The 280,176-nt window shown below is 38.9% G+C and overlaps 8 protein-coding genes across 10 annotated transcripts; 4 read left to right on the forward strand and 4 right to left on the reverse strand.

The window, feature by feature from the left end:
- Positions 1 to 19,701: 19,701 nt before the first annotated feature.
- Positions 19,702 to 74,571, forward strand: sema4ba (sema domain, immunoglobulin domain (Ig), transmembrane domain (TM) and short cytoplasmic domain, (semaphorin) 4Ba). Of its 2 annotated transcripts, none has more exons than XM_059335521.1 (15): positions 19,702 to 19,783; positions 48,185 to 48,599; positions 62,120 to 62,280; positions 62,467 to 62,529; positions 63,509 to 63,607; positions 64,140 to 64,251; positions 64,468 to 64,584; positions 64,914 to 65,071; positions 68,724 to 68,905; positions 69,276 to 69,426; positions 69,804 to 70,014; positions 70,146 to 70,261; positions 70,686 to 70,843; positions 70,952 to 71,043; positions 71,195 to 74,571. In XM_059335521.1, the coding sequence occupies exons 2-15, from the start codon at positions 48,482 to 48,484 to the stop codon at positions 71,956 to 71,958; spliced, it is 2,502 nt and encodes an 833-aa protein (XP_059191504.1). In that variant the 5' UTR covers positions 19,702 to 19,783; positions 48,185 to 48,481; the 3' UTR covers positions 71,959 to 74,571. The 2 variants fall into 2 exon arrangements, with proteins under 2 accessions (XP_059191504.1, XP_059191505.1); XM_059335522.1 differs by lacking the exon at positions 19,702 to 19,783 and adding an exon at positions 28,579 to 28,831.
- A 911-nt stretch (positions 74,572 to 75,482) lies between these two features.
- Positions 75,483 to 84,482, forward strand: zgc:162879 (ras and EF-hand domain-containing protein). The gene is made up of 17 exons (XM_059334736.1): positions 75,483 to 75,955; positions 77,780 to 77,932; positions 79,403 to 79,493; positions 79,818 to 79,913; positions 81,259 to 81,336; positions 81,419 to 81,534; positions 81,625 to 81,693; positions 82,061 to 82,142; positions 82,277 to 82,347; positions 82,451 to 82,640; positions 82,729 to 82,830; positions 83,216 to 83,360; positions 83,451 to 83,532; positions 83,669 to 83,783; positions 83,887 to 84,000; positions 84,111 to 84,187; positions 84,271 to 84,482. Exons 1-17 carry the CDS (start codon positions 75,645 to 75,647, stop codon positions 84,371 to 84,373), a joined length of 1,995 nt encoding a protein of 664 aa, XP_059190719.1. The 5' UTR covers positions 75,483 to 75,644; the 3' UTR covers positions 84,374 to 84,482.
- A 294-nt stretch (positions 84,483 to 84,776) lies between these two features.
- Positions 84,777 to 118,618, reverse strand: fkbp16 (FKBP prolyl isomerase 16). Its single transcript, XM_059334738.1, has 9 exons — positions 118,521 to 118,618; positions 115,619 to 116,190; positions 115,212 to 115,381; positions 113,695 to 113,783; positions 90,822 to 91,039; positions 88,348 to 88,532; positions 88,016 to 88,093; positions 85,510 to 85,647; positions 84,777 to 85,426 (listed from the first exon to the last, which is right to left on the reverse strand). Exons 2-9 carry the CDS (start codon positions 116,091 to 116,093, stop codon positions 85,340 to 85,342), a joined length of 1,440 nt encoding a protein of 479 aa, XP_059190721.1. The 5' UTR covers positions 116,094 to 116,190; positions 118,521 to 118,618; the 3' UTR covers positions 84,777 to 85,339.
- A 158-nt stretch (positions 118,619 to 118,776) lies between these two features.
- On the forward strand, positions 118,777 to 147,323 carry LOC131972924 (RNA polymerase II elongation factor ELL). The gene is made up of 12 exons (XM_059334737.1): positions 118,777 to 118,916; positions 122,053 to 122,100; positions 135,293 to 135,420; positions 135,921 to 136,075; positions 138,440 to 138,681; positions 139,320 to 139,444; positions 141,304 to 141,418; positions 141,682 to 142,138; positions 142,664 to 142,727; positions 143,222 to 143,393; positions 143,501 to 143,545; positions 143,863 to 147,323. Exons 1-12 carry the CDS (start codon positions 118,779 to 118,781, stop codon positions 143,971 to 143,973), a joined length of 1,800 nt encoding a protein of 599 aa, XP_059190720.1. The 5' UTR covers positions 118,777 to 118,778; the 3' UTR covers positions 143,974 to 147,323.
- A 133-nt stretch (positions 147,324 to 147,456) lies between these two features.
- pex11a (peroxisomal biogenesis factor 11 alpha) lies at positions 147,457 to 153,393 on the reverse strand. Its single transcript, XM_059334740.1, has 3 exons — positions 153,074 to 153,393; positions 152,833 to 152,948; positions 147,457 to 149,501 (listed from the first exon to the last, which is right to left on the reverse strand). Exons 1-3 carry the CDS (start codon positions 153,127 to 153,129, stop codon positions 148,933 to 148,935), a joined length of 741 nt encoding a protein of 246 aa, XP_059190723.1. The 5' UTR covers positions 153,130 to 153,393; the 3' UTR covers positions 147,457 to 148,932.
- A 25,364-nt stretch (positions 153,394 to 178,757) lies between these two features.
- On the reverse strand, positions 178,758 to 196,951 carry gnrhr4 (gonadotropin releasing hormone receptor 4). Its single transcript, XM_059336122.1, has 3 exons — positions 196,433 to 196,951; positions 182,029 to 182,233; positions 178,758 to 181,931 (listed from the first exon to the last, which is right to left on the reverse strand). Exons 1-3 carry the CDS (start codon positions 196,949 to 196,951, stop codon positions 181,468 to 181,470), a joined length of 1,188 nt encoding a protein of 395 aa, XP_059192105.1. The 3' UTR covers positions 178,758 to 181,467.
- A 21,250-nt stretch (positions 196,952 to 218,201) lies between these two features.
- Positions 218,202 to 220,966, reverse strand: si:dkeyp-59c12.1 (Ras-related and estrogen-regulated growth inhibitor-like protein). The gene is made up of 4 exons (XM_059335697.1): positions 220,847 to 220,966; positions 220,709 to 220,762; positions 220,544 to 220,620; positions 218,202 to 219,300 (listed from the first exon to the last, which is right to left on the reverse strand). The coding sequence occupies exons 1-4, from the start codon at positions 220,893 to 220,895 to the stop codon at positions 218,875 to 218,877; spliced, it is 606 nt and encodes a 201-aa protein (XP_059191680.1). The 5' UTR covers positions 220,896 to 220,966; the 3' UTR covers positions 218,202 to 218,874.
- A 13,959-nt stretch (positions 220,967 to 234,925) lies between these two features.
- slco3a1a (solute carrier organic anion transporter family member 3A1a) lies at positions 234,926 to 275,206 on the forward strand. 2 transcript variants are annotated; one of them, XM_059335429.1, is made up of 10 exons: positions 234,926 to 235,078; positions 245,085 to 245,541; positions 267,514 to 267,612; positions 267,723 to 267,995; positions 268,822 to 268,986; positions 269,073 to 269,271; positions 271,035 to 271,203; positions 272,250 to 272,422; positions 272,537 to 272,601; positions 273,346 to 275,206. In XM_059335429.1, the coding sequence occupies exons 2-10, from the start codon at positions 245,250 to 245,252 to the stop codon at positions 273,696 to 273,698; spliced, it is 1,788 nt and encodes a 595-aa protein (XP_059191412.1). In that variant the 5' UTR covers positions 234,926 to 235,078; positions 245,085 to 245,249; the 3' UTR covers positions 273,699 to 275,206. The 2 variants fall into 2 exon arrangements, with proteins under 2 accessions (XP_059191412.1, XP_059191411.1); XM_059335428.1 differs by lacking the exon at positions 234,926 to 235,078 and adding an exon at positions 238,062 to 238,643.
- Positions 275,207 to 280,176: the final 4,970 nt, after the last annotated feature.

Raw genomic sequence — 280,176 nt, forward strand, 5'->3', positions numbered from 1 at the left:
GTGTAATGAGATTAAATTAATAAAGTTACATTAATTATTATTGATTAATCTTTTGGTTATTCTTTCAAGTAGCTGATTAGCCATAACATTTTTGTAACAGTAATGAGAAATGTAGTTCCCAGAGCCCAGAGCAATGTCTTGAGTATGCATATGTTTGTCTGACCAATGGTCTCAAGGCCTAAATGCCTCTATTCCGTTTACAGTGACATGAAACAGAAAACCAGTGAATCCTTTCATTGGAGAAATTGGGACTAATTATATTAAGACTATGTTGCTTTGAAGGTTAGTCCATTATCAGAATTGTGGGTAATGTGGATCAGGAAATGACAACATCAATTTGTAATACTGTTTATTTTCATTATCGACAAATCTGCAGATTATTTTGTCCATCCCACTTTCCAGGTCCAAGGAGATGTCTTTGGGAGTCTTCTTTTGTCAGTCCAAAACCCAAATATATTCAGTTAAATGTTATATAATAAACAGAGGAAAGCAGGAAGTATCCATATATGACAGGCTGAAAACAGCATTTTCTAAAATTTTGTCATGAAAAATGAATATAATCATAAATCTGTTATCAAAGAAGTTAATGATTGTTTTTCTCTTGATCACCTAATTGGTTAGTTGACTTATTGTTTCAGCCCACTTTACATTGTATTTAAATATGCAGAAAAAGTCAGTCGTCAGTCATTTTATTACGTTCTTGTTACTGGTTCCTGATTTCATTTTACGGAAGGAAAACTGAACATCTTTTTCTGTGGAGGCGAAAATGTTGCTGTCTTATCTCAGATCTATATGTCACATCCTTTTCTCTGCAGCCAGGAAAGACTTTATAGAAGTCAATACCCTTCTAGATTGCCATAATGCTGTCCTCCTGGTCTCCCCATCCTGGCTGCACACATTGATCTGATATAGTAAGTCATTATTGTGCTGTGGTGCAGGTCATGGCAGGATTTGGTCCATTCCAAAAAATAGAAAAATAAAATCCAGGATGTTGACAGAGGTTTGTTCAGGAGGCCACTAGGGGGAACCCAATCCATCATCATGTGGCGTAGTTCACTGCAGTCAGTGTGAGATGTGGGTGCAATATAACATGGAGAGACTGTATCTTGCAGGGGTTGTCACAGTAAAAATAACCTCTTTAATCTAATGCAGTCCCAATTTACACAAACTATGATTAATCACACATGATTCAGTGAACAAAAATTAACATATTTTTTAGTTTTTTTCTGGGGCTATAATATTAGACTATTACACTGCACAGCTGTTGATTTTGTTGTGTCCACCCGATGAAGGTCATGGGCAAAAGGATGAGGATGTTACATTTGAAATTGATCATCCCTAACATCCTGGAGTAATTTAGAGTAAATGATTTTGCCCATTTTTGTTTGAAAATGTTTAAATACATTATAATATATATGATCTTATTCTCAAACTATATATTTCCTGCCATTTGCAGACATGTTTTAGAATATCCCTCGGTTGTAACGCAGTCACTATGTTTCAGTGCCCAGCCCTGTAATCATATTCCAGGTAATCTGTTACTTTATGGAAGTCAGGGTTTGGGTTTCATCCCTAACATTGTAATCATTTAATCCACAAACCAGGGGTGAAGAATTCAAATTTTCAATGGGTGCATCTACAAATGCAGAGAGTCATAGATAACCTCTGTGTGCTTTTCATGATTGATGTGTTTAGGGGGGCTTTGGTATACATGAGACGCTGCTGAGACTGACGTTGAACAGATGAGGCAGGATAGAAGTAGACAATTCATTGGTCTGGCTGCTCTTGAGATGCAGCTCTGCATGAAAGTGTGACGATAACCTTGACAGAAAAGCGCCGGACACAAGGAAACAGTTTTTTGCTACTGCTAGAAAATGCACAATGAAAAAAGAAAGATGAAAGTTAAGACCTACGTGTGTAAGAAAAAAGGATGATTTAATTCCCTGTTGCTGGTTTGGACCGTGCCCCTTTGGGCTAATATTGCTCACAACAGGGCTGTCTGGGGATTGTGTTACCCTGCATGATGTCATGGCCTGCAGCACCCAGCTGTACAGGTGCAGACCTGTCCTGCCCATGACTTTGTTGTTGATTTACTCCTTTTGTTCTCAGAACAGCCAGCATCTTAAACCTTAATGCAATATTTACGGCCACATTTTCAGGGACTTGCTTCCAACTACACACACTGGGGTAACAGGGCTAGTGAACAACAGAGTACGTTTACTGAGTGAGGCCACATGTAACACTGAAACTGGATAATGATACAAGGCTTGTAACTGTGAATGTTTCTAGCTCCTCAAATGTTAAACAAAACAATGAATGAATTAAAACATAGCTAGCTAGAATTCAACACTCAGAAACTCAGGACAGTGTGGTTGTGGTTTGATCAGTTTTGACTGGTGCAGAAAACAAATGCAAGAAAACACAACCATTATCAGATTTGGATTCAAATGTTGCTAAATCCTGTTGGCACATGGGACATCTTTTTTTTCTTTCTGAGCCCTGCCTGCCTCAAACCAGTGAGGATAGTACAGAAACAAAACAGAAATACAGATATAACCAAAACTGTTCAAACTTTGGCAGAAAATAGTGTGTTTATGCAGGAACATTGATAAAGTATTCGTTATTGAGAAAATACACTTTCAGGACCTTTTTAAAGGATAAGGCTGGCTGTAGTTTTCTTAATGCCAACAAATCCCATGAGAAAATCAAAACCAAAAATGAACTGATTCCACTAACGTAAAGTATTGTCTGTAAATCCAAAGCCTGATATAGGCTTTTCCTGCAGGGGTGGGGATCACAGAGTACCACACAATACGATGATGATGATGCTATCCATAGTGAGACAAGACAACAATCTCTGATACACAATGATATCTGTTTAACTGAAGAGGGAAAATACCTCTAAAAAGGCAAAATGCTGTGGAATGTATCTATCCATCGCTTTGTTTTACAATTGAGATCAATGTAGAATGCAGCATTTATCCTGGTTTGAGCATTATTTACAAAATTATACAATATATTTGTAGCCTTTTTCTAAAGATTTACATTATCAGTAGACAAATGTGCCTAGAGCTGAGTGCTACAGGCAGTAAAAAGTATTGAGAGACAGACTGACACATTGTTGGATTTGGTCTTTTCCTGAGATAATAAAGAATAACACCAACCAGATACCATGCTTTGACTAATTAATCAGCTGTGATGTCACAATAATCATTCTAAAGCGTACAAAGTGTGCTGGCTGATTTAATTCCATAATAGCTTTTCATTGTGTTTTCTGAGCTAACGTTTAATTCATACACATTCAATGCATTGATCAAGTGCTGGAAATCACCTTTGCTACACTAGATTGGATTTATTTGTCTTTTATTTGGCATACCCATTCGTCTTTTCTCTCCCTTTGCTTTTAAACACAAGTCTTAGTTTTATCGTTTCAGGCTTTGACCTGACTTCAGTGGTGACAAGCCAAGTAACAGACACTGAGCTTTTGTCTCCACCCTTCTGATTTAATCTAGCACCTGTTTGCTATGCAAAGCCTCAAGAAGGGCTCTTTGATATAGGGATGTGTGTGAGTTGGTGTGTGTGTGTGTGTGTGTGTGCTCGTGTGTGTCTAAAACACTGATGCAAAATCTGATGCTATCACTTTGATGCACTCACTAATCTGTGCTCTAAGGGTGGCCACGAGTATTTGGTTTTGCGCTTTTTATTTCCTAAGATAGTATAGAATCGCTATATGGATAATTCCAAACTGGATCTCACTAGTCTGTTCCAGCTGTTTGTTAGTCAGAGCATGACCTGAGAAGAATAAATAATACATCATAGAGCTACTGGAGGCTTAAAATAAGGAGTTTGTCTGAGAGCCTCAAACAAATCTTGTATCTTTCCACAATATATGAAGATTTATATGTAGTCCAAGTGTAGAACAAACAAAAAAGTAAAATGGTATGGTCTTTTAATATCTGCTTTTATACAACTTCTTTTAAGCTTAAATAAATTCTTATTACAATTGGGAATTTATATAAACTGGCCAGTTGGCTGAAACAAAGACTGCAGTGGGAGAAAATGAAAAGGAGTTCTGGTATATTTTAATTTCAGACTGTATTTCATCTTGTAAATGTTCTCATTTTGATTTACAAGTCAATGGCCGTTAATGTTACATAACACTACTTGCTTGGCCAGCACTGAGAACAAAAAGATAGACAGGTTTAGGAGAATAAAAGATGTGGTTGCAGTTTTTTGGCCTTAAAATTTGCACAAGAAGGTCAGGATATGTTTCCACTCCCTTTACCTTGGCTAGTTTGAGTGTCCCTGAAGTCTGGTCAAACAGAAACAATTTTGTTTGATCTGAATACAGCCCTGTAAGTGGATATGTGCTGTATCCAAAATCCACAACCAGAGATTAAAGGCAAATATCTCCCAGTGTCTTGTACTTTGGTTGTACTTTGTACTATGATTCTGACTGAAACTCCATCACAAGGCCCCTTCAGGCTACAGATAGTCAATAGGCCTCTGTGCCATGTGTGATGTTGTGCTGCAGGCCTAATTCTCTGCTTTGATAAGATATTCAGTTACTTCAGAATATATCAGTTTCAGTTGCTCACATACGTGTAGATCTATCGTAAAATCCCCCTTTTCTCTGTTTGGTCATTTCTTTTCATCCACAGTCTTCTCGGAGATAACTGTGGTCATTTGTCATGACTTCAAAACTGTCATAAAATTAAGATTCAGCTGTCATATTTTGGTTATTTTAGCTCCACCTGTGAGATATCCTTGCTGTCTTTTCTGCAGTAGCCTTAGGACACAAGAATAAAAGGCCATTAGATATAACACGCGTCACACAGAGACATGAATAGATGATATTTGAGTTTTGACGCAGGTCTGTTGGCCATGTGTTCCACCTATATATGATCCATTCATAAGAAACTGCTGTCCCAATATGATCCCATTTTACGCTTGTTTATAAAATATAGACTGCAGTTGTACTGCCCAACACACTACTGTTAATTCAACAAGTTACAAGGAATTACATTAATGCTAAGCTTCTGTCTCATTTTGTGCACTATTTGCTCTGTGTTACCCATTCAGTCAATGTCTTTCTTTTTCCTATTACTTTTAGATGACTTAGATTGGCAGCTAAATGTATTTTTAATGTCCATAACATCAAATTAAATGGAAGCATTTTTGCGTGATGCACATTGACTCATTCACACTGGCTGCCAGCAGGGGTTTAACCTGCGTCATCATGTTGACTGGAATAGAATAATGTCTGCGTTTCCTACTTAGACGTTACATATACAATGCTTTTTGGATTTCTCAAGACCCTTCTTGTAATTGCAGGTTGCGCTGAGGATGATTTAATTCAGTGAGTCATTTCATATACGTAATTCTGTCAATCGTATCCTTCAAGCAGTTTGCCAAAGATTATACATTCTTAGACTTTTTTAAAGCTTTGGAGTAAATGTTGTAGTTTATCTTCACACCCATGTCACAGATAATCCTACGAGTGTGAAAATAATTTTGAGAGCTTACTTGTGTAGCTGCTTCGGTTATTTTCCTTCCACTATTTCACAAAGGAACAAAGATGTTTAGACACCTGTTCTTTATTTCTGGACCAAAAAGACAGGAGACCATAGCCAAGGCAGAGTTGGTTATATGTCTCAGCTTTTCTTGTAAAGGCAACAGAGTTGTCATTTTAACCCTGACATCAGGTCATGCAGCTGGATCTGGGCATGGCCGTTGTTGTACATTTATTGCAAGTAAAGCATTTGGGAGTTTCACTGCCACTTCAGTGATTAAAGTGTTTTTTATCAAAACTCCACCCTCTTCTAGAGTTGGGTCAATTTCTGGTCCAGTTTTGCCCGTCTGGTCCAGTGTGTGAGCTTTGTTTTTATGATCGCCCAATCCAACTTGTATCGTTATACAGTGTTCTTCACACATAGACAGATTTCACCTGTGCATCTACCAAGGTGTATTTACGGTCTAAAAAAAAAAAATGTCCAGTCAACTATCCATGCTATGCTATCCATGAACGATTATCTTTCCTTGCTCTATCGTACATGCTTTTTAGTCAACACAGACTAACCCTTTAAAATTGACATGGACTAGTCCTCTAAAGACTTAAGATTGGACTTGGACTACACCTTTAAAGACTTGAGACTTGAATTGGACGAGCCCTCTAAAGACTACAAACAGCTCTGAGGTGCAGTGTGTCAGGTTATATTGTAAGGTATAAGAGGTAATATAACCTTGAGAAAGGAGAAATGGCGTATGGATCTAAGGATGAGTGTCCTTGTATGGATTTGTAATTGTGCTGTGCTGCAGCAACATCATTGGACCTGTAGGGCTGAGTGAATGTGTGGTGCTAAAATTATAAAAAGGAGTCTCTGAAATTATCTCTGCAGGCTCCTCCTGACAGTCGTCAGAAGTAATCCTTGCAGGTTGAGTCCTGTGTTGTCAAAGTATATCTTTCAAAGGATGCATCACAGAGTGATTTTAGTAAACACCAGAGGTAATATACACAGGAGGCGCTAATATCACACGACAGATGGTCAGAGACAAGACTGACCAGGCTACATCACAGCAGGCACCAGCTCGGAGCTTCCACTGTCTCTGTGTCAAATACTGTAGCATTCATCTGATCAGGCTTTTTCAAACTCCAAAGCACAGGGCTATTTCTAGCTTAGTATGTCACTGTTGTATTTTTACATGCTTGCACCCAAGATCTCCAGCAGGCTTGACAGGACTTAATTGTGATGACATTACTGCAGGTACTAAAAAAGAGCATCTTCATTTGTTGTGTTTATAAGAGCTGATAGTTATTCAATTAAAAGGGAAAACAACAACAACTGGCAAATATTTTGATAGTGAATAACGGTTTAAGTCATTTTTAAGGAATAATGCCAAATAATCAATGGCTCCAGCTCTCCAGTTGTAAAGATTATCTTTGATTTTGGACTTTTGGTCAGACAAGCAATCTGATGTCACCTTTGGCTTCAGAAAATCCTCTCTTTTGTGACATTTTATTGACCAAATTATTAAATGGGTGCCAGATTAATGGATAATGCCTGACTGTTAGTTGCAGCCCAAGTTGGGATGAACTGTTGATGAAAGCCTGTGAGCTGCTTTACATATCAGAAAAGCAAGACATGAACACTAACTTACACCTGCAGACAGAAAAAGAAACGTTGTAAAAGTACATTAATTACCTCCACCAAGAGGTTCTGTTTTCCCTGCAGTTTGTCTGTTTGTCAACAGGATTGTGGGAAATCTACTGGCCTCATTTTCGCGAAACTTGGCAGAATGGTTTAGCAGGGGAATGGAAGAACACATTACATTTTGGACCGGATCTCAATGACGTCGTAGAGACAGAAGTTATTTTTCACTTTTGTTAACGCTCATGTGGTGTCAGAATAATGGGGGGAAAATTAGTTATCATATTTCATGCCTCACCAGTTTGTTTCCTTTGCCCTTTGCTGTCACGCAAATACTAGAAACATATATCAAATGCTTTGGCCAATAAGATGAAAAACATCTTCTAGTAGTGGCCATGTTGCTTATGAACACACCAAGGTGCAAAAAAATTACTTCCCAACTCCAGAAATTGGACAATCCAAAGAGCATGTGTAGGCACCAATGGCCTTGGTTTTTAATTTAATAAAACAGATGTACATTTTTACTATGATAATTGCTACATTGTGTCTGTTAGAGCATGAAGCTTTCAGTATTTGATAAAGTGTGTAGGTAGTGAGTAGTGTAGAATGGAAATTTACATTTTCATGTATTTTTTATGCATGTACTCTTGTATGTCAGGTCAATATGAAAAAAAAATCCCTCTAGATGTCTACAAAGGGCTAAATTGTCAGTGCTCATCAATTTGTTTCCTCCTAGTGGAAATGTTGTTACTGATGATGTATCTCTGTGTGCTACTGGACGCTAATAAACTTGCTTTTAAACCCTGTGTAACCTCTCAACCCCTTTTCCAGGACTGTGAACAACCTGTTTGCCTGTGAGTGAGTGCATCTATTTTAAAAACCACTGAGAGGTCACACTGAAGCCAGGCTGTGCTTTTTGCAGCTCTATCTCGGCATAAATGCGAAGGGAAGAATACAGTCTGCTAGCATACCTGAACAGATCTGACATTGTTTCTGTTTAATCCATCAACCATTCAGGTGCATCTTAGTTTTACAGCCTAAGTCACTATAATTAATTGCATGATTCATGTTCACCGTCTGAACTCATAATCTAGGGCTCCTTTACTGTCTTAAGTAAGAGTATAGTGCTGGTTGTCATAACAGTGTTGATGCCCTTGGCAAAATTATTAAATCTTCTTATGATAGATATTGTAAAACTAAGACTTTGGCTATCATGTTGGGCTATCAGCTTGTAAATCACCCTGTTGATGAACCTACGTGTTGCCTGCAAGAGTTTGCTTGGCGATCAATCTATTTGTTGCTGCATACTCATGATCCTGGAGCCAAGTGCAAACAGATGCTGATCACTGGGTTAACACCATTGATATTCTAGCACATTGTTTATCCAGTGCACATGTCTGCCCTCTGGTATCATGTGCCAAAAAATCTCTCCACTCTACTACAGACTCATCAACTCTGTGCAACACAAACCAACCAATCAAATTCCCTGTCGCTGGTTGCGTGATTCTTTATTAATTACAGTGGCGGGGTCAATGTCGAGGCACCAGTCAGTGAGCATGCAAAAGTTAATTTATCTGCTGAAAAATGTGTTGCATTCACGTCCCTAGTATTGATCAGTATTGTGAGCTCAGTATGCTGCAGTTATCCATGGGTCAAGATGAGAATGTCATGGTTAAGGCGGTGGAAATAAGAAGGGGATGGGGACTGTTCACACTAGTGTTGTGCCATAGCAGACAGTCATCGATCGTTGAACCCCCCTGATTTAACAACGGTGTGCAGATGAACCTGAACCTGGACACTAGAGCTTTCACTTTTTTCCAGTTCGAACGACTTAAAAGAGAATTAGTCTGAACTCATTTGAACTTTTATGATTATACTTGTCCATGAAATACACCAATTTCTGGTGAAAGAACATCAACATGACAGGCATCCTTTTTTTCAGAGTGGTGGATGTAACTCCTGTGCTCATGTCATTTGGTCAGTCTGGATGATTATCGTTCAACGTGATGTTTCAAAATCTTCCAACCCTGGTTGACACATGGTTTGACTTGTCTGCCATGGACAGACTGGTGTCATTGGAGCAATGATGGAATGAAACATTTACACAAGTGCTGTATTTAAGTACATTTTTTAGGCACTTTACGTGAGTATGTTCATTTTATGTAACTTTATACTTCTACTCCACTACATTTGGTTGACTTTTTTGGAGCTAGCATTGCAGTGTATTTAGCTGACTGCTTTAGTTACTAGTCACTGTCAGGTCGAGATTTAACACAAAAAGCATGATCAATTTAAAATTATTACGCATTTTGAAATATTAAAGCACATAACAATATATTAGCTAAAATTGGACCTTGACAACAGTAAAATGCTGCCTATATAACTGCATCAATAATAATAATCCAGTAATATATTTGGAATATATAAAACTATTTGAGTGGGACTCCGCATAAGGAATTTTAATTTTGATGCTGATTCGTTTATGCTTTTACTTCAGTACTGTTTTGAATTCAGGCCTTTTACTTGTAGAGTAATTTCAGAGTGTGATATTAGTACATTTACTGAATAAGATTTGTATACTTCTTCCACCACTTCATTGTAGCTTCACTTGTTGGTCTTTCTACGGCAATTATCATAATGAAATTCTAAAATTATTCAGAGTTGACAAGAGTTAGGAGGGCAATGGTTTTTTGACTAAGAAGATTGAAAACCATGACAAAGTAGTGCAATTCATTGGTAATGAAACTCTATGGAAAATAGAAAAAAGTTAAATTTAGAAGGAGTAAAAATATTACAAAGAATGTTCTACAGCCTCTTTGGCTTTGACCATTTGACCATGGGCGAGTTGGGTATGCTAGGTATAGAGAAATTAAGAGTTTCACCCTCACTGACTCATCTGAATTTAGGTCTAAAATATTTCTGAGCCATGGAAACTGTCTTTAATTATATAATTCTTTCCCCTTTCTAAGTCTCTGACAGAGTATTCTCTCCTCGTTTCCTGTCGTCTGGAGGTTTTGGCTACCGCTCATACTCGTGGGGATTTAAACTGCTGTTGTGGTTCCATGCTGTCCGTTGTGTGATGTGAGCAGTTGTCACATATCTTTGCACCCTTTGAGGGATTGCCACGCGACCCAGCAGCAGGCAGACATCCTCTGATCTGGTCCGTTTCTGGGCTGAGCTAAGTTTAGAGGCCTGCAGAGAGGAGTGACCTGAGAGGATTTCTGGGCGAGGCCTCAACTGCTGCTGTATCGACTGTGCCCTGTATGCTCTGGTCAGTGTATTATTAGGCCTGGCATGGGACTAAAGTTTGCACACACTGCATAATTCAACTTAGTGTCTGGCTTAACCTCAGTAAACTTAGGACTACTGCTAGCTTGTATGTGTCCTTCAAAAAGTAAACGGTGTCAAACTCCATGAAAACTTTATGGAATCTGTTGTTGAACAGGTTCACAAAAATATTACACAGTAAAACAAATATGGCCATTCCTTCAGCATTTGGTCATTGCTGAACACAATCATAATATTGTTACAAATCAAAACCTGGCATTATGAAATGTTGTATAGTGACAATACAATCTTAAACATTGCATTGTGGGTTGTTTGTTGCACTCTCCAAAACTCCATCACAGGGCTTTAATGCAATGAGGCATATGGTTATATGTGCTAAGGGTGAGAAAACTCTCACATTGTGTTATTCATAGTGTTTGTTCACTTTTTTAAAGTGAAAGTGCTGCTCTTTAAATAGAGATCTTTTTTGGATTAAATTAAATATCACTAAGGCATATTGTTTCGACACCTTACCAATTGTTATTTTTATGAATTATGTTATCTATGTCTATTATGCTGTCATACCACCTATTATTATAAATAAGACTATATTTTTAACTTGTAGTTCTAAGAGTTTTTTAAAACTCAAACTGTTGGTGTGGCAAAATCACAGCAGAATCAAGTAATGTGAAACATACCCTCATTTCTCCTCAAATGCGACTCCCACCGAAGCTACCTAATGTGACTGAAGTATGTACTTGTGCCCGCACCGCTGTTAGCATGCATCACATCCTAAATATTTAATCAACTGACTCAGGCTAGCCTGGTGATGAAGCCACTCTAAGGCTTATTGAGGCCCTCTCTACAGTCCTACAGCTCTCTGCAGCTTATATACTGTATTATTACACCACATTGTCTCTTCTGATAGCCATTTATATATATATGTGTGTGTGTGTGTGTGTGTGTGTGTATAGATATGTTAAACACGGCAGATATTGGCTGTTGCAACATGTGAAAATTGTAATTATCCCCTCAGTTGATCAGCTAACTGCTTTAGTGGTGTACTAGGAAATATTGCTCTGCATGTAAGAATAATTCTACTGATATCTGCAATAAAACTGAGCTTTTGAGTCTTAGGTACTCACACTTCAGCATCATAGCACACATAGATTATGATGAATTTGCTGTTCAAATAGACCATAAACTCATGAGAATCTTCCTAGGGGTTGATCACAAGTGTGCCCCCTGTGATCTTCAACTTCAAATTGAGACGGCTGATTTGCTTTTTTATTGGATTTTCACCCTGTTGTTAGAAGTGTGGCAGACAGGCGCTTGCAGCAGATAAACAGGCTTGCAATGTGCTTACAGTTCACTGTGCTCTTGCATACCTGCTTTTTAAATAGAGCCCTCAAATTACCATCGCTCAAATGGCTCACCTTAGATGGAAAAACAGAATAATGTGCAGTTTGTGAATAAGCCATGACTGAGAAGTGCAGGGGAGGGGAGGCTCTATTTAATCTTGAGAATATTTCACCTCATGTGATGCACTCATTGACTCCAAGTTTGGAGTAGAAATTGAATCAGCAAGGGTGAATGAGGCCTCATCAGACAAGATGATACTAATGGTATTTTATTGTTACTTCCTTACAGGCCCAACCGATACGGGATTTTGAGACCAGTGCTACTGGTTACTATTTATTTTACACCTTTTTGTGTATTGTGCACTGATTATTCATCACTCTGCAATTGTACCCAGGGAACTACTTTCTCAAACATAAACTTTTTCTGAGAATATTTAACATTGTTATATATTATTAAACATTGGTGAAACAATGTATTACAGCCAATTCTATGAATGATAACTGAGAAAATAAAGAATATGTAGGAATACAATAAATAGCTAATTAAAACATCATTGCTGTTCAGTTTCAGTCAATAGCTGACTATTTGAAGAAACAACACCATTTATAGTCACTCCAAGCTATGTTTTCTGCATTATGTATTGTTTAAAAAAATGTTTTCATAATGGTTAATATGAGACAACATATACACAAATACCGACATGCCTTTGATAGGCTGACGATCTGTCGGGCTCTACTCCTATTACCAGGACTTCTATGATTGATAGATAAAATATTAATTGCTTAACCCTTTAAATTACTTATGGGCATTCCAGCAGTTTCTGGTTGTCATTCTTTACCCATAAATGTTATTAGAGATAGGAAATTCAGTAATTGCAAGCTAATTAAAAAAAAATTCTATGTATTTGTTTACAAGTCAGACCAACAGCTGGTGGTTGGAATGTATTTATTTTTTGTTTTTCTTTTGCACAAGTTAGGATTTATTTTATTGAAGCAACATTCAGGTGAAATATTAACATGTTAATGTTTGAAAGAACTTTCCTCCACTCAGTCAGATGGCTTAAAAAAAAAAAATCAGTTTAAATTTCTGCATATTTTTCCAAATCCATAGACACGATGATCTGTTTGATGTCGCCCGTTTCACCTTGCCAAAGGGGCTGGAGCTTTCTTTAGATCAATCTAACAATGCCCATTGTAACATGCCTGCTTTGTCAACTCACTGTGGTGACAAGATGAGTGTTTCTTGGGGGGACGAGAGTGGGACGTGAATAAGAGAGGCGAACATAATCGCTGTGTTGCCGCGGTAACGTTGAACATGATACTGCAGTGAGAGTCAGTAAACAAGGTGACTGGTTAGGCAGCGCTGTAACACAAGAGCCCAAAGTGGTTACCTGTAGCCTCTTGGATCAGCAGCAGAGGGAAAGGCTCTCAAAATCATGTATCATCTCACTAGTATCAGGGGTTTCCAGAACAGTGTCGTAAGCTATTTCCAGTTCCGTAAATCCTTATATGGGTGGAAATTAATCTGTATGGGAGTGTGTGACGTTAATGTTTTCTTTCACTTGAATGTTCGGGCAAGTAGGTCAGAAATCTACTTACCCACAATCTATTTTTACTTGCCCCTATTCAAATTGTTATCAAAGTACAAAAAAGACTAAATTGTCATGTTTAATCCCTATTTCAGTAAAGTAATCTCTCTGTGCAGCTCTCAACATAGATAAAACAGAAGTGAAATGGCAACTTCTGGGAAAACCAATGCCCCTATTTTTTTTTTTACCAATCTAGCAAGTGAGTTGTTAGATTTTTTTTTTCTTGCCGCAAGAAATTGGACAATATTAAAGTTGAGCCCTGAATGGAGGAAGAGAATATTTTACAGTTGTTGCCGTATACAAAGAACTTTCCATATGTTGGTGTGCATGTTAACTCTTTTCCATCTGGAAATCGTCATCGCTCCAAGGTCAAGAACCGTTACAAGTGTCTCATTCCTTCTCTGAGACCTGAATCCTGAGAAATAATACACCTGTTTCAGCTGCTGACCAAAGCAAACCATATTAGGAAATGACGCCAGTGATTATCCGTCATTAACTGCAGCCCTCTCATTGGGTAAGGAGAGAAACATATTCATGTTTATAGATTGTTGTCTTCAGTTAGCTTTACTCAAGCACATGGTCCAATGCCAGAGAGCGACATGACGGGATTTTATGAATGTTCCACATTGCCAGAGCTTTATCACAGCAGCCGTACCAGAGCCCCCTGAGACCCTGGAGAAGGGTGCCAGTGGCGGGGCTCTGTTATCTCTCAGCTGTAAGCGCTATATGCTGGGGATTAAGATCACTATTTCAAGACAGAGTAATAAGATGCAACTGCTGCTCTTCATCTTTTACTGACGGCGGCATCTGCACAGACTACCCTTTAATAAATGAGTTAGAGGTCAGGAATCAACTTCCTTTTAAGTCATATTTTTTATGTCAAGTGATCCCTCATGTAAAATGCTTTCTAGTACTGCTGATTCCTTTAAGAATTGATGTCCCTTTGTGTCACCAGTTGGGTGAATGTTGTAAGCTGGAAAATGTAGTGACGAGCACATGGATGTGGTCAGAGTTGACAAGAGGTTTACATAAGAAACACTTGTTTATTCACAGAGGCCACTGGAGTTATACTCTTTAAAACAAATGTTTAAGGTACAGTATCTTCCGCTGGTGTGTACATGGGGTTTGACATACGGTAGGTCATGTGTTTCGGTTTTCACTTGACAAAACGCAGAGTAGAGGGAAGACTGAAATCACCTGTTGAGACAGCTACAGTGAGTCCAGGGACATTTTAGTGGGTCCCTAATAAAAGGTGTGTTTTTGGGACAATTTAAAGTGCTAAACCTGAGTCCACACGGCTAAATTGAGATTAGTGCTTTTAAAATGTAATGTTTATTTCCATAGTTCTTAACTCAGTTGCTTTCTCTTCTTGACATGATTGGATATGGTATTGATCAGTGCCTAAATGAGTTTATTGACCAACAATAAGTGTGAAGTCTTTTTTTTGTGAAAATGGAATCTGTGCGGCGTACAATTGCAGTTCCAAATATAAAAAGTTGGGATACTGATAACAAAAAAAAAAAAAGAGAGAAAATTTGTTATAAATAAAATGCATTGATTTGCAAATCCTTTGCCACCTTTATTCAGTTGAATACAGTGCAAAGACAAGATATCTAATGCTCAAACTCAGAAACTTGATTTTTGAAAATGTTTACCCTTATTCTGAATTTGATGCTTTGATTTTATTTCCATTTTACACAGCATCTTTTCACATCAACTTTTTTAAAATTGGGGTTGTAGTTTGGGAGTTTGTCTCAGGGAGAATAATAGTGTGTGTCCCCTGAACACATCAATATTGAGTTTTTTGCATCCTTTAATGCAGAATTTAATGCATCAGAGTCACAGGACGTGCACCTGGCAAAGTCACAACTATCAGTTATCACCAATGCTTAGTCCAGTGTTTGAGGCTAGTTTCTGAAATTAATTGTAGTCTTTGTTTATTTTTTTTTCAATTGTGGCTAAAACTTGATACCATTGTTATATGAGATAATTTGTTGACATCTTCATTTTGGATAATATGAACCCTCCTGCTCAGTAATCTTAACAAAGCGGGTGTATCACTGCATTAACAATCCCACCATTGATGGGATCACATTTTCCTGCACTGCTTACAGCTGTGTGAGGCTTGACATTGCTACGCTAATATCACTTCTGCATCTCTACTGCATGTGGCACAGTGGTACTATGAGAGTGTGTGTCATGGTCGTTGATTATCCCTGCTGCTGTTCACTTGCTACAGACAGGAACAGCCAATCACCTTTGACCTTTTAATTTCAGGAGTAGTCTCTAGGGCCTGCAAGGGGGGAAGGGAATGAGGATGCTGCAGCCAAGTGTGATCAATCAACACCATGTATCACAGTTGACCAACTCTTCCCACATGTGTGAAATTTGAATAATTCATTGACACCTAACACTTGGGGGGATATTTTCTGAAAATGGATGATGAAAATAGATTGCTTCTGTTGCTTTTGAGAATGTGTATATGCCTGGTTATATACATTTTAATATTTATAAGTGGCAAACAAAAACAAGTTTTTATTAATTTCGTTTATGTGTTTTAATACGTGCAAACTCAATTTTTTATTAATCATGAATATTACTAGTAGTGCTATGAATAATTGCAAATTTGACCCGTGAGATTTTAACTTGAAATTTTCACTCAGCTTACGTTACTAGTCCTAGAAGCTGCGGGTTGAATACATAAATTATAAATAAACTCTAAATATTCCACTGAGCTGCTAAGGGGACTTTTTTTTAAGACACAATGAACATCTTCTAATGGGAATATCAATCAAAGTGTTACCACATTTGTGTTTTTTTCTATCTGATACTCATAAGTGGTTTGTTCAAATTTCAAATCCCGCTGTGTCATAATGCTTGCATTCAGCATATCTTTTACAATTTATATTAGAAAAAGCAGAAATGGCTTTTTGTGTCCCTCGAGAGCACGATGGTCTCATGTCAAGGGCACTCCCATGTCTCAATGCTCTTATTGTCTCATTGTATTTTTTCCCGTTTTGCAAGGAAATGCTTGAATCTGTTCGTATCAGTGAAACAGAGCATCTCGTTGGGAAAAGTAGAATGATTCCCTTTGTGCTGCAGCAATAATATTTCAAGGCTGTTGTCCCCTGCGGTCATAAGCGGTTCAGCCAATTTGTGTTAGCAAAGGTCAGATCCATCTGGAGAGCTGTTTACATTCTGGGGTACCCTCCTTCCTCAGGCGTCATCCGCTGAATGGTGTCACACACACTGGAAATCACACAGCCTTGTCCGAGTACAGTCTGCATTCCAGCCAACCTACAATACTTGGTATGTGAGGAATTTTCTACGCTCCATTTTAAAACGAGAGCGGCGGACAAAAGAGCAGTTGGATTGATTTTTCTGCTTTTGCTGTCACGCTTATTAAGGCCTCTGCCGCGCATACAGTGCTCTTTTATTTTCTCCTCCTGTTTGGGTGTATTGAGATGATAACTGTTGTGAAGGTCACATATGCAAGTTGTAATGTCGGATCTCTGTACAGAAATGTCTGGTTTGTGATTGAATAAGACAAGAGTTGTTTTATTCAGGCCTAATTATTTGTTTTTTCAGTTCATCCTCATTGCATGATGTCACTTACAACAACTTCTTTATAGTTTTGTTTTCTGTGGGGAACATGATGTGCATGGAGTACAGACTACAGATGGCAGATATGACTTGTTCGTGGACACAAGGGTCAGGCTTCATTCTTTAGCTGGCCTTCAGGCCTCAAATTAAAGGTCCCTGTGGTCTGTCATGAGCTGCCATTTAAGGCTTGACTGCCAAAACATGCTGTGACAACTGTCCCTGTTCAAACTCACGCTAACCCTTTACTTTGTTTTCTTGTCATATTTGTTGAGTAAGTAAATAAATAAAGAGGGTTATTTTAAGATGCTGATTGAACTAGCTAACTAACTTCTACAGTTTCAGTACTTCTTGATTTTCTGTCAGCTTTAGTCTAGAGTCTGGACCGGACACTCACCAGAACCCTGCCTAGTCACCATAGTTAAAGGATACCATTATGTGATGCTGCACGATATATGTTTTCAGCATTGATGATGCGTTGTGTGCATGTGTAATAGTTAGTGGTGTAGGTCACCGGTTCGACTCCAGCCTGTGACTCTTCTGTGTGGAGTTTGCATGTTCTCCCCGTGTCAGCGTGGGTTATCACCGGTACTCCGGCTTCCTCCCACAGTCCAAAAACATGCACTTGGGTTTAATTGGTGACTCTAAATTGCCCGTAGGTGTGAATACGAGTGTGATTATCTGTCTCTATGTGTCAGCCCTGTGATAGTCTGGCGACCTGTCGAGGGTGTACCTCTTGCTCAATGTCAGCTGGGATCGGCTCCACCACTCGTGACCCCAGTGCGGACAAGCGGTTAAGGATAATGAATGACTGAATGAATGAACGTCATGTCACAACTTTTTTGCAGCTTGATGGAATTGACTGAAAAGCCTTTAATAGAGTGGCTTCATAATTAAAAACAATGTAAGTACCACATTTTGTCTTTATCAGAGTCTGCTTACATGTGGTTGCTGGACCTATAGTAGAGCTCCAGTGCGATACAGATGAGTTTGATTTAATCCATAATTAATTACTTGCTTAATGTTACTTGCTGTGAAAAACGGATCTACATCTTTGTGTAACCCATTTATCAATTAGATTGTGAAAACTGTTTGGGTTGTGACAGATGTCACCCTGTATGAGACAACACAGCTGCAGTCCATTTACAAAATGCATGACAGTCTGTTTACTTTATCTATCAACTGCTGCGCCACTGAATGCTTTACACATTGCAGAGGGAATACTTGTCATTATTAGTAGTAATAGTAATAGTATAAGTGGTGGAGATCATGTTTTCAGTGCACTTTGTCTATTTGTCAGCAAGATTTTGAGAAAAATGGCCCAATTTCCAATTTTCAGGAAACTTGGTGGCAAGGAAGAACCCATTAAATTATGGAAACTTTAAAATGATAATAGCAAACTTGGTTTTGGACTTAACCTCTTATTTCTTGCGATTGCATTTATGCCTCAAAATTATGACAGTGGTGTTCATCTGTGAAAATTTCTTAGCTGAACAAAATGTGTAAGTATCATAAACTTCTGTTTGCAACAGAGCCTATTTTCTGCAATACTCAAATTTTATCAGGGCAATGTTAACTTTTGGGTCGGCCTCCAAATATGTCATCCACTATTCACTCTTCACTTAATGCAAGTTTAAGTGCATTTTGTTTACAAAAAAAGACCATGTAGGTCATACAGTCGTACAGTACGGGAAGTCGAGATGGCTGATCTTTGCACTTTCCTAATGAACTGGTTGTGGTTTCTTTGCTGTTTTACTGTATTTAGTTCAGCTTGGTTCAGTAATGTGTGTCCTTTAGACAGCAACTAAATACTTGTGGGTGTGTGTTTGTATTTGTTAGGAAGCATTGGGGATCAAGTGGTTTTGACTAACCATTGTTGTGAGTATTGTTGTTGTTCGTGATGGTGGTCTGTGGTGGTCTATGGTGCGCCAGCGTGTCTGTGGTTAACAGCTGACCACTGGGAAAGTGCAGCCATTACATCCGTCCCATTAGGGTCCAACTCTGCCTCCCAGATGTGCTCAGAGCATCGGCATATTCACTCAGCAGTTTTTAACAAATTTGTTGTGACAACCAAGTTTAAATATAATCATTGTCCTCGCAGTTGTACCTATCCACTTGCAACTGCCGCAGGGAATCTCCAATGACCTTTTTCTAGAGGTTGAATATCAACATGCTTTTGGAGCAATGGTAAGCAAGCACTTGTCACGCAATCGAATTACCACACAGAATAGACATTGTGTGGGCTCCGGTGCACTGGGCACACACTCACAGCCTGTGCCCCAAAGGGATAAACCACATTATAGTGTACATCATATTATATCCCATCTGACAACAAACCCCAGTGATCATACACAATTAAGAGCAGTTGATCTAATTATTTCATAGCTCTGGCTCCAACCACTGAGGGCATTTTACAGTTACCAGATCATAAATATTAAATTTGGACTTGTGCATGCACTAAAAAGAGCTCGGCAGTGACGGAGAGAGTGCTGCTACAAGGAGCACCACCCATCCTCCGTCCACTCCTCTCCCACCCTTCCACGGAGGCAGCCTATGATGTAATGTTCCTGCTGCTGATAGAGCAACCCCCTCTCCTGCTTTTTTTTATATTTCATTCCCCTCCCCTTTCCGATTCGCTACTGCCGCTGCTGCTCTCGCTGGTGGTGATAGTGGTGGTGGATGCGTGCGTGCGGTGCCGGTTCAGCTGCATCCCTGGGCATCTCTCGGGATCCCTGCAGAGCTTCTTTTCCTCTGTCACCGCTCGACAGAGAGCCGCTCCTACTAAGCACTGCAAGACCTTGTCCTCTGCTGATAAAAGGTAATTCTTCTGGCTCATGACAAAAGAAAATTCATTGTAGAAAAGAGAGGGGAAAAAGGGAGTAGAGAGGAGGAGAGGGAGGGAAATAGGCAGTAATAGACAGAAGGTTGACTGAGTGTCCAGTTAGCTGCTGAGTAAATTGGTCTGGTCGCTGAAAGCTTCTTGTCGCCACAGCGCTGGATGCCATGGCAATTGTTCCCTCAGTGTGTGTGCATGTACTGTAGTATGATGTTGGTTTCCATGGTAAAGATGAGATGGATCCTGGGCTCAGAGGTAATTCAGCATGTGTGGTGGAAAGCTACAATTACCTTTTGGTGTGAAGTGATTTCTCATCTCCTGTGCATTAGAGATTACAGTAAGCTTTTAAAATCCACTTATATTATAATGTTTTCAAAGATCACAGAGCTGTTGTACTTTTTGATATACAAAAAAAAAAGAAGATAGTTATCTTTCTTACTTCCTTGGATATATGTCTCACTTTGATTCCTCTGCTCCACAAAAACTGGGCGTGTACAATGACAATCATGTAGCCGAGATGAATGATGCGGTGGGTGTTATCTGCATGCAGATTTCTGACTGCCACAGAAATTAAACAGTGATTTAAGGTGCGTTACGTAGCTGCTTAGCCAAACACTTTTCCTTCTTCGTCATTGTGTCCTAACGGGATGTGTAGTTCTCACACAGGACCACAGAGGGTTGGTTGTAAAGTGTACAGTAGGTGATTTTTCTGGAGTTGTTTAACCTTAACTCTTGCACTATATCAGATGCTAACTTAATATTTCATGTCTCGTCTGCCCCACATGTAGATGGCCTTATAACTAATTCATCCTCAGGATTTTCCCTGTGTTTGAGTCATCATTCATTTCCACTTCCTTTTGTCTGAGGCTATCCATTCAGCTCATTAGATCATGCCTCTCAGTGCATTAGGACTGTAACATTTCTCCTTAGTTGTTGTCTGTCAACTTGATGAACTAACACATCTCTAAATCACTATCTCATTAGCCCTTTGGGATCAGGGTATATTATGGAGGAGGGTCCCAACTTGGATTAAGAAATCATGTGGTACTTTAAGGGTCCTTCTATGATTTCCCAAAAGGGTAGGGGTCATGTTTACAGCAGAGGTAATTGGTCTTTGAGACCCAGTGGACGCATTATCCTCAAGGCCATTTTTCTTCTGCATTTCCTGAAATATAAGCTTTCCAGCCACAACATGTATGTAACTAATTGACAGCTGAAACTGAAAGCAAAGATCCCACTGTCGTTTTCACCTTTCGTCATTGCCACCTGAAAGACGAGGTAAACACACCAGCAGAGTGTTAATAAGCACTAAACCCGTCCGCTGGGTATGATTGCGTTTCACTTGAAGTTCTATTCACCTACAGTAGGTAATAAATGATGTTAAATATGCTGTGGGATCTAAACGTATTGCAAACCAGCATTTTTTTTAGGTAAAGCAGTGAATCTATGTTCTGATCACGTTGAAGCTTTTCAGTTCCCAGTGGCTCTAGAACGTCCTCTGTAGTGTGCAATGTGTTTGAAATTTAATTAATTTTGTATCATATATCTGTATATATATATATGTGTGTGTGTGTATGTATGTTTATATATATATATATATATATATATATATATATATATATATATATATATATGTGTGGGGCTGCAACTAACCATTATCACCTTTTCTTGTTAAATCATTTGATCTATAAAACATGACTGAAAAATGCCCTTCAACCAATTCCAAGGGCCCAAAAAAAAAAAATTACTTGTTTTGACTGATCAAAAGTCCAAAACTGAAAAGATATTCAATATACTGTAATGTAAGACCAATTAACACTTTGTGGGTTAATGGGTTATTAGTTGCTGATTAGTAGTATAGTTGCTGATTAATTTTCTGTCCATTGATTAAGCGACCCTTGCATTTATAATAGATAAATATATCACATGTAAATGTTATTACTTTTTCCAATCAGGTTTTTTCTGTGTGTGTAAACCAAGGAATATCAGTCAAACTGGTGCTGGGTTATTGGGATAATTTCATAAATCATGTTTTTTAATTGGTTAGTCGAAGAAATATTGACCAAAGAAGAATGGCTCTTGTCTAGTTTTTCAAATTAACTCTTCATTAAAAAAACCTATTGGGTTATCTGAAAAATGCATTGTCACAATTAAGCTTTCTTAGGGCATGAAAAGTTGACATTTTGCATGCACTTTTTTTTAGGACCTTGACCATAGATAGATAAATAGATAATGGAGTAGATGGATAAGATGGATGAGAATAATAGATAAAACAACCAAATTGGAATGTCTGTTTTAATTATTCAGTGAATTAAACACCTCACAAATAAATATATTTAATCAAATTGATGCAAAAATTCTGTCAATCCAATATTACCTTGTTTTATTAATAATGGAGATATGCAAATACAAACCGAGCACAAAAGCCTGTTAAGTGTTTAATGTCTCACATTATATAAAGTCATACAGTCCCCTAACTCTGACATGAACTTGAGGAATCATATAGACATATTGGACTGGTGAATCTCTGGTGAATTTAATTCCACGGGAAGACAAATAATTGCTTGATTAAATTCTCCCTCTGTTGCACAGAGGAGGACATGGCTGTTACTGTGTGTGGTGGTGGGGGTGTGTATGTATGGGGGAGGGGGACCTGAGGTCGAAAACACAGGAAAGTTGAGCTGCTGCCACGGACACGAAGGGCCACCTGAGGAGCATCCGAGCTGTTCCTCTTGCTCTGTCTGTTGAATTTCAAGCAGCCTACTTGCTTTGGAGCTGTGCCGTTGGCTTTGGTTTGACAAATTGTTAATCCAATAAATAGCTTGGCAGTCAAAGTCCCTACAAACATATTTCCCTTTATAATGATAAACACAGATCAGAAAAGGGATGAGGGGGAAAACAGTCACATGGAGAAGAAGGTGTGATCAGTTGCACGTAAATTGTGATGATGCAGTAGACATGTGACTGGTAATACTGGGAACTCAAGCAATAGTTTCAGACTACTGAGTCATAGATAGCATGACACAGAGAAAATGAGCATGTATGCAACAGTGTAATGAAAGGACCAGGGGTGAGTCACGTAGATGGCTAAAAAGCTCTCTCTCTCTCTTTCTCTCTCTCTCTCTCTCTCTCTCTCTCTCTCTGTCTATCATTTTCACACAGACACACAGACACAGACACACAACCACAGACACACACACACACACACACACACACACCCCAGGGATTGTTCATTGGCATCACCTCCCTGCCAGAGGGCACTCATCCCACAAACCCTCTCCGCTGGAGAGCTACGATATCAGAAGTGGTGGAGTAATGCCTTTGCTTGTGTCATGCTGAGCCATCACAGCTGATTTTTTCCCCCAAACAGACAAAGCACAGGATGAAAAACCTCGACATCCCACACACACTCACACACACACACCGGATCTGGAAAGAGCGTGATTGATCATATGCTGGGTACATTACACACCATCCAACATGCTGAACTAGTCACATTCAATGCCAAATGAGTCACTCACCTCAATTGTGGGTCACCCTGCCACCTCAGCTGGTACTTTTCCGGACAGCTCATTCACCTTACGACAAATAGGAAAAAGTTATGTTATGTTTGGTTTTAAATCAGGTTATTGTTCTTGAATCAAAACCATGTCCTTGATTAGTTTATTATTAGTCAGAAACCTTGGATTTTTTTTTATTGCAATACATGTAATTGTACCTTTGACCCTTTGATGACTACAAAACCTGAAACTTGAAGGGTTTACTTAAATATTTGTAACAGATCTTTTCTCACACAATACCTTAACGATAGGAAATGGCCGATGGGTCAATCATTACAAACTTGTGTTGTGCATTCAAACTTTGTTCAAACACACAAAACTTCATTTTTCCTAAAGTTTCAAAAGTTAACAATCAAATCGAGAGAGAGAGAGAGAGAGAGAGAGAGAGAGAGAGAGAGAGAGAGAGAGAGAGGGGTATGTGAGTATTTCTCTCTGCTTAAACATCATGTAATTTTTATGAAGAGTTGCAGCAAACTGATAGTGTCATATTGGGGAATAAGATGAACAAGCAACTTAAAGTTAAACATCCACACCATGTACGAGTAATGGCACATTAGCGTCAGTGTTTTATAGTGTCCTGGTTTACATTTTCAGAGAGACTGAGGCTGAAAAATTAGTCCAAAGGGCAAGTGTAAGTTGTGTGAGGACGAGGTGCGGCCTTGAGTAAGAAGTTGTGACTTTGGGAGCTGTTTTCCTATAGATCTGAGAGTTGGTTTGTTAACAGGGACTTTTCTTTTAGCTCTAGTGCTGAACAGATGCTTGATGTAAGTGTTGACCATGGCCCGGCTGTTACTATGCAACTGCTGAAAACATTGAAGATGCACAGCAGTGTTGTTACTAAAAGGTAAAATATTTTTCTCTTCTTATTTGCGGTGAATTTAGAACTGAAACATGCTGCATCTGCTTCCTTTCTAGTGAAAGAAATATAGGAGAAGCTCAGCGGAGCGAGTATGATATCCTAAAATGTGCAATTCTTTGCACATTGATCTGATCATGTGTAACCGCTAAGATACAGACAAAAAAGAAGGAGGATGTGATCTATGTTGTTTTTATCGGTCACATTTTTCTGTCACATGAATCACAAAATTACAGTGTTTCAACACACACACACACACACACACACACGCACACACGCACACACACACACACACACACACACACACACACACACACACACATTACTGCTGTAACACGGAGACTCTTCTCGAGGAACGCAGTCAAACAGTGTAACAGCCGAACACAGAAGTGATAACATGAAGCTGAGAGTGAGGTGTCAGGGCTGCTCAGTTGTCTTGAGTGCTTCTGTCAGCCTCAGTGACTTAAAGTAGCCTAGTGCTGCTATCTGGTGTGTTTCCATTAAGCTAATATGTGAAACACGAGGGCTTATCGCAGAGCTGTAATTCCTAGACTGTTATTCATTTATATAGAATGACCTGTCAGCACTTCTGCCAGCTGCGTGGGGAACGATCAAACGTACATTTTCACATGGTCATAACATTCCTGCTTGTTTATGTATAGTTCATTGATCATCATCATGTGACATCATCGTGTTATAGATTGACATCCATCGTCAGCAAAAAATACAAAAGCATTTGCATGAAAACATTTAATAAAATGACAAAATACTATTTTTACTTTTTAGAAGAAACCAAACAACAAGCAGGTCTGAAAGGTGAAGCCAATGCAGAATTGCCTTAAACCCGCATTCCTTCTAATTGCCAGCAGGGGGCAACTCACTGGCTGCAAAAAGAAAGTCAGATTCTGTAAAGGTTAATGAAAATGACACTTGTCACTTGATTTATTACTCCAGTAAACATTTTCCGAATGCGTTTATGATCTTAACAGCTAATTTAGAGTCATTTTCAATATAGCATGATGATTTTTTTGTTTGTTTGTTTTATTCTTATAAATGATGGTCCCATTTGGAGTAAAATGGGCTAAGAAGCAGGGTGTGGTTTGGGCGGGGCTACCTAATGATTGACAGGTCTTTACCACGGCACCCTGTCTGTATTCGTCTTAGCTCTTTGACCATTTCACATTGTGTTTTCAGTTCATGAGACTTAATTTTAATGTTTTAGTTATACCTAAAAATATATTTTTCAGCATTCAGCTGTGCTAAAAGACAGTTCATTTGTTATTACAGATGCATCTTGCTTGGTTAGAAAGTGTAGCTGATAACCAAGTATCCTCCTGCCCAGCTCCACCCCCTCACCCATATATGGTCACTTCTGGTTGTGAAAAAACAACAACATGTTAACGGCCAAACTGCCAAACTCTTGGCAGTTTGAACTGGCTTCACACTGGTAGCAACAACAAACACAAACTTTAATTTTAACCTGTGATTGGGTGAAAAAGATGCATTTAATTTTACAATAAAAATAATGCTTCATACACTTTCAACTTTAAGTTTTTGTCATTTTCTTCAAGCCTTTTTTTTTAATCCTCAAATCATTGTCTTTTATATGTATGGATAACCATAATTAGTCCCCAGAACAGCCAATGGTTGACATCCAAAATTTCTAATTGTCCTCAAACATTGTTAACCATTTCCAACCAATTCATTTTCAGCTGTTTTCTAATTATAACTGGTGGCAGACACTTAATGTAGAAGTCAGGGGGAACTGGGGCAATGAAAAGCATAATTTTTCAGCCACATTAACAGGGTCACAGGCAATAAAAGGGGCCAGTCTGTTTGACTGATCTGAGCCACGTGTTTAGATGTCTGCCAGGGGGGTTCTTTATGTTCTATGGATTGTTTACAAAAGGTCATCTGTATGGTGGCGGCAGGTGGTCGAGCTCAACAAGAGGTGTTACCAGTCCAATAGGGAAGGGAATATCTAACTGACAGAGGCTGTAAATAAGACATCCACTGAGTATCCTTTTTGTGGCATAAGTACGTCTCAGGTGACCAAGAGGAATTTTGACTCTGCACAGACGCACTGAGCCGACATTCAGAATCCCAACACCTCATACTCTCGCTCCTTAGCAGTTGCCTAAAGTGTATAATTAGCATCTGCTATTTTAGAAACAGGCGTCCCCGTCTCAACACCCCGCTATGTTACACTTCTCTCTATTTACACTGGAAATATTTTGGAGAAGGCATGTGAAGTTATTTGGTAACACTTCTCTTTTAACAGGACTTTTTAAACACTTTGGTCTACTTTTATTGGCATATCATTAAAACATGCACATATCCTTCTCTCTCTTTTTACATCTAGCACACACTTGAGTTAGAACTTATTAATATCAAGATACTAGTCACAAATCTAAGCTCTTACAAGAAAAGCAGTACAGTATGCGGTTCTTTGAAGGTGAGTGTTCCCTTTACATTTCCTGAAACAGGCCCTTCTGAGACTGTTGCATCACTTCTGTTGCACTTTCAGTGTCATGGCCTGGAAACTCTGTCCTTGCCAATGTTGTGAGTATTATTTTAGAACTACTTTGTGGCTCAACACACAGTTGCTCTTTGCTGGATTTGCCACTGAGTAACCTATAGCACATACATGGTTGCTCAAAGTTGGAATAAGATATATATATTTTTTTACGTCTTTCCATGAAATGATTGTGTCAATGTGATCTAGTCTTGACAGATAAAGTGTATATATTCTCAAAATGTTATTAATCCATCTCTTCAAAACAAATCACAATGAAAATGAAACTACAATTAATGGAGGATTGTGTCTGAAAATAAAATGATTCCAACTTTAGGCATGTACATAGAATTACACAGCATTATTTGGCATTCTCAGCAAAAATGTATGCAACTGCTTTAAGTCTTAAACATGCAGGAAATACTATTCATTGTATGTGATAGCAGCAGATGGGCAGTGTTGCATTTTCATTTTCATTTGATTTAGATTGTTGCTTTATGTTGTTATCGATTATTTAGAAAACAGAAAGTAAACCTTTATTAGGCTGGGCAATATATCAATATTATATTGATATTGTGATATGAGACTAGAAATCGTCCTGGTTTTAAAGGCTGCATTACAGTAGAAGGTTTTTAAGTGAAGTTTTTTCTTTTTTCTTTTTCTTTTTTTTACTATTTTATGACATTTTATAGACCAAATGGTTAATTGAGAAAATAATCTGCAGATTAATCAATGCTCAAAGTTTTTAGAAGTTGCATCCTCTACAACAGGCAGTAGGTATAATAGGTTTATTATTCTCAGTGACCTTTTAATGTTACCGTTAAATAAATGGATGGCCTCTGATAGCAGAGCTGAAGTTTCACTAGTGTTTAGCGTATTTCAAGATGTTGAATTCGCTTTGAATACACAGAAAGCGCTTAATTGATGACTGTGATTTGGGATAGAAAGATTTGGGTTTTTTTCCGGTAGCTTGAAGTTGCTTGTGATTACAATCATTAAAGTCAGTCTTTATATGGATGCAAGCAGCTGGCCGAGAGGCAAACATCTGCAGCCTTTAACAAGGGAACCAAATTCCCAGGAGAGCAAAAAGAAAGAGATAGAGCTCCAAGGCCATGCTCAACGTGTTTGGACTTTGTCTCATTTAGTTCTTTCTTTCATTATGAATCCAGCCATGTCATGATAAGTTGCACAATTACTTTTTTCTTGTGAAACCTCATGAGGTGAGAATGATTTCCCTGAAAGCAGACAGTCACCAGCCTTGTGACCAGAAAATCGCAGGATACATTTGTAAGTTTAATTTTGTCTTGGTTATTTACACAGGTTAAAATTAAGCAAATTACAGGGTATCACTGAAATTTACTGCGAAATCAGGGGAAAGACAATCCCAAATTACCTATAACCCCAAAAAATTCACACTATAAGAAAAAACAAAAAGATTTTAAACCAGAGATCTAATTCAAATTTTCATGCAAAAATGGCATAACATTTTTTCATCATATTAATCAAAAACATTTTTTAGTTTTGGACTGATGAAACAAGACATTTAAACATCATAACTTGGAAATAATTAATCCAGTAAATAATCTGCAAATTAATCAAGAATAGTTGCAGCCCTTCTAGCATTCTCCTATAAGGACACTTGGTCTTTATTGCTTCTCCGCCCTGAGCTCTCTGCAATAGCTTCCTAATTATTCTCCATAAAATGCAATAATAGCTTTAATGCTCCTAAAAAAATATGATTAATATTTAAACCTGCAAATTGGTGGTTATAAAGTGAAAAACGAGTGAAGATAATCCTGTGAGTGTGCCACCCTTCTACTCCCTCATCTCTCCCTCCCTCCCTCTCTGACTGTGTGTGATGGGAGGAGCTACAGTGTTTAGAGTGGCTAGAGGCAGGCTGTAGTAAGACTCAGTGTCAGGGAGAGGGAGAGTGTGGACCTGCGGACTCAGCTGTCATCTGTCGAGCTTCAAACTCTGTTGTTTCAGTGGATTTTCTTCTGACACTTCCTGGAGAAGGAATCAATCTGTCTGTGTCACCTAAAGGAAACCTTTTTACATCTGAAGGAAGGTTTTTCTTTCCCGGCTGAGTGGAACAGAGTGTAAGTACTGCAGTTATATAGAGACTTCCCCTGTGTTCATTAACTGTGTGGTGCCGTGGCTTCATGAATCATTGATGCGAGTGCATTGCAGTTCTGGTTACCTGTTGAAACAATGCCAGGAGAACCTGTCATTTCCCTGTTAGAGAATTATATAAAAGCCTTTTATGACTAAGCCTGCGTGGGGTTTGTTGTTAGTTTCCCTCCTTAAAGGGAAAAGTGGGTGTGAGCAGACACGAAACAGCCCTCCGCCCTCTCCAGTAGGTCTTTATCGCAAGGTGATAGCAGTGCAAGGGGGTCATTAAAAAGACCCAGTCTGAGCAAGCTTCTGTATGTGTGCGTCGTGCTTGTATTTGTGGGTGACTGTGTATACGTAGGATCTACCCATGCATTAAGAGATGCTGGTGTTGGACTTTTTTTCTCTGGAAACAGCTATTTACCTGGGTGTGTTCGCATTTTCAGGCTTTCTGGCTTGTGTGTGAGTGTCTCAAGTAATGCAGAAAAATGTCTCTGACTCTTTGACTCTGAGCCACAACTCATCAGGAGTGAGCCGGTTACTGAGAGTGGGGCCTCTTTCCACAGATAGGAGTTAGTGAATGTGGCAGCCAGTGCACACACATCCTCCGCCAGCCTGGAAAACTTTGTGTGAACCCAGACGAGTGTGGAAAAGTTGATGGGCACGAACAAGAACATAAATATCAACACAAAGTCTTAATTGTCTCGTGTTGTGGTTGAGATAGCTGAGAGCCAACACACTCAAATTGCTGATGAGTTTTTAGGGGGTTTATGATGTGATGCTGGCAGCTACAAGACAGAAGCATCAGGTGTTATTGTGTGAAATTCAAATCTCTCACCCACACACTGCTGGCAGGGCAATCCACACTCATGCCAAATTGTTAGATGTGTGGGTGGTAGTTAATGGGTAAACTGAAAAGTTAGTCAGAAGTCAATGAGGTCAACTTAAGATTTGTTTAACTGTTCCTACTTCTGTGTGAATACTGCCAAGTACCTTTTTTATTTGAAAAGCTCTCAAGCTCTTTCCCCGGTGAGTTTGACAAACAAAATGTTCCTTTCCACCACGAGAGTGGGCTTTGGTTTTAAAGGTTCATTTAGAGATCCCTCAAAGTCATGTTTTAAGACATTCAGTATGGTATACTTTGCTTGGAATACTACTTTGTGTCTAATATTTCTTCTTCTTTTTTTTTGCATTACATTTACACATTACACGTTTTTATCCCCTATTAGACAATCTATGATTACGTAATTAATGTTGATTTAATCAAATTTCAGGAAAATCTCATTACATGCTTCAAGTATGTCATGATTTATGGTTCCTGAAAAGCGTTTTGCAAGTAATTTGTATTATTACCTCTGCCAAGGAGGTTATGTTTAGGGTGCAGTTTGTCTGTCAACATGATTACGGAAAAACTACTGACTCGATTTTTTCATGAAATTTGGTAAAAGGGTGTAGCATGGGCTGAGGAAGAACCCATTGCATTTTGGAGCGTATCCGACTCGCAGGGTGATTACATGAATTAATTTTCACTTTAGTTTAAATTCAGAGGTGGGGAATTTGTGCTGCATTCACATGGTGTCATAATTGAAAAAATAGCTGATCAGCTGTCTATGTGTTCAAACACAATAAAATACTACACATCTTTGTAGCGTCCATGCAGCATGAAGCTCATGAACACACCAAAGTCAGAAGAAGGATGTCCCAGCTTTGGGAATCTAAGGAGCATGTGATTGCACCATTGGCCTTGGTGGAGGTTTGTGCTCTCTAATTGCCATTCTAGTTATTATTGCACTTTTTGCAAACTTTTCTACCTCAGCCAAGCATAAAAAACATTTTTTTCATGATTATTTAGAATTTCCTTTTTTTCCGTGCACACATTGATAAGCGCATAAAAACAGTTGAATGGAAATCCACCTACAGACACAGATCGTCCAATGACCTACAAGCCTCCAACATAACTGGAATAACTGGACGCTTTCATGAATTTCTGAGAATGGTTAATTTTGTTTTCCACAAGAGGGTGGAATACAATCAGCCGCACGATCTCATTGTGACAGAGAGAGTTTTTGTTTTATGGCCGTGTACATGGAGATTCATCTGTCTGCTGCAGGAGAAAAGCCTGTCTGTGCTGACCTTGGCCTGCTGTTTTCTTTTGGTTTGATCCACAAAGAAAACAGCTGGCAGTTGCATTCTAGATACCGGCAGCCTTCACAATGAACTGCCTGTATGATGCTGTCAGAAAAGCTTTGGCTCGTTGGTAAAGCATGGTGCCTGTGGTATCAGTCCCCTTTTCACAGAAATATATTTGATAACATGGGGATAGTCACTTGCAGAGAAATCCAGAGTATATCAGTCTTGCAGAGTTTAACTGGAACACTGAAACATTCTTTCACTGAGTGAACATTTATCTGATGCAGTGCTGTTCTACATCAACTCTGCTGAAAGTATTATAAGCAAAAGGATAAAATAATGCTTCTGTTTTGTAAAGCTGCTCAAAGCAGAGACAACCTGTTGCAGATTACTAAATCTGTTCAGAGGAGAGAAGACAAAGAAGAAATAAACCACATTACATCTCACTGTTTTATCACAGCTTAAACCCCTATGCTGGCCCCATATGCACATGTTTCCATTTTGTCAGCATTAGGCTACTCTGATCCTTCTCCTTCATCTGTTTATATAGTCAGGTTGACTTTCTGTCTTCCATTGTGTGTGTGTGTGTGTGTGTGTGTGTGTATGTGTGAGAGAGATAAATTCTCCTTTTTTAAAGTCTTTTATGTACGGTCTTGCTCTCCATATGGTTTAGTGTCACAAATGTTAAGCCAATAACAAGTTTAAACAAGTATGTGCACAATTAAAGGCTAGGATTTATATGACAAGTGCATAGCTCTGAATTGGATCTGATACTGTTGTTCCTCTACAGACATTTAAGGTATCTTTTTAAACTTCAGCCAAAATACTGTGTGCTGCTTTCCAAGACAAGAGCTTTGCTTACTGCAACTCAACATGGGCCAAATAATAACCACTATTTCTAAACCATAGTGTAGTGTTGTCTCTCCTAATTACTCTGCAGAACTGAAAAATGATACAGATACTTTTAAAGGCTTCTAGAAACCTGCACACCATATTCAGTTGCCATTAAAGGTAAACTATGTAGCTTTTTTTCTGCATTAAATGATCTAAAAGTGAATTGAGTACTTACATTACTCACATTATCTCAAATGATTTCAACGTTTTTCAAATTAAGAGAAATCATTCATTTTAAACAAATGCAACTGAATTTGCTTTTTTTCCTGGTTTTATTGCAAATGTTGTTTTTTTCTACTGTTTCTACCTTAAGTTGTCAGACAAACAAGCTTAGCAAATATTAGCAGCAGCTGTCCGCTAAACAGCATCAAAGAAACACAGATTTTTAAGTGAAACTTAAACCTTAAACAACCTCAGAGAATGTTTGCTCAGCATAGAACCTCTTTAGGACGTCTTTCTCAAGGAAGTGTCAATTAAACACAATTTTTTAAATGAAATGTCACAAGGTCTGAAAGTTTTGTGGAGGAGGAGATCTCTACAAATAATTTATCTCAATGTAAAAACAATGAGCACTGAAGGAATCCTAACAGGGAGAAGCTGATTGCAGGTGCTACTGGACCACATTGAAACCTTTTTATTATTATTGATTTGTCTGAGAGACCCATAGTGGCAGAAACTTACACATTGTGCATGTAAAGTAATCAATCAGTTGTGAGAAATTATTTAAATAGGGATGACCTGGTACCTCTAAGACATTTCCAATATATTTACAGAGAATGACACTGATCTTCTACAGCAGTTTGCCAAGTGTCAAGGATTCATATATGTTGAAATGTTCCCTTTTTTGTCTGAGCACTTTACGGACTACTCTTCCATCTTGGTGTAAAAGTTGAGATTCAAAGTTCATTTTTGACCTTGGAAAAAGCAATTGACAAAATAATCCAAAAAGTCAATTTACTTGCTGTTATGGAGGTTTCAGTCATATCTCATGGTGTTAAGATCTTGTGATCTTATCTGACTTTGTTCCTGTTTCTGTTTGTGCTGACTGAAATGAGTGAGAAAAGGGTTAAAAGCTGAGAATGAGGAGGAGTGGGCTGTGCAGTGGCCAGCCACTTGTAACCTAAAGGTTAAATACAGGCCTTCAGGGAGTCCTATTACTGTGTACTCACTGATGGGAACTCTGCAAACATGCATTCTGGGAGCACAGCGGGCTCCTCTGTTTATTCCCAGTCCAGCACTGTGCCACGATGTGGGAAATGACTGTGAACATGGAACAAGGCCAGAACTCTGTATTTGCTCTAGTGTCTCACAGACCCTTAGATCTGCATTTTAACCCGTATCATACACATGCATCAAAACATGGCACATATGAAGCTCTACTGGTCCTCGCCTTGTTCTTGCAGTGTCTTATTTTAAGTGTACACAAGTCTTTGGGAAACCATGTGGAGTATGTTTACACATATGTCAGCGTTTCTTACATGATGGTGTGAGAATCGTGAAATTGTCTTTTCAGGGTGTGTTTCCATCACCCTTCACCTCACACCTGTTCCTCTTACATGCTTAATAATAAAGTTCTATTTTAATCCTGGCAGCTATGTGTACGTCTGCACTCCTGACACTGGACTTAAGGGGCGACTATAAGGTGCCGCACACAGCAAACGTGCATCAGGTTTTTGTTAGCGGTCGTATTTGTTTGTGTGCTTCCTGACACAAGTACGTGAGTGGGACTGATTAATGGGATCAGCCTCCAACCGAGTCTTGTTTAGCGGCCTGTCCCTCCCCCACCACTGTGATTTGATATCTCTGAGCATTCCAGGTTGTGCCCTTTACTCTGCTAATGGTGCTGCTGACCCTTTCAGACATTCCTGTCGTAACTCTCTGATCACAGACACCTAATTGCCACACTGTAAACAACTTGTTGGCAGATATTAATGTACAGTACCAATATTAACTAAAAAAGTAGGTTAGAGTGAGATATTTGACGCACATTACCGGTTGAGTTACACACTCCTCTGACTGATAAAAAGTTTTTCTTCTGCAACCTTGGACACAAATAGCACTGGGTGAGTCAGGTGCATTTCAGTTAGACATCCTCGCTGAAAGTTATGAATGAGAAATGTGCAAAGGAAGATGACAGGGAGAAAGAGTGATGCTGGTATTTAGTCATTTCATGCTCTGCTAAGATCCTTATGGTGTAGGGGGAGGTGGACGTGTACCTTTTTTATCCCTCAAGTACAATTCTTATTTTAATGGAAGTATGTAATGCAACCTGCTCTGGTCTGTGTTTTCTGATTAGTGTCAGTTGTTGACGTAGAGCAGAGTTGGAATGCAATGTCACATCGCCCCAAAGTCAAAGGCATTGCCAGATCAGATTTTTTTTTAAATGGTAAAGCAGTCTGACTCTAGTTAGCCAAATGTTTGATGTGACACTTGTGGGATCACAATTCTTTAAGTAAAGGCTTGTTATTTATAGGCTTTTCTTGCCTTCAGATATGGTCAGATGACCCATTATACAAACTACTATGCTTCAAGCCTCGACAACCCGAAGATTAGCACAGTAGTAGCAAAACGATACTGTTTTCTTTTTAAGATCTTGTACAGATGAATCCCTGACACGGTAACATAATCTCTTTCCCTCAATGCTTTATGCCTCTAGTCCATGAGATGAAAATAGAGATAGAGGAAAGGGGGTTAAATGTAACGGAGACCACAGGACAGCAGCAGACTAAAAGCTTCCTGTGGCAGAACAGAGTGTAAGCCAGGCCTGGCAGACAGGCTGGCAGGGCAGATGTTTTAGGTGAGAGGCACAGTAGATAGCACCGTCTGAATAATTCATCAGATGGGATTGAAGATGTGATATATTAAGACACAGCACACAAGCCATCTTATGGCCTCTTTCAGCACTTTTTGTGCAGCTTGAGTGGCTGCAGGGCTCAGATCCCCCTGCATCTCTGCTTTCTTTCTGGCAGTTATCCACCAGAGTCTGGGCAGTGGAGGAGACAGTTATAGATGTGCTGGCTCTGGGTCTAGTGAGGCCTCCAGACATCTGGAGGGGATGAAGCTGTTCAGCATGCAGGTGCAGTTTAAGCTCACAGGAACTAACACTGTTGATGACTGTTTATGACTTCTGCTATGGTCAATGGGTCTTACTGATTTAGATGACATGCTTTCCAATAACACAATATATGTGATCTTGTCTGCTTTTGACAGGAAACAATAAATGATATTAAATAATAGTCATACAATCTTTCCATTTCTTAACTAAACAATACTCCATAAAGCTTACTTTAAATTGTCATGGATTAAAGTTCAGAGAAAAGTGCTCACAGTCTGAATCTCTGTATTTGTCTGCTTTTCCTTATGTTTAGTTTGTGATAGAAACAAAACATGTTTTATATATCCTGTCCCTGCTCTTGGGTCAAATCTCTGACCTTACATCTTATAGTTCATAAATAATGTGATGAATAGCCTGACCCTTAGTAACGTCAGAGCACAGCGGGAGCTATGGAGCAGCCTTTTGGATTTGGAGGAATAGATTTACTTTGGGAGACATAAAAAAGTTTGCCAACATGACTGGAATATTTTCTTTAGACATTTCTTCACTTTTTAAAACTGATTCCAGGAAACCATAATGGGACTTTGACCTTCTCTAGTTTACAAAGAATATGTCTGCCTTTTGAGATAACAATATTATTTCTATGCTACATTTGATATAACGTGTTTTATTATTAACTATAAACTTTCAAAATGGAACTTTTTTGTTTGTGTGTTGCCACGTGATTGCCCAGTCCTTACGTTGAAGCTGTGAAAGTAGGTTAAAATGTCTCAGGACACGTCACACACTCTGATATCACAGTGAGGAGGCTCAGCTTTCTAGTAACAGATCATTTCACCTCCATCTCTCCATGACATCAGCTCCCACCTGCACGCATCCAGCTGCGGGGGCCCCTGGTGCTGCATGGACATGTCAGGACTCTGATAACATCTCAGAAGCACTCTAGTGTGGGCTTTTCACTGCAATCAAAGAGGAACATGAACTTTAAGGGCCCCTTTGAAGTACTAAACAATTTCTATCTGAGCTCTTAACCAACAGTTTGGCACTAAAAACGTCATGACCGGTTGTGTAATTTCATCTGAGTTGTTGTTATTTTTTTCCAAACATTTGACTTCCCTGGATGAACTTATAGGATATATCTGCCTGTATACCTGCAGCCAAGCACACTGAACTCTGTCATCTGATAGGTTGCTAATCCCCTTATTATGCTTGTCTGGTTAAATAGAACAGTCAGTCAGCCATTAAATCATCTAGCCTAGGGATCAATGTGGGCCCCATAATTTTGCTGTGCGCTAGGCCGTGTACAGTGTGAATGCAAAGGAAAATTGAAAAGGGCACAGGCAAAAATGTGAAGTACAAACATGTAAAATTAGATCTAAACTGAGCAATGCTAGCTTGACAAATTTGCCCTTGAGTGGCTGCATTAGCATGGCCTATAGGGTGAAACTCTTGAGTGACAAGAGCTTGCCTCCCCCGTATGGTTTACCAAATACGCTGCCCTCATAGGTCAAATCTGGTCGTCTTGGATGTTGGATGTCAATGATTGGAATTTACCCCAAATATCAGCGTGCTAAAAGATTCACAAGATGACTTGGATGACTGGGATGCCTATGGCTAAGGGACTCCTGAGGACTTGGAGCGAGGAATGTGCAGCTCACTATTGATCTTTACTAAGTGAGGTCAGTGAATGTGGGGGGCAGCTGCCCCACTCTCAGACCGCACATAAAGGGGCAGACTACCCCCACACAGATATTTTAATGTGGTCGATCTGCCAAATAAAAAGGTCGAATAAGGAGGACGTGACTTTGTGCTTGAGATCAACCTTTAAGAGATGTTGAGGATGAGAAGCAGATGAACCAGTGCAACCCCAGGCATGAGAAAGCTAATTGTCTGTACTATATTTGTTGCCTCAGGGTTAGTTGTTCATCATTTGTATACTCTATCTCATAAACTATTTAGAGAGTATCAGACAGCCAGACTTTACATTGTGACCAGATTTTAGATTTCCCCCAATGTGCTCAAAGAGCAGTACTGGCCATCTGCATCCATTAAACAATGTCTTTTATGTTACAAAGTGTAATGTGACTATAAAGGAAGGCATGTTGTAAATACTGAAATATGCAAATAACAAAACCAAATTAGAGACATATCCATCAACATTTAACATAAAAAAACAACCCAAACATTAATTATACATTTTACTTGCTTTGTGTAGTTTGGCTAGGCATGCTAGGCAGTGGACTGCATTTCTGTAAGGCTTTTCTAGTCATAGTGACCACTCAAAGCACTGTTACACTACAAATCAGCATTCACCCACTCACACACACATTCAGACACTGGTGCCGATCTGCTCTCCAGTATATTTAGCATGACATGTAGGCTACCATGGCCGTGGATCGAACCGCCAACCTTCCGATCAGTGGGCACTCGCTCTACTTTCTGAGTCACTGCCGCACCGAAAGCATTTGCTTGAGCTCTGGTTATCGTAAATCAAAACCAGTTTGAACACAACTGGATTAGCCTTTAAACAGTTCTCACAGGTGTAATTTTAAAATAGGTTGTGCAATAGATGATTGAAGAGTGAACATGAACCAGCTTGGATGAACACAGTCCCTTGCTTGTGATTTTTTTCAAAAAGGTTGACAGCTGCTCTGGAAATATCTTTTTATCTTCTCAAGTCTATGCTAAAACCATCTTTTGAATTTACAATATTGTGTTTTATTGCGTTTAATTTGCAAATGTAACACCTTGTTTGAATAGCTGTTCACAAGGTTGAAGTGTTTTCAAGAGGCAGTAAGGTGCATCATCAACATCATCTAAGCAGCTCCCCATAGTTCGCAGCTGCCCAGCATGATGGGGTAAGATCATTATTAGGGCCGAAACGATTTTGAATTACAAAAACACTATATTGATTTTTAATTCCCAGTTTGCAGACAGTTTGCATGGAAAACAGTGCTATAATGGTGGATGTTATGGTGGACTCTGATAAATGCAAATGCACATGATACATACCCCCTTCCAATGGTGTCACAGCACTCAGCTGACCTACCACTCTTTTAATGCCTTTGAAAGTGTTTATGAGAAAGGAAATGTATTCATCAGGGATCTCATCAGTGAGACTTGTGAAACATCAACCAGTGAGTCACCTACTGGTTCGATCACTAGGGTTACAAAGTGCTTTGTAGATTTGGGAAAACTCTTGAGTAGTTTTTAAGGCGGGTCAGTGGGTCCTTGATGGGCATGTAGAGAAGCGGACATTCTGAGCTTTTTATCGGTCTCATACAGTGATGGATGTGTGCAGCTCTTTGCCCAATGGCCTATAGCCTGAGCTTCTGTCTAAGCCTCTAAGCTACTGGAATGCGTGCAGCTTCTTGCTGTGGACATCAAGGGAGACCAGCCACGCCGCTTTGTTTACAGCCTTTCATGGATGCCACACCAGCCTAATCAATTTCAAAGAGAGTAAATATTTCAATGCATTCTTGGTCAAATAATGGTCCATAAATTTACATGGGCAGCAAGTATTAATGCGGCACATGAGTTATTTTTTCAGCTGACCTATCTCAAAGATAGTAACATTGTATTTGTAAAAATAAAATATTCTAATGTCAAGGATCGCTTAGCATTTTTGAGAACTTTTCTTTTACATCCCATAGGCTTTTTCAATGTATTATTATTTTTCTTTTTTTTTTTTTATTCATCTGGTGATAGATTTGTAGTTGATGTGTTTTATGAAGGCTGTCAGAATATTAGATGTTGACGACATGATTATTTTGTCCAAGATAATTCACAATAACAATATTATCGATTATCTATAGACATTTTGGGGGGAAAATTATCACTAACTTTGCTTATTGTGTGCTTTGTCTTCTTTTTGGGAAATTAATTACACAAAAAATATGAACGTAGGGAGCTGGAAAGGAAAAAACAAACTATCTTAGAGGTGCTGGATTATTTTCCGGATATTATCATATGTGCATTATTGACATATTTAATTGGTTATTGTCAATAACGATATATATTTAAAGTAACAATGTAAAAACCCTTTGATTGGCTAAAAGCTATAGTGGGTTTGCAAAATTAAAATGTAGGGGAATCTTCATTTAGGCACAGTCAAATTAAACAATCATTTTTAGTGTTGAATATTTAAAGTAATTACTCTAATATATTCAAATGTGTACTGAAACGAAAACCTCTGCATACTGTAGTTTTTTATTGTAGACTTATCTGTGATAACAAATCTAGTTAGTAAAGGTAAACAAGAACAAGCGAGATAAAGCACCTCAGGTCGATGCCGTGTTATCAGCACTCGCTCTATCAGGGTCAATATTTCACTCCAGTAAATGCAGACAGAATTATATGGCAAACAAGTGGAGACATTTAAAATGGGAGGGTGAGTGTTTCAACAAGCCTGACCTACTTTCAGCAGCCAGGGTTGAAACAGCTCCTCACCTGTGTCTGGCAGATGCCAGGACCCCTCATAAAAGCACTGGCCCTCGATGTCTTAAACAGTGCACTGAACATTATTATACTGTGTTTTTATGAGTGATGTTATTCGTTGTTATTCTGTATTTTTTATTTCTTTCATAAAACGATCCTTGAAGAATGCGTTGCTTTTCCTGGACTGGACAGCATATGGTCACACTGTCACATTGACTATCATTGATTACTTTATGTGACTCTAAAACCATTTCAACTAATGCTGTCAGAAGCATGACTATCAGTCTATTAACATTATAGATGTAATATGCAAGATAGAATTAATCCAAGACCTGAGTGGTTTCGGCCTGAACTGGGGTTAGGCAGAGTTCACTTCAGGGAATGTATTTTAGCCACTTTAAAAAAGGCCAAAATAGTTGATATTGGTTGACTCTAGTGCTTTACTCTGCCATCAGACAGCCCTGTTTAAGTTTCTGTGGATGCAACTGAAGCTGTTCTATGCTCTCATCAAGCCACCAGACTCCATTGACAAAAGCAGCCATTTTTCCCTGCAGACCACAGGAGTTGCTGCTCTTCTGCTGCGTCACTGAGGTTTTTTGTGATATTGTGTGACATTGGTGAAGCCAAACGAACCTTATAAAACACACAAAGAACCACACAAATCAAATTCAACAAATCTAAACTATCCCCTTAAAGGTTGGTGTGAAGTCAACAACCTATTACCCACTCCGAAAGAATTTGCTCCATGTGCGTAATGAAAAAGAGAAATGGAAAAACAGTTACATTCTGTAATTTTATTGCAGGAGATTCATATGTATATCTCATCACGGACCATTGTAAATGTAATGTTAGTTTTCAGCTGAAGACTTTGACATCGGAAAGCCCACAAAAATGCCACCCTTATTCTAATTCTGCAGAATAAACACATGTGGGATGGTAATTTTTACATTTGCTCATGTCATGAGCATTATGGTGTTGAAAGAAGACAGACTCAGCTGAGAGATTTAATAAATCCGGCACCATAAATACATATACTTATTCCCAAATGCTGTTTAACAAGTCTTTGAGGAACAACTAGAGGATGAAGCCACAACTTCATCATGGGTTTTCATTGAAATATTATTTTATTTCATTTTAAATCCTAGAGTATTTAAAGATTCAAGTACTCGGCATTGCTTACACAGCGCTTGTGTTCACCCTTTTTATCCGCAAGATTTATTTCAGTACAAATATTTATTATACTATAAACAAAGGTGGTGTAAGCAGCAGCAGTGACTCGTAATATGGCTTTTGCTTTGCTGCCCCAGCGAATGCCAGATTAGTTGCAGATTGAATGAACCAAATGAAGATATGAAGATAGAATATTAATAGTAATACTTGCACAGCTTTTCATACACTTTATACGCTCAGGAATGATGTAATGAGTCAATATAGACTGAGCATTCAAGATGCTACAGATATACATGAAAAGGATTGAAAAAACAGTTTACCGTACCATTAATGTATTAATGGCTTTTAAAATGTGTTGCCAACTGAGTGTAAATGTCTGAAAGGTGTATCAGATGATGAAACTCTGGATTTTCTCAAAGCTGTAGGTGTTCCTTTTCCTCTGCGAAGGGTGTGACAACAGTAAAACACACTGTAGAAAAGAAATAGGCCATTTCAGTGAGATCAACAGGGCAGGCTGCTTCCGAAAAGTGGATCAGCTTACACTGGATTGTTGAAACCTGAAAAGGGTGCAGGGGGAGAGAAAAGTACAAATTTCTGCCAGTTTCCCCCCAATCCCTGTGTTTAGGGTTTATTAATGACAACACATGAATAGTTCTAATCCAGGTTTATGCCCTGTCTGATGTGTTTTGACAGGGAGATTTGGCTCGGGTGCCAGGAATAAAAAGGGCACAAAGCCAAGAGAGGCTCTCACACAGTAGTAAAGATCTCATTGAACCTGGTATTTGTCTGGTGAGATTAGTTACTCTCAGGTGATTTCCATCTCCATACAAAATGCCAATAAATACATTTTGAGTTTGATGAGGTGACTGGAAATACTTATCACCTTGAGAAAGGAAAAAGGTGCTTTTGCCCTTTCATTTGCTCCTCTGTCGTCTTTTCCCCCTCTGAGTATTAATGCACTCTTCTGTCTGTCGCAGAGCCCCTGCTGCTCTTCTTTCACCCACTTCGGCCTTGATAGTGATAGCAGGCCCGGCGACAGACCCTGCTCTGCTACTTTACATTTCATCAGCAAGCTGCTTCTGCTGGCTCCACATCTGTTATGGAAATTTGCACAGAGGGGAAATGGAATGAAATGGAATATTTTCACTTCTGAAACCGGGCTGATTTAGGCACTTGTAAAGGTTTCAAAGACAGAGGTGATGAAATATGCTCATCCACTTTCACAGCCATATATTACCCTAATCTATCAATACATTCTTAGTGTCTGATAGCCTCAAAATTGGGATGTTTTAAGAAGTCAGCGCTTGTGATAAAATTCACAACCTCTGGCCGCGTGTCACAAGCCTCAGAGGAGAAGCAAGCTTGATGAATTTAACTCCCCTGAACCTTAAGTTCAAAATGTCCCCTATCTCTGTTCAACAGTTTAATAAGATTTTAATTAGGCAATTAAAAGTCTTTGGAATAGCATATGGTCATAATTACTGCTGTATGGTTCACTCAGGGATGAATGAGCCATTAATTACTCTTAGCTGGGTCTGGGGATTGGACTTAAAATGGGCCGAGCAGGAAAGAGAGGGTATTTCTTCAGACTTCACAGTCACCTAATCAGAAATACAGACTTCTGAATTTCCATTAACTGGGGAACTGGGTCGGGTTGCACCAGCTATTCTTAAATCTATTAGTAAGTTTGTGCATAAGTCCTTCCTAAATTGTTCATAGCTAGCAGCTACTTTTAAACTGGAAAATTATTAAATTGGGTGCGTCATTAAAACGTAAGAATTGTGCTAGCTAATAAAGACCATAGCCATGTGTGAATCACTTGCTACAAAATATTTGTAGCATGCCTAATCAAAAGCAATCGACTAAACAGGAGGTCACAGTTTTATAAATGCACGTTAGTGTTGTTAACCTTGAACTTTCCTGTATAATTTATTACATTTTTTAGACCTTCTAGCAACTAAAAAAAAACATTTAGTGTCGAATTCAACCCATCAGGAAAAAGGTGTGTAAATATATTATTGTAATTCACTCCCATGCATGCTGCTCAGAGTAATCACAGCTCTTCTGCCAACAGCGCGCCGCCACTACCACTAAGCTTTATGCAAACGATGCATGGTGATTTCATCAATATGCAAATGGCTGCATGACGTCTTCTGGCCACTTTTAGTGACTTTTGGAGCCAGTGCTAGCTACTTTCATGGGACAAAACTTTAAATTTCAAATCCTTTGTTAGTTTAATTATTAGTTTATTCATGCAGTTCTTTGATAAGTGGGAAATATTTGATTTAGTTTAAATAGTTAATTTGGTCATTTTGTCTAATTTATCTGCATGGTTTACAACATTACCAAATATATATTTTTTATCATGTGTTAGGTCATATGTGTCAAAAGTATTTAAGATGATCTATTTTACTAAATTGATTATATATTGGCAAGCTAATGTAAGTTTTAATCAGTAAGTCGGTGTCACTTTGTAACAGCTCAATATATTGACCAGGTTTGTATGATTTTTTACAAAATAACAGTTGCTTTTTTTTTTAACGCATTGGGAACATTGTGTTATAGAACAACTTGAAGGTTTAGGCGACAAAACAACTTGTTTAAAGTTAGGAAAAAACAACTAGATTAGGCTAAAACATGAGTAAAGAAGTTTCCAAGTGGACACTGCTGTCTTGGATCAAAGCGCTATGTTTTTCCGATCCACTTCATCTCCCACCAGTCATTATTGGGTCCGAAGTCTGTTATGTCATATAAATGGACACAGTTCTGTGGGAAAGCTATGAAATTCAGTGGATTACTTTTCGTAGGAATAACTACAAACTATTCATGAAAACATCCTGAGTTACACCTGGACATTTCCTGGTAAATGATAAATAACTTACTCATAAGTCACAACTAATTTGGGAGACGTGTGAGAATACATTCAAATTTCTCTGGTTGTGATTTGCCGCTTTGACCTGATACTGTGACGGAAGTATCTTACTCATAGATATGTATCTTTAGTACTGGATGGATAGTTGAGAAATAACCCTGAGAGGCAGTCGGACCGATGCAGAACTGTGTCAACGCTGCACTCCCACACCGCTCGCCATGATGAATCAGCCACTCTGTCCATATGTGCAGGCGTGCTCCTCCATTAAAGCCTCTCCTGACAGATGATGTCCTCCACATCTTACATCTGCTCCTTCACACATCTGAGAGCCCTTCAGCAGCGTGGAGGAGTCAAGGAGGCAAGAGGGGAAGTGCTGATCACAGGTTGAAGGCCACATCTGGGAGCACGTGACCTGGGCGCCGTGACGTAGGTGGCCAGCGTGCATGTGCGTGTATGTGTGTGCAGGTGGCTTCCTGAGATGACAGGCATGCCAAGAGGTCGTATTTATCAGTCAACACTTTTCCAGTCAACAGGCTGTGTGTGGAATCCAGGGAGCCTTGACCCCTCTGCTCAGATGGCAAATGCTAATGTTGGTGCCACCTGTTTCAGCAGTATACGCAGTGCTGCTATTTATAATACTCACAGTCTTATTAGTGGTGCTGTCATTGGACAGTCTCTGCCATTGATATAAACATAGTTTTACTGTATATGAGGAGGCTTTATTACGGGAAGTGACTGGAAAAGAGAACTGGGAATTTCCCCTTTTGGTTAGGTATTTCCTCTTTGTTGACACACACTGGTTTACCCTACTATATGAAATGCTTAGAACTTTTTGAGAATGTTTCATGTACAAAACTTTACTTTGCATTACAGGTTGAACTTTTTCTGTAAGCTTTCAGTTTCATTTTAACAGAGTTGCCTATTTATAGGAGTTTTATGCCTATTATAACCACATGTGTTAGTGATTTTGTTCGTTTGTTGCCTGGAACTGACTCCCCTGTTACCAGAAGAGCCTCTTATTGCTTCATTTAATGGCTCTCCCCCTCCTTGGCTAAGTATTTGTGCTTCATGGACTGTCAAAACTATTCCTATTACTGAAATGGATGATAAGCTAGTGAACAAATGCCTTTGTCCTGTCAGTCAGAAAGTGACATTATTTTGCCACTTATTTCCCAGTCAAATGCACAAGATTCAGTTTAAAATCTCAGTTTCCACCAGGGATATCCTCATCGTTTTTAAAATATGTGTCACTCTCAGGTACTATAACTGTCCAGGCGTGATAATCCCATTGAGAGAATCTCTGAGTTGATAAATATGTTGATACATTATTTAATTATTACCTTGCAATGGAAGCAGCATAAGCTTAGTGAGCAGTGGTGAGTGCCTGTTGAACTTCTTTGCCCTAGATTTTGCCTCTCCGGCCACATGCAGGCTGCACTAATCCTCTGATTGATGGAGGTTTTGGGGGTTGGAAACTCTGTGGACCTTACTCTGTACTCAAAAAAACTACCCTCCATTGTATGTTTTTGGTAAATAACAATAAAAACGCTCACCGACATTCTGGTGTGTCAGGGCCTTTAAAAATGTATTACAACCATTGCTTTATTTTATTTATCTATTGATTTGTTAGTTTGTTAATTGTGGTGAGTGGTCAGCGATATTAATACAGAAATATCTCAGTCCATATCAGTCTCTATTAATAATACTATACTTTTCAAACTGTTATTATAATGTGCTTTTTAATAGGTTTGAATAAATGTATATCAAAATGGCATTCACTTAGTCAGGTTGAACCCTTAGACTTAATTGTGTCCTCTACTAATAAAACTAAAGCTTTGCCTTTGATTAGACCCTCCAATGTTTTATAACCTGTATTAAAAGTTCATGTCAAACTGATTAGATAAGGCAGATGTGATGCTGGAGGGGATATAGAAAGAAACCCTGAAAAGATTTAAGAGGAGATCATAGACAGAGAGAGATGGGAGAGTATCATCCATAGCCAGAGCACACTATCACGTCTGTGTAGGGAGTGAAAGGGATGATTCAGTTTATGCATCATGCAGGAGAGAGCAGTGAAGTGCAGAGTTGCATATAGATTTCTGTGCTGTCAGAGGGGCCCTTGTTCTCTCACTCACGCTGAGTAGAGCTCTCTCTACGTACCTCAGTTGGATTCAGCTTGATGTATGCGGGTCTCTTTTTTTTGACTGTCACACAAACCCAGAATTAATGTTAGCTTCACAAGTGGTGTCTCACTTTGAATTTCTCCACACAAAGGACGCTAATGATGCTTATGGCCGCCCCACTTGTCTATTTCATGTTACAGTCCGCTGGCAACACGTCGGCTGCTGGCAGGGGGCATTGTCCAAAAAAATTCAGACGGTGACCTCGCCTGGAGTTTTAAAAAGCAGAATATCATAACCCCATCTGCTTTTGTCATCATGATCATTAAGAGTCACAGTCTCGCTGCTGTAGGTTGAAAATTCTTCAATATCCAGACATCCTTGATTATTTTTCCTTTTATAGTTTTTACGAATCTGGACTGTGCAACAGTGGTAACAGGGATGATTGATTTTGATATATTAGCTCTGCTGTAGATATCATTTTTTAACTTTTAGAGATTTTGAATGAAACAGCCTTTTTCAAACAGCTTCACTCAGCAAAGCAAAGGACAAATTAAGTCTTTTTCTTCCAAGTGTTCCTCCTTTTGGAGACTAAATTGACACCGTATGTCTGTCTGCCTTTCTCATATTCAAGTATTGTGTGTGTCTCTAAAGTTGTAGAAATAACCCTCTTTGTGTCTTGTTCTCTGGCCTTTATCATGGCCTTCCTGCTCCTTCAAATGTCATCTTCCCAGCTCAGATTTGGAGATGTCTGTGTTTGCAACAAGCATCAGACAGCTTATTGACTAAGAGTCAGGAGCCCCTTGATAGAAACCAGGAATAGCTTCACTCGCTACCTTTTGCTATTGATTGCTATACCTCACATGAAACTGAATCTCCCGCTGGTTGCATTTAATGAGGAGCTCCCTGTGGCAACTGTAATGGAGCGTCTGCAGTTGTAACTGGGGTGTCTGTATTGAATTCCCCTTCACGTCTCACTGCGTTTGGTTAATCAGCATTATTGGTATAATAGTTTTCCTGTGGCTTTGTTCTGATGTTTTCTTAAGAATTGTTGTAGACGTTGTGGATAAAGACGTTTGCCAGTGTCAACTTACATGGCAAAAAAAAACAACACACTTAAGTTAAATTGCAGTGATTGATATTGATTAAAGAAAAACTGAACAGCAGGCCTATGCAAATATTTAACCACTTTCCTTTGGCTTTGGACACTTTTATCTCCATACATTCCTCTAGAACTAAAGCCCTCTGTGACCTGAGAGAATCAAAACATTTTACAGTATAAGTTAATAAAAAAAAACATTTCACCACTCTGTAAACAAACTAAAGTTCAACCAAGAACAAACTGTGGGACAGAAACTCCTCTAGTTCCTGTAATATGAGCTACTACTTGGAAGACACGCCTTATGATTGTCGTAAGATTTAACAACAAAGATTTCCAAGAAAGCTCTGCTTTCTGTTCTCTCCTGTGCCGTGTACAATAGAGCAGGAACATGCAGGTCAGATATGGATATTTGGGAGTGTACGGCTGTTCGTTGGTATCTGACACTATAAAATTAACCTGACCTGAGCTCAAGTATGCCCTGCAGCAAAGTGTATTCATGTAGTATTCTGTTAATGATCACTATGGTTGTACCTGTTGCTCATTACTCTGAATAGAAACTAAAAGCAATACTATACAACCTCAGATCTGCAGTGTGGTGTAGTCAAAGGTCAGCTTGAGTGCCACAGATGGAGAAAGAAGACTTTGATTGCAACACTTTTACTACTATCAAATGATTTCAGTGCCTTGCCTTGTTTTTAGTTTGTGTTAAGATTAAGACTTTCAATACACTGGAAACATTTTTTTTTATTTTTATTTTTTTTATATATTTCCCCATAACCACTGCAGCTGTTATTGTACTGGACAACATTTAAATTTGACCTATTATAAGGCACTAGAGTTGCAACTGACAATAATTTCATCAGGCATGCAGAAGTGGATCGTTTTCAGTCGATAAAAATAACTGAGAATTTCTCATGGCTAATACCATTACCAATAACTTCACATTTGTACTTTATAAACAATTTCATAATCTGTTGTTTGTGCACACCTGAGGGTAAGAAAGGTTAACATGTAGTGGGACTAATTACTAATACGTATTACTAATTACTAATACTATTATATATATTTAAGTACATTAAGAGCATTGCCAAATAATTCAGAAATAAACACTGAGACATACTATGTCAAATCAGACATGTCAATGTATGCTCAATATGTTTTATTAGCGGATCACAAGGTGCATATCACCCAGTGTGTAGATGCTGCGCTTGTAAAGTCACTGAAAGCAATTTGGCAATGTTTGTTTTGGCTGGTTTAAGGTTAATTCACATAAGCATATGACTAGCAGCAAAATGAAAAACGTCTAAATGATTAATTGATCATCAAAATAGTTGCAGATTAAAGGTGGAGTCAGCAGTTCTAATACAGTACTCTTTTTGACAAATTCAACAAATATCTCCTCACAGTGATCTGGTGTTCCAGAGATCATACACAGCCCTGGCTCTATAAATGACTCCACCTTAAAGGTTTGATTAATCAGTAACTCAACCTCCAGATCAATAAAGAACACCACAAGCTAGTTTATACAAAACACTAATTGTGTTCCTTCCATCTTTACAGATCTCATCTGAGACCCGATGGTGCCGCATACGCATGGAGGCTGATGGGTAGAGACTTTCAGTCTTCTTCTTTGGTCACGGATCACCATTCCAAACCAGCTTCATCTTCTGCAAGCCGAAAGGAGTTCCCCTGCTTCACCACAGTGCATAGGCCATCCATTCAAGGAGCCTGGAGCTGCAGGAAAAGAGGGAGCGAGAGGGAGAGAAAATAAACACAGCTTAAAAAAGACACTCTTCATGAATTCCCCCAAAACCTGAAAGGCAAATACTGCAAGTTGGCTGGCGGTCCTGAGGAGGCATGTGGACAAAGAGTATGGCTTGGCTCTGTCTTCCAGCCTACACTGTCCTCCTTGTTGGTTGCTTTCATACAGCTTTCACAGAAAGCGATGTCACTCCACGCCTCACCTTCTCCTACAGTAAGTTTTATTAACTTCTTGACTGTAGAATTACCAAAAGACATTGCCATGAAACACTTCCACTGTATTGGATGTTTCTTTCAGTACTTAGTCCCAAGCCTCTCTGGTACCACATTGTATACATCACTCAATCACCTGGGTGTAAGGAAGAACACTCATGGGCTGTTGTCTATCAGTGAAGAAAGGATGGTGTGCGCTTTGGGGGTGCCTGCAGCTCCAGTTGGAGCTTTGTTAGGTCCTTTTACATGAACAGCAGCACTTTCCAAATTTGATTTCTCTTGCTCAGTGTAGTAAAGCTTCTGGGAATCGTAGCTTGCCATAGGGATGGGGATGTATTTACATTTTTATCATTACCAGTACCATTATTGATTCTGCTTATTTGTCTAAACACACTGTGGCTCTAATATTAAAAAAAGCATATTTACCCTCAGTAGTGGACATGCTGTTAGGTTAGGAAGGATGTAAAAGGTGTTCAGCATTTTGCTGGAAATTCCATCTCTACTTGAAATGATCTTTTTTTCAGACAAGCAGTACTGTTTTGTTATCTTTTTCGATATGCAGCATAGGGTTCTTTGCCTCCATGACTCCTTCTTGTTGCAAGTTTCCACAAGTTTAACGTTTTTGTTTTGCATTGCAAGATTGTGTGAAAAACAGTCTGAGGCATATGATTCCAAAAAAATGGACAATTTGGAACCGGTTCTCAACTGGAACTCATTCTCGATTCCCATCCCTAGCTTGCCAAAGGTCAATCATTACACAACTGCGTAATCTGTGAACTTGTATGTGACAAACGGTCAACAGAAACAGCTGCTGCTTTCTGTTAAACTATTGTCTATATAGTAGTTTTTGATTATGACAAAATATGCATACATTTTCTGCTCTCACATCCTGCCTACAGGACTGATGTAATTCCCATCTGAGTCCCTGCTCATTAACTCTGTTCAGTGAAAAGAATCAATACACTTCATATGTGTCTATTGTAAGAGCTAAAAGGATTTAGGTGGGTGAAATGGTGTTTGTCTACACCATAATGATTTAAAATCCATGTAAATCTGCACATTGAATGGCAGCTCTATCAGGGTGGCTCAGTCGAGTACCTACAGGTCAGACATAATTACAAAATGAACAGGCCTATTGTGCTGCGACTCACTGAGGGCAGTCTGACAGAGTCTCACAAGTACTGAGAGTTATTGCTCTCATATAATCTCTATTTTCGTGTTTGCTCACAGAATGTCGGACCATCCAGCCAGCTTAGAAACTGTGCTTGTCATATTTCACCCTTAAAATATGTTGGGAATATTGTTAAATTAGCCTTTGTGCTGGCTTACTGTGCAGCATGATTTGCTGTGCTCTCTTTGGAGATGCTGCCATGGCCACTAGTGCCAAGTAGAGACTTTATCATCACCGATGTAATTATTCAAATGATCCAGTGCACTTCAGATGACAAGTTGGGTTTAAACATGTATTGTGCTTTAGTATCTCAATAGAAAATTAAACAAAATGATGGATTATGAAATCAATGCAAGCTTTCAGTGATTGAACCGTAGTTCAGGCATCATTAGAGTCTTAATGTCAAGATTGTGTTGATAGATCTCTCTGACTAATCTATTATAGACTTGGATAACAGTTCCAGTATGGGGCTAATTTTGAGCAAGGCAAGCTTTCAAATAGGTCATCCATCTTGCTTGTCTGAGCCTGTGCCTTCCCTCATGTAGGACCTCTATACCAACAGGTAATCTCTCTCACCTGCCAGCCTCAACAAAACCCGCAGCTCAGGCCCCGGCGGAGCGTTTCACAACAACACACCATCAATCACTCACTGAAAAGAAGCTTCGCGTTCACACTTCTCCCTATTTCGATGGAAAGATTTGCTTTTAGGGTGTGCGGCCAATGTTAAACACCACCATAAAACATGCAAAAACCCACATGTCAGAAGCCTAGGAAACTGGACCGTGTAGATGTGTTGTAGATTCAGTGTAGCTGAGGCAGAGCAAGGAAGGAGCTAAACAGTCTTAACCTTAGTCATCAGTCTGTTTTGTCAAAGCATTTATGTTGCTGTAGCTTTATTGATAAGCTTTGTCCATGAGGGGTGATAAAGGAAATACTACAGCTTTAGCAGCAGAGGTTGTAATAAGTGGCAATAAAATGTAAAGCAACTAGATGGAACTTTAATTTTGTGTGTATTTTGGCGCCCCCAGTGGACAAAAGCGATACTGTTTCCATAAGCAATGCTGCCTCGTGTGGTTAAGAGCTTGATCTGGCTAGCATGTGCATTTGTTTAAAAAGGAAGATGCAATTTGTTTTTTTACACTTTTTTTATTTTTTAAACTAGCGGTTTGCAGGGCCAAGTCAGGATCTGTTTTTAATCCTTTCAATGCTGCAATTTCCTCCATCTGTTAGCTTTTTGTTATTGTCCAATTATTTTCTTTTTCTCTTTGCCGATCTGGTTTCATTTGCTTATGTATAGAGGCATCTATATTAAATTGTGAGCGTTTGAAAACAAGTTCTAAATTCCTTGTGGTTGCTTTAACAGCAAGTAATATTATCAGGTCTATCGGACCTATCCTGACGTGTTCACAGCAGTGGCGGCCGGCCAATAGAGGGCGCTAGGGCGCTGTCCCACCTCTCACCACTGTCATAAAGAGCGGCAGATGGCACTAGGGACGGGTGGGATATGTCCCCCCCAGATTCATAGTGATCCCGATCTGTTCCCCCCACTTCCCCTATTTACATTGCAGCGCACATAGAGTCCGGTGTTGTGTGCTACGGCTAATGGTGCGTTCAAGGTCTACACGAATGTCAGAATGTTCTACGTTGTTCCGATCTCCAAGTTCCGACTTTCAAGTTCCGACTTTCAGTGTAAATATAACACACCATAAGGCGTTACGGTAGGAACGTGTTAGACCTGCCTAAAAAATAAAAGCAAACACATGTAGCTTTCAAAATAAGAGCAAAGGATGTGTTAGCAGAGTCCACCACATAATTTACAAGAAAACTGTCAAAATATGACGCCTTAAATAAAACAGAACCCTTATTCTCCTTTACAATAATTAATAAAAAAATGCAATGATTAAGATGGAATAGTGGCATTAGAATGTGTGAGCGGCACCAAATTTAGGCTTTTAGGGCAAACATTTCTGACAAAAAAATCCTGTGGGAAACACTGGTTCTAAAGGCTTGACAGACTGGACGGATAACAAATTGCCCAGCAGTATGATAAAGGAGGAGAGATGTTTTTGGGTACTTCATTGCTTTTGTTGTTTTCATTTATGTAAATACGCTGTTGTGATACCTAAGTACATGTTTGCTTTCTTTTTGGTATAAGGTATGTCTATTTTGGAGTTGTAGCCCCCTCTGGAGAAAAATCCACCAGCTGCCACTGGTTCACAGTGTCTTTACATTTACTAGCTACTAGCTGATTTACTACTTTAGTTTGATGTCTAAAGACTAGTTTTTCGGTTTTAAATTGTGATTTAAGGCAAAAAAACAAGTTTCATCCTGCTGATGAAGGTTAGCTTGGCCTGGTGGTAGAAGTTGTCTTGCTGTTTTAATGTCTGTTCTGCTACACTGACATTTTCCAGCCTCCCGCAGAAGGACTTTGTCACATTGTGTTTACAGTATCAAAGCAGAATGCAGAGCTGCGGGGCCTCAGGGACCTGAACTTTATGCAGCAGAAACCGCCTGGTCTCGTCATGGTTTCTGGTCCTCTCTGTCCTATCTGGATGCCAGTTAGCTTGACGGTTTGCATGCCTCAACCCCGGTAGTATAAGCGAGCCCGAGCTGCTTGGCTGCTTCTCATCCCGTAGCGTTTCTGTAGACCGTCTTCCCCTCCTCTCTCCTCTTGCTCTCTCTGTCCCCTGGTCCCCGCCTCTGCCTTAATGAAGAGGGTAATCTGCCATGAATAATGAATGGGGATTTGTATGTGTTATGGTGTGAACACTTGTCTGGTTCTCATTATGTGCCTATCAGGACGGATCATGGGTTCAGGGAGTAGAGCCTGCATCTGCTTTTCTCTCTCTGCTTTTGTTCCAGGCTTTAATGCGGACCATACTGAATGGCTTAGTGTTTTGGAACACTATTTAAAGGCACACCTATAAGCCGTTTATGTTGCCTGTCTTTGCCTGTTGATCTGCTCAGCCCTCTGTTAGACATCATGCGCGTGGACACTTTAGACAATTTAGAGGCCATGCACACAGCCACCAACCCTCCCACAATGGGAGTAAGGCACTTTTTAATTATTCAAAGGCTGTCATGTCTGGACCAGTAGAGTCAACCACTCTCAAGTAATTCAAAATGACAGCAGTGTCAAGTGAGATAACAGCTTTTCAATACTGTGTTGGTGCCACATAGCTGAACAGCAGTTCTTAATGGTATGAATGCTTAAACACACTCCACTACTGTAGATTACTGAAAGACCTGTTCAAGTGGAAAGTCATTGCAACTGTTACACAGGTTTTTATGAATTAGTTTCCATTCTTATTTTGATTAACTGAATTATATTGTAGAATAATGGCAAATGGAAATAATAGTGACCAGGGCTCACCAAAATTTAACAGAACCCAAAATTATGTTACAAAGACAGCAATAATTTTGATCAGCAATTAATAGTTGAACGTTTTTTTCGAGTAAAAATGCATCAAACTTTAACAATCACTTCTGTTTAAAAAATATCTAAGTTTGATTATTATTTTTACTGATATTGCAATTATGATATCACTAACAATATTGGAAGGAATTATCATTATTATCATTTCCATTTCAGATGTTAACACACAAACAACTAATAAAAGTATTCAGATTATCTTAAAAAGAAAAGATGAAACATGCATTTTCTGTGGATATCATAATCGATTAATCAATCAATCAGTCAATAATTTCAAAAGACTGTTATGTAGATTGCATTGAAAAAAAAAATTAGCTACATTCAGTTCTTTATTTATGATCCCGTTTTATAGATTTAATCAGGGTAATACTATGTGATTTATTCGTATGTAAAGATACAGCGGTAAATACAACAGCTGATGATTTGACAATGTTGTAATATGTATATACTCTGTAATGTGAGTAATGTCTGTGTGACTGACCAGTCTCCACCTCAGCGATCATTTTCAATCTGTCATATAAAGACAAATGATTGATCCTGAAATCACAGACGTTTATGACACCCAGCCTTTCCAGTCCACCAGGGAGCAGGATATAAATCAAACCAAGCAGAACCTGTGAAAACACTCTCAATGCACATTCATTTTCAAGGTGTTGCGAGGACACCCAGCTGTGTTTCTGTCCCTACTGTAAATACGCAGCATGGAGTCAGGCCCGTCAGGTCAGAGTGCTGCTGTACAGTCGAAACAAGTCACGACCTCTCGTATGATCGCTTTGTTCTTGATGCTCCAGCCTTGTTCAGAGGAGGGGTCATGGGGAGTTCCTGATAACCAGCAGCTGGTTTACATTATTGTGGTTAATCTGGGGTCAGCTTGTGTTGCTCCCTGACCAACAGATTGCCCTGTCAACCCTTTTCATGGGAAAAAGATCCTTTAGAGTCTCTTCTACAAAGTACAGATTTAATAGATTTGCAGGAAGGTGTTTTATTTAAACGTTAGCACATGAATTAGTTTCTGTCCCCCTAATTGCACCTCTAAAGCCTGTTAATGCTCATCCCTGCTGTGTGGATACGCACATATTTATCCCTACACTTTGCAACTGTGCTGGTATTTACAGTATGTGCAGCATTTACAGCATAACTTCCAGCCTCTGTTTCCTGAAGCTGTGTTCAAAATTGCCACCAATCTCAGCATCAGCATGGTGCAGAGGAGACAATATCCTGCTAACAACATGCAACCCCACAACTTACCAATACAAACAGCAGGCTCACAGCTTGCCTAATGAATCTCCTGGTGAATTGACCCTCTTGGCCTGTTGTCTTAATGCCTTCCAGATGCTTCAGTCTCTGTCCTTCAGCTTCCCAGGTCTACTCTCCCACACAATTACCCATTAAGCAGCAGTTCTTAATAGCTAGTTTAAAATTACTTGGAATAATTTAGTTAGCGCTGCAGTGTGGCCTGTTTTCTGTCTTGATGTCACAAGACAATGCAACAGTAGTGGGAGTTCTGCTGTTGCTCTGAACCAGTTGGAGTCCTGTTGGCACTGCAGTTTCCCGTTGCAGCGGCCATTGTTTCCCTCTTAGCAGAGGGTCGTAATCACTGCGTCTCAAAGCAATTGGATTTACGAGGGTTCATCTGTTCTATCTCGAGCAAAGTCCTTGAACAAGTACAGTAGGCAGATGAACACAAAGAAATTAGATTTGTCCCTGGTGTCCCTTTGCTCTGCCTGCCTGGGCAGGTTCTTCCTTCTTTGAAGTGTAATTACTGTCTTGTGTCTTTATTTTAACAAGCTTATTCTAAGGTTGAATTTAAACAAGTTGCATTACAGTTTTCCACCTCTGACTTCAAGGATACATTTTGTCCGAGATTCTCAGAACCTGGTTCATTCTGCCTTTAAGATGAATAAGGATTACCTCTCTGTATGCTGGTGTCACTGCATACATTAAGATAGTTTGCTTTTCAGTTAATGGTAATCCTGTATTTGTTTTTTTTTTTTTTTTTTGCACTTTGATCATAAAGTCTTTATCTTGTAGTGTTTGTGAGTCATTTTACTTCAATAATACTTGGAAAAAACAATGTTATTGATTGTTCAGTTGGTTTTATTTTCTAATGTTGTTGTTGCTGTTTCTGTTAATCTAATACTGCAATACTGCCAGACATTGAAGGCTTTACTGCAACTTCTTCTCCACCAAGTCAGTGGATGATGACCAGTAACAATGATGAAAAAATGTATTTATATAAACCAAAAGCACTATTCTTTATAAAATGACAAACTACTCATCATCATCTCGGAGCTATTCCTTATTTTTCATGCTGACAATAATCATTGTTTCTCAGTTTATCTTGCAAAGACACATTTACTTTAATGAAATTATTTTTATCCAGTTGTAAGGACAGTTTGTTGAAGAGCAATTTGCCACTGATATTCAGTATATTTGTGTTTGCTTGTAGTTCTGTAGAAAATAAACAAGAATGGCTGCTGTAAATGAGGTGCAGTTGCCTGATCTCCTGAACGTACATCTGTACGAGCTGATAAAGGCAGCCCCCTCATAGGGGAGGCCTCTGATTGAATCAGCCCGTTATAGTTGCCCTACAAAAGAAAGCACTTAGATCTCTGTCACTAAAGGACAAATTACTCCACAGCTCCCCTCTAGAGGGGATGTTCCACTCTTTTAATTATCCTTCTACTTTTTTTGGACACAGACCCATCAGGAAATCAGCTGTAAAAATGTAGAAGGATTCCTTTAAGCCCAATATAATTAATTCCCCCCTTTAAATAGATTAGCAAGTCTGGTCTGGGCGAGTATTTCAATCCATTTAGCAGTGCCATTTGCAGAAATTACTTTTAATTACATAATAATGGCAATTATCTCATATTGCTTACAGCTGCCAGGGGTTGAACCAATGAGTGTGCTGTTTATGCACTTCTCCAAAGGGTCGCTGAAGTGCTCTGAAGCAGACAAAGCTGCTCTCTCTCTGGATCAGAGGTCTAGTAACAGTGATACGGTGAAGTGTAAAGTCCTCCAGCTCTGCTTGCTGCTTCTCTTCATGTGAAGTGTGAACAGAGGGTCATGTACCTGCTTAACCTCTGACCTGTGTTTCCATCATCAGTCAAGCAGAGACAGCACAGTGGTGAGGCGTTTAGTTGGTTCTTCTGTGTAATTAAGTTGCTTTATTAAAACAAATGTTAAACTATTTTCTTGATTATTTGATTGAGAAACTGAGATGTATAATCTATACTCTGTATAGATTCTATAAGTCTCAGGAGCTCTGCTAGAAAGCTGAACATGATTCTTCTGAAAGATGTTCCCTCATTTTGTGATTTGATGGTGGGGGAGAGCGCCATCTATCAAAATGATCCATAATCCTCCACACTGTAGGCGTTTAGGCTGAGATCAGGTGACCATGGAGGTCAAAGCATAGGTTTTACATCATTGTCATACTCATCTGGCCTAGGAGGTTATGTTTTCTGTTTAGTTTGTGTGTTTGTCTTTCTGGTTGTCTGTCAGCATTACATAGCACTATAAAGTACTGGCCCAAGCCAATACATTTTAGAGCAGATCCAAATTACGGGGCAGATACACAAAGTAAAAACACTGAGTGATGGGGTATTTGTGCTGTAATTGGTGGTGTTGGAAATTGGAAATATTAGTTCCTGATCATATTTCATCCATCACCTGATCTGTTTCCATTGCTCTTCATTGCCATGCAGATCCTGGAAACAGCTGTCAATGTGTTGCATAGACACTTTGAGCACATCTCTAACGTCCATGTTGTTTACGGCTCAAAGCTCATGAACACACTAAAGTCGCAAGAACAACTTTGCAACTTGGGAAAATCTTTAGGAGCTTGTTAATGCACCGTTTGCCTTGATGTTCGAAGGCTGTGCTCTTCGAGTGCCATTCTAGTTCACTTGTTGCTTCAGGCACCTGGTAACATGGAGCTCAGTGTTGCTGCATTTATTCCCAAAAGCATATTTCCTATGATTTGTCACCTCTCTGTACATGTTTTCTCTAATTTAGAGTCACTGATTTCATTATTTCTCACAGGGTCACTTGTGTTGTAAATAACTCAACTAGAAGTTCATAAGTAGTAGTTGTTTGCCAGTCAAAAACTTTAAAAATACAGAACTTAGGAATGTCCTGTATGGTCACGGAAAGGTGAACATCTGTCCTTTGTAACAAAACTTCCTCAAAGGTTCCCTCATAAGAAAAAAAGCAACATGGACAAGAGGTCTAATAAAGTGAACATGAACCAGGGTGTAATGTTACTGTACGTTGTACCTCTTCAGTCGCTGACATGATGGCCACTTGACTGCCCTGTCTGACACCCTGTATCTGTGGCTGCAGCAGATATGAGCTGCTCCTCGACTCTAAAGTGCTTCCTGTGAACTGTCCTGTCTGTTTCCCCTCTATCTGATACACCACAACATTTCTGGGGCCGCATTGTCATGAAATAGCCCCTCAAGAATCAACCTCAGACAGTAGAACAACAATAGAGGGGATTCTTTAAGAGACTGTGGTGTAGGCAGGAGGGAAGAGTAGAGAAAGTTCACATAGGGTACACTCATTAGCTTGTGATGTTGTTTTAGCATTAAGAGTCTGCACGGTGTTCGACCTTTTGGAGTTATTTTATCTGAGCTATGTGGTCTCAAGACTGTGTTGCTGCTTATGGCTACTTTTGTTCAAAGTCAGTACAAATACTCAACAACTCAATAACTTGTAAGGCTACAACATAAATACTCTTTGTCTCATTTGTGAGTCATAAAATACCCATCACAGTTTGACTTGAAGGTATTGTCTTCTAATTGCTTGGTAGGGTTGACCAAAGACTGTACATATATAAAAGATGGACAACATGATGACAGTCCATTGGTGGCAATAAAAAACGTATAGGTAAAAAACTCCCAAAAAGAACGCTCCCTCTATGTTAGTGGCTAAGACATGAAACAAAACTAAAAAAAGATAGTTGACGTCATTTTAGGTAATTCTTGTCACACCAATGTTAATGTCATGTTAATGGACATGATAAAATGGGGTTGAAATGTCGAGGTTGACAGCTGTGACCGTTTTGCAATTGGTCAGACAGGTGTATGATCAGGACCACCGGATCATGCTGTGCAGACTCTAGCCTGATTTCCACCGGGCGCGTTACTGCAGCGTAACGTCAGCGTCGCGTATGACATTGCAAATAGGTAACACTCTAATCAATGAGAGCATTTCCACCGGGCGCGTAGCGTAACGTTACTGCAGCGTCGCGTCAGCGTCTCTACGCGAGCATTAGGTAGGACTTCTATTTCTCCGCGAGACGCTGCCAACTCGCGTGAATCTCAACAGAGCAGATCGCACCAGACAGGAAGTCTGACTCAGAATCAGCGTAAAACACTTCCGCCCCTTTCAAAATAAAACACAATACGCAGTTCATGCAGCCTAAAACTACTTCACATCAACGTTATGTTATGACCGGGGCACCAGATCGGCAATCAATCAATCAAAGGGTCTCAGAGGATCGGCGACACGGAAGACAAGAGACTGATTGTTGAAGTGGAACATCATACAATCATTTATGACATAACATATTGTTTTTATAAGGATAGATGGTCAGATCAACATATCTTTCACCTCAGAGAAGCAAAGTAAGTTGGTTTTTGTTGTTGTTGTTTACTTTATACACACAGTTTATCCATAGACTGTATAAATAGAGTTTAAAGTTTATCACGGGATCTTGCGGTCTCCCTTATGGTCAGGATTATCGCGTGATCTCGTTATCTCGCGTGTATACGGCCGGCTCGCTAAGCTGACGTGCTGCTGCAGTAACGCGCCCGGTGTGAATTGACAGACGCAGCAAAAACGCTGTGGAGACGTGCTGCTGCTGTAACGCGTCCGGTGGAAATCCCCAGTCTGGCTCAAAATGGCGTCACCAGAGCTCGATGGCAGCAACTGTAACCAGGATATTTTGGCTTCATTTTTGTACAGTGGGAGAAAATTGGAGACACTGGGTCCATCTTTATATACAGTCTGTAAATTTGACCAAAAAAGCAATTTGACATTCATCTGTTCCAAGTCAACATACAGTGCCACCAAGAGCTCACATCAGAGTTAATTTACTTGTAAAAGTAAAAATCGGTAAAGTAGACTAGCATGGTTGAAACTTTACATGTGTCTCCAACACGAGTAAGGTGACCCTTCTGAAGGCCTCTACCATCACGACATTAAAATGAGGCCATGCAATATTGATTAGAGCAACTTTAAGCGTGCTGCTGCAATTTGACCCTGTTATTTCAACACTGACCAGTCGATTCTTTTTTTAAGCACAACTTTTTATTAATAGAGTGCAAGAGCAAAACATGTCGTTAAAATATACCATTTAACAATTACCTGCCCCTCAGAGGAATACAAGATTGTAAACCAATAGGCCTCTACTGAGAGATGATTAATGTTTTCCTGAAATTGTAAATGGAAAGCTTTGTGTGGTTGCAAACCCTCCTGGATCTCTTTAATGATACTCAATTAAGGGCCCTATTGTTTTTCTTCGTCAGCTGTGGTCGCTAAGTATGACAGTGGTGATCTGACTCCAGAGAATAATTGTGTAGATATCAACCTCTGTGAAAATCCCTCAAAGCTTTTGTTTTGGTTCAAGCTTTGGCCTTTGTCTCTCTCTCCCTGTAAATCACCGTTAAACTTCTCAAGACTCTGTGGGGAGGAAAAAAGGGGGGAGGTACCAGCTCATAGCAGGACTCCATTTATCCTGTGATGATAGTGGAAAGCAGAGAGAAAGGCTCCGATGGGTCCATGTACAGTACGCAGAGCAGAGCCTCTTGTGGTTTTACTGACAGATTTAACTACAGTAGGACTCTCTGTTGCCACAGCGACGGGCTGCTATTAACACGATGTTTTCCCGAGGGAGAGGAAGTCTCAACCTCCTGTACCGACCCTCTGAGGTGAGGTTATACCAGGTCATGCATACTACAGGGTACAAACCACATAGTGTGCTTATTATCAGTATAACTTAATGACACCTTACTCTATCTGGACTGGATTAGTTTTACGCCGGAAAGTGCTATAATTGTAATTATTACTACCAGCATCTGTGGGTTTTAATCCAGCATAAGTCTGTCATGCCTGTAATAATTATCATTCTGGAAAGTGAAAATACTACTAACAATAGCAGAACTGACTCTCGCTTAATATAATAATGCATTATGTTTTTGATGACTTGAAAATATGATGAAGATAAAAAACAGGAGATGGTTATGTATTTTTTCTTTCTTTTGAAGGTGGTCTGAATTTTGCCTTTTTTTCTTTTGGTTGTTCCTGATGAAATGATTTCAGCACTCTTATATTAATTTAAGATATTGGAAGGAGGATGCTGCTTTTTTTTTTTTTTTTTGCCAAGAGTAGGGTCCAAAGCAAATACTATCAGTTCTTGGGAGGGCCTCGCTTTTTTTTTTCTTTTGTGAGACATAATGTTCAGCCTCAGTGATTTATATATAAATCACACAGAACTACATTCTTCTGCAAACATTGATTTCCATCATCGAGAAAAACAAAATATTAGAGGACCTTACAATAAAACAATATAAAAAATAGAGTTCTTTGGCCTGTTATTTTTTCCTCATTCGTCACATTATGGGAGCAAAGGTCTTGTATCAGAGCTCCAGTCACTTCAAGTTTCCATCAGCTCCCTGCTTCTGTTTATGCTGGCATGCAATTAAGGCAAGTTGTTCAAGCTGGGCCAGCAGTGAAAGCCTCCAGGCTGCTGCAAATCTGAGCCACACATGGGCCTTTAAAGCAGTGATTAGTACAGTTGATGATTTAACCCTTGGCTTCAGTCGGGAGGTGTTAAAGTATTCTGAGAGAATAATTTACTTACTGTAGAAAAAATTGGAGGAATTTTCTCTCCCTGGTCTCACTTCTTATTCTTGACAGGATTTAGAAGTTGCAGTTACACACACACACACACACACACACACACACGCGCGCACACACACACGCACGCACACACACACAGAGAAACACAGGCATGTTGATTTCTTTTCATCTGTTTTTTTGTCTTTACTGAATACTGCATGAGGCTCAGATCCTTGGCTGCTGTAGCTTTCCTGTGGATGGTATATCACAAGTCTAGTAACACTGAGTAATGAAACAGACGGAAATTACCTCAATGTTTATATCCAATAATGCTATGTTTCTGGAGCATCCTGGTGGCTTTGAGGTCTGAGTTGCAACATTCACCATTCGAGTCAGGCTGGAACTTTGCTCTCCTCGTTCCCTGTCAGCTCTGTACTGTGTACTGCATTATAAAGGTTGAATTGACAGAAAAAAATTCTTAAAAATATTTCTGAAAAAGTGAATATGAACATATCGTGTCACGATTATCCTGGTTCTGATTAATTCTGATGATTAAATCATAACAAAAATGATCACATTTCACTTAAAATGTCACTGAAAGATGTACAAACTGAAACAAACACCTGGGATAATTTTACATTTTGATTTGAAACAAATATTTTAATGCATCACAAATTTTAAGTGTATTTCAGCATGAGCAACTTATATCGTCCCATTCCTTAAGACAAGTCATGGTTGTATTTTATGAAATCTACTACGACTAAATCTTCTACTAAATAAATAAATAAATTTATGCAATCTTCTACTACTCTAATTTAAACCATATCACCAACATTAAAAGCACACAAAACGTTTCCAGGCTGTGTAGTTGTCATGAGAAACGGGACAACTCAGTGAGACTTTTCAGGTTCCACACATTGTGCTAATGTGTCTAATTCATGTAAAGTCATCAAATTTTATGATCACACTCAAAACATCAAAATGCTTTAATTTGCATATTCAAGTGCTTTTTTTTGTTGTTGCATTTTTCGGCCTTTAATTGTCTCTCTTCTCCCCTGTTTCGGTCCAGATGCGAAGGAGAGGACAACCAAAAGTTTCTCAGTCGATGGAGTCGTCAACTTCACCTCTCTCCTCCTCAGTACCGAAGACAACACACTGTATGTCGGTGCTCGGGAGATTCTCTTTGCTCTCAACCTCACTGATATCAGTGCAGTCAAGCTACAAAGAAACGTAAGAGCCAAGCATCTTTAAACTGCAGTATCGTATACAGTATCTTGCATCAATATGAATGTAGTTATAATAGGATCCCAGAGGTACAATATGAATATGATTAGGTCCCAGAAGGCCAATGTGAATATAGCCTGCATCACTGAATTATACCTCCAGTGTGAGTCTGAAAGTGTTTCCCTCCTGCAGCTCACGTGGAAAACTCCTGTGAAGAAGAGAGACGAGTGCAGTTTCAAAGGCAAAGACCTGCAGGCAAGTGAACTGCTGGTGGAAAAGCTCAAGTGGCTTAACTCACATGGCTCAAAGTGTATTTACATGACTGCACGTTTATCTTGTTGGTCAAGTTGACTATTGTTGCAGGGCACTTTGGAAACAGATTCAGGCAAGAACCCTGGAAATTTCCTGTCAAGTCGTAACTTTCCATTCTACAACAATGGATCTTCCCTTCCTTTCAAATAAACTTTTCCTCTATTACATTTCTTCTGTCAGCGTACTGCACTACCACTTTCACATGCAAAACACACCCAGAACCTTGAATTCCTGATTACAAGAGGGAGCACATTACCAGTACGAATCTGTATCTGTTTTGAATAATAAAAGTAATCTCAGAATTGCCAGATGCAAAAAAAAAATTTTAGCAATACATTTTGCAGTACAAATACTCAGTTTTTTCTAAACTACTGTGATAAGTCTGCAAATCAATATTGTTTTCTTTTCATTGTTCTTTACATTCTAAGTAAGTGCCTTGAAGCAGAAAATAAAAAATATTAGCAAGTTACATTGTTTGGATGATTGGGAAACAAATGTGCTATTAAAAAGAAATGCTTTATTTATCTTTATAAATACTGCTTAATCACCTATATCCTGCATGAATGAATGCAACATTTATTGCCTCCAGGGGCTTTGCACAAACAGCATAAAAGAATATCAAAACAACATCTAAAAAAAATACATGACAGCACATAACTTAAAACTAAGGCTTATCCAACCTCTTAAAAAGCATCGTTTGAAAAAGCTGAATGATGCATGGGACAAAAAAATACAGCATGTTTAAATTCAATGGGTTATCTGAACAAGAGTAATAAAAGTGGTTAATCTTAGCTCTAAAACTGGTCTCATCATCAGTTAAGAGGCCTATCAGTGCTGCATCATCTGCAAATTAAGTATGTAAGCAGCTGAAAAGATAATTTCAATCATGTTAATTCAATTCTTTTCAATGTTTCTAACACAGACGGATTGCTTCAACTACATCAAGATTTTACTACGAATAAACAGCACTCATCTGTACGTGTGTGGAACATACGCCTTCAGCCCCACCTGTGCTTACATAGTAAGTGTTTGTATGAAGCTGTCACATCTGTTGCAGTGACATGCTGTGTGCAGCCTGCACAAGGATCCAAACAGCTGTGTCATTCATTTTGTTGTTGAGAAGTTGATTTCCCCGGCGCAGGACTTTATATGTGGTGTTTATTTATTAGATTCTAGAGGAAAATCTGATGCATGCTGCTTCCTGCCTCTCAGCTCACTTAGCAGTCTGACTGAGGCCCATGCTCAGCTAGACGCAATATACTGTATGTACATTATTTTATTATCTCCTGTGCTGAAGGGAAATGGATCAAAATATTTAATGCAAGTGATCAGATTATATAAGGATCGACCCAGTTTGCAAACCTTTCCTACAAATCCTTTAAAGCCTTTTAGAACTATCCATAACAAACAATGCAGGGATGACCTGTGCTTCAACTTTACCCAGAGTCTGACTGACCATCTCACTGAGGGACAGACGACAGCGGTGACTGTCAGAGCAGGTTACAGCTCTACTTTTCAGCTAAGTCTGATGTGTGTGTGTGTGTGCTCTCCAGAACACTGCAGACTTCTCCCTTGTCAAGAGTGATACGGGTGAGATTGTTACGGAAGATGGACGGAGCCGCTGCCCGTTTAACCCTGAATACAAGTCCACTGCCATCATGGCTGGTAGGTCCCAAAAAAATGGCCGTTAGATAGAATCAAGTTCTGTTTAATTGTTTTGATTGAAAGGAGCCATATTGGTAATCAGTAACAAGATACAGGAGGTTGATATGTAGACAAACTGAGGCATAACCTCTGTATTTCATTAACTTGGATGACGCAGAAGCCCAATCCCCATGGTAAACACTGTGATTATGCTGGTCTTCTTCAATTGCATTGCAGATGGAGAGCTGTATGCTGGTACAGTCAGTAATTTCCAAGGAAATGAACCCATCATATACAAGAGTCTAAGCCAAGGAACTGCTCTAAAAACAGAAAACTCACTCAACTGGCTGCAAGGTACAGTGCTATAGCTCAAAGGCAATGCTTTTCATTATATTTGAATGTAATAAAAAATATTTGATATCACATTTTGATATCACACCTTGTATAGGATAAATGACATTCTCTAACTGTTTGTGCCAGATATGCCATATGAGAATAGAATTTGACACCATTAGAGATTATATAGATGAAACGTGTTTACCTGCAATCCATCAGCCTCCCTGTCGTAGCTGAATTTTCCATTTAGTGTGTTGATGTCAGGGGGAATCGGGACATCTGCCCCTGGATGCCTAGATTTCATATACTGTAGGTTGACAGTATTGTTTGCGTCGTTTTTCTTTCAGACCCGGCCTTTGTTGGCTCTGCCTACATACAGGAGAGCCTGCCCAAGGGCAACCCAGTGGGCGATGACGATAAGATTTACTTCTTCTTCAGTGAAGCAGGAAAGGAGTTTGATTTCTTTGACAACACCATTGTGTCACGCATTGCTCGTGTGTGTAAGGTGAGTGATGCTTGAAGGCAGATAGTCCATCTAAAGGGGCCTTTTTTCCTCCCTTTAGCAATATATCCTGCCACCCCCTCACATCACTATAGGAATCTATCAGATCAGGGCGGGTTCTGTTTGTGTTGAGTACATGCTCCTTCAAAGACGTATATTCAGCCTTCTGAAAGCTTCCTGCAGCCTAAATGTGATGAGTATAGCTGGCAGTCTTTCTAGGCAGGATCTCTTGTTACAGAAAAACATTCTTCCTTCATGTTTCCTCTGTTTGATTATTTTTCTCCAGATCCTCTCCTCCCTCACTTCTTATCGTGTTTCAACAAATATTTGCGTTCAGACAGGACTTGGTAGCCAAGTCAGAATGTCTTCAGATTACAGTAGCAGAAGATCCATGCACAGAAAGCGATTATCACCTGCTGAAATACTTAGGGCTTTTTAAACTAACATGCAGACCTCACACAGTGTAAGTTCATATATTTTAGTGTCTTCTCAGTTGTGCAAACATCATTAATATCACAAACCACTTCTCCAGATCAGACTGCTGCTTGTCTCTGTGAAAATAATCGTGTTTATCGCCGTCCAAGAAGAATGTTGAATTCGGGCCGACAGTTTGACGTTCACAGCAGATAAAAGTTGTTTGAGGACATTTCTGGGATTTCAAACTTGTTATGTGACACAATCTAAAATGTTTTTTTATTACTTGTTATCTCCGACATCATGGTTATGTTTTCAGTTCGGCTTTTCCATCTGTTTGTCAGCAGGACTACAGAAAAACTACTGGTCAAATTTTCATGACATTTGGTGAAAGGGTGTATGTATCATAGACTGTATATAAATAATGGACGTAGTCACCGTGACGTCACCCATTGGTTTGTGGACTGCCCGTTGGAAGCCTCGAGTTCAGCGTTACACTCGTCGCCATCTTGCGTCGCCATCATGTTTCCGATACGCGGAGCAGACCATAATTAGACTGTGGCGGAGCGCGAGGGATCTGACGACACTAACTACACGCATCTCTACACCGGCAACCCGACTGAGAGAAGCCGCTGCTAAATCATGTTAGCATTAACTGGAGCATTAACTGGGATGTTAGTTTTGGCTAGCAAAAAAACAAAAACAAAATGTATCTTTCTTACCTCAGAAAACTGAGCAGCGACTCCTTGGAGTGGTTAGTCCAACCAAACGCTGAACAAGACATTTTACTGAACAAAACTTTCAAATAAACTGTCATTAAGTGAAAATATAGTGTGAAAGGGTCAAAGTTATGAGACCAAACCGCTAAACGTCCTCTTTTCTATCTATATAATGTTGTATATAACTTTATTGACACGTTGCCGTGGATACGCTCTGCTTCTCTCCTGGTGACGGCTCGCCTTGTCAGTGATCTGTCAATCAAAGCTAGAAACGCCCCAAATCATACGATTCTTTATCTTCTATTTTCTTCTAAATGGGGCCATTATTAGAACTATTGACATCAAATTGTCTTGAAGAAGATTTTTTACTAGCGATTGAGACCATAATGTTGTCCCTGAAAATTTTTTCTGAGGTAATAAATCAAGTGAGAAGTTTTCAAATTTAGCACTGAAATGAATGGGCAGATTTCTTTTGCAGCCAAACTTAGCACCCCCTATTGGAATTTTCGGTGAATTGCAGGCTTTATGCACTTCCTGGTGGCTTCCATGCTCAGGCACGGAGATTGCCGCCTGGTATGTATGAGCAGAGGAAGAATCCATTCAATTTCTGCTAATTTTAAATTGCCATAAACCTCTCTCTGAGTGCCCTTCTAGATTTTTGTATGTTTAAAAAAAATACTTTTTAGGACTCTACATTGAGAGCCAATATGTTTCTCTTGTAGATAGCTGAGCTGTGAATCACAGGCGGGGTTATATTTTCTTCATCTTAATACAATTATCTTCTCAGTTTCTCATAAATAATGACTCATGCATCATGATGATGATAGGTTTTCTCACATATGGTTAAAATATTGTCTAAACATAAAATATCCTGGTACACATTACCAATGAGGAAATTAGTAATAATGTCAATAATGTTGGGAGTGTCCTTCCTTAATCAATGTGGAGCATAACAAATCTTTAAAATGCTCTGAAGATTCTTTTTCAGATAAATTGTAAATTTAAATCCTGTCTGAAGCTCCCTTGTCCCTTATTAGAATTATGTCTGCAATAATCCCCCTCTTTGTTGTTTATTCAGGTGTTTAGTAATCAGGTTCCACTTCATTGAGGCTAACTATTGAATGATAAACAATGTTTTGCTTGAAACAAACAAAACAAAGAGAGCATTTTCTCAACAGTTTCTCAGAAAGAAGCTATTACTGCCTGCCATGTTAGTGCTTTTTTAAAGCGGCCTTTTGAACAAGGGATGCTTTCACGGGGGATTAATAAATGGGATGCATTTGCTTCAATTATTCAGAAGTCAGTTTAAGCACAGAGTGGCATTAAATTATAAAACGAGGTTGAGCCAGGAGGACTAGAGAATATACTGTATGTTGCTCATTATCTGCCTGGGTTACTGCAATAAGTAATTGCTTTAGAAGCTCAGTATTGGTCATGTGTCATTTCCCCTCTCATCCGGCGCTGCCATTTCCTCTGATTAATGTAATACTGAAGTGGACTCGATTGAAGATCATTTTAAAGGGTTTCATGTAGTTTAGATCATTTAGTATTTCTCTTTGGTCTTCTGCACATTTTTAAAACTTCTCATTTTTTTCCTGCAGCCAACTTTCATCTTGTTAGATCTAAGACCAGGAATAACTGTTGCCATGAAGTGGATGTAAACAAACAGTATGGTTGGTGCAGGAAGGAGAGCATCCTCCCTTTAAATGCCAGGTTTCGGTTTGTGTAGGTAAAACATCTGTAGCTGCCTTCCCAAGCCCCGAAACTCCCTGTGGAATAAAGTCTGTTTCACATCATGGACTTTAAATCACTTTCACTTTAAGGGCTTAAAGATGTCGTTGCTCTCCAATTTGCACAGATATCCTGTTGTACAGTGTGTGTAGCCAAATTAGTCTGCATGTCAAGGAGGTCCCGTGCCACACATCACTTTGAAGGCTAGGGCCAAAGGCGCTGAATCACAGCGGTAGTGTCTGTGAAGAAGGATTGTCGGGGAGCAAAGCCTCTTTTTCCTTTTCATTTAAAAGCATTTGCCCTGCACAAAGCCCCAAGTGTTATTTTATCTAAGGCAGTTGTGATGATGTATATTGTTTTCATGACCTAGAAGTCTGCGGCCTCAGGATATATCAGTGTTACAGGCACAATTGATTTAGCTCATTATGGTTTTACTATATGAGGTTAATATTTTTCAATTCAAACAGCTTCACCTTTAGACACAGTGCTTTCTTCCTCTTTCTGTTTTTTAGACATGAAGTCAGCATACAGATGACAAAATTATTGCCCTAATATAATATACAATATGCACTGTATGTTACGGTATGTAAGGTATGCCATGGTAACATACCATATGGTGCACATTATTATTTCATGCCTTTTACAAGCCTGTCACATCCCATCAAATCACCCCTGTGTATCGAACTGTTTTTTCATTGTCAGCCGCCTCAGACAGCTGTCAATCTTATATTCTTGCACCCTCTACTGGTCACATGTTAAACAGCTCCAAACCTGCAATATTTGTGTTGCAGGGTGACTTGGGAGGAGAGAGGGTTCTGCAGAAGAAATGGACGACCTTCCTGAAGGCTCAACTCTTGTGCTCTCTGCCTGATGATGGCTTCCCCTTCAACATAATCCAAGATATGTTTGTGCTGACACCCAGCCCAGAGGACTGGAAGAACACTGTGTTTTATGGAGTCTTCACGTCTCAGTGGTGAGGACCAACTGTCACCGTTTGATTAATACATTTTAAAAATATAGCCTAGTCCATATCTTAAATGCTGTGCAAATATATGACACATGTGAAAAATAAAAATGTCTTTGTCTGCTCTAAAAATGTTCTGATTGAGAAAAAAAAATTAGATGCTTTGTATTAGGGGTCCACAATTAATTTAACTTTTATCAAAATCACAATATGGACTAGTTCAATATCAAAATCACAGGAGGCAAAACATTTCTTTAAGGCAAAATATGTGTCAAAATACCATTCTGACTGCTTTTTGTTTAAAATAGACAGCTTTCCCTAAGATTATAATATAGAAGATCAATCAGGATGGTTGAGATGCTCTATTATGTTTTTGAAGGTATAAAGGTGCTTCAGGAAGCTCTGCAGTGTGTTCCTTCACTATGGACCAGGTGGAAAAGGCGTTCAGCGGGCGATACCGTGAGGTCAACCGAGAGACCCAACAGTGGTACACATACAATCATCCAGTCCCAGAGCCTCGGCCTGGAGTGGTGAGTAAACACCTGCTGCCCTCTGCTGGAGAAGCTGTAGAATCATACATGTCAGTACTCAGCAGCATGTCATGTCAGCTGCATGAATGTGTTTCATACGTTCCTGTCAGCTCATCAATCACATCCTCGATTTTGAATGACGATCAAACAGATATCCGTCGAGCTGGCGTCTCTGCACCTCTCTTCTTTAACATAACTCCTATCATATTATTGTCACTTTCATTTCCTGGCAGGCTTATCACAGTTGAATCACTGAAAAATCTGAGCAAGAGAAACTCAATGTTTCTCTTGCTCAGATTTTTCTTGCTGTACAGATGCAGTATGTGTCATAATCTCGTGTGAATGTTTGTAAATGACTAGATATTTTGCCTCCACAGTGTATCACAAATGCTGCCAGGGAAGAGGGCATCTCCTCCTCGCTGCACATGCCAGACAAGGTGCTAAATTTCGTCAAAGACCACTTTCTGATGGACAGTGTGATCCGCAGCCAGCCTCTTCTGCTGAAACGTAATGTGCGCTACACGCAGATCGCTGTCCATCGAGTCCAGATAGCAAAAAAGGCGTATAATGTGCTCTTCATTGGCACAGGTAAAGGACTCCTCATAACCTTGTTGATCTTATTTGATTTTATCTAATTTATTTTCTTTATTATTTTCTTGCATTTATAAATATTCAGAAAGAGTTTTTAATCTAATCTCAAGTTATCCTGTATCTTCTAGATGATGGGAGACTTCATAAAGCCATTAATGTCAATAACAAGATGCACATCATTGAGGAGATGGCAGTCTTCCCCGATTCCCGACCAGTGCAACACATTGAGCTGGACACTGAAAAGGTATAGTGGCATGTTGAGAGAGAAAACAGGCCCAGCTCGTTTTAAAGCGCTTTCCCATGGTGTAAACTAATAACAAGCTCAGTAAATGCATTTATTGGCAGTTTAGAGATTCCATGAGCCATGAAGAGTCGCCGCCTAAAGCAGACCTCATGTTCAATGAGCTAATTACATGCAACTTTCTCTCAGGGGATTTGCAAACAGCTGGGGTTTTAACAGCTGGAATTGTGACACTTCTTGAATCCCAGCTTGTCTTGTATATTCTGCTTAGATTTGTACATTCGCGCAAAGAAATCCATATCAAAGTGGCGTTAGATAAAGCTAAATATGCTGTATTTAGATCAGGATCACACAAGGAAAATGCCGGATAAAATTATGAGCCCACTAACTGTATTTGGGGCACTTCTTTCCTGTTTCTACTCCACAGGGTCAGCTTTATGTTTCCTCTTTCTCTGAACTGGTGGAGGTCCCAGTAGCCAACTGCACTAATTATCAGAGTTGCGGGGAATGCATCCTCTCCAGGGATCCTTACTGTGGCTGGAACGGGAGGCAGTGTGTGGATGTCAGAAAGGCTCCACCAAAAAAGTATGCATCTCTCTGCACAATAAACAGTTTTACAGCTACAGCGTTAAGAGAAGCATTTTAGTTATATGTAAATACAAGATGATTTCTGATTAAATGTATGTGTTTCAGTGCCTGGCAGCAGGATGTAGATGAAGCAGACACATCAGTTATATGCAACAAGACAGTGCCAAGCCCACGGTTTGCTAAACCTCCACCTACACGTAAGTGAATTCCTCTTCTCTTTGGAATAAATTTACAGAGTACACTGGATTTTTCCATGCATTCGAGTCCTGATTACAAATATTTTTTTGTTTCTTTATGAAACCATGCCATATCTGACTCGATCTGCGTCTCTACTTTGGCTTTCCACAGGAATGTCATCATGCCAGGTGATCATTATCCCGGCCAACACGTTCAAAGTACTCCCCTGCAAGCTGCGCTCTAATTTGGCTGAAAGGAAGTGGGAATTCAGTGAGAGCGCAGGTCATTTCCATTACCCCAGCCCAGAGGGGGGGTTAGTAGTGGTAGCTCAAGCTGACAGGCAGGAAACCTATGAGTGTTGGTCAGTGGAGGAAGGCTTCAGACAGCTGCTTGCTAACTACTGCGTGAGGGGCGAGGCCAAGCAAGAGAGCACCACCCTGACAGGCCGCTCACGTAGGCCACAGATCTCCCAGGAGGAGTTTGTCATCCTGCCATCCTCACCGCAGATCAACACTAAGACATACTGGAACGAGCTGATAGTGGTGTGTGCCCTCCTGGCATTTTCCCTGGTGGTCTTCTCTCTATTTGTGGTCTACAGGAACCGCGACCACATGAAGTCCATGCTCAAGGAGGGAGAGTGCCCCAATATGCAGCAGAAGAAGCCCAGAATAGTGGGGAAACCGGCGGAGAACTTGCCTCTAAACGGCAACACAGTCACAGCGTCGGCGTCCGATCACAAGGGCTACCAGACCCTTAACGACAACTACATCTGCAGCACTCCACCGCACGAGTGCTCGTCGCCCGACAACAGCAAGAGCTTCTCAGAGTCGGAGAAGAGGCCTCTGAACTTGAAGGAGAGCAGAGTAGAGATTTCTCCCACATGCCCACGACCACGAGTCAGACTGGGCTCTGAGATTAAAGACTCTATAGTGTGAGGCCAGCTTCATATTGTGTGGAGTGACTCATTTTAAACTGAAGGAAAGAGTGTACTTGCTGAGAGACAAAACCCCTTAAGAGGGAAAACTGAGGATCATCAGACTCTTCGTGGAGAGATATTTCATTACACAGATTTTGCACTTTGACTTTTTTTGTTCTGTCCCTGTGGTCCATGTTCATTTCAACTGATTTTCCTCTCACTCCCCCTTATACAAGTGCATTCGAAGCACGCTGAAGAAGTTCCAGTTTGCCTTCAGACTTTTGACGCTTTCACATACGGCTCACAGGAATGTAACAAGCGTAAGGGTGGTGTCGCAACTATGATTCAGTGATTGAATTTCATCGCATTGCCACTCAGTCCGTCCATATAATCTTCTGGTAATGCTTTGAAAGGCAGAGTGATATTCAAACATGTTCCCACTAACGGCTTACAGTGCTGTTTTATTTCATTCTGTCATTTGGTAAAAGCCTGCCCTTCGCTGAGGCTATGCACTATGTACTGTACTGTAGCAAGGTAAACACTCACACCACAATATACACATATTCATACAATTCAGTGGCAGGCAAGAAAGAAAAAAAAACAAATCCTGTCATAGATTTTTTTTTTAGATAGCCAGTGTGCATTCACAGAAGTATACTCATTGTTTAGGCTTGAATATAACACAGCAACAGAGAAAGAATTAAGAAAAGAAGAGACTGAAAAGGTTATTAAAAAATATTATTTATAAAGAAAAGACAAAAAAGGAATCACCTCAGTGGAAATGTTGTAGAAACTCTTAACACCTCAATCACTACACACCAAAAACAAGAATATTATATAGTCATAACTGAAGACACATTACGCTTTTTTTTTTAAAGTATTGGTATTATTAGTGGTTAGAAATATTCCTTTGTGGAAGCCTGACTTTCAACAGGGTTTTCTTTCACCAAATGTGATAAAGGGAAAAGTCTCATTCCAGGTATTATCATGCTGTTCTTCATGAGATAGGCAGACTATGCAAAGCAAATAATGTGAAGTGAGGTAAACACTGAGAAAACCTCACCTCGAGACTGAGTAAGCACAAAGGTGTTGGCGCTGTTAATTACTTTAGGATCAGTGGCACTGCAAACACACACCCACACAAACACACACTCACTCTCATTACACTAACTCTAAGTATGCAAGAGATTTTAGCCATTTTAGTGTATTTTAGTACAGACGGTTGGCCAAATGTTTCTTTGACGGAGAGACATTTTTCATGGTCATTCTTAAATGTTAAACAAATATCTATCACTATTGTCAAAGGGAAATAATATCAAATATTTAAATATTACACCTATTCATAATCAGATTTAAATAACACATCCGTATAGCCTCAACTTTGATATACACATTAATTGATGAGTGTTAATGAATGAAAGAAAATGCCCTCTGCTTGCTTAAATGGTTTTAAAGGCAACCATAAAGGCAATAATCTTCATCCTCATCCAGTATAGTCATTTTAATTATCTTGATTAGCCATTTCCTTATTCAGAAATAATGAATTATTAACCATATGATGCACCAAATCCGTGAGTCAGATGTTGGAGTAACTTGAAAGCATTTTTTATACAATATTATTTACTTGAGTATTGTAATGCGGCCAGCAAAATTAAAATTTCACAAAAATGCAGGAAGGCATACTGCTTGACTCAGAATGCATAGGATTTGCACATGATGTTGAAAAGCCTTAGAATAATGCAGGTTATGGATTTGATAACAAATCTGAAACGGATAATGCCTTCAGAGACAATAATCAAGAGATGTGCCTCTTGGGATAATAAACTAACCAGGTAGTTGTACTGTCGAGTCAAATGCTACACTGTAGGTGTGACAGGACTGGCCATGCTCAGAAACAAGAGTGAAGACGTTGAGTACATGTGATGTAATACTGTCAAAGTTGTACAGTATGTGGTCATGAGGTGATTTTTTAATTTTATTTTTTTGCGTCACGGTGGCTTCAACCTTAGTCAGGGACTAAATTTTATTCTAAAACTGTAGCACATGAATAACCACTGGCTGATTTTAAAATACTGAATTATAGATAAGCATTAGTATTATGTTACATTTCTTGTAGATGGCACTGCAAAAATAACTGTGTGAATTTCAAAGACTGGTCGGCTATAATCAATCATGCAGTATGAAAGATTCATGCTTTGACTGTTATTAAAAACGAACAAATGGCAGCTTTTGGTGAAGTGGCTGTCATCAGAACAATATTATATTGCAGGACAAGTATCAAGTGGCAGTTATTTAGTAAAATATGTGCAGGTACTGAACATGCTTTTATTTGAATACAAGCCTGAATTATTAATGCCACAGTGAAAGTTTTGTCGTCTGCTCTCTCTTAATAAACCACTATAGTCTGGCCTTCTATTTGTGACAGTACAAGTCGCTCAGACTCTTGTCAACATGTAAGTAAAAAAGAGTTTTTATGTAAAATTGTTTTGTAAATTCAGCTGCCAATGTAAAAATATTGTGAATTGTATTTTTTTGTATCATACATCACTACTGTTTGTTTTTTCCTTTTTGTATTGTATATAAAAAGCACTTTATTTTAATTTTTCAAATAAAAATCAAATGGATAATTTTTTTTATTTGAATGTGTAATGATTATGTTAACCCTATGTTAACCCTTACTGAATGTCTATATCCCAACACGTAAGACCCTAAACATTTTTGGTGGGAAAATAGTAACACATAAGACATACAACATTCAAAGTTCAAACAGCAGGGTTGTCTCCCACTGACCCCCCAACTCCCTTTTTAATACGTTTTTTCGATGACTATACATATTTAGAATAAAGGAAAAAATACTTCACATACCAGTTTTAGAAATTTTCCAAGTATTTGACCTGCAGTATGTTTTCCTTTATCCTAAAGATGTTTAGAGATAGAAAGCTTTAACTACAATAACAAAAGTATAATACATATTATTTGAAGGTATTTCTTTTCAGTGATGCAGATTCAGTCGAAGGCATCCACCACATACAAATAGTCGTTTTTTTTTATCGTGTCCATATGATATTTAAGTGCTAAGAGGTGCAATTGCATTTTTTTCCACAAGAAAAAACACCCATTATTTACTCGATCAGAGATTTCAAAAAAAAAAAATCTACATCCTTTAAATCAATGCTTGGGTTTTCTCCTTTATTTTTAATGGAGATTGAACACTTGCATTAATCAGCATAAATGCCCACAATTATAAGATTTTAACGCTCTTCATATTTCTATTGCAAACTCCATCTCTTAGGGTGGAGTCAAAAACACTGCAAGCCAGGGGAACAAAGAGGAGTGTCTGATAAAACTCATGCGCCACACACCTTAAAGGTAAACAGAAGTAAGCACTTGCGTATCTGTTGCGTTTCTATTGTATTACAGCCCCACTGCACACAATGATGACATCTAACTCAGGGGGAAGGCAAATAATTATAAACTTGGGCGCTGCTGCAGTAACCTGATAGAACCCAGGTAGGAAGCGGCACATTGGGTCCATTGATTCGGATGATACCCGCCTACACTGCGACCTGGACCAATGAGTGGCTCTAAAAGTACTTCTGTGAGACCTTTATTGAGACTTTTATTTTGGCTGGCACGCAGCCGAATTTAGCTCGTGAGAAAAGTCTGGCTCATTTCATAGGCTTTTTATTATTTTTTTAATTCAATATGGACCGACCCAGCCTTCGGAGATTATTTTCTGCTTGTGATGTAAACAAGTCTGGTAAAATAGAGTTCGAGGATTTCACCGTTGTCTGCCGGGAGCTCAACGTGTCCGAAGCCGAGATCAAAACTCTGTTCAACAAGTTCGACGCGGACGAGAACGGATACATCGACTACAGCGTGTTTTCCTCCAGGTTTCAGCAGGTTTCAGAGACTCTGGACCTGGCGTCTTTTGGCGCTGGGTCGTCCCAAAACCAATGTTGTCCGTGGGAAGAGTTTGCAGGCAGAATAGATGTGGAGTCGCAACTCTCTGAAAGGTAAACTCACATCCGGCTGTCCGCTCCAGGAGCTAGCCGGCGGCTAACGGAACGTCATAGACTATATAAACGTCACTTAGCATAACTGTCAGAGAACGTCAACGGCTGCGCTGGGAACCTGTTTCTGGTCATTTCCACTCATTTCATTTTTTGACTAACATAGCTCAAAACATGGATTAATTACATTATTTTTAAGCGTATCGGATAGTCCTGGTGACTCATAAGCCATATACAAAACACACACGTCTGGGGCCGGCTATACTGCAGGGGCAAGAGGGTCAGTGCCCCCTCAAACAAATGCCTTGGAAAAAAAGGCACAAGGTTTCTTACCAAATTAACTCAACTATTTTGAGATGTCCAAACATGGAAGAAAAAAAAGTTAACTAAACCATGTCCATTTTTGTCAAAAAGGCCAAATTTTAAAATCACTAAAATGCTTAAAATGGACCAATTCTAGGCTTTTGTTATCTAGTTACTTTGGGATGTCCAAAAATTGCATGACATAAAATGTATAGTCAACAACTAAAAAAAGCTTCAAATGGGTCAATTATAGTCTGTTGATATATATTAGATCATAATATGGCCAGAAATGACGGGAAAAAACGCCATATTATGGGATGTCCAAAAATGCCCCCCTCAAAAAAAGTCATACATTGATTGTTGTATGTTGATTTTTGTCAAAAATGACAAGAAATGCTAAAATACTCTGTTGATGCGTGTTATAATATTATATGTCAGAAAAACACCAGATTATGGGATATCCAATTTTTTATAAAAGGTCATACTATATAGTATGTAGATTTTGTAAAAAAAAAACAAAAAACAACTAACTAGTTACTTTGGTATTTAGTTACTCTGGTATTTAGTTACTCTGGTATTTATCACCCACCCCTAGCTGAAGCATGATGTGTACATATGATGCCCCCTTCACATTTCTGTCTGCCCCCTCATATATGCTGCCTAGAACCGGCCCTGCACACGTCAGAGTTTAATTCAATATGACTATAACGGCGCAGATTAGTCATACAGGTGTAACATTATATTAAGACCTATCGGTAATGTCAACAACAACGTCAGCTTAGCTTAACGCCCACTTTATTTGTCAGCAAATTACATCACTCTTAGTTATTATTTTAAGCTACTGCATAGTCTACAATGGTCTGTGTTCATATGTGAGAAACAAAATAAATTGTTATGACAACAAATGTCTATCCCTTTGAAAATGTCATAACTAGAGGACAAAAAGTTATTTTTTAAAAATTCCCATAAAATTATTAATATTTGCAAGTTTTAAAATTAAAACTCAATCATTTAGTTATTTTCTGTTTATTACCTACTGGTATTTACTTATTTTTGACTGTATGGGATGTGTCAGGAGAGGTGTAGTGGGTACGTATACGCATGTATACGTGGTATACCCACCTCTTTTTCTGGTAGTTTACAGTATACCCAATTCATCCTCGGAAACCGACCCATTTTCATAGTAGTACACTCCCCTCATCAACTACCACCAAGCAGCAACATTCATTTTGATGCATTTTTATTTTTTGCATTAAACTACATTAGTTTTTAGCGAGGTGTACCTGATGCTGCCAGCATTAGGTACACCTCGCTAAATCTAAAACTAAGTAGATGCTAAGACAGTAGATAATGTGCTGCCTGAAATTTTAGTGTTTTAAAAATACTGAGTAGTAAGACTGACAGTGGATCATGTTGCATGGGGCATGTGAGAGGTTCATATTGTGTTGATGTTTTGATCATTTTTACTTCAGTGCCACTGACTGACCTCTTCATTGCTGAAGTAACTATTTGTTCTCATTCCAGTCTCAGGGAGCAGCTGGCTGATCTTTACCAGGCCATTCACTCCTCTGCAAACACAACTCTGCTGCAGCAGTATGAGGAAGTCATCCAGTCTCTGATCAGTGAAAGCCTGGACAACAGACTAGAGTATGAACAGCTGGAAACCAGTATAAAGCGGTGAGATCAACTGTCAGTGTTTTAATATGTGGGGTCAGAACAGTTCAAGCACATCTGGGCTATTTTTTAAATAATAAGCCACATCACATAGATGATGAACAAACAGCTTAAATGGCTATAATGTTTATGAGCAGTGGCATTCATTAAAAGTGAATGTTTAAAATCTTACTTTTGTAGAATTTATAAATATTGGTAATTCTCCTTATTTGTACCTGTATTTTTTATTTGACTACAGAGCAGTGATGAACTGCTGCCCTCTTGTGGGCGTAAATCACAGATACAGTGGATAAACCCTGCATCAACATTAATTGTTTGACTTAAAGCTGTATTAATTAATTTAAGCCCATGTGAGACTAGAGGGCTGAAACATATCAAAACAAGCAGACTACTACTACAGCTGACATTATGGCCTTATAGTTGACATGTAGCAAAAAACACAGAGAACCAGTAGCATTAGTTTAGAGTCATGTTTCTCAACACCAGGCAACTGTGAATCCAATGTTTTCTCTTCTCTTAACTTTGTTTTGGTCTCCACCAAAACTCAAGAGGTTCAGCTTTATCCTCCAGCTAATTACTAACTTAAACTTTCTGCCATTCAGCGTTGGACAATAGTGTGCTCAGATGGCAAATTATCATTTTGAAAGGAAAATAATATTTCCTTATACAATAATAATACTGCACAGTGTTATCAAGATTTGAGTATTGCAGTATTGTTTTCTTAAATATAGTCCTAAGATCACCCTAGTGTAGTTGGCAGCAGAGAAAAGATGCTATTTAAGCTGAATAATGATTTAATGAAATACTGATGGTTGTATTTCAAAGGCTTAAGGAAGATGTGAGTCAAGTAATTTAATAATTTCCTTTAATTGTGTAAAGTGACCCCTCACATAGTACATTGAATCAACTATTAGATTTCTCCCAGACACGTGGGAATAAACTCGAGGCTGTTTTTGTTTGAGCTCTTTCTGTGGTTCAGTAATTACACGACATGAGAAAAGTGACATTCCTTACTCAAGGAAGTAGGAAGATTTAAATGTGCTGCCCTTCCTTGTTCTTTTAGCCCCTTTACAAAGTGGATTTACCCTTCTGTTATGCATATGTTTCCACTATGTTGAAATAAACAGACCTTTGAAATCTTGACATTAAACTTATGCAAAACTAAAATAAATCATATGTGAAGTCTTACTGAGAAATCTCACTGACAACAGTCAGAGCACCTGTGGAGGCTGTCCCTCCCTCTGGTGACTCTGGTTGGTTCATGTGTTGTGTGACGAGAGCAGAGCAGCCAAAACTGCAGCATGTTCAGAGGCAAATCAGTCAGGTAGAATTGAAAAATGGATAGTAGGTGAATGGATTCCTCTTATTCTTCCTTCTGTATTAATCTCTTGAACTACCATTGGAGAATCTGCTTTGATTCAGCAGCAGTGAGGCTGCCAGCACAAACTTGAACATACTTTTCTGTTCAAACAGAGCTGAAGAGATGAACAACAGTCAGTTGGCAGAACTGGAGGACGATATACAGCAGCAGCTTGCCAGAACAGAGGAGAGGGTGAGGGACGAGGTAAGTGTGATACCTGCAGTATTTATAGTGGGCGATTTACTCTGATATTACAGGAAGTGAACTTTTCAAACCAAAGCCGTAAAAGCAGCTGCGTTTAATCAATACAAAGTACACAGAGAAATTGACTGAAAGATGTATTTTTTTCATAGCAAAGTGGAAATTTCACTTCACTGGTTCTTGTGAGCTACCTGCATATTTGTGGTGCAGCACACGGCAGCAGGTTACATGTCTCCTCACAAAGAGCCTCTGTTAAGGCAGATGAAAGCCCCTCTTCAAGACCTGAGTCGCTCTGCACCTCTTACTGCTTTGGTTTCATGTTCGTAGGAGCGTAGGAAAATGGAAGAGGTTATGATGACCATGCAGAGGAAGCACAAGAACGAGGTCACAGACCTGCATGCAACTGTAGACAGACTGTTAAAGGTACGTTTCCCCACACAACATGCATATGCTTTGTTCTTCAATGCGAAACAGATTGGAAAAAAGCTACAATACCTGAATGACAACACAAAAGTTCTCTCATAGGCACCTTTGGCTTCCTTTCTACTGCACCAGACAGACAAAGGGAGTGTTTTTCAAATGTTTCACATTTTTTTAGGTGACCTTTCAAAGAGCACCTTAAAAACCTGTTAAGATATAATATCTAATGCCAACCAAAAGGAGAGAAGGAGTCAGACAGAAGGAATAGGGATGCAGTAAGTGCAGGGGAACGCAAAGCGGGTCATGTGTGATAATTTTACATGCTGTATGTATACAACTTGAGGAAAGCAGTTTTTATATTGCTAGCCTTTCTAGTTCATGCTTACTATCATTAAAGGTTTCTCTTATACTTTTTTTTAAAGAATTATGCTTTAAGATAACAGCATAACAGCACAGGCTCTGCATGTACCTGCAGTAGCTTAGCTGTAAACTGGGGTTAATGGCCTTCGTAGACAACAGGGTCTGCAAGAACTGTGACTGGTCATCTAAGGCAGCTTGTGTGAAGACCAACGCCAAGCAAGTTCAAGAAATGCTCAGCAGTCTTTTCTTTTACAGCAACTTACATCTTGGGAAACAGTTTCCATGGTAAACATGCTCACATAAACCATGCTTTATATCACAAATTGAATTGCAGAGTGTAAACAAAATGACTTCAGCTATTGGTTGTATCTTCTATTCATTATGGCTGAGATGAGGTAAACATTCCCTTTCCCCCCTACATCACAGGGTAAATTAAAACACTTTTTCTTGAAAATGGACATAGTATACTATCACTAAGATCAACATACTATTCTAAAGTGTTCTTATGCATTTTAGGACAAACTACACTATAACCGTTTTTTGACATTTTTGGATATACTATTAGTATGGCTTTTTTTTTGGACATACTATTACCACGATCATCGTACTTATCTAAAGAGTTTCTATGTATTTTTGGACAAGCTACACTATGACCGTTTTTGTCATTTTTCGACAACGTATTTTTTTGGACATACTATAATATTACAAATGTACTTTTCTAAAGTGATTTTTATGCATTTTTGGACAAAAAACACTGACCATTTTTGGACGTACTATAGTATGCTGTTTTTATTTCTTTTTACATTTTTGAATATACTTTAATATGGTGTTTTTTTAAATGTATCTGGACAAAGTATACTATTACCATGATCAACGTACTAATCTAAAGCATTTGCATTTAGATTAATGCATTTCTGGACAATCTACACTTTTGACCATTTTTTGACGGTCATAGTTGCATCTACAACTGTAATTGTCTCTTCTCTAGAGCCAAGAGGACTCTGAAATTAACCATTCAAGGGAGGAGGTGGTCAGACTGAACACACAGATCAGGGATCTCTCACTGGTAAGTCATGTCGAAAGTGATTTATTGAACAAGTCATATGTGTGTAGAATTGTTCCAGTTATTCACTAAATCTCCTCCACAGGAAAATGAGGAGCTGCGAGCCTCTCTGCTGCAAGCCCAAACGAACATTGCCATCCTGCACTCAGAGCTGGACAAGCTGAAGAACGTGTATGCAGACCACAAAGCTCAACATGAAAGGTGAGCAGCAACTTAAAGCTCGCCTCATACCATATCTTGACACAAAACATGATCCAGCATCCAGAACATATGGCCTGTATTTCTTCATAGAGAAACTGAGGAATTGAAGAGGATGGTTATGGAATACCAGTCATATTCCAATCAGATTCAGATTCTCCAGTAAGTCTATCTTTGTTTTGATGTCTTAATCAAGCATGTGCAGTTGGGCTCTTTCTGAAAAGTTACTGTAAAAGTTAATAGTTACCATAATTTTATTTTAAAGGTTTAGTTCATCAAAGGGTTTAGTGTATTTACTGGACATTGCAGACTATATGAGACACATAGTAAAACAATGAAGGTAGACAAATAGATGTGAAAAACTTTTGTTGACTCTTTTTGTGTAAATGTTTTCTTACTCTGCGTTCAGTCTGGAAAATACCATCCAGGTTAAGTTGAACTATATTGTAGCACACACAGAAGTTGTATAAAGGCAAATGTTCATACAGGTATGTCACTCTGTCTTGTATTTCCTTGAAAACATCATCAGGGAAACAAACAAAAAGCTGTACGACAGTAACGACGGGCTGCGCTCTGCCTTGGCCACTGAAGCGGTTGCAGCTAAACGGAGGGTGAGTCCTTTGTTTGCTGATGACATATTTCCTCATACCCACTGGCTCTACATCAGATAGAAGCTGACAGTAAATTGTTTTAGCTCAAGTGTAAAAAAAAGTTTCTTTCCTGACTTTGCTAATCTGCTCAACAGCTGTCTCCCCAAAATGAAATCCCAGCCCGGAGAATGAAGCCCCTTCGACAGAGCACACTCAACCATGGCAGGTATATAAAGTTTTTTACACACCTCTGTGAATCTGTGGATTGATCTTTGTGAATTAAATTGTCACAGCTAAAGCAAAGCATGTGTGTCGGTACTCTGATGCAGCTCTGAGCTGGATGCCAACAAAACTACCTACTCTCATGTGGCCACTTGGGCTGATAAGTACCTGGACAGTGGAGTCTCGCTGCCGATGGACACGGCCGAGAGCTCAGGCAGTGATTACGACAGCGACGACAGTAAGCAGTCGGTGGAAACTGTGCATCACAGCTACTCGTGTGTCCCATCTGATGTGGAGGTTAGAGCACACATCAGTCTCATATAGTGGGTCAGGTAATGCCAATATGCTGTTGAGCTGTGACAAAGTTTTTCTTTGTCTGTTGCAGATATCAGAAGTGAAATCTGAAGCTGCAGCGTCGATGGCTCCTAGCAAGGCGAGCTCTATGGCATCATCCTTACGAAGACGCTTGTCTGCATTTTCCACAAAGGTACAATGGCTTTTTAATGCATGAGCACCCCCCACACACACACACACACACACACACACACACACACACACACACACACACACACACACACACACACACACACGCATTAAGCAACTCAACTCGCTGTTTTTGTTAAGATTTCGACAAGATCTAGCAGTTTTCATCAGCAGATTGAGTTTGTTTAGCTGTCATCATATGAACTGAGTATGGAACTCTAGTCATGTGATAACAGGTGGCTGTATCATGGCAAAGACTGACAGATGCTGATCAAAACGCAATGTGGCTAAATAAATGCTTACGGTTTTCTTTATAATTAACACCACAAAGTAAAATATGTTCCATATAAAATTGGGTAAGCTTGTTATCTTTTGTTGTATTTTTCAAGCCTTTAGAAGCAGACATAGAAGAAACCGAAGAACCTGTTCCGATGTACCGACTGGTGTTAGCCGGAGACGCAGGAGCTGGAAAATCCAGCTTCCTGCTGAGACTGACGCTCAACGAATTCAGGGGAGACATTCAGACAACGCTGGGTATGCTCCACAAAAAAAAATATCCCATTTAATCAGAAACTGACACATTCTTGAGTTCAGATGTTTAAATCTGTTTTTTTTGGCTCTCAGGAGTTGACTTCCAAGTTAAAAGGATGCTTGTGGATGGAGAGAAGACGAGCTTGCAGATATGGGACACAGCCGGCCAGGAGAGGTATGGCACTGACTCAAGGAAGTAGCAACAGGAAGAAGACAGTGTTATCAATTTAACCGTCAAAAACCTGTTCTTTTTATAATGACTGACGAATGTGAAATACACAAGACTAAAAATAGCTTTCCTTTGAATGTAGGTTCCGTAGTATTGCCAGGTCGTATTTCCGCAAAGCTCACGGAGTCTTACTCCTCTACGATGTTACTTCAGAAAGCAGCTTCCTTAACGTCAGGGCGTGGGTGGATCAGATTCAGGTAACTGTGGAAATGTTGATTAACAAATGTTGAAGAATGAACGACAAAATGAGCCAGCCTAAAGGCGTGAATGTATTTGACAATGTCCTTTGTTTTTATACAGGATTCAACAGACGAGAAAATCCCCATGTGTGTTATTGGAAACAAGGTGGACCTCAGAGACCAGCTTCCAAAGGGGAGATGTGTGAGCAGTTTGCATGGAGAGAAGTTGGCCAAGGTGTGTAACTTTTCATTCCACCTGATGGAAAAGTGTTTATACAGACGCCCAGCTTCCCAGGTGTCCAAATAAACTGACTTCAGTCAGGTATGTCAATGCTTTGCTTGCAGGCATACGGCGCCTTGTTCTGTGAGACGAGTGCCAAAGAGGGAACCAACGTTGTGGAGACGGTGCTTCATCTAGCAAGGTAGAAGGCCACAGAGAGAGAGATTGATTTTTCCTTCACAAACCATGGCAACATTTATACTTGTTTTTTTTCCATTTTCACAGAGAAGTGAAGAAAAATGTCACACTGAGGCGGCAGTCAGATTCTCAGGTCAGACTGAGTCAATCCAACCCAAAGAAGACGCTCAATGCCTGCTGTGGACTGTAGATCATTCGTATCAATAGATACCATGGAACGATGAAGGAAGTGATTTTTATATTTTGTGATGAACAGAATTGCCTTACTCTTTTTAACCTTTGGAATATTAACTCTTCAGCCTTAATTACATTTTCATAAATACTAACTCTTTGATCAAAACTAAAAAAATTTTTTTTTTATTGTTGCAAAATTGCACATGTACAGGTATAGAAGCACATAATGTAATCATGCTTATATTTTTCTTAGGTTTTATATTTATTTGGTAGTAATTCATTTTATGAAGTAAATAAATAAGGAATATTGATGCCTCAACAAGATTCAAGTTATTAAATATTTTTTAAGGTTTGTTTCAGCACTTTTGTCCCTTGGAGAGTAAATGCTGCTCTTGAGAAATCAGGAGAAAAAGACAAAGTTATTTTATTTTTAAAACATTTTTATTAAGCATTAGTGTAAGCAATATTACATCACAGAGTTCAACAGCTTCAATTATTGGAGTACGAATCAAATATTCAAATATTTCTCAGAATTGAAAATTGTTACTTGTTGACTAAAATTACTTTTTGCAGTTGGGTTACAGCCTTTACAAAAGTTTCAGGGCCACTTTTTTTTTTGAGTCTCTGGAATACCAGAATATTTTCCAGGACCATTTTTTTTTAAATTACAAACAGAAATGTAATCCCTTTTCCAAATAAAACAGACGTAACTGGAAAGATGACTTAGGAACGTCTGTCTTATCGATCAGCAGAAATCCCTGCTGGAATTCATTTGATGCTCCTCATTTTTATAAATACTGTACACCTTTCAGTGGAACGTTTTTCTACCATAAATACAACTTCAAGCTGTGGAGCTGCTGTATTGCATACTTTCATGACTTCACAGTATAAAACTCTTTTTAAATAAACTAAAAACGACTGGGGACTCTGCACATAATAATGGTGTTGATTAGGATTCTGAAAGTGCTTCCTGCAAGGGATTTCAGTTTCTTGCCGTCAGGATCATTGACGTCACTAAGCTGCCCAAGGCCACAACCAGAGCTCCGAGTATAAACTTCCAGGAAATTCCCTACAACACAACAACAAATCCATTTAAAATCCAGCCTGTTGGTTATCAGAAGTGAAACATGTTGAAGATCTGTTATGACTTACAGATGGTTTCTTCTTAGAAGGAATCAGGAAAGGCGCTATATTCTCTCCAAGCATCTCGGCTGGTTTAGCTTTCCATTCTTGAGTTTCTTTGCCTCCTGATTGTCTTCTGACAAGTTTAGATAACTCGACATGGATCGCCTAAAGGTGGAAACCGTAATGTAAAACAACAATTTGCTGTGAAAAAGCTTTCTATAGATCTGATGTTGGAAAGGAGGCATGAAACCATAATCTTGAGTGGTTGCAGTTTTAAAAATGTCCAGCAGGTGAGAGTAGAGGTCTGAAACACAAAGCCTCACTTGTTGACAACAAATCATAATCATTTTAATTTTGCTTAGAAAATGCACTTTAAAACTTTATCCCAAATGTCGAAACAAAGGGCGAAAATTTTATATTTTTCAATTTTTTTTGATGAGATTAGTCAAAGACTGGATTAGTCATTGCAGGTTGTAACTTGTTAAATGTATAAAAATAAAAAAATAAATGTATATATTCTTGTTTGCAGTTTATAATTATTTGTATTTGGTCTGATTTGTGATTGTCTGCAGACTGCAGTGCAACAGAGCAGCTAAATCATTTTTCTCCAAAGTATTTAATCCAACATCGAGACAAGGGTGTAATTACCAAAGCAGCAGATATTTTCGTTTTGTCTAGACAAGACCAGACATATTTGTGATGGTGGCAGTGTGCCCTATAGGTCAGGTCATTGTAACACTGGCATCTGTAAACAGTCGATCAAAATGACTCATCCAACTCAAACCCAGGCTGCATTTAACTAAAACAATGTTCATAAACTGAGATTATTTTTCATTTTTGTTGTATTTACTATACCAGAGTAGTTCTCCTAATTATAGTGTGGCGTAGCTGCAAGTCTGGCCTGGTTTTACCTTCACATTACTACTTTTAGACCTCAGGGCGTCAGAGTGACAATATTTAGCTCATGTTTGTGTTATTTTTAAGTTTGTCTGCCGACCCTGAGCCGTGTGGTCACATCTGGGGACTGCCAGATGTGCATTTCTCCAGATTCTCTGTGGAGGATGTGGCAGATTAGACAAACCACACAAACAAGACAGAACAGGCCTTCAACAGAAGTAGTTCACCAGAATTCTCTGTTGTTTTCAGGCTAATGTGTGAACAACTTTCTTTTAAAGTTCCCTAAACCTTCATATTGAGCCTGGAGGGAGGTTGGGGTGGTGTTCCCATTTGCTTCCTGGTAACTGAAAAGATGCAGTAAGAGAACGTGTGGAGAAGAACTGTGCCTTTTGTGGACTTAATGAGGTGGTAAATGAAACTCAGTTTATATATATATATATACAAATTCAGATTTGTGGAATTGTGGACAGAGATGTAACGGAGTACCTTTTTCTTTTACAATGTTTTTGAATTTTCTGAACATATTTATATGGATTATAGACTCTAGTAGTTCTTCATGAACTGAATCAGATGTATACTGTGTTAAAGAAAGCAGTAAGTTGGATTTAGGTGGGTCTATTGGCCCGAATAATAATAAAAATATTCATAATTATGTTTTTATCAGTGTATAATCACCTGAAACTAAGAACTGTTGTGTTTTGGTTAGATTATAATGAGCCCTTCCTATCTACATAGGGAGCCATGTTGCACCACAATGTTTCTACAGGAGCCCACAACAGACAAACGAAACACTGACTCTAGCGAGAGCCAACATAGTTTTGAGGGAAATTTTTCAATGACTATTTGATCAATTGCCATGTAATTTGGTTCAGATGTTTATGTTATGCTCAAGAGGAACTCTAAAATGTTCCTTAACTTTTCATCTAACTTAATCAGATCAAAATGTAGATTTCAAGTAACCCAGTACTTTGGTTCAGGACCAAACACCTGCAAAACTGATGACATTTCCATCAGTCTCAGCTGCACTTTGTGTATAGTGTTAATTTGTAAATGTAAACATGCTAACACACGAAACTAAGTTCATGCACATGCTAGACTACAGCTACCATTGCTGTTGTTAGCATCTTAGTAGGTTGAAAACCCTGTAATTGATTCAACAACTCTTACTGTTGAATTAAGTTAATGTTATTTGTGCACATTTAATAAATGTGTATTTATTAAATTCCAGGGTTGGATATTTCATGGGAAACATTTAGGCTGTTCCACAATTGTACGTAATTGAGGTTAGTCAGATGCTGGTTGATAGCATATTAGAATATTGATTTGTTGATTAATGTGGTCTGTTCATTCATTCATTCATTGCAAAATAAAAGGACTCAATGTGTTTCTTTAGCATTCAAATTAAAATCATGAATTCACTTTTAACCTTTAACGTCAAGTTTTTTTTAGAATAAAAGCACCAATTCCTTCAGCCATAATTGATTGGTATTGATTGGTAGATTCTGTGTCTGTGATAATAACGGCAGCCTACTTTACAATGACCTTTCCTCTGTTTCTGAGGGATTGATAGGAGTCACAGGCAGATTTAGATGAAAAGTGGTGAGGAGAATGGGGCAGCTCACCCACATAATCTCACCTTGTTGGCTGGCTCCAGTTTCAAAGCCCTTTTTAGCACCTCCATCGCCTCCTTGTATTCACCCTTGTCTGACAGGAGCTTAAAGAGAACAGAGAAGCGTACAGTGTGAGGCGTGCTGCTGGTGGACCCATAAATCAAAACAGGCAGAGAAGAGATAGCAAGAATGCAGCAGCTATTTCTTCTTGAGAAACAATTAAATATAATCCCATTTTAAACAAATGCCTCTTCGTTTCAGGAACTGTACCTGCAATAATCATTTATGAATCGATAAGGATCAAATGAGATGCAGCGATGCTGTCTCTCTGTAATAAGATGACAGGATGGGCCCTCACCTTTCCCGTCCTGAAAAGGGACTTGACATTGTTTGGCTCCAGGGTCAGAACGTCCCAGCTGGTGTGCAGCGCCTCGTCATACTGCTCCAGTTTGAACTGAGCAGTGGCCAGGTTGTTCATACACTTCACCCGGTAGTCCTGCACCTCCTCCTCCTCCGCCACCTTCACAGAGTCGTCGTTGCTGTCTGTACAGAGAAAGAGACAAACAACCTCTGACATCTGCTCAGCCATGGACACAAAACACCTCGACAGAGATTATCAAATGTCAAAGAGGACTTAAAATAACACCTTGCAGAAAATATTTGGACTAGGGTCGAGATAGTCCCATTGGGTGTCATTATAAGGATGTTCTGTTTTTTTATTCAGCTGGATATTGTATCACTGTCCCTGCTGTAACAACTGCATGGTTTCATCATTAGACTCAAGCGTGTCCAGCTGAACACAGTAGTGACCCGAGTAATGAGCACTTGTTAGTGCAAAGGAATTTTGATACGTGGCCGTGAGTGTGGTGGCTGATAAATGTCAGCAGCTCTGTGTGGATCCAAGTCTTTCGATTACACTTTATATCTCAAATGTACCGTTAAATTTAGTCAATTCTGTTATGGTGCAGTTCTAATTTGAATTATTTTTGGCCACTTTGGGACAATGACACCAACACATTATCACCTTTTCAGTTGATAAGGCGTAACTAGGAGACGGGCTTCTGGCCACCTGATGAATTTATGTTCAATATGTTCTCCTTTTAGCTTTGATTTTAATTTCTACAATGTCCTGAGGGAAATATATGGCTATTTAGCTGCTAAATGCCTTCAGATGGGCCAGGTATCTCTTCAGGTCTTCCTCGTCATATTCTTTTTAATAGTAGAGTTCAATAACCACACTGGATCAGGTATAATTCAATGCATTAATAGATTCATTGTATAAAAAGGCGAAATAGTAAAAATGTTCTCATGCAATCTAACAGTTTCAACTTTTTCATCATGAGCTGTCGTAGTGGCCTGAATATGTCCTGTAAGGAGTTTTTCTCCCATGAAAATGTCCCTGGCTCACTTAGCCATAGATTCAAAATAATTGGTGAGGAGTCTTGCACACACAATACTACATTTTATAGACCCATACAAATCAAGACAGGCCACAGGACCCATCTTTCAAACAATTTCTGAGGAATCTTTTAAAACACTATGTATCAGATGCCAAAAACAAAAGTTACAAATAACTAATGCATTCCCTCATAATTCAGATCTGCTCCAAACTGAAACCATAGCCTTGATAAACTATTGATTAGTGCAGCTTTAGTCAATGTCAATGCATCTCTTACTGAATATGCTATTATCCTGTTTTATTAACAAATAAACATGTCCAAAACATTTGGGTTGTCATTTAGTCATTTAGCACAATATCCATATATTAAAATAACATCTATCAGATTTTGAGTTATTTAGGACTTTTGGTACTTAAATCTGTTGAAAGCTAAACCTAAATATTGAGAATTAAAGTTCATCCTGAGCTTGTAAAATCACACTTAAAACCACATACATATAGTATTTCCCAAACTTAACTACATCTTCTTGTGAAAAGATAATAAGTGGCCATTGAGTTAAAAAAGATTTATAGATTTGATTAGTCAATTCAGACTAGATGTAATTCAAATGCTTTGCTTACCTGCTTACCAAGTTCTTGATGAAGAATCTCAAGAAAATTCAGTGCAAACATGTCTAGTGTTTATGTGAGTGCTTGTTGCACGTGGCAACTGGTTAATCAGAGTGATTTATAATCTCCGGGTGTGTTGCATAGTATTTGTAAAATAAAACTGAAAGTCCCAAAATAACCCTCAAACAGTGAAGATGGTGGTCTATCTGCTTCATTATTATTATTATTACTATATATTGTTATTATTATTATTATATTATTATATTATCTGTCCATCTTCTCATCCACTAATTATATGATCTTGATGCCCTGATAAACTCCTCTCTTCAGTGCCACAGTGAGTTCACTCACTGGTCCACCATTCATTGGTGCATTATGAAGCAGTTCATGTTTTTCTCCTCATTGTTCAGTCACATTTCCCTCTCGGGCCCTCCCTGCCTCGTCAATGATTAGGGCGATTAAGGAGGTGGAAATAATATGAAAGTTGATTAGCTTTGATTATGCAAAAGAATTAAGCAAAAGCATTTATCGTGGCTCTGGGCTCAGATAGATGTGGCTCTGCATGGTGATAGTGTGATTAGCGTGATGGCAGACAGAAGGAGAGCTCTAAACTGTTATGTCATTCTGGGTTGAGATTGATGTAGAAATGTTGGGTTTAAGCTCTCTATCAAGTGCTGTGTTTTATGATTGTGATGCATGTGTTTTCATTTTCCCCTTTCCCTGTGAAGATAACACTCACAGCAACGACTCCGACACATTTCTGGTACAGGCAACAGTATGGAAATATTTTCTATGAATAAATTCAGGTTTTGATGCTGGGTTACCTCTGCTGCGTGTAGTCAGCACATCCAGAGCCATACAATAGGCCCTGGCAGCCATGCTGTATTCCTCCCTCTGGAAATGAAAGTTTCCTCGCTCTCGTTTCTGGTTGCCGATGCGGATGCGGTCTGCAATTGGCAGAGTCAACGGGTCCGGTTTGTCTCTGGTGTCCAGCAGCTGGAGCTGGTAGAGCAGAGGAGCCCAGGCTGGAATATCAGGCTCTCTGCATGTAAACAAAGACAAAAACAGACAAATAATTATTTCTGATCAGCAGGTAGAAGAGTAAAAAAAAAACAATATACCCCAGGAATTTTAAAGATTATTAAACAAGAAATCAGTTTGTTCTTAAAGCAATAACTGCCAGCTTTAAGAAAAGCAGAAACAAGCTGGTCAACATCCTGCTAAACAAACTCAAAGCTTTATAACTCATATATGAAGCTTTAATGTCATGTTCAAAATACAGTACAGTTCATACAATATATATATTATCAAAACGTCTGTCAATCATATATATTATTTTTTTTCTTAAATTATATTTATATACATTTTTTTTTACATAGTTTCTATCGTAATGTTAAAAAAATAGCAACTGAACTTGAATATGAAGTATAAAAAATAGGGTTTACCATGTGGTTATTTCATATAGACGATTTATTTATCAAATTACCAGAAAACATGTTATATCGTTCCCAGGCCATGCAAGAGATGTCCCCAAGGAGGAGCTTGATGTTGTGGCTGGGGAGAGGGACGCTTTTACTTTACTTAGCCTGCTGCCCCCATGACCCGGCCCTGGATAACCGGATGAAAATGGATGGATGGATGAATGCATGGCAATATCGCTCAGCTCTAAGAACAGTGTCTAATGGGGGTCAAATAAATGTATCTGCTGTGGTTTTATAAAGAACGAAGTAATCCTTGAGGAGGTTAATGATGACTGAGTTTAACCTCAAGTTTAACCTCTCTCTTCAGGATAAGCGCTGAATATCTGAGATGTTGTGTTGTGTTTAGAAGGTATTTTGAGAAACACAGAATACAAACTGTAAACTGAAGATACGTGTTTTTGATTTGTGTTCTTTCCGCTGCTTTCTGTATCAACTGCATTTCATTGTATTCACTGGCTCACACACCTTTAAAGGACGTCTGAGTGACTCCGGCTCATTTAAAGTAGACAAGAATTTGAAACTGGTACGAACCCGTGAGCCGCCAACGGCTTCAGCTTACTCAAGAGTCACTCAGAAGGAAAGTTAATTTGGTTTTCAATCATCTGGCTCCTGTGACCACATGACACACAATGGTCCATTATCAGTTACTCTGTGGAGGCTCTGGTTCCAAAGGTGTGTGTGTGTGTGTGTGTGTGTGCGTCTGTGTGTGAGTGTGTGAGAGAGAGAGAGAGAGCGAGAGCGAGAGCGAGAGCGAGAGCGAGAGCGAGAGCGAGAGAGAGAGAGAGAGAGAGAGAGAGAGAGAGAGAGAGAGAGAGAGAGAGAGAGAGAATGAAAGCAGTGACATTGATTGTTATTGATTGCAACTAGGTCTGTCATGACAACTACTTTTGTTGGATGATTCATTTTCATTCATTCATTAATTTTCCCAGAAATTATTGTGATAAATTATATTATAGTCATTTTAACATTATTTTATTCAACTGTTATTATGATAATTATGATAATAGCATAACAAGGCAAGTACACCCCTTTTTTAAAGAGCAATTAAGTTAGTTCTTAAAGTTTTTTAAGAATATTTAGACATTGAAATTGGAATGTGAAAAAAGAATACAAAAATATAAAAACAGAAAATAAAATAAAACCATGAAACAAAAACAAGGCACAAAATATATATTAACTATATTAGCCAATCTAGTTCCTCAATGTTTAAAACATTTGTTTGAAAAAAGTGTATGATTTGCATGATTATTTGTTTTTCCACTATAATAAAACTTCACAATCCTAATTAAAAAGAAGCAAACCACTTCAACTTTAAAGAGGATCCTGTCAGTTTAATGAACTCGTCTGAAGTCACACAGAAGGAAGTTCAGCTTCCTGCAGATCCCACCTGGTGACTGTTTGCTGCAAAGTGATCGTACTGGGAGTTGTGGCAGGTCATGAATTATTCAAACCAGTTGTGTCAATGAAACAATTTACGTCTGTCTAACAGAATTAGGTGTGTCCCCAGTTACTGGGAGGCTGTGTCAGCAGGTGGGATCAGATTAACCTTTCACCTCTCGTCTCCGGAGACTTCGTCCACTGTCACAGGAGTGTGAAACCAGCAGCTGAGGCCTCGGAAACCTGAGCCGAATCCCTGTGCTCAGCACTGGAGGAAGTGGCGTTCAGAGACGTTATCATCTATCCCAGTGAATAAGTAGATCCAGGTCTCTTAGAATCCCCGTCTGAACTAATTTTGACGGCAGCGTTTAGCCCTGCCAACTTGTTTTTGCATACCACTGCATGTTTGCTGAGGATTATAGACAGGTTGTGTAACAGTCCTTTAAAGAGCAGCAGAGAAGAAGACAGTTGATTCATTTATGAAGAACACACAGCACATGACCTGGGTCGCACCAGGTAATGTTTCTAAAATGGGCACACTGTACATCTGACCATTAGACACAGATCTTTCTTCCCCGCGAAGGTCATGCGTTCTGCTGGCGTGCTAAGAATGTGACACCACCTCGAATGATCCGGTGCACAGTTTGTACAGCACATGGACATACTGTATCTATGTGTTGTCCTTGTATACTTTTCTCTACTCTTATCTGAGAATATTACACAATATTCTGAAGGCTGCATATTATGTAACAGTGTGCAGTGTATAACAATAACACACACAGGGTCCTGCCTACCACTAGTGTCTGGCTCCAGATTAAATAGACTTCTGTGAATTCACCTCTGATCCCACTCTTGTTTTTAAGTTAATGAATAATGCACACTAAGAGTCTGTGCTTTGAAAACAGTTTATACAGAGCTTGGTTTCTTTATCAGAGCAGATGCAGTAGAATGAAAAACCCTGGCTTTCTGGTTTTTCAGGTTATAGATAATGTCCCAAATACTACTTTCTAATCTGTGTCTGAAATCGTGACAGTGTTTGGTCTGTAAATAACTCTGCAGCAAAACCCCTTATCACCATTAGATATAGATTTTTTTTTTTCAAACAAAGGAAACACACCCACTTTGGTGCTCATGACTCACACAGAGTCAGGACACATTTGATTAGGAGTGATGAGTCATTTCTTATTATGAATCGATGCAGGCGCAGCTGCGTCGATGCAAACTGTACAAACCGTAGACTGGTACAAACTAAATGTGCCACAATTCACACACAATGCCTGACAAAAAGTAATTTCTTCACATGCAGGATTCAACAGGTGACCTTTGTAGCGTTACGTCATTAAGCTCAGCAGCGAATGAACACTCAGTAAGCAGAAAACCACTTCAGTATACAGAATGCAGAGTAAGGATTTATGTCTAAAACACTGAGGAATAATGTAAATCACTAAGGTCCGTCATGAGCATTAAACAAAATGGGCATGACTGGTGAGCTGTCGTGTGTAATCTGAGAACACAGTGCGCTGACAGATCTATAAGGTTTACGGTGTCATGTGGGTCACTGGTGATTAGCACCACACCAGTGTGCTGCTGCACTGAGCTCAGCCAATGAGCCCCTGGGGCCTTATTAGTGCAAACAGGAAGCAGAGGCTGGTCAGCAGGGTGAGATCCCTCTGCAAGATCCCAGTGAAACCTGAACCTGCAACTTTAGCCCAGGTCCACCTCCCAGTGCTTAGCAGCAGAGCCGGCCTCCCTGTCTGCTCCTGTCAGCCTCTCTCTGCTGCTCTGAAACAGACTAATCACACTGACAGAAATGTATTGATGGAATATTGAGATTTTGACCAAAAACTCTTCATCTGAGATTAAAGTTGTAATTTCATGGTTTGACCACTATGTCAATTTGGCTTTAAAGCCTTGCCCTGTTCCTAAGGGGGCTTGATTTGGAGTAGCTGGTTAATAGAAGAGCTTTGTAGGTTTAGCTGAGGTATTAAAGCACTGAGACATACTTTCTGGGTGTGTGTGTTTTTTTCTGTTTCAAACCATATTGCAGAGAAATAACCCTGTATAGTTGCCTTCTGACCCAAACCAGAGAAAAGGTCAGTGAGAAGAGACACAAAAGGTTTTTGAGGACAGTAGGCGGACAGAGCCTGAAGGCTGAAGAGATCAGGGATGAGCTGACTTAAAGATACAAGACATTTGCTGAGGCAGCAGCTCAGACAGCACTGAGAGACACAGACAGGTTCAGGTGGCTGCACAGAACTCACTCTGCCCACATTCTTGGTAATGTTTACAGCAGGTCATCAAGAAAACCATGGCTAAAAAAATTGGAAAAAAATTGGGATGTAGTTTAAAACGTAAATAAAACCAATATGCTAAGCCAAACCATTTTGATATATATTCAATTGATAACTGTGCAAATTAAACATATTTCATGCTCAAATGGATAAACTTCTGATTTTTGTAAAGATACACCAATAATTATATATCCTCTGCATTCTGTTTTAATATATATAAAGCATCCCAAATTCTCTGGAATCAGGGTTATACTTAAGTAACTAGATTGGCATGGTAAATATCTGAACAAATGTATCAAAACTACTTGTTATATATTGTAACAAATATGAATTGGAATTAAAATGTAAGTATGTAACAGAATTATGTGTTAAACTACATCCAGGCTGTTGACATAGATTAGCATAAAGGACAGGGGAAGCAGCTCAGCTGACTCTGTCCAATGGTAACACAATATGCCTTTGTTTAATCCATATAAAAACTTAAGTGTAAAAATAACTATGGGGTTATATGTCAGACTGTTTTTAGCTGAGCATGTTGACTTACTGTAGTCCGCCAAGGAAACTATATAAGAAGTAAGGGTCATTACGTCACCATGTAGCCCTTGAATGCACAATGGCGCCAATGGTTCTCTTCTATTATTGTCAGTATGCTGCTAATTGGCACATATATGCCTCTATACGACCTTGTCCACACATTTGTTTTATAAAAAGTCTCCATCTACATGAGATATGTAGTTAAAAATTTCACTCTGACCTTCTACGACAACTTTTAATAACAAATTACTCAACAGAAATTAAACAAATGTCTTTCTTCACATTTGAAGACACTGTTTCTCAACCAGCTGTGTTTTTATTGTCTGACGTCTGTATGACGTGGTGTGATTTCTTGTATTGCGACTGTTAACAGATCCCCATTAAAACAGGAATGGTTGCACTCTTCCTGTGTTCGTATGAATGAGGTGATAAGGATGACAAGCTTTTCCCTCATGGGAAGATATGCATTCATTATAGATGAATTTGATACACGTGTTGAGGCTTAGCAAACTTCCTCATTAAGGTGTGTGATAGTGCTGCTGACTCACCCTGTTATCTGTCAAGCATGCCCCTCGCTGCTCTGAATGAAAGGAAAAACTCCCACAGAGGGAAAACAGTGGTCACTTTGACGTCATACTCTCCGCTTTAAATGATGGAAAGGCCAGCGATGTACCTCAAACTGGTTTCTATGGTTACAACCTCAGATAGTGCACTAATATACCATGATAAATGTGGTGTGCAGTCTGTATGATAATACCAAATCCAAGAGGATTTATGAGGTTGTTTATTTTTTTTACAGCGGTGAAAACAGGTCTGCTGCTGCTGACGTTCAGTCTTGTGTCTGTTTTGACTCTGGGGTGGACACACAGCACCAATACAGTCGTGCAAAGGAGCTTAGCTTTAATCCTGGCATTGGTGAGACGTCACAGCTGTTTTTCCTCGCTTGCTGCCATTCTAGTTAATTTGCAGCAAAACAGCCTCCTAGTACAGCCGGAGATCTAGAGAGTAACAGTGTAAGGCCTTTCAGCTGCTGCCTCGGCATGCGCTTTCCTCTCCTTTTTGTTTTTTATTTCCTCCTCCAGCAATGAGCCAATGAAACTGTGCTCGCAGGGATCAAGGGCTGCTACTGCCTACATCCTGGCTGCTGAGCTGCTCAAAAGTTCCCATATAATCTACAGCAGATTTCCTTAGCCTGTTAAAATGAATCCAATCTCAGCTCTGGACTACCTGCTGCAGGGTATAAAGTGGCTGTTTAATAGCAGGGATGTGCAGTCGCCAGGCTGTTTCAGAGAGAGTCTTTGGTTACAGGACTTCATTAAACCGGCTTTAAGTGGAAGAAGTACAGTAGTTATCTGCAGCAGGATGGATGAATGCCAGTACCAGTGCTTGTATAAATAGTATATTTGAAACATGAAGGTGTGGGTACAAGGAAAATGTGAAAACATCATTAACCAGTTAGGGTTCTAAATCCTTTTTTATTAGAATTGGGAGTTGTGGGCAGTGGATGTTTAGGGGGAGATAGCAGGACAACAATTGATGCTACATAGAAGTGGTGGACATCATCTGAAAGCTGTGAACCTGATGATTAAGTTGAGATGCAGCTCAGCACTGTGTGTCAAGTTGTTCTGGTCAAGAATATCTAATAAACATGACTTAATTAATTCATTATTTATTGAAACCTATTATGGTGCATGAGGGTACATAATGTTAATATGTGCCCCTTTTAAGTCCATTTCCATGTTCACCTATGTCCCATAAGTTGTTGCAGCAATTTTTGGGTTGATACCATTTGCATTTTCATTATGCAATTTTATTCATATGGAGAATAGATAAAAATCAATATATCAAGACATTTGGAACAACATAGACAACACATCCATGCTGTGGATTTGGATTAAAAAACTTTTGTCATTTTGGAGATTTCTGTATTTTCAGTGATTGGATGACGAGCACTTCTGTTCTTCAAACTGCTGAGAAACTCCCTTATTGTCAATATACCTAAGTACATCCTCTGAATGCTCTATGTCTCTAGCTTGTGGTTGTAAAGTTTCATGAGGCTGTGATTATCCTAGAGGTCACAGCAGCTCATTTTATACAGTGAGGTCAAGGCTCAAGAAATGCCCTCACAGCAATAGACTGGTTACTACTGATGACTAACATCATCCTACATGAAGAAAACTGGCCTCATTGAATCCACAAGAGTCTCAGCTTTCCCAGTTTATGTAATTCAAAGCCTGTTTAGATACCTCAGTATGCACAAATATTCAAATGCAGTAGGCGGAAACACTAAATGTCTACTACTACTTAAAAAAAACGATGTGGTTTTTGCCTTAAATTGCATGTTATCATCATAAAGTAGCCGCGTATGTAAAGAAGAGATTTGTGGGAACCCAGAGAGCCTATTTTCATATAGCATGTGAAAATAGGTTCTCTCAAAATAGCATGATGTCAAAGGTCACGTGGCTGCTTTGAAAATCACCATGAAATATCAAAAAGTAGCCTAACTTTGCAGCCTGATTTTGACAATTTCCCGACACAATATCCGGACACAGATGGTGCCTATAAATTCATTAGATATTCTAGTTTCACATGATACCAGTATCTCCAGTATATTAAGAGTAAAATTGAGCTTGCTACAGCCTCCATAAAAAAACTAAAATGGCGAAAATACTGAAGGCCCACTGTCGGAACGGCACATTGAAACATTTGCATTCAGTGTTTCTAAAAAAATTGCACTATGTGTATCCTTGTGCACTTCCTTTCGAATAAAAGACGATTTTTAAAGTGTTTTAAACCCTACATTATTCACAGGTAGGGTTAGGTGATATGGCCACAATATTCAGTCCCCATATAAGTAATTAAATGTTGACATTGTTACTGATATACATATCAATTCAGGATTTTTTTCTGGTAATTCAATAAATAAAAAGTCCATATGAAATAAGCACATGGTAATGCCATAATGGTGTCTCCATGGTTCGCTCCAGGTTCATTCCCAGATGCAGGAATCAGAATCTAAAGTGTCGTCCAAATGACGTAGTGTCATCTGGACAACATAAACACTTTTGTGACATTCTTTTCAGCCCTCTGCGAACCACATGCAAAAGCTCTAATCCACACACAAATGTGCATTTTTAAATAATTATTATTTAATAATAATTTAAAGACATTATTCTCACTATAGTTATGACTTGCGTGTTAGCTAACACTTGCATCCATAATCTTCTAGCAGGCGTTCAGACCTAAAGAAACCCTGTGTAAAAAAACAGCACAACTCTCTCTGATAGTAGGCAAACAGTACAAATACGTTCTTCATGGCACACAGAAACACCATGGATTTACAGAAGTGTGATTTGGGCATGAAATATATGAGGCATTCATTATCATTCAGCAGGGTTGCTGTTTGCGTCCCTCTGTGGTTACACGGTTGTGAACATCAACATTTGTGACCACAAGCTGCTCATTGTTTTATGTGTGACATTCAGGTAGGGGAATAAATGTCATAAAGAGATACTGATCAGAAACTAATTTCCCTTCTAAATCCGAGCTGTCACACATGCATGTGCCAACACTGTGTTAAAACAACACACTGTACTGCGTAGGTGAGGGCATCTTGCTTCAGGCACCAGTGAGATGGAGCACTATGATTCAGGAAGTCCAGCTGGAGTAACAGAGCCGTGAATTTAAAGGCTTATCAGATGTCAAGCACGATACGGCAGATTATAGTACGATGAGTCTAGAACTCTGGAAAGTGACCATGACTGCAAGGCAAACACGAGAAATACTTCTTTACGGCACAAACACTCCACCTAAGAATATGTCCTTGCATGTATTCAATTAGTCAACTCAAATTTTAGCTAATTTTTGGTCTCCACCAACTCCTGAGAAAAATATCAGTTTATTAAATGTTCCACTTTCTTTGCCATTTGTTTACTTCATCTCTCTGCTCTTTCATACAAAGTGTGATGAATGATAAAGGTATTTATTCATTACATCAAGCTCCTTTTTAATCAAAATGTTCATGTCGCTTGTCAAATCAAATTAAAATCTAAGAGCTAATTTATCAATATAATTAGACTGATGTCAGCTGTGAGTGCCAACTTTCTCCGTTGAGTGAGTGAGTGAGTGAGTGAGTGAGTGAGTGAGTGAGTGAGTGAGTGAGTGAGTGAGTGAGGGAAGTTCAAAGCTTTCAAACAAAACAACAGCTTTAGTCTTACTCACAGGTGAGCAGGACAAGTTTCAGGTTCTACCTTATGCAATGATCTGTAATCTCTCACAGGTTTTGGGCTCTGATGTGCAGCAGCATCCAGATGAATAATTCCTCCAGAAAAAAAAGAAGTTCAAAGCTGTTAGTCTGCGTTAGGGTGGATGAGAGCAATCTGTCTTACACAGAAATACATCACCAGAGGTCATTATCTAGAATATCAGGCTCGCTGTTATCTGTGGAAGATATCTTATCCATGGATTGACTTTAAAGCTATAATCAATCAATACGAACAAGCAGACATCTCTGAGGTGTGCACGGTGCGGTCAAGTGGCAATTTCTCATGCAGCCCCGGGAAGGGAGGTTTAGTTTCAGAGGATTCTTACAGAGGTAAACGTGAAGCTGTAGTTAACGGCAATGACAGCTCAGCTCTTTCTTTGCACAGACGTTATGTCTACTGATTATATAAACCGCATCTCTGCCAGTTTTGGATTTCACTTGTGAACTTCAAAGCTTTTTAAGTTACGACAAATTCTGAGCGAGGAGCCAAAAATCTTTGCTCTTTGAAGGATGAAAGTCCTCCTCTTCCATTACAGTTGTACTTCACATAAATGTCCGCCTACTTCAGTGGACATATGAATCGCTGGATGTTGCAAGGGTATTTTATGCTTTCTGTTTAGACAGGCAATCTAATTTGCGCTCGGATCAGAGATTCATTTTTTCCACAAAAGTATGATTTGGGCATGAAATGTGGGTGAGGCTTTCATTATCATTCAGCAGGGTTGCAGTTGGCCTCCCTCTGTGAACATCAAAATTTGTGACCACAAGCTGCTCATTGCTCTATGTGTGACATTCAGGTAGGGGAATAAATGTCATAAAGAGATATTGATCAGAAACTAATTTCCCTTCTAAGTCCGAGCTGTCGCACATGCATGTGCCAAACCCAGATAACTCCCACAGAGAAAATGTCACCGTGTCTCGAATATTGTTTTGCAAATTGAGCGCACAACAAACGGACAGCAGCTATCACGCTCTCTGACTGATTTGGTTTAATGAGTTGTAACTTTAAAGCAGTATGTGCACCTGTACAGCTACACCTGGCCTTAATGTTGGACATATCTGAAGAGTAATTTACAAGCACATACATTATGTTGACTTTCCTAGAGTTTGTACATCAAACAACAAAAACATCATCATTATCATTCACTGTCGCCCTTCTGTCATATTGCTGTCCGCAAGAAATATGACCGCCTCGGTGAGTGCGTGTCTGTTATCTAACCAATAAAGATCCAGCTTCCTTTCAGCAGCAGCCAGCTCTGTCTCCTTGTGCAGCCTGTGAATCAATAGCAGCACACTGAACTCCTGACTTATTAGTCAGGTTGTCACAGAGGAGCAGTCGGCGTCTGCTGGCCGAGTAAAGCAAATGTAGCAGGGGCCATTAGCACGATCCTTTAGTCTCTCTCTTATGGCTGCATAGAGCTATGAGACCTGGAGCATCAATCATGTCGAAGAGCCACATTTCTTGGGAGGAAGGGCTTGACTTTACTTGACCAGAGCCTGTGGCAGTAGCATAGGTCACTCTCATCACAGAGAGCCTAGAAAGCAAGCACAATCAGCCAATTTACAAGGAATTTCAGCCTGTTTTTGCTCTTCTGATTTGTTTTCTGATAATGCAGTGTTGTGGGATATATGAGCTCTCTTGTATTGTCCTTCAGCATCTGGAATGACAATATGAAACATTACCGCAGTGCAACTAATCCCATCAGTGCTATCAAACAACAGAGATTGTTCCATTTATAATGAGATCTACTTAGTTAATCCCTTCAGCTTAATCACAGCACATCTGATTTTGATTTTGCAGTGAGGACGTCAGCGGGAGTCTGCCAGTCATTAACTTTGAGAGGAACATTTTGAAAGTCTGGTGTTTGTGTGTCTGCATGGGTGTGTGTGATCGTCTGCTGCAGACGACTGATGACGAAGCACTGACGTCTCAGCGAGATGACTCACGCTCCACGTCCCCACTGACGGTACCTCTTCATCCCCCTACCACACAGCCCCTGCACAAACACATGCACTCACACACACACACACCACAGCACACACACAAACAACAGTGCCACTTGTCACTCTGCTACAGATCTCCTTCCTCCAGGCTCGCAGGCAGTACATGCCACCTCACATCCCTCCTCAGCAACAGCACTGCGCTCCTGTTCAGACACATAAGCTTATCCACTGTTTATACTACTTCTGCCAGTACACATGATACATTTAGCCTGTTAACCTGTCGATACAGATCTGTTACACACTGTATGAGTGTGTATGTGTGTGCTAGGCCAGTTCTAGTAAAGATGAGAATGTATGGTTTTGCTCAGAGTAAATCACTGCAAGCATTCTTCAATTTAATGTGTAATGTGTGATTGGCCCACAACCACAGTAGCTACAACCCATACAGTCTGTAGTGTGGTGAATTTGAGTGTGTGTATTTAACGCAGTTGGCAGCGCAGCGTGTATTGTATTTGTGTAAAAATCATTTGGACGTAAAGGATTGGTGGTGCCATTTTACACAACTGAATGCTTCCATTCAAACGATGGGTACTGAAGTAGAAAAGAAGGTATCAAATGAAGTACCATGTTGGGATCTGTATCACTTTCAGGGAACTGGTTTTGGTACTGGCATCGTACTGGTACTTGCCCCAGTGTGTGCGCAGTGTGCCACTGTCTTGCCCCTCCACTATGTGCTTCAAGTTACAAATGAGCCAAATTAAGTGGGTTCATGGGTTGCCCAGACTGTCTGAGCTCACATTACAGAGAGTTGCATTCTTTTGTTGTTTGAAATGTGTATCTATAATTGTAACATCGTAATAGGAAGTGACTTCTCTGAGCCACAAATGACGAGTGGGACTGGGTGGGCCTGGAAGTCAAAGAATCCCAGAAGCAGCTTCTGTTTTTGAGGAATGACAAGAAAGATTGAAAGCAGCTAAGACTACAAAGCCATTGGGTACATAATACAGGAGAGTCAAGGCCGGTGCTTGAGACTAACTAGCTCGTACAGCGTGTTGCAGACAAATATGTTTCTAGTTGTTGTTGTCATAGAATGGGGCGTTGGGAGGCATTTTGAATTGCCCAATACATAGTTTTGCAAAAGCAGTATGCCAAAACACCAGGATGTTCTACTGCATCCAGTTACATTGTATAGTATGGAAACCAGCGTACTTCTTTGTCTATTCTGACCCACAATCCTCTGTGCAGTAGAAGATATGTCACATTGATTGAATGCACTACGAACTACAACAATTGTATCAGCAACAGAGTCAAAGTTTAAGACGCAATGTTATTACTAAGTGTTATAGTCGTACTATTGCAGTCCGTGGCCTATAGGTTAGAGAAGGGTCGCGGTTCGAACCCCCGGACAGACAGGTCAAGGGATGAAGTGATCCTTGAGCAAGGCACCTAACACCCCACTGCTCCCCGGGCACAGTAATATACTGCCCACTGCTCCTAGCATGATGTGTGTTCACTAGTGTGTGAAGGATGGGTTAAATGCAGAGGTTGAAAATGTCCCCGTTGTGGGACTAATGAGGGAATATCTTAATCTTAATCTTAATCTTGTAACCCAGTTGCACAAAAAGTAAAAAGAAGAAACAGCAATGTTTATGAGGATCACCATCTTAGTTAATGTGTTAGCATGCTAACATTTGCTAAGCTGAACAGCTGAAGTAGATGGAAATAGCACTAGTTTTGCAGGTATTTGTTCAAGAAACAAAACTTTGGATCTGATGATGGTGCTAGATCAAGTAATTTCAATTAATTCTGACAGGGACACAAATTTGTGCATACCCAATTTTATGGCAATTCATCCAGTGCAAGTTTTTGAGACATTTCACTAAAAGCTAAGAGTGTCAGCCTCATGGTTGTGCTAGAGGGACATCACAGGATTCACCCAAGTCTTTAGAAATAATTCTATGAGAACAATGAATGTCAGTACAAAAACTCCAGAAAGGTATCATTGGTGTGTGGGGTAGTAGTAGATATTAGATAGTTTGCTTTCATGGGTTGCACTTATGTTCTAATGTAGACAGTATTTATTCACTAAATGGTTAATTACACACTGGACATGCATACCTGCTCACTTACACATTGTTACTTTAAAAACCAGTTCTGCTAAGCAATCTATTTTCTGTCAACTAATCTCTCTCTCTCTTGCTTTGTATATTGTGCACAGGAGGCATGGGTGATTTAAAAAGAGTCATGGTAGGAAAGCTGCTGGTAGGGCTGAAGCGCTATCTCACGTGTGTCCCCCTTTGCATGCCACGCTTTGGAAAACAGACTCTGTCGCAACATCGCGGTTATACAACACAGTGCTGCTAGTGGCTCCGTGGATGGGGGGTGATGTCAGTGAAGCATGACAGTGTTGTCAGCGTTCCAGTACATACGACGTGTTTTGACACCAACTCATGAGAGTTACACATCAGAGGTGAGGGTAGGACAGCAGGTACTGATATCAAAGTCCCTGATATGGATTTTTAGAAAGATAACAGATTATCTGTTTTGTGGAATAACATTTATTTGACTGTGTGAGAAGTATTAAAATACATTTTTGGGTGAGGACAACTACTTTAACAGCAGCTGAGATGATGAGGATTAAGACAGCCGGATAAGAAAAAGAACGAGTCAAAAATAAACACAGGGAAGACACAGTGAGCATTAATTTGCTGCAAAACGAAGAGCAATTTTAAATGCAGACGTGCAGATGGTTCAGAAGGTTCCTGTTTACCACAGCTGAGACACAAGATTGATTCTCAGTGAATTTCAACCAGCGGTAGAATATTAAGCAGATGATACAGTAAAACAATCTAATAATATAACTCTGACCTGTACTTTTCTTTCGACAGTTGGTACAGTATGCTGATATAATTTCGGCACTTTTAAAGTGTTGCTGGCAAGACTTGTATTTGAGTATTTTTACATTGTGGTATTGATATTTGTATGTTTAAAGTGAAAAAAATAATTGTCAGATCATATTGGTGAAGTTGTGCTGAAAAAATGGATACCAAACAATGAGTATAGTAAACATTTTTTATGTGGTATATAAAGGGCAAAAAGGCCAGACTATGCCCAGATCCCAGAGGGTTAACTACTCTGTGGAGATTTTTTCACTAATAGTTGCGCTCTGAGGTAATATTTTGTTTGTATCACCCAAGCACATGAGCATAATGAACGCCTGAGCAATGCACTGACTGAACTGAACAACTCATGTTGAATAAAAGTCCCAGCAGTAGTCATCTTTTTTTCTTTTTAAACTTAATGTATCAGCCTGCATGACCTATTTATAACGTTATTGTTTATCGGCACTGTAAACGCCTCTTGCAAACCAACAACCACCCCAGGCCCAACAGGAGTTTTCCCATTTCACCCAATAAGCCACTTCATTCCTGCTCTCAGAAACAGCTCATATCCGTTAGGTGATGAAGTGGAGGAAGAACATAGTGGGGAAAAAACTGACGGCAAGATAACAGCAATATCATTACAGCATATACAGGATATCGTTATGAAAATGCACTGATTTCGATGACATGGTGATGCTAATTCAAATCTGTTCTGCTTATACACTGTAGTTGTAGTAGCTGAAGTTGGCAGTTTTGAAAAAAAAAAACTTTGTCATTTTTTGTTTGCATGTCAGTCCCAGTGGGAAAGCAGTTTTTATTTTGATGACTGATGTCCTGCTTGCTCTCATCTGTTGCCTTTTGTTGCAGTGTGTCACTAAATTATTAAATTGTGCCTTTTAATTCTACTTTAATCACACCTCGTCCCTCAAGAACAAGGGAAATTCCAAAGTGAGAGAGAAAGGAGACAAACATACAATCATGTAACACAAAGCCAACTTTACTCCACTGAGCGTTATCTGCTCCAGAAATACACCATCTACCTAAAATTCAATAAAAGCACATTTCAGTTGAGGAGATTTACTGTCCCACTAAATACCCCCTGACCACAGAAAGCAGAAGTAGATATAACTGAGGGCAGTGCTATATTACGACCAAGGCTGTGGCGATGTGAGAGATAAGCCTGCCAGCAGAAGGGGAAAAAGGTAAACAACCAGGGAGATTAGATGAGGGACATGCACAGTTCAAACACTGGTCTCAGTGGCAAAATATTGCTGCGGTGCCAAAACAATCCACCATCTAGTTTTCAGAGGTAAAACAAAGACCCTATTTTTTCCAGATTTTCTTTTTAGCTTTAAGTCAACACATGAAGCTTCAAACTAATGTAGCAGTGGTTGCGGCAAACAGTAGAGCACATGCTGATTAAGAGCTGCGCCTGATCTTATCTGGAGCGTGAGACAGCTGTCGGTGCTTGCTGGCCTGCTCCTGGAGCGTAGGGTCTGGGTGTGGTTTCTTGTCAGCCTGCTGTGCTGTGACACACAGAGCCAAAGGGCTACAGTCAAACTTGTTTAGGTCACGTGATCATGTAGCTAGTTGTTGCTGGAATCCTTCATTGATGATAAAGAGTGGAACAAAGAAACTCCTATATAGCTGTGTCAGTCACTCCAAGGATTTAGCAATGAAAGGAAACACCAATGGTTTAGATTCATCATTGTGTTTTCCACAGTTCTCAAAAGGTCACATTATTCATTTGACCCAGGTGGTTCTGCAGAGTGAGTCACTGCACCTCCAGTACAGAGAGGAACTCCACCTCACAGATATATTGTGTGGACAACATGCTCACGTATCCGGAGACAGGGGTGGACGGCTTGTGTGCATAAAAGTGACAGACACCAGTACAAGTCTGTGGTCAGTGAGTCACTGTACCTGTCTACTGGCGAGTGTTCCATGTAATGAAAAGCAGAACTGCCAGTTCTTGGCTGTATTGTGTTTCATTGGGTGATAAGAAGAGAGAATGGGTTGTAAGAAGAGAAAGAACACACACAGTAATCAGAAATGGTACAACCTTCCGTCACATAAATCCCTCACATATCTCTCATCTAACAAAGATGGCGACGCCTACAAGTGTCTTCACTCATCACCAGATTTGTGTTCCTATTGATCACATTTCTAGCTTGACACATTCTCATGTTGCCACTTTGCTCTATGAGTCTCTCTCTTCCTGCATACCTTTCTGCTCTGAGCAATGCCACTGTTACCTTTTTCAGCTGCATTCCCCGCTGGATATGGGTGTGCCTCAGAGGCCACAGGGAAAGGCTTCCACTCTTGCCAACTTCTTCAAGTGTGTCAACAATGATTCCCTTGAGCACATTCTCAAGAAGACGTTTTACTGGCCAATGCATGTAACAGTATCTATTAGTTCTGGGTAAATATTTGATATCAAGTGTCAACTCAAGCATAACCCTTCCATAGTGACTGCAATCAAATGTTTTATTTAACAATTGGTGTTGATACAGGCTGGATGATCTGTAGGTCAAAGTAGTTGTGACCTGATCGGCACCTGACAACATTCCAGTCTGCATGAAGACACTGTGTGATATAATGGTTACATGAAAAAACAAATTAATGTGCTGGCATGCTAATTTTAAATAGCCATACAGTTGTTTACTATAAAAAAAATCATCTTGTCTGCTTCCAGAAACAAAATTATTGACAGTTTGATTGTAAAATTGTTTTATCCCCCATCACTTTGTCTGTGTTTTTGGTCAAGACTAATATATCTCAACAACTGTTTCCATGAAAGTCTGTACATTCATTGTTGCCAAAGCACGAATCCTACAGACTTTGGTGATGGTTTGATTTTTTTTCTAGCATGAGGTTAGTCTGACTCACTGGATAAGCCTACCATTGGTTGCCTATTTTAGATGGTATTCTCTTCTCCTTCTAATATCTATTTTGCAAGGGTACCTTGGACATTTCTTTCAAACCACCACTTTGTCTGAGTCCGGCTTTGCAGAGCTGAATAGCAAAAATATGTATAATACTTTTACCTTGCCTGTTTCCAAAAAAAAAAGGTAATAATTTAATTGTTTCATTAATTGATTCAATGTCCTAGGTTTTCTTTAAGTTATTATTTTCTAATATTGCTTCATGTCAGAAACTATATTCCTGTCTCAGCCTTGAATAAATTTGGTGGACTGGTTGACAAAAATGAAAATGAATGAAGTTAATCTATTCTGATTGGGTCTGAAATGCTGTATTTTGTTATCATATTAGTTTGTTGCCAATCATAAAACTAAGCCCACACCTTGATGTATATACACCTACTCTACTCTACTCTACTCTACTCTACTCTGCTCTACTCTGCTCTACTCTGCTCTACTCTACTCTACTCTACTCTACTCTACTCTGCTCTACTCTGCTCTACTCTGCTCTACTCTGCTCTACTCTACTCTACATCACACTCTGTCCATTATTTAATTGCACACTATGATAGCCTGGCAGTCTAACAAAACAAAGCACAACACAAGCTCATCATTAAACTGCACAGCCTACTAACATATGATGAATATTACGCAATAACCATCATTCATCAGGGAAGTGTTGCAGTACTTTCCCATGAACTAGAGCTTGACTTAACTTGCTCCAACCTGCCACTGTATTGCCAGATCAGTAAGCCTGGTATAACAGTCATCAGGCTCACCTCGCCCGGGGTCAATGAGAGGAAGTTTAATCTCTCCTCCCACAGAAGGACTTGTTTGTTTTCCTGCCTTCAGAAACTGGCAATGATAGCCATCTGGTGTGTCTCCACAATGTCTCTACTGTTCCATTAAAATGTATTTGTTTAGTAGTGGTTATCTACTGTTGTAGGTAGATGCATGTTGTGGTTCACTGTATCTGAAGGTAATCTGATGGTTCATAGTCACTCTAATTAATGTACTATCTGTATTTTTTATGTGGTATGCAACAGGGTTCAACTTGGGGTCCCCTACAGTTCTCTCTGTAGCAATTTTGGAAACCCATCAGCTTCTGTCTGGCAGTCTCTGAGGGCAAGGGCGAATACTCCTGGAGTTCCGGTGTAGCTAGCAGATATCTGGATAACGGAAATCTGGGCCAAGACTTCCTCTTCCCTGCACTGGTCGTTGTTTGCCATCTGTTTAGCAAGTTCAGATGCAAGATTGGAGTTGAAGTTGAGGGACTAAATCTACAACCAGATTGTTTCTCTGCATATGAAAGCTCAATACTCCTTTGACTACAGATGCACAATGTCTTCCACTAAAAACCAGCAACCAGCTGTGCTGACCAAAATAACATGTAAAATGACACAACTTTCCTCTACTTTCTTGTTTTATAATTTGGACATATATTTTCAAATGACGTAAGGTCTGAGGACCTGGAACACATGCTATAATACTGTGGTATTTCAGCAGAGTTCAGAGTTCTCTAAAATTTTGTTAAATATAACGTATAATTTGTGTTGTTAAATATCAAGTTTTCCAACACAGAATTACAACCAAATTAACAAATAACTTAACTACTGAAAAACATAAGACACAAATAATAAAACTCCAAAGTTCTGCATTGTTTAAGTGCCCTATAGCCTAATGGTTAAGTTGCACCCCACATAGATGCAAAGTTATTTATGACTTTCAATTTTAGCTGGGGAACTATTGCTGCATGTCATACCTCTCTATCTCTCTCCTCACACATCTATCCACTGTCTTCTATCAAATACAAAGGGTGCCTTTTCATGTTGGCACATACTTGGACTTGGACTGTGTAGTGATTTACTTAATTCAGTGAGTGTACAATGGTGACAGATTCTGCTTCTTTTTTCGTATTACCATGTTTCTGGATGATTTACACTGAATGAAGCCTTGGCTTTCCGTTTTGAACAAATGAACAAAACCACATGCTGTTGAAGACTATCTTTGTGTCCCTAGTGTAAAAGATACATGTGAGCTTCTGTGTGCATAAAGTACATTTCTCTTTTTGTTTAAAGCACATTTTTGCTTACTGTTTTGTTTATAAATCTCTGTATAAATAAACCTGGTTTTCATAAATATCACACAAACCCCTTGCGACACATTACTGCAACAGTAGAATGATTAACTGGCTGACATTGTCCATCTGGACTTGGATTAAACTATTAATTTAAACTATGACACATCCCAATGGTCTCATTAACTCCACTTCAACATGTGCTACTGAGGTAGTTCTCATTTGTGCCAAGAGTAAAAGTACACCAACACCTTCACTGCCAGCACCATGATTTAAGTTTCTGTTTCTGTTTGTTGACAGCCTGCCAATGTAACCTCACAGCAATTCAAAGTGAAGAAATCTTTAAGTGTGTTGTGTGGCGTTTCCCATACAGCTAAAAACAAATGTATGCTATGTATTAAATGGGGCTCATTTAACTATGATTTTTGATTATCAAGTTTGGTTGTATTCAGAGAATAAAGCAGCTGCCAGTGACATTTAATGTTATTGACTTTGGGGTCGTGCAGGGCTGATGAGGCAGATCCCCTGGAGGGTTTATGAGTGTTAAAGTTGGGCCTGTCCAGAGATCAACAGATGTTAGCTCCCACTGCTCTCTGATAATGACTTGCTGGCTGAGGGAAGGCAGTCTGTGTTTTGGAATAAGTATGTCTCAGTGGGGAACAGCTTTGACGTATGCTGCGGTTCCTCCAAAAGGTGAGCGTGATGTCTTCCGTCACAACTCGTCTTTGAAAGGCTTTAATGTCACAGGAAAAATGTCAGTTTTTCTTACAGCCATTACAGTCCCGACTAGCCTGTCTGCCGTAATCAATCAGGCAAAGACTTTTTTCCAGAGGTTTCTTTATCCTCATATTCACCTTTTTAAGGAGCTAAAGCTCTGATCACATCAGACACTGCAGCTAGCCCATCACCCACACACCGAGCCACAGTCCACTCCACTGTGCTGTGCTGAATCATACTGTCTGACTGGCTTTGCACACTGTTCTGATAAATAGCTGAAGTGCTCTTAGTAGCACTGTTTGCAACAGGCGACTGACAGAGTTCAATCAATGCATCTGCCAGAAAACAGAGAGAGGCTAATGAGATTTTCCCTCGTTGTCTCTCTGTCATTTCACAGCACAGACACGCTGTGGATGTCAAATCCACTCTGAAACATGATGTCTGTCCCTGCTTGTGTTTCTTATTTGTGTCAGCTTATCTGCTTGAATACTTTTTAAATTAAATACTTTTGTAATAGACCTCAACAGGTAAGTCGGGTCCCAGGGGCATGTTTAGGGGTTGGTTTTTGGGCTAGAGCCACATTTTTTATCTATTTTTTTCACTGCCAAAATATTGAATATGAATATAACTTATGAGCTCATGGTCATATCATATTATGCACAGAAAAAAGGTAGCAATCTACCATAAAACAGAGAAGCAACAAGGTTTAACAAGGTTAAAGCAGAAGATACCATGACATTTCAACCATGCAGAAAAGTCACAGATTGGTGTGTAAAAATCCACCAGAATGCAGGAAATTAAGTGTTTGATGCTCAAAATTACACAAGAGTTCAACTCCAAATTAAACCTATCACCTGACTATGACCTCAATAATAAACATATGGTCAAATAAACATTTTTATGGTGGCAACAACTGCCCATTATAATCTCCCTAAATGTAGAATTTGTGGCAGATCTGTTGGATTGGGTTGCATGAAATTGTACCAAAAACAGGTGTAGCAAAAACTTGGCCAGGGAGTGTGTGTGTTAAATGAGGAAAGGGTCTGTTTGAAATAAAAAATAATAGTGCAATGGATTATAATTGGCATTTATATATACAGCCCCGGACAATTTCAGGAACTCAGTGTCTTGCTCAAAGGAAAAGTAATCAAACACTTAGTTGCATTCAATCCAAGAGTTAGATGAAAAGATCAATACATTTCTGTGGTATGTGAAGCTACGGCCAGCAGCTGGTCAGTTTAGTTTAACTGCTAACCTGACTCTGTCCAAAGGTAACAAATTCTGCATATTGGCACCTCCATTTAATCTATACGAAACCAAAGTGTTAACAATGTGGAGTTATGTGTTGACCCATTTCTTCACCATGACCAGTGACTTCCTGGAATCTCTGCTGGCTAACTGACAACTGCTTAGAGCCTAGAAATAGTCTGGCACACGACGACATGTCAGTTTTTGTACAGATAAAAGAAACAAGATGCAGCATGTTCGTTAGCAGATGTGCTTCTTGGTGTTTTTCCCTGTTTCCAGTCTTTATGCTAAGCTAAGCTGGCTGGCTGCTAGCAGTAGATTCATATTTACCACACAGAGTTTGGTATTGATTTCGTCATCCAACTCTGAGCAAGATACAATAAATCAAATAAGTGTATTTCCAAAGTTTTCCATTATTGTTAGGCCTGTTTTTACTTTGGGGTTTAGTTTTGTTTGTAACGTGCTGTTTTTTTTATGTGGGTTCTTAATTTTCCCATTCGTCACACCAAATTATTAACAAATGCATTTTACTCCGGTGACTGGAGAAAATCACATTCAGAGCAGCCAGCAACCTCAGTAACTGAATCATGTTTTAAGAGCTGGCATGAAGCTGTGATTGTCTACCTTATGGTTCGGCTAAATTTGAATCCGCAGCACACAACCCTAATCAGCTGCATCAAAACAATCATTAACTAACCTCCCGTTGCCTCCTCCTTTTTCTCTGCCTCCTTCTCGAAACACGACAGAGGGCGAGACTCTAAACAACACCTCAGAGACGCCTCGCTCTCACCTCACACACCCCATGTCCCATCATCCCGTTCACACACTCCATAATACAAACAGGGCCTCACACACAGATGCTGAAACAGTACACTGACAAAAACATGCTTTAACAACACAATGTTCAGCACATTTGAACATTATGTTGTCAATGATGTTCAGCTGGACTGTGTTTTACTTTCAGCTGGTAAAAATGGATTCAAATTATGAATTCAGGATTGTATCCTGAACGATTTTAAGGCTTTTACTGCCACATGATAATTCTGGGTGCATGTTTGTTTATGCATTACTCCTCTGTACAGCTGCTATGTTAATGGTACAGAATGTCCTATGTATGTGTGGCTGAATGGACGTTTTGATACGACTGCATAGCACAAACGCAAGTAAATTCTTTATTTTTGTTTTTTTCCCCTTCTTTTTATAGAGGCAACATTTTGTGCTGTCTACTCACAGGCTGGAATTATCTAATAATGTTTAATTTACTCTAATGGGTGTGGGCTTACACAAACACTGGCATATAGTTCATATAATTGCATTCAGAATTAAATTAATGACCACAATTTAGCTTTTTATGTACAGTATATTACTGTCTGCTTAAATGCCTTACAACAGTGAGAACTACAGAAAGCAATTTGGAACAACATAATGAACCAGTGAAAAATAAAATCATGTTAAAACACATTTACTTTCGTGTTTTGTCCTACAAAAATGACAAAAATATCCATTGCTATATTATACACTATTTCATCAAATCACTGCCGAACATTAAAGTCTCGTTCTCATGTGTTCAGGTTATCTAAAGTAAACATTTAAAGTATAAACAATGGGTTTTCATCCGCGACACACCAATCTCGCCTGTGTTTATCCTGGCTCCTTAATGGTGTAAAGGTCGTAAACCTGAGCCATTGGCCTAATAGAAATGGTGTCCTCCCATAGGTTGTGAGGTTACAAGCACACCATTGATAGGCTGCCTTTGAATGGTGTCAGGAGGAAGCCATCTGCTCCTCTTTATGGTTCATTAACCCTGCTACCCCTGGATAACCAGGCTGCCCCCACAGCAACAGGTACTACAGGCCTACTTACATACTAAAAATTAGAAGCAGCCATGTCTTGTTTCTGCTTCACCCTGCACATCTATTAAATAGTTCACTGTTAAACAACAATAACTGGAATATCGTTACCTTCCGAGAAGTCCATAGGCATACAGTGAATCTGCCAGCAGTAACGTGATCTCGCCCTTCTGCATGGACATGACACACTCCTCCAGGGCCTACAGGTGTCAAAACACAATGTGTTATTAACTGACTGAGTTTTTTTTTAACTGACTGAGCTTTTTTTTTACATGATCACACCAAATGCATTTAAGTATAACTTTTAAATTCCAAGTTTCAAGCAGGTGGATCTGCTTTTTAGCCCCACAGCAGAGCTGGTCACATGGTTCAAACTGAAATATCTATTGGTCGAATTTTTATATAATGTCAAACATATATTTGTGGTCCCTACATTATAATTCCCTCTGCCAAGCAGGTTATGTTTTCAGTCTGGTTTGTTTTTTAATTGGTTATGGAAAAGATTTTCATGAAATTTGGTAGAAGTGTGTAGCACGGCCCCAAGGAAGAACCACTTAAAATAAAGGTGCTGCAAAGGTGTTACAATGCTTTCTTTCTTTTCTACCCACACTTCCTTGCAGAAGAAACATTCAAAGCAACGCACTATTTGGCCATTCAAGAAAACAAACAAATTATTATATATACAGCAGTAGATCTGCAGGCCAAACACGTTACGCTTATGTTGAATACATTTATCAATTCATTTCATCCAATCATAGTAATGGGAATTCATGATGAATATGAGTGTACAGAAGGGTGAGTAACCATTCTCAATGTGACAACCATTTTATTTTATTTTTGTGACTGGTTGTCTATTTCCCTTTTTTAATTCCAACTTTGATAATTAAGGGGTCTTTCGTTCACCTGGTTGTCCATGACGCATGCATTCATACATCACAGTATGAATGCATGGGGTGAAATATCTAGAAGGGGTTTTAGTACTATATCTTCTGAACATTTTAGCTTCACCACAGCAGACCCATGTCAATAATGCATAATCATGTAACACAGTGTAAGTGCAGTTAGATTCTCTTGATACCGTGGATGTGTTTATGAATCCACCTTCAATTCTTTCCTTGACCTTATGACGTTTTCCATCAAGAAAAAGTGGTTAGGCAAAGCCATAGGACATCACCTGGTAACACTTTATATTAAGGTCTTTGTAATAACCATTAACTAACAAGTAATAAGGCCCTTGTAAGTCCTTACAAGATGCTTATTAACATTATTGTGTGTTTATAAGCTTATATAAGTGTTAATAGTGGCATTACAAACACTCATGACCCACCCATTATGTCTTTGCCATACCTTTATTAATCTTATTTTGTTTGCTCATTTATATTAAAATATACTTTATTGCTCATCTATTATAACTTAACTATAAGTTAACTTTGCTTTTTGCAACTACCAGATCTAAAGCGAGAACAATGCCTTATTACTTGTTAATTAATGGTTATAAAGGACCTTATTATAAAGCGTTACCCATCACTTCTTTGTGAAAAAAGGTTAACAAGGTCAAAGTTTCTATTGGCCACCACTGAAATGGATGTAAAACCTTTCAGTGAAATCTCAAGGGTTAAAAGCTTTACCTGGTTTACATCTCCTTCTCCAATAACAAAGACGAGCTTGCAGTCTTTCTCTACCACAGTGCGGTCCTCCAGGACACATTGCATCTTCACAGTGACTTCCTGGCCCCAGGTGGGACTCAAGGCGCACGGGGCCCCGGTCTCTACCAGCTTCTTCCTTAACAGCCGGTCCTCTGCGTGAGTGTAGAAGAAAAGGTCATGCAGGAGGAAGCGGGGTTAATCTGCTGCCTGTTCGTAAACATGTGCTCAGAACTAACCACAAACAAGCTTGAGTTCAGTCATATTTGGGTCACATTTCTTCTACTGTTGCGGTTTCAATTAAAAATTAAATATAGAGGTTGAGAACACTAGTTTTTAGTAACCTCCCAATAGCAAGTCTCAATTGTGTAAATTCACTGATGTGTCCTCACCTGTGATGTTTTGCCAGTCATCTGCCATGAACAGCTCCTCGAAGGTGGAGCAAGTCCACTCCACCATCGCATACTCCGGAAAGAGACTCTCTGCTGAGCTGTCTCTCTCCGACACGTCATCCTCTATTGATGGGTCTTGAAATCGCACCATCTTCCAGCTGTTTGTTTTTTTCAATTTCCTCCGCTCCTTGCATTCTCCATCTCCACTTTGCTCAGGATCAGAGGGGGGTTTTATCTCTGTGCTTTTACTCTCTCCTGCACAGCTCTCTGTTTCAGCCATTTCTTTCCCACTCAGCTCCTTGTCCTCCTCTGCAGGCCCACAGGGCAGCTCAGTGTGACTGTCCCCATCAGCAAGCTCAGAAATGGCACCATCGGGCCTTACCTCGGGCTCTGTAGGCTCCAGTGCAGGGTCTTCATGCTCTTCACATGGCTCCGTCTCCATATCACTGCGCAGAGCGATAGACACCACCTGCATTAGCCTCCAAAAGAGATGATCCTCCTTGTCTGAGCCAATGTTCCACTTAGGTGCAGGTTAGTAGTTCTGTTGTGAACAAATGTCTGCCCACTAGACTCTGTCAAAACAAGAAAATATCTCTGTGACGCAATATTTACAAAAATCCATGTTGTGTTTCGTTAAATCCAACTCAGACCGCTTCCCTAAATCCCTGCTTCATCTACAGTTGCTTTTAAAAAGCTTTGTCCTTCCTGCAGCTGCGTAGTTTTTTCACTCCTGCTGCACTTTGACCTCCTCTCACTCTTGCTTGCGTCCGTCTTAGTCTACATAGTCCAGTGATGTGGCGGCGACAAAAATGATCAATGTAAAGAAACTGTGCAGCGCAACAAAGCACTCCCAGCCAGCAGGCTTGTGCAGTGGTAATCTGCAGGATTAGAAGAGAAAAACCTAATCTGCCAGAACGTCTGTAAGCTTCTTAATGACTTCACCGTCGTGCCCCACAACACAGTTTCCATGAATGCAATCTACCAATAAGATCTCAGGAGATACAGGCTCTAACTTAATTTGCTTTGGGTTACGTTGGGAGAGTTTTATTTTCACTTTTTAACAAGTGGAACAACACTTATCACCTACAGCTGCAATACTGACATGATATTGCAGCAATACACTGTTTTTATGCTGTAAAACTGCTGCGGTATAAACATTTTACATCATGTGTATATTTCATGGGTATATTCACAGTTATTATTAAAAACTGAAAATGTTGCAATGTGTTTAACCCAGGAAGGAAATTAAATGTTTGCCTCTGTCAGGTTCTTAGAGAGAAAAAAAATAAAATACAAGATTTTCCTGCTGCCCCCACGACCAGACTCAGGAAAATGGATGGATGGATGTTTTTCCTCTTACTTGAAGCCCTCCAGATTGATGATAGCACTACAGATACTAAAAAAGTATTTAACAAGGAAGAGTTTTTCTCTTAAACATTGTTAGATTCCGATTATTATTATATCAAGTATTTAGCTGGCATGTCTCTGCATTGCACTTTGAACTACAATTAACAGCTAGGATGAAAACATCCCTCTGGCCATATTGTAAACAAACACTGCTTTACTGACTGTGAGGCTACCCTCCACTCCAGCACCAAGGCATGTTGTCCATCAGGGATTAAATTAATCCCAATTCCAAAGGTTTTATTATGTCACTTCTGACTCTGGGAAATTGTAAAGAACATTTTTATGACTTTACAGACAAAATCAAATCAAATGAAAAATAATCTGCAGATTATTCAAAAATAATTGCTAGTTGCAGATCAGATGATAATATTCTGAAGGGGGCCAATCTACATACAAAAGCAGCATAGAAACCAAGTACAGGTGCTGGTTTGATTGAAGTGGGATAAGTATTGTATGAATTACTAAAAAAATCCTTATTTTATGCAATCATAGGGAGATGTTAGTACATTCACTTAAGTACAATTTTAGGCATGTGCACTCTATTTGAGTATTTTTTATTTTATGTAACTTTATACTTCTATTCCACTATATTTTGAGGCAAATATTGTACTTTTACTCCCCAACATTTATCTGACAGTTTTAGTTCCTTTTCAGGTCAAGATTCAACATAAAAACATGATAAATTTCTTTTTTTTTCTTTTTTAAATTAAACATCATAACAGTATATTAAGTAATGAAATGAGTCCTGTCTCAAAATTCAAATACTGCTTATCTAAATGCATCAATAATAACAATAATTTAATAATATATTTAGAATATGTAAAGCAATCTGAGTGGGGCCATTCTGCATAACGAGTATGGTTACTTTTAATACTATAAGTACATTTTGATGCTGGAACTTTTGGGCTTTTACTTCGGTAAGTTTTGAACGCTGGACTTTTACTATTAGTGGACTACTTTCACAGTGTGGTATTAATACTTTTACTTAACTAAGAAATCTGAATACTTTCGAGAGTACATCATACTTGATAATTTACTTTAGATGTACAAACAACTAAGTCATTTTAAGTGTCCTATTACTTTTGATACTTAAAGTTATTATTATTATTGTTCCAATTAATACTTTTTTAAAACAAGTGTCTCAGTGTTTACGTGTAATGGTGTATTTTTATATTGTTATTTATGCATATATTGGTGCTTAAAATGATCTAAATGCTTCTCCCACCACTGACTAGGCCTATTTGTTCAGTAACAACGTTTTTCATAGATTTTAATTTGTTTACAACTTCTATTCAAAGCTTCTCTGCACTGCACAAATAAAAGAAAGGGTGTTCCCAAAATGTCATTTAAGTCTTCCTCATACATCTGTCTGCAAGTGTATTTATACTTCCTTAAGTGTGTGTGTGTGTGTGTGTGTGTGTGTGTGTGTGTGTGTGTGTGTGTGTGTGCGTGTGTGTGTGTGTGTGTGCTGCAGAAACACATTGAGTGCATTTACCAAGATCCAGTTGGAGGAGTGCAACTTGGACGAAAATAGATCAAAGACATGATAAACACACGCTGGAAACTCTGAGGGCAAAAGTAGCCAGCGAATGTGACCTGGAAAGCGAAAGTAAAATAGTTTCTTTACCTCGTCCTGCCTCTGTGTTTGTGCATGTGTGTGCACGTATGTGTGTACGTATGTTAGCCCCACCCACAGCCTCTCTCCTCCGTGACGTAGCAGGCAGTATGTCGCCAATAGTCTTCAGTTGTAGAAATGGCAGCGCTGAGACAGGAGCATCGGTATGGGCTCTCCTGTGGCAAAATCAACAAAAACACCCCGAATCAAACTCTTTATCACGTCAAACTCACTGACACTGCCATCCGGACCCTGGAAGCCTACCAGAACCTGAAGGTAAGAGAAACGATCGGGTCCAACTTTGGAGCTCGTGTGTTTTTTTCCTGCTATATTTTCATTTTCTTAAATCGCCTCCCAACTCCGGGGACTGTAAAATCCCTGCTGGAAAACGCAGCTTGTTCTTTCCTTTTGCGAGAAAAAAGTAAAGTTTAAATAGTTCCGCAGCTCAAATCTCATCGACAGCAGCGTTGGTTGTTGATAAATGTTGGTTTCTTCTGGCTGTTATACATGAGAAGGCTAAGCTTGATTTATTGTGATCATAACAGGCAACTCAATAGGCTTTGATGAATGAAGGGATTTTATTAAATTCCCCTATAAACCCTGAGTAAAATTTGTTTTGCACAAAAGAGGAGAGGCTCAGGGTATTTTCAATTGTGCATGTCTGCTTGTTTACCAAAGCGTAATCTCCCGAAAAAAAGGTATTAAAGTTCCCATATGACAGAGGTTTGTGATTATGCCCTGAGCTTTAAAAGCCTGCTGCTTTTCTCTGCTTTTCTATACATTACATCTGATATTCATTATTTGGATTATAGGCGGGCACAGATGATTGTCAGTCATTAAATGTTTTTTTTTTCTTTTTTTAAAGGCTGTTTTCTTTTTTTGCTCGTTTCGCTCTCGGGAATAAATTAATGAACAAGCTATCAAGCAAATTATTCGCCTGCTCTGAATAGGGAGACTGTTTTATTGCTTTTATGGTCCATTAGATTAGACCGAGATAATTTAGTCTTTCCAAATGGTCTTTCCCCGAGCAATGCTTGAAAAGACAGTTGGTCTCACAGTTATGAGTGCAGTTGGGGGCTCATTTGATTTTTTTTTTTTTTTTTTACACATTTTTTTTAGTTTAAGACAAATAAGTGTATTTGCGTATGACCGGGCCACAGATAGTTAAACTAGACAAGGATGAGGGACTCAGCTGCACAGTCCACATTTCGCTGGCTCGGTGGCAGAGCTCGACAACTTGTCGCTGGGCTCTTGTGTATTATTGTTTTTTGCCCTTTACACGCCTGGAAGCCCGCCCAGCTCCGGAGCTCATTGGTCTGTGAAGCAGAGTAAACTCCAGAGCTCACACAGCCTGACAGCTTCCTCCAGGCCAAAGCAGGCAGGCAGGCAGGCAGGAGAGGTTACTGCAAAACTTTTCCAAGCCAAAGACCACCCCAGAAAACACTGTTTGTCCTCAGGAACCTCAAACTGAAAGAGTTTCCTGACGTTGACGTGCTTTATTCATGATTTTGGACTGTAAAACCTAAAACAAACAGTTCTTAGTCTTCATATTAAATAAGGGATGCAAATAGTAATGTGTCTGCCAATTATTTTCTCAAATAATTGTTTGATCTATGAAATGTCATAAAACACAGAAAAATGTCGCAAGTGTTACACGAAAATGTCAATGTCAAAAATCTACAATTTACTCTAATAGAAAACTAGCACATATTATTTTTTGGACGAGTCAGAACCAGTGAAACTCTGACACTTTTCTACTTTTGCTAAAAAAAAACTTAAACAATCAAAATGACGTCTTAATTGTTAAAATAGTTGCAGACAAAAAGCTTGTTCATCTTGTTTTGTCTAATCAACAGCTCAAAACACCAAAGACATTCAATTCACTATTGTTGAAGACATATACAACCAACAAATATTCACACTTGAGAGCTCCGAACATATACATTTTGGGCAATTTTGCTTGATCAATGACTTGAACAATTAATCAATGCTGATTAATTTTGCATTAATCCTGTAATTCATTAACCTGTCCTCCTATCTAATAAGGCACCCTTTATATAAAACATTTATTATTGTAAGCAATGGCTTTATTGCTAAAAACAAATTTTGGGTTGCCAGGTTCTATAAAAAAACACTTTGGCTGTTTTTTATGCTATAATGCAGTTATAAATGTTAATAATCTATTAATAAGAACCTATGGGTCACTCTCTCTTAATATCTCTAATGAGCTACCATGTCTGTAGTTATAAATAAATTGATAATAAATGGATTGTGTTCTAGTCCTTCAGCTGGAGGAAGATAAACACCAGAAAAAGGGTATCTGTTACAACCTGGCAGCCCCAAAATTAAAATTTATATAAATGGCTAATAACTAACGGTTATAAAGCTATTAATTACAACTATAAAGCCTTCTTAAAATGTTATTAGAAAGTGGTACTAATTAAACAGCTAATTGTTTCAGCTCAAGTGATAACTAAATTAATGTCATATTTTAAATAATCACATAAAAGTAAGCTGCTTTATTTCCACTTGTGATAAAGAATCTGATTTAGCGCTACGGCTGTGTTGTCACCAACATTATGTGCTCTAATATTTATTATTCCATTCAATATTAAAAGCTAACGGATGATAAGAAAATCACAACAATACTCTTCAATAGGGAAGACATTTCCCAAAATCATTAATAATAAATTAAGAGTGCTGTCAATCACAGGCACAGCTGTACTTCACAGATAATTGTCTCCATCTATTAACTATGTATCATGTTGCCCTTAAAGGCAGATATTTTTTATGGTTTTAATATTTCTTTATTAGTCGAGGGGAAAGAAACAATAGCATGTTCTGGAGTTTACGCCAGGTACACCGTGGTCTTGGAGATCAGTACAGTTATAAACTGCAGCACGTAGGCCTTATAAAAAGTACATTTAAAAAAAAATATAATTGGTTTCAGAAGGGGCTTTGTATTTCCTCTGGGATCTGTTGTAGCTTTTATTTATTTAATCATTTAGAGGGGAAATCAGCTGAAACACACAAACATGCTCAGCAAACCGTCTGACAACAGCAAAGTTTTCTGTGGGCTATAGATCTATTAAGGACACACATTCCTCTGAAGATTAGGGCCACAAACCCCTGAACTGTAGACTTAACGATATAGAAATATGGCAGCAATGCATCAGGGCAAAGCCTGATGGGAAATGGCAATTATGACAACGTTTTGGCATTTAATGAGGAAAGTTCAACAAGCCTCGTCTCATCAAGCCAGACTGCTGTTATCTAGAGAAATCCACGGAGCAGAGCTGGAACAATGGCGATATATTTTCACTCATAATGTATGAGCTGTCCATTAGATTAAACATGATTCTTGAATTAGTGACCAGTTTCTTCTTTCTCCTCTCTCTCTCTCTTTCCTCAGGCATCACTATCAAATCAGCCAGCGATTTGCTTCAAGGGGAGCCAGGGGGTAAGATGTTTTGCATACTCTCCCTAATGCCTCAGAAATTGAATGCTCTAATTAGTTCTGATTTGCTGTGGAGCGCACTTGTGACAGTTCCTCTGCACATCTTATTTGATTCTAAAGCATTCAATAAGTGCTACATGTATCCACAAAAAGGTGGAAAAGCAGGCGGTGGATTTTGTTGGCGTGAAAAGTTTTCTTTCTTAAAACCAGGGCTTGTACATAGTCTTGACAGTTTGGAAAATGCTTAATTTTAACAGTGATATTTCCAAGGTAAGGGATATGTTTGAAATTTAAAGTTCTCTACACAACTACAATTATGAAATAAATAATAATGATAGAAAAACATACAATCTCGCCAATGTACATATAGCAATGATTTAAATGTGATGATAAAGGCGTCGTGAGTATGAAAATGGTACCTTGAAAATACTTGAAAAGTGCTTGAATTTTACTCCTAAAAGGCTGTAAAGATCATATGATCAACATGGCTGCTTTAAATGCACCAGAGCCTGAAGCCTGGGGGAAAGGTGTCACTAATTTGCTCAGTTATACTTCAAATATCCTGCAATGCATGTATATAGAGTACATAATCTACAAAAATACTTGGCACTGAAAGCACGAGAGCAATTCTGTGAAGCGTCTGTAAAGAAAGATGCCTGTGTCCGGCCAGATTAGCCGGGCCCTTTATTACACCCTCCCTGGCTCTGCATGCTAGGCTACTACACATTTACCACACAATCGGCCCTGTCTAAAAGAAGCTGTACTAATCCCTGCAAGAGCCGATTGCATTGACGAAAGTGACTTTACTCTGTACACAAATGCCGGCCCTGTGCTCACACGGACCCTGGAAGCCCTAAGACAGGGTACGCTATACCCCCAGGCTGCTAGCCAGGTTACTGGGTCAGGCTTGCAACTGGGGAGGCTTTGTTCAGGCAAGGGGAGGAGGTATGGGGGTTGGCGAACCCCAGGGAACCCCCATGTCTCCATGCCTGTTGTCTCCGTGCAGACATGAAAGATTTGAAATATGGGAATGATACATAGGCACTGGAATTTTTATCATGACAGCACTCAAAACGTGTCCAAAAAAACAAATAATATATGTAAACATGTAATGAAACATCTGTAAACCGAGCAGCAGATTAACCTGCTTATAAGAGTCTTCCTGTGAAGAAATGTTAAGTGAGAGCAATTTAAGTGTTCTTTAATCACTGAATAGGATTTGGTGATTATATCTCGGTTGGCACATTACATATTCAAATTGCTTTGCGGAATTCAAGCACGGGCTCCCTCCCCCTCTGACAATAGTCCCAGAGCTGGACGATTGGGCATTAATGAGGTAGCTGCAACCATTGGTGGTGGTGGGGGAGGCCAGATTAAGCCGTTAGTGGGGGGAGGATGTTGGTGAACATGGCAGTCTGGCATACAACAGACCCAGAGGTAACCAGTATCTGTGACTCCAGGTTGGAGAAGTCTACAGCATCACAGACGTAGCAACTGGATAAGTGTTTACTGGAGCTCATCCTATCCCCAAAAGCAGCACGAGCTTCAAGAGGTCATGTGAAGCGGGTGCAGAGGTTTGTGACCGCTGACAGTTGCCAGCTTTAGAGCTCCATCACATGAGCCACGACTGTTTCTCTGATCTTTGTTCTCCCTGGCTCATGTCACATTTCCTCTGTAAAGGGGCAACTCCAGGGCCGCTAAAAACCAGAGGAATTCTTCAAATCACTGTCCTGGCATCACTCCAGGGCTCAGCGGTATCAGGGGCCACGGCTCCTATCGAAAAATAGCATGCTGAGGTTTTTTCGGCTGCCTTACTCTCTGACCCTGCGGCATTTAGCCCTGCTATTGTAAATTGTCTGCCAAGCTTGTAATCATGTGATGAAAGACAGTGTTAAGTGTTAGTGTTAAAGCGACAGTTCACCCCAAAATCAAAAATACGTCTTTTTCAGATTACCTGTCATGCTATTTATAAATCTGGATTGTTTGGATGTGAGTTGCAGAGTGTTGGAGAGATGTCTGCCTTCTCTCAAATACAATGAAACTTGACGGCAATCGGTGTGTGGTGCTCAAAGTGCCAAAACAAAAACAAAAAATCAACAGCAATGTCTCTTTCCAGAAATCATGACCCAATACTCAGATAATCTACAGTCCTGGTTGTGAGCAGTTTCGTGTGGGAACTTTTTTTTATTATCGTTGTGCTTTTGAATTAAGCTCACCTTTATTTTTACCCATCTAAATGAGCCATGAACAGAATTTAAACTGGATAATACTGGTGGAAAGTAAATTCAATGGGTTTGATCAATAACTAGCGTCTTGAGCAGTGAAAGAAATAAAACAAAAAAAGAGAGTGGAGAGACTGATGCAACTATAAAGAAATAGGAGAAGGAGGAAGACACTCTTTTTCACATTGGGGAAGAGTGGAAATTGAAAAGAAATTAGATTTTTGGATTACTTTGACATAATCACCAGGGATTAAGGAATATACTCGGAGCTGGTCTGGGTTCCCATGGCCAGGAATTTCACATCCTAGTGCTTATTTTCCTTTAGGGCTGGCAAAGCTGCCTGCTTGCTGGCATGATCTATATCCATTTAGTAAGAGATGAAGCTTGGGTTAGTTCTTATTTATTAGATCCAGGCTGCAGGATGCAAATTGATTAGGCAATGTCTTTTATCCTCTGAGTGCAAAGTTCATACTTCACATGCTTCTTTTTGTTGATCTTTCCACTTACACTCCTGAATGCATTGTATCTCACCTATTATATTGCAGAGTTGTGGCCTACTACTAAGTGGTTCAGTATCATTTTGTTTCCCTGAATATAACTTTTACGAGTGTGTTACTGTCGTCTGAGACATTAACATTACATTTGAATACACTATGTTGTGCTGTCTCAGGTGTGACAACTGTTTCATTTCCTCCTCAGTTCATAAATGTTAAATTGCTGTTGCCAGAGTAATTGTTTTTGTTTATGGCCCTGTCTGCATTTATGTGCACAGCTGTCACATAAAGGCAGCGGTGCTGGGATGAGGGGAATGTAGAGGTGCTCCTAAAGATATTCTCATGACGACTGTGTGTGAAGGCTGAGCTTCCTCTGGGCTCCCTCCCGCCGGCCCTCTTGATTATTTTGCCATTTCACCCCATGCCTTGGCTGAGTCCTTGGGAGACATCAGGGCCTCTATCTCACACACGGCTGCTCCGACTCTACCCCCCGCCACCACGCCGCTTTGCTTCGCCTCCCCGCTCGCACTGCAAATAAGCTTTTGCAGTGTGCGGGTGTGTATGTGTGCATGCACACATCATTTTTTTTCTGGAAGCTAATTAGAATAACAATAACAGGAATGTGGTTGGAGAGCGGCCCTCTCCCAGTGGCATAGCAGTGAGAGGGAGAGTTGTCCCACGTGTTTCTGAAAGGGCACACGCCGCTCCATTCATCCAGATGTGTTAAGCGAGGCAAAAGTCTCTGTGTTCTCCACTCGTCTGAGGCCCACTGTGTTTATGCAGAGCTAGTAAGCCTTGGGATCTTTGGATCTTACAGTATATTTTAGGAACAAGCCTCATGCGATTCCGCAGTTTAAGAGGAATTTTCTTTAGTTAGCTCCTCTGTCATTATTGTGTTGTTTTGCCTCGAACAAGGGATTTCCAGGGATGCCATGGTGACTGTGGTACTGTTTTGGTAGAGTATTTTATGCTAACAAGAGCGCTGTAAAATGCAAGCACAGACTGGGCAGCCTGTGTGACCAAAGGTGGCAATTTCTAAGGACGTATATAAAAAAGCTTTAATTTGCGTGAATTAGAAACAGTGAAACACACATACAGAGTTGTGTGTTCTTGAAGTGGCTTTGTTTTGTTTGTTTACATTCCAAGCTAATCTGGAACCATTAGGACTAAAGATGTAACCGTCACCCTGGGAAACTGGAAATAGCAGCAACAAAAACTCACAATAACAACACAAGCTGCTTTAAATATAAGTGACTGAGGGAATATTCTAATTCAAACTGTGTTTGATTGGTTAACCTGTAGGCTTGATATCACAAAACAAATGATTGAGTTCTGACAACCATAAAATATTTGCATTGGTATTAAATAAGAATGCAGCACATTAAGCACATACTGCAGCTGCCCTGACAAAGTGTGCACTGTTATAGCAGTATGCATTATACTGAGCCATACTGCTTCGTCACTGAGCCTTGAACTTTGACCCTCTTTCTCATAGAGGGATTGTGGGTCAGGATAGCCAGAAAAGCATACTGCAAAATGTAACAGGATGCAGTAGGACATCCTGATATTTTTGGCATAATGCATTTCACATACTGTGAATTGGGACATCCTAAATTTCTTTTCATTCTAAATAGTATGACATCTGACATCTGTAAGGTTCTAGGCTGATGATTAATGTTTGGGCAATGGAGCTTCTGTATGCTCACATTTGGTATTGGTAGTAGAATCAAAATATTTAAAATGGCAAAGTGTGAGGAAGGACTTGTATTTTTTAAACAACATTATTTAATTTGTGTGAAGCGTGCTGATTGGTCTGGCTGTGCAATACATTGTCAATTGATGGCAGTTTAGTGCTCTTATTTACCGTAGGTCTAATTGATATGCAGGCCCTTGGAGGTTTGTGTCCAATCAGGAAGAAAGGGTGTGTTAAATACATTTTACCGTCAGTAATCTTGTTTATAGTCTTCTCAGAAATGTCCCTCGCTATATAATATTTACATATTTCACAATTTTTCTTCTCAGCAAAATATTTGAAAAGAACAAAGCCTCATTTTGTCATTTAAATTAGTTTAAGTTGAGAATAAAATGAATAAATGAAGTCTTTAATTATTTAGATGATTACAAGGAAGTTACTTTTAATAATTTCTGATAAATGTCACAATACTACTGTGCTGATTATTAACCATCCAAGAAGTCATTTGGTATTATAAAAAGAAAACAAAGTTGACAACAAGGAAATATTTCATACAGTGTCGGCACTGGTCTCTGAGGAGTCTTATCACAAACATTTAGTTTTTGGATTTAAAAATGCAGCACAACAGGATATGAGCAACACAGCAAGTAAGCAAGGGCAGTGTTGTTGTGTACAGTAGTGAGTAAGCTTAACCCCAAGAGCTTGAAACTAATGCCAGAGAGCTATTGTTTTACTTAAAGACAGAGAGCTTTAACAGGCTTATAAAAGCCTTATTAGTTTTGTGGTGGAAGATACAAACTGCATTAATAGAGCTGTCTTATCAGGATCCCTAGAGTTATAATTCCTAAGTCCACCACACAAAGTGTGCCTGGATATCAACAGGGACATTTTGATAGTTTTTTTATGTATTATACTTATTATATTTTTCTTAACCCTCTGAACCCCGAGCAGTTTCAGGGTTTTTTGCTCCTGCCACATTTTACTCACTGTGACCTTGTTTTTCACTGCAATATAAAGTCCACACCTCTATGGAAACAGCACAATCATAACTAAAAGTAGGTAGAACTCTCGACACAAGTCATAAAAAAGAGAAAAAAACATGTTGAACTTCCTTAATCATTTATTCTGGAATCAAATTGGAATGAAATGGAAATTACATTTTCCAAGTGCCCACAAATGTTACAGATATAAAAATAAACATGCTTTACGTATTGAACTATTTATATTTTTGCAGCCTCACTTGTCTTCTCCTCTCTGCTCTGTGTGTGACGTGACTGTTGGTCTCATCAGAGTGATTCATGGCTTCCCAGAAGCGCTGTGGAGCGAATATTTTAATGTTTTTCACAGGATCTGGTTAAAGCACATGCTTTATTTCTTTGTAAAATTTTAAATGAGAATGTATAATAAATTGATTCTGATTAAATATCATGATTTGTGATAAAAGTTAAAAATGATTCATTAAAGTACCGCTGGAACGTTGAGTGTCATTGAAAAACTGGAAAGTTGAAAAAACAATGATGATGCTTGTTTTTTACAGTCCCTGACTTTTATAACTGATGCAAGTTTGGCGATTTTAAATAATGCATGAGTTTCAAAGGTTTAAAGTTCTCATATTGTGAAAATTGAGATTTCCTTGTATTCCTCTACAAAGGACTTCCATAAGGTTGTGATGTCACAGTGATACTATATATTGGTAGAAAGTGCCAGTACAGTGCCATTACAGTCATTCTTTTACTTGGCTCACCTCTTCAAGCCATGCAACCTGATTTTACATGTCACATCTTGGTGCATGTTTTGGATTTCCCCCTCTTTCTCCAAGTTTCCCTGCAAGTTAATCAGGTTTGGACATACTTTCCAATGCACAATCTGTGAATTGTTAAAGGATTACAGACTGCCTGCTTGCGTGGAGAGAAAAGTCCAGTAATGGGAGTATAGTGCAATGCTCCAAGTGGTTTGTGGGATTGCTCCAGTGAAACAGGCTAGGAATCAACAAGGGAAACACATTACTGGTGTCAGTGCATCTGAGGTCTAATAACCAGCCTGCAAAGGGAATTTCCTAACTTCCAAACACTGGCACCATCGAATGCAAATTAGATGGGGGAATCCATTTGCAGAAAAACACAGTCTGAGTGATTCTTTCTCAAATGTAGTTTTTGTTTACATATTGTGAATAGAGGAAACAGTTCACTTAACATGGGCTTTTAAACCCTCCATCCCTCTGTGTATAAAGAGGAAGACACCTACAGTAAGGAGGGGTGGCGTGTCGGGGGAGGGGAGACGGAGAGTGTTTGTTGAGGTTGACAGATTAGCCCCAGCCTCTTTGAAAAAAACTGATTCTGCTTGGCATAACAGGCAGTACCTTGGGGGATGCTCGACAGTTGCCCATCCCCATATCCCCGCACTAACTCCCGTCAGTCCCCACCCCCCCTTCTTTTGCTTTCCCGTCTCTACCAACCCCCCTCGATGAATAGATCCTCAAGCACAGGAACCACCACATCCATCCAGGCTCATTGAAAGCATGATTTAGACTGTAGGAGCTTATGTCACATGTTTTGTTTTTAACAAATGAGTCACAGTGGAATTGTTGATCATGCTGTCCAAAGCTTGAGGACAATGGGTAAGAATAATAAATGTGACCCTTGTGGTTCTCTCAGACATTGCACTTGCTTGTCTGCATGTGGTAGTAAAACATAGCTGGCATTTGAACCTTTTCAACTATTAATGCCTCAACTTGTGAAGTATGGCTGTACTATATCTCAACTTTGCACTAACCTAAATAAAGAGAAACAAATACACTTGCTCCAGCCAGGATCCATCCCCCTCTTCTCTGCTGACTTACTCGTCACATTCCTAAAGGAAGACTGTTTAGGGCCATCCTTCATGCACTGGCTCTACTGGGAGCCACCCCCCCCCCCTCGCTTCCTCCATACACACCCAAACCCCCCAATCCCTCCCTTTACCCTCCAACAACACACAGCCACACGTCCCCGCTGTTCATGAATAATCCAGGCGGGCCGACAGGCCATTGCACCCAGCTTTGTGGGGGAAGAAGCTAGAACAAAAGACGGGCAGCTCACAGAGCAGCTATGGCTGAGTAGGCTCAGATGAGAAGACAATGGTAACTAGTGTCAGTACAGACAGGGGCAGGAGGCAAAGACTTCAGAGTAAATCACATATCCAGGCGCCTGCTCCCATCCCAGTGTTGCCATGCCAAATACCAGAGCTGGGAACCTTGCCTTCTTGCTTTCGTCTACAGAGCAAAGAAAGGAAAGACAGAGAAAGAAGCTATCCTCTCATCTTCCCCTGCAGATGTTTGGCTTGCAGAAGCACAGGACTTGGGCGAACAGTGGATCTCTTTAGTGAAGCTATTTTTTCCTTCCTCACCAAATAGCAGGGTTAAGAACTCTGTTTAACCTCATCAAAGATGAGAGGTTTAAACATGCTCGGGGAGTTAAAGCTGAAGTTTTACAAGGACATCACTGACGGTGTCCTTTGTCCTTGTTCAACTGCTGAGCCCCCTGCCAAGATTTTCTGTTCCAGTCCAGTTCACACCTTACAACAGCTTGAAAGTATTTGACATCTCCAAACACACAGGCCCTGGAGTAGCAGATGTGGCTGGGCCGAGGCCACAGAGGCAGTTATTGTATCAGCCCGTTCGCCCCATGGGGGGCTGCACTGACAAGGTGTTAAGGATTGCCGTTCTGATGCCATTTGGTTGCTCTGACTGTAACTTCCAACGGTTAAACTTTACTCATGCCATGATAATGGCGACGTAGCTGCACACAGCTCTCACTGCTTTGTGCTTCTTTTATGAAGCGGTTTAATTTTATTTGGCGGACACATGTTAATAGTACACTCTCATGATTATAATACCCCTCTAAGCATTAATAATCATCAGATTAAAAGACTAACACAGTCAGAATTAGAATACTGTGGAGCACAGGCAATTTACTGAATTCTTTTGTTGCTCCTGAGCTGGACCAATAATGCTGATTTAATAGTTATCTCCATAATTATTGAGAAGTCCTACTGCAGGGATAGCTAATTCAAATTACACCTCATAAAAGATATAAAAATATAAATATCCTAAGTGCATTTTAAATAACTGCAATGGCATATTTTTCTAAATTAAAACCTTGAGTAAAAGGGACATTTTTTATGCTTAGAAGTGAAGGGTCATTAGCTGTATTAAGCTGATTATTACTGCCAAGGAGGTCATATTATCTGTTCGGTTTATTAGTTAGTTTGTTTGTTTGGTGGCTGGTGCATGGGCAAAGGAAAAGCTTATTCAATTTTGGAGCAGATCAGGGGCAGATACACAAATTATTCTTCTCTTTTGTTAACATAGTGAGATAGAGCATTTAGCCTTGGCAGAGGTCTGATGGCAAAGATCTGATCGCCTTTTAATTTAAAAAAAAAGCACATTCTGCCCTTCCAGTTCATCATAAGAGCAGACTTATTATGTGCCCCAGAGTACCAGAACATTATCATCCTTTACAGTATATGTTCGCTATGCAATCAAAGTACTGATATGGATGTAAATATTATTAAATGGAAGCATTTGACGGTTCATAAATGCACTTTGAACCAATTTGCTGTTGCAGTGCTTATAGAAATGCATACAGTTTGAGTCATGTGTTTGTTACATGGATGTGTATACATGACTCACCAGTCCCTGACCTGTGAGTACTGGAGCTGTGTTTTTCTAAGAACTGTTATAAACTGTGTCTGAGCTGTGTTAGCTTTTTTAAAAAAGCTTCTATGTGTGTACATATTGTGACTCATTTGGATTGTATTTAAATTGTAGGTTTAATGTCATTGTTTCTATTTTTGTTTGTTCACTGATGAGTGTACAAGGTGATTCAACAAAGTTTGGCTGATAATAGTCTCGCTCTGTTAACATGGACTCTAAACCATCGGCTAGATATTTGACCTCCCTCCTTGCATGTGCCCTTTGGGAGTTTGATGCTTCCTCAGCCTAAAAACAGACAAAACGACAACACACACACACACACACACACACACACACACACACACACCCTCAGGGGATCAGACCAGAGCTCCATATGGACATGTCTATGACTCGGCGTCTCTATGTAAATCTATACCTACTACTTGACCGACAGCAGCTTCAGGATCACAAACTGTTAGTTTAGAAGTGGTGTCACTGACTAAACACATGAAAAGTCAGAGTTCATATGATCAGGCTGGGTGGGATGATGATAACGTTAGCCGCTTTGCATGAGTTGGCTGTGAACTTTAGTGTTTCAGCGTTTACTATTCAAAGCTGTAATCTGTAAACCACTTGTTGTTCAGACTACAGCAAAGTTGTTGAGTTGGTTCCTCTTGTTTTTGGTATGCAACGTAAATGTCATCTACTGATCAGGGAACATGATCGTGGAAATGTTATTTCCTTATGTGATAAAGATTATCAACAGTAGATTCAATGATGAAGGAGAGTGTCTCCAGCAATGATAAACACAAGTTTTACTGTTTTACTGCCTCCACACAGTAAACCATGATATATTAATTAATAAATTCTTATTATTAGCTTTTACCATTTTCCCTATTGAGTTAACACCATTAAAGGAAAAAAATGTTTTGAAAGAAAAAAAGATATACTCTCCCCCTTACAATTTAAACTTGAACACATGAGCAATAAAACACACCATGCTCAATGTAATGCACTAAGTTTGAATAGATACAGCCTTACTCGGTCTGGTGTGACCAGTCTTGAAAGGGTGACACTGGATTTTTGATGCTGATATTGATTAATCTGATAATGCCCCAAAATATGTAACAGAGACTCTGTTTCTAGATCTCCTAAAACATATTTTTGGAAGTTCTCTACTAAATATCTGGAATAAGTTTATATCGTACAGATTTTTGTTAAAAGCATACTAGGGATGTAAGAAAATATTGATCTATCTAATGCAATACTGTATTAACTTGGTCTGGTTTAAACACAAGGTTGATTTTTTATTATTAGCTGACGTGCAAAAATTCGTAGATCGAAAGTATTGCTACGATGATTGATGTTACAAACTAAGGCTAATGCAGATGCACTGTTCAGATTGCATAAAAAAGTAAACTTTTTACAAAAAAATGTTCAATATATCACCTTGCTTGCATATATACACATATCAATATTTAATCATTACTTCCGTATCATAGTAAGTATTGTTTCACCAGATTCTTGCCTACACAGGCCTACCTCACACAGTACTAGGTTAGCTGTTTCCATGCTTTCAATCTTTGTGTAAAAGCTAAGCTAACTAGCTGCTGGCTGTACAGCTTCATATTTATTATTAAAGCTTAGTTCCCCAAAATGTCTTAACTTCTTCATTAAGTAAGACACAGAGCTCCAAAAGTCGTTGTCTTATCAATCCTTTCAACTAACTCACTGCAACTACTCCTTAAGTTTCAAGTTCAGAGCCTCGTGTTTTCTTGGTTTCATATGTGTGAAGCTGATGTTGGACAGACAGACTCTCCTTTAGGAGTCAGAAACTGGGAACTAATGGGTTAAATGACATATGGTTATGTAGCTTGAGAAGGAAGCCGTGAATAAAACGGGGGCAACCTCTGAACAGTCTGACCTGAGTGACATTGATTAGAATTAGAATGTGAAGTGTGCACGGTGGCATGGATGGGGGTGACAGGCAAATCTAATGCATGGCTGGAGGGGGGCTCATACTGTTGCCATCGATTGAAAGAGGGGACATGGTGGCACTATTGCGATGCTAAATGTGTAAATGTGCGCTCTCATCTCATCACAAGCTACCTTTTGTTCAGCAGGACTCTCATTTTAAAACTAATTCAAATGCAATTCTTCTGCTTGCCTTTCTCTACGTCAATAACCCCGTTTTAGGACTTGTTGCTTCTAATTTTGGTCAAGGCTCCTTCTACTTTACTCTCCTAAAGTAATGGGTCCTGAGGACAGAGCTCGCCTCTTGTCCCTGCTCACTTTGATGCTTTTTTGGTTGATCGTCCTTAATTAGCGTGAAATGCAAAGCAGACATATGCAGGACTCCGCTGCACCATTTCATGTGAACGGCAAGACATAAATAGGTCAGAATTAATGGTCAGCTGTGTGTCTCAAGTGTTCATGGCCTTGTGGGCTGCTTTGCGTTTTGTGTTGACATGGGTGGGCTTGTGCACATGAAGGAAAGCTGGAGGCTGATGGGGGTGGGGTGAATGGCATGCGTTGGGTTTTAGAAGAGGAGGAGGGGTGTCGAGGAGAGGAGCCGCTCATTGGCTCCGTGCTGCAAAAAAACTGCTTATGGCTTTGCTGCATGACTGGGCATTTGTGACAGCTATAGTCCTGCCTGCCACATCAGCCAGGGACACTGTGCTCTCAGCCAGTCAGCTTATAATCAATCACTTACAACTGATAACTAAAGAGGCAGCTTCAAGTCTATCTGACAGACTTTTGTTTTTCTTGAGACCTGCAGTTAAAAAAAGAGCCTGTGTGCTTTGGCCTGAGGTGGTACCACGAGGTCTGCTTCAAAAAAAGAAGCAAAAGAGGGGAAAAATCTGAGCTTCTGCAGTCATCTCACACTAAGTGCTACTCATCAGTAGCCACGTATTCATGCTTATAAAGGATGGATGATCAATCATCGTGCTTCTGTTGAATCTAGGACACTATCAACAAAAGTACTAAACTGCCCATTTTCAGGCTGAAACACAGCTGCAGGCGGTGTGCAAGAGAGGCGCCGCAAATGTGTTTTAAAGGACGTATTACCTGTTGGTTAATGACTTTTAGTGGAAGTAGGTTTTTGGGTCATTTTATGTAACAGGTTTCTGACAGAGATAGACTTCACCCTGCTGGCTTGTTTGTTGCTAGAGGGCCGTGGACAGTCTGCGACACAGGAGGTTATCGCCCTAGTGAAAAAAGCTGTCCGCTATACTATTGTTATGGTTTGCCTTTCAGACAGGCTCCTCCCCTGACTGGCTACAGGTCATCATCCCTGACCTGGGAGGTACAATGTCACCTCTGTGATTGGCCCAAGAGGGAGAATATTTAGGTCACATTTAATTCATGAAAAAGAAAACAAAAAAAACAGGCAAGCTGACTAAACGGTTTCAATAAGAAAAAACAGCTTTGTTGATTTTCTTTATCCATGTTTTCTTTTCCACTTTGAGATTACATTGAATCAGATCAGGCTACCTGGAAGAAATAAAACATGCTTATTAAATAACACACCACTCATACTAGCAATACTATAGCAGATACAGTAAACCGAAGCATGGGAGAGTATCTTAAAGACCGCTGTAAAACTGTGAAAGCAAAATCAGCTACGGCATGGCTCAGGGGATGTTTGGAAAATGCCTTATTCTAACAGTTGACGGTTGGTAATATGCTTAATTTTCAATGAAATATTAAATATATTCAAAATGAAACAATCCCATCCTTAAATTTGTTAGAAAAATGGTAGTTCTTGTGTTTACTAGTCATTCTTAGCTAGTCCTCTATTGATTGTCTGCTCTGGTAATTAGCAAGCAAATAATCATCAAAACTTAGATTTAAAGGTAACATGAGCAATGTACATTGTTTGCTGCGGGTAGAAAGGAATTCTAACTTTATTTTTCACGATTGCATTGATAGTAACAATAAAGTCTGGAAATATTTTATCATGGTACCATAAAAGTGCTTAAAAACTGCTTCAATACAAGTCTTAAAGGTCTGTAAAAAACCCTGTTTTTGTAAACACAAATAGCTTTTTTTTTTTCATTTTTAGTTACAATTTCATACTAATTGTTTTTTCTTTCTTACTGTGTCTTCACAGTATGTAAAGATCCCAGCACCAACCCCCGAATCTCCGGATGGATTCAGAGTCTTCTCGTTCTACCTTTCCAGTGACAGCAAAGACAAGCCTCAGTCCAGCTTTGACTGCATTCACCAGTATGTCTCAGGGTAAGCAGCACACATAACTCTTTCCACAGTCGACCACAAATGGAATTTGTAGTAAATTTGGTGTCAGACTGAGACCGCAGGGCTTTACCGAACAGTGGGTTCTCTCTTCAGTACTACAACAACAGACAGTACTGTCAGGCTACATTCAAACAAGACTACAATAACTCCCAAAGGTCGTCATGCCACAACTGACCTCAAAGGTGTGACCAGTAATAATTGAGAACAGAGAAGTGTTTGTGGCCACGGGGTGTCAAAGGTTAAATTATTACTGAGGTATTTTAGCATTTATAACTGATTTATAATACAGGACTAGAATTTGCATGCAGGCACAAGTCACGGAACCAGTTATGTGTGTGTCAGACAACATCACAAATTACTGCATGACAGCAAGAATCTCTCATGCTTGTGTTTGACAAATGGCCATTTAATTGAGCCGAGCCAGAGAATTTGTAAGCTTGAACTCTCTGAAGTCTCCTCTCTCTGCTTTCTCCTCCACACAGGGAGGGCAGGGATCACCTGGAGGGCCAGGGAAGCATTCAGGACAAGATCACAGTTTGTGCCACAGACGACTCCTATCAGACGACCCGGGAGCGCATGTCTCAGGTGGAGAAGGACATCTGGAGCCGCTCAGCAATTGAGATCAAACCGGGGCCAAGTAAGCTTTTCCCAAATAACTGTATCTTCTTTCTGGTGTATCTTCCAGCTTCTTTTTTACATAACAGCCTTCAAGCACGTAGGGATCAGGGACGGATAACCTGACTTTTTATGTTCCCAGAAAGCTTCTAAACCATTGCTTCTCACAATCTCATCCTACTGATAATTGCCATATGGTGTGGAACTTATCACATAATTGATCAAAGTGCTGCGTTGCAATTATTCATGCGAGAGGGATGCCTCTCTGTCTTGTAATTTTCCTTTCATTTTGACCAGATTGCTCAGGCGCTGTGCCAGCTTGCCTGCCAGCACCATTAATGTGATTGAGTTTGCCAGAAGTATGCGCTAACAAGTCTCATGCTGATGAAGTTTTGCCTAAAATGTAATTACACTGACTGGAATTTAATTCATTTTAATTTGATTAAATACTTATAACTATCATCTAAGGAAGAGGCCACGCTATACCTGTAATGATCTGAGCCTAACATGCAGGATCTACTACTTGCAATTTATTTTCTTTATCCACTGCTGTCTCCTCGCCAAAGTTGCAGTTTAAAAGTCATTGTCGATTAAATTGACCATGCTGTAACTTTATAAATGATCCGGCCATGAGGCTTGATGACATTTAGACATCGCGTGTGAATTTCAATGCTTGTGGAGATTATGTTTTATGAATGGAAACAGGCTATATAGACCAACATCGTGTTTAGGGTAATTGCTGTAGAAGCCAGCTGTTGGAACGGATTCCTACACATTACATGCCATACTTTGCTGCAGAAATAGTCTCTCAGAGGATTTAACAAAATAGCTTAAACCTGCCATATGCATGCTTGTATTAAATGTTGGAAAAGGCATGACAGATCCTGGTTAGACACATGCAGTTACAGGATATCCCATTCTACTTGAGCATGTTTTTTTCAAGCACATAACTGTCCTTCCCTTCTCGTGGACACCAGAGAGAGAGAAATTCATGGGTTATGGATCACAGTATGCGCCATATGCAGTGGAGAGCACACAGTTGTTTTGTGGCGACTGACTGTCTTTTTATGGCACAGTAATGCTACACTCATCAGAAAAAATGTCCATATACCAGCTCAATTACAGGTTGCAGGGTAGAAAAATGTCCACAATTTAGATAATATGTATGATTTAAATTTCAGCTGCATTCAGGGAAAAAAGCACTGACAAATAGGCAGCTGTAATGTGCACACACCAGGTGTTGGAAAAGGTTAAAAAAAGGGGTTTCATCCATTCATACTGCTTAAGCATTAATATCCTCCCTCTAAAGTATCTATACACTGTTGCCAAGTATTTTTAGTGTTTGATCATTGTTCATAAATGCGCCCACAACTCTGGAAAGCAGGATAGTTACCTTAAGTGAGACATAGCTGTCTTCATGGCAATAAAAGCTGCCTCGAGAGTCCTAAAATGTCCCTCAAGGCCTTTTAATATGTCAAAGTAAAACAATAGTTCTCGTTGCGTCTTGTTTTAAAATGTGGCAGTGCAGGTTGTTTCAGTGCAGGAAGGACATTTGCCTGAAATCTTCACGACTGGGTTCAAGGAAGATGTTGAAACAAGCTCCTGCAAGACTGCTGTTGCAAAGTCAATTTAAAGTGACTTTGTTTGATTCCTACAAGGAGATCTAGATTCTTCTAACATGCTGTCTATGAATGTGCGGTCAGTCTTCGACCTATAGCAACCTCCAAAGTATGGCTTAAGGTTGTAATGAGATTACGGTCTGCAGATATCTATAAGCACTGCCTGCCTGGGTCCAACTGAATTAGTACTGCAACAGGAAGAAAGGGCCTCTCTGTGTTAGTTGCTTTAGTTTCCATGCTCTTCTGTTTACTCAGCAGTAGGCTAACCCTACTGTCAACCCCTTTCACTGTTTTCCACTTGCAACAACAGTACCTCTGCACACCGACACAGAAAAGTGCATGAGCACAGGACTATGTTCAGAGTATTATGTTTGTATGTAAATAGCCCTCTGACATTGGGATAAAAGTGTTGCACTGCTACTGTATCTGTTGAGTGTGCATAAAGTAGGTTGCGTGACAACAGAGAGATATAATGAAGATAAAATGTATCATACGCAGGCCTCTCAGGGTGCGATTTGTATAACTGGCCTGAGAACCGGATTAGGAATGATATGTTGGCTGTGCTATTACAGGATCCTGTCAACCTATGTGAATCCTGTTATCAGATCAGTTGTAATCTCTTTATTTAGTTTTGTGTCAGCAGCAGTAGGGCCTTTTAGAAATGGCTTTAGATTACTGCTGATAACTTTTTGATTCAAAACCCTGTCTTTATCTTCCGCAAATCCTGTGTTGAAACTCTGCTGTGTGTCCCTTTGTTTTGATCTTAGGTAAGTGCGTGAAGGTCCAGAGGAAGCAGGGTCTGGTATCAGGCTCAGATAGCAGCAGCAAGCACTCCCCAAGCAACAAGAGGAGCCTGGTTCCCAGCCCTGTGGCACACCGGCCCTTGAGGGATCGCATCATTCATCTCCTGGCCTTAAAGCCATACAGGAAACCTGAGCTGCTACTGTGGTTGGAGAGGGAGCGGGCCAGTCTAAAGGACAAGGCTGACCTGACCTCAGTACTGGATGAGGTGAGACATCTGGCACATTGCTATGTAAACACATTTGAGTAATGATGTACTATAAAAGAAAATACTAAATGTTGAGTGTGATGAATATTTATTTAGCTGCTTTTAGTGTGAGTTGATAGCAGGTCAAATTTAGAAACTACAAACAAATTAAATTCTAATTTGCTATTTTGCTAATGAAACTAATGAACAGACTACCAACTGTACACTGTATGATAAAAAGGTGATGTCAGTAAGTTTATTTCAGGCACATTTCCTGTGTTCACAATGTTTGAGTGTCCCGCTGCAATCATCAAGTGGAGACTGTGCTGTAATTAGGGCTGTGCTTTAATTATCTTTGGAGGAGAAGATTGTGTTTTGACAGGAGAGGGGTGGGGTGTCTCCAGCTGCGATCTGACTACTTTCAGAATTGAAAGTGGTTGGTTTGTCTAGATTTGTATAAGCAGGATTAGGTTGTATAAGGGCAGGGTTAAACTGTTTTCCAAGGAAACAATACAGACCCGCTGAGGTGCAAACATGTCTTTTATTTAGATATAAGGTGGAGTTATGGCAACAGTGCTTTTATGACCAGAGCTAGACAGAGCTTTTGCTGTTGTCCTCTTTCTGTTGATGTATTTACATTGGGAACCGTCTTTTTTTAGGTTGGTAAACAGAACCCCAAAGACCACAGCTACTCTCTGAAGGATGAGCAGTACAGACATGTCCAGAAAGACTGGCCTGGTTATCTAGAGGAGGAGAAGCAACTCATCCATAGGCTTCTGATCAGGTGAGTTAGCCATAATACACAACATGGTTCAATGTTAATTGTTTTTTTCACCTGCTGGGTTGGGCAAGTGGCTCAGACATCTACTTGACCGAAGTGCGTTTTTACATGCCCCTACACAGGTGGTTTATTTACAAATACTAGATTTAAATGTCATGTTTATTCATTATTTAACTTCACTTCACAAAAAGAACAATGAATAGTTGGGCTTTTACTCACATCCTCCAACACCATCCACTTAAGTTCTGTTTCAAGAATAGTTGAAATGTTGGCTTGCGCTAGAGCTCTTAAACCTTGTCTTCACCCACCGCTACCCACTTGCCCTGGGCATTTCGGCAGTCCTTTTTTGCTGCACAGAGATCATTTGTGTTTTCTTCCTTTAAGAGAATTGTAAATGTTCAAAATGCAATAGTTTAACATTTTGGGAAATGCACTACATTTAGAAAGGGAGATTGATCATGTATATGCTAAATATAAAGGTACTGCCAGTAGGGAGTTAGCTTAGCCTAGCATAAAGACAAGTAACTGGGAAACAGACCGACTCTGCATGGCAGTAACAAAATTAGCCTTTCACCACATCTAAAGCCCAGTAATAAACATTCTATTTTGTTTGTTTAATCTATACAAACACATTAGAGGTGCTGGTTGGAGATGTTGTACCTTTGGACAGAGCCAGTCTAGCTGTTTCTAGTCTTTGTGCTATGCTAAGCTAAGCTAAGCTAATCACCTGCTGGCTGTAGCTCTATATTTACCGCGCGCAAGAAAGTGGCATGCATCCTTTCATCTAACTCTGCAAGAAAGCACGTCAGTATGTTTCCCAAATTTTGAAACTATTGCTCTAAAGTTATATTAGACTTTTAGAGACCTGTTTGGGCAAAAGACTAAGGGCTCAGGGATGGATGCGCTTTGACAGTGCTGGCGTTAATACAGAAAGGCCACTGAATTAATGTAGAAGTCTGCTGTGATCATGCTGAAAGGGGAGCTTCTAAATGATTACTTCTCTGCACTGATGAGTCTCTTAATGGACACATCAAAGCTGAGGAAAATATTCACTGCACCGTGTTGCCAAATGGCATTAGCATGGAAGTTTCAGAGCAGCAAGGCTGAGGTTTTCAGTGTGAGCTTTCTCCCCTTGTACGTTTCCTCTGCCTGCCAGTAAACATGTAGGCCATGTGCTCCATGAGCCTTTTGGAAAAAGCTCAAGTCCTGTTGGCTGATTGCACAACCCCCTCTGTTCACCTCCCCTGCTAAGCGTAAAAAGCTTAGAATTGTAGTCATGTAATTGTTTGCCAAGTTTGATAAAAACTGATTCTTCTTATTGCTGTCTTACTTCTGTCATTTCATTGGTGTTAATGTTTGATTGTTCCTAACTTCACTTAGACTGACTATATGATTAAAAAAGGTTGCATGAATCCTCTTGGGGGTGTGACTTGTTGTAGCGTCTGTTTGAGGAAGGAGCTGTAGGAAGCAGATTACCGGAGAAGAGGGTTTGGTCCTACAGAGGTTAAATCTGCTGCTATTGTTCTGCACGCTGGACTGTGTTTAGTCTTTGTGGTTGCCTCCTGTGGCTTGCATTACCAGGGACAGAAAACATATCACATACATTTGCAAAAATCTTTGATACAATTTTAGTGACAGATTTTTTAACATCAATAATTATTCCTTTTTTGTGAAAAGCTTCTATTGCTGTCTTTTCTCTGGAAATCATGTCCTAATAAATGATAATTGTTCATCCATTTACTCATAAATCCGTCAAAGCAAACTTTATGACCTACATACTGCCTCTTCCTGTTTATCTTTAAAGGCCATTTACCTTGCAGTTACTGTCCAACTGAAGGTGCTGTGTTCTCAATCTTTTTTAGGAAACTTCAGCCACTCCACAGTAGCCAGTTGAAGAGTCCCCAGTCCAACCATTCATTCCACAAAACTCCTGGGGACTCTCCTTCACATCTCAGTCCTGCCAAGAATCTCTCCGTGGTAATTACTCACCTTGATTGAATTCCATTCTGCTACTTCTTCTTTCTTATACGGCTGACAATAAATAAGGGATTTCCTTTTTTTCAGATGCATATTACTAGAAATATGACAAACTGATATGTCTTCATGTAGTTATATTTAGCAGCTTCAGATTAAATATAGCCCTTACTGGAAATAAATGAATATTTAGAGAGTGAGATGAGTAGATCAATACCACAACAATGTAGAACTGTATCAATCATTATGTTATTTTCCCTCTCTAGAAACGCCCATTGCCCTCGGACCCATCAAACTGTCAGACCCCCAAAAAACAAAGACTATTAGACCAGTGTTTGCCTCTGCAGTCGCCATCTCACGGAGAATACGGGGCCAATGGGGCTCGTAGCTCCTCCAGTCATGGAAACTCTAGGGTACAGATTAAACTGGAGTTTGACAAAACCAACAATCATCTCCAGGGGAGCCCAAATGGTCTGTACTCGCCGCACAAACTCAGCGGGTCATCTGCTATTCCCAAACTGGAGAGGACAGAGCCAGCTCCTATTGCACCCAGCCCGAAGCCCCCACACACTAACACAGCCATTTGCACTGAGCAACTGTTCACCAACGGCCAGCATAAAAAGAAGAGGTCCAAAAAGCACAAAGACAAAGAACGAGAGCGCTTAAAACCAGACTGGATAGAGACGAGTCCAGACCTGAAGCAGAACCAAGAAAATCTCAAAGGTAAATGACTATAAAATCATAAAACTGTCTTCTCTATAAGGTTTTGTCACACTTCATGTATCCTATTGTGCTGCCATGAGTCTGGTTTATATTATTTATTTGGGACAATATCAGTTTTCATTTAGCAGAAAGGAAAAAACCCCTCAAGGTTGAGTTATAGTTGCTGCTGGAAGCCCACAAGAAGTAATTCATATATTTTTATTTGAGCGAGTTGTGAGTGTTGTTAGGACTGTAGCACTTTCTCCACCCTGCAGTCCTCACTCTGTTCTCCAGTCTGTTGATGATTGACTGTGAAACAGCTGGGTGACCTACGGTCGAACGAGTCAGCAGGCAGCATTGCCTCCTACTCTGTGGCTGCAGACGTCACTGCTTGCCTTGGATCAGATCTCTTATCGGAGAGAGCGATAAATGATTCCATAAGCCTTGATATGATGGTCGCATTATCGCATTTGCATTGGCTGATTGCTTTAACCTTTTTTTCAATGTGTGTGTGTCTGTGTGTGTGTGTGTTTTTCCTATCTCCAGACACAGAGGAAGAGAAAACACCTGTCAATCGAACGTCAACAGAGCAATTGCCTGACTATTTAATGTAAGATTCAAACACACACTCTGCCCGTTGCTGTGCTTCATGTAATAAACCAAGATTCAGAAGGGATTTATGAATCAGGAAAGAAATGCAAATAATTTTCACAACATCAGTCGGCCCTCATAAGTCCTTGTTAATATTATGTGTCACTGAGAGGTTTAGGTTTCAGAGTCTAACCAACTATTGTTGAGAAAAATGAAGCCAACTTGTCCCAGAAGGGTTAGGATCAGCTTGAAAACATTCACATAAACAGAGGGAAGTGAAACACATGTCTAAGTGAGCTGTCACAAAGCTTCAGTGAGGCAAACACATGATCTTATGTCTTACATTTATACATCTGGTCAACACATCATGCTGTTAAATCTGTGACGTGTCAGGCCTCTCATTTCACCATTCTGCAGTGCCATCTACTGGAAGGAATTGGAAACAACTTTAAAGATGACTTCTGCTTTTAAATGGCATCTTGTTTATGTTTTCTTCTTCTGTTTTTTTCGTAGAAAATACAGCACCATTACAGCACTGGAGCAGCGCCAAGAGTATAAGGACGACTTCTGTGCCGAGTATGATGAATACAGAGGTCTTCATGACCGGATTGGGGCTATCACAGAGATGTTTGTTCAGTTGGGCTCAAAGATCAACACTCTCTCCCCAGGAACACAAGAGTACAAGGTACTGTCTGAAGCAGGAGCCTTTAACTGCTCTGTTTCTAATAAAACACTAAACAATCTACTGATCACATACATGGCTCTCTGACACTTTTTATTTTGTCTTTTCAGCTGATGGAGGACCAAATACTACAAAAGTACCGGAAGTATAAGAAAGTAAGAATTGGCTATGTTTTTATCTCATTTCATGTAATGCACAACAGAAATAAACAGTAGTGGCAAGATTACAGATCGCAATGATGACCTGTGAGCTGTTCCAGATCTCCGTTTTATCTGAAAAAATATATACAAACATTTTTCTGCATTTCTGCCTAGTGCCTACAAATCGGGGGAAAAATTGCCTTATAGAGCAATGTGGGAACTATTATTATGCTTCTGAAAATACAAAACTGTTCTTGCACGAAACCCACTATATTGGATGATTGATAGGCACCACTAAAAGCTCACTCATACCCCCGTTTTTTTCTTTTCAGAAGTTTCCTGGGTATCGGGAAGAAAAGAAGCGATGCGAGTACCTCCATCAGAAACTGTCGCATATCAAAGGCCTGATCACAGATTACGACCGAGCACAGGGACTCTCATAGTAAACGGCCTCTACCCTCAGAAGGGTGGAATATGACTGGACCAAAAGACTCCTAATTGACCCAAAGACTGCCCAGCTGGGTCCGGGAGTCGCACAGACACTATTCACTTTACTCCTCCGAGTGTTAATGGAATCGAGGAGCGAGGTTCTTTTTCAAAAGTGGGCTAAGACCACCGACTCGTGATCAAATCTTGCCCTTTAACATTATGTTTCTCAACTATGATTATCGCTGTAATGGCTGGATTCTGTTCTGCTGTAAAAAGGTCTGATGACGCAGTGAAAGCCAAATCCATTTTTCTGAAATGCAAAGCAGATGTGATCCTTCCTGCATAATTGCATTTTTATTATATCTTTTTTCAAAACGGGGGAAAAAAGAAAAACGCTGATTTATTGAAGAAAAAAAAAAGAAGTATTAAATTGATGGTACAATCAATCTTAGGGGGAAACAAATGCTACTAAAGTCTTTATATTTAACACATAAAAGAATCTGTTCATTTGCTGGTAGAACATCAACACATTCAATCACGTCAATTATTCATTAATTACAATAGGATCACATAATGACAATAATAAGGTCACACATTAACAATGTATCTCCTTTCAGACCACATGCAAACTAAATTTTATCACCCATACAAAGCCTATATTTCTGACCCGACAAAGGTGTATCTCAATGTATCACTAAAATGCATTTTAAAGCATCATATGCAAAGTTCTTTGGGCTTTCAGCATAATTTAAACAAGGATTTACCATGTAGCTTTCTGACAACGTCCTGTGTCATTTCTAAGAAATGTTGGAATGCCACAAAACCACTCCTCCCAGTACCTGAATGCTGGTTTCAGGACAATGCTTGTCCACATTTGGCATCAACTTCACCCTCATGTAGCCTACCACAAACTGCCTTTTCATTATCAACTCTCTCAAGTCTTCTGGTTACAGGTTTGTTAGCTGACACACAGAAATTGTGCTTTACTTACGCTGTAGATGAACTCACAAGCTTGATAAAACATAACTTTTCACTCTACATGCAGATTTAAAAGCTTACAGGGTATTTTATCTTCAAGGTTTTCCACACATTTTTGATTTCCTTTGATTTTGCTTTGGTTGGAGTCTTGAGATAAATCGCAATAGAGATGCCTTTAACAAATCAGACCGTGTAAAGAGGATGGCACTGTGGGTCGGTCACTAAGTTCACACCACTTTGTCTCAGTTGGGTGTAAAGAGCAGGCGGACCTCTAGAGGCCGCCAGCAGAGTAATTTTGGACTTTGAGTTATTTCTCTCAAGGCAGGTACATCTGAATATCCACAAACCGTAGTTTTATTTCACCTAATAATTAGCTGTAGCCTGACGTAGTTAATAGTGCTCAAATTTCAGTGTTCTTTGGACGTTTGCATCAATGTAGCTGTACTCACAACTGTTGTCTTAATAATGGCTTAAAATGGGAGAATGAAACTAATATTTGCCTTAACATGTATGTCAGACATTTCCAAGATTATGCCATCCCTGCTCTGAAATGTTGTCGATTTAACCTGCACAGTTCAAATCTTTCTGACTTTTCCTGTAAATGTCTTTTAGTTTGAAGGAACTTCAGTTACTGGATAGTTGTTACTGGATAGTTGTTGTCTTATCTGTGTTGTTTCTTGTGTTTTTTTCTATGTACGTCTTAATCATTTTCTATTTCTGTCAGATAATCATTCAAGGAATTCACTTTTCAATCCTATCAACCACCAGTATCAAAAGAAAGAATCGTTGCAGAAACCTACAAAAAATAATGTGCTTTGTTTCTCTTGATTTCTCAATGAAAATATTCAGTGGGGTTTTTGTCACATATTTACCAGCTTCAATGTTTTTATTTTTATTTTATTTGCAAGGTTTCTTCTGGTATGTTTGAAGGATTTGAGACTAGCAACAGTTGCTCCGTCTTGGCACATATGAACGTTTTCAAGAAAGGAATATTTATTAGCACTGACTATTGGAAAAATGAGAATTGTAAGCCCAGATTTTGAGCATTAAATATCAAAGCTAAAAATGCTGGATTGTTAAAGCTCCGGTACACCTACAGTAATGTTTTCTTTATTTTGGCTGTTTGGATCTCTTCTTAGGATCAGTTCTCACACTTTTATGATTCTTGTTAATATGAATTTTGATGAGGTGAAAGAAAATGTGCCAATGGCTCTACCCAACTTGAGAAAAAGTCTAATCGGTCCAAATGAGTGAAAACAACTGTGTGTTTTGTTCTGGTACTGGATCTGGAAATCAATGCTCAGAAAAACAAGATAATTTATTTGTGTTTCACAGAATTTCTTTGAAAACAGAAAGGTACTTAAAGTGTTTTTGAAATGGCAGTGTAGAAATGTCCACATAAACGCCATTCATGAGAACTTAAAAGTAATAACAATTTAAAGAACTAATTCAAGTCAAGGGCTTCCCAATTGCCACTAAAGTAGTATTGGTCAATTGTACAATACATATGTAATCAAACAAACTGCATCATGGGCAAAATATCAGTTGAATCAGTATGAATGAAAATAATTGTACCATTTTGTTTTGGGGAAACCAGACCCATAGTTAAACGGGCATCTCAAGTGCTAACTGTGATGTTGTTGTTTTTTTACTGTTGCAGGAGCTAACTACTGATGGTGCCTTTTTCATTCAAAGAATACTACCACTCTGTATTAAACCATCATTGATGTTCTGGAAGAAAAAAAAATGGGGCAACAGTATTCACACATCTGTAGCTTCACAATGTTGCCACTTTTCAAAGTGCTTTGTTCATTTTTATTTTTTTTTGGTTGAGTTGATATCAGATGCCTTGTAAACTGTATAAAGTGTACTGGCAATAGGATTTTTCCAGACATAAAAAATTGGCATTTTTGAAAATGCAAGGTCTTCAGGACAGATTAACTGCATCTGCTGTTAGCTATTTTCATACAAGTATATATGAAAGAATTACCTGGTATTTTGTCTTCGTTTCTATTTCCGACCCAGCAAACTGTTTCCATAAATTGAATACTGGTGCATTTAATTGGTTTGTTGGTACTGGAAGAACAATGCCTCAATGGAAATGTGAAATCAAACATTTTGCCTATTGCGAATCACTGCAATTGATCTACCTAGGAGAACAAATTCCTTTATTTATTGCTTTGTATGTGTTTGTCCTTTTTCTGGGATTCACCTTTGCATAGGTTGTTCATTCTTTTCACAGCAAAACTCAAAGTATGGTGAAAGGGAAATGGAATATATTTTTGCAATTTTTTGATGGTGGATGCCTTATCACAATGTCATCCTCTTGAGAAAAGCTTTCAGAAAAAAGTGTATTGTTGTCTAAATATAAATGAAAAATAAAGCTCTTTTCAATTCAACAAGGAGTCGTGTTACCTCAAGAGGGCAATGTTACTCCATTTTTACACTCAACCACCTCTGTTTTCCTCTCATCAACACACCAATCATTAATATGTGGTATTTAAAAAGCAGAAGCAATATTTAGATTTTTAGTGTTTTATTCACCTTTCAATCAACTGTGACAGTAAAAGCATCAATTCATCTGAACTGAATGACACTACATGTGATCATAAAATGTTATGTGCACCAGCAGCTATGAAGTAAGTTTTCATATTATGTTCTGTTTCAAATTTATCCTCACTCATTTGTCACAAAGATTAAAAAACACAAACCACAAGCATACAATTTCTTTACAATATATTAAGAATGTAATTCTAATCACATTATTAAGGGTGTTTTGCACTCAATTTCTTGACATTTTCTTTAAACGAACATACAGTATAAACCTCTGAGTCACAATCCTGGCTTTGCCTTGAATGGCAGAATGAAAAATAAATAACAGCCTTTTTCACACGTGACAATTTAACTTCTTGGAGCACAGGAAAGTACAGATGCAAGTAAAGAAATTGATGATGGCTGAATACCATTTAGCTTAACTGATTTCAGGGTCATGGTATCATTCAATATGTCTCTCTTGAATAAAACAGAGCCAGTGTTAGTATTATTACTGATATCTGTACTTTTTCTATGACAAAACGAAAAAAATGTCTACTGTGAAAAAGGCCGATCCCTTGCTGCTTTTCCCCCTGAAAGCACTTTTGGTTGGTTGAGAAGCAGCTTATTCATCATTTGAATCATAGAGATAAAACTTGAAGCAGCGTCTTATCACAAAACAGAGAGCAGAGAAAGACAGTCGACTTAAAGCAGCAACGCCACTCAGATTAAGATCTTTTAAGAGAAAGGTGCAAAGATAATGCAAAAGCTTGCATCAGTAAGAAGCCCTTATTTCACAAAGACAATGGTTACAAAACTGCTGGTGTTGTAGGTGGTGTCGAAAGAAGGAATGCACACAGGTTTGGCCCTGGCTCTTTCAAAGGAGATATTATTATGCTAATTTTCAGGCTCATACTTTTGGGGTTCAACTAGAACATGTTTACATGCTTTAATTAGCCCGCGTGTTGAATCACACATTTTCTGATTGAGGTAGTCCCTGAAACTGACAGTGTTGTCTTGATTCAGTTTTTCGGTTGGGCAGGCACTCAAGATACTAAAATGTACGTGCACAAGCACTGAAATGTGAGAGTAATATGTCCTTATGAAATTTAGAAAAACCAACAAGGCTTCAATGTAAACTTGATTTGCTCCTTTTTAAACCAGTGTTGTGAACTTTAACTGGTCCCTGATTAGTGTCAAGTCATAGTTTGTCTCAAAAGCATGATGTAATTAGTTTAAACAATCAAAAATCTGATGCAAAATTATCAAGACCAGTGATAATTTCAGTTATTGCTTGCCTGAGTTTGGTGTAAAAGATTAATGCTATTTTAACATAAATATTACAAAATGTGCCCGTGACATGTTATCTAATCTCGCTGTGCATCAGGCTGAGCTGCGTCCACCATAATAAACTTTTTTTTTTTTTTTTAATCAGCTAGGAGGGTTTATCTCTACCCTTGTTATCATGGTTTGAGTCTTAACTTGGGCTGCGCAAGGGTTACAATTCCAATTACTGAGGATATTAATCCACAAAATCCCACCACTCCTGCATTAGACTGGTATATGCCCAACCGGTCTAAAGGAATAAAGAGATCACATATGTTTTTCAGCGTGTCCAAGGCAACAGCAGGATGAGTTTTTAGGCTCTCCAGCAGCAGAAAGAGAAAAGCATCCAACTGAGGAACGACAGCTTCGGCTACTTCAGGACTCTCCCTGAGATACAGCTCTCGTTTCTGTCTGAAGTGTTCATCTCTCGCTCTCTGTGCCATTAACTGGATGACAACATAAACATCCCTGGCCAGGCTCATAACTAGTGAGAGGAAGTAGCAGCGAGAGGAATTTAGACTCCAGCGTTCCTTGTCGATATTGCGGATAAGACCGACGTTTCTGGCCCAGATTGCATTGTCACAGATAAAGTAGAGGGCGCGGCCGACGTTGGCCGCAGTAAGGCACAGGCACAGCACTCGGTCAGAGAGTTGCATGGTTCGCTTAGCAGCCTCAATGGAATTTACTGTGTTTCCCAGCCTGAACACTGACAAAGGAGGAAGAAAAAAAAAAAAATTAGAGTAGCAATCAAATTAATCTGAAATGTCAGGTCAACATTTCATAGTAGAAGTCCGCTATGGAGAGTAGAATATAATTAAGCTACAGTTCAACCAAACTACAGGGTCATTCGTCTTATTAAAATTGCCCCTCTGAGTGTGTTGACCCCTATTGGAGCTCAGGTTCTTCCTTGCATTCTTTCAGAAAGCACGTTACTGACATCATTCTCTCACAAGCTCTGTTTTTAAATGGCGACATCTGCACATCTCCTTTACCCACTATAACTGAAGCCAGACAAACTAGGCATAGAGGCAGGAGAGCCCTGTGGCTGCAGCTCTGATGCACAGAAGAGACAATTAAGCGGTGCAAGAACAGAGACTGGCCTGGTTCCCTTCAGCCCTGAGAGGCTGTGTGAGGTCTTTATTGCCTGACCCTGCTCTGAGGCATCGCCCTATCCCTCATTTCCATGTGGAGCTCGTGTCGAGTCGGTCTCTGAAAGATTTTCAATCACATTAAAACCAGACTGAAATACATGATTCATGGAATTATATTTTGAGAATTCAACAATCTACATTTGTTGGAAAATGTGGACTTATAAGAAAACACATCATTAAGACACCTCTACTTGAATCAAAATGTTGTATACCTCAGTAACACAAATGTCAACATTTATCCTGGAACCACAACATGAAAAGCAATTAAAAATAGCCACAGAGCAGAAAAGTTCAAAATTTTCACTCTAGGCTGTAAAGGAATTCTATCAATGAGCTGTAAAGGCCAGTCTTAAAGTCATCCATGTTCTAAAGACAGTTGGTGCAGGCCCACACATCAGCACACAGTTCACACAGGATCCATCTCATCTCACAGTGGGCAAAAAGCTACAGACTTTAACACATTCACAAACAGCCATTAGTCTGGTCTGAGCCCAGGAACTGACAGCATATAGATGCCAAATAGTATTCATCTTGTATAGGACAACAAATAGTAAGGCTTTTTTTTTTGGTACATCCTCAAAAATGCGTCATATACTGTTTGTTCACATGCTGGAAGAAGATAATAAACATATGGCTGCAGCTGCAAAAAATAAACACAAGTCATGCATAAAATATGTCATTAAATGTTCAGATTGTGCAATATGTCAGGTTCACAATGCATCTTGGCAAAATGGTTTATGTTGATGTTTTCAGAGACAATATGTAGGCTATTGTAGCGAAATAAAAACTTGTGTCAGCGTTGAAAAAGGAGCAAACTAAATCTGTTGATGCCTATTTGATGGGGAATACTGTTTGGTGTTTTATAGCACAGAAGGACAAACTTATTTCCAGAGGTTAACCGTGGTATAGCAGGAATAGGTTGGAAGGCTTTGCAACAAAGTCTTACATTTTACGGCTGAAAATACAATAAGCAATATTATTCAAAATGTCACAACCTTCATTGATTTGCCTGCCACATGTTCAAACTTTTCCTTTTCATTATTTCCATGACCATGAGAACCCAGTGCCATGCAGTAAATAGAAGATAAAGGTTTTTGCCTTTTTAAATTAAATATTCAATGCAGATAAGCAACAATTGTCCTCAACAAGCTCCCATTTTATTCTACCTTTTTCTATTCTTGTAAAGAAGAACAACAGTGGCAGTTCCAGGAGTTTTTATAATAACGATGAGGTAACTGAAATATTGACAGTAGACTGGGCTTGAGGAAGCTTGAGAAAGTCAAACAACTAAAGCTGCTTTCCTGTGGACAGACAAAGTTCAAAGTTCATTGTGATCTCGTTGACGAAATATCACTGCGTGTGTAGAGAACATCAGCAGCAAGAAGGGGGTTTTGAGGGAAAAGGGACAAGGGGATGTAATTGCCATGCAGTGCCAAAAAACGCTGATTTTAGATTATTATGCAGATGACCACAGTGCTATTATATAAACAATGGCAGACAACAGAATAATGGCAAAGGCTTAAATTGATGCATTTGTGACTGACGGTCTTAAAACTGATGGTGAATATGTAGGAAGGAAACTAAAAGGCTAGTTTTGACAACAAACAAGCTTTTTGAATACAACGTGTTGGACTCAAGTAAATTTCCAGGGGCATTTTAACACTGCAGCTGAAAGAATTGAATCAAGAGATTCATGTAAATGTTAATGTGCAATCCCCACAGTAATGCAGTTATGAGGGTATGTTTTATTGAACAATGAAAGGCAGCAATGGTTCCGTCAGTACAGGGTGCTTCCTCAGTTACAAATATTATGGGCACAGGGTTGGGACTCTGTAGTGTAACCCCAGGCGCATATATATGGTAAGCACTACTTAAGTTTCTGGTACTTAATTTTAGAAGTGAACATACTGTCCATGAGGACATGCTGAACTAATAATCTATGGAGTACATTATCATTGGGGTCAATCTTAATTGTTGTAATTTATAAACAGTTGCCCTATTCCTCATTTTGTTTGGAATCTCCTGAAACCAACTCAGCATCCCAGGGGTCATCAAACCACCGGAGGTATTACATGCATAAATATGCATGAAAAGTTAATCTTTAACGCCTTATATTATCAAGCGAAGTGTGCTGTACTTTGCCCTAGTTGCACTATGAAGACAGACTATTTTTATCTTTAAAAAACCCCACCTTGAACACTTAAAAATAGAATTTTAGCCCATTCCTACTACCTTAACATTACACTTGATCATGAAATATAATGAAAAGAATCTTTCAAAAATATTTTTTGTATTGTGTGGACATTATTTCCAATTTAGACATAACAATGCTTTTGCCCATTTGAAATCTATAATATGTTAATTAAAAGTTACATTTAAGTGAGGCTCATGGGGTTCACTCAGATTTCCTCCTCTGCAAATGTGGGACATTCCATGATCAACAGGTAGATGCCTCATGTGGGTCTCCTGAAGGCTATGGGAAGACCGAAACTACATTCTCTCATTTTTTTTTTGTGTTTTTTTTTTATTTTTTAGATTATTGTCTGAGAATGGCAATCTCCTTAATAATTTCTTCGATTTTTATTTTTAAACATAGTTTTGGTAAACCACTTGAAGATTCAAAGATATTACTTATGCTAATAGCGTTGATGCCATGTGGCTACATTTCATGGATTTACCGTCACTGTCCTCAAATCTTAGTCCTCTTACTTATATGAACCATCTTCTATTAAGAAACAATGAAAAGTAAATTAATAAATAATGAAACGTCCAGCAATTAACATTCACAGAAATAAAAAACGACTGTACTTTAATTTTGAAAAGTTACAACAAGCATATACGGAGCGACCCCTCCCTCACTTCACAGCTACAGGTATGGCTACTCACATTTTCGTCCAGCGCTCATGTTGGTTTCCAGACTTTTCAGTTTCGCCACAAGTTCCTTTTTCTCTGAGTGGTTTCGAAGTAAGTAAACCGACAGTGCACATGCATACTGAGTTGCCCTGAAATAAAAAAAAGAGACAAAGTTGAATTTCTCCCACGCGTATCCATTGATTCAAGTTGTTTATCAATAAAATACAACTTTGACCGTTTACAAACAGATCACAAACACCATAAAAAGACTCACCTGAATATACGGTCCCTTCCTTGACTTTGGCTTGTGAAGTTCACAAAGGCATCCATGGTTAAATCAAACAAGAACAGCTTGTTCTAGTTAGCCAGTTGCAGAGTTGCACCCTTGTGCCAAGACGGAGCACACGTTCACGCAAATGTATCGCTTCCGTTTGTCAGTTACTTGCATTCACTTTAAACGAAATTGACCTTTGTGGTACATCTAAAGATGCCGATTTAAACGCAATGAAATTATCTGAATTTTGAAACTTCTTTCACGATCACACTAAGCTAATTACCGGCAGGTTTCGGCGACACATAACAGCTGAGCTAAACGTCCTTGTTTCAGTACGGACTGTTTTGCAAAGGGACCAAAAGCCGAACCGAATTATTTGACGGACCAGCGCGTTACTATTTGTTACTATGGGAACTGTACATTTTACGCTGTTGGAGTTTTAATGAAGAATCCAAAAACACGTTAAAGTAAGTCAAAACCAATTTCTTTTTCACAAATACTCATAATAAATATAATGTAAAGATATTCCGAAATACAAATAAGCAAAACAAGGTAGACGATGTGACAAAAACAGAAACTTTAAGGTCGCTACTGATACAATAAAGTCTCCATTAATGGATGACCGCAGTTATACATTGACTCTTGGTTGATTGGAGGGAAATGAATCCTTATACAGTGTTACATCTGATTAAAAACTGAGATATACAGTATGCACGTACATGTTTAAAACGATAGATGGCAGTGTGGCTGCTGTTAGTCAGATGCAATAAACAGTAAAACTTTTAGCTTTTAATAATCGTTTAATCTTAGATGGTATTATACAGATTAAGTAGGTCAGGGCACGTCCTTTTCACATCTAATGTTGATTTTAAATAATCTTATAAAATACAATAATGATTGGAATTAACTGTTACTGTGAATAAATATCAGACAGAGATGGATTATTATGATCCATGATATTATTACTAAATGTAATGTAATTTTGATCTAAATATTTCCTTTACAATTAGAGACAGTTTAAAGACAGCCCAGTTTTACTAGGGCCAATCCAGTCCCAGCTATAAGGCTTTTTTTATTCTAAAGTCAAAGATAAATTGCTGTATGTGATAATAAGTAGCAGGGGAGAAGCACAAAATTAATTATATTTTATGCAGAATATTTTAAGAGATATTAGTGACAGTTCACATGGATGGAATTGAATGAATGAGTTAAGTTACCACTGTTAACTAGAGGCTCACAGCTTGCATGTCTAAAGGTTGGAAGATCTCAACTTAATATGTAATTTTCAGTGATGTCCCCTGTGTCCCTCATTTTGTGGTAATAAGGTTCGAGTATTACCTGTCAATCAAACACAGAACCTCTTATTACAGTCAGTTCAACACGGATGCATGCTATTATTAATGATGAGTAAAGCTTTGTAACCACTGCCATCATTTTGCACATTAAATTGTAGAGTATAAACATTCATCTGTTTGATTTCTTCTTTTTTTTTTTTACCTCACTGATGCTGTTCATTGTGTTGAATTGTGAACGTAAAAATACCACAGTGTGCTTTTCGTGGTGTGTTTGTGATCAGTTTGGTTTTGTTCAGTGCTAGCTCTGATTTGATGTTAGATTCTTTGATTGCTTAATGTCCTGCAGTTCCTGCTTGTTCAACAAAATTTGTTACACATTCAGGTGTTGTTGAGTAACAATGCACCTCTTATTGATATTCCTGAAAGGTGCTGTATAGTATATTGTATTGATTTTGGTCAGAGGAATATCTGAGATTTACCACTAACAGAGTCCAGGTTTACCACTGTAATAAGTTAGATATGCGGGAGGAAACCCCTCCAGTGTAACAGGGTTAATTTTTATTTGCAAAACTATTGACAAAGTTTAATGTAACTGCTCAATTGATTGCTAGTTGTAAATCCCAAATAAATAAACTGCCACTGAAGTGGCTAATGCCCTTATTTTCAGAAATATGATGGCTGCGGGTGAAAATAAACATCACAGGCAGTTTATGAGGCAATAGGCCCCTGGCAAAGACATGCAAAAGGCTTCCCCTCTCCTACATTGGTTTAACACACATACTTTTTTATTTTAGAGGGGGAAAAATTCTCCAATCAAATCAAAATATGGCATTTGATATAGCAGATTTTGTACTGATATGACTATGCAAATGTACTCAGGTGGCTGTTTTGATAAACAACTACACAAACTTTGTTAAAGAATAGTTAACAATATTATACATTGAACATACAATGTGTTACACTGTCAGCTACACCACCATTCTTTGAGAAGAACACTTTACTGCCCATTTGTCATCACTTTTTGGCTGTCTTTAGGTGACAAAGATAATAAAAATAGTCTTTTTTTTCAAAGCACATGCTGATACAGATAAAAATATAATACAATATATCTAAACCAATATCGGCTGATCGCTGCAAGGGAGATTTTATTGTTTTTTTTCATGCCACTGCATTTGATTTTAACCTCAGTTTTATTAAGAAATGGGATGTGTGAAAGGATCTGTGAATTTCTTAGTGAAAGCTCGGAGAGGCCATCATAGTTTGATATAATACTTGAGAAATATATTGAATGGTTAAAATATTGTCTCCACTGTCAACAGTTTGTGCACAGCCAGCTAGTGTGTCTGTTGCTATATGCTCTGTCCAAAAATCTAATTTTCTTCCTCAGTGTTATGAATATGATTGAAAGTCAGGCTTAGTGTAGTGTTTCCAAATCCCAGGGGGCTCTTTGTAGATAAGGTCGCTCTGTATTGTAATGTCAGCCGGACTCATTTCCATAGAAGTAAAGCCATTGTAGGGGGTCATGGTTAGAAAAAGTGACCTTGAAATCATTTTTCTCATGCCTGGCCCCTTTTGATGAACGTTTTCTTATATACCGTATATCTTTGATTATAATTTTTAATTTTTACGGACAAATGCAGAATTTATTCGAAGCAAACTTCAGTGTATGGCTTTGGATGACATTTTAAAGCTTCCTGCCAATCAATACAATGCCTCGTTTCTGCAATCAAAATGACTGATGGAGAGGGCAACTCAATGTTATGTTTATATATTTAAATCAATGCGTACAGTTTTTTTTTTTTATTGGTGAAAGTGCTTCCCAATGTGAAAAAAGTTTGGTAAGAGAAGAGATGACTTTCTGAGTGTTTAAATAGGCTTCCTTCCAGTACTTGCACTCAAGTGGAAAGTTAATTTTACAACAGGTTCTCAAGAGACTTTGAAAATATTCCAAGTAGAGATATGATACAAAAAAACTAATGTTTAAGATTGGAAAAAGTGTGGCATCATAACAAATATGAGTCCCCAAACGTATCTTCCTAGATGTGTTTATTGGTTAAATCAGATAAGAAATATTTAATCTCACAACAAGATGAAATGAAACATTTTCTTTTAATGACCAGCTGTATAAATAGTCCATTTTGGGGTGGCCTTGCAGGTCATCTGGTGGAGTGTACACTCCACGTAAGGCTGAGTCCTTGTCACCAGCCCTGATTCAGTCTTGACCTGCTGACCTTTGCTGCATGTTTCTCTCTCTCTCTCTCTCTCTCTCTCTCTCTCTCTCTCTCTCTCTCTCTCTCTCTCTCATCCTCTCTTTCTCTCCCCTTTCCTATCTCTCTTGGGCTGTACTATCTAACAAAGGCATTCATTCATTATCCTTAATCGCTTATCCGTACTCGGGTCATGGGGGGTTGGAGCCGATCCCAGCTGACATTGGGCGAGAGGTGGGGTACACCCTGGACAGTTTGCCAGACTATCGCAAGGCTAACACATACAATCAGACAATCACGCTCTCATTCACACCTACGGGCAATTTATAGTCACCAATTGAACCTAAGTGCATGTCTTTGGACTTTGGGAGGAAGCCGGAGTACCCGGAGAGAACCCATGCGAACAAAGGCATATAATGATATATATTTTTCAAGGTTGATAGAGCTTCTTCAATGTACATACTGTTTATTATCTGGGATACAATCACTCCACACGAATAAGAGTCTTGATCACAAAAGTTCTTTACTTTTACAAGTTTGGTACAGTGGGAGTCACGATCAGTGGAACAAATCTGCCAAGGAGAAGACAAAAGGGAGGCCTAGGTAAAACAAAGCAGATATTAAGAGAAAACAGGAAAACTAAACATTAAGAAAAACTAGACAAGAGGGAGTAAGTAAGGTCAGGAAGGAAAATCTTAAAACAAATGAATAAAACAGGAAAAAATGAATATGAATTAATAACATGAGAGATACAGATATACTGATATCTTCACAGAGTCAGCAGACTAACCCATTGATTGGAATGAAACAAACTCTGAAAGGTCAATCTTAAACAAAATTTTGTTAAACTAATGATGTTAACAGCATCTCCACAGACCCAGCAAACCCTGATGCATGCATTGTCTCTGCCAAAATCCTTCATATTGTTTGTTGATTCAGAAACATCCCTATGCACAACTCTTAATTTGAAAGTAACAGTGATTTTTATCTCCATTTTAAAATGCAATTTTCTTTTTCACTGGCGCTGGCAATATGTAAATATATGGTCACAGTAAAGTCACAATAATAATGCCTATATACTTTTTGAAACAACACATTTCACCCTTCTCTGGAGTCTTTTGTGCTATTTTGGACCCTGATTGGAGCAGCATTGGGAGAAGAAGGTTTCATAACAAGATCTCGCTTGACCCTCAAAACTACTCAAACTACTATTTCTAACAGCCAATCCCCATCCCCAAATTCAATATTTTCCTAAGAGGTCCTTCCTTTCTTTATAAGAGAGCTTTCATAAGACCAACCTGCTGGAGAAGCATTTTTAGGAACATAATTATTATCCTGAGTGGGCCATAAAAGCATAACCATTGGCTTTTATTCTCACATTTCCCAATGCAGTTGAGTACATTATGTAATCACAATTCCAATTTGAGTGAGAGTACAATTACTAACTCTAATACGTTTTTGGAACTAAGGACTTATTCAAAGGTTTATGTGGGTTTATTAACAGAATTAACTGAGTACAAGCATGACCATAGTGTTTTAGTTTAGACTGTGAAAGTCTTGGTGTGGCACTAGATTTCTTTTTCTTTTTCGCTTAATCGTTCTTGCTATATAATATATTATTTCTCATCATAGCGAAATAAATGTGTTCCTCAGAACCATTAGATGTAGCCCAATGTTATACAATGACACTTCTTTTAGATAATCTGTTTTAGATCAGTCTGTATGTTTATTTTGAATTAAAATATATTATAAATTGTGTTGCAGCTGTGTTACTTGGATGCACTGACTCATCCCTATTAGCATATGTTCATATGTGAGTCCAAGTTTATTTACGATATGCATTTTCCACACTAGTGCAACAACAACCACAAATACACACACACACACACATGTGCACACACACCACAATGCATTTACAGGCCTGTCATGGAGACTTAAGGGCCAAAGGGGGAAAAATGATGTGAAAACATTTTTAGAAGTGTCAGCAGGAGCAGGTCTGATAGAGTGTGAGAGGCTCTTCCATAACCTGGGGGGCTACGACCTGAAGGACCTGATTTCCCTCAAGCTTCAGCCTTGACTGCACAACCTCAAGGAACTCAGGGGCCTTTTGGTCCAAGTATGAGCGTGGGATTTCAGAAGTGTAAGAAAAAGACAGCCCATTCAAGGCCTTTCATATAGGCAACAGAAACTTAAAGTCGATACCAAGCAAAGAAGTCAGTAAAGGCGAGAGCATACTGGGCTGATATGCTTTTTAGTTGGCCACAAGCCGAATAGCAGCTTTTTATAAGCTTTTACAAAACTGTTCAGCATTGTTGTGTATTTCTGAGACATACAGAGAGATTTATCAGTGGCTCCAATTCTTTTTTAATTATTCACATCGGAACCACTTGCATTGCAAAGGCCAAGGCTATACAAACACTAATGACCCTAGGAGGGTTGTCATATACATGCTGTGTATGCTGCTGAAGTGATTCCTGAATGTGAGTGTGACAACACATATTGCAGGTTTCTTTTCAATGAGCTGAAACTACAGATAAAGGCAAAGGAATTCTTTATGATGCATGACACTGACATCAAAGATGTAACTCCTCTTATATAAGCTCTCGGAGGCCATATGTTGCGTTAATTATGTCCTTCACTTCACCTGACATAATGAGCCATAGGAGACAGATAAATACTACCACACATTGTACTAAATATATATTTAATATGTATTGTCAGTTTTGGGGAAGCTACTTTGAAAGCATAGCTTTGCAAGCTACCACTTACTTCACATTAGAAGAAGTTGAACTAGGGTGAAATCTAGTTTACTAACTTAAGGTACTTTGTAAAAAAAAAGGATCAAATTGACAATGTAGATGCCTAAAATCTCATACAGCCTATGTTGCTTATACTGTGTGTGTTGGGTGAGGGGTATAAATAATTTTCTTGCCACAAATAATGTTGATCTGTTGCTGCCAGATTCAGCAGCATTACTGGGCTCCACTTTTGATGAATTTCATGTTTTTACTTCACTTTACCAACCCTTTCTTCATGTGTATTTTCCCACAAAGCCCAGTTAGAACTAGAAAAAAAGATCTTCAGATATAAAAATATTAAAGTTTTTTAAAATAAAAGGGTGTAATCAGACATGATATTTGTAAAAATAAAAAAAATGGTGTAATATCTGACCAGAACTAAATGAGTTATGGAAAAAAATACTTACCTGATCATTCAAGTATAGTGTGTGGGTGTAGCTGTATGACGAATGCCATTGCCTCAACCTTCACAATGGTCAGGATGAAAGAAGTAGAAAAGCAATGGTAAAATAAAAATAATTAAAAAAAAACATTCCTTTCCTTTGATGGCCCAATTTAGTTTCAGTAATTTTACTGCAAAAAAAAGTTACTACAAGCTACAAGCTACTGCAAAATGTAGTTAAACTACTAGTTCAATTACATGTAGTTCACTTCTCCCCAACACTATGTATTATATGTATGGCTTTATATTTTATTATATGTTCTATGATGTTTTATTGATGTACTGGTCTATATATCCTGTGAAGCATTATCGCCGTTACGCTCGCCGACAGGGATCAGAAGCAGAATCAGACAACAAAGTTCACAATAGGCAATGTACTTTACTGGAAGCAGGGTTTGGTACACGTGTAGGCAATCAAACAGTCAAAGGTATCCAAACCAGAAGCCAAAATCCAAAACAGGTAAAAGAAAAAAACACACAAGAAAACGTGAGAAAAGAATGGGTACAGAAAGGGTACAAGAAGAACTGGCACAGCAAAGCACAGGACTTAAATACTGAAAGGGAAGGGGAGACAATGAGAAACAGACGGGGGTAATCAAAGGTGCGTGAAACACAATATGTGTGTAATATAATAAAAAAAGAAACGTGGAAACTGCAACATGAGGGAAACAAAATAAAAGCACTAGGACAAAACAATATATTTATATGTGTACATTTTTTTATATGCCATACTTTATAATATTACATCTCGTCTTGACATGTCAGATGAAAGGGTACCCCTCACTGTTGTTCCTCTATGGTGTGATAATGTGTAAAGCCTACACGTGTGCAGTCTCATCTATGTAATATAGCATGAGGGATTTTATCTTTGTGCAGTTAAGCCATCATGGCATTAACCTTTAAGTTAGCCAGGAGCAGAGCTGTCCACGCCACTGTGGTGCTGATTGGGCTACTGTCCATGACAGTGAAATCATGTGTAATCAAATGAACCAGACACTTATTTTGGAGTTTTACCACAATCATCCTATGATCTTGAAAAATCAAAAGTGGTTTTCCTATAACACATTATCTTGTTATCGAGAGGAATTGGCATTCTGTTTTCTCAGGAATAAACATAAATTAACCCGTCATAAGAAAACATGCCTTATCCCAACATAGTGAACTATTTATATTGTAATCAACTTGTCTTGTTGAGACTTTTTAAAGACAACAAAGCTTTAAATTTGCTGTGTGGGAACAGGGAACACTTCAGCATAAAATAGGTTTTAACATTATGCATGCTACAATTACACTCCCCTCTGTAAAACTTTACTACTAGATCTATCATCAAAGAAACATTTGGAAAAAACAAGTTTATATATACCAGCTGGGGATGGGTCTTTTCAATACAGCATGTCTTTTCAAATATCTACCTTCAACCACAATGGCCATCTCTTCAGTAAAGGTGAGGGAACAATAACAAGGAGCTGCTGCAGGACTTTATCGACTCAGACAAGTGGCTCCCTGTTCTTCACGGAATCTTAAAACTGCTTTGTTCTCTTAAACCTTAAGTCCTTCTGACATTATAACAAATATTGCAACACAAGAAGAACCTTCCTTTATGTGAACTGTTTTCTTTATGTCTTATACCATCACATCCATCAACTTCTGACAGCAACCTACAAACACAGCTTGTTCCTTAAAGGCAGAGAAGCAATCAAACAGAATAATGAGAATGATTTTTCTTGACAGTTGCAAATCAATAATCATATCATTCTTGCAAGCTATATATAAAACTCAACAAATGACTTAAATATTTTCTAATAAAATCATCAATTTGGAGCTCAATGTGATGTTATGGTCTTCAGTAATCTTTTCCAATGAAAATGTATTCAACAGGAGGACAATAATGAACTCAATTCAGTCAAGAAGTCAATTCAGAACTGAGAAACACAAAGAGGCTGCCCAGCCAGTAATTACAAAGCTAAACTTAGCATTAAAAACATATATTATTCCAATCATGTTAAAAGCAGTGTGAGGCAGATTTCCTACTGACTGTAATGTAAACCTAGTTCAGTAGTAAAGTGTGAAAGAAGGTGTTTTGAAGTCCAACCTTGTTCTTTCACCCTGACCCTAGTCGTGTGATGTTTTTTCTTTTTGTGTCAAGTAACCATTTATCTTGCAGACAGAAGCTTATTTTGAAAAGCCACAATGCATATTATTAGCTTAGAATGGCACACCGTCCCCGACCTGTTCACAACTGAAGCAAAGCAGTTCGATGTGTGTTGGTATCACATGCTGAAGGTGTATCAAAATAAGACGCCCAGGGCTGTGACAATATGTTGGTATATGACAATATGGGATGAGAACATATTGGTACTGATAAGTAAGTGACTTTGAATTACAGTAATAAAAATGTAAAACAATAAATTCCATTTCCAAATTGCAAATGTAAAACATGCAGTCATAATAGCTGATGTTTCTTTTAAATGGACTTGTGATGTGAACAAAGTGATTATGACTCACTCGCTGTTTTGGTTCTCAGCAGTTCATTTTGATTACGTGTCTTAATTGGATTTTTGTTTGCCAAATGTTTTTTCAACATCTTTCTTTTCACTGAATATGAAAGGACACTAATTCCAAAGCCTTAAATACAAGCAATTCTATTTTGACTTTCTCCTTTTCACACACTGTGCAAGTCCAAGTCTTTCAAGGTTCGGAGATGACGCATGCAGATGTTGTCATACAGAGCAGAAGCTGAAGAAATAAACACGCAAGCTTACAGGAAATGTTTGACCATTTCTAAATTTTAATAAATTTGTAAACTGTCTAATTAATTAGCAACAGTAAATCTTGTGAAGGAAATTTGGTGTTTCCTGTCATGGTGGGGCATGAAGTAGGCAGCAACCTGCTTGATATTCAAGACGCAAGGCCTTGTGGGAACTCAAACTGTGAACTTAACTCTGAAAACACCAAGTGAGAGAGGAACGTGTAAAGAAGTGAGGTCTGTCCTGATGTGATGTATAGCACAGAAGGTTAGGGCCAAATTGCCTCTTGCTGAAGATTCAATGCTGAAAAGTGCAACAACCACAAGTCGAGCGGTGTACGGGACTTTGTTGCTTTGTTGAATAATCATGGGACTGAGCGGTGTATTGGAGTGTGTTACAGTTTTCTTCAATTGCTAACAAGCGTTTACCCATACTTCAGATATTTTTTCTAAACACAGAATCACACCTACAAAACAAAATTGGCCAAATGGATAATTTTATTCTCAAAAACACATATTGTTAAATATATACCAACTCTTCATTTCAAAATAGAACACATCTTTCTCTGCCAAACTAACTTTACCAAAACACTGAAAATCTGACTCAAAATGAATTTATTCTGTCAAAGAATAACACTTTCCACTGCACAAGGTACATGCAGTCAATCAAAGTACACCAGGTTTCAAAATACTGGCTATTGTTGACATTACAAAAAGTGCATAGACTTTTATGTTTCAGTTTTACAGGTATTTCCATGCAAAGCATGCAATCCACCGATTTTACACTAAATTTCTTGGTTGGGAACTGTATGTCCACATGTAATGTTCACAGTAAAAAGCATTCCAGTAAAAAGCAAATCAGTTTTTTTGTCCTTTACTGTTTCTAATCTCTGCGATCTTCAGGGTTAGGCCACATGTCTTCATCAACATCGCATCTGATATTATCCAAGGCGATGCATCTGGGATAAAACCGCTTGGTATGTCGGATCCACCCCTGGCAATCATTAACTGTGATGTCCCTGCTGCCAGCATCCATGGCTTCAAGGAGGGACATCTGGTCATAGACCTTCCACCTCCATGCAGAAAACAACTCCTCTATGGGGTTGAGGAAAGGTCAATAGGGTGGAAGGAAGAGACGTACCAGTCTTGGGTGGACTTCAAACCAAGTTATTATTGCTTGCGAATGATGGAAAGCAACGCTGTCCCAGGTGATTACAAAGATCCTCATGTTTTCACCCTCCTGATCCTGCTCTGGAACCAGGCGCTGGTGGAGATCATTGAGAAAGGCAAGGAGGCGCTCGGTATTGTAGGGTCCAACCCATAGACTGTATATCAGGTCCAACCTGACATCTGTGAAGGAGTAATCTTGCATTTGCAATTGCTGCACACATGGTAATGTTTGCCCCTCTCTGTCCTGGGACATCAACTGTGGCCCTTTTTCCAATTACATTTCGTCCACGTCGAAGCCTTTTGACCAGATTGAATCCTGCCGTATCTATGTATATGAATTCATGAGGGGCCTGGTTTGGCGCCAATTCTATAACCCTCTGAAACAAAGTTTATGTAAATGTCATTACTGTATACCATATTGTACTGTAACCTATTACTTTGTAGGTTACCTACTTGCAAAGTGCAAAGCTTATAGAAGTGGACATTGAATTGAATATACAATACTATACCTGGATATTGTCGTCATAGCTGCTTGACTCTCTCACTGTTCCTCTCAAAGGGAACAGTGTAGAGCTGCTTCATCCGCACTCTGTGTTTGGACAATGTCCGTGTAATGGTTGCGAGGCTGATGCTATCGATATTGTCAAATATGTCACGGTCCTCCACAATTTTAGTTTGAATTTCATGCAGTTTTATTGCATTATTTGCAACAACCATTTCTACAATGGCAAGCTCTTGATCATTATTGAGGAGCTTTCCTCAAGGGAGGAAGACGTTGCATTCTTTGGAGGGACAAAAAAAAAATAAACATGCATTACTGTATGGCCTTATTGACATGTCAAGTGAGAATAAAAACAATCCATGTAAAATGCAATATTTACCTGTTGGTTTGTTGAAAGATGTGAATAATGGAGGCAACCGTTGACCGCCAATTGGGCTGCACTCTTTCACCAGCCTCTCTTAGTGAAAGACAGTGGTTGATTAAATGGTCAATGATAGTGGCACGAATTTCATCACTGACTTGCAGCCCTTGGAATGCCACCACTACGCATTCTTACACCTCTACCTTGCCCTCTCCCTGGCCCTGCTCCTCTCACTGCACCTCTCACTGTACCTGCTCCTCTCACTGCTCCTGCACCTCTCACTGCATCTCTCACTGGGCCTGCTCTTCTCCCTGGGCCCCTTGTTCTTACTCTTCCTTGTCCAGACATTACAGTGTTTGTATTTTTCTGTTCTGTTTCCTCAAACTCCTCAAAGTCCTCCTTTTACAGTTTTTCACAACCGCTATGACCCGTTGTTCAATACTTTTACCGCTTTTTCAAAACTCTTCACACAGTTACCACAACATCAGCCTGTGTGGGCGATACAATTAACACAATTCTTCTTCTTTTGACACAAAAAACACACATTTTACACATTTAAAATTAGTTTTAACTCCTTTTACACACAAGCTCAATCAAGACCAAAACAGTAGATGTAAACTGGTGAATTTTCAATTGTTTTCACACGGTTTGTCAAAACAGAAAACCTCATGTTCAAAACTAATGAATTGAAGATTACATTGATCAGCTTCTGCTCCTTTTTCTTTTTGTCTATTTGGCAATACAGTAATGAATGACAGCTGATTTTTTTTTTACCTCTTTACTCTACTGTAAGTCATTTTAATTTGCAATACAGTAAAGTGTTTACTGCAAATCCTGTCATTCACTATCTTCTTCTTTCATACGTAAACATTCTGCAAAGCTGCTCTGACACGGCTCGTTCACTTTCTGTACTGAGTGTTGTACAAAAAAGGACCAAAATTCATGGCCAACAAATGAAAAATGAAGAACATCATCACAAACATTATCTCTATGGAGGCTATTTTGTCCATTTTTGAATCATTTTCATGTCTTTTCATGTCTTTGTAAGTCATTTTGTGTCTTTTTTAGTCATTCAGTCCAACATAAAATGTGATTTTGAATCTTTTTTTACTTTCAAAACACTATCATGCTCAATAAAGAATTTTACAGTAAATGTTGCAAATGTGAACAAAGGTCGCAAATACAACATATACGTAAGAGGGTTCCATCCAGTTCTATCATTTTATACTAAATATATTTGAGCTTGTCTCCAGATTTGCTTGGTATATCATCATCAAACTGAAACTGGCCTCATGGAGTTTACAGCCAGAACTTTAGAGGTAAATTTACAGTAGGGCTCCACGCTGCTTTGTTTTCTAGTCTGGATGATGAAGAAGTCATGCTTTGGAGCTTTTAGAGACTCCAGAGGGTTAATTTACATGTATGATCAATACAATAATCTGTTGATTGTAAAAGAAAAAGGAAAAAAAGTAGATAAGAAACATGCAAAGTGATTTGGTTTGTGTTCTTCCATCAGTTGTCAGTGTTTTTTATGACACTGTGCTGTGACTGACTAAATGTTTCTGTTGGAAGACAACGTGTGTCAGTGTTTTGGTAGATTTGGTGAATTGTGTTAGTGTATTATTGTATTTTGGAAGTGTGTGTCTGTGTTTAGTTACACTGGGTGATTTTGACCATGAAATTAACTGTTTGGGGGATTGAGTGTATCAGGTGTGATGTGCGTTAACAGTTTTGAAAAAGTTTTTAAGGTTCTGACAAACGGGTCATAGCGGTTGTGAAAAACTGTAACCCCTGCCACTGAGTCTAAACCAGACTGGAATCAGCTGTGGTTGGCCCAATTTAACCAAAATAAATCAGCTGTGTGTCAATTATTCAATTGTTTGTTTATTATTAGCTGAGATATATTGTTTTTGAACTGATATCATTGCAGAAGCAGAGGTTTTTATAGGGTTTGGAATATTGGTTTTGCTATTGTGGGATGTTGTGTGTTAACATTCGTAAATAATACAAAAACAATCCATCATTTTGTTGGGAGGTGTAGCTTGTCTGTTAAGGAAATGTGTTTGACTGCATATTGTGTGGAAACGACATAAAATGTGTGAATGGTATGGCCACAAAATACAGATGCTGTGCTAATTGTGTTTAGAGTTTTGAAAATCTGACAACTGGTTGGACAAACGCTTGTTAGCGACTGAAAAAAACTGTAATAAAACCTGGAGAACTGAGTATTGTGTGCTTCTTGTTTGGCCAGCTCACCCATTAACTTAGTGCAGTTGCCAAAACTGCCACGACACTCTCATTAGAGGTTATCCAACACTCAGAACATTAATGTAGATAATATTTTTTCCATAAAGACGAAGCGGAGTAACAAAGAATTGAGAACTGTGTTTGTTGTAATTTAAGCTTATAGTACATGTAGCTTTTTTTAATGGAAACTGTAGGGGAACATGTAAAGAACTCAAAGACACAAGAACACAGCTGTCATAAATATTAGAAATATGTTGGCAATCCATAAACAGAGAGAATAAGCATAACAAAGCCAGGAGGTTTGCATGCTTTTATTCATGTTTAGCTGCATAATTTGCATATATATGTTCTGTAAATATCTGCATTGAGATTTGGTATTGATTGCACATTTGAAGTGTGGGGACTTTATTCAGGTTGGGATTTATTAGTTGTACCGTCGGTGAACTACTATGAAAACACATTTTAAATTTGTTTGAGAATACCTATAATACTGCAAAATGCTGCCAAGTGTCAGTACACAAAGGAAATGATGAAAAATAAATGTCAAACTTAGTAGAATATAAATTAACTCAGTTATTTGTCGGCAAAACACAAGATGTGCTCCAAGATCCACCAGACAATCTACACTACAGACTGATATGTCCAGATTGTACGTGCTTCCCTTCAATCCACCACTGTCTCTGGGGAACAGTCTTAAATTAGCCTCAAGTCACCACTTCAAAAGTCACTTTCTTTCGTTCTTTCATATGATTTTATCTTTGGGGAAAGTGTGACTCCTGCCAAAAAAGCAAGCGGAAGACAAAGAAAGAAAGAAAGAAAGAAAGAAAGAAAGAAAGAAAAACAACACACCTCAATAAACTAAAAAAATAATATAAAATACCAATTTGTGCTTAGTCATAAAGGATAATTTCTTCATTTATTGCTTTGGTACGCAACTGCTCTAAATCACCGTCTCACATTTACTCCCTGCCCCCCTCTGTCTTGTCCACTATGTGTCTTCACCAGGCTCTCTTGAGATTAGTCAGAAAGTATATAACACTAGTTTTGGCAGTGCATTTCCAGTGCTTATACTGTGAATGAAACCTGTATGTTAGATGTAGCAGCTTTGCCAAACCAGTGGCACACTGAATGGCAAATTCAACAGAGACAGTTTTTGGAGGAAAATGTAGAAAGTCCTTTTTGTATTTCAGAGATTAGATTAAGGCACTAGTTTCTCCAGTCAGACTGCAGCTGAGTTCCTTAGTTCCTGGAAAATTGGTGGTGAAAAAGAGCTGAGGCACAGAGAGAGAAGATGATATCTTGCTGTAGAAAAGAGACTGGGTTGTGTTAAAAAGATCCAAAAGCTGTAACTGGGCTGTCATTCAATCCTGTAATCTAATCTGTGACACATTTTAAATTTCAGTAAATTGTGAACCACAACAGAAACTGAGAGGAGCAGATTAATGACGAAACGTAGGGATCATGTCTCTGCTAACATTTGTTTTTATAGTTAAATTATAGCGCTATGACTGAAGAGATATTGAACGGCAACAGCTCCTCAATTTCTTTCATGTTTTCTCTGAATTAGTAAGATTAAAAAAAGAAAGAAGAAAAGTCAACTGCAGATGGACCAAACTTTCTTATCCATCCAATTCTGCTGTTCACTAGGTTTTCTGAATGATGAATCCCACTTTGTCATAATGTTCATTAGCATAGGTAACACCCCTTAAATATAAAGGCAGGCATTGTGCCGTGTGCAAATATTCTGCCATGTGCCCAAGAGTTGCCAAAAAATGCCATAAAAAAGAACTTCAGCAGTAGTGAAATTGATATAAAAACAGCGTTACAGGAAAATCAAAAACAGAAATAAATAATATCATAAAATACTATAATAAACTTTAATATTAAATAATATTGTTGATCTTCTACGTTATGAATAGAAGTCTATGGCTGTTCCTCGATCCAAAAAAATGTGTCATTGACATTGTCTAAGATGAAAAACCTATTAGTGGAGGTAAATCATGAATTGTATTAAACTCCAAATATGAATATAACCATTAGTAATGTCAGTAGTGATAATATAACTTAATACAATAAATTCATCATTAATTAAATCGCAAATCCAAAACATATTCAATAATGACCTAAATACATCTAGGTACATGAAATTGGCAGATGGCGCCTTCAAATATGATATTCTCTTTTTTAAGTCCCTCAAATTATAGTTTGGTTTCCTGAAAAAATACTAAAAGACACAACTGTTTTTCTTTCCATTATATCACAGTTAACATGAATGAGCCAACGGTACCTGGCCTCGATGGGCTGATAACCTTTGACCTCCCCAGCTCCACCCCCTCATCTTAATATGATAACATCTGCCTTCCAAACAGCCCAAATGTTTAACATTGTCCTTCAAAAATGGTGACCGAGCCAGTGGTTGACGTCATGGTGGCTACATCCACTTCATTGATACAGTCTTTGGTTGACTGTTTAATGCTATTATCTTGAGATCAAAGAATAACAGCATTGCAAAGAGAGCTTCGTACATGGAGAGTAAACAGAAACGAAGAGGAGGTGATAAACGATATATATGATAACAGTATACATGCACATGCACTTTACTTGAACCCTTATATTCATTATAAAGCCTATAAAGCTTGGTCTTGATGTTGATAGCAAAGAAAAATGTGCATTGTAGAGATAGGTGCTCACACAGCAGTAAGCTCTTCAGAATACACAACACACAAACAAATGCAATATCAGAATATGAAATGAGGATTTTATTTTTGCAAGACTACTTATGTTTTAATCCTGGTCAAATTTCCTGCAGTTGGTGCTGGCTGCCCAATGAGCTATCCTAATATTTATAGCCTGAGTCTAATGATAAATAACATTCTCACTGGGTCGATTCCTTTTCCTTTCTGTCCCACTTAATGTTTCAAACACACAGATTGGAACTTGAAGACAAAGTAATGCAATATGATAATGCAGTAAAGCCTGATGGAAGTCTCAGTTTTAATATATCAACACATTTTCCTCTCCATGTGCACCTTTCTGTCTATTTATTTATTTCTGTGTCTGATATTACAGCTGTAACCCAGCCCGTCTCATGACACTCACTCCCCTGTAGATGCGTTTTCATTTCGCATCTAGCCTTCCTTCGCATCAGTGGATTTTCACTTGATACTTTTTGATTGCCTTTTTAAAATATATAAGGGACTAGATTTGTGAGTGGTTAAAATATAAAACAAAAAGACACACTGCTTCTGATTAGAATCTGTTGGTGTTCTAACATTTCCTCCTGTATTTGAGTCCATTGACAGCAACTGAGTTATCAGTGTTACACTGCAATAAAAGAAAAGTTGGGCGAACTCAAAATTTCAAGGCAACAAACTTCGATAAAATTTTAAGTTGGACAATTAAACTGAATATTTTAAGTTTTGTTTTTGAGTTTTGTTGAGTTTGTTTTTGAGTTTGCTCAACTCTCTCTATAATTTCTCTATAATCCTTACTTCTGCTAACTTCTGCAATGTGTTGAAGTGGCACGATTGTAACGCCGCAATGAAATGTCAACTAATGTTGCGACCACAATTTTGAGTTAGCATTGATACACTAATGGCTACTCTTGTAGCTGTAACAAGCAGCGCCGCTAGCATCAGTTAGCCTCTAGCATTAGTTAGCATTATTAGAAATAAGAGTTAGCAGAACTATAATTGTCCCTTGTTGTGAACCCCAACTTAAAGATGGTAAATGGTAAATGGACCTGCACTTATATAGCGCTTTTTTAGTCGCTTTGCGACCACTCAAAGCGCTTTACACTACAGACTGCGCTCATTCACCCTTTCACACACACATTCATACTGGTGGCAGAGGCAACCCTAAACGGTCCCACCTGCCACACTCACCGATGAACACAGCACATCGGGAGCAATTTGGGGTTCAGTATCTTGCTCAAGCATACTTCGACATGTAGGCTGCGATGGTCAGGGATCGAACCACCAACCCTTCGGTTGGGGGCCAACCAACTCTCCCAACTGAGCCACAGCCCCCCATATAAGTAACAACAACTCACAAACTTGTTTTTGAGCATACAACTGTCTTCCTTTGTTGTGCTAACTTACATCATTGCCCTAAATGTCAATAATTAAGTTTTACCGACTTAAATCACTGTTTTAGGCCAAAAAATACAAGTTGGCTTTTTTGCAGTGTAAATATCTTTTCATCCATTCCTAATCATCAGTAAATGTCCAAAAGTTGTGCAAGAAGTCAGCAAAAAACAGAATAAAAAGTCTTATTGCTCCTGCAGAATGTATCTCCTCCCTATAATAACAATATATTTTAAGTTGTTCAACTTATTACAAGTCTTATGTGGTTTGAGGTGCCGATATTCACTGTTGCACAGCAATGTTTTTGCTTGTTTGTTGCATTTCCCTCATTTCTTTGATTATGCTTTTATTTCAAATAAAGGTATGTTTACACCCTGCAGAAATTATTAAGACATCCTGGTGTAATAATAGCCTTATATAATTCCTGAAATTTTAAAATGCAGCTCTGCGCTACAACACTTCCCAAAGTTTCACCAAAATCCAATCAGTATTTCAGCAATATCATTCAATCATTCAACAAATGATTGAATGAGGTTCCCTGTGGCCTTACCATTTCAATAACAAATGACAACATGCAACAGAGAGATTCATGATTCTCACACTTTTTGCAAGGTTGTATTAGTTCAGTGTAAATGTAAAAACAACAACAATGTTAGGTAAAAAGAAAACAGATGTATGAAGAAAATGCAAACACCTTAATTAACATGTCTGTAAGTATGCCAGTGTGAGCCAGCTGGCAATTTTTTAACTGCAAGATGTTATGGAATCAAGTGCAGTGATGGTTTAAATTAACAGGGTAAATGACATTATCGAGACAGTGCAGAAGCCATTTTTAGCAACAGGAAGCAGCAAAACTTTAAGAGTGCAACCTGTAAAAAATACAGTCCCTTACAAACTAAGCTGCATTGTCAATTACATTTAAAGGGGAATGTATTTCTCACAGATTAAAGTCACAGTTTAATATGTGGTCAACGTTTTGATTTGAAACAAAACTACAGTTTGTTGGATATCATTGTGAAAGAGACTATGTTTAGTTTAGACACCAAAAATACATGATTATGTTTAATAAAAGATCATGGTTTGGGTTAAAATGAGTACATTTGTTGCCTATATAAATCATTGTTGACATTTTGTTTAATGCAAGATGCAAACAGCAGTCTTCAGAGTGAAAGTCCAGTATTTGTTCAACCCATTTTCACCTCCACCATCTCAGGAGAACAGGCTGTTACATCAACAATGTCCACTATTCACACACATGCAAATGTAGCCATGCAAGCAAGCAACACAAAACAACAAAATGCAGACAAGCAATGCAATTGAACATAAACATAAATTAAATCCAACAATCTTAATAAAAAGTTAAAAGATGCAGTTACAAAAATGCATAAGCCATGCAGCACATAGCTGAAAGACACCTGCAGCAGGAAACACAACAACTTTGGGTTGCTTGGGGGACATAAATAAAATGAGAATGAATAAATATATATATTTTTTAAATCTGTAAAAAAGCAGACCAACTCAACAGAGAGGAAAGGAGATGAGGCTGAAATAAATGAAAAAAAAATAGAATCAAGAACACTACAACATTCGAGCCACCTCATCAGCTCAAACTACGTCATCTTCATATAATCGAAAAACATTGAAGATCTGCACTCTGCGGGGATTTGAGATCAGTCGGGTCACTCTGTGGGTTAATGAGTTTGGGTAACGTTGAGTAGCTCATGCTTCTCCTGTCACTGTCCTGTCACTTTGTTGTGCACACAACAAGAGATCTCAGTCAACAACAGTAATGAACAGATTCAGGAGGAGGAACAGCTCGATAATATGAGCGAGGCTGATGATGTCAGCCTGAGTTTTGTGGGTCAATTTATTATGCTGCTCATTTACTGAATTATTGATAATGCATTGAGTCTAACTTCACTGTTTTTTGTTTTGTTTTATTGATAATTATTCCATAATTTTGCTTTATCTTCTCTCTTTATCATCTATTGTCATGTGTTTATGTTCAGTTTAGTGAAGTTCCATGAAAATAAAATGGGCTACACTTTGAAGAGAACAAACAATATTCTTCAGTTGTCAATATATTGATGTGTAAGTAGCTAAGGTTTAATTTAACATGTCCCTCAGATCACCTCCTTGTACAAAGGCTGCTGTGGTAAACAGTAGATAAAAGGAATTATCTTCGTTGGATGTCTCAGAAATGGTGAATGCGCATTTCAATAAGCCTGTCAAAAAATAATGGCGCTATACTAGGACTTCAACCCCTGTCACATAAAAATGATAAAAAATAATACTGACAATGCTAAATTGCTATACAGGAATTACATTTTTAGGAGATTATGCTGCAAAACTAAACAGCACCCTACAGGCCTGAACAGTGAAGCCAATACAGAAGTGACTTAAACATGCATTATTTTTAATGGCCAGCAGGGGGCGGCTCCACTGGTTGCAAAAAGTATAGGATTGCATGTAAGTCAAGGAATATGACCTTACTTCTCATTTGATTTACTACCTCAGTGAACATTGTCATAAATAGTTTGTAGTCTCTATCACTAGTTTCAAGTCTTCTTCAAAACCACACGATGTTCATTTAGTAAAATATGGTCCCATTTAGAGTAAAATAAATCAGAGTATGCTTTAGGGCCCAAAATGCCAAATTCAAGGCCTCACAAACAGAGTCCACAAACCAGTGGGTGATGTCACACTGACCATGTCCAATATTTTAATAGTCTGTGTGTAAAACTAACTCAGTCCATTACAAGGCCAATGATGATGTTGTTTAAACACCTATATTATATTATTTATACACCATATATTATTAAAAATATTGACTAGAAATGCATTTAAAATTCATCATTATATCAATTCCCTCTCCTCAGAACTTTTTCCTGAGATCACGTATCACTGTTGAATCCTCCCTATGAAACAAGAAATTTCACAGAGTGACTTATATTTGGTTTGGAAAAGAGATAGCACAGGCATTCTTTGATGTTTTGCTGTTGTATTGCTGCATGTCAGTGGGAAAGTATTAAAATGTGGAGAAAAGTTTTTTTTTCTTTTGAGCTGAGGTAATTTCAAGCTGTATATGTTTTTTCTATTGCTTTGTAGTGTTTTCTTTGTATTTTTTTCCTTAATCAGTTCCAACAGAAACCTTGCCAGGTGGTGGAAAATTGAGTTCATAACACAAGGTGGTTTTCAGACTCAAAAGTCACCTCATAATATCCAGTTTTATTAAACCAGGAAAAGTGGAAGTGAAGAAGAATCCCCAACATGACAACATGAACAACATGAACCACAACAGGGTTTTTTTAAAAAACTAATATTGCAAAAAAACAGGCTACACAGTCAGTTAAAAAGCAAACTTTTCGAAACTATCAGCCCGAATGCATGAACGAGTGCAGCAACTGAGAGGACTGCTTACTGTACTCAAACTCAGTCCTGAGATTTGCCCCAATTCCCTAAATGGGCCCTGGTGATATCAGAGGTGGTTGCGGAGTGAGAAAGTGCTCAATCTACCAAATGTTGAACTCACTCACAGACGGTTTACTCTCGTCAGCACCTTTACCCTGAGAGCTACTCAGATAGGGAATCAGATTTTCAGAATTTCAGGTCAGAGGGAGGTGAAATTGAAAGCTGTAACCGGTCACTGATATCTTGCAATATGTGAACTTTTCTAATGCAGCTTCAGTCATGAAACTTTCTTATTTTGCCTTCAGCTTTCCCACAGACGTCTTCCCAGAATGATAAAATGGAGTCTGCTTAACACTGAAGAAAAACAGCCATTGTGTTGTGTTTTTAGATTTGAAAATGCATATCTTCTAAAATACGTTTTGATCATAAACATGGTCAGCAGATACTAACTTTATCAAAAGATGTCTCATAGATAATTTTGGCAACAAAATAGTGAAAACCTTTCAAATCTTTGTCTTTTGTTTGTTTGTTGTATGAGATCAGTTTTCTGTAGTTTAAATTTATTAAAATATGATAACACTATATTATTGAAAAAATAATGGAAGAAAAAAGTAAAAGTTGAATAACTGCTGAATATTCTGTTGCTTGTTGTATTTGTTTTCTGTGAGAAAACAACCAAATCTGGCAACAAGGCTTGGTTCTTCTTCCATTATGAATTCATGCACATTTATTTATAGAAACGTGAATGTAATTGAGGTCCTCTAATTCCCACTTGCGTTGTTTTAGAGCTTCCTTGTTGGCAACGCATATTTGCATTGCATATTATGTCGTGCTCATTAAATCATGGTAATATACATATTTGTACAGGAAAGAAACTGCAGGTGATTCATAGGCTAATGATGAGACAAGCAATTACTAACTTTAAAGACTTTGTTGGACGGTCTGCTCGTAATGATTGGGTGTTTTTTCTCAATGCGATCTCATACTGTTTATTCCAGATGCTCCGTGGTTGGACTGCCCACAGCGCCTGTGAAAAAATAATAAGCCTGCATGGTGTGATTAGCGGAACTTGGAACAAATATTCCTTGGCTCAGTCAATCGAGTGACAGCCTACATAAATGAATAGCTCTTTTTGAAATTAATTAGAGTTATAAATATAGTGGGCCTGAACGTCAAATTGTGTGCTAAACACTTGCTCTCCTGTTCCAACTCCCAAGGAGCAAGATTAAAAGAGTAGTCTTCTTCTTTTTCTTCTTCTTTTGATGTTTGATCTCGGTTGGCAAACAGGTTTTTGATTGAAAAAAGACCCCAGGAGTCAAATAGTTTTTCTTTTTTGATTTATGTTTGCTCGCTTTGCAGCAGCATTTTGATGCATTAGCTTTAAATAGGTTATTTGACGTAATGTAAGTGTTTTGCTGTTATGTATATTTATATTTGACTGTTTTAAGATACCATAGCACATAGCACCCCTGGTTTTAACACCCAAAAGTGGGTTCTAGAAAAGGCTGCTCTTTGTTCCAGTTAGGGGGTAACACTGGTCATGGTAGGTGGTCTTGTGAAGGCTGTTGGTGTTTTTATGCTTTATTCCATAAAAAAATGTAAATTATTGTAAATAAATGCCCACATTGCCTACCTTGGCCCTTTAAATTAACTTTATCATCACAAATCCTATGTTCTCTGCAGTGTACTTTCTGACACACTGCGCAGCAGTCAAGCAGAACTGTATTGTGTGAAAAAACGCTAATTAGCTGACTGAGTCATTCAGTTTACTTTGGACAAATAGTTTAAAATTTGACTCATTAACTTTAACTAGACTGTGGTGCAGATGATTTGTATTCACTGAGAATACTGGATCCCTGCAGTCAAGGGAAATTAAAAGTATGAGATGTGTGTTTGCTCTGAGATTAAGATTTCATTGTTGAAATCCACTGCAGGACTACATTAATGTCGTGTGATTATCATTGTGAGCTCTGTGTGTGCAGGGATTCAGAAACACATACTACTGTTGACTGTTTATAAATCTGCTGTTTGATTGTCCACAGTCCACACATGAGGTCCAGCACAGTAGAGAGGTCTTCTTTGCCTTTTGCAAAGATGCAATGAGATTACTATAATGATTGGTTGCTGCATGGTACCTAGATACAAAAACTAGTGGTGTCTCTGCTCCTGCTGTGCCTAGCAATTTTGCTCTGCACAATTTATATTTGTGTCTTGCCTGTTTTTGGCCCACACATTGATACAATTTTCTCTCAAAAGTGAAATTTAAATATTATCAATTCTGCTGCTATAATCGCTACCTTTGCTGGGGACAGTGTACTGTAACATTTTGCCTTGTAACCAGCCCACCCAGATAGCAAGACTTGAATTTTTTATTTTTATTTTATCCATGAATGTCATGTCTTACAGCAACACCAGCTGAGCTACAGTGAATTTTTCAAGCAATACCCGCGTGGTAGGCAAGAGATCTCCTGCAAGGTTTCAGTTTAATAGTGTCACTCAGCAATAAGACCCCCTTTAGGTGGATCTGCCAAGATGAATAGCCTCGTCATTCGCTGTAGCATGGCATCTGTGCTCCGGGTCACTAACGAGTATTTCACTGCGCATACCTAAACATGAAACTGTCATCCACATCCTGTCAGTTTTTCCAGGTTCAGCAGCTGTGCCCTGCTCACTGCTGAGAATAAAAACTACACTAGACTTTTAATTTGTCTCAACAATAAGAGGGGAGATTAATTATATTTACTCTTATGTATTCATGACAGCTCAAAAAACTGACTCTCATTATATATGATTCACATCGCATGCGTCCAAGTCAATACATTAAAGTTCTATTCCATATATTTCAGCAGAGCTAATTTGCTATTACACGTGTGCCACCATCCATTTTGTAGTAATTAAAAACAGTGTGTTCGACAAATGTGGAGAATATGGAGCATAGTTAAACACAAGTGGTTCACATCTGGTGCATTGAGATACTAATTTCACACCAAATAACATTTCATTATCCAGATAAAAGCTATCTATCTTCAGAAAATGTCAACTACTCCAGGTTAAGCAGCTTTGCATAATGATGTGCAACAAAAGAGTAACACTAGAGATTAACTGATGAATGATAAAAACATCTTGACATGGTTGTGTCTCTTAACGTTATGAAAAAAGCCACTTGAGTGTTATAATCCTCCGTGTACCTTCATCTTACAAATTTATAATAATAATGACTTTCTGAAAAAACAGTCTTTTGGCAGTGAGCACAGAGGAAGAGTTAAGCTGATGATTGTTACAAGGAATTGTGAATCTGACTAAATCCCCAATTAAACAAAGCAAGGCAGTGGTTTGATACGGTATCCTGTCACTACAGATTTCATTTCCATGTAATAGCTTTCCAGAATTTTTCCGTGAGTCGGAGGACATAATTGGCTTATCATAGCAGTATTGTTCTTCACAAGGTGTGCAGCAGTTGGTCTGAGCTGATCTCAACACTGATTGCTGTGCTTGAAGGATGGATTCCTTTTTAAGGAGTGATTCTCAGTTCTGAAAAAACTGATAATAACTGTTTTCACACGTGATGGTGTGCAAAAGAACTCAAAAGTAAAGGATAATACTGAAATTCTTAAAAAAGAGCATTTTCTGCTATCAGCACCTTCTGGGTAAATGCAAGATTTGGGGTGAATTTGGGCCTGGAATTTTTGTTGTCACCTTTTTGTTGGTGCATGGGATAGAGTGTGCAGGTAATAGAACCAGTTTTCATTCAGAAATCTTGAGTAGCGAGGTCAAAGAACCCTGTTTTTGCCAGTTTTTCCCCTCGACAAAATTAAGCCCAATTTTGGAGCATTATTTAGCCCTCTTCCCGACAAGCTAGCCTGCCAGGGTACCAGATAACGATGCCTAATAGGTTGTTTCATGTGATAACCCTATTAAATCTCTGGCTATACACAAAATTCAAAACATATAAATGGACCATACAGTGGGATAGTTTTCTCGACTCCGTTCCAGAGGATTTTGCACATACAAAAGGGAAAATGCAATTCTTAACTTAAAATCAAAATTCAGTCAAAATTCTGTAGGTATAAGATAAAAGGCAATACAGTGAATGAAGTGAGCTACTCCAATATATATATTTTACTCACTACACTACCTTTGTTTTGCAAAACAGCATTTGAATTTTCTAGAATTCAAAAATAAAAAATAATTTACGATTACATCACTTTGTTTTAACAGAAGTGACTTGAATTGGCTGTGGGTAATTTAAGAGACGGACAAAGATTTGTGACGGACAAATATATTATTCCGAAGCTCTATTGTTCAGTATTGTCTGTGGTCTTAATATAGAGTTTGGGTATTGAGATACATAGACATACCCCTATTAGATAGATAGATAGATAGATAGATAGATAGATAGATAGATAGATAGATAGATAGATAGATAGATAGATAGATAGATAGATAGATAGATAGATAGATAGATAGATAGATAGATAGATAGATAGATAGATAGATAGATAGATAGATAGATAGATAGATAGATAGATAGATAGATAGATAGATAGACAGACTTTATTTATCCCAAGCTGGGAAATTACAGTGTAGCAGCAGCATTACACACAGAGACAATAACAACACAATTAAATAAAAAGAACAACCTAGGCATACTTCAAGCAATAAAATATAAAAATACAATAAAATACAATAAAATGTAATGTAAAAATAAAAATAAAGTGTCTAAAGAAGGAGTTTGTATTAAGGAGTACAATTCCAGTGCAGAATAAATATGAATATGCAGAATAAAAATGTTGGTGCTATGAAACAATTCATATCAAGGTAATAACTGCGGGAATTTAGATTCACACATCCAACAGTTCACCATTGCCAGATAAAATTTGCCATTACTGCAGCCATTAAATCAACTAATTGGTTAAGGAATTAATTAAGATTTTTATTTTGGTTGAGGAAAAGGAGAAGAAATAAGATATTAGCCATAATTCACTAGTACACATAGTACACAAAAGCACCATCATCCACAGAGCTATAAAGATTTTCTCATTTTCTGTGATTGAGCCGTTTCCAGCTGATGACAAATGAACAGCTCAGTGAGCTCAGTGGGAAGCCGCTCTCTTTTTGCATCAGCCCAATGCCTGGAGGAAAAGAGGCATACTTGTTTTATTCAATAAATAAATACATTGCAAGTGTGCACAACAACATTTTCTATAACTTACAGGAAAGAAACAATATCATGCAAACAAAGAAACACTATTGATCTTCAACATATTTGATACGTAAATGAATAGCTTACTGTTACACATAGTATCACATAGTTTTAAAGTTAAACATTTAAATCAAGCAGTTTTTTAAAATCCAATTTTTTGTCACAAAAGGTCTCACAATTCACAACGTTAAACCCTAATAACACAAAGGCAAGAATATCACGGAATAAATGGCATGAATGAATCAATATTTTATAGAGCTTGGGCTCCAGTGTGATTTTGTGCAGAACAGTAAATACAAATTGATCGTGGACAACAACATGCTGCACAGGCACATCCAATACATTGAACAGTATGTCTATACATGTACGTAAAAGGCTTTCGTGGTCGATATGGTCATGTCATGACATTCATATTTGCAATAAAACAAAATCAGTATTTTATATTGCACACACAACATTCCAAGTGACAAGAGTCAATAAGCAGTGATTAGCAGAGGACATAATAACAATGTCTAATAAAAATATAAGAATAAATACTTTTTAAAAAGCTACACCATAGAGGTTGTATTTGATTATCAGCATTTCATCACTCCCACCCAGATTGTGCACAGTTAGACACACTGACATTTTCTCGATGTACAGTCATCAAAAAAATAAAAATAAAATGACTTCTAACTAACAGCAGGGCAAGAATATACAAAATAACACTGCCATCTTATAATCTTAACGTGTTGCATCTTGAAGTTACATCAAACCATATATATTAACACCAATTGGAATATTTAAGTATAGTTTGTGTTGTCATTGGTTGCACTAAAGACTTGGATTTAAATAGCCGATGTAAGATGCGACTTACAAGAAAAAAGAAACACAGCAAGCTCCCTATTAAACCTTATCTCCTAACCTGCCAAGATCCATCTCCAGTGGTGGAAAGCCATGCAAATCTTGTTTTCCTTCTTAGCAGCCAATTTCAAGGTTTCTTACCAGAAGCAGATGGTTGAGATGGTGATAAAGATCGTTTGCCATGAGCTTCAGCTTCTTTGTGTTTGCTAAGTCATTAGGGGATATACAACGTGACTGAGCGACGCCTGATGTACACGTGGTATTACAAGACAGGATGGGCTAGAGCTAGCTGGTTAGCTTGTTCATTTCAGTAGATACAGTATATCTGCAACACAATACACAGAGATCTTTGACTTAACCTCACAACTCTTATTCACATTCTGTTGTTAGTTTTCAATGTTGTAAAAAATTAAATTTAAATAAAAAATTCTGACTATATCTTTCACACTGCATGTTAAATCAATGCACACATTTTTGTTTCTGCTGGTTTTTTGACACATGGAATAATATAAGACATAAGTCTACCCAGTAAAACCCAGTTTGTGTGTTGAGCCATGTGTGTGTGTCAGATTGATTCAACCTGTGAATCAAAGTTTTTTTATTTAAACCCACTGTTATCAAGAGCAGAGCATATGGGTGTATGACATTGTTAGCCCATTCATGGCAACTTCAAGCAGACTTGTCATCAGTTTGACCTAAATTTAATCATTCCACGCATAGGTCTTTAAGCTTCGTGAAAATCCAATCAGCAGTGAGTGACACATTCTGTATGATGTACAGCGTCACCATCAGCCAGTCATGATGATATCTGTGAAGGCTGCATGCATCACTCGTTTGCATCATTTGTCAAAATCTGATCACTGGTGTCCAATATGTGGGATGAGCAAACCAGGGCAGAGGTATAATACACCATCAATTACATCAGGGCAACAAAAACAGATTAAACTGATGAAAGAATGCCTGGATTGTATGGATCTTCATCATACTGAAGCAACATCATTGAACCAGCTGTCAGGTCTGGAGTAGACATAGCTCAATGCCGATTATGAGTAGAGATTATTTTTTATCGAAGATCCTTAAGCCATTACATTTTGCTTACTGGGATGATTGGCTTTGAGCCATTTTTCACGCTGTTGTTGTCGTTTCCCTCCTCTATGTCTGTATTTTGGCTACTGGAGGCAATCGGCCTGTGAGATGACAGGCGAGTCATGTGTACATGGCAAGTGTTGTTTTCTAATTCAGTCCGTGTTCTTGAAGTTGGACAGCATCTCTGGAGACCTTGGTGAAGATGAATGGTAAACAGACCATAAGTGATGGGGTCCAGACACGCGTTGAAGAGGCCAAAGATAAACAGCATATGGGTCAGTGAATGAGAGACAGTTTCCTCCATTTTCTCAGGAAACAACCAGTACCACAAGCCGAGCAAGTAGTACGGGGTCCAGCAGACGATGAAAGATGTCACAATGACTATGCTCATTTTAAGAGTCCTCATCCGAGCTTTCGGGATGTTGTTGTGGGATCGGCGGAGATAAACATCTTTTGACAGCACTGGAAGGAATGACAACACCACTTTTGTTAAGCACAACTCCCTGAGTCTCAGAAAACATATTTTGAGCGCAGATTTAGAAAAAAAAAAGTAACTTACAGCTGCTCCGAGCCATACGGCTGGATATCTCAATGAGGATTCGTGTGTAACAGAAGATCATGATGACCAAAGGCAGGAGGAACAGGCACACAAAAGTGAACATGTTGTAGAGGGTCTCCTGCCAGCGCTGGACAAAACTGCCGTGGGTGGTGCACTGGGTGAAGTTCTCCGGAACTGTGATGGTCACGTTGTGAAATATAAACATCTGCATGAAAAAACAAAGAGAGTTTAAAAGTCAGACAGACAGAATGATTGCTTTTCATAAGGCTTCAACCAACAATAGCAGTGCCAAGGCGCTGTTGTAATGCAATTAATTATTGTTCTCTCAAATTACAGTTTTTCTCAGTCGCCTTGGTGCATTTCTCACATCACTGTTAACATTTCCTCAACAGTTAATACATTCCTCAAAACAATTAGTACTGCACTGTACTGTACTGTCATTGTTAGAAAGTGCCAGTTCATCTCCTCCTCTCCACTAGGAGGAGGCACCCAGTGGTGGCTCAGGGTTGTGGTACCTCCCACCTTATAAATAGAGGCCTGAAGATCATTTCCTCCTCTTTGTTCCCAGACACTAGTGTTTGCCATGTGTCTTGTGGATGCAGTTTCTTCCCCAAATATTGAAGAAAAATGAAATGAGCCGGTGTGATCAATCAGAGCTTTTAGTTACGTGTACACGGAGAGAGTCCTCAGCAATCTCTCCCGACAAAGTAAACTTTCTTCCTTATATACAACATTTCAGCCTTACGTGATCAAAGAGAGGAGGAAGTTACAGGTGAAGTAGCTTCTTAATGAGATTAACATACAGGAACCAGACATTGCAAAGTAGTGAGACACTAAATTGTGAGACACTAAATAAACTTCAAAAAAACAATAGAACTGTGGACCGACCATTGGGAACCGTTCAGTTAATTGCCATGCAATACATATTGGTTTGCCCATTTGTCTATGAGACATGATTTAATTAAATGTTGTGGAAATGTTTATTGTTTAAATATCAATAATCTAATACTATTTTTCCACAGTCTTTTGACTTGAACTTCAATGTTAGTAGTTTCTTTATATTCCTTTGAATTATGGTGTGTCTGACATTAAGGTTAATGGATGATTTGTTATATTTGATCTGATTTGTTAATTAATAGGAAGGATTATGAGTTTGGTTAATCATTATTGTGAAATTCTTGTTTCTTTAATTCAGACACATTCAATATGATCTAAAGAATGGATGTAGGAATTGTTTGGCCAAAATATTGTAATTTTTGTTCTCTTTTGTTTAGAACCATGGCAATCATCCTGCAAGCATCCCCTTTTCACTATTTATCACCAAACGATGAATAAATTGCAAATTGAACTAAAGCAATCCTGATTCCTGGTGGTTTGTGGCTCTAGTCAGAACTTTTAATATCCTACAGTCATGTAACATGGTCCACCGAAGTCAGAGTTCAAACTCCAGCACACATATGCTCGCCTGTCCCCCATACAACTGCACTGTCATTTACATTTTGAGGGAATCACATTTTCTCTCATTTTGCTTTTGACATATCTCAAATATATTTGTTGTCAAAGCTACATAGGAAGGCGGAAAGGGTGAATGGACAGGGCAAATCAACATACTACTTGATATAAATCACAATGTTACAGTTTCTCTCAGTCGCTTTGGTGCATTTCTCACATCACTATTTACATTTGCACAACAGTTATTGCATTTCTCAAAACAATTAGTCACTTGCTCAAAATGGATAGCTCATTCCTCAAAAGCAAGTATTCATGTCAATGAAAGTGTCAGTGTCATCAAGATAAAAAGTCCTGACACCATTGTTTATGAACAAGATAGTCAAATGGCTTTGTCATGTTTTCATTATGACAGTTTACTCTGTAAATGTTTTCCAATGCAAAAGAAAGTCAGATCTTGATGACATTACCTAAATGGTCAAGACAGCACTATATACTATTTGCAAAGCCATTTGAAAACTACAGTAAAATTACACATTACTGTATTTAGTGAGGTAACTGAGTACAACACGCTGAATATGTATGTTTCACATTTTTATTGCATATGCTCTCTTCAATTCTATTTGTTCTATATTGCGCAAAAGGAAAAAAACACCTTTATTTACAACAAACATAAACTCCCTTTAGGTAGAGCTGTGCACAGTACAGTGTCACAGTATTGTAGAAATGGTCCACACTATGTCCTGCTTGGTTCATATATGCTTGTAAAGTGTTTATGGGTTTATGGATTCAGTTCTGAGTGATTTTAGAGAAGTGGCTTATCATTGGTTGCAACTAATGCATCACACACCCCTTCTCAAAACTGAAGTTCACCTGAGAGAAATTGTTCAATTCCGGAGACATTTTCAGTAAAAAAAAGGAAGGTAAAAAAAAAGTATAAAATTAAAAATATAAAAGTTTTAGATGTGTGTAAATTCTGATTTAATCACACACTTTTTCACAACTTTTTGTCTTTTTGAATCAGTGAAAATGAGATCAACTGTTTCTCACAGACAGCTGTCAGTCATTATCATTTGTTTCCAGGTCCATAATATCCAGCCTGAGCCTTAGGAAGAGGCTACCTTACTTTCACAGACAACTGATTGTGATTGCTGCAGAGCATTTATAGTTGATTGTGATTGCTGCCTCACATCCAATTAGTCCTGTCCGTATTAAACACATTTAATTGTTTCTCTGTTGGTTTTTTTTCGATCAGACACGTTCCGTGATGCCTTGACTTTATTATAGACCTGTAATCAGTGTAATCACAGTGGAAGTCCTGAGGTGTTCCTTATTATCTCACCACTTTATAGGTCAGAGGAGTGCAGTGTAATTACTGTCTCCTTACAATAACGGTGGAGTGAGCAAGGATGTCCATTGTGTAACAAATATAATATCATATAATAATAAAATTCCGCCCTCTGTCTCAGCATCCCAGCAGGAAGCAAGGAGCCATGTTAGCCAAAATGAAAATCTCCAACTTGAGTGAACAATCGGGAGGACTAATAAGTACAGGGTTGGTGGTTTGATTCCTAAGTGTTATCGATCGCCAGGTAGGCGCCTCACATGGCTACTCCATCGCCATTGATTTGTGCACATGGGTGAATGCAATATAAATGTATGCTCTGAGTCTGTCCCCAGCTGAAGGACCCTTAAGTATAAAGCAAATCATATCATCAGAGGAATAGAGTAGCTGAGGATGCTGCACGTGGTTTGACATTGAATAAGGACAGTGCAAGGTCCAGTTGATGACTGACCCCATTCACAGACAAGTACTAAAGATCTTGAATGTGTCTAAAAAATGTATGAATGTATGATGATAATTTTAGATTACTGAATGGCTTCATAGATGCATTCAGAATGTGTTTGAATCAAACTGTGGCAATGACTAAACTGTGCAAAGCTTTTAAATGCACGTATAATACAGACACATTGAGCTGTTATCACATGGAATATGTTCATAATAGCTAAATGTGTCCTCATTTTGAAATGAATGGTCTGGTATGTCTACGTCAGGTATGTCTACGTCAGACTTACTTCAGTAAAAACATCTAAAAAGCCTGTATGTCTGAGAAAAAATATATTTATTTTGCAGGAAAGACAACCCCTTGAGACATCTGGGCTCTGGAAACATTGACTGTACTCTGACTTATAAACACCTCCAGCCATCTGCCCAAGTAAAGGTCAGTTATTTCAATTATTGCGGACAAAGTAAAACCCCAAAAGGAATGACTCTAAGTGCTTTTTCACAAAATGTTTAATCCCTAATTGTGTTCTTACAATGAAACTAATTGCTGAATACACAAAATAACATTATATAGGCAAGAATTGTCCAGGTCCCCCAGGGCCATGCCTTAATTAATCTGTGCTTTTCTCCTGCTATGAGAAAAACACAAAATCTGTAACCACAAACTGAAAAGTATGACGAAAGATTACATGCTATATGTTTTATGTATGCATGTTGGACAATGTGTATGTATGATGGTTATGGCAGGGTATAAATGTTAGATCAGTTTCATGATTTTTCTTTACAAAGAGACATGATATCATTTGAACTGTGAGCAGGCTCTCAGGGGAGAGTCGAAGCTCAAGGCTAAAACATGAGTTGAATTTTGAGAACACCTTGCAGCCTGAGCTGAAAAAATAGAAAAAGCAGTAGCATTGCTCCTGGCTATTTCATTTTATCAAGACATTTAGTGCAGTTTGTTTAAGGCCCCAAGATATCAAAGTGAAGATAAATGCACTGTTAAGGCTGAGCTGTACAACAGCTGAGCCACTGTCAGTCAGGAACACATGGATAAGTTATAAGTAAGACTCCACTGTTTTTTCTCAAACAGACTGTGTAAATGTCAGAATAGCCTATATGTATATTCAAATATACACAATGTTCTTCATATTTATATATACAAAACATTTTTTGTGCGGAGATCCAAAGGCTACAGCTGGTCAGTAAGCTTCCATGTCTAGAGGAAAGTTCCAAAACAAAATAACATCAATCATCCATCTCAAGCCATCAAACCTGTGATTATGACAGAATTGTCTCAATCTAAGGATGGGGTTTTGAAAGCTGTTAACAACTTGCTGGGCGACTTGAGTGCGGTTATAAACCTCTTGAGCCCTGTGTCACTGTCAAGTGATACAAAATCACAGTGTTTGGACAGCTATGTTCCAACTCATGTTTTACTTTCATTCTCATTCTAGTCAAGAAGAAAAATATGTCATGCTGAATCTGGAGAAATATGTGTGATATGACATTCAAAACTTCCAGAACACTTGCGGAGCGCTTCAACTATATGAACTTTGAGTCTTTGAGTCTGTTTACAGACAAAAGACCGGAAGTGTGCATGGTTTGTACCAGAAGTCAAGATAAATTAAGCAAATGCATTTTCTACCCTTGTATTCTTTGGCAATTGAATTTATCTGCCTTCAAAGCATCTAATTGATTTATTTTCGGCATCTAATTAATTATAAAGCATATTTCCACATCTTCATACTGTACTTTTCATGAAACATAATGACACATTCATTGGCTTTTTTCCCAGATTAATAATGAGCAACTTCAGATAAATATATACAAATTAAAAAATATATATAAATATAAAGAATATTTGGTTCTCCCAACAAATGCATTTGGATTAAGATAAGATCTCACATGCTCCAGCAGAGTCAAATGAGATGAAGTAAAAAACACAATGTGTATCCTAATTAACACATGTAAGAACAAGTTGTCCTTCGCTTGACAGACTTAACAGTGATTTATTATAGGACTGTTCTAGCCTGCAGATGTTTCTCCACAGTGACAGTCCATGAATGACACAGATATGTGAATACTGTAAGAATATGACTGGATAGAAACCAGTTGGCTCATCATAAGTATTTAGAACTAAAATATGAATGAAAGAAGAATAATTTGGCTTCATTGGATTCCACACTAGTATTAAGAATACTGCATAATGTGTACTAAAAATGGAAAGAATTTGAATATCTCACACGAAGATAGCATTTGGAAAGCACCAATTTATAGCTGACCGCCAAAAATCACTGATATATTTAACACACAGATTAAGAGCCAGAGTCACATCAGCAGCTGTCATCCAGGCCTCCTGAAAAACAGGCACAATGTTCCCAGTGGAGCCTCCAGAAATGAGGTGGAAATTACTACAATCACTCAGAAAGAAATAAAGACACAAAGCATTTTACACTGATATACCTGAGACAGAAGCCAAAGAAATTACACCTCTTCCCTCTCACCGAAGAGGGAGCCAGTGTTTTTTTATGGAGACATTTATAGAAAGGTACGCCCACCGGAGGGAAAACAATCATCGCCACTTTATCCAAGTAAGTGCTGAAATGGTAATAAAATGCCTGTAGCTAGCTAAAAACATTACATTTAAGCATGTCAAAGGATTATTTAAGCACCCAATGTCTACCAGAGAGGGTAAGTTAGCTGTTAGTAGCAAGCTAAGGCACCTGTAAACATAATACTGTATATGACATAACTTTATGCAACCTCATATGCTCGCCTGTCCCCCATACAACTGCATTGTCATTTATGTTTTGAGGGAATCACATTTTCTCTCATTTTGCTTTTGAACTATCTCAAATATGTTTGTTGTCAAAGCTGCATAGGAAGGCGGTATAGGTGAATGGACAGGTCAAATCAATATACTACTTGATATAAATCACAATGTTACAGTTTCTCTCAGTCGCTTTGGTGCATTTCTCACATCACTATTTACATTTGCACAACAGTTATTGTATTTCTCAAAACAACTAGTCACTTGCTCAAAATGGATAGCTCATTCCTCAAAAGCAAGTATTCATGTCAATGAAAGTGTCAGTGTCATCAAGATAAAAAGTCCTGACACCATTGTTTATGAACAAGATAGTCAAATGGCTTTGTCATGTTTTCATTATGACAGTTTACCCTGTAAATGTTTTCCAATGCAAAAAAGTCAGATCTTGGTGACATTACCTGAAAATGCTCAAGACAGCACTATATACTACTGTATTTGCATAGCCATTTGAAAACTACAGTAAAGTTACACATTACTGTATTTAGTGAGGTAACCGAGTACAACACGCTGAATATGTATGTTTCACATTTTTATTGCATATGCTCTTTGCAAATCTAATTTGTTCACAGCATTGTGCAAAAGAAAAAATACACCCTTATTTACAACAAACATAAATTCCCTTTGGGTAGAGCTGTACACAACTGTAAACAATATTGCAGTACATATTGGAACTGAACATACAACATACATAGCACTGTAAATCATTCATGCACATCCAGATGTTCCTCTCTGTCTGGCCACATAGTTTCCTCTACATCACAGCCAATATCATCTCTCGCAATGCAGCGAGGAAAGTTTCTCCTTGAGTGGCGAATCCACCCTCTGCAGGACTCTGCTGTGATGTCATCACATGTCACAGTTCAAAATTTTTGTATGTAATGACTCAAGCAATGAGGACTATTAGTTTTGTATGGAATGGCTATCCAGCATTCACAAGTATAGTTAATTTTGACTGACATGACATAAGCAAATTATAATCTTATAAAACAGCAGAGAGTTGTATGAAAGCAATTGATGCATGTCCAAAAGCATTTGCAACTTGTTGGAAGGAATGAGAATCTGCAATGATGACAGATGACTAAATGTTGTGGAGGTTGAACTAACTGTTCAACATTCCTGTTGTGCAAATGTTAATAGTGATGTGAGAAATGCACCAAAGTGACTGAGAAAAACTGTAACTATGTGTTTAAAACATGTCAGCGATTCTTTTTACATCAGCCATTGTAGTCTCTGGCAGGTTGTAGAGAAACTTGGTGAAATTATTTTTTTCTTCTGTTTTCACTGACCGGAAAGAAGTAGCCAAAGTATGTCAACACTGCATTTTACTTCTGCTTTTGGAACGTGCCGCATGAGAAGAGCCTATGGCAACTGTAATGTGGGGAGAAAAAAAACGTTTCCCTTGAAACATCGTTGAGAATGAAATATCATTCTATGGAATTTTTAAGAGACACGGTCGCCGATGCAAGTTGTGCTTAGGACTCAAGAGTAAAAGTGAATAATTTAAAAACATGGCGATAATTATTATTTTATTATTTCTGAAATGTTTCATGCTAATCTACATCAAAATAGATATAGTGTTTGTGGTTAATACTGATATATATCATATTTCTTATATACATTAGCCTCCAGTTTGCAAAGCAGATGGGCACCCGCGCCTGTTGTGTGAAACAATAAGGCCATATTCCCATATTGGGGTCAATGTTTTTTCTTCAATAAAGGATACAAACCTGAGGAAATCCCTCTGAAATTGTTTTAAATCCAAACGAGACAGCAAAAATTACATGAATCTTGATAAATACCCTCATGTGCTCTAGTTGTAGGAAGGAGCCCAAATGCTGAGTGCTGCACGCCCATGAAAGTAGGAAATACCTCAAAGTTCAAGTTAAATGTGGCTCCATCTTTTCTATCCCTGCTGGAATAAGGCATCTAGGCAGAAACTCAGAGATGTTTCTGATCTGTGTCCTCCTAACATCCCTCTGCTTGCAGTGTGAAGCCTTGTCTGAGGTCATGCAGAAGTTCATATTTCCCCCTTAAAATCCTTCTGTTATTGTTTGAGGTTTGAGCTTCATGAAGAAACTTTACATGTAAATGAGTCACAGTAGGAGCAAGCCTTAAGGTTGATATGCTCAAAAGTGCTCATTATTCACAAGTTCAACCTTGAAACCACCAGGGACGGTATGCCAGAGGTTCCCACTGAAAACTGAGGTTCTTTTTTAAAAACATTTAATGCTCATTTTTTTAAAATCTGTTCATACGAAAACATCTATCGTAGACCAGTTCTAAAAAAAATATGCACATGGTGATAACAGTTCCAGTAATCCACTGCTTGTGTGAATGAAAAAGCTTGGGAAAAAATCATGTCTTTACAAATGCTTTGAAATAATTTGCAACATCATATCCAACATATATATTGTTTTAAGTAAACTCTTACATGTTGTGAAACAGTTGCAGTTTTAACACATGGTTAATCACATAGTTACATTTCTATAGATTTCTAAAGTTAAAATAAAAATCGGACTGACTCAGATTTTAATGCTATATTACACTCATTCTTGGCAACTTCAATCTTCTGGAGGGTGAATGCCTCCTGCAAACAAACAAACAAACAGAGAAAAAAAAGGCTCAGCTGGCTGAAGGAATATTTACAGGAAACCAGGAAACAGAAAGTGACAGGGAAAAATAAGAAAAAAAAATGTTGTTAGCCCGCTGTCTAGATTACTAAATATGGAATTGAGTCACTGTCATGCCATTTCGGTTAATGAGTAGGAATTTTAACATCTGTAGAAAGCCTATTGTACTTTTCATAAAAAAAGATGCAGTTATTAAAAAAAAACGCACCATTTATTAAAAAGCTTAATGCGTTTCATCTTTACACACTGCATCCCTGTGTAGGCTTGCTCCAAGGTCAAAGTATTAATTAGATAACTGAACAACTAGCTTTCTGATTAAAACTCACATGTACAGATCTAGATCTATCTCAGATTTAGTTTTTCCATATTGACCTTCAGGGTTAAATATTGAACTCAAAAACCCCAGCTGGCATCATTTCATCCCTCTATCCCTCTACGATGCTGCCTCTCCTCGGCACAGTGTGTTGGACATAATGTTCGATGCTTGAGACTCTGTAAGTGTCTGTACCACAGGTGTGTACCAGAGGGGCTTACTGATGAATCCCTGGTTATAATCATCCAAGTTACACTTGTGATCTTCCACTCGTGATGCAGGTGCAAAGCGTATGGGTAGGGTGGCTCACACGTGGAATTTATTGCACATTTTATGCCTTTTTTTTCTTAAAACTCCACTATCTGATAATGAACAAACCCCACTTTTATATCCAAGACAGACAGATTCATTTTTTAGACGTACATGACAGTACATATAGTACAGTAGAGATATTGACAGGTATGTGACGTGATTCAGTGTATGCAATACTCCAGTAGCCTCAGTATCTTACCTGATGGCAATTTACAAGCTTAAATGTCAGCTTTACAGCAATGAGATCAGTTTCAGGAATCTTGGCATTTTAAACATGCATCAGATCTCCCACCCATGTTTTTCCTCTCAGTCCTGTCTAATAAAGGTATAGCCTTGAAATAATTGAATGAAAATTGTCAGGGGGTGTGTTGCTCAAGTCTGGTTGCCACTGGTTACTAGTGAGAAGATAAGCTGAAGACCGGAAAGTCCAGTTTGCATAGTCTTCATATGAGGCAAACCTCAAGTAATAATGTGAACACTTAAGTTTTCTCTTCAGTCTCAAAGCTTGCAAGATGAAGTTGTCACATATTGTGTTTTTATGAGACGATGCTGTATACCACTGCAAAAATAAGCTTGGATCAAGTGGATTTGCTGGGATATAATGTATCCTGTGGAGTCTGTGTTTTTCAGCCCAAAGTTTGTGTCACAGACCTCCAAGTAATATTTGCTTGTGATTTGAGAAGGGATGCCATCCTTTTAATTTGAAATAAAACAGAAATGCAACCTTCCACCCACGTCTCCATCCCCTGGTTGTTTAGTCAATATGTGAGTCTAGTCTGCCCAGGGGTGGATTGGCAACAAAAGCAGACTGGAAATTTACTTTCACGTGACCCCAGTTTCAAACACAACCTGTTTGACAATCAATGTTAATTCTAGGAGTGGGGTGGAGCATTGACTTAATCAACATTATTTAAATTTTCCCATATACTGCTTAACTTGAGTGTGCTTTTGTATTCCTCTAGAAAATGACTTGAATTTTATTTTGTTTATCATTATTTTTTCATTATTTTGCTATTTGATTGTTAAATTTAGATTGCATTGCACTACATTCCCTTTTACTTGAATGGCACAAGCTCTTACATTGATTTTATTTTGGAGAGACAGAGACAGATTACCAGTTCATACTGGGCTATTTTCTGTTGGGGAATAATGCCCTGCAGCGCATACTTTGTCAAATGTGTCTATAGAAAATGAAATAATATAATATTAAAATATAAATGACAAGTTTTTAAATGTATTTTGGGTAAAGCCGTTAATCCAAAAGAAATACTCATTACTCAAGAAAAATCATTAAGAGCAGCCCTCATTAATTATAATTTTAAAAAAAATACAACAATCTGTTGCAATTTGAATTATTTGTTTTTGCCTAAAACGACAAAAGTAATTTTCGATGTTTTTTTTCTGTGGAAAGACAGTAAAAAAATCTGAATTCAATGTGATGATCACCTGAATCTTAATTTTACTTAATAGCCTGCTTTCATTATCAGCAGTGACAGTGGCAGATGCATGAAGAGCGTTATATCACAAAATAACGGCAATTCGAATAATTATTAGCAAATCACAGCATGAGGCTGAAAACTCCTGTGGTGCTAATTGTATTTCTACATTGTAAATCAGTTGTACAGTTGTGATATCAATGGTTACACATAATGTTCCTTTTGTGACAGTAGTCTTTCCTGTCACCTCTCTCAGGCTACTCAATTTTACCCTCTCAGTAACTAAATCCAGGTCTTTTTTGCAATGAAATAATAAACACATAATCAGGGAACAATGAGTTACAGATGAAGTCAGGTAAACAAGAGAAAGTAGAAAAAGTGTTGCCTACAATGTTTAACAAGTCCTATTTGGCAATTCAAGGAAAAGGATTTAAAGGAAATCTGTGGATTTGTCAGTGTGTTTTGACTTATTGTAGCAAAGAAATTGAAAGATATCCCCTGAGTCTTCAAAAAATGCCTGAGGCATTTCCATTTCAATAAAAGGGTGCAAGAATGCTCTGAATATGAATTAGAATAACAACATCATCAAAAATAAACCAAAAAAGTAAAAATACAAATATGTTTCAAGGGCATTCTGTTCCCACTATTGGACAGAGTTTCTGCTTATCACATTTTTCATGAATGTGACTTGACTGTTAACCATAATCACACCAGTGCGATTGATTTATGTTCTCTTCAGTACACATGGTTCTCAGTTGGAATCGGTTTTTACCGTTCATGTCGTCTTTTGGTGAGTCATCTCTCTTTATTTTTCTTTTATATAAAGGGCTCTGGATGGGGTAGGAGGATGTCACACACCTGTAGATAAGTAAAATAACAAGTGGGCGGAACAAATATAGGACCAGGCTCTGACTGACCATCTGCTAAACAAATGCCAGATAGCAAGGCCAATATGACAATATGTGGAGGAGATAAAGGGGAGATAGATAGATAGATAGATAGATAGATAGATAGATAGATAGATAGATAGATAGATAGATAGATAGATAGATAGATAGATAGATAGACTTATCACCTTACTCCTTTCAATTTAAGCCTTTTTCTGAAACTAAAATAAAAATCTGACTGACTAATAGATTTTACTGCTATAATTACACTCATTCTTGGCAACTTCAATCTTCTGGAGGTCTAATGCCTCCTGCAAACAAACAAACAAACAGAGAAAAAAAAACAGGACCAGCTGGCTGAAGGAATATTTACAGGAAACCAGGAAAAAAATGTTGTTAGCCCTCTGTCTTTAACATCTGTAGAAAGCCTATGGTACTTTTCATTAAAAGAAAGATATAGTAATTAAAAATCATCATCAATCATCATTGGGCATAGGACGCACAGATGATCCACCAACATGCACCAACAGCCTCATTGGGTCCCATATTAAAAACGCAGGAAGATCTCTGAGCTGTCTGAGATTTAACAGTTTTTTTAGATCGCTCTAACAAAGCTATTTTTTCATTTTTCTTAAAAAACAAACATATGTGGATGTTCAGGAAGAACTCAGGACACTCAAAGTGAAGTCGGATCAATGATAGGTATTATGGTTTTGCCAAGAATGCTTTCTGTTCGAGGCCAGAAATTCCACTCTGTCCACCTCTATTAGGTGGGCATGTGTCAGTTAATTCTGTTGATTGCTTTGATCTGATTGCCTTTGATCTTTGATGTGATTACAGTTACAGATACACACACACACACACACACACACATGCGCATAAGCACGCACACTCCTCAAGATACACATGCTTCCAACACACACACGCACGCACGCACGCACGCACACACACACATTTTGAGGTTGAAGGGCATAGGTTGCTGTATAAATAAATACTTGAAAAGGAATGCTTGGTGTGCTCCTTGTATATAATATAGTATCATTATAGTATCATTACTAGTATTAATAGTTTGAAATCTCTGAATTATCTCATCATAGTGTACACACACCGGCAGTAGCCCCCGTGGCCCTTTCAGAATTTCCCCAGAGGAAATTTTCTAGTAGGGGGGATAGTAGTAGGGATTCAATCAACAGGAACAACACCAGTTGCTCTACCAGAGGGGGCTGGGGCTGATCCTAGCTGACTTTAAACTGAGTTTGGTACATCTTGGACAGGTCTGACACATTGAGTCTGACAATCATTCACACTCACATTCCCCTCAATTCAATCCAATCCAATCCCCTTTATTTATATAGCACAATTTTAGCAAACACAAGGTTTCCAAAGTGCTGCACAAACAATAAATACATAACACAATACAAAGAGATGTAGTAAACAATAGATCAGTAAGATGCAATAAATTAAAAATGGGATAAAAATAAATAAAATAAAATGTAAAATGTACTGCCCGCACAAAATAAAATATGCATGAATACAATAAAAACGAAAAATCATAAAATCATAAAATCAACATAAAATCAACACTCTACGTGGTGTTAAAAGCCAACGAGAAGAGGTGGGTTTTAAGAAGAGATTTAAAATGAGACAGTGAGGAGGCCTGTCTGATGTGCAGCGGCAATTCATTCCACAGTTTTGGAGCTGCGATGGCAAAAGCTCGTTCCCCTCTGAGCTTCAGCCTAGCTCTTGGCACTCTCAGGAGAAGCTGGTCAGCTGACCTGAGAGAGCGGGTAGGAGAGTAGGGGTGCAGCAGCTCAGAGAGGTAAGGAGGAGCAGGACCATTTAAAGCTTTAAAAGCAAATAAAATAATTTTAAAATGAATCCTAAAATGAACGACTATAATTTACAATTATAAATTATAAGTCTATATGAGAAGTGTAGCGGCCAGATCATGACTTCTTTCACCCCAGAGTGGTCCAGTCCCACAATACGAGCTAGTAATGCAATGATCCTAATGAGCTACTTGATAAACATCCCTGCTATTTAACCTCCTGAAACCCTGCCGGGTCAATGATCTCTTGACACCATCATGCTACACCTGAATAGAAATCAAATGTAAATGTTCAAGCAAGCTGGATTCCTCATTTTTTTTCAAGTAAGAAACAACTCTAGGACTGTTGTGAATATATCATAATGGGTTTTTTTGCAACCGGTTCCCAGGACCTTGTGTTTTTATGTGCTGGAGCAAATCATATCCATATTATTTTTAAGTATTGTGAAGCCTCCCACAACTTGTGTTTTTGAACAATAAAACCTCATTTCAAGAGCACAATAGGTGGAGGCAAAATGCAGCTTTTTAGCTGTTTTCTGTACAAAGAAGTGTACCTTTGCTTTAATCAAGTCCTTCCACAGATTGTATTGCACGCAACACTGCAGACTGAGCAAACCAGCTGTTTTTTGTCATGTTAAATAAGATTTTTTTTGTATGACTTTGTTTTATCATGTTCCCTGTTCCAGTCCACTTCACAACTTATTTAATTAACCTTTAACTTGCTTTTCAGCCAAACAAAAAGGTGGATTCATAGAGGAAAGCAATGGGTTTATATCTGATTTTTCAACAAAGTTTAATTCTCCTGCAGTAAGCTGCCAGTGATTGGAGGGGTTCAGCCAGCAGCTGTCATGTGGCAGGAAGCTTCATATGAGTGTGTGTTTAGGGATGTAAGTATTTGATGAGTGGCAGAGCAAACAAAGTGTCTTCTCCTACCTGAGGGAGTGAGAGGATGACACTCATCGTCCAGGCCACAGTCAACATGATTTTGCTTTTCCTTTTGGCTTCACTGATGCCCAGGGGATTAAGAATTGCAGACTGCCTGTCCAGGCTGATGACCACAGTTACAAAAGCGCAGGAGTACATCGCCACCAGTTTCATGAACATCAGCAGTCTACAGGCGACGTCTCCCGCCTGCCACTGCACCGTGATGTTCCACACCGCGTCCACGGGCATCACGATGAAAGTCACCAGGAGGTCCGCCACGGTCAGATTCATTATGAGGATCTTGACGTGAGACTTGCGCTTGCCGCCGTTACTGGCAGCCCAAAGCACGATCAAGTTGCACACAGCTGACACTGCGCACAGGGTGAAGGTGATGATGACTCTGACTTTGGCCGCCGTGGAGAAGGTAGGCAGCTGGAGCGCGTCTCCATCGGCGCTCTTATTGCACGCTGAGATGGGTCCCTGGCAGCTGCCATTCACTGCTTGATCCGTCAGCTGGTGAAACATCATGAACACCGGAGTCTGACTGACAGGAGGCAGATATAATAGGCAATAACCCCGGCTGCTCCTTAGACGGCGTCTTCCCTCTCCATCTGCATCTCCAAATGGAACTTCAACAGTGAAAACTGAGGAAAGAAAACAATTTTGCTGCTGGTGTTTTATAAAAGCCTATATGCAGCAAGGTGCAGGTGCTGTTTGTTAGTGGCACCTGCAACATGCATTTGCATCCTTAAAACTGTTCTATATGGATCCCTGGCACATGCAGCATCACTTTACGCACACAAGACAACACAAAATGAATAGAAAAGAAAAGGCAGTAACAACCTAATGAGCACAGATGAGAGAAAAAGAAAAAAACACGCCATTTATATCTACTGAAGTGCAGCAATTTGTAGAACTTCTAACCCTCCTCTTTAATTTCCTCCTGGTGCCACAGTCATCGCTTCCTCCAATTAAAAGCGCTTGCTTTGTTACAATAAAGTGAGAAGGGAGGAATTCTGAATTAAACCAATTTAAAAGGCAGATAAAAATAGCTCACCTGTAATTAGGAGCGGAGCTGACAGCGAGCGCTGTGAGGAATCTCACTGAGCGTACAAACACTGCAGGTGGTGCTTCATTCCTCCGCTCTGACGCGCCAAATGACAAGCGACACGTTGGTTAGATTTGTATGAACTACTGGAGCTCCTCTCCTGCTTTCATTAGCGAGGGGGGCAGTGAGCCCCCCCTATTGGACAGAGTGAAGCACAGTGGACATGTCATTATTACATTGGTAGGGAAATCAAGTACTTGTGGATGCTGTTGTGGTTCAAGTAGGAAACGTCGTGTAATTGGAAGGATAAACGTTTAAGTTTTATGACATGACGGCCATTGTAGTAGCATAAGGTTTAGAGGAGCTGATCAATGTACCTAATAAGGCATCAAATAAAAGAAAAAAACATATTTTAGTATTACATTTTTTTTTTTTTAAACCCATTTTAGAATATCTTGAGATTGAATCAGCCACATTGCAAAAATTCAGCCATGGGCATGGGCAATCACGCCTCTCCTGCTTTCTTCATTTTCATCTAAATGACACACCTGTAAAGTTTGTGCCTGCATCCTGCATAGACACTATCCTGGTGACAAATCTGTCTACAGACATAAACACACTTGGCAAAGAAGTCATTCCTGCCTCGTTTTATGCATTTGACATGTACAGACTACCAAGCACTACCAGCTGAGTGGTAAATTGTCTCCCTGGAGAAAAGGACACAGCCTGAGTAAGGATGCATGCTTTAGGAGCATTTATGCACAATATAAAGTTATTTCCCTCAATGTGGATTTCATTTCTTAAAATCCAGCTTTTTCTTTCAGGCTCTGCCCTGACTTTATCTCCTCACTTGTGCCAATTTGTTATTTGAAGATTTGCTGTGCGCTGCAGTCGAGCACAGTAAAGGTTAGAGGGAGGCAGCAGCACACTGCAGTCTTGATACCAAGAATGAGTGTGTCTGGTGTGGTCTGCTGCCCGGTTCAGAGCAGATGGACAGCTGAGCGCACTTGTGTTCAATACTGTTTGGGTCACTTGACTCACACTTAAAATCCTCTCTCCACTTTTATGATATTTATAAGTTTTTCGACCAGCTGCCATGGAAAAATAAGTTCTATCACACAGGCCTTTCTTTCTTTACAGCCACCTGTGGGCAATAGGTTTCGACAAAGCTATGTTATGCATTGTGAAACAGTTAGAGCAAAGTCATATTGTTACACAATATTTAACCAGCATCAAGCTGATATAAATCAGTTTGAAACAGTTCACATGGCTCAACGTCAAAACTTAGGTCACTTGAAACTTCTCTGCTCCTCTAACAAGTCCACCAGGACCTGACACCCGGCCTCTCCATTTAAAAACACTGGGTGACCGAGGTAACGGCTGTGCATCTCATCTCTTTTTAATGAGTCCGGCTAAACTAAAAGCTCCAGATATTTATTTAGAACACATACGTGTGGTTGTGATGAGCAACATCATGTGTTATAAATTGTTCGAGTTTTATTATATAGCTGTATCCTCATAATTAAATCAATGTTATTTTAAAATTTAAATTTCTGTGTGGGTCATTTAAGGTAAGAATTAGGAGACCATCGTTGTGAGCAATTATTTTTGCAAGGAATCAAACTTTTTAATTAATGCACAGTGTTAAAAGGGGATGGAGGTAGTACATTTGGTTTGCCATGATTGTCACAATCTAATGTAATTAATGCACTCACCCACAATAATAACTTTAGAAATTAGAAATAGTAGTATAATATTAGTCTTAAGACCATAAGCATTGGTAGAGACCGAAAACCGAGCTGGAAGACAGTGAATATTGGACTTAAATTATTCAGCAAAAACACAACTCCAAGTTAACGCTAATGTTATCTCACATCTCTGGTATCTCATATAGTTTTGTAGTAAGTCTAGAATAAATATAACATGTTGCTCATATTTGTCCTTCTGTACAGAACAGTTGATCTCAAGACACATTTAGTAAGTAGGTCATGCATCAGAAGCCACCAGAGCCACAGTGACACAAACAGTGTGTCATATGGTGTACAAACTGCAAACAGATGTAGGATGACATCACTGTAAGCAGCACACAAACAGACACATTTCACGTCTACGTGTTAAAGAATATTTTCTGCATTGGCAAGCTGACATATTATAGTGACAGTTAATCTCAATAACCGAGTATCATAAATGGTATATTGTACTGAAATGATCTTAACTTATGTACCTAGAGATTATGAGATGGTGCAGTTGGCTGGTCAGCAGCAATTGTAGGGACATGTCAAGCCATCCTGAATGATTGCATTCATTAGGATCATTCTTGTGGAAAAGATATAGAGATGGTTGTAAGCACTGACGCAGGTAATCACAGTTTAGAACATTAAAGCAACCAAATTGGATGCTGTCATTTGGCTCCCTGGGTTTTGTTGAGGCATTGACATCTCTCTCAAAGCAATACGTTCATGCATTCACATGCAGAAGAACAGAGAGATAGGCTGATGGAAAGGGCTAGTGAGACCAGAGTGAGAGAAATTATCCACAGTTTCACGCATTTTGCATTTTTCCCTGTCAATGAGCCATTTCTCATACCCATAGGCTATGCTATACATTACCAGCACTATTTCAACACTTCGCATAGTGTTGCAAGTAGACAAATAATATCAATGATTTGCTTCAGGGCTCTAATGTTTTTGTTGCAACCACATTATACACCACATCTCGTCTATTTTAAGTTGTTTCTATACGTGTGTTTCACACTAATATAAAATTGGAAAAAAAGCTTTTTTCAGGGCTGTCAAACTTCATTAGTCATCATCAGGTAAGGGTTTGGTTAGTTGTCACGGGGATGACATGAGTGTGTGGGTGTGTGTGGAATTATCTTCTACACATACCTTTTACTATTGATGTAATGGTAAGCATTAGTAACTTGCTCTGAATGCATGCACACATGGGTGTAGTTTCACCTTACAGCAAGAAAGTTGAAATCAGTCTAAAGACATGCAGCTTAGGTTTAATTGGTGACTCTTAATTGCCTGTAAAGAGTAAATGAGAGCATGAAAGGCTGTCTGTCTCTTTGTTTCAGCCCTGTGATAGTCTGGCGACCTGTTCAGGATGGACCCCGACTCTCGCCCAATGCAAGCTGGGACTGACTCTTCTGGGGTCCATATAAAAACCACCTGTTTACTTCAGCTTGTGTTAAAGTATTTGCAGCTTTATTATCACAGGAGAGAGTTCAGACTGAGGAAGAATTACAACATTGAGAGGCTTATTGCAGGATCAGCTCAATGGTAATTGTGATCATTTAAAGAAAAGCCAGTTTGATTTCCAGCTGCAGTTCTTGATTTGACATTATCATTGTCATTGTTTCCTGTGTTACATGAGTATGCCTAAACCTCTTTTCCACATTTTTTTGTGCGTATATATGCAATTTATATGTGATATACCTCTGACAGTTGCCAATATATGTATGTCTTTCTTTCTTTTTTTCTGGTGTTTTATGCTTGACATCACAAATGTTCCGGCAAACAGGGTTAGTAAGGTGTAGAAAGCAGCATGAAGGCCAGTGAGAATGTTAGAGTGCTGATAGCTTTTCCCGTGTCAATTCCTGTTACAGCAATATACAATATTAAACAGTCAGAGAGGCGACAAAGCATGAAGGCTGTTGGAACCCTCTCGGGGTGGATGGGAGAGGTGGTGAACAGGTCCATCCAAGCACAGGAATTCAAACCAAGAGAGTGTTTGTGTCCTGTTTGCAATGGAAATATATCACTGTGAATGCTAACATTGCATTTAGAACAGCATCAAGGACTCTTTGAGCACTGTGAAGTGGGATACTATAGTAACCTCTCTTACCTTTGATTATCAGAATGGAGCCTTATCATCCTGGAACATGCTGCCATTATGAAGGTTGCCCCATATTGCAGGACTGTTTGCACCTTGGGGTTTCACAGCTCCTATAAAATATATTCATTGAGTGTTACGCAACCAGGCAGAATAATCATGAGACCTGATGAGTTCCATAATATTCCAGCCCACAATATTATAGTTCCAACAAATTGTTTACCAGATGGCAACAAACACAGTGGGTATCAGGAATGTGTATGTTACATTCAAAAACAGCATCCCATACATAAATACATATATACATCTGGTAGGTGTAAACCCAGACCAGTGACTCATCGCTCAGGGGTTAAGGTCCTGTGTCCTGTACTCCAGTTTATGGTTCTGTGTATGATCACAGTGAGCATTGATACAAACCCATTTTTGGTACTTTTTGTAGCAGCATATCCACGAAATTCACCATCCATCTTTTTAAGTGTTTGATGGGCTGGATGTTACTCTAATTTTTGATTGCGTCTAGTTCTTGCCCCCATTGCATGGGAGTTTGAATGCCATTGTAAGTCTCTTCGGACCAAAGGTCCTGTCAGATAAATAGAATATGATATGTCTGTTTATTAAGACCCAGAAAACATGGTTTTGAACCTCGAGTGCTTGTTTAAAACAAGCAGAATAAAAAAAAATAGAGTGGATTTAGAGACAGGATAGGATGCAAGGTTGCAGCATAACCCACTTCAGACCAATGAGATGAGTATTGTTCATGTAAGAAAAGAACCTGATGCTCATTAGAAGCTCATTGAGCACAAATGTTTTCAGGGCCTTTATTGTCAGATGGCAGCTGCTGTTCTTCTGTGCTGTTGCAAACTGTATGATTCTTTCCGTTTAGCAAATTCTCATCAGATTTGTTTTGAATTAGATCATGAATTTCTTGCTGAAGGATGTTTATTATAATAATATAATATGGCACATAGTTCAATGAAAAGTATCTGTAAAGATACATCCCTGTCAAGTTATTAAAATGTAGTTTTCTTTGAGCACCACAAGCTTAGTGCAATCTATTTCCATTATATTACAACAATAAAGCACCTTAACAATAAGCCTGATAGACTCATTGTTATGAGCTGTCTGGAAGACATCACTGAATTGAAATCACACAAAAAAATCAATTCATCATCTTTTTCAAGGATATAGTCATAAAGAAAGTATAACTAAGGCATTGCATCTGTGTGTGTGTGTGTGTGTGTGTGTGTGTGTGTGTGTGCGTGTGCGTGTGTGTGTGTGTGTGTGTGTGTGTGTGCGTGGTAATGTTCAATAGCTGTCAAATCTGCCTTAGATTGTATGAAGATGTTTTGATCAGGACATTTGAAATGCTGTGTTGTGTCTTGCTCATCACTCATGCACACATAAAATTGCAAGTTCATTGAGTAGGACTGTTTGTATCCCAAATCTTTACCCTTTTTGAGCACCTTGCTAGGAGACCTAATTTGTTCTGATGAGTGAAAGTAATTACACATTAAATATCTCAGAGCAAATCTGAAACCCACTGAAAGGATATGTGGTCTCAGACAGCCCTCTAGCTCTGTACCAATAATAGATCCATTTTGTTCTCCAGTGAGAGTGCTTATTATTGTGGGTGCACATACACCGTGTCACAGCACATTAGAGATGAAAAACATGTCATAATCATTGGTTCTTTATTTGCACCACACACCATTTCTTGAACACGCTCATACTTAAAGGTCTGTGAGAGGAAATTATTGTGTGTGGGTGTTGTCAGCCAGGAGTAGTTCTATTATTGGAGTAGAAGTGAAGGGAGACTCTTCACCTTTTCATTTGTTGAACAGCAAAGTAAACATAACAGATGGAAGACTGATTTCAATTATGGCAAGCATTAAGGGATTCACTTATGAGCCGACTTACTCACACATGTCTGAAACACATCACTTAGCTGCACAAGTCCTCATGTCCATTAATAGTATGCATGACGCAATCAGTTTCCATAGCTGCCTTAAAGCTCTTTGAATGTTTTAAAGTTTAGAAATGGCATTCACAATTTAACCCTCAGCATGAAATTAAAGGAACATGAAGTTTTGTAATATGCAAATTATTGGTACTTCAGGCTCTTTTCTGTAATATCTTAAGGCATAATGATTCATGTGTATGCTGGTGAAACATCAAAGCGTAGAAATGGGTGTGCTTTTGTATGGCTCCATAGTATAGCTTTTTCTATACAGTTTAAATGTGTTAGAGAGAAATGGCATGCTGTTCTTTTCAATACTAAATTTAATAAATTATCAAAAAGATGTATTTTTCTTTTAAGCTTAAGAACAGCTTCATGAAAAATAACTCTCTCTAGTTTTAGTCTCGTGGGGGGGAATAAGACAATAATATTGACTAGTATTTTCCTGTCCATCTAGTTGTTGATTAGAAAAAGTAGCACTTAAATGCACTTTCTCTGAAGAATATGCTATGAGAAATTACTAGACATCAAGGTAAAACATAGGAAGTGAAAAGTCACACAGGAACCTTAAATATTGCTACTTCTTATGTTCAATGTGTAAAAAATCTGTCCTTATTACTTGTTGCCGTCTTATGTATTCTGGTAATTGACTTCTATACAGATGCAGCCTTCTATGATTGTTGGAGTGGCTGAGACATGGCATTGATCTCCTGAGAGTGCTTTTTATCCACACATTCTTGAAGCGGTGAAAGTGCTCATCGGTAGAGTCACATCACAGTGTGTCATTTATTTCAGATAAACAGATTTCTTGAAACGAGAAGGCCTGTTTTCAGTCCTCAGAAAGCATTCAGTTCTGCACTTGTCACATACTCCGTGCTAAATGGTGTTTGCAATCCATGCCCTCTGGGCTCCATCAACAGTTATTTTAACCAGGATGAGAGGGGTGAGGGAAATAGAGAAGAGTGGGAAAAGTTATTTTGATATCTATCTCACTAGATCAGTAAATGTTGAGAAAGTGCAAGGCAACCCTGTTTCCTTGAAATTATGTTAATATACTTTTAAATTGTCATCAGTTGCTGCAGGGGAAATGATCAGTGTGAAGGTGGTCCTGGGGTCTTAATATTGGAGACACGTCCTGTCTCCGTGTAGTTATGTTTAAGCAACAGAAGCACTTTGGTTAAACAAACGAAAGCTCATTGTTTCATTTTAATGTTATCAAAGTAAACTTGTTCATCGATTATTCAGTCTGTTGAAATATTGTAGAAAACTTGGTTTTTCTCTCAGGCTCCGCAGTGAACATAGAATCCCCTCCACACAAAAAGAAAATCCTTAATTAACTGAAGTAGTAAAAGGAGACTGTGGAACAGAAAAAAACAAACTCTTACAACTTGTGCAGTATAATCCAAATCTCATTTACCCACTTGTATGCTCGATACTACTAGAAACACATGTGCAAGTGTTATGAATAATAGGATTTTTGATAAAATGCTTGTGTTTGAGAAGAACGGAGCATATGACTGGATAAATGAGACTTAGATTATACTCCACATGGTGTCTGAGGAAAAAAATGTTGATGTGATATATTGTTAACCTAGACCTCCACTTACTTTGATTCATCAAGATTTTTGGGGGATTCTTTATTCACCGTAAGGGCATGTGAGAAGAACAACACTTTCATTAGGAATTCAAGTTAACACAGGGTTAGTAATTGACATAGAAATTTACACTTTTCAGGTAAAGTAATCATTTAATTAATGTTGAATGTTTTAATATTCATCCAAGGCTGCAGTCCTTTCACAGCTGTGTTACAGCAGCAAAAACATTCTTCTCCTTTGTCTCTTTTAGCAAGTGTACTCACCAAATTGGGCTTCAACAGGTGTTGAAACTCTAATAGACTACAAGACTTAATCCAAATCAAATATTCAATATTGTTCCTCAGCGTTAATTAAACTTAACTCATCATAATATTCTAGCAAGTCAAATTGTCACGACTTCAGCGGGTTCCGAGAAATTTATTATTTCCTCTGTCAGACACTCCCCAACTGCCCTGTGATAAACCCCTTCACATCATTCCCATCACCTGTCTGGGCCACTTACTCAACTGCTCCCCATTTCCCTGATCAGAAGCATATAGGCTATACTGGTCTTACTCTGTAGTTGTCAGATTGTCTAGTTTGCATCCAACTGACCGCATCGAATTTAACCATGTACCTGATTTTGAGCCTTACCCGACTTTTGACCAAAGTTAATTCTGACTTTTTTCGGAGTTTTGATAGTGATGTATTGGATGAAAATGTTTAAAGAGGACTCATGTGGTGATAGAGGCAGATTTATATTTGTAAACCAAGTTAGTTCAAATTAATTTACTGCGGGGCTAGAAGCTCCAAAGGTTTGTTTTGGTTCTCCTTCACCATATTACTGTTTCACCTGCAGTAGAATCTCTTTTATGCCTCAGTGACTGCTGTGGCTGGAGGCGCTGTGTTTTTTAAGTTGTCCATATGTACGTCCGTTCCATTCTTCTGAACATAAATTCTCAGGAGTGACTCAGATGAAACTCTTTGGCACAAATGTCCATTTAAACATAGGCCTTTGACTTAGGTCATTGGTCAAAGGTCAAGGTCACTGTGAGCTCACATCTGCCCCAGTCTTTGTGAACATGATATCTTAGGAGTGCCTTGACAGATTCTCTTGAAATCTGGCACAAACTGGTTAGATTTTGCAGGTCAGATTCACAAAATAAGTGCTTGGCTACAGCTCAAGAAATGATTGCTAAGTCGTGACAAACTTTACATAAAAGTTCAAGTAGGATGAAGTGATAAAGTGATTCCATTTCATACAGTGCTGCTTTAGAAACTACACTGTTTGTGGTGAGGCTCACAGAACATCAAATGTGCACATTTAAAGAAATCCAGGATGCTGTCTCAACCATTTAATAAAGACAAATGCATTTTAAGGGGACAGCAGTTGGTTGGTTGGATGGATGATGGATTGGATGATCTTTTTTCCATACAAAGAAATAGGAAAAGAAAATATTACTGATCTGAATAGTATCCAAAAAGTGATAATAATGATAATACTAATAAATGAGGTTACTCTTTCAACTTCATTATTGCATCTGTAATGTGGGTTTTCACTTACTCAAACAACATAGGAAGAGACTCAAGAATCTAATAGACAGAACAATTTATTTTAAATTACACATGCAATATCAATCAACCAAATCAAGCATTATAAAGTTAAAACAGTCCAAAACAACTGAACATATAGTCTTGGGAGGAGTGGCCAATGTTTTATTGAGAGAGAGTTTTTACAATACAAGCAAATATCTAGTCAGGAGACAACAAATGGGACCACTGGATTACGTTTGAGTGCAAAATATTACACCTATGACACCATTGTATTAACATTGTATATTAAGTTACAAAAAATACTACACAGCCACATTAATCACTATGGGCTCATCTGTGAATTGAACCCAGGAGCAGAACCTTAGCAAGAATCATACCCCTAGATCAAAAAGCCACATATTCAGAAGGTCAAAGTTCAACTCCTTTTCATTCCATTATTCAATGCCATGCTTCAGGAACAGAAGGAGAGACATATAGATAGATAGATAGATAGATAGATAGATAGATAGATAGATAGATAGATAGATAGATAGATAGATAGATAGATAGATAGATAGATAGATAGATAGATAGATAGATAGATAGATAGATAGATAGATAGATAGATAGATAGATAGATAGATAGATAGATATACTTTATTTATCCCAAGCTGGGAAATTACAGGATGCAAATTACAGGTCAGATGCTGAAATGTTGACACTAATCTTTGGTGCCCGTGCTGAAACTACAGTTGCCGTGCAGATCTTTTCAGCTGCTGGTTTGAAGAAACATCCAATTTTAAGAATTTGAAGCTTCTTTGCTTTGAAGTAAAATCTAAAATGTGCACATTGCCTGCTGTCTTGTTTTTGGACAGACATGGATGAAAACTGCAACTTGGCTGGTTGGAGGAGGTGTGCAATCACAAAGTAGTAATTCTAGTTTATTTTGTTTTCTTCTGTCAACAGAACTTTTAAATCGAGTAAGCAGTGTCCTGTACTTGCAGATGTGAAACTAAAGAACATTTCCAACTGCTGGTCAAGCGTCTCAGTCTTCTTTTGACTATAAGGCCCATCTTGTTCAACTTTTTTATTTGCCTGAACCTCTTGCTGGTAAGCCTTTATTCCAGTGTCAGGGGTTCCGTATCAACAAACGTTCATACAGGTAATTTTGAAACGCTCTGACAAACAACCTATTTTGATGTTGCTGCACTTTGTACACTTTTGCCTTGCAAAGCTCAACCATTCTGAATTGAATTGCCGCCTGTGGCGGGAAAATAGCATATTCTGTGCAGCACAGTGGGGGGAAAGCGTACCCAGTCTTCAAATAAAGTGCTCTTCTTTTAAAGTTTAAGTGCAAGTTAGTCACATTTGAGCACTTCAGTTGGTGCTCCTGCAGTGTGTTTTAGCAACAGATGTACAGTCAGACAACAGACGGAAAGCAGGAGAAGTCTTCTTTCACTCTGTGCTTGCCGTGACTTTTACGCTGTATAAACACATAGGAAATGACTTACTAACAGTTATCTATTCTGGAAGTCCTATGTCCTGGAAGTCCTAAGATGTTATTAAGTATTATTATTGTTTTTGTCTGTCTACCAGGTTAAGGCCAGGGTTGGTCACTATTAGATGCTATGCTATCACTATTCTGTTAGGTTGGCTCGTTGGATAAAATTGGCTTGTTAGCTAGACTGTTGAGTGTTTGAGTTGCAGAAAAAGCTTCCCAGGTGTTAATTTTATTGATGCTCATTCTGCCATCTATGCTGACGCATCTTACCTACCACCTACCATATTATGCAATATTTATTTATTATTCTGTGTGCATTAATGGCATTTGGAAATAATTGCTACTTTGCTTTAACATATTAAAAATGTAGTGAATACATTTTCAAAATGATAACAGCAAATGGCTCTTTAATGATAATCATTCATTATTTGCAACAATACTGATGTTTAGCTATGTAATTAACTACGTTGACCATCTGTTGACCACCACCTAGTTTAGGGTGTTAGCCCATGCTAATTAGCACTAAACAAATATACACTGAGTACATGCAAGCAGGGCTACAGCTGAAGCTGATGGGAATGTCTTAAGTTTTGCCAAAGTGTAGCTACACTGGTCCAATAAAATCTTGGACACGCATCATTCAGATTTCCTTTTGAAGATTTATTTGATCTATTTTATGATCATTAGCAGACACTGTAAGTAGAAGAGAATAAAATACATTAAAAGTTTCAAACATACAATTGAATGTCATTTTTTGTGTCTCAAACAATTCATCCAATAGTAAAGTAATGTTTAAAGTGAGGGGGTGTGTGATCAGGTCTGTGGTGTCAAAGACCAAATCCACTACATGAATATTTCATGACTTCATTGGACCAAAACTTGATAAAACAATGTAGAGTAGCACTCACATTTGAATGCAGAATCAATGTTTTCCTCCGCAATCACCCTCTATACTCACTTGTGTATTGCTGTCAGCTTGTCAGTGCAGAGTGCAGTAATCAGCACGGCAGTATTCTTCACCATATGTGGCACTTTGGCTCTGAACAGACTATCTGACGCTGGGGAAATGATCCACCAACAGATTAATTTGTTGTGATTCAATATGAGCCCAAAATTCAAATGTATGCACAACCTCTGTTGTGACTAATCATTTTCCATAGAGACCTAACCACCAAAAACAACTTAAAGCCAATCAAAACAAATGAGACTGTTTTCATATTCTGATATTTAGATGTTCAAATAGTGATTGAGAACAACAACTTTGAAACGTATTGTGATGACAGACGGACAAAGAGACCTACACACAAATAGACATGCAGGCACAGAGGCATTAACAGACAGACAAACAATTTAAAGAGCAGACAAATACAGACAGACAGACAAAGAAAGAATTTAACAGACAGATGGAGTACACTCATTCAGTGGAGTTCACTGAGCGATTTTTTTGGACACAGCTGCCCCCCTGTGGTCATTTTTAGAAATACACTTTGTGAGCTACCAACAGTTCATATATTGAACTTTCATGACACTTCTTATAAGTTTTTATTTTATAGCATAAAGGCTATTCTTTGTATCATCATTCTGAGTTGTATATGTTTATATACGTTGTGTCAGTAAAGTTATTTTTTAATGGTAAATAAATGGTCAAAAACAGATAAATAAATTATAAAGGCTGCTGTATGTGTATGTGAATTTCTCCAAAAATGTGTAATTTTTACATATTTACTTTTTTCTTCTTATCAACACTGTTCACCATCTGTGCCTGAGGCAGCAACAGCACCTGAGCATAATGAGCTTTAAAAAAAAAAAATCTAAATATGAATTATTGAAATGGCCCAAAGAGCTTTATCACTCTAAACTTATTTTGAAATCACCTCATTACACTCAAGTCCTCGTGCATCGGTGTAAAGATGAACAAAAATGTGCTTTATGTATGAATAATTCAATAAATCTGTTGCATAACCTTGAATTTGTTGTGGTTATGCGATGCCCCGTCTTGTTTATCCATCATCAGATGTTTCAGCTAATGACATTAAGTTATTATAAGAGGTAGATTGTCAGAAGTGCTCCACCTCTAATTTTCCTGCTGAGCAGCTGAGTGTTTTCACTCCAAACATCTGATGTTTCTGGAGAGTCTGGCCCGCTGCCCGGCTCCACAAGATTTTGACTCTGGACAGCACTTTGTGCAGTGAAGCTTTCAGTCAGATGGCTATCCGCTTGCTCAAACACACAAACATGAATCAGGGGAGCTGGTCTTACACCTCTGCTGTGTGTCATTATTGCAGATAGTCAGCTTCACCTCTCATTTAATTACTGGAGGTAATTAGAAGAGCTTTGAGTTTAGGTGTCATTATTCTGTTGACCTTAATCTACTGATTACTAACATTTTCTTTTCTTTTTTCTTGCAAATTTTAGTCTTGCAATATTTTATTTCTAGTAGTTTATTTATTTTTATATTTTGTCTGGAATATTTTAAATGTGCTCTGTGGAGTGCTGCGAAAGGTGCTTCATAGATTAAGTTTAGTTTTGAGTACTCATCAAGATCAACATGTACATTGGAAAACCTTTACAAAATACCTCAATAAAACAATTATGGTTTCGATCTGGATCTGAAAAGATATTTTTTTTAAGAAATAGTTTGTATTTGGAAAATAAGTATATTTTACCTTCTTTGAAAGAGACATGAGCATGAAGCTGCAGCTGGCAGCTGGTTAGCTTAGCACAAAGACTGAAAACATGGGGAAACAGGTAGCTGTTATGTGGGGAATTGCTGTTTTCAAGCTTGGCTTTTGTAACAAATAAAGTGATGAGATTTATCCCAAAAAAGGTAAACTATTCTATTAATGTAAAAAGCAGTCATCTGAATTGATTGAAAGTCATATTCCTTATTTCTGCCTTTGATTACAATGAAATCCACCATCAGGATGTCAGTTCTTAACTTAAAAGAGCCCCTTAGAGCCCCTAGTAGTCATATCAGAACTTAAGCTGCTTGCCTGAACAAATTCCAAAAACCTTTATTAAGCATATTCAGTGTCCCGCAGCACTGCTCATGATGACTGATGAGTTCCTCATTTCACCTGACACGGAGGTGACTGCTGTTTCCCCAAATCTCTTGGACCTTTTTTTAGCTTTTGACATTGTTGATTGCATTCTGCTCGTTCACGTAGAAAATTGGTTTTGGCTCGCTGATAACATCCTGAATTTGATTAAATCACACCTTGCAGAGAAATTCAATCGTGAACGAGGGTACTTCATTTAACCCCTGTATTAGGTTAAAGAGGTGATCCCTTATGATCACAGTTTGGACACGTTTCACCATGAGTCAGTCGTTAGCTCTGTCATGTGTTATCTGTAATGTGGATTTGGCATATTCTCCTTTATGCTGTCATTATGTGGGCTGCTGGAGTCTCTAAATGCTCCACAGGTGGCAGTGAGTTTGTCTGTGTGATCACATTGTAATCATTCCTTGGTGTTTTCTTGCATTCGGTACAAGAACACACTGATTTATTTAGCATGTAAAGGATCCACTGCTAATGCTACAACTTTATATGTATGTTATACCATTAGTACTCTAGTCTCTAGTATTACATAATATTTAAGTGACCACTGGACGTCTTGCTGTGTGACCCTAGATGTAGCTCTCACACAAATTCAAGCAATGACATTCTTCACATTCAGTCCACATTCCCTGCAACTCGCTTTTTCTCAGAATAATTCAGAGGATAATTATCAGACAAAGGGGCTGTTACACCACATCGGACCCCTGCAGCAAGTTCGGTTTGGCGATCAGACAAAGCTGTTGAGACGCATGTTCATATTGAGAGGAAACGCTATGCACATGCTGTGTGATGCATGTTGCATGATGGAACACAAACCATCGGTAAGGGTAAAAAAAACTAATGCATTCTGCATAAAATTAACATTTCTGATAATAGAGTGAATTCAGGAATAAGAGGATCAAGTCTCTGACTCAGCTGAAGAAACATTATGTAGGTAATTTACACTAATATGTCATTGGAAATTTATTTTTGATCGGTTTTATTTGATCAGTCTTCACAAATTTAGATAAAATGTTCCGTTTTTAACATGTGAAGGGATTTTATTTTCCCAGCCAATGATCAGAGAAATTAATTTTGATCGTCACACAGAATGGATACAAATTGATGAAATTAATAACTCATCAGAAAACACATTTATTTTGCGCAAACAAAATACAGATCAAATATAGAGACACAACTCTTTTTAATCTGTATTTTCTGTCACAATCTTGCAATGGGTGATTTGGTCATCATGATCTGCGTAATGTTGGTAACACTTTCTGCTGCAGTTAGTGTTCAACCTTCCAACGCCCATTACACTGCGCTGAGTCACTCATCACCATGCCTGATTTAATTTACCAGCTCACGTGCAAAACTCTGCCTCACTTCCCCTCCACGTGAACCCTTCATGTGAGATGAAACGTTTTCCCAACTCAATCACCCATTTTATATTAGATGAAAGCATTATGAGCTCTGCCCTCCAGACAAGACTAGCCTGCACTCAGTGTTGTGTCTTGTTATTAAAGGCTCAAACGAGCAAACTAGCTATTGATCTGCGGGATCATGTAAGTTATGCTGCATTCAGATGCTAAACCTGAAACACAAATAGTTTATTTTGCCATTTAATTACCATTAATGGAAGACATGTTGTCATTTCTAATCCTTTTCATTCATTGTGTGAGTTGAGTGCCATTTAGCTGAAAATGGAGGACTTACAACTGAAAAGAAGTCTGACAGTGTGACAAGACATGTCTCTGGTATGAGAGTCCTGCAATATTCATGTCAACAAGCAGACAGATAAGGCTGCTGTGCCTTTTATGTTCTTATAAATGTATTATTCACTTCAAAGAGCACTTCACAACTTGTCAAAATAAACTTCTGCACTGCTGCCTTTAGTGACCATTTCAAATAGGAATATGGAAGAATGAAAAAAAATGAATGTGCAATTACAATCTAGTGCATGCATTCAAAAGATGTTTGTGTTCAACAGGTGTCAGACCTCCATACTGTATGTAAAAGTGCTGTTAGCATCATTAAGCACAGAAAAGCACCAGTAAGAAAAGCCATTAAAAAGTACACAGTGCTCCTGAACTTTGAACTTTCACTACTTTCAGTTACTGTGTACACACCAGGGCCTGGTATTTGGAAATCTGCTGAGCTGTACAGCGCTGCAGGGGGTCCTTAAGTCTTTGCAGGGGAGCTCAGCTACGGCAAAAGGGCATATTAAAGGGATAGTTGGCATTCTTGAACAGTTAACACATTTCTTATTAAATGCGTTTAACGAATAGCCTCATTGAACATCGTAGTTTGTTATACGGTCCGCACATTCCAGACCCCCTGTATGGAAATCCTGTATTAGGAAATTGAAAGTCATTGTTAGGATGGAAAAGCCACAAGAGTGCAGGTGTGAGCCTGCTACAGCTGAAACAGAGGACTTCAAATGCCTTTTGATATACACGGTCGCCCATAAAGTTGAAATAAAATATTTTTTACCTCTTTCCATGAAATGATTGTGACATTTTGATTTATTCTCGACAGATAAAGTGTATATCTTGTAAAAACTTTATTTAGCATTCTCTTCCAAACATATCACGATGAAAATGGAATCACAATTAACAGAGGATGGCCGACCTTGTATTATAACAGTCGGAGCATTTATTTTCCTATCAGAAGTGATTGAGCTGACACAATTGTCCTACAGGGCCATAATATATTATATCCATATTTCTTCAAACTTAAGACCTGACTCTGTCTTGTGTTTTACCATTTAAAGGAATAGTTCAACATTTTCTTGCAGATAGTGTGATGAGAATATTAACACCTCTCTATGATTTTATGCTAAATAAAGCTCACTTTTCATCACATAGATAAATCAAGGTTTAAAACTGACATGGCACTGATTAGCATGCTTAATTTCAACTACAGGGTTTGGCTCACCTCAACTTCACTCAACTCACTTTTGATAGCAGGTATTTTTCTCAATTCCCAATAAACTATAAACTTAAAATGATAAGAAAACAAAGTGCTATTTTAGCCAAACTGAATTTTGTGACAATTTTGAGACAGTTCTCTGGACAGAGCAGCTCAAGACTGATTGATCGATAACTGTTGTAACAGTATACATTTTCTTTAAATGGTCATCAGTTTAAAATAATTCTACACTGTGTAAATGCACATTGTACACAACATTTTAGCTCATACTTTTTTCATTAATGTGTTCAACACTGTTCTGTCATACTGCAAGTCTCACCCTTTCTTTCATTTCATTGTTTGCCAGGTCTCTGAACCTGCTGACCTTGTAGTCCATATATCCTCTTTCACTTGCTTCCAGTAATTAAATTAGGCCTTCTTGTATTTGATAAGGGGTTGGTAAAGTAGGCACTGTTGCTGTATTGATCAGTTATGTCTCTTCAACACGTGCAGCCAGCCAGGCAGGAAACAGCATCCAGGCAAGGTCTAAAGTGTGGTCTGAAGCTCTGACATATTCATTCATGCGTTACTAATTTGAATACATTTTTGTATGTTTTCATTTCATTTCGGATGTTGAATTTCTCCAAAGTCACAGTTGGCATTTCAATCAGTGAATCCAGAAATCTGTTCATGCTGTTGCTATTCCTTGTAAACATATTTAGATTAGGTGAACAGTTTACTTTCATATGGTTCTTTGAAGCCACAGAGACAGAGACACTCTGATCATCTGCAGAAAGAGCTGGCACATAAATCTCCACAACAAATCAAAAGCTGCCTTTTCATGATGCCATTGTAGATGTCCAGCTTAGAAACTTGGGGGAAAAAAACAACAGATATGTCATATGATTCAATTTATTACGAAATTAAAATGTCCACACTGTTTAAGATTACTGCTGGTGACTTTATTGTTTGATCTGGACTTGTTTCAATGCCTTTAGTTCCTCTGTTTGACCATTAAATAGCTTGTCATAATGTAGGTCGAAAACCATTACAATCTGTTTCTATTATGTTTCTCAAAGCAAATGAGGGTTGTATTTTTTCACTTTTTCATTGAATCGCCTCATTCTTCCACTATGTGACTTAAAGCATCCACTCAGGGTCCAGTGGTTAAGTTACTATTTGACTAAATGTTTAAAGGGGAGAGTCACAATATGCCGGATGTACTGAGACCATTGTCTCAGGAGCAGACACACTCCTGGATTCAATTTACTACAATGGTGTAAACAAACACATCCAGCTGGATGCTTGTGGGTGGAAAATGCATTTTGAAATGTGGATGATTCATGGTCCTTTAGTTGACAATAGCAGACAGGCCACAAGTATTCAGACACAGATCAGCCTCACACCTCCTCAGACCTTGAACCAGAACCAGGCGCAGCAGCTTGGCCTTCAGCGGTTATCACCAAAACCATAAGTTGGAGTTGTCAAGAACCTCTTCCTCATGTGACAAAGCACAGTTTCTGTTACAACATGTTGGAGATTTATGTGCCAACTCTTCCTGCAGATCCAAAGTCTGGCATGAACAACATGATTAACTGACGGACAGTGAAACAGCAGTAAATTGATGCTCATTCATCGTTCACACTTAGACATACAAAAAGTAATGCACTCACTATGCACTCATTAACAGAAAATCAAGGCAAATACATTATAACAATAACATTTAAATAATAACAACAAGTTAAAGACACTTGATCATGCATCACCCTTCAAAACTGTTTCAACTTTGAAAGGATGTTTTATTTTATGTTCGTTATGATGTGATTTGAAACCCATCTCAAAAAATGAAAATGTTTTAGAGTGAGCTTTCAGTCAAAGATATTCAAGCATCCATGATTAAAGGAGGCCTGAAAGGGTCTTTCAGTAAATGATCAGACACAGTTTAAAATGAGCAGCAGATGTCTCTTCCATCATATAGGCCACAATATATATGGAATCTCAGCCACCACAGCTCCAACAAGCCTTTATTTAATGAGCAGTGAGCTTTCTATATACAGTCATGAAAAAAAAACGATTAGACCACCCTTGTTTTCTTCAATGTATTGTTCATTTTAATGCCTGGTACAACTAAAGGTACATTTGTCTGGACAAATATAATGATAACAACAAAAGAAGCTCATAAGAGTTTAATTTTAGAGCTGATATCTCGCCATTTTCCATGGTTCTCTTTATAATAACCAAAATCATTATTATTATTGTTATCATTATATTTCTCCAAACAAAAGCACCTTAAGTTGTACCAGGCATTAAAATGAACAAAACATTAAAGAAAACAAGGGCAGTCTAATCATTTTTTCCATGACTGTATACTGTACATCTTGTAAAAAATTATGATTAGCATTGAGGCCCGTTAAATCCTAAATATGCACGATAATCAAATGCAAACATATCTTTTTGTATGTACATGTATGTTATATGCAGTGACGATCTGATGCAAGAAGTTCGGTGTCAGTATTTTCTGCAGCTGATCGAACACCATCAGGTCAACATGGACGTAGATCTCTGTGAAGTATTTCCAGCACCTTGACGAATTCTGGCCTTGCAGAATTTGAAGTGCATCATACAATGAATGACATCAACAAGGTGGAGAAGCAAAAGTTAAAGTGTGATATATATCTGAGATTTGCTGTGAGGCTTTGAAGTGTAAAAGCTTCAAAGGCCAGAAGCAAAACTGTTACTTGAGAGACCAGATGACAGGGAACCACACAGGATCAGTGTTATACATGACGATGGGCAACTTTCTAAAGGCGATGAAATGCTACATGTCGTACTATTAGATGTACAACACAAAAAAAACATGTATTGCATGTCAAGAATTTTGTGCACACAATGCATTTTTATTACATACTGTATGTCCAGCACTTAACACTATACACAAAATGCATTTAATGGTGTAAAGTGCTTCACAAATCCTCTTTGACAGCCTTGACAAACAAAAAATGGCAAAATGCCTGGTTGCATATTTGTTTTCATTTGGTTTAAGGTTTTAAGAATGCATCTTGTAGTTTAATTCCAAGTGTTGTGACTAAGTATGCTAATGAATGTGCTAATGCTAAAATATTGTAATGTATCACTATAATTGCATATAACCCAAATGCATTCTCCTCAGTCTGCAGCATAGAAAAGTGGTAACACAGCTGATCCCCTGCTTGAATGTTACCAAATTACTTTGATCTCAAACTGAAAGATTTGGTTTGTACACATTTATTTTTTTCTGTAGGAGTCTTGTTCCATCCCTGTAAATATTGGCATCATTTGGAAAAACACAGAGACACATGACGACACCTTTTGTAGGTGAAAAATCTTTGTCAGGTTTATTCTGGCTCATGCTGTGAAGTGACCAGAGACTGTGACAAGGACCCGCAGGAGCTGGACTGCCCCAGTCTTCCTTTGTTAACCCGTGCCTTGTTCCTGTCAGATTCCTCACACACAAGAACAGGAAAGAGGGGGAGCTGGCACCAGCTTACCTGCCATTTGCCCTCCCATGCTGCTGCCTTAATAGCCACACAGATGGACATCTCCCTGACACCAAACGACAGAGGTCGAAGGGAGGAGAAGAAGAATGGACATGTCTGCCGCCTAATGTTAGGGGTCAGACCAAGTTTACTGGAGCAGGCCAGACACAAATTAGAGGCATTTTTCATGGGGGAAATGGTGTCCTAGTTATCAGGAAGGAATTCACATGCCCTTATTGGAGAAGAGGATGGGTCTGAAGCCAGATTTAGGATCTAGGAAAGACTAGATGAGAAGTGAGATGGTTAATTCATGTATTTAAATGTTTTAAAGCCAATATCATCTGTGTGGACAGTCCATCCATTACATATTTAGTATTAATGATACAAAATACCAAAACACATATGCTGATTCATCTTCTCTGAGCAAGTTAATTTGTCTTCTTCTAAGCAAACAAATGCTCAGTTTCATGCACAATATGTATTTTTCTGCCGCTTGATGTCTCTCAATCAAAACATTAACAAAAGAGTCTCAGTGGTCCGGCTACTTCCTGCAGTCAGCTTCCCCCAATTAGGATTCTGTTTATCATTCAGGATGTTTTTACTGGGAGCCAAATTATTTGCAGCTCTCAAAAACAAGTTAACCGGGTGATTAAAACTGTTAAAAAAGGAAATTACACAAAGCAGTTTCAAAGTGTTTCTCGAGTTATGGTTTGCTTAGCTCGTTTCTCTGATAATTTAAAGGCGCTGCACATGAAATTCAGAATATTAACATTAACATGACAGTAAACTATTCACCATGCAAAGATATAGTGGAGTAATGGTGTCCTGACCAGAAAATGAAGTCACAAACTTGGAATTCACATTTTATTTTTTATTTAAATCCTTAAGCCATAAAACAAGGTAAAGATAAACAATACATTTAAGTACATGACCCATTATTCGTGGCATAAATATATAAAACACTTTATTTGACAGTGTTTGGACTTTGATAAATACAAATGTATGTTTTACTTTCAGGAATTAATTACACAGTTGAGCAGGACACTTTTCAGTCACTTTTTCCAGAGATGCAAAGGTTTCACTTGTGAGCTGATGAGAGTTTTTTTTAAATCTTTGGTCCTCATTTTGAGTAAAGGCTTATTAAATTTGTGCATAGAATGTCTTCCAATGTGTAGCCACATCTTAAACATATTGCATACTTCATTACATATCTAACATGTATCTAATACATTAGACTGTAATTTCATCACTTAAAGTGTTGCTAACCTTAAAACCTGTCACTAAAAAACATCTGTGACTGTTGTGTCTCCATGTTTTCTGACACTTCATTGCTTCTTTCTTCACCGGAGTCTTTTCACATTTGCAGTGAAAAGCAGCTTCCCTCTCTGTCTGCCTCAGGAGACTTCACTGGTTCCTCTGGCACAGGACAATGGTAATATTTCACTGACAAACTGTGATATCCATCCAGTCAAATACACATAATGTGTAACCGTATGTTCTGCAGAGTCATGCAGAGGTTCTCCTCAGTCATGGTCTGACTAAAAGGAGTCTGTCCGTCTCCTGGCAAACACTGCAGACATACTTTTAACAATGCCCCTGAACCCTAGAGGCCTCTTCAAGGTCAGCTTGGCGTCCTTCATCCTGTCCACCAGCCCGTGAAACACCATGAGCACGCTGTGGTAGTTCTCGGCCGCCGACACCTCGTAGAAGTGGCAGTCTGTGTTGAGAGCCAGCAGCCTGCCCTCCTCGCTCAGCACTGTCCGCCTGTGGTGAAGGTCCCTCTTGTTACCCACAATCACTATGGGCGCTTTGTCTGCGTTCAGGTAGTCTTTAGTCGACTTGATGGCCTGAATGAGCCTGCTGACGGTGTTGAAACTGGCCCTGTCGCAGATACTGTAGACAAGAACATAACCGTCTGCCCACTGGACCTTCTTCTCAAAGAGTGACGTCGCCACAGACAAATCCTGTCAAATCACATAATTTCAGCTTGAGTAAGAAATCAAATTTACTTAAACACTGTTCTTAAGTAGAGTAAGTATTTTTCAGTTTTATGTCACTTTATACTTGCTTTACTTTAGCTATAAGAACCGAGGATGGTTGTAACACCTTTTGTCTCAACACTTAGAGTTCACAGAATTTTTGTGTTAAATACGCTTATACATCTGCTACAATTATCAATTTTTCCAACTTCTCCGACTATATAACACCATTAATTGCTGTCAAATTACAACCTGCATTGTTGAAACTTATGTCTTTCTCTGCCTCACCCCACCTGATGCAGATTAAAGCACATTTGCAAGAACACCCCTAACAGTTTTTCTCACCAGCTTGGCATGCTAAAAAAATAATAGCAAGATAGAGGAATGTGTTTATGTGTCATTGGGGTAACACTTTTTAAAAAGTGTAACAACCATCCCTACTACTGTCCTACCCATTGTTTAATCAAACTGGAGTAGCATGGTGGCTTGAAATTAGCATAGATGATAACCGTCAAATTTTAGAGAATACTCTGTAACCCAATACAAGTTACGTAATAAATTAGTGGCTGTACAACTCTTCACACAGCTATGAAATTTCACATGCAAAGTCAGGAAGGAAGCAGTTATACAAGACATGTGTTACATGAGCCTCGAGTCATCCCTTCTTGGTGAAGGTGATGCTGTTACAGTCATCAAGGTGTGGACTCAAGTCTGACTCGAGTCACACATTTTTAGAGTTTATATCTGACTTTATAAGATAAAAACTTGAAACTTGAAATTGAGTGCTTGGCTTGGCTTGGCTTGGTCCTTTCTCTGCAACCATCTCTTTGCTACAACCATCCCTTAGTAATTTGCAGATCAAGATTTTACACACAAAACAGGTTATAATCCTCTTAAATATGATGCATTACTATCCAACACACCACCCAAAAGGTATGAAATGAGCTGCATCCCACGTGGAAATGCACAATGTATAATAATGCAATAATATAACAGTATGAAATGGACATTTAAACTTTACATTCGATGCTTCATGTGCATCTTAATTAACGTTTTCTGAAGTGAAATTTTGAATTAACTAGTAAGAGAATATTTTATACATTTAAGTATTTTTTGCTTTTTTTGTTGTGATCATTTAAATAGCCAAACCCACCAAGTCTGCAGAATAACATTATTTATCAGAAGGAATTCATGGTAACTGTCAGATAAATATTTATTTCTCTCTTACCCCAGAATACGGGGAATCCCAGACATTGAGCGTGATTTCTCTCCCATCTACCATAAAACTGTGACTGTAGATGGACTCTGCAACACAAAAAGTTAAAGGAAAGTGAGAGGCAGTTGGTTAAATAAATAAATAAAAAAGACAAAGGCAACAAGGCAGGACACTTACCAATATCTCCATACTCTCCGATGAATCTCCGCGTTAAGAGTCGCACAGTCAGCGCTGAAAAACAACCATAGCCTATTTAGCGCACGGTGCCACAGAGACACAGAAATAACAACTTCCCCGCTACAGACACGTTTTTACCTGATTTCCCGACGCTTTCTGTCCCCATAACAACAATGTTAGCATCCATGTTCAGTGAGACAGCTGTACGGAGCCGCTGAGCTCCATGTGAGGCGGAGGAGGCTGCTGCTGCCGGCTCAGGGCTCTTATTATGGGACTTGCTGGTGGGCGGGGTAAACAAATCACCCATAACAACAACAACAACAACAGCAGCAGCAGTAATTTAATGAGGTCTCCCTCACGTGGTCTCGAGCACGCGTCTGTCTGTGGCGGGAACCAGCCACTGGGGGCAGGTAAATTAAACTAAACATGAAAGTGTCATCCATGTGTTGTGATAAGTTCTGAATAAATTTAGGCCTATTTTATCACGTTTTCTAACAGGCTCCCCAATCATTTTTAATCATCACATTGTATAATATTATACAATTATTTATTTATACAATATTATTTTCGTATTATTTATTTATTGTAGTATTATTTATCTATACAATAGTATTATAGAATTATTTATTTATACAAAATTATTGTAGTGTTATTTATTCATTTAATAATATTTGTAACAGTCAATGAGTTTTGTTTTTTGGGCCTACCATCAGTAAACAATTTGCAATGCAACAATTTTTTATTACACATTTTTTTATTGAAGCCTACAAAACTGTCTGTTAAATGTAGTCTATAAGTGTAATATTATTATTATTATTGTTTATTATTGTTATTATTATTAGTTATATTATTTATTTATTTATTTAATTATAGGTCTGCTTGTGACATATAACCACTGAGTTTGTCTTGTAGATTAAAAAAATGTGTTTAATTTTGCCTTAAAGCTTTATTAACTTATTAACTTTAAACAACTTTTAACAGCACAATAAAGTATGAATATCTATGACATGTTAATCTGTGTATTATTTAAGAGTTGAAGGAGGTTTAGGAGTTAAAATTTAACCTTTTTAATGTACTGTTAATCCAGCCTAACAAATACACGAATGTACTTTCTATCTGATGCTGCAATATTAACAGCAACCGCAAGGGGGAAGTAGATTTCAATACATGTGAAACGGAAAACTGTATTTTGCTTCATGCAGCCAGAAAAGGAAGGCAGAAGGAGGCAGAGGAGGCTGGCTGGACACTGATTGGCTGAACACAAACAGACCCTCAGGTAATTGGCTGTTTGTAAAACTACACTGTAATACCCACCTCCCTCCCTCCCTGTGTGTGTGTGTGTGTGTGTGTGTGTGTGTGTGTTTGAGAAAGAGAGAGAAAGAGAGAGGGAGATTTGTCTTTATCTTCTTCAGCTTTACTTCCTCCTCTGTGTGCTTCACTTGAACTGTTTTAATCTGATTTCTCCCAGTAACCTGGTTCCGTGTGTGCATGTAAACATATAGCTTAGTATTTGTAGTATAAAGATACACATTCATTGCATTTACAACATGTTTTTTCTTTTTTGATTTCTTCCACATTCTGTAGTCTTACTGTAGCGTGACAGTTCCTTGGTGACTTATTTAAGTTGCAGCAGTTAAACCAGACCACATCTCTGATATCATTTCCCCTCTGTTATCTCATGTAAATAAGATTATTCTGAAAGCTCCAAGAAGATGTGTATTCAGCAGTTTGCATTGTATAGCCTATACGATGGTTATGACTGATTTTATGTCATACATTATGCATGTTAAGTGTGGAATAGTAAGAAAAAAATTGAGTTTTACTCTCAGTGGTTTTGTACTACAACGTTTAGTGTATCATACAATAAATGTGCTCATTGCTTATTTAGCATGTATTCAAATTAGAAATGTCTGAAGGAGTATATGTAGCAACCATCCTTTATGTTTATTTATTGGTGCCTTAACTGTGAATGGAGTGAGCACAAGTAAGCTGATATAATTAAATGGAAAGAGTACTTCACATAGTTTTTAAATGTCTATATTTATCATAAGAAGACGTGTTAGCATGTCTCACTGTCTCATTAAAAGAACAAAGTAAATGGCCATAGTGCGTGAAATGACATGTCATTAAATTTGTGCACGTGTTGGTCACATTATAAACAAATGCATCATAATTGATATCATGTTCATTAAAAGCATGACAACCCCAATAATTAGCACGCGTAAAGTATCCACTGTTTAGAAAATGTTTATCAATTAGACACTTTGTTAGAGTTTGAATAAACCAGTGCTCACACTGTTCAGCATCAATGACCTTTGTTATTGTGATGCGCCTGTGTGAAATTCATCACTGACATCAGAAACACATTAAGTTTTCTGGCCAGTGAAGGTGCCACATTCATGAAAATTCATATTGTACAGCTGCAGGGATGCAAAACATTACAATTGAGATGGAAACAAGCGCAAAACAACTTAATATGTGAGTTAAACTGGAAAATTAATATTCCGTAAGAAATGTATTTTAGTTATTTTGAGGAAAATATGTTCCTTAACAGTCTGTAAAACTGTAAATCCTCCATGTCTCTAATAAAAGCTGATTTTTCTTAACAGATGCATAAAAACAATAGTTTTAGTTTAAGAGACTGAAATGATTTACCTCTGTTGTTTTGCCTCTTCACCTCAGCCAACATAATTAATACCAAAGGGAGAACATTACTGCCAAGACATTTCATTTAGTCACTGTAAGTATAAAAATGAGCCTCAGTGCTGATGGTGCATGAGGGCGCTCACATTTCTCTGTTACAGTAAGTGGTGTGTAAACAAACTGAACTTTAACTACAGTTTGTGCGACTGTTTCAAGCATGTGATGTAGTATATATATGAAGGTGCAGCATCAAAGGCTATTTCAGAAGTGGAATTTAAAGGATTTAATGAAGCAAAACAACTTTATCTTGCATGTTCCATAATTCATTTACATCCCGGAGTGACTCAGAAAAGAGAGACATTTAAATAATTTCTAAAGACTTAGGTTACTGTAGGTATTTAGGTTACTACCAAACATATTTTTAGTTTATTAAAATTCATATTTTTGTAACAAATTAGAGGAATAAGGATACAAACCGCAGCAATATACAGTAGTTATATACTCTCTTTTCATCAAAAGCCGTCTCACAGGAAGCTGCTTCGGCTCTGTGTGCTTATGCAAGTAAATCTTCTTACGGACTTAACTTACACTCACTGTACGTGTGTGATAATTCCACTTTTCCCTGTTTCAGGGCTGCGATAAGGAAATATACCGAAAACTATCCTCTCGATAAAAGACGTCAGATGGCAGGCCTTATTTAAATTTACACTTGATTTGCAATTCTGTTTGAAATGTGCCACTTTACATAGAGAAGGATAAAACTGAGGCAGTAGTGTGATGCTCAGCCTGTCAGAGATGTGTGCACATTAAATTTACATTTATGTTCGGCTCATATTAAAACTATTATGCAATGCCACTCACCAGCCACTTTATTAGGTACACCTGTTCAACTGCTTTTTAACATAAATATGTAATCAGTCAATTGCATATCAGCATTGCAATGCAATAATGCATGCAGAGGATGTGGTGAAGTTCAAACCAGCATCAGAATGGGGGATACTTAGTATAAGTAAGTATAATATAATCAGTATAATAAAACAAGATTGTGTATGACTGCACTCAGGCACAGTAGTGCTTTGAGTTTTTTTGCACAAAGTACAGCCCTTGCAGCTACCTTTGGTAACTTGTAACTTTTCATCCTGAGGGGAAAATGAATGTCTGAACCAAATGTTATAGCAATCTAACCAGTAGTTGTCTGACATTTCACTCAAAACCACAAATGTCAACCTCATGTTGGCACTGGAGAAAAAAGTCAGAGCATCACCAAAGTCAGTAGGATTCATCCTCTGTGAACCACTAAAGTCTGTAAAAATGTCAGATATAGATGGATGGATGGATGGATGGATGGATGGATGGATGGATAGATAGATAGATAGATAGATAGATAGATAGATAGATAGATAGATAGATAGATAGATAGATAGATAGATAGATAGATAGATAGATAGATAGATAGATAGATAGATAGATAGATAGATAGATAGATTGATCGATGGATAGATTGATCGATGGATAGATTGATCGATGGATAGATGGACAGACAGATAGATAGATAGATGGATGGACAGACGGACAGACAGACAGACAGACAGACAGACAGACAGACAGACAGACAGACAGGCAGGCAGGCAGGCAGGCAGACAGGCAGGCAGGCAGGCAGGCAGGCAGGCAGGCAGGCAGGCAGGCAGGCAGGCAGGCAGATAGATAGATAGATAGATAGATAGATAGATAGATAGATAGATAGATAGATAGATAGATAGATAGATAGATAGATAGATAGATAGATAGATAGATAGATAGATAGATAGATAGATAGATAGATAGATAGATAGATAGATAGATTGATTGATTGATTGATTGATTGATCAATGGATAGATGGATAGATTGATCGATGGATAGATGGACAGACAGACAGATAGATAGACAGGCAGGCAGACAGACAGACAGACAAGGTACAGTGCTGATGCATTTTGTAAAACAATGAGATTTAAAATGAGATTGTTTCAAGGATGCAGACTTTATTTTTGGGCATCTGCAGACAAAGACAGATTGAAATTTCACTCCAAAGAAGAAGGATCATTTTTTCAGAACTAATCAGTTGCTTGCAGCTGATAAAACTGAAGGCATCCATCATCAGCAGCCACTTCTTCACTGATGCTCTCATTAGACAGCTGTGATACAGGACTAGAGAGGAGGGAAGAGCAGGCCATTAGCATGTCATTTCCTAGACAGGAAGGAAGCTTTCAGACTTGCACCATCAGAATTACAGGATGAGGAAAAAAGACCAGGGCACACCAACCTTTATATACAGAGACTGAAATAATTCCTCCTCTCTGCCTGCCAGCATTGGCAGCGAAAGAAGACGAGAGAGGCCTCTCCAAACAAATTCTAGCAAATATGTAGAGGCTATTAAACAACTGTAAGCCTTTCTATGTCCTCAACTCTGTTTTCAGCTTGCATCTGATTGAAAATATAACAAGTCTGTCCCTGCAGATATTATCATATTTAATCCTCTAGACAGCATAATAAAGATGTGACTTAAAGGCACGCATACGTTATGACTCCGCTTTGCCAACATCCTCAATGAAAAACATTTTTTCCAGGCTGCTGTCCCACTGCGGCTGAGTTTGTCAGACGACCATATGTTCACATGTTGCTTTTAGTTTGGTTGCATTTGACTTAAAGAATGGGTTGTGTGCTTGCTGGGAAAAGTGCTGCCTGAATATTTCATGGTATAAATATGGTAAGTGGTTTGTAATGGTCCCCTGGGGCTCTTCAGAATTTAACATAATGTCCCCGCCATCTCTCCCATGTTTCCTCTTTGTGCCCCAGTGCAAGGGAGCTGCTGAATGTTTCCCACATCTAAACTGCTTTTTATTCATTCAGTATTTCAACATTTTTGTACATAAAAGCATGAAGGATTTTTGTTGTGAATGTTGTTTGTTGAGAAGAACCAAAATGTCTGATTTTATGACTTTTATTGAAGCTGCACTAATCAATAATTTCATATCAGTAGTGTGAAAGGGCTCACTTGTACTCATGAACTCACTTGTGATGATCTACAGTCCCGTTAAGCTCTACACAGTTTTAGCATTTTTTAACTCATTGAAGCTAAATCGCATGATATATCGCAAGAATCCAGCTGCAGTGCAAGGCAATGGTCTTACAGCTAATATCTTTAATGTTTTGATTAATTCTCACAAGACTGTCCTACCCTTAAAAACAACTCCATAATGCATTTGTGCAAAGTGCTTATTCTAACCTAAAATTATGTCTATCGTTAGGTGGTGACATCTGGGGGCCAAATTAATTATGACAGAAGCAAAGGAAGAAGTCAGGTGAAGAGTATAAAAAGCAAGTACAGGAGGGATGAATGGATGGGTCAAACAAACACAAGACTTTGACCCAGAGGACCACTATTTGTGAAACTAAATGGTAAATGGGGTGCGCTTTACACTATACGCTCATTCACCCATTCACACTGCTGGCCGAAGAAACCAGGGCACACTGGTGCCACCTGCCACCATTGGGAATTCATTCACATGAACGCAGCATCGGATGCAATTTGGGGTTCAGTATCTTGCTCAAGGATATTTCGACATGTAGCTGCCATGGTCGGGGATCGAACCACCAACCTTCTGGTTACTGGACGAAAATATTTTCACTAACAGTAACTAATGTGACCTCACAGCTAACATAACATTGACCATTACTTTTAGGTTTGAGAACCTGTGCCCCCGATTTAACCTATTTATCCCTAAACTGGTAATCAAATCCTCAACTGTGAGAGATGAGGGACATTTTGCCATCTGTGGAGACTCTTAAGTGCCACGACAACATCAAGTAGTAGTGTACTTTTTAAAGTGCTATTCAGACAAACATTTACCATTTTTGGTAATGCTATTTTCTTTAGTTCTGGATTTCTTTTCCCACTAAACCTTAAGTACTCTATAGACCAGAGAAGAATCACATTACTCTTTTGATGCTGCAGATTGTGGGGGCAGGAAAATCCATGCACACTGAGTCAGTTCCTGTTTATTTGCATACATTTACTTTATGTAAATGACAGTCTGGAGCAACAAATCTGTCCATGTGCATGACTCTTTTCACTCAAGGTCCCTTTTCGGTCCTTAATGTTTTGAGACAGGATTGCAGAAAAGACATATCAGTTTGAAAAAAAGTGCTTAATAGTGATAATAACCTTATCAAATTTAAAAAATGTGTATTGAACTTGTGAAAGTGATACTGCACTGAGATTAGGAGTGCCACTGAGGCCAGCAAAGTCACATGAATATCTTGTGCTGTGCTGAGCAAAATGTGCAAGTGAATTATCTCTTCAGTTGCATGAAATCATCCCAACTCTGGACAGCCTCCAGTGACAGAGAGCCTTTTGGATGTGGTGCCCAATTAGTCAGCTTTTCAACATGAATTATCAGCCCACCACATGCCAAACATTGACAATCAAAATGTCAGCGACTAAAATATCTCTCTTGCAAAAAGAGCAATGAAATCTGCTGAGTGAAGGGATGAAGCCTGCAGAACTGCTTAACTGTTGCGACGGATTGTTTCATGCTTTGAGACCATACTGCAGAGATATGTAGCCTACTGGTTACTGTTTCTCATAAGGATGGCTATCAAATCCCACCATGTGGATAACCCCACCCATCCTGAGTAAAGCTTTGCTTTGACTTCCCCTTCAAGTGCAGAGTGGCGACGTTTGATTTATGAGTGTGTTCCTCCATAGTTGCCAGTTGCAGCTGAGCCATAGAGAGAAGGCTTTAATTAAAGGGATTATAGGCCTGTGGTAATTCACATTTCAAAAGAGGTCACATAACAAAACATATACTTCTTGTACTTAAAGCTTTCTACCCTGAACCCTCTACTCTTAACAGCTGGTGTGTTCTCTTTTTTTCTGCTTCAGGTATTTACTACCTTTTCAGTTAGGTAACTTTAAACCTGCAGCAGAAACAAGTTGCTAACTTGAGTTCTTTTAAGTTGACAGATTGAACAATATTATTCATTTGGAGTCGTGTCTCCGTCTACCTGATGAGTTTAAGTCTAATCATAGACTTTATATAAATAATGGACGTAGTGAACGTGACGTCACCCATTGTTTTGTGGGCTGCCCGTTGGAAGCATCAAGTTCAGCATTACACTCGTCGCCATCTTGTTTCCGATACAAGGAGCAGACCTATTTGGACTGTGGAGGAACGAGAGGGATATGACGACACCGCCTACACGCAACCTGACTGAGAGAAGCCACTGCTAATTCATTCGTTTTTTTGCAGCCACACTAAGCACATCCTGCTGGAATTTTCGTTAGAATGCAGGCACTTCCTGGTTTGCCTCCCTGCTCAGACCTGGAGGTTTCCGCCTGATTCTATTTATTTTATTTATTTATTCTATCTATTTTCACTTAAAACAGCAGTGGGCGAAAACAATGCTAGGTCATGTTTAGTTCACACTACACGACTTAAGCCCTAAAATTAAGTGTCACAACACTGACAGTGTTTGAAGCTTTGGACAAAACCACCAGAACAGAGGCAAATCTATATCAAAGTCAAAAGTGGGTGTACTGCAGATGTATCCCAAATATCTAGCAGGCTAAATATCTGGACCTGTCAGGGAGTTGAATACCCAATGAAGGCAAGACACGGGTTGAGGGGAAACCTGGGCAAGGGGGCCCCTGTAGGAATGTAAACTTTACTCCATGTGTTGCAATTGCAGCATTGATCAAAGTCATTATTGCAGAGGAAACAGGCAATAGTAAAGATGTGTGGAAACAGGTTTTCTGAACAACCTCAACAAGCATGATGTCAGTGCACCCATTTTCTTTTAATTTTCTTCTCTGTTGTCACTGCAATCAATGTCCAAACAGTTGGTGCACTTGGAGCATTTTTTTCTGACAGACTTCCATTTTTGGGATGGAAAAATCCTGTCTTATACATGGTATCACTTCTTGTGTGTGTTTTTGTAACAAAACATAGTTTGAAGACCAGAGTTACTCATGTGGGATTCTCCCTGTAGTATGTGATCAGTAAGAATAGCACTCTGACCACTTTGAAAGTCATGTAGTTTGAACTAGACATAAGCAGTGACAGTGAACCAAAACAGCAAAGTTGAAGCTATACACCTAAACAATAAGCCACATGTCATTGTTAAGCAGAGGGGGCTGCAAATGTTACTAGGTTCATCATTTCAAGCAACCTCTTTTACTTCTTTCATCAAGCTGAAATGCCTTGGTCAATACTTTTTAGTACAAGTGTTGCTGAAGTCGGATTACATGAACGATAACACGATCATTTTTTAACAAATATCACATAGAAAAACATATTGGCCCCTGGGGCCAAAACAAGTTGGGACTCAACTGTAGCACATTGTGGCAGCATGTGACTGCTTAAGCTTATATAAGATTTTTACTTAAACATATTAACACAAGATAAACAGTGTACAATAATTCTTATGATAAGCTGTTTAACAACCACTGAATGTTAAGAGTTCAGATCTGTTTTCTTTCAGCCTTGTGGCACTTTTGTATAATAGGCATGGGATTATCCTACGTCAATAAAAGAGCATTTGTTAAATGTACATTTCTGGTTCACATTGTCATAAGGCTATAGAAGTAAGCCTCATTAGGTCATTAAATTTGAACATGAGTCAACAAAGTGGAGTGCAGTCGCTCCAGGTTGTACACGTTAACTCAGTGGTTTCTCGCTTTGGGAGCAACTTGTTCCTGTTTGCAAATATTGTTTTGACAGACAAATGTAGGCTGATGTGAAAAAAAATAACAAAACAAAACAAAAAAACGGTGACTAGTTGAAGTCTGACTGAAACGTCCTTTCAAGGGCTCCCGGGCGATCTTTTCTGTCCTTCCATTGTTTCCATCTCAACCCACTTGTAACTCTAAACTTTTCATGTGCATTCCCATGCTCAGCTAGCCCATAGTGCTCCATCTTCACTCTCTTTTTGTTTGTATGCCATCAGACTCGTCTTTCTGGTTTGGGCAGCTTTGCATTTTTCCTCCCTCTTGAATGCTTTCATGAATCTTTCCCATGATGCAGGTTGGACCGGTGTTTAAAAAGTCCTCCCAATCACAAATATGTAGTTGTGCTTTAGAGAATGCCACCACTGCTGGGTGGAGTAACGTTTCTGTGAACTTGATGTGTTTTTAATATCACATGTTCTCTGAAAGATCACTCGGATTAAAGCTGAGTGAACAGCAGCCTCATGAGGCGAGGCTGCCTCTGGAAATGAGCACATGGCTTTATTTACCCCAGGGAAGAAACTGGACCATGTTGCTTTTTACGAGCTATGTTTGAAACCCTCTCCCCAGCAGCGCAGACGGTATTAATCTATTTTAAAACCACACGCTGTCCTCTATTGATATTGGTGTAAAAATAGACAGCAGAGCAGCAGCTTGAAATGGTTTAAAATGTGGAACAGACAGCAGCACGCTATATTTAGACAGGACACAATCGGGAAAAAAGTGCCGCGTGACATTTTAGTAACTCCCCATTGAATCTGCAAATGCCATTTCACTGTCCTTGCGTTCATGCAGTATTTATGTGCCCTGAAGATCTCTGCTGATGTCTGACTTTGAGGTGTTACTTCACTTCTGGTCACTTCTGAGTAACTGCAAGTAAATTAACTATGGCACTTAATATCAGAAGGCAAATCAGCACTCTTTGAATCTTACCTCTTAATTAGTCTCCCTCTTGTCAATGTTGTAAGCAATGAAGGATGAAACGCTGATCTTCTATTGAGAGAAGAACAGTGGGTTATAAAGTCTACACAGTGCCACAATATGCATCCAGTAAATCAAACACTAAACACAGATGGGTTCTTATTGTATGGCTCCTTTCCAGAAGCTGAGGTATCTTAAAACTGTGTCTTTGTTACGCTGCTTGGCAGATGATGAAACTGAATACTATGTAAGCCCCCATGCAAGTTACCTGACACCACACAAAACATTTTGGGAGTTTTTCACCAAATATTTCCTTGCAGTATCTGCAAGTTTTAAGTAAGTACTGTGCCGTGCAGAGGCTGCACCCTCAAGGTGAAATTCCAGCTAGGCAGCACTGTACGGCTGAATGATGCAGCGCCTGAAGCCGGACTGGCTGGGCATTGGTCTGATGAAGACAGCTTTAGGCTTAGAATGAAGGAGGACGATGTTATTGTCTGAACATGCAGTGGAATTAGTAGAAAACAGGTTTCAGTCTGTTGTGAAGGTTAAAGAAATGGTATATAACGTGGCACTTTTTTTGGGTGTCCTTTTGGATAAATATAAAGGAGGGATAAGTTCAGTCTTTTCAGTCACAAAAACTGTTCAGGTTACATAACAGTGAAAGTATTGGAGGAGAATTAAAAGTTAAGGCCAAATCAGATGCGCGTATTACCCCTTTTCGACTAAGGCAGTTTGAGGGTCAGGCAAAGAACCAGCTCTCGGCCAGGAATACTGGTTCCAGAGCGGCACTCTTTGCTTTATAAAATTAATTTGAATGCTTTGAATGCTTTAATGCTTGAAGTTGGCACTAGCGTTTCTGGGAAAGCCAAATACAGTCAGTATGTTTACATGAGACTTGAAAAAAAAATGAATTATTGCCTTGATCGGACTATAACTAGACAACTGAAGTGCATGTAAACGTGTTAGTCCGACTAATGTTGAAGTTCTCCAACTCCGACTAAGACACCCAGATAATGCGATTGGAAATTGATTTTCGCTGGCAGACAACGCATGTGCGCATGCTGCACCCCCCGCGCTGGCGTATGATCCCGGAACAAAAACATCCAAGAAAGCCAGTCACAGTAGCCGGTCGCAGTAGCGGGTTGGTAGCGACGGCACAAAGTGTCGAACCGAAGACAGGCTACTGTTGTAGCCCTACAACAGCATCTGCCATTCGTGTCTTCTCCTCAAAATCACCATTCATCTTGTTGTTCATGCCGGTTTCCCGCCTTTCTCCACTTGTTTATTAAGACATAATAGGTTAACCGGGACAAGGACAGAAGTCAGATTACACGGCAAAATTGAATTTTAAGCACAGCTCGATTAAACTGTGCATGTATACACACTGAGTGACATAATGATGTGGCTCTCTAGTCTGTGGAAAAGCAAACCGGTTCTGAGAAGGTTCACAAGTTGAACCAACTGTGAAACAGCACCAGCACTAGCATCATCCCAGCACTAGGTTTGCGTTGATCGAAAAGGAGTATAAGTGTTCCCCATTGAGGTTTAGAGGTGGTGGTGCCTGAATTTTTATAATTTGAAAGATCCAGACAAACTAGTCGGTAAGTTGTTCCAGTCAAACACCAAGCACCAATTATGATGCAGATGCAGCTTCAGCAGTTACCCATGATATCCACTCTGTTCTTACAGTACCTCACACAATCCCATCTCCAATTAAAGCTGTTGATAAGTTCACAACACAAGCAGAAAGTCCCGCAGTGCCAATATCCTCCCGGAACGTTTCCACAGCAACCACTGTGTTGCTGTTGGGATGAATGCCGAGATCTATTGACAGATGAGAGGAGGGACTGTGAAACAATAATTTGGCTTTCTTTGAAAAACCACAACTCTATCAGACCGGTCTGGGTTGGTGAAAGAATCCTCAAACAAAAAGCTGCAGATGTTCCCATTGCAGGTCATGTTTGAATATGTGTTTGAGGTTTCAGTTGTAGAGGCAGAGACAAAAACTCTTCCTGACAGCTGCAGGTAAAAGATAGACAAGGAGAGACTGTCTGAGCTGTATTTCACTGGAGGTGAAACTCTGTGTGGGACCAAAAGTGCAGTGAACCATGAAAGGTCAAAGACAGCTTTTTAAGATTTTCCAGCATATTCCTAGCTGCTGCTAATACCGTACAATGTCAATTTCTGCAGTGTAAATTAAATTTACTCAATCAGAATATAAGAAAGACTGATCAGTACTTGGACTGCAACATAAACATCATCTCATGTGCTTCATGATGGGTTTTCTAGTAGTTTTTATATTGTATGTCCTGAAAAACATAGCAATATTTTTTTTAATCAAAGTTTGGCTTTTCTTTGGTAAACACTGTGAAATAACAGGTAGTGCAGGCGTGTTTTCCGAAAGTTTCTGCGGGAAAAGTTGCTTTACTGCAGCATTGTTTGTATTCCCAGTTGTCCCCCAGACTTCTCCCATTTCCCAGTACGTCCCAGCAGACGGGCTGGGCTTCTTTTCCACAGTCCACCCTTTTCCAAATAACTATAAATAGCAGCTGTTTCAGAGGGCAGAACAATAGTCTGCAGGCTTTTCCATTCATACATTCCTGGCACGGGTCCGAGCCCTCTCCGCCCGCTGCCTGTTACTACCTGACTCATGTCCCTGCACGTCCACTGTATATAAACAGTGCTGAACACACACACACACACACACACTGACAACATCATGATCACACACACACATTTCTGCACAATGTTTTCAATTCTAATATTCTTGTTAAACTCAGTAACTGATCTAAACAGACTATTCATTGCAGGACATAAGAGAGCTGTATATGTGTCGCAAATTGCTAAATTTAGTTTTCATCTTTATATTGTTCTGAAACAGTTTTAAGACATATTTTCAGCATGTGCATAACCTGACTTGAATAAGCTGAGCACCTGCATCTTTATTTGACAGTGATACAGGAATAAAGATATGCTGAGGAGACACGGGGAGAGAGAAAGAGGTATGAAATATGCCAAATGTCCCAGAATGAAACTGGGGACTTTGGAGTGGTATGGTATGCTTATCAACCACTAGGCCACCAGGACACCTCTAAAGAACATTTGCATTCAACAAGTCCCTACACAGGTCATTTGTCTGCCAATATGACCATGAGTGTTTTCTAAATTAAAGCCCCGACCAGTGGCAAGAGATCAACATCCTCATACCTTAATGAAACGGTTGCTGTTTGTAAGAATGATCACAGTCCGGTTAGGTTTAAGCAACAAAACTTCCTGGCCAAGTACAAAACATTGTTGAAATAAGTACTTCACTCACTTTTGTTAGATTACGCTTAAATCACTTGATGTTAACTTTCAAGCCTAAATGATTTTTACATTTGGTTCTTGACAAAAAATACATCAGATTCTCTTGCTGAATAAAACATTTAAGTATCATTAAGGTTTGTTTGCCACAAGGCTTATTTTCAGCAAGAGTTCAAAATCCAATGGAAAAATCCCATTGGCATTTTGTCAAGGGAACCAGTGGGAGGCTAACCTCTGGGATGGCCTATAAAAATACATTATCCCTTTTTTTCGTTAGGTTACTGCCCATGACGTATGCTGTTGTTTTTTTTGGGGGGGTGAGCACAGTCTCTTTCTTTTACACATAATTATATTGACTGACTGATTATTTTCTCTTTTTTTTCATTGTGAAATATTGGCCTCTAAATAAAAATGTATTTAAACTGCACAAAACTCCCAGCCACACATAAGGCCATTGGGGCAGCTTAAAGTTGAAACTGATTCATTTTAAACACCTGTCGTCCTCACACACAGGTGCTTTCACTTGCCTGATTGGATCATGATCTTCTCGGGAGTGTGGGACCACTTACAGAATTACTTTTTTCACTTCGGTTTTGTTGTACTTCTTAAGAACCAAATGCTCCACAAAGTGGCAAAGTTCATTCCTGGGTCCTCACCAAAAAAATGCAGTGCTAGAAAAAAATGCTAACTGATTGGATACATGTCGTCTGCAAGAACCATGGCCATGATACTGTTCTGAGTGAGTATTTAGCCTTTTTAAAATGCTATTGTGACTGAGTCTGTACTACATTATTGTACTTAGTTCACAGACTCCACTCAGCTTCAAACTGCCAACAGGTCTAATCAAGCAGAGTAATTGAAAATAACTGTGTAGGTATGCAGAGCCTGGAGCACTCTAGTTAAAGCATAACTGTGCCTTAAGGGGATCACTGTGCTGAACACTCACACAGGTCGTGTTTGCAGCTGTTTAGTTCAGAGGGGTCTCTGAACCATTACACTTTGCTTAGTTTCAAACAATTTGAAAATAACATGGGGTTCAAACCACACGTCATCAGATTTACATTTCTCATAACGCTGTTTATTTAGCGTCCAATATTTACATACATGTCTTATTTTGGCCCAGCAGCACTCGTAGGGATTTTAACACCGTAACACACAGTTTTTCTGATTCAAGCCTCTGACTGTCAGCTTGACAGTGAACATTTGGCTTCTCCCAGCAGGCTGAACGTAGGAAGCGACATGCAGAAGCGTAGGAAGGATTCCTGTGTGGGAGTGTGCTGGTCGAGAGGGAGGGAGCGTCTACAATTGATGACCATTTTGCATTGGAGAGATGCCAAAAACCTAGTCTGGGAATGAGGAGGCCGCCCTGAATCACAGTCAACTGTTAAATCATGAAGCTATCATTTATAGTTTTTATTGTTGGTTCATCTGTTGCTCTAAGGAAGTGAGACGGTTTCAGTTCCTCTGGGTTTACTATAAAGGTGGAACTGTGGATCATGGGCAAAGTGAATATTGTTTACCGTATAACATTCAAAGGATCATCTTAATATCCATATGTGACATTTTTTATTACAGTCATCACTATTACGGGGTTAAATCCATATTTAATCTGTTGGCCTAAATGCTTTTTTTGCATTTTACTTGAAGAAAAAGTAAGAACATTTTTTTTTTTTTTAAAGAATATATTCTCATGAATTTAAGACCTAAAACAGCATTTTAATATAACTTATTCAGGACAACAATACGTTTACCCCCAAAGCCAATAAATATATTCTTACTGTATGGTGTTTTGAATATAATGAATATGTCACAACACTGAAAGAAAAAATAACAAAACTGTTGATGTTCAGGCATAGCAAGGGCTGCAGCTTATGATTATTTTCATTACCAATTAATTTGCAATTATTGTTTCAATTAATAGATTAGTCTCTAGAATGTATAAAATAGGGAAATATGTGCATCAAAGTCCAAGTTGATTGATCGAAATCTATCTATTATAAATCATAAACCATCTTGCATGTTGCTGTGGGGTTTCGACCAGTTATACATGTTCACTTTGGTTCAAAAACATATTTCACAGATCATCAATTACCAGCTCATCTTGTTGACCTTTACATGTCCTAATGCTGCTGCTGCTGTTCCCAGAACTGAGCAAACAGCTGCACAGAAAACCCTCACAGCCTTTACACAAGATTTGTTTATTACGCTGTGCAGTTCCAGCCCATCATCATCACATTATGTGGCTACATTACATCATAACCACCACGATACCTCATCCCAGACATGCTGACAACGTGATAATGCAATAATAAATGTTGGAAACGTACTGCGCAAACATTACAAGCCCTGCTACAACTTCAGCCAAGTGCTGTTTAAGAACAAGAGCTGCAATGAATAGTCAATTAGTTAAGTGGCAGGTTTAATGAGTAACTATTTCGATAATTTAAAGGAGTTGTTTCACTCTCTTGCCAGTTTAACATGAGAAGACTGATACCACTCATATGCCAGAGCAACAGATCTAAGGTTACAGGCAATGTTTCCCCCCCATTTCTTACATTTTGTAGACCCACTGATTATTCAAGAAAATAAGATTAAAATAATCGTTTAGTTCTACTGCATGTCAACACACTGTTTATTGGTTATATTTCATTTTTCATTCACTGTCATGCTTGACTTTAAAAAAATACTGTGGACATCCTCAGGGGGGTATACAATATATATTCAAGACTTAGGAGGCAGCATATGATAGATAATTCAAAGATATTCATACAAAGATTCATACATATGTGATGTAAAACACAAGAAAGCAGAAAAGTCCAACATTAGAGGAGCATGGACAATTAAAAAATAATAAATAAATATTTTCTTAATAAATTACTTGATGCGATATATATAGCAGACTGATAAATTATCGGCCGATAATACGAAGCCAAACTGCTTTCATTATAAACACTCCAGTACACCAGGTGGCAGTACCTTTAAAGTGAGTGATTCTCCAATAAAGACGTATTGAGTATACATTGGCATGTCTAATTTGACAGATTATGTCAATGCAGCTAGTATACAAAATACATTTGAGGAGTCAGAATTGTTTTGTTTTTGTTGTATTAATTATGGTGACTATATATATATATATATATATATATATATATATATATATATATATAATATTATATAGATAATATTAAATAATCCATCTTTGCCTGTACATTTTACCCTTTTTACCCTCAGGTAAACATAAATTACAGGTTTTAATTAATCATTTTATTAAAATATAAAAATGTGAAATTAACTGAACTGGCCATGAGAAGCAGCTTATTATTGTCATTAGCAGCTGAGAAAAAAAATGCAGATTTTTCCTTATTTTACTTAAGCGAAAAGCAAAACATCGGTGTAGCGACTAGCCCTGACGCTCAACAATCATCCCAATCAGCAGCTTGTAGCCTCGCTATATAATCCCTGTAGGTTCATTGAGGGGAAGTTATACATGAGAAAACACACACACACACACAGACACACACACGGGGCCCCACAGGACTACTGTAGTGATTTTTCAAGTCAGAGACAAGTTGAGCAGAGTGTGATGCTGCTACAGCGCCTCTAGGGCCGTGCATGTGCTGGCAGAGGAGGAGAGTAGTAGAGAGGGAGGTGGGAGCGCAGAGACAGAGAGCAGTCACTGTGCGTGAAGGACTATGACAGTCCAGAGCGGCAGGAGTTAGAAGACAAGAAGTGGAAGCCTGGAAACAGGACCTTCACCTGCAGCTGGAAAGCCACGAAACCCCCCACGCCACGGAAACATGTGATATGACAGAGATTTGAGCGCGTGTGCTTCACTTGTGCCTTTGCAAACACCTTCAGGGAGTTCATATGTTCCTGCGCGTCGACGACGAAGCAATGTTTAGACGCAGACTACCGGCAGAGCCCCGCGGAGTTTGGACGTGTGTTTCGTAGCTTGTCACGTGTATGAAGACAAATTATTGATACAGGAGCGACAAGGAGCACCGCGAATGTAGTCTTCAGGGAAGAAAGAGAAACACTGTACCTGCCAGTGTGTCCTCCTGCGGTCATCTTTCCCCCCGCGTGTGCGTGTGTGTGTGTGTGTGTTTCGGGTTCTCGCAGTGCTGTGTGGGTAAAGTCAGGGGAAGATGCAGGTGAAGAAGCACCGAGACTCGGACCAGAGCGGCGGGAACATGCTGGAAGGAGACGGCCTCCGAAAAAACTCCTCATGCTTCTCAAATATCAAGATATTCTTGATATCGGAATGCGCCCTCATGTTGGCTCAGGGCACCGTCGGAGCATACCTGGTGAGTGCAACACAAGTCGGGACTCACAGTGTTACTGAGACCCCGCTACTGTAGGGCACATTCAGACTTGTGTTATCCGGGTATGGGCTTTGCATTTGGGGTTTGTGCTGCTCCGCACACGTTGGACGACGTAGCAGAGCAATGACAGGGCACATAAACCTCTCCTGCACTGTAAAGTACAGCCTGCAGGACAGATTTTATGTTGCTCGGTTTTGTTAGGCTAGTTGTGAGAAAGTACAATGCTCTTAAATGCATCACAATTTGAACTTCAGCTTTTTTTTAATCAACCATGACCTGAAAGTGCTGCTTAGCATTGACAATGATGATCATGTTCAGGAAGGCAGTAATTAGCTGATTTTAACCAAAATGTCATTCAAGGTCAAGGACCCCCCCTCCCATCCCTGTGGTTTCCTGTTTTTTTTTTGTTTTTTTTTAGTTTTACTCACTCTTTCACTTTTGATATTAATTACAAATAAGAACAGTATAACAAATAAAACCTCAATGTGTATTTCTTTCAAAGCAAGACTTGATGTATAGATTTAGATTTTGTGGGACAAACCTGCCTGAAGTGCTCCAAAATATTCTTCAAAGCATCCCAGAGGAGCTCCACAGCCTCAGGCAACCACTGTGAACATTTAGTTTTGACATTGGCTATGTTTATTCTCCGAGAATTGCACTGTTTACTCGGCTTGGCTTGCAATTAATAGACTAAACCCCCGAATGCCTTGGCCATATTTGGAGTGGAACATCTTATCTTCTCTGTTAGTGGACCTGCTGAGCATCAAGCATCCCGCAGCTCAGGGCAGTGACAGCACGGCAGTGCAACTCAGAATCAGTTAGGATGATTTCCTAAAGAGGACTTCCTCTTTAATGTTGATAAAAACAGGCATAGCCATTGTTCTGCTTTTTTTATGGCGCACTGGTTTTGTTCACCTGTTCAAACAGTTTGAACAAGAAACTAGGTTTGGTTGTCAGTTATTTATTCACACTAACAAATAATGGCCTACTTTTGTTCATCAACAAAACAAAGCTAATTTCCGTGGAGCTTTAATTACATACTGGGAGCAGGATATTAGGTAACTGGTTCTGTGACAATCCTGTGAACCTGCGTTGACCTACATGAGCAACTGTATTATCCCTGATTGGATGATAGGACTTAAGAGTGCTTGCTGGCAGTGAAGGGACAAAACTCAACTATCATGGCCCCCTTTGCTTTCTGTGAGCTGCTTACTGTACAAGACACTTTGCAGCATGCTGGGTGTACTGATTTAGCAGCTTGACTGCAAGTGAACACGCAGTCAACCTGCACAGGCAAATACTACACTCCCAACTACAGAACATACTATTTTGTTGATTACTTTTTTAATGAATAATTTTGTGTATGTATATATGTATGTATATGTATGTATATGTGTGTGTGTGTGTGTGTGTGTGTGTATATATATATATATACATGTGTGTGTGTGTGTGTGTGTGTGTGTGTGTATATATATATATATACACACACACACACACACACACATGTATATTTATTCAGTTTAATTTAAACAGTTAATTTACCACCAATCATGGTCCAAAATTAACTTTGTGGTTTTTCTGCCAATGCCTGGAAAAGTTAGGAAAAAAATGCACCAGCCAAAGTAATTTTCCATAAAAGTGCACAAAATGGAAACAAACGCAAACAAACAAACAAGCAGCTCCTATTTGTTGAGTATCTGCAGCCCGCTGGTTTAGCGTTGCTGTCATTAAAGTGCCAGTTTCTCCATTACCCCTTACCTATGAGGCACGACTTATTGTTAATTTTTCTTTTAACCTTCCACCATGCACTTAATTCTTGCTTTTAGGTTGATCTACAATGTGCAGCCACATACCTGCAGACTCTCTTTGCGGTTAGAGCAAAATCTCTGTGGTAGCAGTGTGACCTGGTAATCGAGCTGGGTCGCCAGTAGCGGCTGACCATATTTCTTTTATTCACTAACAAAGATATTTTCTTGGGGGCTCTGCAGAGTGATGATGGGCATTTTTCACTGATTCCTGGCATAGTACAGACATGCATCAATAATGACAAATAATTATTGACTTGAACCTTGGTGGTGCAGGAACAAATTTGACTATTACTGGTGCCGGCACTAGGTTTAACACTGCAATCTCTAGTTGATCTAGCAGATTTTAATAGCAGGAGTTGATCCTTACCTATTAAGCCCTGGGAAGCTCTATTTGTGACTTTTTGTGTGTGCAGCACCTGAGGCTCTGAGCTGGGTTATTGTAACACCTCGCTGATAAGAACCAAGTCTGACACCTCTGCAAAGTGCAGCTAACACCTGAACCTGAACTGTGTACGTCTCAGCTGAGCAACCCTGTCAGTCTGTGATCGCAGTGTATCAGCTGAGCATTGGAAGGAGGGAGAAGCCCAATTTCTTTAACAGGATGTTATTGTCATTTTAAAAACGTATCCATAGCTATTTTCCAATGACGCTCCCTTGTTAGTCTGATATTACTTATTAAGTCATTTAATTTACTCATTAACTCAGTTTATGTAGAGAAGCCAAATAATTAATGTATATATTCAGACATGAATCAAATCAATCAGGTAAAGTATTACTGCTGTGTGAGCCCTCGGTCTTTTAGATTAAAAAGCAAACAGATTTAGCCATGACTGACTTCAGGTGTCCTTGAGAAAGTGAAAGTCATGAGTGCTTTTCAAATGCAGACAGCCCAATTTTTTGGTGTTAAGGATCAGTAAATAGGCATTTTTCTAGCACAAACATGCATGAACTAAAAAAAGGTAAATGTGTAAACTCCCTTCATGCTCAAAACATAAGAACTGGATAAAAAAATATTTAATAGTATCAAATAAACTGTATACACATGGCTAACATTATAGATGTCGCTTATTTTAAACACCAATAAAAATAACTCTTTAAAATACCTTATCCAGAGCAGTTAAAGTACATTTAGCTAACCTTCAGTCAACCTTCAGTAGGTTACACCTCATAAAACTGAATGGAAATGATCCTTAATAGGCGAAGCTTGACTTATAAACAGCTCCTTTGCTTTCGCAAATAGCACTATTTCAGCAGTTTAACGTCGGTGCTAAACCTTAATGTGCTGGAGTGAATGTCAACATTTAGCTGCTTGCTGATTATGCATACCCTCTCAGTAAATCCTGATGAAAAAAGTCTGTGGAATTTGGGAGTCCTCATGCTCAGACAACTCGTTCTTCTGTTAGGTGATGAGGTGGCGCACAACGTGAAAGGGTTTGTTTTGTTGCCATGCAACAGAGTAAACATTTCCACAGTTTGAGTAATCTGGAGAAAATGTGGCCGTGACCACTGACCAGTATGCAGTGAAGTAGATTTTTCCTATATAATTTATTCTGGGTGTAATCCTCCTGGAAGGCTGCTGTTTAAGTCAGAGTGGAAGTGCATAAACATGTTGAACCTGGAGACGAGGGCTTAACTCATCCAGAGTGTTTCCACTGCCGAGCTGAGAAGCTTTCAGTCACTCAGCTTGCTCAGGCCTCCCGTAACTCGACGGGATGCGATTGGATTGGGTGATGGTTTCGCTCCCTCGGCTACACTTTGTTGCAGTGTCACCCTCTGTCTAGAGCTAAAGCTACAGTGTCAACAGGTTGTTGGGGCTTGGCATCATATCTAAGGGCTGGATGAGACAATGTTGTGATCACATCCCAGCCGGGCGGAGCCAGCCAGGCGTGAATGCAGCCCGTCCAGTATGTTCGCATTCTGTGAGAAAGAGCCACCCAAGGGGCAGGGACGACATGACTTAGTCTGAAGTTTTCTATCCACTCAACGTCACCGAAAGGACTCCGGCACGAACCGCTCTCAACAATCATCCTCCCCGTGCTTTGATGTGTAGTGAAGGAGTCACTGCAGCTGTGTTCACAGCAGCTGCAAGAACGACCTGCTGTCACTTCTGCCTCACAAAAGTCACAGAGGACGACTTTTTTTCAACTCTAATGACAAAGCAAACAGGCTGGCCAGTGTTTGGTTTAGCTTATCTAGTCGCCTGTGAAATCTCATCTCAAAGGGGACACATAGTAGGAAATGGTGATAAATGTAAAGGGTGGTAAATATTTGGATAGCATTTATTGAAAAAGTTCTTATATTATTAAGAGGGGTCAGTGGGGACTGAGGGCTATAGGGTTTATTCTGTGCTTCAGGACAGATTGTAGTATCATTAACTCTTAAACATCATTTTCTTCGTCATTACTAATCCAGCACCTACAGGACTGCACGATATGGCCAAAATCTTAGGTTATAGGTAATTTCATATCTCAATTAGAATACATATCACAATATAGTTTTTTCCACAAAGTAATATAAGCTGATACTGGCATATCACAGACAAATTTATTTTATCAGTTTCAGCTTATGTTGTTTGTCGATATGAGCCCATATGAAAACTTGTTTTACAGAACATATACTGCAGAAAACAATACTTTTATTCTTTATTTTCTCTGTTCTCTAGAATTTGTTGATATAGTGTTAAATATTCTTTAATAAAGGCATTTGTTTAAAAAAAAAAAAAGTAGCTTAGCATAGTCATATTGGTGCACAATCCACATAGAACGAAATCTGTTTTTATTTCAGCTCCTTAATTCATTATATTCGCCGCCATATCAACAATCACTAACTTTCCCCCCCCTAAGTTTGGTATTAGTATCCTCTGTCTCACATCTGTCAGGCTCTATTTAAGACGTCACTGAGGGTCAGAAGTGGATGAGGCATACTGAATGCACTAAATACTGGGACAAAAAACACCAACAATATATTTTCTTTGCTCAACACAAACATTTTACATGTGGAAGACACTCTGTTGCTGATGAGATGTAATATGCAGCATTATAGTTAATGCAAATTATAGGTAAAATACAAGACTCACTTTATACACCACCCACCATTTCTGGCCCTAAAGCACTAACCCGACAACTTAGAGGTAATTTCTTAGTTTAAAAATATTCTGGTCCAACCCAAAGCAACTGTGTACATTAAATTAGCATAGTAGGGCATTTCATGGAAACATTTTCCAACAGGAAAACCACAAGTTGATTCATCTTGCAGTCAAGTCCCTTGTTTTTCAGAAAGGGATGTTTATGTTGGCAGGATGCTTTTTTTTCTTTTAGAATTCAGTCAAAACTCTTAAACCGAGTCCCGTTGGGGAAATGGAAACTGTGATGCCCTTTCAAGGACAGTTTGGGACAGATCTGAAAATGGCTTCATAACAGTTTAAATGTGACGCATTTCACATGGCACAGAGAGACCGTTCCCACATATCACAAGCAAACACAGCCTTGCTCTGCCGCACCACATATACATTATAAAGTCTTTAACTTTGAAATCTCATGATGAACTTATTGTGTTTAGCAAAATCCATGTATTCTCTCACACACTGAAAATAAATATTTTCTTACATTATTTAAACTGTGACAAAGTACAGTTAACAAACAGAACCGGGCCAAACAACAGCATTTTGCTGTATTTGCTTCATGTGGAAGTTGCTGGGAGGCTCCAGCTCTTGTGTGGCTGACAGCTGGTGGAAGAGAGAAAAGCTTGTGATGAGCTGTTCTCACTAAAGCTAAATGTTGCTGTGCCCAGCTAATCAAAAACAGAGGCCTGTTTCCAGGGAGGAGCCACAGCGTGGAACATCTGAACAGCCTGTTATTCAGGATATTCCGGGCACAGTTTAAAAGTGATGACGAAAACATGCATGATTTCTCCAAGAAAATCTGTATCTGGATTATGACATCTGGCCCACAGGCTTTTGCACTTACACCTGGCTAAGGTCTGACCAGATGTGAACTGGCTGATCTGATCACGTGCCAATCACAATGGCTTCTGCATGCTTTTTCTGCCTCTGCACTGCCAACAGCGGTAGCCGGAGACATTATATCTTCTGGTAGTCTGTCCGTCCCATTCTCCTGAACACAATATCTTAGCAATGCCTGGAGGAAATGTATTCACATTTGTCACAAACTTCCACTTAGATTCAAGTATACTAGTTACATTTTGGTGGTCAAAGGTCACCATAACTGCACATTCACCCATTCTTGTCAACGCAATATCTCAGGAACGCTTGAAGGGAATTTCATTAAATCTGGCAAAAACATTCATGTTCACAATACCTTTTTATTACATTTCTGGACAGATGTGGATGTAAACTGCATCTTGCCTGTTTGACGGAGACATGCAACTGCAAGGCGGTGATTGTAGCCCTTCATACAGATGATACATCCAGATATAGTCTGCTGTTAATGTTATGTTATGTTAATGCCAGGCATAAAGTATGTTACCATACTTTACGTTAATAAACCATACAGTGCATTTTCTGTTTCAGTTGATAACCTTAGATTCTTGTTTTAGTTTGCTTCAATCAGCATCATTCCCATGACCCTGGTTTGATTTTGTGTCCTGTTGTTTCCAGGTGAGTGTGCTGACCACTCTGGAGCGGCGCTTCAACCTGCAAAGTGCTGACGTAGGAGTGATAGCCAGCAGCTTCGAGATAGGCAATCTGGCTCTGATCCTGTTTGTCAGCTACTTTGGGGCCAAAGCACATCGGCCTCGTCTGATCGGCTGCGGGGGCATCGTCATGGCGCTTGGCGCCCTACTCTCAGCTCTGCCTGAGTTCCTAACTAAGCAGTATGAAATAGGGGAAATGTGGAGGACTGATGTGGGTCGGGATGTTTGCTCCAACACCAGCAGCATAGACGCTCAGAAGGCAGAGGACATACTGTGCGACAACAGGACCAACACCAACATGATGTACCTGCTGCTGATCGGAGCTCAGGTCCTGCTGGGGATCGGGGCCACACCGGTGCAGCCCCTGGGGGTGTCCTACATTGATGATCACGTGAAGAAAAAAGACTCATCACTCTATATAGGTGAGCCACATTCATAAAGCTGTGTGGACAAAATATTAAAAATCCAGATTTTACCAGATCTGTTGGAATGAAAATCATCACCAAAGGTGATAAAGTGAGGTTCAACAATCTTTGACTGAATAAAATTCCTCCTTAAGATAAGCAGTGTTTAAGGAAACAGATGATTATCACACTGGAAATTAAAAATCTATTTGCTGCAGCACACTGATTTCCCAAGGCAACTAAAACTGGTACAGCAGAGAGACAGCTTAGAACGTGTTTGTTCATCAGGTGCTATGTTTGCACACTTTGAGTCAACACAGTATATGTGTGTGCTCTTCAGCTGCACACCATATCCCTTTGTTCCCAGCTCAGGCCTGTTCACGTGAGGCCAGGTGAGCAGATCTTGGAGCTTTTTAATCTCCATTACAGCCGTTTGAGTGGCAAAGAGGCCAGATGCAGGTTAAATGTCTCCGCTTCGCTCAATCCTCTCTCAAAGGCAAGATGCTGCTGATGTGGCTTCTTTGAGGTTTAAAGGTGCATTCAAAGTGCTTTCTGTGCAAAGTTCTGAATACACAATGGCTGTTTAGGGATATGTATTTGCTGTGATATGTACATTTTGCCATTTCAGTATGTAGAAGGTAGCTTTAATGCTTGGCTCATTAAGTCATGGAGGATTTTCACTTCTGTAGCTTTTACTGTGGATCCACATTTTCCATATTTTACAGGAAGAACCACTCAGTGGAATATGTTACAGTCCTAATGAATGCAGAAGAGCAACATATGTTTAAAGGAATTTCAATGTGCTTTAAACACGCTCTTTCGCTGTCTTGCAAAAGTTAAATGAGTTGAATGAGAAGATTGACACTGATACTGATATTGATACCACTCTCATGTCTGCAAGGTATATATGTAGCTGTAGTACCCAGTTAGCCTGGCTCTGTCAAAAGCTAATAAAAACACACTTTATCCTTTGTTTAGCCACTAATAAAGAAAACAATTTGTATACAGGCAAGTAAAAATTGACTTTTGGCAAGTAGATTTCTGATGGGCAAGTGGAAAAAAAGAAACACCTTAACATTGAAAGCTGCCATGTATTCCTTTACAGTTAATGTTCCTGTGTGGCAAACCATTTATTTTGTCGGCCATAAGTGCAGAGATGGTAGCTGCAAAACCACCAACACAAATCTGTGTAATAGTATGCTTCCTTGTTTTGATGGGGACCTGCCTGTTTGTTGCCCAGACTGCCACATCAGCCTTTGATGGAGTAGATGAGATGTGTCTGCAGAGTGTGTGCTGTTTGTTATCAGCGTGGAGCAGAGACAATGAGAGCCTGAATAGAGGATGAGTTCAGGCTGGCACTCACCCCGTTTCTGATACATTCACACAGCAGCATGCTGTGTGGCTGCCTTTTGTCACTCAAATACAGATGTGACCTGCGAACAAAGGCAACAGTGTGCTCTGTAATCTCGAGCCCAAAGCTGATTTTCTTAATTGCCGTTCATTGTGTTTATTTGTCCCGAACATGAGCTGTTTTCACAAAAAGCACCTCTAGCTCTATTTGAAACAATAAGGGGCCTTTAAAAGTGCCACAAAAGGCTTTGACATTTTGGCACCACCATAGTGGCTTGTTTGCAGTTTACGGTGGGAAGTGGACTGCGAGTGATTGAAGTTTGGCAGGCGTAAGGTGGGCGAGATTTGGTTCTGTCCTCCTCTGATAAGCTGCAAGGAGAGTTGGAGGAAAAACAAGCGGTGAGCAGCGAGGAACAATGTGGTATTGAGTCGCGCTCAGCTGATCGTCCTAATCCTTCTGCTGCAGGCATGTCATGTGCCCCCAGCTGCATGAATGGAGTAGATTGTCTGAAATTCTGTGAGATTTCCTTTCACATACTGATAATGTATTTGGATTATTCATCAGTTTACGTCAACAAGTTCACATTGTTACGTCAGCGATATAAAGATTTGTTTTCGAAACACTTTGTCATGGCCAAATATTTGCTTATTTCCTGTAGATGTTATACAAGTTCTGCACACTTTAGTTTCATTTTCAATTCACTATAAATACACACCTGAGAGGAGATCCCACAATATTTTATTTTAGACACAATAAATGTAGCTTTTATTGCGGTATTTTATAAGACATGTGAGTGAATTAATCCATTGTCTCCTTCATATTATTAGACAGGTATTGAAGGAGGTTTTAGGGGAATTTTTGGAGTAGTTTGAAGTGGCCTTTAGAGAGAAATTGGAGCAGAAAACCCCTTTTGGATGTGAGACTAGAAACTTAAACCTGACACATGTCTCATCACAGCTGCAGACAGATGTGCTGTGTGAGCATGTACAGTAAAACTTCCTCTGGGCTCTCATTTTCTCACCGCCAGATTACAAGTGTGTATCTACATACTGCTTGGCATGTAGACTCTTCACAGCTTTAAGTGTTGAAACCTTTTCACACGCTCAGTGGGAAAAGCAAACTATTCCCTTCACTTTAATTCTTTAATTCACTTTAACTATGCGATATCACATCATATCATTTTAAGTCGAGTGGAGAACATCCTCATTAATTCGGAATCATCATACATGACACAGAGCGAAATTGAAACTGCTATTTTTCCCACCGCAACTGTTGCCTGCTGCTGTTGTCGGTGCACATTTACGCCTGGTGATATGTTATTGTTAAAATTAGAGCTTGAGCCAAATGGCCAGGTGGAAAGTGTGTGCCTTCGGGATACGCAAGCCCCGCCCTTTGAGAGCATGGCGGTGCAGGGGGAGCAGATCCGAGAGGCCTGGAGAAGAGCCATAATTACAGAGCGAGGCAGGAATGCCAACCAGCCAGCCATGAGGTGGGTCTGAGTGGGCCGGGACGCACATGCATACCGTACAGTCCTGTGAAAAACAACTCCTCCAGAGGCTCTGACTGCCTGCTTTTACTGTGTATACTGCAGCAGACATGGCTTACTGCTGTTTAAACAGCTGTAAAACACTCTAGCAAAGTCTGCTGTGACTCTTTAAAGAGCTCCTTGTCTCTGTCTGTTTTAGATATATTCACTGTCATTTAGATATTTTCAGAGCTTGTACTCCTACATGGTACATTTTTCTTAAAAGGAAATACTTCAGTGTTTTTAAGAAACAGATTTGAAGGCCATTACTAAGCAGAGTGGCACATGAAGTTTATGGCATCGTGTTGTTTTGGTTTGTTTCCCCAAGTCTAGACGTAGGCACTGATCTCTGGCCAAAGGAAATTAATATGATTGGACAGATTGCGTCAACAGGATCTCTATTCCCACTGCTCTATGACCTTTCACTATCCACTGCTAATTCTGGCTCTTCCCACAGGACCCCTGACTGCATAAATATACTGTAGAGGACACACAGGGAAGGGTTTAGAGCTGGCGTCATGTATCTTACAGCACAAACTCGGTTTCAGAAGGTTTTTAAATAGCCTGAGATTTCTTCATTAAACTATAATGTATAGTATGTAGAGCGTGTGGTATAGTACATGTATTGGGAAGACTGAAAGGCTGACATTAATTAATTCATCAATGTCATCCCTTTTAATGCAAAATCCTGCAGATGTGGACATGTGGACATATTGATTATGCATTATAAGAAATGTATGATCAGATTCAAAAGTGCTGATGGAGAATAGTCTTAGAGTTTTCTAATGCAGCTTCTTTTAATGGCAAAAGTGACACAGTCTTGCTAAAGTTGTGCAAATAATTTTAAAGACTAATTTGCATGTTGTTATTCTGCAAGGCAAAACATTCCTTTCAATCACGAGGTAGCCATGCCTCCTTAAAAGAATACTTTGCTTTATCGTTTATTTTACTCTAATTGGGACCATATTTTAAATGAACATCATGAAGAAGACTTGAAACTAGTGATTGAGAACATAAACTCATTAGGGAAATGTTTACTGAGATAATTAATCAAATGATAAGTAGGGTCGTTTTCTCATAGACTTCTTTTTGCAGCCACTGGAGTCGGCCCCTGCTGGCCATTAGAAAGAATGTGATTGGTTAGTTTGGATGCTAAACATTATGGTTTGTTTACATTGTCGCTCAGTCCTTAGCTGTCAAACGAATTTCCCCAAACGCCTATTTTTCTGCATTTCAGCAATTAATAAATATTAACAGTAGAATTTTAAGACACTTTCACATGATTTTTTGTACTGCACATAGGGGATGACTAATTGTGATTTCAGTTGACTTCATGCATCAATGTCAGACAGCAGTCACAGTTTTCAGCAGAGTATGAAGTGTGCAATCCTGTGAGCTGTAGCAGTCTCTCTCTTTCTCTCCCCCTCTCAAGCCAAACTACCAAACTAGGAATGAAAGACAAGCTGTGGGGAAACAAAAGGTCCCTTTTTTCTGCTGTGGCCTGAGACAAGATAAGTGCCTCTACCTGGAGAGTGAAAGCATACAAAAATTTGCCTTTCATAGGTCTCTCTCTGTATCTGGCTGCCAACCACTGGTTTGCATTTTTTTAGGCCTTACAGTAGCTCTGTCTTTCATCACAGCTACTTTGCATTACTTTTTTTACATATTCCAGCAATTTTCTGGTGATATATTTCATCATTTTGTGTTCACTTCAGCTCTGCAGGGATAAATTTAGCTTCAGGTTTGCTAAGGAAACCGATTGCAGCCTATGCAGTGACAAAGGTCTCAGAGGGATCCTCGAGAGACTTGTCAACATTCCTGCTAAAATGCTGTGACTCCAAACAGTTGCTGCAGTAGGGTGTTTATATAAGCTACTTAAACTCGGCGCATGTTAATGTCATCTTGAAGGATTAGATTCTAAATGGGTTTTTCCGTCCCTGCCATAAGCTGCATGCTGAGTTTGCCTAGCAACACCAGTTTGTTTTATCTCAAGATGATAAACGGCGTTGCAGTAAATGTTCATCAGCCAGCCGCTGCTCCTCTGCATCACTGTAATGAACTGTGTGGGCTTGTCTTTCCGCCATGTGTGACAGGAACAAAGTGAATGACCCAGAGACGTTTACTCTACGCTCTCCGCAGCGGCGGCCCCCTGCTCGGCTCCCTCGGGTTGGTCCTAGAGGGTAGAGAGGGCACTGAACATGAGATTATCTTGTATCCAACTGGTCAACAACATGCTGCTGCTGTCTCGCAGCTAATCAGTAATTATCCCCCACATACTCTGAGTATGTAAAGGAGTCAGAAAGGAACAGAGCTGACATAATGCTGAGCAGAGGGAGACAGCAACACTTCACAGTGCTCCCGTTTTGGTAAATGGAAAGGCATTGTGATTGATTAGTGGCTGCCCCAAATTAAAGTTTCATTAAATTTGAGCAGAGAAAGTTATTTGATTTCAATCTGCTGTCATTTCTTGAACCTAATAAGGCCATCTCTCTGTCCTGCCTGGTGCTGAAGTTAAACATACAGAGCATATTTGTTAATAATTTTAGATTTTTCAGCAGCCACCGTTTGCAGATGATGAGCTGATTGAAGAATTGTTTATTTGCACTTCGCTCTGATATGAATCGGATGGGGCGGGCATGCAAAGCTATCTGATAGTGTTAAATTAACCTTAGAAGGGTGTGGACTCGGTTGGTTATTACATCCCCACATTTCTGTTGTGTTTCAGGCCGTGTAGTAGCCTCATAAGGACTCGTCATCTGCCTGCTCGTCTGAAGTGAATTACCTCCCCCAGTCAATCTGCCGTTTTTGTGGGATAGTATTGCAGCGACACATTAATTATGCCTGTGTATGTTTTGCTACAGTCTGTTGGACGTTTGGCTGGTCGGATCAGATCAGATAAACATCTAAACGTTTCACAAAATCCTCTGTTGTGTTTTGTTTTGAACAGCTTACATGCATAATAGAGGAAAGCAGCTGAACATATGTGTACCGGTTTCTGTTTTAACTGTTCCATTAAGCAAAGATAGTTAGTTTTTGGGGCAGGCAGGATAACCTTTTGGCTTAAACACACAATATGTTATTTCTGCTGTTAGGAGGTCTGTCAATAAAAATAATAGCAAAAGACTTTGATGATGTTGCAAAGTATCGTGGGGTCATGGGAGTTGTTGTCTTCAATGTTAAGCAATCACGATTCAGACAGAATTATGTAACAGTGTATGACACAATTAGTCTCTGACATATCATCTGTAATTTCCCTGGGAGTTAAGCAACTAGAGGGGTAAGTGGTGAAATGACGCCATTGGCAGACCAAATCAAACACAATGTTACCTTGAATGAAATTTCAAATCTCTCTGTGTTTGAACGTTATTTGTATAATTTGGAATAATGTGAGTACACAACCCAACAAAATGAAAATAAACAACATAGGTCTTGTCTTTTATACACATTGTTAAATATAAAACCCTGCAAATAAGCCTTACTTTTGTGTAATGTATACTATTTCTAATAAGAATAATATAAGAACAGAAATCTGCTGCTGACCAGGCTGAAAGATCTTTGTGAAACTAGCCTCAGCATGGCACATCTGGAGACCCTTTAAAGATCATTTTTTAAGGTTCCCCTGATGATGGGCCAACTTTTCTGGCATGATGAATCTTTCATCCCTCAGCTGGACCATGAGGGAAATGAGAAAGTGTCAGTTTGGAAGCCAGTAAATAGGTCAGACCTCTGCAGGAAATGGATCAGTTTTGGATCACAGATATGAAACCCTCAGGCCATCAGGCCAGAGCCTGCAGAGCCGTATGTTGAAGCTTCTCGCTATTGCCATGAGCATGTTTCTTTCTTTTTCTACCAGATCGCCATGTGCAGCAGTGGATACGAGGCTGAGCAGCCTGAGAGGTGCTCCATGTGGCACACAGCTGCATTGTGGCTCATGTTTTGGCCTATACGGGCATGTGGCACCTTTTTCCTCTCTATCACGAATCCCCGTGGCCTCAGTAAACCTCACCATGCCACCATGCAGCCGTCTAGAGGCAATCTGGGTCAGGCTCTGTCACTGCTGATTAAAAAGGGGATTTTTTTTGTCATCCACTGGGGGAGGAGCGTGGGGATAAGAGGTGGGAGGAGACAAATCATAAACACAGCAGCATCAGCAAGCCGTTGCCACAGAAACGACCAGTTGTTAGGCTGTGGTTTTTTTCACTATTGGATCGAGATGCTCAGTCCTGCTGTGGAGGATGCAGCTGTCACTCTGCCTGATCTTCAAACACAGTTTAGAAATCACACAAGCGGCCGCCGGTCAGCTCCCGTCTTCCACTTGCCGTGCACGTAACTCCTGAAAAATGAGCAGTTTTAAGCATACGGCAAGACCTGACCTTGCACAAGGACTTTGCTCAGGAAATACAGATTCATGCTGCGCTTGTGGCTTTAGCACAAATCCCAAGCCTCATTGATTGAGTGGTGTGTAAGTGGTTGCTCTCTGGGCTCCTAGGATTACTCAGAAGCATGTTCAGCACTTAATCCCCATATCACTGATGGCGGAGAGTGAGGAATAACAGTGCCTAATTAAATGGACTCTGATCAATAGGTGGGCAGCAATTATAATTAACCATTTGATTCAGTCAACTTTTATTTAATCAATGTGTAAACAGAGGTCTTTCTTTCTGGCTTTGCTCCGATCCAACGAAACTCTGCTCCATTTCATAAAAGTTGTTTCAAAAGTTCTTCCTGCCAGAATGCAGCTTGATTTACACTGATATTGAAACCTCAAGTTGTTGCATGTCAGTGAGAAATTTGTTTGTCGTATGCATAGACTGGTCGTATGATATAAATCGGCGAGACAGTAGCTCCATCTGAGGGGACTTTGCCTGGGAACTGGAGGGTTGCCGGTGCAGTATGAACAGGTAGCTGGAGATATGCCAGTTTGCCTCCAGGGCAACGCTGAGGCGCCCAAACTGCTCCAGTGGTGCTGTACTATGGCTTACCCTGTTCTATGAACCCTCTGGAATGCATATGTGTGGTGTGGTATCTAGCAGGGATATGTGAAGACGTGCATTTCAACTGCCTTGTTTGAATTTACTGTGTACAAAATTGCTCAGTTTTTGATTGATGGCTCTGTGGGGCTCAGCGATAGTATTTAGCATGATACTAGTTCAAGTTTTGGTGAATCATTTTGTGATACTGTGTTATAAAATTATCTTTGACTTAAACGCAACATGCGATCTTTTTTAAATTTTTACTTTAGTCTTTAGTCTGCTGCTGGTTCCCATAGAGGATCTGATTTACCAAGCTTCACAATTTTTTTTTTTTAGCCAAGATCAATTCTCAAAACTTCAAGGTAGCATGACTGTCAATTTAACTGCCACAGACTTCTTCACCTATAAAAATGACCCATAAGCTGCAGGTTATTAAAGTAAAACAAGAGGCGTGTTGTGGTGTTTAGAGGTTTCATATTTCGATTCTGATCTTTCAGTCATGTGGCTATTCTCAGTCAGCTCTTCAACTCCTCCAAACACCTCCCACATGTGTCCTTCCCCATCGATTCTCCTCTTCCTCAGGATGCGGCACAATTAGTGCCCCATTATAATTGGCGGCAGAAATGGTGTTGTACAATCGTATGTATTGTGCGTGTGCTCCTCACATGTTCCTGGAGAAAGGGAGGAAACAGGCTGTTGGCATCTCTATCCTGATAATTAGGCCAAGCCACCTGCTGAAGAAGCTGTTACCAGCTGCTGTCAAAGAGTCCCAAACCTCTCCGTGCTCCTCGTCTTCAATAGAGCAGCTGCGACTCTCCATCAGAGAGACGTATACACTCTGGTCTTTTGCCCTTTCTCCTCCATGCCTTCATCCTACCACCCAACTGCCCAACAATGGAGACTGTGGGCAGCTCCGTCTCAGCTCCGAGCAAACATCTGAAGCAGGATTACAAACAGATCACTGTAGTAAGGCAGAACGACAAGGCTTTGCTCTGTTACATTAACTCCTACCCTTCTCTCCCCTCTGTCTCCGTCTCTCTCCCTCCTCTGCTGACCCGGTGTTCACAGAGCTGGCAGTCTGCTTCCAGCATCACATCACTGCCCTGTTTGAAAACATGCCCGGTCTGTTTATGTAATCTTATGGCACAGAAAGACCTTCATTATTATTGTAACAGCAGTCGAAGCTTGCATTACTGTAATATTTGAAAATCACTGGCCCTGCACAGAGAAGACTTGGCAGCACTGATTCACACTAAAACGCTGATCATTGTGATGACGTGTGCTGTTTTAGGTCTGATTAGGAACAATGAAGATCATTTCATTAATTAGGATTTAGATCTGTAGGACATTAAACAAACACAAATGGACTTTCAGTTTGAGCAACTAATACTGATGCCATTTAGGTTAATGAGGGCTTTTACTGCTTCCTGGAATAGTGTGATGACACAAGGTTAATTGGACTCAAAGATTAGGTTGCTGCATGTCAAGTTTAAGTAGTCTAATGCCGCTGACCTGGGCAGACTGAGCACAACACAAATACCTGCTGCATGTTTAGAGTAGTTTTGTTAATTTCACTAGATATGTAGGGTAATTAACAATACACCAGCTTTTTACTGCAAGTATCGAGCATAAACATGTTTTAACAACTTAGAAACAGAAGCTATTATTAGCTTACAATATGTGTTTGATTATATTGTCATGTGTATAAAGGCCTAAAGGCTAACCTGTGGTACACCGGCACAGGTGATTTTTAATTTTTTGGCCTTTTTCATGCAGACATTGACTTTTAAAAGGGTTTGGTATTACTCTGGCTTTTCAATTATGCTAATAATCATAATCATGATTATTTCCGGGCAATATATTGAGATCACAAAAGCATTGGAATCCGGATCGGAAACATCATGCATTCATTTATTTTTTGTTTTTAGATTTTTTCTTTTAAGGTTTTCTTGTTGATCTTTTCATGAATTTTCGAAGAACAAAAGCAAAAGGCTGTAAATACCTAAAATGCATAATATATTAATATATATTTAAATAAATACCATAACTAAATATACATTTTATCAAAATAAATAAAATCAACACAGGATTCATGCAGATCCACAAACAACTGAAAACTAAAATACATAATTTAAAAGTACTGCAAGCAGTACTGAACGGGCCCTCGCAGTACACGCCTGTCGGGGCATGCTGCCGTCGGGGTGTGTGCGTTACAGGGGCCAGTCTATACCACCCCTATGAATTTCATTGCCTTAAGTGTTATAGTGTGGCCATGGTACCAAATATGAAATTAGACTGCCACCACAGTGCCACCTAGGGGCCGATCAATAAAACCTTAAAGGGTTATCCTCAGGAGGGCATTGACAATAATTGTACCAAGTTTGGTGTTAATCCGACCAACCGATTTGGAGATATAAAATACTTCAATTTAAAGAGTGCCACGTAGTGGTCATCGGCCAAAATGTTTCACATAGCCTCAGGCGCTCATGGCGAAGTAGGATCTTGAGTTTCATGTCATTCAGACACACCAATATGGAGATATGCAACACTTTGTGTTTTGTGTTGAAAATAGCACCACCTGCAGGAAGTTGTTATCTAATAACTTGAGTATTCTTTGGGTTATCAAAATTATTTTAATAACTTTTTGTTATGAGGGTCCATAGATGCTGTGTGCAAAGTTTGGTGCAAAACGATGAAATTGCCTAGGAGGAGTTCGAAAAAGTAGGTTTACGACATTTCGCGAATTTGCGGAAATGGGCGTGGCCTATATCACGAGATTCAGCACAATTTAGTGAACACGTGGATATAAGGTTTTTGAATGTGCGATAAAGTATGTGGGAGTTATTTGCCAAAACGCACTTTCCTTTATTATAGCACCACCTAGTGGTGGAAATTCAGGATGACAATAGATTATAAAATATTTCGCCAGGTGTATCTTCTATTTAAAGTTCAGCAGTGAAAATGTGATCATTTGGGAAGAAAAAAATCGTTCGAAATACAATAGGGACCTCGCAGGCTCGGGCCCTAACAAATTAGATCAAGATTTATTAGATCAAATATGTTGTAGTGCACTGCCCTACGTGCAACTATTAACATTAACAATGACTATTATATTATATTATTATACATTATATATTATACAATACCAGGAGCCTGAAACTGCAGCAGCTAAATGGAATTCAGCAATCTTTCCCCTTGTACTACTGTCTCATGTCAAAATATCCCAAAACACCTTTAGACCTCTCCTCGGAACCATGTGGCCATGTACTTCCTGTGGTTAACATCTCCCCTGCTCTCCTGTCAGCTTTGTTGGCTCTTTGTTGCCGAGAGATATTACACATTTATCATCCTTATAAGTACATGATCTCATAATATCAGAAGAGTTGAACTCTTCATGAAATATTGGAGTTGAAGAAGTCCAGATAGGACTCTGGACCACCTTGATATTTTTATGAACCTGTGTTGTATCCATTTACCAGTGTTGATTCAGTCAAACTGCAACTGATGCTTTTTAAACAATCATTCCCATTTTTTACATTTCCCTCATGACAGTTTGTTGACTTTCCTCTGCTTTTTATTATCAAGATCCAAGTGTTGTCCTCCAATATCTGTCCATACAGAGGCACACACAGGATATGAACACACACACATACAGAGTTTGTTCTTTTCCCAAACTTTAATATGATGGCTTCACTCTGTCTTATATAATCTAATACGGCCGGATGTTGATTTTGTCTTTTTTTTTTTTGTTTAGATAAAAACCAAACATTTATTTCCATGACAGGGCTTAACTGTTCCAGCTCTGACGTGTATCTCACTCAATAAAACCCCTTTTTTTTCTTTCACGTCCCGCTGCACTGTGTTTTACTTAAGTGATTTTTCTCTGTATTGTCATCCAAAGAGTCATGGGATGTGGCAGCTCGCTTGTCGCAGCCCCTGAATTATAAAAGAGGACAGAGATCTGTCGTGCACAGCAGATCTTCAGTCAGAATTTACTGTTTGTTTTTTGTTTTTTACCTCTGATATAAAACAGCTAGTATGATGAACATAATAACAATATGCAAAATACGAATGATCATTTGTGTTATTAATTAATCAATGAGTCTATAAAATATAAGTCAAACGTCTTTAGATCATGGTATGTTTTAGGGTTTTATTTGCCTAAGTAAATGAAATATTTGTGGTCAAGTGGCATTTCTCATATACTATTGATAGTCATAACAAGCCTCATGTGTCATGACATTAGAAGAGTGGCGACTGTGGCGTCTGCTTACAACAATGGTGTGTTTTGTGTTAAATTGCAGAAGTTGATGTAATAAAACACAAACTATATTTACAGGACGCTCAGTGAAAGTCTTGATTGTGCTGCTACATAAATAATGTGGTTATCAGCATTCTGCACTATATCAGGAGTCTTAATATGAGGTACAGCAAGGCCCACCGTTGACCTCCTCTAACGGGCCATGACCTGTTGGAGGCTTGGACTGAGCCAGAGCTCAGCTTAACGTGACAGGGTGTCGAGAGAGCCGCTGTGTCCGCCGGCCACAGTCCGGTAGACGCTCTGCAGTAAACCCCAATGCTTCATCCTCAGGGTCAACATGCTAATAGTTTTAAACAAGTCCTTAAGCTGCACTTTTTATATGGCACCCATTTGATATCAGTGAAACACTCGTCTGCTCCGTCAAGTTAAAAGTTGGACGAGAGGATGTTATTTTGATGATTAATCGCAGCCGTACGTGTGAGGAGTGTCGCTGGTTTCAAATTTGAGATGATTTGACGTAAGCGGAAGTTAAAGCAGGATGATCCTGATGTAATGGCATTTGAATGTGAGTTGAGAGCCTACTTTAAGCTTTGGCTTGCTATTTAGGTCATGGCTGTGTAGAGCCAACAGGGTTACTATAGGGTACAGCTGACCAACAAATAAAATATCAGTTTTTTTTCACTCTTCTTTCATGAAAACAATGATTTTAGTCTTATATAATCTCCTGATCTTAATGTAATATTTATTTAAGTCAGTGTACATTCCTTGTATACGATGTTTAAGATATTTTTACCCAGTAAGACTTCCTGCCCTCAGTGTGAATAATGTTTTCCCTGACAAATGATGTTGACGTTGATACTAAAAGCCACTCAGGTGGGCTGAGGCTTCACTTCCTGGGGTGAAAGCTGCTGTCTAAAGCTGTTAGGACTTACTTATGGATCACTGAAGATTTGGTAGCTGTTAATATCCCCTGCACCTCATCAAAACAAGCTTCACCTTAGAAGCATCTTTTGCACGACTTTTACCTGTTTATTATTAATTGTGCAGTGTGATGGGGGCTAAGTTTTGTATTTCGCGCAGAATTTAAACTCAGCCTATTTGATCTCGGTAAGGGCGTTTATTAATTTAGATTAGTTCATTTCCTCTCAGCAAGATTGTTTTTTGCTTTTGTTCACAGGTTACCATCATCACTGTGCAAGTCAGTACAGGATTGCGGTGCTAGTAGTATCGTCGAAAGATAGAGAAAGAGGAAATGGTGCTTCAGTTTGATATTATTTGAGAAATGTAAGATAAGAATTTCGTCAGTTCCCTTCTGAGTGCCTGAAGACAAATGACTTTGAGATTGAGATCAGATGTGACAGCGGAAAAAAGTAAAAATGACAAGGAATAAAAACAGACAAAACTTTACATAGACTTCACAGCCAGTTCTTTGGTATCTGTATTCCTAAAATATTTTCAACATTAACATTAACAGAAGTGATATAGATACATTGATCACTGTGATCATAGCTGATAACATCATGTAGGTGTTTAGCAGAGTTTCACTGTGCCATTCCCAGATAAAGTGGTGAGTGATTTGAGATTCATAGATTATGTCATGGCGTGCTTGAATAACTTCTTACTTATGAGTAAAGTATTCACTTCTTGTATCTAAATGCATTTTCTCATGATATGTTAGTGAAAAACTGCAGCAGGTTGTAAATTGTGGGAAGATACAACACATGTTGGTTTGAAGGCCTATTTTAAAGTATTGACCTACTAAAAAAACCCAGAAACCAACAAGGTATGAGATACCTCAGATATACAACAGCACACATGTATTTTCTAAAATTTGGTCTGTCCTTTTTTTTTTTTTTTTCATACAGTTTTGTCAGATGATATGCTCATGTCATATGGAGGGAGACGACACATGTAGCCTTTTGACAACCTTGTTAATACAGCATCTTATATGTGTGATAGAAACAGTTTTCAACTTTTCTACAGGCAGGTTATGCAGTCTCTACATGTAACACTAATGCTGACAACTCAGCTGTGTCCTCCCCCCTTAACAGCAGAGCAATGATTGACAAGTTGACGACCTCCAATCACTCTGATTGCATGTGGAAATTGTAAATCATGGACTCTGTGCATATTTACTGCCTCGCTTGTCAGTTGTCTGGCTACGGCGGCAGAGTAAGAACGAGGCCGATGCTTTTGTGATGAAAGATGGAACAAAAGTGCAACCAGTCAATAATATTGGTGATCAACCGATATGGATTTTTCAATGGCCTATGCCAATAATTTGAGAGCAGGGCGGCTGATGGTCAAGATATAATGCCAATACCATGTAGGAGGTTTTTTACCAATGTGGGACAAAACTGCTGAACCTAAATTACCTTTTTTCTTTCTTTTGTTGACTGAATTGTATATCAGTGCCCTTATTTTAACTTTTAAAAAGCAAATAAAATAATGTAAATAAGATAATCAAAAAACAAAACCAAAGAAAAAAACATGAATTAAAAAATAGAGTTTTGATGCACTTTATTGGAGGTAGAAGCATCTCCCTGTTTCACTCATTATGACTCTGTCTTCGACAACCAAGGCCAAAAGGCTTTATATCATCGGGTAGTCCAACCATCCGTCCCAGTCTTTTGAACCCAGCAACACCAGGATTGAATTTCTAAATGTCTAAAAGGATAAAATGATGAAGTGATGGCATTTTATATTCTAAAGGTCAAAGGTAAACTTCACTGGGACATCATAATAATCTACAAAAATGGATTTCCCGCCATTATTTAAACACCATAACTCGGGATCAGAAGGGGAGACAATTGGTCAGATCCTGAATGGGTGACACCAATCTTAAGACTGTGGTGTGGAGTCAATATGAGTCTGGACTGACACGGAAGTAAATTGGTAGGTATAAAAATGAGTTCACAGACCAAATGGCTTCAACACCACAGCTATAAAGCTGTGAAGCTTGTGGTTTTTCTCAGTAAGAACTCCTTTACCCTGTAAAACCCAGTCACAACGTCATCTAGCAGTTATGGTGCATACCTGCGAACAAGCTGCATGCTGTCTCTATGCAGTTGATGAGAGGAGAGGAAATGTGTTGCCAGGAAGCGGACGGGTGGTTGTTAGGCGTGGTGTGTGAGTTGAGGTGTGTCTGGATCTTTTGTGTAACTGTCAGTATGAGTGATGCCACCGTACTCCAGGAGACATGCAGGAAATGGCCTGTACTCTCTCTGACATCTCAGGCCTGTTTTGAGTGTTTCTCCCGAGTCTCTTCAATCCTAAAAATGTCTTGACGCTCCTGCACAGAGGATGTTATAGCCTGATGTACGGCAGAGCAGGAAGACGGGGCTTTTGTTTGAAAGCTCTTTAAATCGTGTGCTCTCAAAAGTTTATAGTCACTTTCAATGTAACCTTGAAATCTTGTGCTGCTTTATGCACTTCATCCTTTCCGAGACTCTTTTGTTTTTGCTCTCATTTGACCATTCTGACATAAACTCATGCTTCTGCCCCAGAGATGAAGAGCTGAGACTTGGCTTTGGCTTTGGTAATCGTTTAGCTCACTCTCAGTTTCAGTCTGGCCCCTCGTGAAAGTGGCACAAGCTGTTGTTTGGCCTCCAACATCGCACTGTCCCTCTGCTCTTATTTAGCTCAGGGGATTACTGAGCCAACTTGTGCTGGATTAATGGAGGAGGAGAAGGAATTCCCTTTGTACAGAGAGAGCATGGAATGGACTGAGGCTGGTGCGGGCGTAATGCATCTGACATTTCGATTACCATGAGCTTTTATGTTTAACCTCAAGCTGTGTTGGCTTACAACCTTAACTCCTTGTCTCGGATGGTCTAAAGAAACTAAACTTTGGGTTCTGAGGCTTTTTAAATACCCGTTATCTTTGTGAGGAACCTTGTATCTGTGTAAATCGGCCTCTCGCTGGGTTTAACCTGGCTCCACATTAATCTCAGGAGAGATTTTATGAAGAGTGCAGCCAAGCTTGTCACAGTTATCATCTCCTGTTACAGCTTAGTGTGTGCGTAGTGTTTTGTCTGAGGTGCTTGTATGTGGTCACCTCTTTATGTGGAAGTGCTCGCAAAGATACATGAAAAGACGTCAAGGAACTTCCATTTTTGCTGCACCGCAAGTGTTACATGTGAGATTCTCAGATCAACAGTTTGCACAAGATATAAAACATCTGAACAACTGAGTTCCTTGAAGGGAATTAGTGGGTTTTTTATATTAACACATAAGTTGATTCTCCAAGTGCCGTGTGTAGGATACGGGATGCATGCGTGGGTTAATTAACATCCGGAAAAGGACAAGCCTCATGAACAGTAGCTTCCCCAGCCTTTTCTGTTGGTCTCTAAACAAATTAGAGGGAGACAAAAACACTAGAGCCAAGCATTGTTATTGAATTACATCTGACATGCTCCCCTGAGAGTATAATTCACAGGATACTAAAAGGCTCGGGCGAACTACAACATGAACAAATTAGTTTGTTTTGTACTTATCTTGTAACAGGACCGCTGGAAGGGGAAAGGGATTTCGAGGCAGTTTAGAAAAGTAGTGTGTTACAAAGATTACCCACGGATGTAGTTGTGCATTGACCTTCATGGAGATTTAATGTGCTTAACTTAGGTTTTGTTTTTTTTGTTTCTCTTCAGCTTAATCCTGTCGTGACAAACCTTTAAAACGTGTCTTTACAGCTTGTTCAGGCACAGGGGGGGTTTTTTGTCTATGACCTCAGAGCAAAGGTCAGTTAGTTAAAAAAAAAAATAAGGAGAAATAAACTGCAGAACTGATGTAGTTGGGCAAGAGATGTTTGTAATAAAACAGTTGTCACTATGTGAACAGGTGAATTTTCGTTTAAATCCAGACCGGTTTCCCCTCAAGAGCCTCATTATAGGTCATTTGTACAGGCAGCAAAATATGACTCATTTATGTTTCCGACTCCTCCGCCACAATCATGCTGATGTAGTAGTAGTCATTGAAGGTGATGTGTAGTTTAAATGGTGGAACAACGAACAAACAGCAGACTTTTACCCAGGAGAACTGGGTTCATGTCCCGTGTGAAAAGTAAATTACTTTTTACGTAACTACTCATGTGACATGGCTCATGTCACCCTGTAGCTACTTTACTTCCACCATTTACGTACATTTATTTACTTGTTAAACTGTCTAACCAGGATGTTTCCCCCTAAACCTAGGTCAGTGGTTTTGTAGCCTTAATTTACAGAAACTGCAACCTTCTTTACAACTGCGAACCATACGTGTATGTTATCCTTAGTTTCTTTTGTTCAGAAAAGGGAAAGTAGGAGATGTTTTTTTTTTTTACCTGACATGTTTCGACTGACAACTTCAGTCTTCTTCAGAGGTGTCAGCTGATCGCTGAAAAAAACAAAAAAACAAAAAAACATCTCCTACTTTCCCTTGTCTGAACAAAAGAAACTAAGGATAGTATTCAGAAGTAGACTAAATGAACTTGCTAGAAGCATACATGTATGTATAATGACGTGTGTGCTATTTTTAGAATGCTCCGCTGTGAGCCACTTTTAACAAACGCTCATATATGTTGTTATAGGTGGTTTTGACAAACAGTCCATTCTGTTGTTGTAGATCCTTTGGTTTAAGCTGTAATTTGTGGTCACACTATTTTTATCTCCTCCTTCTGTCTGTACGCAGAATAATTAAAGGAATAGTTTTATATTTTGGGTAATATTCTTCTTTCTTTACTGTTTCGCTGAGATTTAGATGAGAAGATAAACACCAATCTTTACTCTTTCTATTTCCGTATGTAAAGTACAGAGCTGGAGCCAGGAAGTTGTTAGCTCAGCTTTGGTTAAAGCACAGACTGTATATAAAGCTGGATGACATGAAGTTTGCCTAAAACTGAAGCCAGAACATATCTATCGCCCCCTAGTGGCTGGCTGCAGTAAATCCCATCTCCATGTTAGCAGATGGGACATGTGCAAAACAAAAAAAAGTACATGTCAAATACATTTCATTTCTACCATAAGCAAGACGGCAATTAAACATATTTCCACAAAATGTTGAACTATTCCTTTAAGCTAAGCCTAAATTTAACACGGGAAATTCTAACAGCCTTTTTTTTAACATGTTTCAACATATCAGTTACCAAAGAGGTAAATACGTTTTTATCTGGAGCACCTCACGTTAAGTAGATTAGGCTCCAGTTGGTGGAGGACTACACTGGAGCAATGTTGGACTTTGCTTATGTTTTGACTACAGGATCCAGTTCATGCTCATGCCATCTTAATCCTATTGTGGGAGACTCAACTCGCTGTGTGCTCTTCCTCTGCTAGCTTTGACCTTAAGAAAAAAAAACTATCAGAAGTATTTTTAGTTAATCTTTCATGTGAAGATTATCACCAACTTAAAAATTGTGTTTGCCTTTGTATCTTGTGCAGAAGCAGCAGATTGATAAGCAGGCATGGTCCCTCATAGATTAAGTGATCTCCTCCACATGCGAGGCTCGTGCTGTGGCACAATGTTATCATCAAGGAGACAGCGTTTCTTAAAGCAACCAGGGGTAAGCAGGCTTCTCGGTGGAAACATTTATCCTCTCGGTGGTCGTGGACTCGTGGGCTAGCTGAGCCGTCGTTTCCAGCAAGGTGATTTGACTAACTGAATTTCCTCTTTGAGGTTTTCCCGTGGTGAAAGCAATTGTGATGTTGTTGCTATGTGAAGACAACACTCAGTTTCTAAGGAAACACTCAAAACAGAGAGTGCACAGGCCTCATTTGCAGCACCACAGGCAAATTCACTAGCGACTGCAGCCCTCCTTCATGAAAGTGCTGTTAAACTGCACAGTTTCATTGGTATCCAGTAAACACTCCCTGATGTGCCACAACAGCTCCTTCCTGTGTGTTTGTGGGTGTAAATCTCTCTGTCTATCTGTATATAGAGGTGGTTAAACGCTGATGTTTGAGCCTTGTTTTAAACTTTGATTTCATCTTGCATTCACATTTTCAGCAGAGGGAATTGTAAAACTATTTGCATAAAAAAACCTCAGAAACTAGCTAAAGGAAGAGGTAAAAACCTGTTATGCTCTGGCGCCTCATGGACACATTTAAATCATTTCCTTGACTGTCAACCGCAACACGTTTCAGTTGTATGTTGGGACGGAAACAAAATGCTTTTTTCTCCCCTCTAACATGAAAGCCCTGTCTCTTTTGTTTCACTCATTGTCTTGCTGAAATGTTTATACAATGTTATAGTTGGAGAGCCACACCTAACAAATCTGTGAGCCATTTCCTTTAGGTAAAGAATAAACTATGATGTGAATGATACAACAATTATGTGAATGTGTTGACTCCCTTCCTATGTGGGTGGTCAAGGCGGGAAGCAGACCGTGCGTTCACTCTCAGCACTAGCAGAGAGAGAGCTTAGTCACAGTTTCCACGCTTGTTCATTAAGAGGCTGCTGCTGGCATTCGAACAACATCTTACTGGAGGCTCCGTGCTGATAGCAGCAATGTTCAGGCCAACCTGCAGCCCGTAAAAGGGGATGGTTTTAATGGTGCAGGGCCGGAGGAGGAAGTGGAGTAGCAGAGATGATTTCATTTTATTTTGATGATAATCTGCTGCTGGCATATTGCGGTTTTTGTGAGTCGCAAACTGAGAACAAGATCTGGTTTGCGTGCCAGACGCAGTCCAACACTGCAGTCTAATAATACCACAGATCACACGACATACAGCCAGGCAGAAATTTGTCTCCCAAATTGAGCTTTGAGTCTTCATTATCTGCTTGCAGTCTGAGTCACAGCGCCAGACTCTCGCCCCGCTGACAGGGCTCTAATGAGGGTTTTAGATCAAGCTCTAACATTTTATCTCCAGCTGCCCGCTGGAGCAGATTGGGACAAAACAACTGGTTGCTGTTGTCAGGTGTCGTCCTCACAGTGTTTGTTTGTTTGTTCAGCATGGTACTCTGCGAGGGTGAGAAGGCTGAGCCATGTGATCATAATGAGCACAGTCACTGTGTGTGTGTTGCTGCTGCACTTGCTTTCTGGTTTTAACTGACTGATTTGATCTTTTATGACAGCCAAAATGTTTCCCCGTTTGCTGTCTTGTTTCTTTGCCTCTAACTTCCTGAATAAGGGCCACATACAAGGAGAACTGAAAAGAAGAAATGCCAGATATTATCTGGTTCTAGCAGTATTTCTGTCTTTCTAATAATTTTTAAGTTGAATGGGTTTTGGAGTTTGGGGTTGTTTGTTCGACAAAGCAACACATTTACAGACAATATTGTTCTTTTTTGCATTTTATGGACTGAAGCACTGGTTCCCAACCTGTTGGTCCCAGTCACCACTAGGGGTCGCCAAAGCTTCACACGGTTGTAAGATAACTTGAACATATAGAGTGAGCCTTTATCTCAGCATTTCATTCATCTTTGTGAAGAAAATGGAATGAAAACATTATATTCATAGTTTGGATTATTATTTAAGATATCAACCCTGAAAAATAAAAGTCTCAGTTAGCTTGAAGGAGAAGAAAACACTGACATAATTGTATTTTAAAAATCCTAAAAGTAACAGGAAACTAATCTCAGATGTGATATTCACAGGAAATGTTGAATATATAATATTGAGGAAGGCATTAAATGTAATATGAAATATCCATAACATATGTCAGTTATGGTGTCATCAATTTACCTAATGATAAAAAAGTACCCACTAGACTAAAAGATGACAGGCCCTGCTTAAATGGGAATACATTTCCAAAAATGTCTTGTTGCTTTGCATTCACAAATATTTGTAATGAATTTTTTAAACCTTATAAGTTATTCATTATAATTTTACCTTTCATTGGTGCATGCCACACTGGGCTTCAATATGTTAAAATAAAAATAAAAACTTAATTGTCTCACCAGAGCAGTACATTTGTTTAAAGGGTTTACAATGAAATATGTTAATTCTGTAAGCTAAAGCTATTTATTTAAATTTCTTTTTATACATCCATGGCATGCCCTTATGTTACTTCATGTCAAAGTTTATGTTACATTGGAAGGATGGATAGATAGATAGATAGATAGATAGATAGATAGATAGATAGATAGATAGATAGATTACAAAACTGCTATCTAGTGCGCTTGAGTTTAAATACATCTCCAAACATCAAATTCAAATCTCTAATGCTGGCCTACAAAGTTGTCTCCGGTACTGCTCCTACCTACCTGAACGCCCTGATTCAGACTTAAGCTACCTCACGACCGTTGCACTCTTCCAATGAACCCCGTTGGTCCAAGGCAATCCAGACTCTTTGCATTTCTTGTTCCCCGTTGGTGGAACACACTACCAGTTCCAACCAGAGCAGGGGCATCCCTCTCTACCTTTAAAAAAAAAAAAAAAAAACTCCTGAAGACCCAGCTCTTCAGAGAGCATCTTCTCTCCTAGCACCACACCATAATTCTACTCCTCATAGAATTGTCACCAGCACTTATTGATGCACTAATAGCTCTTATTGCACTATACCTTGATTGTTTGCTTTTATTCTTCCTGTAAGTCGCTTTGGATAAAAGCGTCTGCTAAATGACTAAATGTAAATGCAAGCGAACCACTGTCTGTCACATATCTCTAAATTCAATCTATTCTTTTAATATTGACATTGACACTATAACATTTATGTTTTTAAGAATCTATACAGTATTACAAAACAAAATGTTGCAATACTCAAGTACAAAGGGATCACTTATATTTTTAAAGCATTCATTTATTACACAGACCATCTCATGATGATGGTTGGTGTCTTACAGTACAATATTCACAGCTGTTGTTCTTCTGTTTTTTTGGCGTGTTTCTGTTACTATAAATGTATTACTGGTACTGACAGGTGGATAACAGTTTGACCAAACAAACCAGTATTTTGTCTCTGTGCAGGAATCCTCTTCTCCACACTGGTGTTCGGCCCTGCCTGTGGCTTCATCCTCGGCTCCCTTTGCACTAAGTTCTACGTTGACGCTATCTTCATAGACACTGGTGAGTTATATATAATATAATGATAATAATATTTCTCCAGTGGTGCATTATTTGAATGTGTTTCTCTATGTACGGTGTGCTGTATTGACCTCAGCAGTGTTTCTCCACAGAAAAGCTGGGCATCACTCCAGAGGACCCGCGGTGGATCGGGGCCTGGTGGGCAGGCTTCCTCCTGTGCGGTGCCTTACTTTTCACCTCAGCTCTCTTCATGTTCGGCTTCCCTCAGTCGCTGCCGACCAAGGAGAGAGAGGAAGGGGCCGACAGCGAACAGGTTATGCTTCCTCCCTCTCTGAGTGCAGACTATGAGACTCCAAAGCCCAGCAACGGGGTTGTTCGCAACCACGAGCCTGCCAACAGCCCCACCTGCTGTCAGCAACTCAGGGGTGAGTGTGAAAGATTCAGTGTAGTACTGCAGAGTTGCCATGCAATGAAATCACACACTCTTTCAAAATACTTGGCATATATTGAAGATATTTTTTATTTATTTTACTAGGAGAGTCCCATCGAGATTTAGAATCTCTTTCAAGTGAGACTTGGCCAAGACTGGCAGCAGCATAAATAAAAACACAAAAGGAAGCAAAACTGAAAGGAATTTGAAATTCCTAAGGGAAAACTCAGAAACAAACTTAAATTTAGAAAGTGTCACTTTTATAACAGGGTTAATTAAAAAACATTGACTGCCTCTAATTCCTTTATTTGCATTGCAAAGCATTTAACTGATTCATTCATCGGGTTTCAAGTTGGTCCATCACGATAACCTAATTTTATCAGACAATAAATTGTTCCAGGAATAAAATGGCGATTGCAATATTGTCATTTTAAGGTATTTAATAACACTGATAATACTATTAATAAAAATGCAATTACACACTGTCAAAGAGCAAGTGTGTGAGGAAGAAACTCCGACATAGAGAGCAGATTAAAAAAGTCTGGAAATGTTCGGGAAAACCCTGCTGTACTAAAATGTTGGTGACATTGTTAATATGAACAAAAGGCCATGTCATACAATATATGGCCTCAATAACTTTTGCTGAGCTCTTTAAGTTGTATATAATATTGTAATTTTGGTAATTCTGCAACATATGCAATGTCGAAGGTGCAGAAAACACAAAATGTATTTTCTATATTTATCAGATATGAGTAGAAGAATCCTGTCTGCCAACACGCTAGGATATTGATGCTTATCCTTCCTTATTTCTTTACAACTAGTGATCCCCAAGGTGACCAAGCACCTGCTGTCCAACCCCGTGTTCACCTGCATCATCCTGGCCGCCTGCATGGAGATCGCCGTCGTCGCCGGCTTTGCAGCCTTCCTAGGGAAATACCTCGAGCAGCAGTTCAATCTCACCACCAGCTCAGCGAACCAGCTGTTAGGTCTGTGTTCAAAGCAAACACCCACATATACTTTATACAGTTTACCAGTATAATAAACAGGTTTTGTTTAACTTTTATTTTTTTAGGCATGACCGCCATTCCATGTGCATGTCTGGGGATCTTTATGGGCGGTCTGCTGGTGAAGAAGCTGAACCTGTCTGCGCTGGGAGCCATCCGCATGGCAATGCTGGTCAACCTGATCTCCACCGCCTGCTACGTCTCCTTCCTGTTCCTGGGCTGCGACACCGGACCGGTCGCAGGAGTCACAGTCACATACGGAAACGAGTAAGAGAGATGCTGGATATATGGCTGCCATTTGTATTTAAGGTTTAGGGCAGTGCCAAGATAAATAATAATGGTTGTGATTTGAGGATAGCAGAAAACACATAACATTATTATTATAAAAGTTATACTAAATTTTTCAGAGTTTCCCCACTATTTTTTTTTTTCTTGGAAGGAATATATTTTGATTTAACTGATGACAATGATCAGTACAGGTAGACATGTCTTCATTTTAAAGGGGTTTTACAGGTCAAAATAAGTGTGGAGGCTGTGTGTTAGATCAGTATTGTGATTATTATTATGATAATAGTTCATATGACTTTATGACACATTCACCTAGTCGAGCTGTGTTAAATGTGTCTGGTTTCACAAAGTTTAACTTCCTGGAAAACGGGTCTTATTACAGGCTCTGGTTGTCCAAGATTTTCCGGTTTGGCTAAGTCACTTTTCATGACAAAGCTGGTTTTGTAACCAATCACATGCAACTGCAGCATATCAGAAACAGAGTATTGTTTTGAGTTTGTAAAATTAGATTAAACAAATCTTCCCAAGGAGAATGTTTCAGTCGAGAATCAGTAGAGAAAGCTCTATCTTATAAACAGTAATGTGTAATTGTATTATTGTACACTCTTGGCAATTCAAGTGAGTTTTTATACCATGGGTTTTGAATTTGTGTCCTATCATATGAACGCTGCCATTCTAATGAATAAACACAAGCCGTAAACAACATTAACGCAGTGAAAAGTTACACTGCTGCCAAGGTTAGAAGACTTTATTGGAGGTGAGAGCTGCAGAGGGTCTTAATGTGTAAATAAAAATTCTTATCACTGCCGGTCACCGGGGCACAGTGGGCTTACTTTTTATTCAAAACAACTTTGTGTCATCTCATCGAGTCTATAAAAAGATTTTCTATTCAGTAAGTGGCCTCAAGTTGCTCGTGGCAGCACAGACTGAATACAAATGCAACAGACTTCACTGAATCAGTCACTGGAGCTGTGAAATAGTTTTAGGGTTAAAACAGGACATTTCATTCACTCCTGTATTCCTGAGTCATAATGAATGACACTCCTTTGTCACCGTTCATAGCTTTCAAATATTACTGTTGATATTTTTGTTTTGTTTAACAGACATCATAAAATGTCTCATAAAACCTTTGGCTTCAAATAAAAGTGTCTAAATTTGGTAAAATTGTGATTCAAATAGAGCATTTCTGGTCAAATACGAAGCAAACAGTAAAAAGCAAATCTGACATTCAGGCATCTGATGTCATGTAGTGATAGAAAACTGAGTATTTGGAGGAATTAGACTGTTGGGACAATCAAAAAAAGACATGTGGAGGCATGAGAGGCATTTTTTCATTCTTTTTTTAATCCAGCAAACAATGAATAGATCAATGAAAGTAATTATTTGCAGACCTAATCAATTAGGGGGGGGTCTTTTTCACAGTAAATATAATAAAAAAGACACGCAAAAGCACTCGATAACCAGTCGTATTTATTATTATTTCTGTGTGAAAGCAGATTTATTTTTCCCTCTGTGGAGGTCCTGTAGAAATACTGACTTTAGGGCTTCTCAACTTTTCATTTTGGTATCCTGCACCAGCCAGCAGGTTAGCCATGCAGTGCAGTTTCCATGGAGATGTTAAAAGTGGACCATAGTATCACTGATAAAGAGTGCCTCTTCGATTTTGTTTGTGCCACATACAGATATAGTTTATACTTACAGTAGGAGAGGATGCTCAGGTTTCTCTCTGTGTCTCTGTTCAGGACTCTGCGGACGGGCGAGAAGCCAGAAGCTCAGTGCATCAGTCACTGCAGCTGCTTCACCTCCTCCATCAGCCCTGTGTGCGGCTCCAACGGCGTCACCTACTTGTCTGCCTGCTTGGCTGGCTGCTCCGGATCAGGAGGCCCTCGAACCTCGTCCAACATCTCCCAGGTCATTACCTGAAGACTTAGTAGTAGTAGAGATTGGTAGCCTTAATCTTCTGATTCTATCACAAAAAAATCACTAAATTAATTAAAAAAAGGCACACACCTTTCTCCCTCATGTTCTATAAGTCCCTGTATTTCACACTTCTGTCGTCAGCTATCACATTCTGGGCAATCAAGTGGTGCTGTGGTTGTTTCCAGATCAGATGCCGACTGCAGATTAGTGTCTTTTATATTCAAATCACATGCAGGGAGAATTTCTCTCAGCTCAGCAGCACTGAATATTACTTTTAGTGCCGAAGCAGTACTTTTTTCTATTTTTTTAAGTGCCAATATAAAGTACAGGTCGATACATCCACACTAATATGTTTTCATGGAGGATCTCCGTCCTCACAAGCATTTTAGCCCCATTACAGAAATATTCCCCATCAAAAATAACATGCCTGAAAATGCTTATTACAGACAAACAGTCGATAATGCTGCAGGACACGAGAACATCTACTTGTTTTATTTCCTTTTTATCATAATACCTTGTTATGTTTTTAACATACAGTCATGGAAAAATTATTAGACCACCATTTTTCTTCAATTTCCTGTTCATTTTAATGCCTGGTACAATAATACCCAAAATCATTATCAAGAAAACCAAGGAAAATGGCTAGATATCAGCTCTTAAATTAAACTCTTATGAGCTATTTTTGTTGTTATCATTATATTTGTCCAAACAAATGTACCCTTAGTTGTACCAGGCATTAAAATGAACAAGAAATTGAAGAAAACAAGGGTGGTCTAATATTTTTTTCCATGACTGTATGTAACAACATATTATCTTATGTTTTTATCTTACCCAGCAGTATTTTCAAATGTCTCCAACTTAGGTGTTTGGAAACGCAGTAGTGTAGATGCAAGTTGTAAACGAATCAAAACATATGCATTTCAAAACATTGTATATGTGACTGTAACATTGCTGTGCACCAGTTAAATAAGATTTACTGTGATTAGATTTACTTGTTCAATGGTTCTAATATGAAGCCCCTCGTCTTCACTTCTCAGAACCTGACCGGATGTGGTTGTGTATCCTCTGAAAGTGAATCTGCCACAGCAGTTCCGGGGAAATGTCCGACACCAGGCTGCCAGGACTCTTTCCTCATCTTTCTGTGTGTGATCTGTGCCTGCAGCCTGATTGGAGCCATGGCCCAGACGCCCTCTGTTATCATCCTAATCAGGTATGTTTGTGGATATATGAGTGTGTGTGTGCAGTGTTTGTGAATAGGGGTGTTCATGCACAGAATCTATAAGGACAACACAACAGTAATTTATTGCATCTGCTTCTCCTGAAGGACTGTGAGCCCTGAGCTGAAATCCTACGCACTTGGAGTGTTGTTTCTTTTGCTACGACTGCTCGGTAAGAACTTTTATCAGATAACACATTAATTTCAGATACTACGCTTCTGTGTCAATACTCAAGCTTGTGGCATTTGCCACAGAATCGTTAATAGCTTGCAGGTTTAACAGAGCTCACTGGGACACGCTAAGATAACGCCAATACAGGCCTCGATCGATCTGAGGTGCTTTGTTGGTTTTATTTATTTCCACATAGAGACAAATTGGTTCAACTACACAGTATTAGAGGTGATGACACTGGGAAAACAAAGGCAGATTCAGGAAATGAGAGGAGTAATGGTATTAAAAAATTCAAACTCTAGAAGCATGCAGGTTGATTTTTACAGGTTTTAAGAGTGAGATAAGTTTATATTTTTAATATTTTATCTTCTGCCTGTTGAGTGTTGGTGCTGGGACGAATGTATTTTTCCAAACTATTTTCTGTTTTTAAGAGCAATTGTTCGAGGTTTGGGGAAAAATTTGCTGTCTCACAGTTAGAAGAAAATTTTTACTTTCAGACAGAACAAAGCGAGCCGTTTTCCCCTGTTTCAAATCTTTATGCTAAGCTAAAGAAAATAGTGTTTACTGCACATATCTCCTATCATCTAAGTTTTTGCAAAAAGGCAAATAAAAATATTTTCCATAATGTCAAAATATCTTATTAAGAAGGAAACATTGAACAAGAAGTATCAGGAAAAGAGAAAAAAAGATGTTTGTGGAGGCAAAAAAAGAGTTTGAATGCTCAGTCAGTGCTTCTGTTTTACAGGATTTATCCCCCCTCCTCTAATCTTCGGTGCTGGGATCGACTCTACTTGCCTTTTCTGGAGCTCAGACTGCGGTGATCGGGGTGCATGCCTGCTGTACGACAACGTAGCTTACAGGCACCTGTACGTGAGCCTCGCCATCATCCTCAAGGGCGTTGCTTTCCTCCTCTACAGCACCACGTGGTACTGCTTACGCAGAAACTACAAGAAGTACATTAAAAGTCACGAGGGCTACTTGACGCCGACTGAGTTTTACCCCTCGCTCACAGACGGCCCCAAACTAGTGGACAGGACAAAGTTTATATATAACCTAGAGGACCACGAGTTTTGTGAAAATATGGAGTCAGTTTTATAGTATGTTATGCAAGAAAAGGACAATAAGGACATTCATATTCTCTCAGAGGAATATTTTATTCTTCTTTTCTTAAAAGGATAAAACAAAATGGTTTTTTTTTGGTTTTTTTTAATAAAGGCAATCTATTTAACGGCCCCTTCAGGTCACAGGAGGTGTTCTCCACCGCGATCCACGTCCTCGGTAAACATTCAAGGGTCCATTTTATTCGTTTACGTATCAGCGAGGTGTTGTCCAGTGTTGCCGGTGAATTCCTGTGTTGACTCGGTGGTAGAAGGCAGACTACAGTACTGTCTGGCTCAGTCCTAGTCGATTTTAGTGAGTGGACATGATGCTATTACAACTATAGTTGCCATATCGTTTTAGGTCTGTCATGATTCCAGTGGTCTGTGTGAAAAATGACAGTTTCCTTTCAGCCAGTGCACTGTGTGTCCTGTCTGTCACTCTCTCAAAAATGAGATTTTTATGATAATAATTGTTTAAAAAAAAGGTTTGGGTGGTTCTTCAGTTATTCATATTTAAAAGTTGCCAAGTGTTTACAGACTAATAGTTCAGTTAATGCATTGTATTACAATGCAGGAAGGTTTCTTCTAAAGAGAGAACAGAAACACCCTGACGGGTTATTTTAGTGGCCTATTAGATGTTTTAACTGTCAGAAGATTTAAGTCTAATAACTTAAAACAAAGTAGTGTTTTCATGTCATCTTGCACTGTTGAGTTTCTCGTTCTCTTGCTGGATCACAGCCACTGTTTTTGATACTGTTTAGACTAGACGTGAAGTCTTGTCTCATAGGTGCAAATGTGCAATTCATATCTGATACATTCATGTTTATTACTAGTTTTGTGTCAGACTGCAGGTTTGTTTGTTCATTATAGCAGTTTGTTTCATTTCCATGTGTGTTTTTACATCTGCAGAGTTTGTTCAGCCTAACGCGTCTTAATAAGGGATTATTCAAATAAGAATGTTAATTATATTTTATTTTGACTTTTGCACCTAGTGGAAGAGCAAAATCAAGAGTAATATTTCTATGTGTTTGGACATTCAAGTCAAAAGAGATGAGGAGTAATATATTAGTTTGATTACAGTAGGGCCAGAATGTTTTATTAGATTGTATTTGAAATATATATAATCTAATTGTTTGAGATGTGCGTGTCTGATGTCACAGAAGATTTGGGACAATTCATAGCGATGAAAGTGATATGTTGCATTATTGGGGCAAAACAAAATAAACCAGGCCTGTAATATCTGGGGTAACTGTTACAGAAAGGCTACAGGAGTTTGTGTGTGCAGTGTCAACAAGTTAAGCAACACAAAGAACACTGAAATTATTCCTGGACATGTATTTGAACACTTTAACGCAACTCGGCACATACTGTACAACCTGTTCCTCTACTGATCTCTCTGCATTTACAGTTTTGACATTGTCCCTTTTCTTACACTTTTTGTATGGCAACATATCGTTTATTTTACTCTGGAAATAAATTATTTTTCAGAAAATAAAATCAAGTTTGAGGTGATTTTGCATTCTTTTTCATAGACTTTTTTTTATTTTGAAATGGAACAGTTCGAAATGCATTTAGTATCTTTCATTCTGATGTAAACCTACAAACAACAGATTCCTGTTATGTGTCAAGAAACATTTCAGAAGAATGCTCGGCTTTGAGCTACATGTTGTATAGTATTACATTATTTTCCATAAGCTACCCTCTTTAACATTTAAACAAGTGTTGAAGCACCATTAAGGGAAGAGCATGAAGTTCAGTCTGTTCACGGCTCATCATCCAGAATATTCTCAATATTGTACTTACTCCGTAAGATGTGGAGTATTGACCTGGAAATTAATGGACCACACAGACTTATGATATTTTGATTCCCACAGCAGATTTACAGCTCCTAGTTCAGCTTTTATCTTTTATCATCAGGTCACTGTTCATAAAGGAGCGAATTTGAGAGGCTGTAAAATATAATGCTAGATATTAAATAAATTGCTCCACATGTTCTCAGTTAAATCAGTGAATGTGTGAGCAGTTGTCAATAAGAAAAGCAAAGATTCCTGTCATCCGCCCATCTGGGTTGTGATTCTCTTTAAGACTCTTATTTGACGTGATATTTTAATTTTAACTGATCAATTTATCGATTCTCTCACAGCAAATACTGCTGAGGGAAGATGAAGAAGAAGGCCGAGGCAAGTGTATTTGTGTTGCAGGAGAATAAACGTCACAGCACAGCTACAGTGCAGGACAAACTATGAATAATGAATATCTCACATTTATTGATTTTAAAGAACTCAGAGTTGGAACAGATATCAAGTTTTCTGGCAGTTTGTTCCAGATATGTGCTACATAAAAAACTGAATGCTGCTTCTCCAAGTTTACTTTTGACTCTGGGGACAGTAAGCAGAACTGAGCCAGACGATCTGAGAGGTTTTAACGCACATAACAGCAGCAGATCAAAAATTATTTGTGGCCTTAAAACCAGTTGATGCTTTAAAAACCAACAGTTGTATTTTAAAATCACTTTTGACAAACAGAGAGTCAGTGTAAAGACCTGAAGACTCCACTCTCCCGCTCTTAGAGTTCAAAATCAAACAATTATCATAATGTAGATTAATTGTCTTTCTTTTTGAACAGGATAGATACATTGTTTCATATTAAAATCATTAGTAAGGTACTTAAGTGTTGTCTTTTCTCTTTATAAAGACTGGATATTGACTTGGGACTTGACAAGAAAAATGACTTGGGATTTAGTTGAGACTTGAGTGAGATATCTGGATGCAGCTGTTTGATCACATTTTTATACATTAAAACATTATTAGTCTACATGTTTCTAAATTCTGCAGAAGCATAAACCCTTTCTTTTTTTAATCTACAGCTCCACCAACTGTGAGGTAACATCTGCATAATGCTATGGATTTGCATCAAAAAAATTGGATTTGTACTAAAATAATATTTTTTTTTGCTTTTCTTTGCACCTGATAATCATTTTTGGCACATGCATACACGACCTTATCCTAAATTATTGAGTTTCGACTGGAACATCTTGTCCATGTGATCAAACAGCATGAAATATGAGATGACATTTCTTTGTAGCCAACAACCACATCCCCAAAATATATATATATATAAAGGTCACTCGCCACATTCCAACAAAGAACCTTTCACACCTGCACACAGCCAATTAGAGGCTGACCTGAGTCAGTCTGCGCTGCACAGGGTCACAGGGGTTTGGTTTAGTGCATGTGGTTATGTTGCTTTTACACGTGCACACTTTATGCGCTGTGAATTTGAAGACTGATCAGAGAGTTTTGCACTTGAAAGGTTTAAATTAAACAAAAATAATGACTTGGTACCAAAGCTGAGCCCCCTCTGCTGCAGCTCTAAACAACTGAGCCAAAACTAAGCTTTTTCTTTTCGTGCCAAACATTCATCAAGGTACCTTTTCTTTTGTCATTTTCAAACATTATCAAAAACAACCAAACACACTCTGCTGGATTGGAATGAATCCCATAGTTTCATTAAATCAAAGTTCTCATGGGATAAAATAAATAATTGATACCGTGTAAACAATAAATAATAAATCACAACTTTATTCAAAATGTTAATGTTTGGCTCGTGTTCTGAAGCAGCCACGGTCAGAAGCAGCCTCCTATGAAAACAACTTGTCATTTTCTATTATTTCTAAACTCTTGTGAATGCAAATTGCTTTAAAAAATAAGAGTAGATAGTGTGTTTCTGTGTGTGTGCAGGGTTGTCAGCTGCTTGTAAAGTCTAATAATAGCACAATGACACTCTTCAACGAGACAAAAAGCTGTTGTATGAAAACAGCTACAGTATCAGCAGCATCTGCCGCATCAGTTAACAATACTCTCTGATACACACCTCGCTTCTGACACTCGTCAAACCAAAGACACACAAGATGCAACTAGGAGACTCCGGGAAAAGTGTCCTTGTTGAAAGTCAAAACACACATGCAAAAAAAAAGCCACCAACCTCCAAATAAAACCTGCTGCAGGCGAGACTTCTCTTTTAATCAAAAGGCGTCAATTAGTCTAATGGGTGCTTCAGTCAGACGAACTGTTGCACAACAACTCCAGCAGGAAAAAAATAAAGCAGTAAATTGTCAGTAGAGGGCCTTGACTTATGTCTTTCTCATTCTGTTGAGGGCTATATTGTATATTATTCTGCAAATATTAATCTCGAGGAGCAAGTTCAGTCTGCTGACATTTAGATTTTAATGCTCGAATGCTGACTTTTTAAACAACAAGATTACAAACTGTAGACCATGATTGGAAATGTGAGATTTTACAATTTCCATTAAATCTTACATCGCTTCATATAAAAGCAAAAGATAGGAATCAGCATTAGATATTATTAGATAATATTGCCAGGGTGAATGAGTCTTGTGATTATGCATACTCTCAAGGCTCCAGCTGCACTTTTCACTTTATGTAAATTAGCCCTTTATCCATGTCTGTGAAATGCAATTGTGTAGATAATATATGCATGAAATTTGAAAACAACCAGAGCTAACATTTTACATTTGCTTTGACTAATTAATGCATAATTTGTGATTAAACCCAAACTAAATCATGTGTCAACTGTGTGGTCAGCTAGAATGTTTTTTTTGGTCATAATAGGCAAATAGATATTAACTATGAAACAGTAGAGTTGGAGATATGATTGTATTTTAGACAGTTATGTTGAACAAGTGAAATTGGACATTGTTATTAGATGAGGATGAGAAAGAAAAAGGGAAAGGATGATGATGATGATGAACAAAACTATAATGTAAAAGTCACTTTGATTATGACATACTGCAAAAGTGCAGTATGCATTCAGTTTTTACTTTTAAATTACTTTTCTGGGAGAAATTGAAAATCAAGGAAAATGCTGCACAAGAACACGTGCAAACATCAGCCTTAGATAAAACAACCTGCATATCAATCACAGGCCATTCACTCTGCTGCAAGCTGCAGAAATGCATGGCATACATCTCAAGATATACACATTTTCATACAAAAATTACAGTTATTTGAGTGCCTCCCTACCCATCTGTCCATCCTCCAGTAGTTGCCCATTCGTCATTTTTAGTTATTTATTAAGAGCTGACACAACATCGCTAAAATATGGCCCCAATGTTCTCACACAATTTAATTCCACTGATAGCTTCCAGTGTAGTTAATGCTGCTGTTTTAATTAAAATGGCCATTTGTGAGTTATAGAGAGAGTTAAAATGTTACCATGTGTTTATTCAGTGCTTAAGCACAACTTAATTAGGCAGCGATTAGTGAACTTTAATGTACATTGTTGCTCTAAGTGAAATGGGTCTTTGCTAATACTCCAACATTAACATATATTTTCTCGAGGTGTAGCAAACATTTTAGCAGGAAACTGCAAGAAAACATGCCCAGTTAGCTATTTCAGGATAAACATTGGCTTTAGAAAATACATAATCAAAGTGAATTGTAGATACAGCAGAGCTGGTGGTAGTAACTCTAATACAAAGATATATGGTCTGATCCATTTCTTTTTCAAAGATCAGCAGTCTTGCCAATTTGTGTGAGAAAAAAAACAAGAATTCCCTGAGCGATGCAGAAGAACTGAAAAATGTGAGCTTCAAAAACTTTTGTTTAATGATAGTGGTGTCCAACATTTATTGCTTAGTGGGAATAGTGCAGCCCAAAGTGGGAAAAAAAGAGTCACATTACTTTTATCTCAGCCTTCCTCCAAACTATTGAAATGTACTCCAAAAACCTGCATCAGTTGTGGAAGAAGTATTTAGAGCCTTACTTTAAGTATAAATACTGATAACAGCAATGTATAAATATAAAACAAGTAAATGTCCTGCACTTAAAATCCCTAAAAATTCAAAATACAAAAGAATCATCAGCAGAGTATACTTATTGTTGTAGCTCTTCGAGGTGGAGCTCATTTAAACTGCTTTATATTTGGTCTAGTGGTTTCCAATCTAGGGGTCAGACCCCCTCCAAAGGGTCACAAGATGAATCTGAGGGGCCCTGAAATGATTAATTGCTTTGGAAAGAAGAAGAAACAAAAGTTCTGGATCACAGAATTTTATAGGCTTTCCTCTAATTGTTCTTCTTTTGAGAAACATTGGATCATTTTACCTCTTTGGGTCATGAACAGTTCTTTAAATTAGACCATCTCAGGAGAAAAAGAAGTTTAGAGGTGAAACCATCTCGAGTTGAAGTGCTAACAACTGGAGACAAGGGGAGTTAAAAGTTTTTTTTTTTCTAAGGGTTTGCAAGCATAAAACATTTGGAACTACTGTTAAATTCAAGTACAGAAGAGGATTAGCACCAGGTAGGAGAAAAAAATAATGAGAGGAGGAAATTGCTTTTTTTTCATTATGCAGTATAAGAATAAAGTCAGCTTTTGTGTTCGGTAAAGATTTGTTGTTTCAGAGTCAATAAGTTATCATATCAGAGGAACATTGTTTGGAGAAACATCACGTCCATCCG

The sequence above is a fragment of the Centropristis striata genome, chromosome 6 (genome assembly GCF_030273125.1).
Source record: "Centropristis striata isolate RG_2023a ecotype Rhode Island chromosome 6, C.striata_1.0, whole genome shotgun sequence".
Taxonomy (NCBI): domain Eukaryota; kingdom Metazoa; phylum Chordata; class Actinopteri; order Perciformes; family Serranidae; genus Centropristis; species Centropristis striata.

What these genes read in the sequence shown, in the direction of transcription:
- fkbp16 (XM_059334738.1), bottom strand. Translation starts at nt 116,093, where the DNA reads ATGCAGGTGGTGTCTATCGCTCTGCGCAGTGATATGGAGACGGAGCCA. An exon ending in GCCTATGGACTTCTCGGAAG is followed by an intron (nt 91,040 to 113,694) that starts GTAACGATATTC and finishes GTTTACATGCAG; the next exon opens with AGAGCCTGATATTCCAGCCT. An exon ending in CTTCTAAGAAGAAACCATCT is followed by an intron (nt 85,427 to 85,509) that starts GTAAGTCATAAC and finishes GTTGTGTTGTAG; the next exon opens with GGAATTTCCTGGAAGTTTAT.
- gnrhr4 (XM_059336122.1), bottom strand. Translation starts at nt 196,951, where the DNA reads ATGATGTTTCACCAGCTGACGGATCAAGCAGTGAATGGCAGCTGCCAG. An exon ending in TCATCCTCTCACTCCCTCAG is followed by an intron (nt 182,234 to 196,432) that starts GTAGGAGAAGAC and finishes TTTTTCATGCAG; the next exon opens with ATGTTTATATTTCACAACGT. An exon ending in CCGTATGGCTCGGAGCAGCT is followed by an intron (nt 181,932 to 182,028) that starts GTAAGTTACTTT and finishes CATTCCTTCCAG; the next exon opens with TGCTGTCAAAAGATGTTTAT.
- zgc:162879 (XM_059334736.1), top strand. Translation starts at nt 75,645, where the DNA reads ATGGACCGACCCAGCCTTCGGAGATTATTTTCTGCTTGTGATGTAAAC. An exon ending in CTGGAAACCAGTATAAAGCG is followed by an intron (nt 77,933 to 79,402) that starts GTGAGATCAACT and finishes CTGTTCAAACAG; the next exon opens with AGCTGAAGAGATGAACAACA. An exon ending in AGATCAGGGATCTCTCACTG is followed by an intron (nt 81,337 to 81,418) that starts GTAAGTCATGTC and finishes TCTCCTCCACAG; the next exon opens with GAAAATGAGGAGCTGCGAGC.
- pex11a (XM_059334740.1), bottom strand. Translation starts at nt 153,129, where the DNA reads ATGGATGCCTTTGTGAACTTCACAAGCCAAAGTCAAGGAAGGGACCGT. An exon ending in GGAAGGGACCGTATATTCAG is followed by an intron (nt 152,949 to 153,073) that starts GTGAGTCTTTTT and finishes TTTTTATTTCAG; the next exon opens with GGCAACTCAGTATGCATGTG. An exon ending in CATGAGCGCTGGACGAAAAT is followed by an intron (nt 149,502 to 152,832) that starts GTGAGTAGCCAT and finishes CTCCTTTGTCAG; the next exon opens with TGTTCAGGCTGGGAAACACA.
- LOC131972924 (XM_059334737.1), top strand. Translation starts at nt 118,779, where the DNA reads ATGGCAGCGCTGAGACAGGAGCATCGGTATGGGCTCTCCTGTGGCAAA. An exon ending in GCTTCAAGGGGAGCCAGGGG is followed by an intron (nt 122,101 to 135,292) that starts GTAAGATGTTTT and finishes GTGTCTTCACAG; the next exon opens with TATGTAAAGATCCCAGCACC. An exon ending in ATTCACCAGTATGTCTCAGG is followed by an intron (nt 135,421 to 135,920) that starts GTAAGCAGCACA and finishes TCCTCCACACAG; the next exon opens with GGAGGGCAGGGATCACCTGG.
- si:dkeyp-59c12.1 (XM_059335697.1), bottom strand. Translation starts at nt 220,895, where the DNA reads ATGGATGCTAACATTGTTGTTATGGGGACAGAAAGCGTCGGGAAATCA. An exon ending in AGAAAGCGTCGGGAAATCAG is followed by an intron (nt 220,763 to 220,846) that starts GTAAAAACGTGT and finishes GTTGTTTTTCAG; the next exon opens with CGCTGACTGTGCGACTCTTA. An exon ending in CGGAGAGTATGGAGATATTG is followed by an intron (nt 220,621 to 220,708) that starts GTAAGTGTCCTG and finishes TTTGTGTTGCAG; the next exon opens with AGTCCATCTACAGTCACAGT.
- slco3a1a (XM_059335428.1), top strand. Translation starts at nt 238,485, where the DNA reads ATGCAGGTGAAGAAGCACCGAGACTCGGACCAGAGCGGCGGGAACATG. An exon ending in GCACCGTCGGAGCATACCTG is followed by an intron (nt 238,644 to 245,084) that starts GTGAGTGCAACA and finishes TGTTGTTTCCAG; the next exon opens with GTGAGTGTGCTGACCACTCT. An exon ending in CGCTATCTTCATAGACACTG is followed by an intron (nt 267,613 to 267,722) that starts GTGAGTTATATA and finishes GTTTCTCCACAG; the next exon opens with AAAAGCTGGGCATCACTCCA.
- sema4ba (XM_059335521.1), top strand. Translation starts at nt 48,482, where the DNA reads ATGTGGACAAAGAGTATGGCTTGGCTCTGTCTTCCAGCCTACACTGTC. An exon ending in CTCACTCAACTGGCTGCAAG is followed by an intron (nt 64,585 to 64,913) that starts GTACAGTGCTAT and finishes TTTTTCTTTCAG; the next exon opens with ACCCGGCCTTTGTTGGCTCT. An exon ending in GCATTGCTCGTGTGTGTAAG is followed by an intron (nt 65,072 to 68,723) that starts GTGAGTGATGCT and finishes TTTGTGTTGCAG; the next exon opens with GGTGACTTGGGAGGAGAGAG.